At 46.0% G+C, this 265000-nt stretch overlaps 9 protein-coding genes and 1 long non-coding RNA gene across 14 annotated transcripts in view; 4 read left to right on the top strand and 6 right to left on the bottom strand.

Moving 5' to 3' along the window:
- The first annotated feature begins 11208 nt into the window (after window positions 1–11208).
- gmnc (geminin coiled-coil domain containing) lies at window positions 11209–16938 on the top strand. The gene is made up of 4 exons (XM_072392886.1): window positions 11209–11382; window positions 13510–13589; window positions 13866–13982; window positions 16021–16938. The coding sequence occupies exons 1-4, from the start codon at window positions 11295–11297 to the stop codon at window positions 16903–16905; spliced, it is 1170 nt and encodes a 389-aa protein (XP_072248987.1). The 5' UTR covers window positions 11209–11294; the 3' UTR covers window positions 16906–16938.
- Window positions 16939–43249: 26311 nt separating this feature from the next.
- Window positions 43250–47971, bottom strand: LOC140313879 (uncharacterized). Its single transcript, XM_072391859.1, has one exon. The coding sequence runs from the start codon at window positions 46849–46851 to the stop codon at window positions 45913–45915; it is 939 nt and encodes a 312-aa protein (XP_072247960.1). The 5' UTR covers window positions 46852–47971; the 3' UTR covers window positions 43250–45912.
- Window positions 47972–48053: 82 nt separating this feature from the next.
- Window positions 48054–81886, bottom strand: il1rap (interleukin 1 receptor accessory protein). The gene is made up of 12 exons (XM_072391858.1): window positions 81309–81886; window positions 74242–74321; window positions 66021–66216; window positions 65496–65579; window positions 59662–59869; window positions 58542–58710; window positions 58387–58458; window positions 56838–56973; window positions 56420–56568; window positions 51399–51542; window positions 49839–49982; window positions 48054–49727 (listed from the first exon to the last, which is right to left on the bottom strand). Coding segments are annotated over exons 1-12 (1815 nt in total). The 5' UTR covers window positions 81311–81886; the 3' UTR covers window positions 48054–49296.
- A 14826-nt stretch (window positions 81887–96712) lies between these two features.
- LOC140313875 (fibroblast growth factor 12-like) lies at window positions 96713–151600 on the bottom strand. 2 transcript variants are annotated; one of them, XM_072391856.1, is made up of 5 exons: window positions 151232–151600; window positions 109918–110028; window positions 107797–107900; window positions 100896–101094; window positions 96713–98053 (listed from the first exon to the last, which is right to left on the bottom strand). In XM_072391856.1, the coding sequence occupies exons 1-5, from the start codon at window positions 151257–151259 to the stop codon at window positions 97905–97907; spliced, it is 591 nt and encodes a 196-aa protein (XP_072247957.1). In that variant the 5' UTR covers window positions 151260–151600; the 3' UTR covers window positions 96713–97904. The 2 variants fall into 2 exon arrangements, with proteins under 2 accessions (XP_072247957.1, XP_072247956.1); XM_072391855.1 differs by lacking the exon at window positions 151232–151600 and adding an exon at window positions 119783–120816.
- Window positions 151601–155513: 3913 nt separating this feature from the next.
- On the bottom strand, window positions 155514–157087 carry LOC140313666 (uncharacterized). Its single transcript, XR_011917080.1, has 2 exons — window positions 156510–157087; window positions 155514–156356 (listed from the first exon to the last, which is right to left on the bottom strand). It is a non-coding gene; the product is annotated as an uncharacterized lncRNA (long non-coding RNA).
- A 1329-nt stretch (window positions 157088–158416) lies between these two features.
- Window positions 158417–166936, bottom strand: LOC140313873 (nucleotidyltransferase MB21D2). Its single transcript, XM_072391852.1, has 2 exons — window positions 166558–166936; window positions 158417–161505 (listed from the first exon to the last, which is right to left on the bottom strand). The coding sequence occupies exons 1-2, from the start codon at window positions 166820–166822 to the stop codon at window positions 160241–160243; spliced, it is 1530 nt and encodes a 509-aa protein (XP_072247953.1). The 5' UTR covers window positions 166823–166936; the 3' UTR covers window positions 158417–160240.
- Window positions 166937–168419: 1483 nt separating this feature from the next.
- On the top strand, window positions 168420–178777 carry parlb (presenilin associated, rhomboid-like b). Of its 2 annotated transcripts, none has more exons than XM_072391850.1 (10): window positions 168420–168590; window positions 171552–171765; window positions 171830–171970; window positions 172065–172113; window positions 174138–174233; window positions 174309–174458; window positions 174536–174606; window positions 177712–177813; window positions 177884–177981; window positions 178336–178777. In XM_072391850.1, exons 1-10 carry the CDS (start codon window positions 168514–168516, stop codon window positions 178451–178453), a joined length of 1116 nt encoding a protein of 371 aa, XP_072247951.1. In that variant the 5' UTR covers window positions 168420–168513; the 3' UTR covers window positions 178454–178777. The 2 variants fall into 2 exon arrangements, with proteins under 2 accessions (XP_072247951.1, XP_072247952.1); XM_072391851.1 differs by having other exon boundaries at window positions 168421–168590; window positions 171555–171765.
- Window positions 178778–179923: 1146 nt separating this feature from the next.
- LOC140313877 (claudin-19-like) lies at window positions 179924–194664 on the top strand. 2 transcript variants are annotated; one of them, XR_011917099.1, is made up of 7 exons: window positions 180063–180148; window positions 180413–180648; window positions 184016–184174; window positions 191800–191881; window positions 191955–192068; window positions 193277–193479; window positions 193628–194664. XR_011917099.1 is itself a non-coding variant. In XM_072391857.1 (6 exons), exons 2-6 carry the CDS (start codon window positions 180435–180437, stop codon window positions 193368–193370), a joined length of 663 nt encoding a protein of 220 aa, XP_072247958.1. In that variant the 5' UTR covers window positions 179924–180148; window positions 180413–180434; the 3' UTR covers window positions 193371–194664. The 2 variants fall into 2 exon arrangements, 1 of the variants encoding a protein (XP_072247958.1); XM_072391857.1 differs by having other exon boundaries at window positions 179924–180148; window positions 193277–194664.
- A 2432-nt stretch (window positions 194665–197096) lies between these two features.
- On the top strand, window positions 197097–249112 carry exoc3l2b (exocyst complex component 3-like 2b). Of its 2 annotated transcripts, none has more exons than XM_072391854.1 (15): window positions 197097–197200; window positions 222091–222597; window positions 223452–223687; window positions 237423–237685; window positions 237762–238028; window positions 238313–238431; window positions 239666–239780; window positions 240010–240120; window positions 240752–240852; window positions 243594–243710; window positions 244582–244717; window positions 245690–245812; window positions 245890–246045; window positions 246130–246251; window positions 248070–249112. In XM_072391854.1, the coding sequence occupies exons 2-15, from the start codon at window positions 222128–222130 to the stop codon at window positions 248356–248358; spliced, it is 2625 nt and encodes an 874-aa protein (XP_072247955.1). In that variant the 5' UTR covers window positions 197097–197200; window positions 222091–222127; the 3' UTR covers window positions 248359–249112. The 2 variants fall into 2 exon arrangements, with proteins under 2 accessions (XP_072247955.1, XP_072247954.1); XM_072391853.1 differs by lacking the exon at window positions 197097–197200 and adding an exon at window positions 206660–206842.
- An 8416-nt stretch (window positions 249113–257528) lies between these two features.
- Window positions 257529–265000, bottom strand: part of col4a4 (collagen, type IV, alpha 4) — a 56682-nt gene continuing 49210 nt past the window's right edge. Inside the window, exons 42-50 of the mRNA XM_072392832.1 lie at window positions 264838–264909; window positions 264388–264516; window positions 264171–264278; window positions 263935–264090; window positions 262956–263204; window positions 262710–262826; window positions 261818–262009; window positions 258114–258397; window positions 257529–258021 (exon numbers count right to left, since the gene is read on the bottom strand). Coding sequence (XP_072248933.1) covers window positions 257764–258021; window positions 258114–258397; window positions 261818–262009; window positions 262710–262826; window positions 262956–263204; window positions 263935–264090; window positions 264171–264278; window positions 264388–264516; window positions 264838–264909 — 1565 coding nt within the window. The 3' untranslated portion in view covers window positions 257529–257763. The remainder of the gene's footprint in view (window positions 258022–258113; window positions 258398–261817; window positions 262010–262709; window positions 262827–262955; window positions 263205–263934; window positions 264091–264170; window positions 264279–264387; window positions 264517–264837; window positions 264910–265000) is intronic.

The following is a 265000-nucleotide window of genomic DNA, read 5'->3' as shown; positions in this document are numbered from 1 at the left end:
ACTGTTCATATGGAGGTTTACACAGTAGTTTATAGTCAGTCAGCAGGGTCTGTGGTTGATGTTTGAGGGTTTCAGGCGGTTCATGTTTCCCTGATTGTGGTCTTTGTGCTTTCTGTTTTTGTCCTGGCCTCTACCTGTGTTTGCTTTCAGCTCCTGTTATAATAAAACCGGTGGCAGATTGTTTAAGCTTCAGATGTGTGTGGAGCTGAGGGGGGAGTGGCTGTCGACATGGACGTCCAGTTGTGAGCCGGCTGCTGGCAGTCATGCAGCCGCCGCTGTTGTCCAACAAATCCTTCTGGCCGGCCCACAGTCATTAGGATCCCAGCGGGGAGGAGCAGCAAGAAGGGGAACAGGCAGGATTTAACATCTGTCCCACTGAACCGGAGTCAGACCACCAGGTAGCCCACCTGTAGCCCTCTGCCTCTCCACGCTGCCCCACTGAGGGGTAATTAGCAGCTAACTGCTGCCACGACCGGAGGCTGTTTGTTTAAAGGTCTGTCACTTCTCCACCTTCAGTCTGAAAGTCGACTCTGTGAAGCTGTGAGACTCAGTCCGGTGTTGTTTCAGAACTCTGATGGTTCTGGGTTTCACTATTTAACATTTAAAGGTTTTGTTTCATAAACAGCATCTTCAGAAATGTTGAGAAGGTTTTCTAACATGCAACAAACACTTAAATCTGTCAGCAGCTGATAAGTTTGAACCTTTATTTATCAAACAAGCGTCCAAAAAGAGTCTCCTCCGCCCAGCTTCACTGTATTCAGAACCAAACGTAGAATCTGCAGCATCAACACTCTGAACACTTTCTGAAACGAGATTTTTCTTATTTTTCTGTTTTTTATTTGGATTTTTGATCCGATGGAGCTGAAGGACGATTCTTTATGGTTTTATGTGTTATAAACTGGCAGCAGTTTGATCTTCTTCAGCTCAGAATTAACTCAAAATCTTAAAAGTTGAGAAAATAAACTTCTTAAGTCTGAGAACGTTTCAACAAAAACTAAAATCTGTAACTTCTGTTTAGTTTGAACCTTTATTTAACAGAAATAAGTCCAGATAAATGAACCAAAAGTAGAATCTGCAGCATCAACACTCAGTGAAACCTGCTCCAGACTCATGTTTCCATCCTTCAGCTTCCTTTAATGACTCTTTTTAACGCTTTGAACTGAGTTTTTCACAGGAATCTGAGTCCATTCCTGCTGAATCCCAGATTCCAGCTGCTCAGCAGTCCCTGGTTGCTGTTGTCTGGTTCTCCTCTTCATGATGCTCCAACATCTGCAGCAGGAGACAGATGTGGACTGCAGGCAGGCAGCCGAGCTCACACACTCTGTGTGTCTGAAGCTGCTGGAAGTCCTGCAGAATGAGGTCTGGCATCGTCCTGCTGAAATAACCACGGACCTCCCGGGAAAAGACGGCACCTTGATGGCAGCATCTGTCTCTGCAGAACTCCAACATCCAGCTGTGCATCAGTGGTACCTTCACCCAGATGAAGCCCTCCATGCCCTGGACTCTGCTGCAGCCCCAGACCATCACAGACGCTGCTTTAAACCTTCCTCTGAGAACAGCTGGATGCTCTTTCTCAGCAGTTTTTCCCAGAAGCAGCTGAAACGTGGACTCATCTGCCCACAGAACACGTGTCCACTGTCTTTCTGTCCCTCTGAGATGAGCTGGAGTCCAGAGAACTGGGCCGTGGTTCTGCTCAGAGCTGATATATGGCTTCCTCCTGGTGTGATGCAGCTTCAGCTCACATTTCTGGATGCAGCCGTGGACTGTGTTGAGTGGAAATGCTTTTCCCAGCTCCTCCTGAGCCCATGTGGCTGTATGGATCATGGTGGCCTGACGGTTTCTCCTGCAGTGCTGCCTGAGGGCTCCGAGCTCATCCAACAGGGCTTTCTGTCCTTGGCCTTTCCAGACTAAGTTAAGCTGTGCATTGAGCTCTCAGCCATCATAACGTCCTGTTTCTAAGTGCAGGGCCTCTTATTTCACTCTTTATGGCGATGTTTCACCTGTTTTTTACTCTTTGATGCAGCTCTTTTCCATGTTTTTATGATCCTGTCATAAGTTTTGTATTTTCTTGCCTGTTTGTTGCCATTTTCCTGTAAATCCATTTTGTGTTGCCCTCTGACTCTTTGCAGCTCGGATCATTGTTTTAATTCTTTCAGGACTAAACTAAACCATCTGGCTGTTGGGCTGCAGAGGGTCAATAATCCTTGGGCTGGCGCCGGTGGACTACAGCAGCCCACGGGCTCCGTCTTTAATTGGAAAAGGTGTCCTGACCTCCTGCACAAAAACCTCAGCATGAAGCCCGGCCTCAGAGGATGACCAACACTCCCACGACACTCAAACCTGACCGTGAATCCAGCTGACTTTAATCAGCTTCTGATTCCTCCTGCAGTGGATGGCTGGACTTTAACCCACAAACTGATGCTTGTTTCCTGTTCAACAGATGGTCATTGCTGTGTCTTTGGTCTTCTGCTGAATATTGTCCACATGATGGTAAAGTTTCTGAAGGACATAGGGGAGGGGATGTGTTGGGGTATATTTTGGGGGATGTGTTGGGGTATATTTTGGGGTATATTTTGGGGGATGTTTTGGGGGATATTTTGGGGGATGTTTTGCGGTATGTTTTGGGGTATATTTTGGGGGATGTTTTGGGGGATATTTTTTTAGGATGTTTTGGGGGATGTTTTGGGGGATATTTTGGGCGATATTTTGGGGGATGTTTTGGGGTATATTTTGGGGATGTTTTGGGGGATGTTTTGGGGTATATTTTGGGGGATGTTTTGGGGGATGTTTTGGGGTATATTTTGGGGGATGTTTTGGGGGATATTTTGGGGGATGTTTTGGGGATGTTTTGGGGGATATTTTGGGGGATGTTTTGGGGGATATTTTGGGGATGTTTTGGGGGATGTTTTGGGGTATATTTTGGGGGATGTTTTGGGGTATATTTTGGGGGATGTTTTGGGGTATATTTTGGGGGATGTTTTGGGGGATATTTTGGGGGATGTTTTGGGGATGTTTTGGGGGATGTTTTGGGGGATATTTTGGGGATGTTTTGGGGGATGTTTTGGGGGATATTTTGGGGGATGTTTTGGGGGATATTTTGGGGGATGTTTTGGGGTATGTTTTGGGATATATTTTGGGGGATGTTTTGGGGGATATTTTTTTAGGATGTTTTGGGGGATGTTTTGGGGGATATTTTGGGGGATATTTTGGGGGATGTTTTGGGGTATATTTTGGGGTATATTTTGGGGGATATTTTGGGGATGTTTTGGGGTATGTTTTGCGGTATATTTTGGGGGATATTTTGGGGATGTTTTGGGGTATATTTTGGGGGATGTTTTGGGGTATATTTTGGGGGATGTTTTGGGGGATATTTTGGGGGATGTTTTGGGGGATATTTTGGGGATGTTTTGGGGGATGTTTTGGGGGATATTTTGGGGGATGTTTTGGGGGATATTTTGGGGATGTTTTGGGGGATGTTTTGGGGTATATTTTGGGGGATGTTTTGGGGGCTATTTTGGGGGATGTTTTGGGGGATATTTTGGGGGATGTTTTGGGGGATATTTTGGGGATGTTTTGGGGGATATTTTGGGGGATGTTTTGGGGATGTTTTGGGGGATGTTTTGGGGGATATTTTGGGGATGTTTTGGGGTATGTTTTGGGGGATATTTTTTTAGGATGTTTTGGGGGATGTTTTGGGGGATGTTTTGGGGGATATTTTGGGGGATATTTTGGGGGATGTTTTGGGGTATATTTTGGGGGATATTTTGGGGGATATTTTGGGGATGTTTTGGGGTATGTTTTGCGGTATATTTTGGGGATGTTTTGGGGGATATTTTTTTAGGATGTTTTGGGGTATATTTTGGGGGATGTTTTGGGGTATATTTTGGGGGATGTTTTGGGGATATTTTGTGGTATATTTTGGGGGATGTTTTGGGGTATATTTTGGGGTATGTTTTGGGGTATATTTTGGGGGATGTTTTGGGGGATATTTTGGGGGATATTTTGGGGGATGTTTTGGGGGATATTTTGGGGGATGTTTTGGGGGATGTTTTGGGGGATATTTGGGGGGATATTTTGTCACCATATGACCAACACATGTCATATATGGACCCTAAATGCATTCAGTGTAGATATCTTTTTAGACATTAACACCGAAGGTCCAAAGCATGTCTGTGCGGCTGTGACAGAACATGGTTTTAACCTTTTGGAAATAAAAGATGGTTGCCAGTTTGGGAAATCATCATCACTGGAGGCTGAACTCTCAGCTCCTGAGATTTACAGCTTATACTCGTGTTCATCAACAAACTGAAGACCTCTCTGTCCAATGTTCTGGTTCTGACTGGAAACCACTCGATAGATTTAAAGCGACACGACCTCGCTGCATGACCCCTTAACCGGCCACTAAAGCTAATGGGAAAAGTCCCGTTTAATGGCCGGCCAGCTTCCCTGCAGGGTGGGGACAGGTGAGGGTGCAGGACACAGATTTGTACCTCAGCTGGAGATGAAGCGACGGTCTGATGCTCATTAGACTGAAGTTGAAGGACATTTAAAACCATCACTGAGGTGAAATTACAGCATGAAATCAGCTGATTCGCTGTTTTTGTCTTTGTTCCTGCTGCTGAACCTTTTTTCCTTTTAATGCCTTCTTGTCTACGTTCTCTTCTTCCTCTCTTTGTTCCTTCTCCTCCTCTTCCTTCTTCATACTTTTGTGTTTCCCTTTCTTATCTTCTTATCTTGTTCCCTTCTTTCCTTCCCTGTTCTCCTCTGTCTTTTCTCCAGTTTTTCTTCAGAGCCTCTCTTCCAGTCGTCCTTTTCTCCTTTCACCCACTTGTCTCGCCCCATTTCTTCATCTCCTTTCGTTTCCTCTGCTTTTGCCTCCTCATTTTTCCTCCTATCTTTCCTTTCCTCATCTCCATCATCTCCTTGTCTCCTCTCTTGTTACTCATTTCCTCACACCTTCTCTTCATCTTCCCCTCCCTATTCCTGTCCTTCCCTCCCATCTTCCTCCTCTCCGTCTCATTTCCTCACTTTTTATCATTTCTTTTCTGTTTCCTTTCCCCTCTTTTCTTGCCTCCACCTGCTTCCTCTCATCTCTGCTGCACCCTGTCACCTTTCCTTCACGTCCTTGTTTCTCCTCTTCCTCCCCCGTTAATGTGTCACGTTGTTGGTATGTCAGTTTGTGAATTAGATTCCTAATTGTTGCTGCAGTTTAACTGACCTGATGTCAGATTACAGGTTAACTCAGCAGAGGGGGGGTAGTGTAGTATGAAGTCAGAACCAACAATCAATAACTCACATCCATGCAGGAGTTGCTGCATTACTGATGCTGATGCCATTAATACTGGTTCTGTGCAGAACTCTCCTGTCAGGTGATTCATGCTTAATGGGTCACCCACCAACAGGCGGACGAGTATGAAAAGAGAAAATATGATGAATTTATTTTACTTAAACTAAAGTTTTTGACTGCATTATATCCTGGAGGCCATATTAAACTGAGACGTTAGTTTAAAGGATTCATCAGCTGCTGTCGGACCCCAAACCCGCCCAGTGTCCCACCCACAGGACACTTTAATGACTATATATTATTTATATAATTATAACCTTTAATGAACACAGTTCAGCAGAGATGTGAACAAGCAGCAAAGTCAAATGTCTAAAATTCAAATGAAACAAAGTGGTCCCAAATCAAAATTCCTTTAAGTTGTTAGAAGTATTTATAAAACAAAGATATATATTTAAAAGTTATTTTTAAAGTTAATTTTGCTGGTAGATTTCACAGCAACATGTTCTCGGAGCACAAACTTCTACACGACATGAAATATTTCACAGATAAGCAGTTTTTAACATATAAGCCATAAAAACTGGCTGAGCTTTCCTGTCGCTGTTTTCTGCTTCAAAGACACTTTTAATAGTCAGTCGAAGGCTTTTAGATGTGCTGCTTTTACTGTAAAATTAGAAGAAGTTGGGATAGAAAGTATGTTTGTTGTTTCAAAGTTCTCCAACATTCTTCTCCAACATTCATCAATGTTTTTTCTTGTTTCTAAGCCTCATTATTACCCTTAATGACCCCATTCCAACTGTTTTTTACACGTTTTAGGCAGGATATCTTAAGATGGACGTATAGTCTTCTCCTCACATATAAAGCTCTTAATGACCGAGCTCCATCACATCTTAAAGATCTCACAGTTGGATATTTCCCCAACAGAGCACTTTGCTCTCAGGCTGCAGGTTTCCTTGTGGTTCCCAGAGTTTCTAAAAGCAGAATGGGAGGCAGAGCCTTCAGTTATCAGGCCCCTAAAAGCAGAATGGGAGGCAGAGCCTTCAGTTATCAGGCCCCTAAAAGCAGAATGGGAGGCAGAGCCTTCAGTTATCAGGCCCCTAAAAGCAGAATGGGAGGCAGAGCCTTCAGTTATCAGGCCCCTAAAAGCAGAATGGGAGGCAAAGCCTTCAGTTATCAGGCCCCTAAAAGCAGAATGGGAGGCAGAGCCTTCAGTTATCAGGCCCCTAAAAGCAGAATGTGAGGCAGAGCCTTCAGTTATCAGGCCCCTAAAAGCAGAATGGGAGGCAGAGCCTTCAGTTATCAGGCCCCTAAAAGCAGAATGGGAGGCAGAGCCTTCAGTTATCAGGCCCCTAAAAGCAGAATGGGAGGCAGAGCCTTCAGTTATCAGGCCCCTAAAAGCAGAATGGGAGGCAGAGCCTTCAGTTATCAGGCCCCTAAAAGCAGAATGGGAGGCAGAGCCTTCAGTTATCAGGCCCCTAAAAGCAGAATGGGAGGCAGAGCCTTCAGTTATCAGGCCCCTAAAAGCAGAATGGGAGGCAGAGCCTTCAGTTATCAGGCCCCTAAAAGCAGAATGGGAGGCAGAGCCTTCAGTTATCAGGCCCCTAAAAGCAGAATGGGAGGCAGAGCCTTCAGTTATCAGGCCCCTAAAAGCAGAATGGGAGGCAGAGCCTTCAGTTATCAGGCCCCTAAAAGCAGAATGGGAGGCAGAGCCTTCAGTTATCAGGCCCCTAAAAGCAGAATGGGAGGCAGAGCCTTCAGTTATCAGGCCCCTCTCTGTGGAACCAGCTGCCAGTTTGGCTTCAGGAAGCAGACACCCTCTCTACCTTTAAGATCAGGCTGAAACTTTCCTTTCTGATAAAGCTTATAGTTAGGGATGGCTCAGGTGAGCCTGAAACATCCCATAGTTCTGCTGCTATAGGCCCAGACTGTGAATTGGATTCTGATTGTTAAGCATAAATAAAACTGAGCTGAGTCTAATTGAATGTATCAAGATCCGGCTCCAGACTCTGGGAAACAAACACTTTCTCTTCTCAGTTCGGCTACAAAATAAATCAGATACTATAAAACAACAGTAAAGATCAGCTTCTGAGGTTCTTGTTGGGCAGAAGAGTGAAAACTAATGAACAGAAAAGTCATTCATAACTAATCAGGGGAATAAAAATGGACCTTTTGTAGGTTCCTGTGGGATCCCTGCTGGGTCAGATACTGTTTCACTGCACTATGATTTTTCTAGCAACATTTATCCTGACACTCAGGGTTCTGTTGTTAGTTCCTGAACTTCCTCAAACAAAATGTTGATAAAGAAGAGTGTGACCTCATCCAAATGTTTCCGATCAGGCAGGTTTCTTTAGAAATGCCATCAGGACTTAGTGATTCAGATCTTAGTGATTTATAGAGTTTAAACCACAGATTGCAACATGGAGGCTTCTGCTGTGTTACTATAGAGCATCATATTATCACCATATGTGGGACTTTTCTGTTGTGTCATACTTGCATTTAAGGCCATACATCTCCATGTGATACTCCAAGGAACTGCACCACAGCTGCTGCCAGGACGGAGTGTGTGTGCTCAGGTGAGTCTGTTTCCTTTTACCTGGCTGACTGAACCCACCTTCAGGAGCTTTTGTGCCGCTGACAGCTCAAACTGTGGCTGCACGGGGACTCACAGCGTCAGCAGCTCCCTCCAACGCGCTGATTGGACAGACCGATCTGTCATCTCACACTCACAAAGACACGTGCACGCGCGCAGCCGCGTGTGTGGGTGGGATTCAGATTCAGCGCGGTTCACTCTCAGAGGACTCTCGTTACATCCGGATATTCAACTTCTCCCCGCTTCTGTCAGCCTTAATCCTTCTGTTTCAGGACCCGAGCGCGGAGCCGCCATCACTTCTTGGGCATTCTCGTGCGCTTTACGCGTAGCCTGGCGCAGCACGCGCCGCAGGAACATTCAACGCCTTCACCCTCAGTGAGTTCCGGATGTGAAATAGTGGTTGATAAATGTGCATGCAGATATTTTGATGTTTTTCCCGCTGAATGAGACGCTGCAGCCTGCAGCATCAGTCAGCTGAGACTACAAGATGAGACGCAACAGGTGCGCGAGGAGGTGGAAACAAGTCAGATGTCACGTTAGAAATGCTGTTAGGAAACAATCTATTCACACAAAGGTAGAACATGCATTATCTGCGGCTGCTGTCAGCCATCAGCAGTTAATCATGAACAAAATGAGAATATAACCTCATTCTTAAAGTGTAATTAATTCAAGAAACTTGGAATGTGCATAATGATCAATGCCAGTCCAGTTATTTGTGAACTTTCTGTGGTTCTGTAGTATGGAGCAAAGCATGGAGAATTTTATCAACTTTATTGGGAACTCACAAGAAAAGAAAAGAAACATCTTCAGCAGAAGTTTTAGTTCACAGTCAGTCCTAAACTGGCTCAACATGTGATTCTTACATGTTGCCTGTGATGATCTCACTGTGATCAACGTGAGATCATCAGGATAAAAACTCTGTTTTCATGAATATAAATTCATCTCCATGTGTAAAATTTGTGAAACAACTTTTAAAAGTTCCAGTTTATCACATTTAGCGTAATCTGTGTGTAAAAAATGTCACATCACATTCATAACTGTTTATCCGTAAAAACTGTTGTGTTGTCATTACCTTCAAGGTCATAAATCCAAAGATCTCTCTTCACTTGCAGAAGAAAGAAGCTAATTACACAGCTGTATTCGCAGGAAGGAGTGAACCACAGAGCTAAAACAAGCAACTTCAGCGTCATGCAAAGCTGAGGTTCAAACTTAAGAGCAGCTGAAGCCATAAAAATTAGGTTTATTATACAACTTAAGCTTTCTACACAACAAGGTAGCTAAACTTAAGCTAAGGAAAGAAGCTAACCTCACAGCTAAAGTCATTGTTAAAGTTAACCATACAACTGAAGGTGTAGAACAAAGCTAAAAATACATCTGGCCAAGTACATGATTAAAACTCTAGAATTAAGCTAACTACGCTACTTTTGTCATAGAAAGAAGCTAACTACAAAACTCAAGTTGTAGAAAGTGCTAGAAAGAAAGAAATCATCCAACCACGGAGTTGGTCAAAGAAAGTAAGAGAAGATAACTACGCAGCTGTAGTTGAAGAAAGAAGCTAACTGCAAAACTCAAGTTGTAGAACAAACTAAATAGGGAGAACGATGCTAACTATGTAGCTAATCATAGAAGAAAAGCTAACTACGCAGCTTTAGTTGTAGAAAGAAGCTAACTGCAAAACTCAAGTTGTAGAACAAACTAAATAGGGAGAACGATGCTAACTATGTAGCAAGACAGAAGAAAAGCTAACTATGCAGCTTTAGTTGTAGAAAGAAGCTAACTGCAAAACTCAAGTTCTAGAACAAACTAAATAGGGAGAACGATGCTAACTATGTAGCTAGACATAGAAGAAAAGCTAACTACGCAGCTTTAGTTGTAGAAAAAATCTAACTGCAAAACTCAAGTTGTAGAACAAACTAAATAGGGAGAATGATGCTAACTATGTAGCTAGTCATAGAAGAAAAGCTAACTACGCAGCTTTAGTTGTAGAAAGAAGCTAACTGCAAAACTCAAGTTGTAGAACAAACTAAATAGGGAGAACGATGCTAACTATGTAGCTAGTCATAGAAGAAAAGCTAACTACGCAGCTTTAGTTGTAGAAAGAAGCTAACTGCAAAACTCAAGTTGTAGAACAAACTAAATAGGGAGAACGATGCTAACTATGTAGCAAGACAGAAGAAAAGCTAACTATGCAGCTTTAGTTGTAGAAAGAAGCTAACTGCAAAACTCAAGTTGTAGAACAAACTAAATAGGGAGAACGATGCTAACTATGTAGCTAGTCATAGAAGAAAAGCTAACTATGCAACTGAAATCATAAAAAACAAACTAGAAAGAACATAGAAAGTATAATTATAGAAAGAACTACAAACGTAGCTAAAGTCGCTGCTATTTTGGGACTGAAAGGACTGTGGCACCCACACAACATCGTTGTGTACAGTCCTTGGTTTGCTGAACAAACTGGGATGAACATTTCTTCTCCCTTGCACATCGGTGATAAAATGACTCAGAAACAGAAAACGTGGAAAGTTTCCTCTCGTCTCAGGCTTTAGGCGGCAGCCTTGCTGTAGTTCCCGTCCGTCTAAAGGACAGCGCCTCCGTCTCTTCCTGTGGCGGACAGCGCCTCCGTCTCTTCCTGTGGCGGACAGCGCCTCCATCTCTTCCTGTGGCGGACAGCGCCTCCATCTCTTCCCGTGGCGGACAGCGCCTCCGTCTCTTCCTGTGGCGGACAGCGCCTCCGTCTCTTCCTGTGGCGGACAGCGCCTCCATCTCTTCCCGTGGCGGACAGCGCCTCCGTCTCTTCCTGTGGCGGACAGCGCCTCCGTCTCTTCCCGTGGCGGACAGCGCCTCCATCTCTTCCTGTGGCGGACAGCGCCTCCATCTCATCCTGTGGCGGACAGCGCCTCCATCTCTTCCTGTGGCGGACAGCGCCTCCGTCTCTTCCTGTGGCGGACAGCGCCTCCATCTCTTCCTGTGGCGGACAGCGCCTCCATCTCTTCCTGTGGCGGACATCTTTCCTGTAATTGTCAGCCTGTCAGTAGAGGACAGCATTTCTGTTTCCCGTGTTCCGGTTCCGGTTCCGGTTCCTGGACTCCAGAGCAAAGCAGGTGGATTCTCAGGTGTGCTTTTGGTGACGTAATGTAGCAGCTGCGTGGGTTGAATGGTTTGAAGTGTTGATCATCACCATATCAACACACTGCATGTTGGCAGCTGAAGCATCACACAATCCTCTGAAGTTCTGTCCCAACATGAGGACGGGCCAACCCGCCCCCACAAGGCCCGAAACTCACAAACACACACTCCCTCCCTTCATTAAAGCCTCTCCGTCTCTCTGCAGGGACCCCCGCTCCTCCAGCTCCTCTTCTTCTCCATCCTCATCATTTCGTGCCGCAGAATTTGGTCTTTGGCAGAGACGGTGTTGACGTTTCCATGGAAACGCTGGCCTCCATCTGGGCTCATGACCCCAAAGACCTCCGTGACCTCGATGGGAAGAGACACGAGCAGCTTCCTGTGTGGGGTGAGTTAAACTAAGAACAATTACCTACGTTTAAATGGAGGCCGGTTCGGTTCTGCTGGGTTCTGAACCTGACCCAAAGTGGGATCATCTTCATCGTTGCCATTAAAGGTCCAGTTTGTGTACTCTGCTGACTGCAGGGTGCTCCCCATGAGGGAAATAATTCCACTTTTCTTTAAATCCCACATTCAGCAGAGTGCGGCTCTCCATGCCAGAGCCTCATTTATCACAGGAGTTTCCACATGAGCAATCTGTCCGGTTCCCTTTGCAGCGAAACATCCGCAGCGTTACATTAAGATTCATCTTTTAATTTCCTCTGCGTTTTTCGGTGGGACAGTTCAATTTTTCAAGCAGTTTTTTCCTCAGTGACGCCTGTCCTGGTTAAAACCAGTGGTGCAGTTCCTCTGTTGGCCACTAGGTGCTGCTAATGGGCGGCGCTGTTAAAGATCACAGGATTTTCCTCTGGAACCTGTTGATAACTCCAGATTTCATCTTATCTGACCAACAGTTTGATGCTGAAACGTTTTAACTTCTTCTCACTGAACTCAAATTCAATTCAGTGTTATTTATAAAGCACTTAAAGGTGACCTCACAGTCCAATTCAAGCCAGTTCGTTCTAATACATCGAAGCAATTCAAATTCATTCCAAATGAGTCTAATTCACACAGAGGCACCTCAATAAATGTTGCCTGATGAAAGCAACAGATTGCATCTAACTGAAGGTGATGGAAGTCGTCCCTCTGCAGATGTTTAACACTCCACAGGGTTAGTTTGATTAAAATGAACTCTGGTGTGACTCCAGAAGATCATTTGAGGAAGTCAGAAACCTTGGAACTGACCAAACAAGCGGAGCCTAAAAAGGAGGATTGATTGAAATATGAAACACATCGTGGATCAGAAACATTGATGACCGTTTTCTTCCGGGTGTCGGAGCAGTTGCTCTGTTGTTAGTTCCTGAACTTCCTCAAACAAAATGTTGATAAAGAACAGTTTGACCTCATCCAAATGTCTCCGATCAGCCGTGTTTCTTCAGAAATTACAGAATAAAACTGCCAGACAATCGATCTTGTCTTATAATTTAAAAAAAAGCTCTAAATTCCAAAGCTCAAATCAGTCAAGATCCTATAATAGTAGCTACAGATGAGTTTTAGGTGTGACAACAGTTAAAAACAGCTGCTTCTTTCTAATTGCTGCTTGTAAATTTCCTTTTTCTTATGATGAAAGGCTTCCAAAAACATTCTATCTCTAACTAAATCATTTTGGTTCTTTAGGTCTACTTTCCATCAATAAACCATCTTGGTGGGCCCCCATGGTGTAAGACAAAGATAATAAATACAGTCTTAGTTTAACCTCTATATTGATAAAAGTGTAATAAATAAGCAAAATAAAAGCCAAATATAATAATTAGCCTTATTCATCATTCATTATGGCCTTAAAGTTGGAAAATTCTCCTCCTCTGATTCATTCGATTCATGTTAAATTGATGGTTGATCGTTTCTTATGAACATCACAGCTTTTATGGGGTCTGGTTTGAGTGTTATTACAGATATTTTTTTACGTGGCAGTTTCACAGAAGAAATAAATAAATATCTGGCAAAACGTCGGCAGTCTGGTTAATATTTTATCTTACTGGTAAGTTGGTTTTACTCGACTAGGTAACTAACTGTAAAATGCTCCACGGCGGCTAAAGTTTGGCTGCTTAGCACCATGTTTTTCTCCATTTATATTTGACTTATTCTACACTTTTTCACTTTGAAAAGTGCTTTAACAGAAGGCAACTGGACGTCTTTTCTTGGCTCTTGAGAAGTTCTGAGCTTCTGTTTAAGCCCTGAAAATGACCACGACATGGAGGGCAGAGAATCCACACCATAATATCACTTTGAAATGCTTTTTTAAACATCTGTATGAAATCATCAGAGATGTGAGGATCATAAAAGGGCCTGAGAGCCGCTCTTTGGGCTCCGAATGGTTCCCAAAGTCCTTGTTTAGAGGAATTCCTGCTTTGGTCTGGATCAGGAAACCAAATGAAACCATCTATCTATGAATGTGAACTCACCTCCGGTGTTTGTGTACTTTTGCTTTGGGTTGTTCCTCCATTTTAAAGCTAACATTATCGTGTGTTTCCGTCAGACTGTGTTTCCAGCAGCTCGCCCCCTGCTGGCCTGATGTGGGCTCAGCAGCTCTCCCCCCACCTCCAGAGAAACAAACAGGTACCAACATGTGCCAGTATTTAATGATATATTTAATATTGTTCACGCTTCAGTGATTATTCAGCATTAGAGTCACTCAATAGTCTATATTTTGAGTTATTGACTTTCTTCCTGGCTTGTATGCAGAAGGTAATTCAGTGTTATTGATCTGAAGGTGAAACACGGACAACATTACTGATCTCAGGCCGTATAATATGACGGGAGGTTGACCTCCTGCTGGACAAACAGCATCCGGCCCCTCGGCTCTGAGCTCTGACGTGTTTTTAATGCTTCCAGCTGCAGGACACCCTGCTGCAGAGGGAGGAGGAGCTGGCCAGGCTGCAGGAGGAGAACATCAAGCTCAGGGAGTTCCTCAGCTCCTCCTTTGTGAGGAACGTGCAGCAGAAAGCTAAGGTGTGTGAATCTTCACGACTTTTAGAAGCAACCTGACCTCTGAATAACTTTGGTTAACTTAAAGTAACATGCTGCAGCTCGCTGGAAACACAGATTCTGTTGCATGGTGCAGATCTTCAACCAAGACCCAGCAAACGAGGCTCTTTGCTTGGACCTCCTGATGACATTTAAAAGCTTGCTGTCAGTCGGATGCTAGCGTGACCGAACTGATCTAACAGGCCTGCAGGGGATGGCTGCTTCTGGTTCCTTCGTTAAATGTAGAGAAACATCAGGACTTCTGGGCTTCATTAGATAAATGGATCTGCTTTCATGGCTCAGTGAGTCACACGTTAGCAGGGTTTGATCGCTGAGAGGATGGAGGACATCGAAGCCTTTTGTTGTTCTATGAGGAGACCCTGAGAATATAATGTTTCTGTTTCTGTGTTTATCAGACGTTTTTATCCAAAGCGACTTACAAATAAAGATATAACAGCTATATAAAAAGCTAACAATAAGCTAACAATAAGCTACATAGAAGGAACCCAGGAGTCCGACTCTGTCAGAGGGGACAGAGTAGAGATAGGGTGCAGGCATAGAAGGAAGAGCAGAAAGACTTTATTATTCACGTTTTAGCAGTTATTTGGTTCATTTCAGTGCAGATGTTGTCATAAAGGCGCATCATCAACCACATCATTGTGAAATGTTGGTTGACAAATCCATTTTTAGACAAAATGTGACCTTTTCTTGTAGAATTTTGGCTAATTTTCGGGTCCTACTTTTCTTTTGGGTCCCAGGATTCTCAATATTGACCTTAAAGTCAGAGTAAAACTGAAATAACTGCAGAAAAATGTGTTATGAACTATTCGGTCAAGCATAGAGTTTATATTTCTGTATTCATCAGACACTTTTATCCAAAGCGACTTACAAATGAAGATATAACAGCTTTATAAAAGCTAACAATAAGCTCCATAGAAGGAACCCAGGAGTCCGACTCTGTCAGAGGGGACAGAGCAGAGATAGGGTGCAGGCATAGAAGGAAGAGCAGAAAGATAAAGTGCAGAGATAGAGGGGGGAGGGAAGTACAAGGTAAGTGCTGGGATAGGAGATGCTCTCTGAAGAGCTGGGTTTTCAGGAGCTTCTTGAAGATAGACAGGGACGCCCCTGTTCTGGTAGCGCTCGGTAGGTCATTCCACCATCGTGGGACGACACATGAACAGAGTTTGGATTGTCTTAGGCGTGGTGTAGGAGCTGCTAGACGACAATCCTGGGACCAACGGAGGGACCCAGTTGGGACAGAAGCCTTTGCAGGAGCATTCAAGTAGATGGAGCCGCTCCATTAAGCTCTTTGTAGGCTAATATAAAGAACCAGTGCTTTATTTTTCCTTGATTTTTATGGTGAATTAATTCTGTTTTGAGCCATATTTATTGTCAGTTTATTTCAGGCAAACATCTACCTGGTTAGGTTCAGGTACCAAGAACACCAGCTTAGTGACAGAAATATGTGTTTTGAGCAGCTCGATGTGACGCTTTCTAGAAGAAGGTCAATTTTTTTTTTTGCAAATAACGACACATTAAAGCCATAATTCATTGTTGAAAATGTAAATCGTTTGAAAGCTCTGGAATAAATCTGCACAAACTCAAATATTAATCATATATATTATGATATAATTATTATATTAATCATCTGTTGAAATAATAAGGTCGTAGGTTCGTGGTAAGAAAGGTTTTCACTGGATGAAAATGAGTCTTTGTGAAGAAAGCTTTTGACAGACTGCATCTGAATTAATTTCCACCCACAGAGGTAGAAAACATTTGATTTAAGCTACTTTTCAGCCTTTAACGGTGAGGTTCAAGCTGAAATGTGCAGCATTCTTTGTGCTGGATGTCTGGTAAAATGAACCATGAACAGATAGAAATAAACCTCATATTTAGACTCAGATTACTTGTCTTGGACATGTAAATATGAATAAACTCAGAATCAGCTTCAGACCACTTTGCCCTGAGTCTTCCAGTCTTCTGATGGGAGTAAGAAACGAGACGTTTGATCCTCTTCTCACAGAAACTAACTGCCGATGGGAGAAGGACGCTGAAGAGAAAGCTGACGGACCTCCAGGACGAGCAGAGCTGCAGCCATCAGCTTCTGAACTCCAGGCAGGTCAGCAAGAAGGTCTGCAGGAACCTGACTGCCGAGTTCTGCTCCGAGTCCCCGGAAACGTCTGCCTGCTCAGAACCAAACCTGGACCTGTGGGTCCTGCGAACGCTGGGCCTGAAAGACAGAGACACCATCGACACGTCCAGCGAATCCTCCTCAGAGTACAACCTTAGAGGCTTGTTCTATGACGCTGCCGTCGCCCCATCCTCTTCCTCTGAATATGCTCCCAGCTCCTCTTTCGGGTCACCGGTCGCCTCATCGACGCCTTCTGGCTGCTGCCAAAGATCCGCACAAGAAACCGATTACAGGTTCCTGGTTTCTGAACCATCTAATCCTGCCCAGTCGGCTCAAAACTGCAGCAGTACGACTGGACCGACTGGACTTTGCCAGTTTCCTGAAGCCACGCCTGGAAGCTACAGCTCAGCCTTTCCCAACGCCGCCTTCAGTCAAGTCCAAACTGGGAAAGAAAACCCTGCAAAACAGCTGTTGCACTGGTCTCCACTGCAAGGCAGCCAGAGCCCAAAAGAACAAGTCCTTTTCTCCTTGGTGCTGTCTCAGAGTCCAGCTGCAAACCAGCCCTGGACACCAGCTGCCGGCTGCAGCCCATCAGCAGCGTCCCGGCCGCCTTTCACGCCGCAGACGCCTCGCAGCCGGACGGATTTGGCTTTCAGTATGTCCCTCAGTCCTTCCAGCAGTGTCAAGACCCACAGCTTTCCCCAGGGCCAAGCCTTCGTCAGGAAGGACACCGAGGGCAGGTGGAACTTCACCTGGGTGCCCAGGCAAGAGCCGTAGGCCCCCTGGCGTCTCTAAAGTCCACAGCAAAGCTCAAGGCTTCTGGCTTAGTGAAGCGTCTGTGACACGAAGGGAAGAAGGACATTAAGGCATCGATGCCAGAGGCATTGGGCTGATACTGAAGTTTTACACCCCAGAATCTTCAGGCTGAAGGTCCATGTGGAGCTTGGTGCTGGTCTGACAGACTTTTATCTGGACCAAGTAGCAAAACTGAAGCTAAACAAGGACTTTGGGAACCATTCAGAGCCCAAAGAGCGGCTCTCAGGCCCTTTTATGATCCTCACATCTCTGATGATTTCGTACAGATGTTTAAAAAAGCATTTCAAAGTGATATTATGGTGTGGATTCTCTGCCCTCCATGTCGTGGTCATTTTCAGGGCTTAAACAGAAGCTCAGAACTTCTCAAGAGCCAAGAAAAGACGTCCAGTTGCCTTCTGTTAAAACACTTTTCAAAGTGAAAAAGTACAGAATAAGTCAAATATAAATGGAGAAAAACATGGTGCTAAGCAGCCAAACGTTAGCCGCCACGGAGCATTTTACAGTTAGTTACCTAGTCGAGTAAAACCAACTTACCAGTAAGATAAAATATTAACCAGACTGCCGACGTTTTGCCAGATATTTATTTATTTCTTCTGTGAAACTGCCACGTAAAAAAATATCTGTAATAAGACTCAAACCAGACCCCATAAAAGCTGTGATGTTCATAAGAAACGATCAACCATCAATTTAACATGAATCGAATGAATCAGAGGAGGAGAATTTTCCAACTTTAAGGCCATAATGAATGATGAATAAGGCTAATTATTACATTTGGCTTTTATTTTGCTTATTTATTACACTTTTATCAATATAGAGGTTAAACTAAGACTGTATTTATTATCTTTGTCTTACACCATGGGGGCCCACCAAGATGGTTTATTGATGGAAAGTAGACCTAAAGAACCAAAATGATTTAGTTTAGAGATAGAATGTTTTTGGAAGCCTTTCATCATAAGAAAAAGGAAATTTACAAGCAATGATTAGAAAGAAGCAGCTGTTTTTAACTGTTGTCACACCTAAAACTCATCTGTAGCTACTATTATAGGATCTTGACTGATTTGAGCTTTGGAATTTAGAGCTTTTTTAAAAATTATAAGACAAGATCGATTGTCTCTCAGTTTTGTTCTGTAATTTTTGTTTATTTTACCAGGAACCTGATCTTGTAGTAATTGATTCTAACTTTATTGTAGCAACCAAAGCCGGCACAGCAGTCCACAATAATCCACTAAAATAGCTAATCCAGTTAGCTTCGGCAGGCTAGTAACCAAACGGTTTCAGCCTCAAGATGGTTGCCAGCTAATGCTAATGTAAATGCTAATGACTAGCCTCGCTATGCTAATGCGCTGCCCACAGACGACCTAATCCAGTGTCACCAGATTAGTCAGTGAGTGCCATTGGATTAATGGCTAAATTACAATAAGATTGAGTTATTCAGCTCATGTAGACACCTTAATCTGACAAGAAATCGAATCGGATCGGGTTACTCGTGATCTAATTAAGACGATATTCCTGTTGTTGTCGTCAGAAAGAAAGAAACAAGGCGATGGAGAACGTTGTGCATCTCTGTTCCATAACCAGCTCATCACAGATGGAGAGGGACGCAGCTTCATCTCGCTCTGCGTTCGCCATCTTTCTGAATGCCTGAGTTTGTTGTTGTTGGTGGTGAAGACGTCAACAGGAAGTGACAGCGCCACCTATGGTACCGGGGTATGACCTGCTTTGTGCCAGTGATTCCATTCATTCACCGCCATATATCCAAGGATAATTACCCTCAGATAAGGAGCAGAACCCAACTGTAGCTCCAGTTAATCTCAGCATAGACCCACTGAGGGATGCTAGCCGTTAGCATCTCCATGCTAATATACAGTCAAAACAATAGACGATTCAGTGAGTTTATCACCACCAGCTGCTCAGTTACCAGCATGAGGAATATAACCTCCTGCTACAGGTACATATACTGAGTGTCACAGCAAGAATGCAGCTGCTTTGCAAAGTGACATCAACATATATATATATATATATATATATATATATATACAGCCAGTGGTTGAAGGAGGTGCTCGAACAGATTCGATCCAATGCTGCCACACCTCTAAACTCTCTAAACTTCCAGGTCCAGTAGAGGTTTGTGTCGGTGGTCATTGTGTCTTGGCTTTGAGATCAAAGTCTGTGGTAAAAAGGCTCGGTGGCACAAGGCAGTGACTGAAAAAGACTTTAGCATGTGTTCATGCTAAAGGACAAGGTGGAAACTAAGGTTAAGAGTTGGAAAAAGAGTGAATAAAACTGCCATTGTTGGACATTTTTACTAAGATGAAACTGCCTTTTTACACCAACAGCAAAGATTAACAAATGGTTCCAGGTACCAAAAAGGTCTGGTTAAAGTTAACATGATTAAAATGTGTTTTTTGGGGGGGTATTTGTCTGTAAAAACAACAGTTTACATGTAGCTTCTCTCCCTTAAAAACAGTTTATTTAAAACAGAAACTTTTACCAAGTTTAAAAACAGAAGAAACACTTAAAATGAAGCGTTTTACAGTCATGAAGGTTGTGTTTATTAGGTTTCAGTTATAAAAAACATCCTGTTTGGTCCTGAAATGCCCCAAAGTTTATGCTCCTTAAAGCAGAATCATGATGCAAACCACTGAAAGTGAAATTTAGTGTTAAATCCTGGAAAATGATGCGTGTGAAGGTTTGATTCCTGATTTTTCCATGTAATTAACTGTGATTTTCCTGCTGATTCGTGAAGACATCCTAATAATATGTGAGTTAACGATTAAAAAATCACTTTTTGCCTTAAAGCCAAATGTTTACAACACTGATCCCTGTGTGATAATGTGTAATAAATTCATTACTGTGAATAAGGTCAGAGTTCCAGGTGTTTTCAGCTGAGTCTTTGATGCTTCACCATCAGCATCCACAGAGGGGACAGCAGCAGCTGGGAAGCAGGTGTTTTTGCTGTTTCATTTCTCTCTGAACTCCACTCTTCAGCTGCAACACTCAGACAAAGACAAAAAGCAACAGAGGGACTGTAATTAGCCTTTAAGCCTGGATTTTTGGGGCCTTTCACCTGAAAATCAGCCATGAGGATGTGAACAGAACGCTGTTCGTGAGGAAGAGTGAGCTTCATCATCATTTAGCCCCTTGACCTTTGACCTTTGAGGGGTTGGGCCCAGTTCAGTTAACTTTAAGGATCATTAGGAGTATTAATAAAAGACTTTTACTCAAAACAGATTCTTTGGTGTACAAACAGGAAGTGATTTCAGTGCGTCTGATGGAGGAAAAATATTTCAGGTGAATGTCATCGACACCGGGCGCCTGGTTAGATCTCTGCTGTCTGCAGACGATGTGGTTCTGTTGGCTTCTTCCATGACCTTCAGCTGCTCTGGATCAGTTCACAGCTCATCTGGGCCGTGGTTCTGAACCTCTGGTTCTGGATGAGTCTCTGCCTCAGCTGGAGCAGTTTCAGCTGCTCTGGTTCTGGTTCTCAGTGATGGTGAGTTGGATCAGAGATGGACAGACGGATCGGGGCTTCGTCAGCATAGAAAGGAGTCAGCTGAGGTGGTTCCTCTGGTTAGGATGGAGGCCCCGGGTCAGAACCAGAACTCACTGGAGGGATTATATATCCCATCTGACCCGGGAACGCCTCAGGATCCCCAGGAGGAGCTGGAGCAGGATGCTGGGTTTCCCTCCTGCTGCCTCAGATAAGAGGAAGATGATGATGGATGAAGTTATTTGTGCCGGCACCACTGCTGTAGAACCTCTCTGAGTCCCACACATCACTGCAGCTCCGACCCAAAGTTAGCCCACAGCTTATATAACCTGTGACTTCTGCCAACTGGACCTGTCAGGCCGGACTGGAGTGAGACATTGTCCAATCTAAATCCAATCTAAAGCAGCCTGGGATCAAATGTTCATGCTGGGAGATGGAAACATATTTCAGGAGAACCGAAGCTGCTGATGGGGAGAAAGTCCCGTCCATCTTTCCCTGAGCAGGCGGGTAACAGGAAGCAGTTTGAGCCCAGCTCTGTTGGGAAAGCCTCTCCCATCCAGGCCTGTGAGCTGCAGCTCGACAGCCGCCTGCTCGTTAGCTCAGTTACCAGGTAAACCAGCCCTCTCCCAAACAACAGGAGGCTGGAGCTCCCTGGAGACCCCCCCACTTCCTCCACCCCGTTACGCCTCACGCAGGCAGCAATGGAGGGTTTTACTTTCTCCCTGGGGGGTCCCAACATGGGGTCCCGGCCCTGCCTCGGGTCCCCTGAGACGGAGCCGGGGCCGAGGGAAAGGTGGAAGCGAGCTGTGTCCGTGACAGGCTGACGGAGGGGTCTCCCTCTAATGACAAGGTAAGTGGGGCTGCAGATGTCCGACAGATTGGGGGCCCTTTCAGGGCTGGAGGGGCCCGGAGTCTGGCAGGAGCAGGCGCTGAGGGTCGGCCACGGAAAGGGATCATTAAAGAGGCCGGCCGGCTGAAACTCAATCTGCCCCGGCTGAACAAGCCCAGGGCCACAGTCTCCAAGAAGGCGACAGCTTGGCTCACCTCAGAACTCTGCAGCTAATGAGTCGGCACATTTCACACAGGTGAGGTGGAGCTCCACCTGTGTGAAATGTCTCTGTGCAGGTGAGCTGCTGTCTCACCTGCACAGAGACTTGTTTCAGCCGCTCATCGACAGTGTCGGAGCAGGGGAGGAGCTCCACCTGTGCAGGAGCTTCACCTGTGGAGGAGCTCCACCTGTGGAGGAGCACCTGTGCAGGAGCTTCACCTGTGGAGGTGCTGCACCTGTGGAGGAGCTGCACCTGTGGAGGAGCTTCACCTGTGGAGGAGCTCCACCTGTGCAGGAGCTCCACCTGTGGAGGTGCTGCACCTGTGGAGGAGCACCTGTGGAGGAGCTTCACCTGTGGAGGTGCTGCACCTGTGGAGGAGCTGCACCTGTGGAGGAGCTTCACCTGTGGAGGAGCTCCACCTGTGCAGGAGCTCCACCTGTGGAGGAGCTCCACCTGCACAGAGACTTGTTTCAGCCGCTCATCGACAGTGTCGGAGCAGGGGAGGAGCTCCACCTGTGGAGGAGCTGCACCTGTGGAGGAGCTCCACCTGTGGAGGAGCTCCACCTGTGCTGCACCTCTCTGAGGTTTCAGCTCAACGCTCAACTCTTCTGAATAACTGCAAACCCCGAATGGAGCTGATGAACGATGTGGTTTCCAGCTGTTCGCACCTCGAGGCCGGAGGGGTTCGGCGTTGGAGGCGTTCACTGACCTCCATCCATCCCAGAATTCGCCGGCTGAAGCCTCTGAACCGAACTTCAGCTGAACCTGTTTCCACTCTGATTATAATTTGCTTTTAATCCATATATAAAGTTTGAAAACTTTTCTGTGATTGTGGTGGTTTTTAATATTTTAGGTGCTTCCATCCAGCATCCAGCTTAGGCTCAGAGATCTGAGGGGTCAGAGGTCACGGAGTCCAGCTTAGGCTCAGAGATCTGAGGGGTCAGAGGTCACGGGGTCCAGCTTAGGCTCAGAGATCTGAGGGGTCAGAGGTCACGGGGTCCAGCTTAGGCTCAGAGATCTGAGGGGTCAGAGGTCACGGGGTCCAGTTTAGGCTCAGAGATCTGAGGGGTCAGAGGTCACAGGTCCAGCTTAGGCTCAGAGATCTGAGGGGTCAGAGGTCACGGGGTCCAGCTTAGGCTCAGAGATCTGAGGGGTCAGAGGTCACGGAGTCCAGCTTAGGCTCAGAGATCTGAGGGGTCAGAGGTCACGGTGTGCAGCTTAGGCTCAGAGATCTGAGGGGTCAGAGGTCACGGTGTGCAGCTTAGGCTCAGAGATCTGAGGGGTCAGAGGTCACGGGGTCCAGCTTAGGCTCAGAGATCTGAGGGGCAGAGGTCACGGAGTCCAGCTTAGGCTCAGAGATCTGAGGGGTCAGAGGTCACGGTGTGCAGCTTAGGCTCAGAGATCTGAGGGGTCAGAGGTCACGGGGTCCAGCTTAGGCTCAGAGATCTGAGGGGTCAGAGGTCACGGGGTCCAGCTTAGGCTCAGAGATCTGAGGGGCAGAGGTCACGGGGTCCAGCTTAGGCTCAGAGATCTGAGGGGTCAGAGGTCACGGGGTCCAGCTTAGGCTCAGAGATCTGAGGGGTCAGAGGTCACGGAGTCCAGCTTAGGCTCAGAGATCTGAGGGGTCAGAGGTCACGGTGTGCAGCTTAGGCTCAGAGATCTGAGGGGTCAGAGGTCACGGTGTGCAGCTTAGGCTCAGAGATCTGAGGGGTCAGAGGTCACGGGGTCCAGCTTAGGCTCAGAGATCTGAGGGGCAGAGGTCACGGAGTCCAGCTTAGGCTCAGAGATCTGAGGGGTCAGAGGTCACGGTGTGCAGCTTAGGCTCAGAGATCTGAGGGGTCAGAGGTCACGGTGTGCAGCTTAGGCTCAGAGATCTGAGGGGTCAGAGGTCACGGGGTCCAGCTTAGGCTCAGAGATCTGAGGGGTCAGAGGTCACGGGGTCCAGCTTAGGCTCAGAGATCTGAGGGGCAGAGGTCACGGGGTCCAGCTTAGGCTCAGAGATCTGAGGGGTCAGAGGTCACGGGGTCCAGCTTAGGCTCAGAGATCTGAGGGGTCAGAGGTCACGGGGTCCAGCTTAGGCTCAGAGATCTGAGGGGTCAGAGGTCACGGGGTCCAGCTTAGGCTCAGAGATCTGAGGGGCAGAGGTCACGGGGTCCAGCTTAGGCTCAGAGATCTGAGGGGTCAGAGGTCACGGGGTCCAGCTTAGGCTCAGAGATCTGAGGGGCAGAGGTCACGGGGTCCAGCTTAGGCTTGCTCCCTCGTCCTTTACACTGAAACTCCTCCAGATTCCCTGAATGCTTTAATGATATTCTGCTCTGTAGAGGCAGAAATATGCAGATCCCTTCCAGTCTTTCTCTGAGGAACATTGTTTTAAACAAACTGGAGCTCCTCTGAACATCTGTGCTCCTCAGACTGTCATGGAGGCTGCTTCAGGACCAGATCAGGGTCACAATCAGCTGTTTGATGACATCAGAATCCTTCTTTTTGCTTAAACCAGCCCAAAATCACCTCCATCCCAACTTGTTGTTGCAGCCTGAAATGTAAAAATAAACGGATATTAAATCAAACTGAGCTGATGAAACACATTTTGGCCTCATAACGTCTAAAAGTCAAAGTCAATGAAAGAACTTCACGCTCCTTCCTTCCTGTTTCTGATTCAGAGAATATTCTTTCCTGTAAAGCTCTTTGTCCACATCTTGAAACTTCCTCAACCGGCTGTCTGACTGTAACCATTAAATGAGACCTACCTGCACAGATTCCTCTCAGCCGCTCTTTCTGCACACACTGCTCCGTGTGTGTGTTTATTGATCGTCTCTAACAGTAATTAGCTGATTGATGAGGGAACTGTACGCTCAGGAATGCAGACACAAATATGCATCCAATCACACACAAACTCGCAGTTACAGATTGACTCGGCGCTCTGTGCTCTAATTGGTTTTGGGTAATGTGTCATGTATAAGTGTGTGCCGCATGCTGCTGACCTTTGACCTCCTGGTGGCGTGGTCACTGAGGGAGAAAACCTGCAGCAGCGAGGTGAAGCCTGGGGAAAGACGAGGGGATTCCTAAAGCAGTGAGGAGGTGGACACGCTGATGATCAAACGACCAACTGATTTCTTCAGGAGGGCAGAAATAAGAGGAGATGATCTGCAATAAATCAAACAGCAGCTCAGTCGCTGCTCTGATTTTAAAAGAACTACTTCTACAGCCTCTGTTCACAGCTGCTGGTTCTTAAAACCCAAAAAACGGTTCCTTCTTTATTCTAAAAAGTACCTGCAGAACCACATGTCTGCTTCTGAGAGCTTTAAACTTATTATTTAAAGGTCTTTTAGACTTTCTGGTGCCTGATTACTGAGTTCATCACATTAACATTAAAGATAAATAGCGTGGTGCAAACCTTTAATCAGGCCTGGCTTCTCCAGCGATTTACTCCCTGATACCAGTCAAATCACATCGCCACAGATCAGCTCCATAAACTTTACTGTTACTGCATCTGTTTGAGTTTTCAGAGGCTAACGCTAACAGCGGCTAACGCTAACAGAGGCTAACGCCAACAGAGGCTAACGCTAACAGCGCCTAACGCTAACAGAGGCTAACGCCAACAGAGGCTAACGCTAACAGCACCTAACGCTAACAGCGGCTAACGCTAACAGAGGCTAACGCTAACAGCGCCTAACGCTAACAGAGGCTAACGCCAACAGAGGCTAACGCTAACAGCACCTAACGCTAACAGCGGCTAACGCTAACAGCGGCTAACGCTAACAGAGGCTAACGCTAACAGCGGCTGCTTATGTGTAAAATCATTGTAGCAACACTTTAACTTTAACTATCGGGGGGTTATATGATCAGTCTGGAGTGAGCACGACCCCAAACTTTTGGGAATTTGTGCAAAAATGCGCAAAATGCTCCTTTATCAAGGCTTTTTTTTCTTTTATCTCTTTGAATGATCTCCAATGAACCGCTGCAGAACTACTTTATCTGAAAATCTTAAATAAAAACCATATGAAAGGTCAAACTTTCCACTTAAAAATGATTAAATGATTGAACTGGCCTATAATCGTGTGTATCTTACAATGTTGATACGACATTTTGATTCAGGCCTGATCATAATCACACAATCTGACGCTGTGCAGCTTCTTCGTTTGCATGAAAACGTTCACATGATGTTTGTGTCTAACATCAAGTGGCTTCACCTTTGCTCAAAGAGGTGACATCCCAGCAGCCAGTGCGCTGCAGGGAATCAGCAGGTAAAGGGCGGCCTGGGCCTCGCCATCGCATTGCACCTGACCTCGAATTCCCCCCCGAGGTGGAGCCATGTGAAAGCTGAGCCCCAGGAGCTTAGGCTCGGCCAACAGGTGACTCTGGATGGATGAACCGGCTGCAGTTCAGCAGGAATATTAAAGTATCATCACATTAAATTAGCTGCAAGTTCTCTGCTTTGGGACTGGATAGTGGTATGATTGCCACCTTTCGAGTGGGAGCTCTGGGTTCAAATCCCCTGCATGAAAGGTATTACCTCCAGTAGGGGTCCTTAGGCAAGACCCCCTTACCCTGCCTGCCTATCTGTAAGTCGCTTTGGATAAAACTAAATGCATAAACATAACATGTTATGCAACTGGATTTACGCTCTCCTAACTGGTCTCCTAACTGGTTTCCTAACTGGTTTCCTAACTGGTCTCCTAACTGGTCTCCTAACTGGTTTCCTAACTGGTTTCCTAACTGGTTTCCTAACTGGTCTCCTAACTGGTCTCCTAACTGGTTTCCTAACTGGTTTCCTAACTGGTCTCCTAACTGGTCTCCAGCCTGTGAAACCTCTGCAGATGGTCCAGAACGCGGCGGTGCGTCTGGTCTTGGATCAGCCTAAAAGAACACGCCCCCCCTCTGTTCATTGAGCTCCTCTGGCTGCCCTTAGCCGCCCGCATCAGATCCAAGTCCCTGATGTTAGCTACAAAGAGCTTAATGGAACGGCTCCATCTACTTGAAGGCTCTTGCAAAGGCTTCTGTCCCAACTGGGTCCCTCCGTTGGTCCCAGGATTGTCGTCTAGCAGCTCCTACACCACGCCTAAGACAATCCAAACTCTGTTCATGTGTCGTCCCACGATGGTGGAATGACCTACCGAGCGCTACCAGAACAGGGGCGTCCCTGTCTATCTTCAAGAAGCTCCTGAAAACCCAGCTCTTCAGAGAGCATCTCCTATCCCAGCACTTACCTTGTACTTCCCTCCCCCCTCTATCTCTGCACTTTATCTTTCTGCTCTTCCTTCTATGCCTGCACCCTATCTCTACTCTGTCCCCTCTGACAGAGTCGGACTCCTGGGTTCCTTCTATGGAGCTTATTGTTAGCTTATTGTTAGCTTATTGTTAGCTTATTGTTAGCTTATTGTTAGCTTTTTATAAAGCTGTTATATCTTCATTTGGATAAAAGCGTCTGATAAATACAGAAACATAACTTTCACTGCATGAAAACGGACAAAAACAATCCTGAAACGGTTAAAATGTCGACCGAAGAGAGAAGATGTGTGCCTACATTTTCATTTTAAAACATAAAAACTAAAACTGATGAAACTAAAGCTTCTGAGGTTGTATGAAGAGACTCTGATGTCCTGATGTACAGTAAATCCACATCAATCATCCCGTGTGTGTCTCTGTTAATGGTTAATGAGTCTTTATGGCGCTCAGTGTGATGATGAGTAACTCCAGACCAACGGCTGCGGCTCAACAATTAACCCAGACTGTGCCGTCACACTCTCAGAAACTCATCTCCCTCTGATCCCACAGCAGCATTTCATTAGCTCCACATGTCATTTCTGTTGTTTTAACAGCAGAAAAGTTACGTTTGGAGCTTTTTTCTTCTTTTAAAACCATTAAACTTCACTTTGATATAAAATCTTTTTTTAAACGTGCAGGATTGTTGCATCTTAGTGAACTGAAATAAACGGTAACCATGGTTACAGTGTAACACATCACTGCAGACTGGTGTAAAAACTGGAGTTAATTTCCAATATAGCTGTAATACAGCTGCACACTAAGTCCATTTAATGCTTAGTTAACTTGGTTAAGCTTGAATAATATAAATGTATTTGTTGCAGATATAATATAAAGTATTTCAGGTGATTTATAGCTCTGGACAAACTTTCTTTGTCTATTCTTAAAATCTTCTGTGAAAGCACAGATTTCTGAAACATCTGCTGACGTTCATTCCCCAGATGTTGAACTGCTGGCTGTGAGTTTCTGTCCATGTTGTCTGCTGAGAAACTTCACCTGAGCTACCTGCTGTGTGACATCATCAGCTGAGCTGTTGCTAAGCAACAGAAACAACAGCCCAGCCCACCGATGGAGACCTCTGAAGGTTCCTACCTTCCTCTCTGCTGCACCTCAGCTGGTTTAGACTTTATTTATCTATTGGAACAGATTATTTGTGATAATCTGCAGCAGCAACATCATTTTCCATCTGAGATTAATAAAATATTCTTAAACTGAACTGAACCACGTGTCCAGTCCAATAAAAACACATTCGTAACAAATAATTCAGCTTCAGAATCGACCTAAAATTCAGAGTTCTGTTTCTGATTGTGACCTTTAACTGATTTGCATTAAAGGGCGGAGCTTCTTCTGTCCAAGATGGCGGCTGAAGAGCAGATAAACACGTCTGTGACAGAACATTCAACCGAGTCTCACAGCAAAACGTTAAATAGACCCGTAAGCTGTCCACAGACTGTTTATTTGTGCTTCAGAAGATGAATATTATCTCTTCAGAGAGCCACAGTGTCGCAGCGTGTCATTAAACGGTCCCTTTGGTTTCACAGTTAGAGGAAGAAAAAGTTCCTTTCAGAGGAGTTAGGATGGAAAACATCACGTCTTACATTCATTCACTTCAATTCAGGTCAGTTTTATTCATAAAGCACCAAATTACAACAGATCTCATCTTCAAAGATACAGTCCAATTCAATCCAATTCAGTCCAATTCACTGGAATACAATCAGATCCGGTTCATTCAATTCTAAATGAGTCCAGTTCACACTGAGCCAGTCAAAAAACAGCAGATTAACTGAAACTCTGATCTAATCCCCCGTCCTGAGCTCCTTTTAACAGGAAGAAACCTCCATCAGAACCAGAACCAGGAAGGGTCCATCTGCCTGGACCAGCTGGGGTTAGAACTGAGTCTAATCACATATCTAACGTGCTGAGTCAGCTAAATGATCGTTCCTTTCCTGGAACACAACGTTCTGTTCCATGAGTTTTAGCTGAAACTCTGGAAGAAGCTGATTGAAATAAAAAAAAAGGTAAAACCAGAGATGAGAAAGGAAAAGTGGGTCGGCTGCAGAGTCATTGGGAGTGTGTGAGATGGGATGCAACAGCTATAATTTACAACCAGTCAAACCAGTCCAGTCGGGCAGCAGCAGCCTGGGTTACACACAAACATCAGATTAATCCCTGCTCCTATTTCAAGCCGCCACATGGCCTCAGAGCCGCCTGAGGGGCCTCGGCAGGAGCTGCCGTCTCCTCTGGTTCTTATTTCAGCCTCTGAAGGTGTGAAAAAGAGCAGGAAAGGTTCTGTTCTCTGGGTGGAATCAGCTCACGGATCAGTGGCAGAAACGGTTACTGATAACTTTCAGCTCCTGGAAAGTTTGGAATTCATTTCCCCAGTTTGAGAGAAAAATAAACAGATTCTTCTTCGTGGGTTCCTTAAAAACGACAGATTCTGAGATAGTACATCATTTCCCACAGGACAACAAGATATAATGAGATATAACAGTAAGATTTACATAGATATGGATATAATATCCCACTGCAATGTGTTGAAAATGATTTATTTTGTCATGAAGTTTGACATAAAAGTTCTTCAGTATTTTGGTAAAAGTCATATTTAAACGATACTTTGGGAGATTCAACATGAGGAATGATAAAAACACGGGATGATCTCTAAAGATGCAGCCTGCCTGTTCATAAAGGAGATGTTTCCACATACTCACAGGATCTCTGCTGCTTCTCGATGCTTTAACAGATTCTCCGGACGAAAAGATCCAAAACTGAAGCAATCAAACTAAATCAGAAAAGCAGGAAAGTCCCGTCGCTGCAGGATGCCACAACAGAGCTGGCATCGGACTGAAGTGAGCGCCGTGTGCCAGTCCTGAAGCTCTCAGCTCCACCCAAACGGATCAAAAACACCTGCACTGAAACCAATCCAAGATGAAAAAGATCACAACCTGAAACTGTCTTTAACACGTTGAATAAAGCCTTCGCTCTTCAGCTTCTGAGGCAGAACAAACAGAGTAAAAACATTAAAGCACAACTTAATCCTTCAGCTCAGTGTTAATCCTTTCCTCTTTTAACAAGATGTATTTAACAAGATGTATTTAAAAAGATGTATTTAACAAGATGTGTTTAAAAAGATGTATTTAAAAATATGTGTTTAACAAGATGTATTTAACAAGATGTGTTTAAAAAGATTTATTTAAAAAGATGTATTTAAAAAGATGTATTTAACAAGATGTATTTAACAAGATGTATTTAAAAAGATGTATTTAAAAAGATTTATTTAAAAAGATTTAACAAGATGTATTTAAAAAGATGTATTTAAAAATATGTGTTTAACAAGATGTGTTTAAAAAGATGTGTTTAAAAAGATTTATTTAAAAAGATGTATTTAAAAAGATGTATTTAACAAGATGTATTTAACAAGATGTATTTAAAAAGATGTATTTAAAAAGATTTATTTAAAAAGATGTATTTAAAAAGATGTATTTAACAAGATGTATTTAAAAAGATGTGTTTAAAAAGATGTATTTAAAAAGATTTAACAAGATGTATTTAACAAGATGTATTTAAAAAGATGTATTTAACAAGATGTGTTTAAAAAGATGTATTTAAAAAGATGTGTTTAAAAAGATTTATTTAAAAAGATGTATTTAAAAAGATGTATTTAACAAGATGTATTTAAAAAGATGTATTTAAAAAGATGTGTTTAAAAAGATGTATTTAAAAAGATGTGTTTAAAAAGATGTATTTAACAAGATGTATTTAAAAATATGTGTTTAAAAAGATGTATTTAAAAAGATGTATTTAAAAAGATGTATTTAAAAAGATGTATTTAACAAGATGTATTTAACAAGATGTATTTAAAAAGCTGTATTTAAAAAGATGTATTTAAAAAGATGTATTTAAAAAGATGTATTTAAAAAGATGTATTTAAAAAGATGTATTTAACAAGATGTGTTTAAAAAGATGTATTTAAAAAGATGTATTTAACAAGATGTATTTAAAAAGCTGTATTTAAAAAGATGTATTTAAAAAGATGTATTTAAAAAGATGTATTTAAAAAGATGTATTTAAAAAGATGTATTTAACAAGATGTATTTAAAAAGATGTATTTAAAAAGATGTATTTAAAAAGATGTATTTAACAAGATGTATTTAACAAGATGTATTTAACAAGATGTATTTAAAAAGATGTATTTAAAAAGATGTATTTAACAAGATGTATTTAACAAGATGTATTTAACAAGATGTGTTTAAAAAGATGTATTTAACAAGATGTATTTAACAAGATGTATTTAACAAGATGTGTTTAAAAAGATGAATTTAAAAAGATGTATTTAACAAGATGTATTTAACAAGATGTATTTAAAAAGATGTATTTAAAAAGATGTATTTAACAAGATGTATTTAAAAAGATGTATTTAAAAAGATGTATTTAAAAAGATGTATTTAACAAGATGTATTTAACAAGATGTATTTAACAAGATATATTTAAAAAGATGTATTTAACAAGATGTATTTAAAAAGATGTATTTAAAAAGATGTATTTAACAAGATGTATTTAAAAAGATGTATTTAAAAAGATGTATTTAACAAGATGTATTTAAAAAGATGTATTTAAAAAGATGTATTTAACATCTTAAACATATTAAACCGGCCTTTATAAAACACACTCTAGAAGGGGAGGTTATTAACGGGTAAAATATGGAACATTTTCCCCGTTTAAACAGTATTTAAACAGCAGATAGAAAGCAGACGGTCTGAAGCTGTTTCTACCCGGTGGGATAATGATAAAGATTCATTACTAACAGCCTTTCTGACCACCTCGGTGAAGTCCATCCTGCCTGTAAGTCCTGCTTCTGTTCAAAGACTAAATATTCCCTTTATTTAAAGTTAATTTGAACTCACATGTGCTGAAACCCTTAATAAATGTGAATATATCTGAGGTTGTTCGGTTAGATCCTCCCGCTGTGATTTAATCCAAACACTAATCTACTTGATATCTATAACAATGACATATGATGTCAGGACTACTTTTTTCCAGCTGCGTCTCCTGGCCAACGTTAAAACGACCTTGAGAAAGCCTCCATAAGTTCAAGGTTAAACTACTGCGATGGACTTTATGTCAGCGTCTCCCAGACTTCTCTCAGTCGCCTTCAGCTGGTGCAAAACGCTGCTGCTGCCCGTCTTTAACCAACACTAACAGACCTGTGCACATCACTCCTGTTCTTAACTCCCTTCACTGGCTTCCTGTCCTTCATAGAACTGATTTTAAACTTTTAATGTCTGGTTTTAAAGCTCCTAACGGCCTCACCCCATCGTATTTATCTGAGCTTTTAACTGTAACCCTGGCAGAGCTCTGAGGTCAACAAATCAACTTTAGCTGGAAGTGTTCAGGTCAAAATAAAAGCCCTGGGGTGACTGAGCCTTTTCTAGCTCTGGAATAAGCCCCCCCCCGAGATGCATCTTATTTCTGACCTGGGCCTCTTTAAATCTGGGCTAAAAACATATTTATTTCAGATGGCTTTTAATACCCAATACACTTTTATCTCATCTTATTCAATTTTGCTGTATTTTATTGCGTTTACTCTTATTTTATTGTTTTATACTTAGTCTTTTCTTTATTTATTATCTGATGTAAAGCACTTTGGTACCGAAATGGATTGTTGTAAAGGGCTGTAAAGTACATTATTTGGTATATTTGGTATGTTTTGGTATAATTTGGTCATTATTTGGTATATTTTGATCATTATTTGGTATATTTTGATCATTATTTTGTATGATTTGGTCATTAGTTGGTATATTTGGTCATTATTTGGTGTAATTTGGTCATTATTTGGTGTAATTTGGTCATTATTTGGTGTAATTCGGTCATTATTTGGTATATTTGGTCATTATTTGGTATAATTTGGTCATTATTTATAACATACTTTTTTCAGATTGGTTTTAATACCCAGTAGTATGGCGACACTTTTATATTATCTTATTCAATTTTGCTGTATTTTCTTGTTATTTTCTTGTTTTGTACTTATTCTTTTCTTTATTCATTATCTGCTGTAAAGCACTTTGGATACACCGAAATGGATAAATAAATTATATTTACATCTAATTCTTCATGCTTAGAACAAAATTAAATGAGTTACAGTCAGTTTAGTAGACAGGATGCATAGAAACATGCAGGTTTTACCTGTGCAGGGAAGCAACAACAAAGACTTGTTCGTTCAAACCTTTAAAAACAACTCATCGTCCCTAAAGGAGGCAGGACGCTCCGTTCTGTTGGAGGAACAGGCCTCAGGTGCGCTCACCTCCTCTGACACTCCCTCTAGTGGCGAAACCGTAGCATCACATTTAAATGCTGCTTCTCTATAATGACCAAACATAAACAGTTATTACCAATCATCTGTAGGTGAACAGCTGACTCGTGGTTCTTTTCCAGCTGTGCTGCCTGAACTGAAGGATTTTGGGTTGGATTGTGCAGAAAAAGCGGCGCCTCCCCATCAGAGATGAAGCGAGAAGGTTCCTCCTCTGAAGCTCCCCTCAGATCATCATGCATGCAGAGGCTGGCAGGGAAAACTCATCTGAGCAAACTTTGAATCGACGTCCTGTTGGCAGGAAATGACGGATGGTGTCGGGGCGTTTGGCCGAGCTGCATCTCGCATTAATAAGTGCTGAGGAGCCCGTTTTACTTTAAAAGCCATTTCTGCTTTATTGGAGGGAGCAGAATGAGAAGCGACAGCTGCAGACTGATGGGGGGAAGAGGGAAAGGTCAAGGTGGCGAGGATGTCCATCAGCTCTGGATGATCAGAGGAAGGAGAATAGATACCCTCTGGAGGTTGTTTTTACTCTTCTGGGTGCTCTGGGTTCAAATCCCCTGCATGAAAGGTATTACCTCCAGTAGGGTCCTTATCATCTATTTCAATAATATAGGCTTTTAATATCATATTAAACATATTTCCATATTTTAGTCTAATAATCGTTTATTCGCGCTATAACTGAAAGGTATTACCTCCAGTAGGGGTCCTTAGGCAAGACCCCCTACCCTACATGCCTACCTGTAAGTCGCTTTGGATAAAAGCTAAATGCATAAAAACATAACATAAACATACTCTTCTGGGTGCTCTGGGGGAGGAAACCCGAACCTTAACCTTTCCGGTGTTCCACCTGAATACATGAACGTGTGTTTGTTAAAAAACATTTCAGGCATAAAAGCAGGTGGGCACCAAACCAGAGCTAAAATGGAGTCAGAGGACCAGGATAGACCAAGAAGTGAACAACTAGATATTTATCTCACTGTTTAAATGAAGAATCTTCCTCACACACCAGAGTAAGTCATGGAGTTCCTCAGGGTTCTGTGCTTGGACCGATTCTTTTTACTTTATACATGCTTCCATTAGGTAACATTATCAGACAGCATGGCATAAATTTCCATTGTTATGCTGATGATACTCAGCTGAACTTATCTATGACACCAGATGAAACCAACAGGTTGGTCAGACTACAAGCCTGTCTTAAACACATAAAGACCTGGATGACTCAGAACTGTCTGCTTCTGAACTCAAACAAACTGAAGTTGTTCTCTTTATTACTTATATAGTTACTCTAGATGGTATTTCCTTGGCTTCTAGTTGTACAGTGAGGAACCTTGGAGTTATTTCTGACCAGGTTCTGTCCTCTGACTCACATATAAAACTGGTTTCTGCCTTCTTTCACCTTCGTAATATCATTAAAATCAGGACCATCCTGTCTCAGGGTGATGCAGAGAAACTGCTCCATGCATCTGTTGGTTTTCTAAACCAAGTATTGATATAATAGTATCTAAATGTGCCTGAAAGGGTCAAATATAACGGTTTTATTATAATTATAGATGCATGTAAAATGTAAATGTAAATGTAATTTATTTCTACAGCCCTTTACAACAATCCATTTCGGTACCAAAGTGATTTACAGCAGATAATAAATAAAGAAAAGAATAAGTACAAAACAATAAACAGTAAACACAATAAAATACAGCAAAATTGAATAAGATAATATAAAAGAGTCACCATGCTACTGGGTATTAAAAGCCATCTGAAATAAGTATGTTAAAGTATGTTATAAATAATGACCAAATATACCAAATAATGATCAAATATACCAAATAATGATCAAAACATACCAAATAATGACCAAATTATACCAAATAATGACTGAATTACACCAAATAATGACCAAAATATACCAAATAATGACCAAAACATACCAAATAATGACCAAATATACCAAATAATGACCAAATTATACCAAATAATGACCAAAATATACCAAATAATGACCAAAACATACCAAATAATGACCAAATATACCAAATAATGACCAAATATACCAAATAATGACCAAATTATACCAAATAATGACCGAATTACACCAAATAATGTAAATGTAAATGTGATTTATTTCTACAGCCCTTTACAACAATCCATTTCGGTACCAAAGTGCTTTACAGCAGATAATAAATAAAGAAAAGAATAAGTACAAAACAATAAAATAACAGTAAACGCAATAAAATACAGCAAAATTGAATAAGATAATATAAAAGTGTCGCCATACTACTGGGTATTAAAAGCCATCTGAAATAAGTAGGTTTGCATCAGGTTACCTGGTCTTAAACAGAGCAAAATCACTGCATAATTACCACAGATTATGAAATAAAGTGTTTTTTAACAGTTAATTAATGAGTTAATATTTCAGCACAGACACAATATTCTGACCAAAGTTTCCGACGTTTTGTTTTATGGTAAAAAGCAAACAGACACACAATATTTTAGCATCTTTAAAGTTTTGATGAGCTTACTGCTGAGAATCAGTTTGGAGATGATAGAAACTAAAGGTTTCCGTGGTTACAGCCTCAGTTATGAGCAGGATGTAGCAGCAGAATGTCTAAAGGTTTCCGTGGTTACAGCCTCAGTTATGAGCAGCATGTAGCAGCAGGATGTCTGTTTCTCTTCGGTAAACACACACACTCTCTGATATTGATCTGTTGCTGCAGCACACACACTTTTGAACATCTCTGCCATTTTCCTATCGATTCGGCCCTCCGTGTGCACACACAAACACACTCTGGGGCTTTTCCACCTTTGTGGGGTCCTTCCATGGATTTAATCTCTAACCAAACTCCTACAGCCTGAAATCAGAGCAGAGACGCCATGATGGATGAGTCTCTGAGCTTTAAATAATGAGATTACACCTTATATTTACAGTACATTTATGTATTTTTGTCATACTTCGTTCACAGGCAGGACCCAGAAGAGCTGAGGCAGGCAGGTGAGTAAATGCAAAGTGATTTATATCACATAAGACTAGAATAGGGTGGGGGGGGGGTCGCATCTCTGGGAGAGAATAATTCAGTTATCATTGCATCAAGAGTTCCAAAAGAGGACTTATTTCCAGAAGGTGAGTATGGAAGATCTGAGCTTAGAATCATTTTCCTTCAGAAATATTTGTCACTGAAGCTGCAGAGGAGCAGAAAAAGTAAATATTCAAATTAAAAACATTTAAAAAAGCATTTAAATCCTGATTATTGGACCGTGCTGCAGCTTATTTCTGCAGCAGCTGCTCTGGACTGATTCAGATTTCCTTCATCTGATAACATCACAGAAGCAAGATTAAGGATTTCACCAAGAAAAAACTGAATAATTTATCTGCAGGACCGATTATTACAAAAGGGCTTCAGTTTAATCATAAATTGGTGCATTTTGTTTGCCTGAATAACTGCTTTATAATTCTTTTCCAGGACCTGCTACAGTTTGCTTATCTTCCTGCTTCAGCCCACTCAGGAACTGTCCCCAAAGCAGGCTGTGAGGATCACCTTCTTTGATATATTCGGTGCTTCCACAGCCAGCTGGATTACTGACTAACTGACAAACACAGAGACTGAAGACTGAAACTATCCAGGATGTAGATACTTTTCTGGAGATATTTTCAGAGAATGAAGAAAAATGAAAGGATCAGAAGAAATTAAATCTTATAAGATATTTAATAGAAATAGATCTTTATTTATGAGTTTCTGAGGGCTGCTTCCACCATGTTCCCAGAGGGTTCTGTGGGGGGTTGCTGAGGGAGTCGGTTCCTCTGGTCAGGATGCCTCCTGGGAGGAGGCCCCGGGTCAGAACCAGAACTCACTGGAGTTATTTTATATCCCATCTGACCTGGGAACGCCTCAGGATCCCCAGGAGGAGCTACAGAGGGATGGATGGGTTCTGCTGTCTGCTGTCTGCAGACGATGTGGTTCTGTTGGCTTCTTCCATGACCTTCAGCTGCTCTGGATCAGTTCACAGCTCATCTGGGCCGTGGTTCTGAACCTCCGGGTCGGGCTGAGTCTCTGCCTCAGCTGGAGCAGTTTCAGCTGCTCTGGACCTGGTTCTGAACCTCCGGGTCGGGATGAGTCTCTGCCTCAGCTGGAGCAGTTTCAGCTGCTCTGGACCTGGTTCTGAACCTCCGGGTCGGGATGAGCCTCTGCCTCAGCTGGAGCAGTTTCAGCATCTCTGGACCTGGTTCTGAACCTCCGGGTCGGGCTGAGTCTCTGCCTCAGCAGGAGCAGTTTCAGCATCTCTGGACCTGGTTCTGAGTGATGCTGAGTTGGATCAGAGATGGACAGACGGATCGGGGCTTCGTCAGCATAGAAAGGAGTCAGCTGAGGTGGTTCCTCTGGTTAGGATGGAGGCCCCGGGTCAGAACCAGAACTCACTGCAGGGATTATATATCCCATCTGACCCGGGAACGCCTCAGGATCCCCAGGATGGATGAGTTTAACTCCTGGACCTCTTGGTTCTGAGACCTCAGATAAGAGGAAGATGATGGATGGATTTTTTTAGAAGCAAAAATAGAGTAATTTCAAAAAAAAAATTTCCCAATTTCACACATTTGATGCCAATAACGTTAAGAGCTGAGTTTGTTTCACACATATTGATTAGATTGAACACCAGGGGGTGCTGCCGCACCGATCAACATATAACCAGACATATACTTCACCATAAAGCCTGATGTGATGTGTTAATAACTTATTCTCATGTGCAGACAGTATTTTGGGGGGTACTTTAGGGGGTACTTTAGGGGGTATTTTAGGGGGTATTTTGGGGGGTATTTTAGGGGGTATTTTAGGGGGTATTTTGGGAGGTATTTTGGGGGGTATTTTAGGGGGTATTTTAGGGGGTATTTTGGGAGGTATTTTGGGGGGTATTTTGGGAGGTATTTTGGGGGGTATTTTGGGGGGTATTTTAGGGGGTATTTTAGGGGGTATTTTAGGGGGTACTTTAGGGGGTATTTTAGGGGGTATTTTGGGGGGTATTTTAGGGGGTATTTTGGGAGGTATTTTGGGGGGTATTTTGGGAGGTATTTTGGGGGGTATTTTAGGGGGTCTTTTGGGGGTCTTTTGGGGGTATTTTGGGGGGTATTTTAGGGGGTACTTTAGGGGGTATTTTGGGAGGTATTTTGGGGGGTATTTTGGGAGGTATTTTGGGGGGTATTTTGGGGGGTATTTTGGGAGGTATTTTGGGGGGTATTTTGGGAGGTATTTTAGGGGGTATTTTAGGGGGTATTTTGGGAGGTATTTTGGGGGGTATTTTGGGAGGTATTTTGGGGGGTATTTTGGGGGGTATTTTGGGAGGTATTTTGGGGGGTATTTTAGGGGGTCTTTTGGGGGTCTTTTGGGGGTATTTTGGGGGGTATTTTAGGGGGTACTTTAGGGGGTATTTTGGGAGGTATTTTGGGGGGTATTTTGGGAGGTATTTTGGGAGGTATTTTGGGGGGTATTTTGGGGGGTATTTTGGGAGGTATTTTGGGGGGTATTTTAGGGGGTATTTTAGGGGGTACTTTAGGGGGTATTTTAGGGGGTATTTGGGGGGGTATTTTAGGGGGTATTTTAGGGGGTATTTTGGGGGGTATTTTAGGGGGTATTTTAGGGGGTACTTTAGGGGGTATTTTAGGGGGTATTTGGGGGGGTATTTTAGGGGGTATTTTAGGGGGTATTTTGGGAGGTATTTTGGGGGGTATTTTGGGAGGTATTTTGGGGGGTATTTTAGGGGGTATTTTAGGGGGTACTTTAGGGGGTATTTTAGGGGGTATTTTGGGGGGTATTTTAGGGGGTATTTTGGGGGGTATTTTAGGGGGTATTTTGGGAGGTATTTTGGGGGGTATTTTGGGGGGTACTTTAGGGGGTATTTTAGGGGGTACTTTAGGGGGTATTTTGGGGGGTATTTTAGGGGGTATTTTAGGGGGTATTTTGGGGGGTATTTTAGGGGGTACTTTAGGGGGGTATTTTAGGGGGTATTTTGGGGGGTATTTTGGGGGGTATTTTGGGGGGTATTTTAGGGGGTATTTTGGGGGGTATTTTGGGGGGTATTTTAGGGGGTATTTTTGGGGGTATTTTAGGGGGTACTTTAGGGGGTATTTTAGGGGGTATTTGGGGGGGTACTTTAGGGGGTATTTTAGGGGGTATTTTCGGGGGTATTTTGGGGGGTATTTTGGGGGGTATTTTAGGGGAGGCAGCCATCACTTTAGGGGAGGCAGCCATCACTCAGACAGAAGCAGGTGTGATGAAGAGGAGTGTGTGGCAGTCAGCGAGGAGGAAGAAGCAGATTAGTGTCAGATTTCAGCTCAGCTTCAGGACAGAAACCTGATCCAGGAGAGAGGAAACGGTTTGTTTCCTGTGGTTTTTGAGGGTTGGCCCAAAACTGTTCAGACTACAGAGTCTGAGTGAAGGTGGATGCTGAAGGTAATGATGTCATCCAATGATGTATCAGAGCTGTTAAAGTCTGGAACATCAGGAAGCAGGAGCAATGAACCCTTACTCTGTAGCTAACAGGTTAGATTTTTATATGTAGAATGAAACATTTGAGGTGCAGTTAATGTTCTGGATCAGGGGTTCACTTAGTTTTACTCACTGCTGCTGAAGCTGCTGGATCAGGGGTTCACTTAGTTTTACACTCACTGCTGCTGAAGCTGCTGGATCAGGGGTTCACTTAGTTTTACACCTAGTTGAGTCGGTTGGACTGCAGATTTTTCACACTTTGGCTGAGTTGAAGTAAATTAAGTGAACCTGACCCTTTGAACGTCTCGTTTTATGGAGACTTTTTCTGAGTTTCTTCTATCTTCAGCTCCATTGTGTGAATGTGTTTCTGCACGGTTCCGTCCTCAGACTGAAACCCAACGATCACATTTCACTTTCCAGGCGCTGGCAGCCGGATTAAGACGGAGGGAAACTCCTTCCCAGCCCTCTGAAACACTATAGTTGGTCTTTAAGGGCGGAGAGGACGGCAGAAACTCTGACTCACATGTTCCTACGTGTTTCCTTACATTCCAGACGCTGCACGCATCAAAGTTTCCTGCAGAGAAATAAAAGAAATGTTTCCCTTTTTCACTCAGTCCTGCGTTATTCAGCTTCTTCTGGTTCCAACTCGATGGAAATTTGGACGTAAAACAAGTAAAATGACGGATTAAAGCTGCTGAAATAGATTCTAATTAAATTAGAGTAGCTAAAGACTAAAAACAGAAACAGCTGGTGAATCCAAATGAGAGAAAACAATCAAAGTTTAGGATATTTTGCAGGTTTGAGTGAATAAAATCCGGTATTTTTTTGTGAAAAAGTCACTAAATGGCTGTTGCATCACATTTAAAAGGTGAAAAACTCCATCTTTGAAGGCTGGGGGGGGTTGACTGGTGAGTTTTAAGGTGAACTCACTGTTAAAGGACGTTTTAGGGTTGAATCACTGCTTCTTTCCTGATTTATGCATCAGAAATTATTGAAGGTTTTAAATCATCATGATCAGAATGATCAACTTATCCATTTCCTGGATTTTGGGCTGCAGAGACTCGTCCTCTTTGGACCTTATAAGCCATGTTGGGGGGCTCAAAGTGAGTAAATGAATCAATAAATCAGAACAAATACACAAGAAGGGGTCTGATTAGTGACTGTTTTCACATTTTTCCATTTGACCCTGCTGTGGGGAGGTTTTTCTCAAGGTTTTTGGGTCGTTTAGATGTTCCACCTTTTCCCCTCCTGGCCCCCCCATCCCAAACATTCTGGACGCACCCCTGCTCAGAGGAGTCTTTGCACTTGAACCTGAAGCTCTGAAGAGTGACATCAGTAATTATCTGTAAAATCAAACTCAGTCAAAAGCAAGAAACACAAGCAGAAAAATAAAGAAGCTAAGATGATAAAACCAGAGAAACCTGCTGACAGGTCCTCACAAAGATAGAAACACCCTCAGGATCAGGATTCAGTGGTCAAACAGTGACACCTGCTGATCTGATCTGGTTTCCTGCTTCATTTACCCACCTGAAGCCACCTGAAGTAACCTGAAGTCACCTGAAGTCACCTGAAGTCACCTGAAGCCACCTGAAGACACCTGAAGACACCTGAAGTCAGCTGAAGTCACCTGAAGTCACCTGAAGCCACCTGAAGACACCTGAAGACACCTGAAGTCACCTGAAGTCACCTGAAGTCACCTGAGGCCACCTGAAGCCACCTGAAGCCACCTGAAGCCACCTGAAGTCACCTGAAGCCACCTGAAGGCACCTGAAGCCACCTGAAGCCACCTGAAGCCACCTGAGGCCACCTGAAGCCACCTGAAGCCACCTAAAGCCACCTGAAGTCACCTGAAGCCACCTGAAGCCACCTGAAGCCACCTGAAGTCACCTGAAGCCACCTGAAGCCACCTGCAGACACCTGAAGACACCTGAAGACACCTGAAGCCACCTGAAGACACCTGAAGCCACCTGAAGACACCTGAAGACACCTGAAGTCACCTGAAGACACCTGAAGCCACCTGAAGACACCTGAAGACACCTGAAGACACCTGAAGACACCTGAAGTCACCTGAAGACACCTGAAGACACCTGAAGACACCTGAAGCCACCTGAAGACACCTGAAGCCACCTGAAGACACCTGAAGACACCTGAAGTCACCTGAAGCCACCTGAAGACACCTGAAGACACCTGAAGACACCTGAAGACACCTGAAGCCACCTGAAGACACCTGAAGACACCTGAAGCCACCTGAAGTCACCTGAAGCCACCTGAAGCCACCTGAAGCCACCTGAAGGCACCTGAAGCCACCTGAAGCCACCTGAAGCCACCTGAAGCCACCTGAAGACACCTGAAGACACCTGAGGCCACCTGAAGCCACCTGAAGCCTCCTGAAGGCACCTGAAGTCAGCTGAAGCCACCTGAAGTCACCTGAAGCCACCTGAAGACACCTGAAGACACCTGAAGCCACCTGCTGATCTGGTTTCCTGCTTCATTTACCCACCTGAAGCCACCTGAAGACACCTGAAGTCAGCTGAAGCCACCTGAAGCCACCTGAAGACACCTGAAGACACCTGAAGACACCTGAAGTCACCTGAAGCCACCTGAAGCCTCCTGAAGGCACCTGAAGTCAGCTGAAGTCACCTGAAGACACCTGAAGTCAGCTGAAGACACCTGAAGTCAGCTGAAGTCACCTGAAGTCACCTGAAGCCACCTGAAGCCACCTGAAGCCACCTGAAGGCACCTGAAGTCACCTGAAGCCACCTGAAGCCACCTGAAGACACCTGAAGTCAGCTGAAGTCACCTGAAGTCACCTGAAGCCACCTGAAGACACCTGAAGTCACCTGAAGACACCTGAAGTCACCTGAAGTCACCTGAAGCCACCTGAAGCCACCTGAAGACACCTGAAGACACCTGAAGTCACCTGAAGCCACCTGAAGCCACCTGAAGACACCTGAAGACACCTGAAGTCAACTGAAGTCACCTGAAGTCACCTGAGGCCACCTGAAGCCACCTGAAGCCACCTGAAGCCACCTGAAGACACCTGAAGTCACCTGAAGCCACCTGAAGCCACCTGAAGACACCTGAAGACACCTGAAGTCAACTGAAGTCACCTGAAGTCACCTGAGGCCACCTGAAGCCACCTGAAGCCACCTGAAGCCACCTGAGGCCACCTGAAGCCACCTGAAGCCTCCTGAAGGCACCTGAAGTCAGCTGAAGTCACCTGAAGCCACCTGAAGTCACCTGAAGCCACCTGAAGCCACCTGAAGACACCTGAAGACACCTGAGGCCACCTGAAGCCACCTGAAGTCACCTGAAGCCACCTGAAGTCAGCTGAAGTCACCTGAAGTCACCTGAAGCCACCTGAAGTCACCTGAAGCCACCTGAAGCCACCTGAAGCCACCTGCTTTTGTCATGTTTTACTGTTTTATATTCTTGAAGAAAACATGTTGAACAGGAGGTGAAGAAGCAGCAGAAAATGACAGAAATCCTAATGAGTGATCAGTGTTGAAGCCCCTGTGCAGCAGCGCCCCCTGCTGGGCCGGACAGGTAGTTTCCAGGTAAAAGGGGTAAGATTTTAACCAGAACTGAGCAGAATCTGAGCTATAAACATGTAAACTGACGAATTTATAGGTCCAGCTGTTTATTAATGATGTTTTTAGTCTTTTCCCCTCCAGAATAAGACGTGTGGAAACCATCAAATCTGTGTTTTTTATTCAGATTTCAGTCTTTAGTTTATTGTAAATACAAAACAAATGTGAACAGCTTTTAGATAAACAGGGTTTATAACATCCTACATGTTCATGCCGGTTAAATACAAAAGAACAGGAAAACAACAGCTACAGTTTCCATTAGTGTCACTTCACAGTAAGAAAATACAGGTTAGTTAAAGGAGCTGATCTGAAATCAGCTGCTGACATGCAGAGACACATTAATCTGATATAACAACACTATGACATGACCGTGAAAATGAACCTGTCTCCTGGAAGAGGTAAGAAGGTCAAATATCTGATGTTTTAAAGGTAAGAAGGTCAAATATCTGATGTTTTAAAGGTAAGAAGGTCAAATATCTGATGTTTTAAAGGTAAGAAGGTCAAATATCTGTTGTTTTAAAGGTAGGAAGGTCAGATATCTGTTGTTTTAAAGGTAAGAAGGTCCAATATCTGATGTTTTAAAGGTAAGAAGGTCAAATATCTGATGTTTTAAAGGTAAGAAGGTCAAATATCTGATGTTTTAAAGGTAAGAAGGTCAAATATCTGATGTTTTAAAGGTAAGAAGGTCAAATATCTGTTGTGTTGGCTTCATGTTTGTATCCTGTGAAGATTACAAGATAAGAACGTTTCTCCACGAGTTCGTCTTCAAGTGAAAGCAGCCTCGGTTCAGCTTTACCAGCTTCTTTCTTCTTTGAACTTACTTGATTCCTCTGCTTCTCTGTTTGTGTCTCATGTGATGAGTCGAGGTAGCAGAGGTTTAACAAACGTCATCATGCTGAACTCACATCACTTAAATCACAGCTGCATCCATTATTTTGTGTTTTACGTTCTCTGTCAGATGACCTTTAAGGTGTTTATGAGATTTAAATTGACCCTGAACACAGTTTATAGTGTTGGATCGTGTAAGAACCGAGACTCCTTTCCCAGCCACTCCAGTCTCACAGCAAACAGTAAAGTTCAAAGTTTCCTAAATCCGTTGATTCGTGCCAACAGACATGATTTCTACTGATCTTTTGTTTGTGTTTGTTTGTGTTAAAAAAAAGGAACACAGTGTCACCACATGTTGTGAAATAATGTTGAGTGTTGCTTCACATTAACAGGAAGAAAGTCAGCATTTGGAGGTCGGATGAGTGACAAATCTAAAAGTTCAGGTTCAAATAAGGTCCAAGTAAGTCCGACTTTCACCTGCAATTCATTTTACATTTCTGCAGCCGTTCATGTGCAGTTTGAGCTAAGATCTTTGTCTGCTTGTATTTCTGTTCCAAGGCCCAAAGTTTGTAAGTTTCACACATTTGTGTAATATAGTATTTGCATGTTACTGGACAGCGGGCCAATCACATTTCATCTCGCCCTGCCCGTAGCCCCGCCCATCAGTGGGCGGAGCTACCAGTGGGCGGAGCTACTGACGCAATCGTCAATCTAAAGAGCCAAGTTCAAATCACATCCTGATGTTTTCATGGATCTTTGGAACATCATTTCTGAATTTGGTCGCTGCTTCTTCTAACTTTTCATATCAGAAACTATTTGGTTGAGTTTAGGCTTCTAAAAACAGGTTTAGGATGAGGAAAGCATCATGACTTTAGTTATTCAGGATTCATGTCACAATGAAGCAAATCTGAAGCAACTTTTAGTAGAGCGGCAACAAACAAACATGAATCAGAACTTGGCTGTGTTTTGTCACCAGAGGGGGGCGGTAGAGGCTACGTTGTTGTAATTCAGTAGAAGAAGAAGTTGTCCCATCAGGAAACAAACCTGGAGGAAAGACAACATTAGCTGTGGTGGACATCCACAGGAGGAAACTGGATCGAGCTCTTCTTCAGGAATTACTTTCACCTCTGGGATATTATATCATGTCTGTGAAGATGTCGGTCAGGCATGTGGAGGTGGAAGCAGAGTTATTCATCCCCCACAATGGAGTGAAGGGGCAATAAAGTAGTTCCAGCTTGGTTTCATGGCTCCACCAAACTTCTGTGGCCTTTCCAGATGGGTTCAGTGCCAGAAGTCATCAAGTCTTTCTCCAAGTCCTCTGCAGCCACTCGAAGGTTTTCACCCACCTTTCTTCTTAGGAACATGGTTGCTGTAGCAACTGTACCTTTTAACCTGAACACCTGACAGACGTATATTTGCACTTAATGATGAATCAGCTGATTACACCAAAGATAAAGAAGTGAGTAAAAACCCTGAAGTGATAAACATCTGCTCCCAGGTCTGCTCCTATAACTTTCCTCCAACCCTCCATCCACCTGTTAATGATTTAAAAAACCCTCCAAAATGACCCTTTTCAAGGGCGTGATCAAAAAGTCAAAAAATCACCAACCATCATCCTTTCCGAAGCTATTTTTCTTGACCTGAATGGAAAACATTGTTCAGCCAGTAAAGGTGAGTTGACTTCACTAAATCAGCTTCAAATTGAGAACATTTAATCCTTTGGAGCTGCTGTTTTACATCAGCTGCAGAGACGCATCATTTCCAGGAGACTGGATTGATTACAATGTTTTCCTTCTAGCATCATCACAATTCAAAAACACCACCCAAAAACACCGCCACCATCAGCAGAAACCTCCGGATTTCCTTCCTGCCTTCCTCTGAATTTCTAAGACATGTTAAAGATGATGTTTCATCATCATGAACCGGTTTCTACAGTCTTTAAGATGTTTGTTTCTTTACGAAAAGTCAAAGGTTAAAGGTCCGGTTGGGGGTCGTCGTCACAGGGTGGGGTTAGTGCCACCTTCACAAGCCCCTCCTCCTTCCCTGCTGACATGCTGTCCTCAGCAGTCAGCTGCTGCTGTGTGTGGTTCTCTGTGCCTTCCTGCTGACCGACGATGGGGGCGGAGTCAGGAGAAGGGGCGTGGTTATAGCAATGGGCTGAGTCAGTAGAAGGGGCGTGGTTAGCGTCATGGGCGGAGTCAGGGATTGGAGTGGAGTCTGTTTCTGGGATGGGATCTGACCGAACTTTTGTTCTGTCACATGATCCCAGCTGCACCTCTGTCACCACTGTAAGCCCCACCCCTCCGTCCTCCACCTGCCCCATGAACCCAGCGCACCCTGAGCACCTCCTGCTGTGCTGTGGCCCCGCCTCCCTGCACGTTACCGCCCTTCTCGTGCTGCCCCTCCCTCTGGGCGGGGCCTTCCTGTCTCTGCTTCTCTGACTGGCTGAAGTCCTGTTCCTGTTCCTCTGGTTGGTTCTGTCTCCGTGGTTCTGGTTCTGGATGCGTTGCGCTCTCTGCAGCGCCAGGGCGGCCAGGTCAGAGTGAGACGACGTGCTGTCGATCAGTCTCCTGCCCAGAGCAAGCGGCCGGACCGGCAGCGCCAGCCGCAGCCGCAGCCAGAAGCGGGAGCGCTGCGGTTTGGACCGACTTCCACGCCACGCCACGGTGCAGAAGGAGGCCTGACGGAGCTGAGCGACCTCCACACAGGGCAGTTTACTGATGGAGCGGTACACCACAGCCACAATGGAGGCCTGGTGGCCGTGCTGGAGGTACAGACCCAAACGGCACTCCAGGAGGCTGAAGCTCTTCTCTGCCAGGAAGTCGGGACTGATGACGAAGAGGAGGCGGCGACTGCGCTGCATGGCGTGCAGGATGGCCTCCGACGGGCCTGGCAGGAGAAACAGTTTCATAGAGCAAGGAAACAGGAGTCAGGCTCGGGATTTCAAGCCAGTGAGAAACTATTTCTACATTCAATACAGTATTTGTTTTTTCTAAACAGATAATGAAAATCATATAATTAGTTTTAATAAAAGTAATTAAAAGAGACATTTAGATGGTTGCTATCTGCAAACTCACCACTAGATGGCAGAATCCTACACGAGTGATGAATGAAGACTGATTAAAAACATGATATTCTAATATTCCTTGAATTTATCATGATAAAAACACCTGTTGGCGAAAGGAAACACTGACCAAGCTACTCAAATATCGTCTGATTTGCTGTCAAAACCCCCAAGTGAAAGAATAGCATTAGATACACTTTGAATACCATTAAAATATATTTATAACAGTTTGACTTGACGGTTTATCTCATGTTTGATCAGAGCATTTGTTCCACTCAACTGAACAATGAGCTACATTTTTACACCACTCTGTTTTTATTCATTTATCTTCTATGGAAATGAGTCCATTTTCTTCTTGAATTTCAGATTTCAGACTCTGATGAAGTACCTGAACAAGCTGACAAAGATTTCAGCCAATAAATAGTTGGTTTGTTGAATGTTAAAGTCACACTTTTTGGCTCTCCCTGCAGTGGTGGGATTTAATGCCATTGTTGTAAAAACAAACCTTAATCTGAAGCCTGGGCAGGTGCAGCCACATGTTGTCATGCTTAAGAGGCCATAAAGACCCAATAAAACACCACAGAAATGTCAAGAGACCTTAAAGGAAAACAGTCTGGTGCAGGGCTGGAAACCGAAGCTGGAAACTCAGAAGTCAGAAGCATATAGGGTTCACAAACTTCTCTAGGGTTGCTTTAAAGCAATTTCTTTACTGCATCTAGAACCTCTTCTAGTCCTAAACTCCACCATCTGATGGAGTTTATGTAATATGGTTCGAACGTATATTTCTTACCTTCAGAGCACCAACATTCAAATCCTTTTTCATGGAAAAACAACATTAATTCAACTAAAAAGAAACCAGCTGATCAGTTTCTGGTAAAATGGTTACATATGTGAACATGATTAATAACTCATATCAAACATTACGGTAACATTGAACCTCTATGTTAGATATTAGGATATGTTAGCGTATCAAGACAAAATAACAATTGTACCGGCTTCATTTTCACAGTGTGTGTGTGAGAGGATGGGGGGGGGGGGAAAATATGGAATTAAATGAAAACGTACTTTATTCACTCCCAAAAAGAAGAAAAAACAGTTAAAAGCATATAAAAGTGCAGAAAGCTTTCTCCCAAATGTGTTCAAGTAAAGAAAAAACACAGATATGCAGCTTAATTATTATTAATGTACTGAAAGTGTTAAAGTGGAAATAGTGACCAAAAATAACAGAAAGTGCAGCGGCTGCAACTTTTTAAAGTTCTGAGCAGGTTTAGTCCGTAAAAGCTCTGAATAATATCTGTAACCTGCAGTTTGTTGAGCCTCCTCAGTGAGTCCGAGTTCTCCCTCTACGCCGATGACACCCGACTCTATCTATGTGTTTCTATCTGTATCTATCTGTAATCTATGTGTTGGCTTCTCCTTACAGCAGATCCAACAGGTAAACATTCACAAGCCCTGAAGGCTGCAGCACAATAAAACGGTTCCTTTAACGGTCACTTGATGGCGCCACAACTAAACTGACAATTGAAATGAATAAAGGTGCAATAAAAATAGTTTTCCATCTCATAAACATTCCCTGAGTTCAGTCAGTACAGGAGGTTCAGTGAAAGGGAATGAGACGCAGCTCATGGCTCCAGAGGCAAACAAATTGGCATCTTTTGAGGTTAAGTTTTGTACAATCTGTACTTCGAGCACAACCAAGATTGAAATGCACGTTTTTATTAAATGAATATCATCTGATAAACGTTTTAAGGCTCTGTGCTGAGATCTTTTATTTCTATTAACCCGTGTGACATGAAGCACTTCCTTGGACTTCTTCTACCACTGCTATGGAGATCTCTCTCTCTTCGTAGGGAACCATTTGGATCTCGACTTCTTGATACCAAAAAGAATAGGGGCACCTTATCCTTTCAAAATGGATGGTTAGGGCTACGAAATGTGGCCGTAGCTAACAAGCTTTCATCAGTCCAAACCTGGACACTGCTGCCCTCTGAAGGAATGTCGTGATCCCGGCTTCCAGCTGTTGGAAGCTGCAACCGAAGCTGCAGACCGCGCTTGTTCCAGCAGGATGTTTGTATCTGCTGCAGGAAACGAGCTTTATTAACGCCATCATAATGCTTTGCTGCTAGCATCCCTCAACTAAAACCTTGTGAAGTTATTTTTCAGAGCTAAACTCTTAATTCGAACATTAAAAGTGTGTTTTTGTGTAAACAGGCTGCCGACGCCACAGGCCGACGCCCCCTCCAGGCAAACTGCTCTGAGCGGGCGCCGCCTCAGTCCGCAGTGATGCGGCTGCTACGCCGCAGAGTTGAACACTGTCTGCGGCTCCTTCACCATGTTGCTGATGAGGCCCGTTTGGGAGTTCGTACTGTTCTGGCTGTGGAGCCTCATCAGAGCCGCATCCCCACTGCTGCTAACCCTCCTCACAGGTAGCTCCACCCTCAGCCTCTTCCAGAAGCGGGACGTCAGCTCTCTGGACTTGTCGCCTTGCCATCGGACCAGCGCCAGAGCCACCCGGGCCCTCCTCAGCTCCCTGACCCAGCCCTCCCTCTGGACTGGCTTGTACTGGACCAAGATCACCCGCAGGTGCCCCCCCAGCGCCATGTCGTTGATGCCAGCCTTCAGCTCCAGCAGGGCCTGGGAGCCCTGGGAGGCGTAGCCGGGGCTGACGACCACCAGGAGGCGCCGGCTCCGAGCCACGAAACTCAGAGTCTCATCTGTGATGGCTGCAGGGAGAAAGGAGGGGTGGAGGGATGAAAGGATGGATGAATGGATGATCTGTGTGCGGCGGTGTTGGTTCACCTGTCCAGGACTAAACAGAGAGGAGCTGTACTCACTCCCGCCGGGCAGGCTGTCTCTGTCGAAGATGCACACCGAGTATCCGAGCTCGTTCTCCAGAACGCCGCGCAGCGTCGACAGAACAAACTGCTCCTCCTCGCTGTTCCTCGCATACGAGATGTACACATCGTACTCCTTATCGTCTGGGAAACACACGTCAGTACAGAGAAGAGCGATGTTTAACTGGGTTAACAGGAAGTGACAGGAAGTGAAGATGCACGAAAAGGGAAGCGTGGTTGTGTCTGATCTGAGGTCAGTTCACTCATTTTCCTCCCGTCGCCTGCAGCTTTAAAGGCACATCCTGGTAAAAGTGTCCCCACACCTGAAGTAAACCGAGAGCCTTTTCAGAATAATGTGGAGTAAATGTGAGTCCCTGAAGTGATGCAGATGTTCTGCAGGAGACTCCAGCTGTGAACACTCAGACCTGATGTGCTGACAGCTAACAGAGAGCTAAGGCTCTTCCTTATAGGCGAGCTGCCTTACTAATGATTGTACCTGCTGTAGTCAGCTTTCCAACAGCCTTTTGCAGCCGTTGTGCAGGAAAAAATTCACTTATGACGCAAAAATATGCTAATTAGTAAAGTTTTATGTGTTTTTAACATGTTTCCACCAACAGAACTTCTTCTGCTCACATAAATACTGTGACTGTGCCGCCTGGTCTCATGAAAAGGTTGGTGCACACTGTCAGAAATGTTTGCTTATTATCATTAAATAAAAGTCACGGCCAGAGAGGCCAGTTCATATCAAAACTTCACAAAGAGAGCTGTGTTTTAAGAACTGATCGTTATCTTTATAGCTCCCCAAATAAGGAGATGCCTCCAAACTCAGGAGATAAACCAGACCTGGGCACATAGAGGATTGTATGTATGTGTGTGTGTGTCACCTAATAAAAGAGCAAGGGAGGCAGCCACTCTTTGGAGAACTGTTGTGAAGCTGCAGAGAGAAGGTTCCTGTGTTGTTCTCCCCTTGCTGGTAAAATTCTGAGGCCTCTGAGGGATTTCTTGGTTTCATGCCGTTGTCTGTGAGTTAATTTTTCTAACACACTCCCAGACATTTGGCGCGTTGTTGCACAGCTTTTTTGTACTTTTGTGTCAGCATTTAAAAAAAGAAAAGCTCTGTACTTCTGTCCTAACTTCTGAACGTAAGCTGTGAAATCTGAGATTAACTTGTGCATCTGTTGCACACGACAGGATGTGAAGCAGATAAAGGGAGTTTTTAACAGTAAAAAGAGATCAAATCTCCAAAAACAGCAACACAGACGATGTGCCTGAAGCGCAGAGGAGTGGCAGCACTCTGCAGCTCTTACTGGCAGCAGAGCAGGTGGCGCTCAGAGCTAAAAGCTTTGCTATAAAACCCTGTTGTCTTGTTTTTGTGCTGTTTAAGGCTTTAATAATCTAAATGTGCTGAATGCAGCCAAGCAACATAAACAGAAGAATTTAGTGTGAGGACGTAAAACCTGGCAAAGACAGCCCCCCCCCGGTGTGTTTTTATCGTGCTAAAGTGCATCAAAGTGCTGCAGCAGGAAGCCGTCTGACCTCTGACCTCAGGGGGAGTCTCACCTGTGTGCCGCTCGTCGGTACCGAACCAGGAACGGTACAGAAGCAGCAGCTCCAGCCAGAAGACTTGATAAACCACAAAGAGAAGCAGCATCAGCACCAGAGTCACGCCGAGACCGCAGCCCAGCTCCACGGACGGCAGAGAGACTGAAACAGAAGCAGAGAGACTGAAACACAAGCAGAGAGACTGAAACACAAGCAGAGAGACTGAAACACAAGCAGAGAGACTGAAACAGAAGCAGAGAGACTGAAACAGAAGCAGAGAGACTGAAACAGAAGCAGAGAGACTGAAACAGAAGCAGAGAGACTGAAACACAAGCAGAGAGACTAAAACAGAAGCAGAGAGACTGAAACACAAGCAGAGAGACTAAAACAGAAGCAGAGAGACTGAAACACAAGCAGAGAGACTGAAACAGAAGCAGAGAGACTGAAACAGAACCAGAGAGACTGAAACAGAAGCAGAGAGACTAAAACACAAGCAGAGAGACTGAAACAGAAGCAGAGAGACTGAAACACAAGCAGAGAGACTGAAACACAAGCAGAGAGACTGAAACACAAGCAGAGAGACTGAAACACAAGCAGAGAGACTGAAACAGTAGCAGAGAGACTGAAACACAAGCAGAGAGACTGAAACACAAGCAGAGAGACTGAAACACAAGCAGAGAGACTGAAACACAAGCAGAGAGACTGAAACACAAGCAGAGAGACTGAAACACAAGCAGAGAGACTGAAACACAAGCAGAGAGACTGAAACACAAGCAGAGAGACTGAAACAGTAGCAGAGAGACTGAAACACAAGCAGAGAGACTGAAACACAAGCAGAGAGACTGAAACACAAGCAGAGAGACTGAAACACAAGCAGAGAGACTGAAACAGAAGCAGAGAGACTGAAACACAAGCAGAGAGACTGAAACAGAAGCAGAGAGACTGAAACAGAAGCAGAGAGACTGAAACACAAGCAGAGAGACTGAAACACAAGCAGAGAGACTGAAACACAAGCAGAGAGACTGAAACAGAAGCAGAGAGACTGAAACAGAACCAGAGAGACTGAAACACAAGCAGAGAGACTGAAACACAAGCAGAGAGACTGAAACAGAAGCAGAGAGACTGAAACACAAGCAGAGAGACTGAAACAGAAGCAGAGAGACTGAAACACGAGCAGAGAGACTGAAACAGAACCAGAGAGACTGAAACACAAGCAGAGAGACTGAAACACAAGCAGAGAGACTGAAACACAAGCAGAGAGACTGAAACACAAGCAGAGAGACTGAAACAGAAGCAGAGAGACTGAAACACAAGCAGAGAGACTGAAACAGAAGCAGAGAGACTGAAACAGAAGCAGAGAGACTGAAACACAAGCAGAGAGACTGAAACACAAGCAGAGAGACTGAAACAGAACCAGAGAGACTGAAACAGAACCAGAGAGACTGAAACACAAGCAGAGAGACTGAAACACAAGCAGAGAGACTGAAACACAAGCAGAGAGACTGAAACACAAACAGAGAGACTGAAACACAAGCAGAGAGACTGAAACACAAGCAGAGAGACTGAAACACAACCAGAGAGACTGAAACAGAACCAGAGAGACTGAAACAGAACCAGAGAGACTGAAACACAAGCAGAGAGACTGAAACACAAGCAGAGAGACTGAAACACAAGCAGAGAGACTGAAACAGAACCAGAGAGACTGAAACACAAGCAGAGAGACTGAAACACAAGCAGAGAGACTGAAACAGAAGCAGAGAGACTGAAACACAAGCAGAGAGACTGAAACAGAAGCAGAGAGACTGAAACACAAGCAGAGAGACTGAAACACAAGCAGAGAGACTGAAACACAAGCAGAGAGACTGAAACACAAGCAGAGAGACTGAAACACAAGCAGAGAGACTGAAACACAAGCAGAGAGACTGAAACACAAGCAGAGAGACTGAAACACAAGCAGAGAGACTGAAACAGAACCAGAGAGACTGAAACAGAACCAGAGAGACTGAAACACAAGCAGAGAGACTGAAACACAAGCAGAGAGACTGAAACACAAGCAGAGAGACTGAAACACAAACAGAGAGACTGAAACAGAAGCAGAGAGACTGAAACACAAGCAGAGAGACTGAAACAGAACCAGAGAGACTGAAACAGAACCAGAGAGACTGAAACAGAAGCAGAGAGACTGAAACACAAGCAGAGAGACTGAAACACAAGCAGAGAGACTGAAACACAAGCAGAGAGACTGAAACAGAAGCAGAGAGACTGAAACAGAAGCAGAGAGACTGAAACACAAGCAGAGAGACTGAAACACAAGCAGAGAGACCGAAACACAAGCAGAGAGACTGAAACAGAACCAGAGAGACTGAAACAGAACCAGAGAGACCGAAACAGAACCAGAGAGACTGAAACAGAACCAGAGAGACTGAAACACAAGCAGAGAGACTGAAACAGAAGCAGAGAGACTGAAACACAAGCAGAGAGACTGAAACAGAAGCAGAGAGACTGAAACACAAGCAGAGAGACTGAAACAGAAGCAGAGAGACTGAAACACAAGCAGAGAGACTGAAACACAAGCAGAGAGACTGAAACACAAGCAGAGAGACTGAAACACAAGCAGAGAGACTGAAACACAAGCAGAGAGACTGAAACACAAGCAGAGAGACTGAAACACAAGCAGAGAGACTGAAACAGAAGCAGAGAGACTGAAACACAAGCAGAGAGACTGAAACACAAGCAGAGAGACTGAAACACAAGCAGAGAGACTGAAACAGAACCAGAGAGACTGAAACAGAACCAGAGAGACTGAAACAGAACCAGAGAGACTGAAACAGAACCAGAGAGACTGAAACACAAGCAGAGAGACTGAAACACAAGCAGAGAGACTGAAACACAAGCAGAGAGACTGAAACACAAGCAGAGAGACTGAAACACAAACAGAGAGACTGAAACAGAAGCAGAGAGACTGAAACACAAGCAGAGAGACTGAAACACAAGCAGAGTGACTGAAACACAAGCAGAGAGACTGAAACACAAGCAGAGAGACTGAAACACAAGCAGAGAGACTGAAACACAAGCAGAGAGACTGAAACACAAGCAGAGAGACTGAAACAGAAGCAGAGAGACTGAAACAGAAGCAGAGAGACTGAAACACAAGCAGAGAGACTGAAACACAAGCAGAGAGACTGAAACACAAGCAGAGAGACTGAAACACAAACAGAGAGACTGAAACAGAACCAGAGAGACTGAAACAGAACCAGAGAGACTGAAACACAAGCAGAGAGACTGAAACACAAGCAGAGAGACTGAAACACAAGCAGAGAGACTGAAACACAAACAGAGAGACTGAAACAGAAGCAGAGTGACTGAAACACAAGCAGAGAGACTGAAACAGAAGCAGAGTGACTGAAACACAAGCAGAGAGACTGAAACACAAGCAGAGAGACTGAAACACAACCAGAGAGACTGAAACACAAGTAGAGAGACTGAAACACAACCAGAGAGACTGAAACACAAGCAGAGAGACTGAAACACAAGCAGAGAGACTGAAACACAAGTAGAGAGACTGAAACAGAAGCAGAGAGACTGAAACACAAGCAGAGAGACTGAAACACAAGCAGAGAGACTGAAACACAAGCAGAGTGACTGAAACACAAGCAGAGAGACTGAAACACAAGCAGAGAGACTGAAACACAAGCAGAGAGACTGAAACACAAGCAGAGAGACTGAAACACAAGCAGAGAGACTGAAACAGAAGCAGAGAGACTGAAACAGAAGCAGAGAGACTGAAACAGAACCAGAGAGACTGAAACACAAGCAGAGAGACTGAAACACAAGCAGAGAGACTGAAACAGAAGCAGAGAGACTGAAACACAAGCAGAGAGACTGAAACACAAGCAGAGAGACTGAAACAGAAGCAGAGAGACTGAAACACAAGCAGAGAGACTGAAACAGAACCAGCTAATGATCAGAAACTAGAAACTAAGTGAACCCCTGATCCAGCAGCTTCAGCTTCAGCAGCTTCAGCAGCTTCAGTAGCTTCAGCAGCTTCAGCTTCAGCAGCTTCAGCTTCAGCAGCAGCTTCAGTAGCTTCAGCTTCAGTAGCTTCAGCTTCAGCAGCTTCAGCTTCAGCAGCTTCAGTAGCTTCAGCTTCAGCAGCTTCAGCTTCAGCAGCTTCAGCTTCAGCAGCAGCTTCAGTAGCTTCAGCTTCAGTAGCTTCAGCTTCAGCAGCTTCAGCTTCAGCAGCTTCAGTAGCTTCAGCTTCAGTAGCTTCAGCTTCAGCAGCTTCAGCTTCAGCAGCTTCAGTAGCTTCAGCTTCAGCAGCTTCAGCTTCAGCAGCAGCTTCAGCTTCAGCAGCTTCAGCTTCAGCAGCTTCAGCTTCAGCTTCAGCAGCTTCAGCTTCAGCAGCAACTTCAGCTTCAGCAGCTTCAGTAGCTTCAGCTTCAGCTTCAGCAGCTTCAGCTTCAGCAGCTTCAGTAGCTTCAGCTTCAGCTTCAGCAGCTTCAGTAGCTTCAGCTTCAGCTTCAGCAGCTTCAGCTTCAGCAGCTTCAGTAGCTTCAGTTTCAGCAGCTTCAGCAGCTTCAGCAGCAGCTTCAGCTTCAGCAGCAGCTTCAGCTTCAGCAGCTTCAGCTTCAGCAGCTTCAGCTTCAGCAGCAGCTTCAGCTTCAGCAGCTTCAGCTTCAGCAGCTTCAGCTTCAGCAGCAGCAGCAGCAGCTTCAGCTTCAGCAGCAGCAGCTTCAGCTTCAGCTTCAGCAGCTTCAGCTTCAGCAGCTTCAGTAGCTTCAGCTTCAGCAGCTTCAGCTTCAGCAGCTTCAGCTTCAGTAGCTTCAGTAGCTTCAGCAGCTTCAGCTTCAGCAGCAGTTCCTGAGGAAGCAGTGAGGGTTCACTTAGTTTCCCCCTTTTGTTTGTCTCAGTTTCTGTTCCGTAAATAATGGCTCGGTGTAACTTACTAAGTTTTAACACCTGCTGATGATAAACAGAACATCAGGGCCTCAGTTTCACTCCATCTGAGTAATAATTCATGAAGAAACGTCTCTGCTCACCCTCCTCCTCCAGCTGAGCTCTGCGGCTGCCCGAGCCTTTCTCATTCCTCACAGAGCAGTTCAACTCTCTGCTCAGGTCCTCTGACTGGAAGTCGTGGATCACCAGGACGCTCTCTATGGTTTTGTCCTCGAAGTCGTTCTTCAGCACGCTGGAAACCGAACGCACAACAAAAGAAATGAGATCTGGACCTGCTGGACCTGCTGGACCTGCTGGACCTGCCGGACCTGCTGGACCTGCTGGCCCTGCCGGACCTGCTGGACCAGCCGGACCTGCTGGACCTGCTGGACCTGCCGGACCTGCTGGACCTGCTGGACCTGCTGGACCTGCTGGACCTGCCGGACCTGCTGGACCTGCCGGACCCGCTGGACCCGCCGGACCTGCTGGACCTGCCGGTTTCAGCACATTCAACTCTCACACCTGTTATTCTGGAAGAAGCGGTGATGATCTGGCAGTTTATCCAGCGTCTTCCCGTCCACCGTCCACCACATATCCCACGAGGGGTCGTCCAGGATGAAGGGAAGCAGAGCTCTGCAGGCCAGACGCACCTCCGAGCCTGAGAGGGAACCACGTGAGAATAAGTTCTCCCGAGTTAAATAAAGCTGAACGGAAGGTTTGCATCAGGCTATTCATGATGAAAAAAAGCTTTATTAAACAGAAACAAGAACAAAGAAACTTCACTTATGTTCCGTTTTACATAGTTTCACTAAGTTTATTCCTTTTAAATCACTTATTGTGTGTGTTTGTGGTCAGATTCACATCTGCTGCTGCTTTTAGGACCTGTTTCTTCATTTATATCCATCAAATGATGGCATCAGCCTCTTTCATGTGCTGAGATGAATCTGTTGGAATTAAAGTCTTAGGTGGAAGTGAGTGAAGCTGAATCTGAACCTAAGAACAAACCATGAAGCAGTGAAGAGGAGTCAGGACAGGAAGCAGCATTTAATCAGTTCGATCAGCAGCTTCAGATTCAGTCACCGTTAGCAGCTGCCTCTTATGAGGCCGCCACTAATTCTGCACGGACAGTTAACTTCCTGCTCCGAGCTGCTTCCAGAAAGCTCATTTAGGAGCTGATGAGCCGCCTCTCCGCCTCAGCTTTACGTCCAGCAGCAGGCGGAGAAGACAGCAGGAAGGTCTCACTGTGGCATAAATCACACAATCTAACAAACAAAGGACTCATTTTCACATCAAACTGAGGAATTTTAGGGTTTTTTCTCTCGGTTTCTGCTGATCGAGCCGAGGCTGAGAGGCTCAGCGACTTTTACAGGAACAGGACAGATCATGATGCTGTTTTCAACCCTTAAAGAGCCTTTAAAAAGCCTAAAAACTCTGGATTTTCCTCATGGACCTGCTGCTTCCTGGAGTTTTCAGAGAATAATCCACTTTGTTGTGTTTTCTCCTTCATTCCCTGAAGTTTTTATCCGTCCTGCGTGTTTGTGTCTCGTTGTTTTCAATAATCTGATCAATAATAAATGACAGCAGTGAACGCCACTCCTCCATCACCGTGACGACCGCATCCTTCAGCAACAACCTCCGCTGTCACCTGCGCGGCTCATCCTCCCATCGCCAGGTGAGCGTGAAGCGGCTCAAACAGACGGGTTTATCCACCCTCAACCTGTGATTTAAAGTGTGGAGGAGCACCTGATCTGAGCCGTCCAATCAGCCGGCGGCTGACCCAGTAATTAGCCGCCTCCAGCACAGAGGTGTGTGTGATCATCGTTTTTATTCAGGCTGATCTTTCACTTCTTTCTCTCTAAATTATTTGTGATTACGGGGGAATATATAGTCTTAACCTGTGCAAACAGCATCGAGCACAAGCGGCGCTTTGGCTGCACCTGCACAGGTGAGGACTCACCTGAGTGCTGTAAACTCACCTGAGTGCTGTAAACTCACCTGAGTGCTGTAAACTCACCTGAGTGCTGTAAACTCACCTGAGTGCTGCAAACTCACCTGAGTGCTGTAAACTCACCTGGTCTGACGGTGAAGACCTGCTCTTGGGTCGGACTAAGGATGCGGGGCTCTCTGGAGAAGCTCGGGGGATCTAAGGGCAGGAGAAGCCTGGGTGTTTACCTGCACAGTTACAGCCTCTCACACCTGTGGGGGCGCCGCTGAGTGTTTGCTCACAGACTGCAGAGACGTCGATTCTCCGGGTGAACTGCAGCGTTCTGCCTCTGCGCTGGAACTGCACCGTGCAGAAATACGGACCCTGGTACTGAATTATCATGACGTGGAACTGCAGGCTGGGTCCTCGCTGCTGCCGCTCGTTGTTCCAGAACGGATACCGAGAACAGTTCTGAGGAGCAGACGGGACAAAACGTTCAGCTCAAGGAACGCGTCGAGGAGCTGAAACTCTGAGAAGAATATTAATGTTCCAGCTTTAATCTGCAGCTGAGAGCGTTTCATTTAGATTCTTTTTTCTTCTGGTTGTTTAATATTATATTACTTTATTTTATTTTATTTTATTTTATTTTATTTTATTTTATATTACATTACTTTATTTTATTTTATTTTATTTTACATTATATTATATTACATTACATTATTACATTGCATTATATTACATTATATATATTATATTACATTACATTACTTTATTTTGAATTACATTATTTTATATTATATTATATTACATTACTTTATATTACATTACATTACATTATTTTATTTTATTTTATTTCATATTATTTTATATTATATTACATTACATTACTTTATTTTATATTACATTACATTACTTTATTTTATTTTATATTATATTATATTACATTACATTACATTACTTCATTTAATTTAATTTAATTTAATTTTATATTATATTATTAATATTATTAATATTATTTAATATATTTCTCTCTAAATTTTCTTTCAGTTTTTTCCTCATTTAGAATAATTTCATCAGTTACATTTAGTTTTTTTTATTTAATTCTGGGAAATAATTGTATTTTAGACAAATGAACAAAGACAAAATTAAACATAAGTGAGACAGGAAGTAAACTAAGAAGAATGCACTTATTTAATCAATAAATGCTTTGAAAGGTGTGACTAAAATGCATAAATCAGTATGTTTGGGGAAATAAACAGGAAATAAATAAGTTAAAAGTTGTAAAATAATGTAATTAAATGGGTGTATTAACACAAATCTAAATTTTATTGAGACATTTATGTAAATATCTAAACTGATGCTGCTTAAAGCTGCAGGAACCCAAACCTTTCGCTGTTTTTAAGGAATAAATCAGCGTCTCACGTGGTACCAGGTGACATTCGGCGTGATCTCAGACATCTTGACGGCGTCCTGCAGGTCCGGACAGTCCAGCTTCTTGCCTTGCTGCATGGGGATGAACTGGCGAGTCGCTGCCACGGCAACCAGAGGCTCGCAGTCAGCGGAGCGCAGGACCTCGGCCCGCCGCAGCACCGTCAGGCGCATGGCGATCTTACTGCAGGACGACTTGTTGCTGTGAGTCAGAGACAGGAGACAGAACCCGATTCAACACCTGAGCAAAGATCTTCTATTCAGACACATTTTAGTCATAATTTACTTCAGATTTTCCCTTTAAACTAAAGTTTGACATGTAAATATTCAGCATTAAAAGGACCTTTTTCCAATCGGTTCTATGACGAAAGTCAGAGGAAATAAACCATCACTGCTTGTGTTTAGCCTCCATCTGTAGCTAATCTGAGTTTGAACACCTGATCAGATGACCTTTATGACCTTTCTTTTTCATGTAAATGGCTGAAAGTTTGACCTTTTTTCTGGATAGAAAGTGCTCACATCTCATGTCTCCAGGTACATGAAACCAACAGATGCTGCAGCTCTTCGATGCTAAAATACTAAACTCTGACTCTATTTGAAAAACGACTTCCTGGATTCTTGCGTAAACCTCACTTTTAATCACTAACAACTATCATTTCTCAGAATAACTGAATCATCCTTGATGTGTCTTAAAGATTAAAAGATGAAGGAGGAAGAAAAGATGAAGAATAAAACCAGAAATGGAGCAACTGGCGCTGCAGAGAAAACCACAAACAGCAAAACCCAGAGCTCCGGACGTCATTCTGGGTCACCGATGGTTTCTACTTCCTGAATTCCCTCAGCTCAGAAACAAAGACTCCGACTGCTTCATGAACCACGAACTTTAAAAAGCCTCATTTGGCCCACGGCAGCAGTCAGGAAACCTTGATTTTACGGTCGCATTGTGCAGGCTTTTACTTTGGAAAACAGCCTTTTCCTGCAGGCTTTTACTTTGGAAAACAGCTTTTTCCTGCAGGCTTTTACTTTGGAAAACAGATTTTTCCTGCAGGCTTTTATTTTGGAAAACAGCTTTTTCTTGCAGGCTTTTACTTTGGAAAACAGCTTTTTCTTGCAGGCTTTTACTTTGGAAAACAGCTTTATCTTGCAGGCTTTTACTTTGGAAAACAGCTTTTTACATTGGAAAAGAGCTTTTCCCTGCAGGCTTTTACTTTGGAAATCAGCTTTTTCCTGCAGGCTTTTACTTTGGAAATCAGCTTTTTCTTGCAAGCTTTTACATTGGAAAACAGCTTTTTCCTGCAGGCTTTTACTTTGGAAAACAGCTTTTTCCTGCAGGCTTTTACTTTGGAAAACAGCTTTTTCCTGCAGGCTTTTACTTTGGAAAACAGCTTTTTACATTGGAAAACAGCTTTTTCCTGCAGGCTTTTACTTTGGAAAACAGCTTTTTCCTGCAGGCTTTTACTTTGGAAAACAGCTTTTTCCTGCAGGCTTTTACTTTGGAAAACAGCTGATTCAGATTAAATGGATCTCTTCGAAAGATTGTTACATTCTGCAGCAGCCTGCTAATGATGCATTTGATTCAGCTGCATTGAAGCAGGGAAACATCTAAAACCTGCAGGACAGCGGCCCTCCAGGACCGGAGTTTGACATCCCTGCTCTACAGAGTTCAGTCAGAGGTCACGACCTTTTTCACTCTTCATGCAACCAAATCACTGCTTACTTTGGGATAAAGAATCTGTTCATTAGTCTAGTTTCAGCCTCCTCGTCTCCTCCTGAAGGAGCTATGAGGATATGTCAGAGTCCTTTCTGCAGGTCTGTGCTGTTCTGTCAGCTCAGGCAGCAGAGAATCTGAGGAGCGTGAGCTCCAGGGTTCAGACTCAAAGCTCCGCTCATCCTGCAGTCTGAAAGCTCCAGTTTCCAGCAAAATAATGTTTCTCATGTGTTTAGATACGTTTCTCACTTCTAAGTTTCTAAGTAAGACTCATCTTCATCTTTCCTCTGAGGATATTTGCCTTGTTACGGTCAAAGTTTGAAGTCCAATCAGAACCCTGAACCGATCCTCTGTGATCCTGCTGGATGGTTTCCAGCCGGCAGCCCGTCTGAACCTGTTTCTGTAATCCTGGAGCTTTGAAACGCTCTCAGAGCCACTTTGGCTGATTAATGTCGAGAAGCCAAGCCGGAGAATCGGAAGTGAGACAGCAGGCGACGTCCAGCTAATTCAGTCTGACAGAAGTACAGGTCTGAGCTGCAGGCCGGATCACCTGATGAAGGATTTATTCCTCAGTTTCTGTGAGTCTGAGTAAAACTGAATCACATCCAAGTTCAGCTCTTTTCCCCTAAATGAGGAATGTGGTTTTAACTCTGTGGTGACGAGATGAATAAAGACGCTCAGAGTCATAACGACTTATAAAATAAAGATAAATAAAGCTAAAGTCAACATTTGGAAGATGAAAAATGAATGTTTTTCTGTCCTAACTTAACCAGCAGAGTGAATCAGGAGCTTCAGAACGGCCCAAAGTCTGATCTCCTGCATATTTTAACCAAAACGGATCAAAGGAGCCATCGTCTGTCTAAAGTTTCATCTTCCTCCACCTTTAATCTGGTGGAAAAAACCTCAAGAAGCTCCGGAAATCAACTCAGCATCATTTTAAGTGTTCAAACCGGAGAAAAAACCTCCATCAGCGAATCTTTATCTGTCCAACACAGACAGAAAGGAGCTAAAATGCTCTAAAAGCCTTTTGGTTCATGTTTTATTAGATCAAGAATAACAAATGAAGAATTTGATGTGAACATTGTGAGCTGTGTTTGTGGGAAATGACAAAAAAATTAGCTCAGATAATTCCCTGTGGTCAGTGAATGCAGCATCTGAGCCAAACTGAGGGCAGGAGATGTAGCTTGGCAGCATATTTAAGATATTTCATCCATTCTGGAACTTATTTAATTTAATTTAATCAAATCTGAAGTCTTAAACACGGGAGAACACGTTGATCTGATGTAGGACACGTTATTCCACCTGTAAAAGCAGGTTTAGGACACATTATTCCACCTGTAAAAGCAGGTTTAGGACCCATTATTCCACCTGTAAAAGCAGGTTTAGGACCCGTTATTCCACCCGTAAAAGCAGGTTTAGGACACGTTATTCCACCTGTAAAAGCAGGTTTAGGACATGTTATTCCACCTGTAAAAGGAGGTTTAGGACCCGTTATTCCACCTGTAAAAGCAGGTTTAGGACCCGTTATTCCACCCGTAAAAGCAGGTTTAGGACACGTTATTCCACCTGTAAAAGCAGGTTTAGGACACGTTATTCCACCTGTAAAAGCAGGTTTAGGACACGTTATTCCACCTGTAAAAGCAGGTTTAGGACACGTTATTCCACCTGTAAAAGCAGGTTTAGGACACGTTATTCCACCTGTAAAAGCAGGTTTAGGACCCATTATTCCACCTGTAAAAGCAGGTTTAGGACCCGTTATTCCACCTGTAAAAGCAGGTTTAGGACACGTTATTCCACCTGTAAAAGCAGGCTTAAGACACGTTATTCCACCTGTAAAAGCAGGTTTAGGACATGTTATTCCACCTGTAAAAGGAGGTTTAGGACCCGTTATTCCACCTGTAAAAGCAGGTTTAGGACCCGTTATTCCACCTGTAAAAGCAGGTTTAGGACACGTTATTCCACCTGTAAAAGCAGGCTTAAGACACGTTATTCCACCTGTAAAAGCAGGTTTAGGACACGTTATTCCACCTGTAAAAGCAGGTTTAGGACCCGTTATTCCACCTGTAAAAGCAGGTTTAGGACCCATTATTCCACCTGTAAAAGCAGGTTTAGGAACGTTATTCCACCCGTAAAAGCAGGTTTAGGACACGTTATTCCACCCGTAAAAGCAGGTTTAGGACACGTTATTCCACCTGTAAAAGCAGGTTTAGGACACGTTATTCCATCTGTAAAAGCAGGTTTAGGACATGTTATTCCACCTGTAAAAGCAGGTTTAGGACCCGTTATTCCACCTGTAAAAGCAGGTTTAGGACACGTTATTCCACCTGTAAAAGCAGGTTTAGGACCCGTTATTCCACCTGTAAAAGCAGGTTTAGGACCCGTTATTCCACCTGTAAAAGCAGGCTTAGGACCCGTTATTCCACCTGTAAAAGCAGGTTTAGGACACGTTATTCCACCCGTAAAACCAGGTTTAGGACCCGTTATTCCACCTGTAAAAGCAGGTTTAGGACCCGTTATTCCACCTGTAAAAGCAGGTTTAGGACCCGTTATTCCACCTGTAAAAGCAGGTTTAGGACCTGTTATTCCACCTGTAAAAGCAGGTTTAGGACACGTTATTCCACCTGTAAAAGCAGGTTTAGGACACGTTATTCCACCTGTAAAAGCAGGTTTAGGACACGTTATTCCACCTGTAAAAGCAGGTTTAGGACCCGTTATTCCACCTGTAAAAGCAGGTTTAGGACCTGTTATTCCACCTGTAAAAGCAGGTTTAGGACACGTTATTCCACCTGTAAAAGCAGGTTTAGGACACGTTATTCCACCTGTAAAAGCAGGTTTAGGACACGTTATTCCACCTGTAAAAGCAGGTTTAGGACACGTTATTCCACCCGTAAAAGCAGGTTTAGGACACGTGTAAAAGCAGGTTTAGGACCCGTTATTCCACCTGTAAAAGCAGGTTTAGGACCCGTTATTCCACCTGTAAAAGCAGGTTTAGGACCTGTTATTCCACCTGTAAAAGCAGGTTTAGGACCCGTTATTCCACCTGTAAAAGCAGGTTTAGGACCCGTTATTCCACCTGTAAAAGCAGGTTTAGGACACGTTATTCCACCTGTAAAAGCAGGTTTAGGACACGTTATTCCACCTGTAAAAGCAGGTTTAGGACACATCATTCCACCCGTAAAAGCAGGTTTAGGACATGTTATTCCACCTGTAAAAGCAGGTTTAGGACCCGTTATTCCACCTGTAAAAGCAGGTTTAGGACCCGTTATTCCACCTGTAAAAGCAGGTTTAGGACACGTTATTCCACCTGTAAAAGCAGGTTTAGGACACGTTATTCCACCCGTAAAAGCAGGTTTAGGACACGTTATTCCACCTGTAAAAGCAGGTTTAGGACCCGTTATTCCACCTGTAAAAGCAGGTTTAGGACACGTTATTCCACCTGTAAAAGCAGGTTTAGGACACGTTATTCCACCTGTAAAAGCAGGTTTAGGACACGTTATTCCACCTGTAAAAGCAGGTTTAGGACACGTTATTCCACCTGTAAAAGCAGGTTTAGGACACGTTATTCCATCTGTAAAAGCAGGTTTAGGACACGTTATTCCACCTGTAAAAGCAGGTTTAGGACACGTTATTCCATCTGTAAAAGCAGGTTTAGGACACGTTATTCCACCTGTAAAAGCAGGTTTAGGACACGTTATTCCACCTGTAAAAGCAGGTTTAGGACACGTTATTCCATCTGTAAAAGCAGGTTTAGGACACGTTATTCCACCTGTAAAAGCAGGTTTAGGACACGTTATTCCACCTGTAAAAGCAGGTTTAGGACCCGTTATTCCACCTGTAAAAGCAGGTTTAGGACACATTATTCCACCTGTAAAAGCAGGTTTAGGACACGTTATTCCACCTGTAAAAGCAGGTTTAGGACCCGTTATTCCACCTGTAAAAGCAGGTTTAGGACACGTTATTCCATCTGTAAAAGCAGGTTTAGGACACGTTATTCCACCTGTAAAAGCAGGTTTCGTGTTTCCGGGAGTTGGATTTCTCCCTAAAAGTCCAGCTGAGAGGAGCTGAGACAAACCTGAACTCCTGTGAAATGGTGAGAGCAGCTTGTTCCAGATGTGCTTACCGCAGCATGCAGATGTACTGTCCGCTGTCGTTGGCGGCGGCCGGCTGCAGCCACAGTCGCTCTCGGTCTTTGCTGAGGCGCGAGCTGCAGAACAGAATCACAGAAATCATGACTCAGAGCAAAGGATTCGGCCTCCAGCTCATCTGCTAACATTTACTGTGACTTTAGCTCCACTGCAGACGCTTTGAGCCTCATTAGTGAGTCCTAACCCACCCTAGGAACCGCTGGACTTCAGCTTCAACCTCTGAGCGGCGCTGGGGCCGTTTCTGATTGGCTGGTTCACTGAAGTGGACATTAGTCAGCTGTTGGAGGACGTCCTGCTCTGATAAAGCAGCTGATAAAGCAGCTGATAAAGCAGCTGATAAAGCTGTTTCTGTCTCTCATGGCTCAGTTTGGAACCTTTTTATGGGAATAAAAATATAAAAATGCACCTAAACACCTAAAAGTTGTTTTTTTCTCTTTTTAAACCCAAATGAGAAGCAAAAATGTGACAAAGTGAAAATAAGACCCGGTTTCCGGGGTTACCTGTTCATGATTGGCTGCTCCAGGTCGTGGCCATCCAGGAGGCGGTACCACAGCAGGTTGTGTCCGGCGCTCTGGGCCGAGGTGTAGTTGTAGACGGAGGGATGAGAGAAAAGAGGACAGGAGAGCCAACCGGCTTCCCCGTCCAGAACCGAGACCGCCGCCTCGCTGGACTCCCCCCAGTCATAGCACATGGGCTCTGAAACCCCAGAACCAGAACCACCTTTAGAACTTTAACTACCGACAAACAGTCCATCATCCATCCATCCATCCATCATCCATCCATCCATCCATCCATCATCCATCCATCCATCCATCCATCATCCATCCATCATCCATCCATAAATCATCCATCCATCCATCATCCATCCATCCATCCATCCATCATCCATCCATCCATCATCCATCCATCATCCATCCATAAATCATCCATCCATCCATCATCCATCCATCCATCCATCCATCATCCATCCATCCATCCATCCATCCATCCATCATCCATCCATCCATCCATCCATCATCCATCCATCATCCATCCATAAATCATCCATCCATCCATCATCCATCCATCCATCCTCCATCATCCATCCATCCATCCATCATCCATCCATCCATCCATCATCCATCCATCATCCATCCATCATCCATCCATAAATCATCCATCCATCCATCATCCATCCATCCATCCTCCATCCATCCATCCTTCATCCATCCATCCATCATCCATCCATCCTTCATCCATCCATCCATCATCCATCCATCCTTCATCCATCCATCATCCATCATCCATCCATCCATCCTCCATCATCCATCCATCCATCCATCATCCATCCATCCATCCATCATCCATCCATCATCCATCCATCATCCATCCATAAATCATCCATCCATCCATCATCCATCCATCCATCCTTCATCCATCCATCCATCATCCATCCATCCTTCATCCATCCATCCATCATCCATCCATCCTTCATCCATCCATCATCCATCCATCCATCCATCCATCCATCCATCCATCCTCCATCCATCCATCCTTCATCCATCCATCCATCATCCATCCATCCTTCATCCATCCATCCATCATCCATCCATCCTTCATCCATCCATCATCCATCATCCATCCATCCATCCTCCATCATCCATCCATCCATCCATCATCCATCCATCCATCCATCATCCATCCATCCATCCTCCATCCATCCATCCTTCATCCATCCATCCATCATCCATCCATCCTTCATCCATCCATCCATCATCCATCCATCCTTCATCCATCCATCATCCATCCATCCATCCATCCATCCATCATCCATCCATCATCCAAAGACTCCCCCCAGTCGTAGAACATGGGCTCTGAAAGACGTTTAAAGGCAGATTCCAGCTCCATGAACATTTAACTCGTTCGCTTGATTAAATCCTGAAAACACCACAGAAGTGATGAAATGTAACATCAGAGAGAAAGAACAGAACAACCGAACAGCAAAGCTTTCCTGCTGTGGGTCACATGACTCAGCTTCAGAAGAGCTTCTAGATTCCAGAAGATAAACGATTTGGCGTCGTTAGGATCGGCACGACCTCGGATGACTGTTAACACGTCATTAGAAGAATTAACAGTCGCTAAAAGCTGTGCATGCTTCCATCGTAACGAACAGGAAACTGAATGAATGGTTTTTGTGACCTTTAAAAGAACCGTTTTTATCTATTTACGAAGAGGAGGAATCAAACCTTCAGATCCCTGAACATGGAAGGATAGAACTTAGAAAGATCTCTGGAACTGAGAACCACGAGAAGCATCTCACACTCCTATTTCTCCCAAACAGCGTCTGACGAGTCAAAACACTTGAATTACAATCGATTCAACTTCGAACACAACAGGAAGTATTAGAGGAGACGCCAGCTCCTCTTTAAGGATTTCTGTCATTCCTGCAGTTCCACAACTCCCCCAAGAGCCCCAGAAACAGCTCAAAGAAGTTCTGAAACTGAGCATCATCCCATGAGAGCATGACCCAGAAAGCCTCCACTGGACCACCGGACAGGCTCCAGGCCAAAAGCTCAAAATGACCCATTTCTCCTCGACACATACAGATTTTAACATTTAACACGGCTGTTATCTCCAACGTGACCACTAGATGGCAGTAACTGTTACCTGGATGCAATAAACTGTGTCATAAACTGTTTGATGGCCTGATTCCACCGTTAAAATGAGGTTCAGTAAGTTTAGCTGCAGATCCAACAGAGATGAAGCAGGATTTCTGCATCACAAAAGGCTAAAACAGCAGCTTTCACTCGTCTAACTGATGCAGCGTAACATGCTTATGAACCACCAACACAATCTAAGGTCTGCAAATCATCTGGATACAAACAGGAACGTTAATGATGAGGTTAATGCTTAAGGAAAGGTTCTAAACTTCTTTTAAATCCTCCTGATGAGAGCTGAGAGGAAGGAAGAAGAGGCAGATGCAGCTCTTCCTCCTGGATCTGCTCCAGCAAACTGGCTCTGATGTAAAGTTTTTATGTGCCGATCAAACTGAGCTTAGACGATGTCGTCGTTAACTGGCCTTGTTAAGAGGAACGATGTTACCACACTTCATCTCATTAAAGGATTAAAGCCCAGAGGGCGGCTGATCCTTTAAAACTCATCTGAGCTGCACATTAAGGACTTAATGCTGAAAAATGACACGATCCGTCACAGAGGAAGGCTTTTTCTGATTAAACAGCCTGAAATGTTGACCAAATCTGAGAGAAACGCTGCAGAAAGTGACCCTGAACGTGTCCCTGCCCCCGGCCTCCTAAAAGTATCCCGACCCTGCATCGGCCTGCGAACACTAAACAGTTCAGTAGCTGAATCAGTGAGTCTGAAATGGGTTTCCCTTGAGAACATGTCTGTAAATCATACTGATTCTCAGCGACGGCTGGTATAACTAACAGGCTCAGCCTACATTATTCAATAAAAATTAGAATATAATATATAAATATTTCAATAAAAACTTTAAACAAGTTGTTTTTTAATTTTTGATCAGAGGCGGAGCAAAATCTGAACTGAAACCCATGAAATCGGTGAAAACGGGCTAATTATCTACAGCCCAAGCGAAGCAGCTCAGTTACACTTGATTTTTCTTCAACATTTGAGTGACAGGTTGTAAGTCCCGCCCCCTCCATTTGGGCTAAATCTGTACAGCCCAAAGCCAGCAGATTTGGACCAATCACAGACGACTCTACTTGATTGCGTGTTGCAGGCATCGGCATTAAGGAAGTGGATTATTTACTTTCAAATCCGTTTTCTTCAATGTCCTCAGGTGAAAAAAGTAGGGGCACAACATCCAAAGGATCCAAATTACACAGAAAGAAAAGCGCCAGAATCATAGCTTTTGTGTAACTTGGTTTGAGAGAAAGGCTAACGGCTAACGTTAGAAAGGACTGGCTAACGGCTAACGTTAGAAAGGCTAACGGCTAAGGTTAGAAAGGCTAACAGCTAACGTTAGAAAGGCTAACGGCTAACGATAGAAAGGCTAACGGCTAACAGCTAACGTTAGAAAGGCTAACGGCTAACGGCCTCTTGAAGCTTCTCTTCAAATAAGGTAGACCCCCCCCATTCATGTCACACAGATGGCACATTTTGTGGAATATTTCTTTTCTTAACGTCTTTCTGGAGCGTTTTTCTGGAGTTACTATTTTAGTTTTGTGCTGATGTTTGGATTATTGTGTTCCAAAGCTAATTGCAATAGGCTATAAGTCTGCGTTGACCTTTTTTTAAAACCTTTTATGGTGTGAAAGTATTTGTATTTACAGAGAGATGGTAGATGGTATATTCTCCAACAGTGCATTCTTCTAAATAGTGTTTTGGTGGTTTGTTGAAAAGGCCCGTGCTGTTGTGTTGGACACCTTTTATGTTGAAATACAACTACTTGGCTTTTATAATACATTAGCCCCCCCATTCAATGTCACCACAAGCCGTCACTGCTGATTCTCAAGTGCAAAACTGAAGCAGCACCAGCGATGAACACAAAGACTGAAATCAAATAAAAGTAAAAGATGAAGACTCGAGTCTTGAGTCCCCTGATGTGAAGCCTCCGTCTCCTCTGAACTCTGGACAGATGGAGCTCTAACTCTGGACAGATGGAGCTCTAACTCTGGACAGATGGAGCTCTAACTCTGGACAGATGGAGCTCTAACTCTGGACAGATGGAGCTCTAACTCTGGACAGATGGAGCTCTAACTCTGGACAGATGGAGCTCTAACTCTGGACAGATGGAGCTCTAACTCTGGAGCCAAATGAAGCTTCAGCCTTCCTGCATCCTGCTGCAGGTGATCTCTAACGGAGGCTGAGCGGTGGATCGTAAGTGTGACACGATGAGAAACCGTCGAAAAAACAGGGTCAGAACCTCGTCAGAACCAAAATGTACCGCAGACCCGATGAGAAATCCTGCTTTTAGGAAGAAACAATTGATCTAATTGACTAATGGTTTGAATCAGGGAACAAAAGCAGGACCGAACACAGAATTTAATGGAAAAGTTCATTAGACTGAAGTTAGCTGTTCGATACTGAATCTAATAATGAAAGTGATGACGAATGGCTTCTGCATGCAGAGGTCTCCTCTGAAGTCTTCTCACAACACAGCATCTAATGCACTGAAATAAATCACAACTTTCACCGTTAAGGCGCCAAACTAAGTCCCAGAAACAGTAGCAGTACCACGGATGGGATCAACACAGCAGTCAGAGAGAGCTTTTACATCCCTGAACATTAAAGGATAGAACTTCTGAGGAATAAGCAGAAAGATCTGACAAACAGTCCCTGGCAGGAGGTCCCAGAGGGACCAAAAGACCAGTCAACCCTGATAAATTACAACAACTGACCCAACGGAGAGCAAAACGAGGATTATTCAGGCTCTGCTTTAATCTCACTGAACCTCTGTATCTTTGTAATTCCTTCAGCTCTGCAGGAACTTTCTCAACCCCAGAACCATCTTTCAAACTTTAACTACTGACAAACAGTCCATCCATCTATCTTTAAGACTATCCGGGCAGACAGAGACTGCAGACAGAGCGCTAACAGTAAAGGAGGAGGAACACAGAGCTGGTTAACAACAGATGGTGGAATCCTGGACCTGGCTGCAGGAACAGCTCTAACAGCTCTCTGCTCAGCTTTAAGACTATCCGGGCAGACAGAGACTGCAGACAGAGCGCTAACAGTAAAGGAGGAGGATCACAGAGCTGGTTAACAACAGATGGTGGAATCCTGGAGCGTCTCTGCAGCCCAGATGTTGAGCTGCTGGCTGTGAGTTTCTGTCCATGTTGTCTGCTGAGAGTTCACCTGAGTTACCTGCTGACGCTGTGTGTGACATCATCAGCTAAGTTGTTGCTAAGCAACAGAAACAGCAGCCCGACCCACTGATGGAGACCTCTGAAGGTTTCTACCTTCCTCTCTGCTGCACTTCAGCTTTCTACATGTTAATTAGTAATTAAATGTTGATTAGTTGGATATTGTGTGAACCATTCTTCTTCTTCTTAGAGATTAAACTTTTTACATAAAAGACATCACAGCGAATTCTGATGATCCTTCATTTTTCTGACTTCTTTTTAACCGAAGTGATTAATCAAGGCAGCTGGCAGATTCATTTATGATGAAATGACTGCAAAGACACCACCTCTGAATGGCTTTAATAAACAATAAAAAAGGCTCCTCCTCAGCAAATCTTTTCTGTAGCAGAGGGACCCACCGAGGGTCCAGAGCCTCAGTTTGAGGCCCGTTCAGGCCCAGCTGGTTCTCAGGATCCTGAACACTGAGCTGGATTAATGGAGGCGCTCCACTTCTCCTGCACAGAGTGGAACCCGCCGTGTCGGTAATTGACCTGTCAGGTTTCCCCGGCCGGAGTATTAGTCTTTCTATTAAAACCTTCTCCGACATCCACCTCCTCCCCCTCTCACTATCTGTCCATCCATCTACACTAATACCTCCAGGCTCATCCCTCCATCCTCCCTCCAGCACCACCTTCCCACCTCCAAACATCATCCATCCATCTGTAACAAGCTGCAGTTCTGCTGCCTTAAAGGGAGGAATCAGCAAGACTGGCCTCTTTAACAAGGAAAGATACACAGTTTAGCTGTTTTCACTGCTTTCATTTGTCATATCTGAAGACAAAACTCCTGATCAGCTTCATTTCTTTACATGTTTCCATGGAAACAGCTGCAGAGATTCACTGAAACATGTTCAAACCTGAACTTAAACCCAGAATCTGAGGCAGAAACAGAGTTTTTCTCAGTTCTCAGCAGCTTTAAAGTGAATCTCTGGTCTGAGCTCCTTTATTCTCCAACACAGCCTGAACCCTCTGAGACAAGCTTTCTGTCATTTCTTTAAGGAGTCTTCAGGAATAGTTCTCCAGGCTTCTTGAAGGACATCCCAAAGCTCTTCTTTGGATGTGGGCTGCCTTTTGTTCCGTTCTCTGTCAGATGATCCCACACTGCTTCAATAATGTTGAGGTCCGGGCTCTGGGGAGGATTCATCCCTCCATAAGACCTGTTGCCACTGATTTTCAGTCCACTTCTTGTGTCATTTGGCACAGCTCAGCCTTTTCTCCCTGTTTCCCTTCCTTAAGAACGGCTTCTTGACAGCCACCCTTCCATGGAGCCCATTTCTGATGAGGCTTGGGCCAACAGTAGATGGATCAGCTGAAGGTCCAGATGCATCTCTCAGGTCCTGTCAGGTCACAGCTGGATTTTTTCCTCTTTCTTAAGGACATCACTTTCAGATCCTGTTCATCTGCTGTAGATAGTTTTTTAGGCCTGACTCTTCTTCTTTTGTCCTCCACTTGTCCAGTTTCCTCAAATGTTTTAAGGACACACTGCACACCATGCTGAGATATGCCAAGTTTTCAGCTAATAGCTCTTTGGGAATCACCTTGTTGCTGCAGAAATCCTATTTTCTGTCTGTCAAACTGTGTTTTCTTTGCTGTTTTTCATAGATGCAGCTAAAGAAATGGGAACAAATGATGTGTCTTTGTGACAGGCTGCTGGTAACAAAGTGCCTAAAGATCCAGTTTAAAATGGCTTCTTTGCTAAGTTGTCTGTTCTGTGTCGACACAACACTGGTTCATCCCTTGAGTTAGGAGCCTTTTTTCTGCCTGAATGCTTCAAAGGTCAGAGTTCAGTGGCTGAACAAAGAAAAAACACTGAAAATGCTCAGGAACAAGGACTGAAGATGAGGGAAAAAGCAGAAAATGTGCAAAGAAAAACTGTGAAAGAGCTTCAGAAAGCTGCAGAACTATTGATCAGGACACTTTAAAGGTTACAGAAAGCTGCAGAACTATTGATCAGGACACTTTAAAGGTTTCAGAAAGCTGTAGAACTGTTGATCAGGACACTTTAAAGGTTTCAGAAAGCTGCAGAACTATTGATCAGGACACTTTAAAGGTTACAGAAAGATGCAGAACTGTTGATCAGGACACTTTAAAGGTTTCAGAAAGCTGCAGAACTGTTGATCAGGACACTTTAAAGGTTACAGAAAGCTGCAGAACTGTTGATCAGGACACTTTAAAGGTTTCAGAAAGCTGCAGAACTGTTGATCAGGACACTTTAAAGGTTTCAGAAAGCTGCAGAACTGTTGATCAGGACACTTTAAAGGTTACAGAAAGCTGCAGAACTATTGATCAGGACACTTTAAAGGTTTCAGAAAGCTGCAGAACTGTTGATCAGGACACTTTAAAGGTTTCAGAAAGCTGCAGAACTGTTGATCAGGACACTTTAAAGGTTTCAGAAAGCAGCAGAACTGTTGATCAGGACACTTTAAAGGTTTCAGAAAGCTGCAGAACTGTTGATCAGGACACTTTAAAGGTTTCAGAAAGCTGCAGAACTATTGATCCTTTTAAAATGCTCAGGAACAAGGGCTGAAAATCCCTCTGCTTTTTATTAACCTTGACTTTTGTTGGAGTCCCACCACAAAACAGGAGCAGAAACATCATATTTCTACCAGAAATCCCTGGAGAAAATCCCCGCTCCCCCACCATAAACATCCTATTTCTGCTCCTGTTAGCGCAGACAGAACCCGACATCCTGACCTGATGTTTGTGGACATTAAACGATCTAAAAACTCCTGTTTTTATGTCCCTCTGCTTCAGAGGGGATGATCAAAGTGTTCTCCAGCTTCCAGTCGGCTGTTAAACTGGACTCGAGCCACCTATTCGTGTCTCCTAATGAGCTCCAATCTGTCACAGATGTCACCTACCTGTCGGGTCGCTGGCTTGACTGACAACAGCCCGTCTCCCGCCGATTACTCCGAGGAGGAGGAGGAGGAGGAAGGGCGCCCTGCAGAGGGAGGAAGAGGAGCGTTAGCGTTACATCGTTCATCTCTTTAAGCTCGTGTCTCACTTAATGTTTGTCTCTGAGCTCTGATCTCATCTCTGATCCCTTATTCAGGACCTATTCTGTCAGGCTTAATGCTGCATTCAGTGACAAATGGGAAATTTCCAACTTCCACCAGGAAAAATATCAAAGAAAACGTCATGTCAGGCCCTTTGGTCACGTTTTCCAACCCTGCAGTTCATCTCCTCAGTCCTGAGAGAGGCTGCTTGGTGAAGTAATCAAACATTTAACTTCTTATTGATCAGATAGATCACGGTGAAACTGCAGATGAGCTGCAAACACGTCTTCAGGAGCTCTAAAAGTTCGGTTTGCTCACTTTGGACCGTTGTCTGGGCCTCATCAGCTGCTGTTCATCCTCTAAAAACATGTGTGCAGCTTCTCTTTCTTCTGCTGAGGCGGCAGGATGCAGCCTGGAGGTTACTGAGATGAGACGCTTTGCTCATTAACTCATTGAATGAGTTTAATTGGAATAAAAAGCAACCGAGATGAGTTTAATTTGGCTCCATTTACTCTTCTCATTACCTGACATTAGCTAAACAAACCAACGCTGTCAGTGAGATGTTTGTTCTTCTTCTTCTCGTGTAAAATCTAATAAAATCTGCTGGAAGGCCCTCGTTTCCGTGCACAAAGTCAGCCGACTGATGAGAACAAACAGACCGGAGTTTAATCTTTAGTTTAGCTTAACCAATTAAATCCAACATGTACCTTTGGCTCTTCACTCCATCCTTTATTTTCAACCTCCCTGAAGGAAACGAGCAAGTTTAAGAGAACAATCACCACAACAAACCATTGGAGAAGCAGAACTTTTCAGGATTTTACACCATAAATGTCGGTCGACTTGCTATGAAGCAGCTGTTAGACTCTGGAGCATCGAACCTGTGGACCGACCTGCTGCTTTTCCACCCAACAGAGACAGCAGAGATAGCACAAGCCCATGTTTGACTGCCTGCTCTTCAGCACGGTCAGCTACAGCAGGTCCCTCGAAAAGGGTTCCTGGAGCTGGGTTCCAGGTTCTAATCCCGGCTGGTTCTGTCTGTGAGGAGCCTAAATGTTCTCCCCTAAGTATAGTTAGAGAAAAGGGTTCCTGGAGCTGGGTTCCAGGTTCTAATCCCGGCTGGTTCTGTCTGTGAGGAGTCTGCATGTTCTCCCCTAAGTATAGTTAGAGAAAAGGGTTCCAGGTTCTAATCCTGGCTGGTTCTGTCTGTGAGAAGTCTGCAGGTTCTCCCCTAAGTATAGTTAGAGAAAAGGGTTCCTGGAGCTGGGTTCCAGGTTCTAATCCCGGCTGGTTCTGTCTGTGAGGAGTCTGCATGTTCTCCCCTAAGTATAGTTAGAGAAAAGGGTTCCAGGTTCTAATCCTGGCTGGTTCTGTCTGTGAGGAGTCTGCATGTTCTCCCCTAAGTATAGTTAGAGAAAAGGGTTCCTGGAGCTGGGTTCCAGGTTCTAAACCCGGCTGGTTCTGTCTGTGAGGAGTCTGCATGTTCTCCCCTAAGTATAGTTAGAGAAAAGGGTTCCTGGAGCTGGGTTCCAGGTTCTAATCCTGGCTGGTTCTGTCTTTGAGGAGTCTGCATGTTCTCCCCTAAGTATAGTTAGAGAAAAGGGTTCCTGGAGCTGGGTTCCAGGTTCTAATCCTGGCTGGTTCTGTCTTTGAGGAGTCTGCATGTTCTCCCCTTGTCTGCCTGGGTTCTCCCGGGTTCTCCGGTCTCCTCCCTGTCCAGAAACATGCTGTTAGGTTAGCTGGTGACTCTAAAACTGTCCTCAGGAGCGTTTGTGTGGTCGTTTGAGCAAAAGATTTGTTGAATTATGCTGAACCGAGCGGCTTCATCTCCAAGTACAGACGCTTTATCTGTTAATGGATGTTTAGAGAATGAGTTCCGAGGTAAAAGCCTGCAGATCCAGTAAGATTCAATGTGCTCCATGATTAAATTCAATGTTCCACAGGTTAGCGTCTAATTACTCAGACTGAACTCATTTGTTTTATGTCTTTTTACTAATTTTTTTACTAATTTTACTAATTTATGACATATTACTGTCATAAAAGGCCAATATAAGAGGAGTGGGTGGGTTTGGATGCTGTTTTGTGAGTTTATTTAATGAAAGAACAGGCAGCAGAGCATGAACTGACCTTAACAAAGAGGAGAAAAGCTGAGGAGGAGAAGAGAATTCAGGATAGACAAAGGCAGGAAGGACGAATAAACACCTGATGGAAATCACTGATAAACATCAAAAGATCCAATAAAGTTTTCTCCTCAACAGGAAGTTAATAATAAGGCCGTAAGTTATGAGATAAACCAGCTAAAACTGCACCTCACTGAGCCTCCAGTGTGCATGAACATCAGAGGTTTGGATTAGTCACTGAGCAGTGACTGCATCTGATTCATTCCCACCTGCTATTATCCTATAAGTTCTTCTTATAAACTAACCTCTAATTCACAGGAAGTGTCTGCTCTCTGTCAGCTACATGCTGCTCGTGAGTCTCATCGTGTTGCCGGGACGATAACCGGTGAACAAAAGCAGGAAGTAGACACAAAGAGCAGAGCTCAGGAGAATAACGCCACCATCCTCCTGCGAGGAACCGGAGCCGCTCTCATACATTTTCCTTTCACTGGCAAAAGAATCAATTATGGCTGGTGTGTCCTCTAACATCCTGCAGCACATTACCCTGCTGTCATCTCCCAGAGAAAAGTGTGGAGTCTGCGGAAACCTTCCCTTAAAGTCTGCTGAAACCTTCCCTTAAAGTCTGCTGAAACCTTCCCTTAAAGTCTGCGGAAACCTTCCCTTAAAGTCTGCTGAAACCTTCCCTTAAAGCTGGAGTCTGCTGAAACCTTCCCTTAAAGCTGGAGTCTGCTGAAACCTTCCCTTAAAGCTGGAGTCTGCTGAAACCTTCCCTTAAAGTCTGCTGAAACCTTCCCTTAAAGCTGGAGTCTGCTGAAACCTTCCCTTAAAGTCTGCTGAAACCTTCCCTTAAAGCTGGAGTCTGCTGAAACCTTCCCTTAAAGTCTGCTGAAACCTTCCCTTAAAGCTGGAGTCTGCTGAAACCTTCCCTTAAAGTCTGCAGAAACCTTCCCTTAAAGCTGGAGTCTGCTGAAACCTTCCCTTAAAGTCTGCTGAAACCTTCCCTTAAAGCTGGAGTCTGCTGAAACCTTCCCTTAAAGTCTGCTGAAACCTTCCCTTAAAGCTGGAGTCTGCTGAAACCTTCCCTTAAAGTCTGCTGAAACCTTCCCTTAAAGCTGGAGTTCTGCTGAAACCTTCCCTTAAAGTCTGCTGAAACCTTCCCTTAAAGCTGGAGTTCTGCTGAAACCTTCCCTTAAAGTCTGCTGAAACCTTCCCTTAAAGTCTGCTGAAACCTTCCCTTAAAGCTGGAGTCTGCTGAAACCTTCCCTTAAAGTCTGCTGAAACCTTCCCTTAAAGCTGGAGTCTGCTGAAACCTTCCCTTAAAGCTGGAGTCTGCTGAAACCTTCCCTTAAAGCTGGAATCTGCTGAAACCTTCCCTTAAAGTCTGCTGAAACCTTCCCTTAAAGCTGGAGTCTGCTGAAACCTTCCCTTAAAGCTGGAGTTCTGCTGAAACCTTCCCTTAAAGTCTGCTGAAACCTTCCCTTAAAGCTGCTGAAACCTTCCCTTAAAGCTAGAGTCCTGCTGAAACCTTCCCTTAAAGTCTGCTGAAACCTTCCCTTAAAGCTGGAGTCTGCTGAAACCTTCCCTTAAAGTCTGCTGAAACCTTCCCTTAAAGCTGGAGTCTGCTGAAACCTTCCCTTAAAGTCTGCTGAAACCTTCCCTTAAAGCTGGAGTTCTGCTGAAACCTTCCCTTAAAGTCTGCTGAAACCTTCCCTTAAAGCTGGAGTCTGCTGAAACCTTCCCTTAAAGCTGGAGTTCTGCTGAAACCTTCCCTTAAAGTCTGCTGAAACCTTCCCTTAAAGCTGGAGTCTGCTGAAACCTTCCCTTAAAGTCTGCTGAAACCTTCCCTTAAAGCTGGAGTCCTGCTGAAACCTTCCCTTAAAGCTGGAGTTCTGCTGAAACCTTCCCTTAAAGTCTGCTGAAACCTTCCCTTAAAGTCTGCTGAAACCTTCCCTTAAAGCTGGAGTCTGCTGAAACCTTCCCTTAAAGTCTGCTGAAACCTTCCCTTAAAGCTGGAGTCCTGCTGAAACCTTCCCTTAAAGCTGGAGTTCTGCTGAAACCTTCCCTTAAAGTCTGCTGAAACCTTCCCTTAAAGTCTGCTGAAACCTTCCCTTAAAGCTGGAGTCTGCTGAAACCTTCCCTTAAAGCTGGAGTCTGCTGAAACCTTCCCTTAAAGTCTGCTGAAACCTTCCCTTAAAGCTGGAGTTCTGCTGAAACCTTCCCTTAAAGTCTGCTGAAACCTTCCCTTAAAGCTGGAGTTCTGCTGAAACCTTCCCTTCCCTGCATTTGGTCTCCTTAGGACCCAGTTTCTGGTTCTACCAGAATAGGTTCTGATGAGACCAACATTTCCTCCTCTGGAGACGCTGAATGACGTCTGCTTCAGGTCTAACTTCTGTCTCAGAGCCACAGATTCTTGTATAATCAGACTCTTACATCCTGTCTGAACTCAGCATGTTTCCTGTTCAGCTTCATTTAATCTGGTAACAAACATCATTTCTACACCTCAGACCTGCAGCATCCCATAAAGTCAGTGAACCTTTTCCCACTTATTAATGTTTCCATTTAAAAGATTAATTGATGAATGACGGTTCTTGATGCAGTGCCGTCTGAGGGGTCAGAGGTCACGGTGTCCAGCTTAGGCTCAGAGATCTGAGGGGTCAGAGGTCACGGGGTCCAGCTTAGGCTCAGAGATCTGAGGGGTCAGAGGTCACGGGGTCCTGCTTAGGCTCAGAGATCTAAGAGGTCAGAGGTCACGGGGTCCAGCTTAGGCTCAGAGATCTGAGGGGTCAGAGGTCACGGTGTCCAGCTTAGGCTCAGAGATCTGAGGGGTCAGAGGTCATGGGTCCAGCTTAGGCTCAGAGATCTGAGGGGTCAGAGGTCACGGGTCCAGCTTAGGCTTGCTCCCTCGTCCTTTACACTGAAACTCCTCCAGACCCCTGGGTGACACCTGGATGACCCCTGGATGACCCCAGGATGACCCCTGGATGACCCCTGCATGTTTACAGAGCTGATTAATGTTCCCTGCATCCATGATGCGACGCTGGTTACTGAATAACAGACTGTTTACATTCAGTCAAACACTCCCTGAGCAGCAGAGTCTCGTTACTTTTCTCTCGTCCAACAAAAACATGTCGGGAAAACTCGGGCAGCCAATCACAGGCCAGCGAGCAGCGAATCAGGGGTCAAAGGGTCGCCCAGGGTTCAACTGCAGCTGAAAGTGAGCGAATGATGCAACAGTTTGTGGCGACAGAGTCAGAGGCGTCGGGTCTGGAGCGCTTTAGGCCCGTAAACAGACAGGAACGCCGTCTGCTGCGCTGCTCAGAGGAACCTGGTGGATGAATGTTCCTCCTCCTTAAATATTCGGCTGCAGGAAAGAGTCCGAACCAAAGGAGGAGAGACTTCAGCAAAGAGGTGAGGAGCTGGATTCTGTGCTGAAGAAGCATCAAATGATGCGTAAAACTCCTCTTTTTAAACCTCTACCTCAACGTTTCATTCTCTGAACTTTTCTTGTATTTCTATTACAATTTTCCCTGTTTTTATTCTGCATCCATACCTTGTACCCGGTTGCTACGACAACCTCATTTCCCTCTGGGATTGATAAAGTCACCTGTCATCTTGTAAAATGTTCCCTTCCTCTGAATGTGGGCAGAAATGAGCCAAAGTTTGAGAGTTTCTGTTTCTGGGCTGAGCTGAAACAGTAAAAGATCATCTTCAGGGTCTGAACTTTGTCCCACATTTCAAATCTGAAGCCAGTCTGACCTGCGGAGCGAAGAGATAACGCGTCACGGAGGATGATCAGGCAGAGTGAGTGGATCCCTGGAGGGACATACAGAACCGGAGCTGCTCAACAACACCATCCATCACACACACACACTCAATAAAGCCAGCTGGCTACCTGCCTGGGTGTGTTTATACACCAAAGTGTGTGAGAGCTGCAGGTAGCGCCTCCCAACTGGTGCCCCAGAGGATTCTGGGTAGTTGATAAGTAATTTTCAGCCGCTGAGCAGCATGAAGCATTTTCAGCTTTTTAATTCACTTCAGTCTTTGAGCTCGTTTGATGGAATATTTATTTGTTCCAGATCAGATGAATTACTGCCCTGATCCGTCCGTAAAGATTTACAGAGCTCAGGTCTGATGATGGTGATGATGAAGAGGCGGCGCGTTTCTGCTGATCGCTGCAGAGTCCCCGAACTGACCCGACCGCCTATAATCTGATTATCCGAGCGGATCGATGGCGAGCAGCAACAGACTGTCAGGGAGGAAGCATGCCCCAGACTCCGGCTTCAGCGCGTCCATCTCAATCTGACGTCACTTTAGTCATTTATAACGAAACTTTCCATTAATTACGAATCGTTCTGGGAACTTTTCGGGTTTTGTATCGAATTCGGCTGAAAAATAATTTCTGCATTTTAAATAAATCAATTCTTCCATCGCTGTCTTTCGCTGCAGAGATAAAAAGGCAGATGTTTGCCTGAAGTTGTCATTACTTTGGGGTGAAAGCAGGTCGGTGTAGTTTCTTGCAGCCGAATGTTGGAGCACGCAGGCGGCATCGCTGCTGCGGTGCAGCCGTGCGCTCAGCCTCAAAAGATGGGTAAAAATATCAGTGATAACTTTAAAGTGGCAGATTTCCAACCAGGATTCTGCGACCTGAGAGTGGAGCGGTGGGCGGTGGGGTTCTCCATGCTGGAGACCTTCAGCCAGCAGGGTGAGCCGCTTATTAAGAGAAACTCTCCGAACTGTGTTCAGTATTCAGAAAATGAACATTTTGTGGATAAAATGATTCCGTTTAGAAACAGAACCAAACAGGCGGTGACTTACATTGGGTTGAGGTCGGGGGGGTCCTGCCAGATGTGTCCGATCGGGATGAGCCAGTCGGGGGTGTTCAGCAGCCAGTCCCGGCGGGCGGAGGAGGAGCAGGATCAGAGCCTGGATCTGGATCTGGACCGGGACCAGAAAGACAGAGTCCCGCCGCTGACTCACAAACACTCCCCCAGCAGCTACCAGGCAGCACCGGGAGCAAGGGGGCTCCGATGATGAACTGCCCCTGTCTCAGGACTCCACCACGGCCGTAAATCTCTCGGGGCGCACCGCGTCGGTCCCCTGCGGTCCGGGAACTGCTCCAAGCTGCGCGGCGCGCGGCGCCTGTCCCGCTGATTAATGAGCCCGGGTTACCCTCACGTGCTCAACTCATTCAAACCACCCAAGTGGCACAATTAGCGGCTCAACCTGGGCACGAGGGAGAGAGACGGGACCGGACCGCTCACAGCTGGAGCTCGGGCTCAGAGTGCGGGAAGAGCGCAGAAGAGCTGCGGCGGGTCGGCGGGGAGCGGAGCTGGTGTGTTTAGAAGTAGGAAGTCGAAGTTGTGTGTATTCCGGTCGACGCTCCTCCTTCTGTTGCGAAACCCATCTCTGATTTCCCAACAGCTCGAGCTCCTCCGACCACAGCCCGATAAACAGAGGCAGCACGCGGCCGTTCACTCTGCGCGTCTTCGCTGCTCTGAGTGGCGCAAGAAAAGTGGCGCACAGTGAAGAAGGAAGCCAGCCCCAAACACGCGCACACGCCTCAGTGGGCTTCACGAAGCCGTATTCCTGTCACTCAGTGAAATATGTCGCAATAAACCACAGAGCAGCTGAACTTCATGTAACCGGCTGCAGGATCCTGTTGTATCACCGAGGAACTGAGTCCCGCTGAAGGAAGAAAAAAGGCCAAAAACACACATCTGGCGTTTCAGGGAGGATCACACGAGCCGCGGCTTCCTGTTCCTGAGCTTCTGTGAAGAAAAGATGTGTTCAGAGACAAAGCTCTGACCCAAAGATGCATAAAGTCACTTAAAGTCTAATTCAAGAGAGTTACAGTCCAATTACAGTCCAATTCAAGCCAATTCAAACCAATTACAGTCCGATTCAAGCCAATTACAGTACAATTCAAACCAATTCAAGCCAATTAAAGTCCAATTAAAGCCAATTCAAGCCAATTCAAACCACTTACAGTCCAATTCAAACCAATTACAGTCCGATAAAAGCCAATTACAGTCCGATTAAAGCCAATTACAGTCCAATTCCAGCCACTTACAGTACAATTCAAACCAATTCAAGCCAATTAAAGTCCAATTCCAGCAACTTACAGTCCAATTCAAGCCAATTCAAGCCAATCAAAGTCCAATTCCAGCCACTTACAGTCCAATTCAAGCCAATTACAGTCCAATTACAGCCAATTCAAACCAATTCCAGCCAATTCAAGCCAATTACAGTCCAATTATAGGCCAATTCCAGTCCAATTCAAGCCACTTACAGTCCAATTCCAGCCAATTATAGTCCAATTCCAGCCACTTACAGTCCAATTCAAACCACTTACAGTCCAAATCAAGCAACCTACAGTCCAATTATAGGCCAATTCCAGTCCAATTCAAGCCACTTCCAGTCCAATTCAAGCCACTTCCAGTCCAATTCCAGACAATTATAGTCCAATTCCAGCCACTTACAGTCCAATTCCAGCCAATTCAAGCCAATTCCAGCCAATTCAAGCCACTTACAGTCCAATTCAAGCCACTTACAGTCCAATTCCAGCAACTTACAGTACAATTCAAGCCAATTCAAGCCACTTACAGTCCAATTCAAGCCAATTACAGTCCAATTACAGCCAATTCAAGCCAATTACAGCCAATGCAAGCCACTTACAGTCCAATTCAAGCCAATCAAAGTCCAATTCCAGCCACTTACAGTCCAATTCAAGCCAATTACAGTCCAATTACAGCCAATTCAAACCAATTCCAGCCAATTCAAGCCAATTACAGTCCAATTATAGGCCAATTCCAGTCCAATTCCAGCCACTTATAGTCCAATTCAAGAGAGTTACAGTCCAATTCAAGCCAATTATAGTCCAATTCCAGCCACTTACAGTCCAATTCCAGCCAATTCAAGCCAATTCAAGCCACTTACAGTCCAAATCAAGAAACTTACAGTACAATTCAAACCAATTCAAGCCAATTAAAGTCAAATTCCAGCCACTTACAGTCCAATTCAAGCCACTTACAGTCCAATTCAAGCCAATTACAGTCCAATTCCAGCCAATTCAAGCCAATTCAAGCCACTTACAGTACAATTCAAACCAATTCAAGCCAATTACAGTCCAATTCCAGCCACTTACAGTCCAATTCCACCCAATTCAAGCCAATTCAAGCCAATTACAGTCCAATTATAGGCCAATTCCAGTCCAATTCAAGCCACTTACAGTCCAATTCAAACCACTTACAGTCCAAATCAAGCAACCTACAGTCCAATTATAGGCCAATTCCAGTCCAATTCAAGCCACTTACAGTCCAATTCCAGCCACTTAAAGTCCAATTCAAGCCAATTCAAGCCACTTACAGTCCAATTCCAGCCACTTACAGTCCAACTCGAGCCAATTCCAGTCCAATTCAAGCCACTTACAGTCCAATTCAAACCACTTACAGTCCAAATCAAGCAACCTACAGTCCAATTATAGGCCAAATCCAGTCCAATTCAAGCCACTTACAGTCCAATTCAAACCAATTCAAGCCAATTCAAACCAATTCAAGCCACTTACAGTCCAATTCCAGCCAATTCCAGTCCAATTCAAGCCAATTCCAGTCCAATTCAAACAACTTACAGTCCAATTACAGTCCAATTATAGGCCAATTACAGTCCAATTCAAGCCACTTATAGTCCAATTACAGCCAATTACAGTCCAATTCAAACCAATTACAGTCCAATTCAAGCCACTTACAGTCCAATTCAAGCCACTTACAGTCCAAATCAAGCAATTTACAGTCCAATTCCAGTCCAATTCAAACCACTTACAGTCCAATTCAAGCCACTTATAGTCCAATTCTAGCCAATTACAGTCCAATTCAAACCAATTACAGTCCAATTCAAACCACTTACAGTCCAATTCAAGCCACTTACAGTCCAAATCAAGCAACTTACAGTACAATTATAGGCCAATTCCAACCACTTACAGTCCAATTCAAGCCACTTATAGTCCAATTCTAGCCAATTACAGTCCAATTCAAACCAATTACAGTCCAATTCAAACCACTTACAGTCCAAATCAAGCAACTTACAGTCCAATTCGAACCACTTACAGTCCAAATCAAGCAATTTACAGTCCAATTCCAGTCCAATTCAAACCACTTACAGTCCAATTCAAGCCACTTATAGTCCAATTCTAGCCAATTACAGTCCAATTCAAACCAATTACAGTCCAATTCAAGCCACTTACAGTCCAATTCAAGCCACTTACAGTCCAAATCAAGCAATTTACAGTCCAATTCCAGTCCAATTCAAACCACTTACAGTCCAATTCAAGCCACTTATAGTCCAATTCTAGCCAATTACAGTCCAATTCAAACCAATTACAGTCCAATTCAAACCACTTACAGTCCAATTCAAGCCACTTACAGTCCAAATCAAGCAACTTACAGTACAATTATAGGCCAATTCCAACCACTTACAGTCCAATTCAAGCCACTTATAGTCCAATTCTAGCCAATTACAGTCCAATTCAAACCAATTACAGTCCAATTCAAACCACTTACAGTCCAAATCAAGCAACTTACAGTCCAATTCAAACCAATTACAGTCCAATTCAAACCACTTACAGTCCAAATCAAGCAACTTACAGTACAATTATAGGCCAATTCCAACCACTTACAGTCCAATTCAAGCCACTTATAGTCCAATTCTAGCCAATTACAGTCCAATTCAAACCAATTACAGTCCAATTCAAACCACTTACAGTCCAATTCAAGCCACTTACAGTCCAAATCAAGCAACTTACAGTACAATTATAGGCCAATTCCAACCACTTACAGTCCAATTCAAGCCACTTACAGTCCAATTCCAGCCAATTCCAGTCCAATTCAAGCCAATTCCAGTCCAATTCAAACAACTTACAGTCCAATTACAGTCCAATTATAGGCCAATTACAGTCCAATTCAAGCCACTTATAGTCCAATTACAGCCAATTACAGTCCAATTCAAACCAATTACAGTCCAATTCAAGCCACTTATAGTCCAATTCCAGCCAATTACAGCCCAATTCAAACCAATTACAGTCCAGTTCACTGTAATTAAATCATAATCCAATTCATACAGAGCCAGTTGAAAAACAGTAGCCTAACTAAGGAAACCAACAGAGTAACTGAAACTTCTCTCTGATCCAATCCCCGTCCTGAGAAAAAACTCATTTTAACTGGAAGAAACCTCCATCAGAACCAGAACCAGGAAGAAACCTCCATCAGAACCAGAACCAGGAAGAAACCTCCATCAGAACCAGAACCAGGAAGAAACCTCATCAGAACCAGAACCAGGAAGGGTCCATCTGCCTGGACCAGCTGGGGCTGAGAGGACAGGAAAGAGGGGACAACAAGCAGCGTAACACCAGGCCAGAGAGACCTGCTGAGAGAGAGAAACACAAGTTAATGACAGCAATGATGTCATCTGTACATGGAGGGAGGAGAGGTGCATCATGGGAGCTCCCCCAGCAGGCTGGGCCTATAGCAGCAGAACTATGGGATGTTTCAGGCTCACCTGAGCCATCCCTAACTATAAGCTTTATCAGAAAGGAAAGTTTCAGCCTGATCTTAAAGGTAGAGAGGGTGTCTGCTTCCTGAAGCCAAACTGGCAGCTGGTTCCACAGAGAGGGGCCTGATAACTGAAGGCTCTGCCTCCCATTCTGCTTTTAGGGGCCTGATAACTGAAGGCTCTGCCTCCCATTCTGCTTTTAGGGGCCTGATAACTGAAGGCTCTTCCTCCCATTCTGCTTTTAGGGGCCTGATAACTGAAGGCTCTGCCTCCCATTCTGCTTTTAGGGGCCTGATAACTGAAGGCTCTGCCTCCCATTCTGCTTTTAGGGGCCTGATAACTGAAGGCTCTGCCTCCCATTCTGCTTTTAGGGGCCTGATAACTGAAGGCTCTGCCTCCCATTCTGCTTTTAGGGGCCTGATAACTGAAGGCTCTGCCTCCCATTCTGCTTTTAGGGGCCTGATAACTGAAGGCTCTGCCTCCCATTCTGCTTTTAGGGGCCTGATAACTGAAGGCTCTGCCTCCCATTCTGCTTTTAGGGGCCTGATAACTGAAGGCTCTGCCTCCCATTCTGCTGTTAGGGGCCTGATAACTGAAGGCTCTGCCTCCCATTCTGCTTTTAGGGGCCTGATAACTGAAGGCTCTGCCTCCCATTCTGCTTTTAGGGGCCTGATAACTGAAGGCTCTGCCTCCCATTCTGCTTTTAGGGGCCTGATAACTGAAGGCTCTGCCTCCCGTTCTGCTTTTAGGGGCCTGATAACTGAAGGCTCTGCCTCCCATTCTGCTTTTAGGGCCCTGATAACTGAAGGCTCTGCCTCCCATTCTGCTTTTAGGGGCCTGATAACTGAAGGCTCTGCCTCCCATTCTGCTTTTAGGGGCCTGATAACTGAAGGCTCTGCCTCCCATTCTGCTTTTAGGGGCCTGATAACTGAAGGCTCTGCCTCCCATTCTGCTTTTAGGGGCCTGATAACTGAAGGCTCTGCCTCCCATTCTGCTTTTAGGGGCCTGATAACTGAAGGCTCTGCCTCCCATTCTGCTTTTAGGGGCCTGATAACTGAAGGCTCTGCCTCCCATTCTGCTTTTAGGGGCCTGATAACTGAAGGCTCTGCCTCCCATTCTGCTTTTAGGGGCCTGATAACTGAAGGCTCTGCCTCCCATTCTGCTTTTAGGGGCCTGATAAGTGAAGGCTCTGCCTCCCATTCTACTTTTAGGGGCCTGATAACCGAAGGCTCTGCCTCCCATTCTGCTTTTAGGGGCCTGATAACTGAAGGCTCTGCCTCCCATTCTGCTTTTAGGGGCCTGATAACCGAAGGCTCTGCCTCCCATTCTGCTTTTAGGGGCCTGATAACCGAAGGCTCTGCCTCCCATTCTGCTTTTAGGGGCCTGATAACTGAAGGCTCTGCCTCCCATTCTGCTTTTAGGGGCCTGATAACTGAAGGCTCTGCCTCCCATTCTGCTTTTAGGGGCCTGGTAACTGAAGGCTTTGTATGCGAGGAGAACTTATTTTCTTAAGCTCTAATTCTTTCAGTCTATAATCCACCTGAGCTGCATCTGTTTCACACTTAATGGAAGCTAATCTAAATCATACAAAATGGGCTTTCACTCTGAAATAATCCTTCCCCTGCGTCACACTTACAGCTTTTAGACGACAGCTGTTCCTCACAGTGAAGCTTCCCACAACAAACCAACGACTGATGTGAAATAATAATAATAATCAGAGCCTCAAACCAGCAGTCAGGATGAAAGGAAGCGTTTAAAGTTGCATTTAAAGATGTGAACATTAAAACTGGCTGTAGTCTGGTTAGGGCTGTAGGGTCGGAGCTGTAATCTGATTACAACAGACTGGATTACTTACTGAGCTACAGATGTGCACAGCTGTCAGCACTGATTCCTGGTGTGATGTCGCCCCCTGCTGGTGACAGTCTGTAACAACAGAAAATGGAACTGTTTCCTGGAAATGCTGCTGAACTCTAAAGGAAAGGAGGAAGGTAATTCGACTCACTGTACATCATATTGACCATAATTTTCCATGTTTCTCTGGCATTGGCAGCTTCCTCTGTCATATACTGGAGGATCACAGCAAAATATTGCATATTTTATTTGATCTGCCTCATGAACAGCTGTGAACTGTGCAGCCATTCTCAATATTAGTATGTCCAAATAAACTCTTCCACTGTCCGATCACCATGTGGAATAACCTCCTCCATCTGCAGGGGGTCCCCTGAACCTCAGCTGGAGCAGTTTCAGCATCTCTGGACCTGGTTCTGACCCTCCGGGTCGGGCTGAGTCTCTGCCTCAGCTGGAGCAGTTTCAGCATCTCTGGACCTGGTTCTCAGTGATGGTGAGTTGGATCAGAGATGGACAGACGGATCGGGGCTTCGTCAGCAGTAATGAGGGCGCTGCTCCGGTCCGTTTGGTGAAGCTGAGCCGGAAGGAGAAGCTTTCAGGTTCCTGCTCCATCTTTGTTCCAACCCTCACCTGAGCTCACAGATCTGGGTTCTGACCCAAAGAAGGAGGTCCTGGATACAAGCGGCTGAAATGAGTTTCCTTCAGAGGGGGGCGGGGCTCAGCCTTAGAGACAGGGGGAGGAGCTCCATGATCCGGGGGGGAGGAGCTCCACCATCAGGGGGAGGAGCTCCATCATCAGGGGGGAGGAGCTGGGAGTAGAGCCGCTGCTCCTCCACATAGAAAGGAGTCAGCTGAGGTGGTTCCTCTGGTTAGAATGCCTCCTGGGAGGAGGCCCCGGGTCAGAACCAGAACTTACTGCAGGGATTATATATCCCATCTGGACTGGGAACGCCTCAGGATCCCCAGGAGGAGCTGGAGAGGGATGGATGGGTTTCCCTCCTGGACCTGTTGGTTCTGATATTTTCTACACACTCGTCTACTAGGATGACGTCATCGACGCCCGCCGCTGCCACGTTGTCAAAATCTGATAAATATCCTGCCATGTTGCACAAAACTATCAGCAGCAAACTCTGTGTGAAGTTAGCCGACTGTCACAGAGCACGGAGTGAATAAACTGTGCTGCAGGGGGGCGTGTGGATGAAGTGGTCCCAGTAGAGTGCCTGTGTAGAAATCCCTCCGTTAGCTCTCCTATAGCTGCAAGTAGCCACATAACAGCAGCTATGAGCTAACAGAGCTATGAGCTAACAGAGCTATGAGCTAACAGCAGCTATGAGCTAACAGAGCTATGAGCTAACAGAGCTATGAGCTAACAGAGCTATGAGCTAACAGCAGCTATGAGCTAACAGAGCTATGAGCTAACAGAGCTATGAGCTAACAGCAGCTATGAGCTAACAGAGCTATAGCACACGTTCATTCATTCATTCTTCTTAAAGTATTGGTGAAATAAAGACAGATAATGCCTTATTTAGAGGCTGCATCCTCTAAGCCCCGTTCACTCCGTTATATGGATCTCCAGTTATCTAAATATCTTCCAAAGGACGCCGACTTTCACCAAACTGTTCTCTGTGAGCAGATGAACGTATTTCAGGTTTAAAAAGACTAAAAACAGAACAAACCAGGAGCAGAACTGCAGAGATCAGTGACTGAAGCAAAGGAAGCAGCATAAAAACAGCAGGAACTAAAGTGATGCAGCTGGGACCGATTACCAATGAACAGGAGGCGCTGAGGACCAGAGGAACTCAGGAGAGGCAGCAATGAAAAACCATGATCCTCCTTATTGGACTTTCACTAAAGCTTCAGTACACCTTTCTAACACCAGGGGGCGCTGGTTAGATTCCCGGTGGTGCTTGTAATTACATTTAATGGACACCAGGAGGCGCTAAACAACGTCAGCTGGCCTTTTGGATGGCAGAGGTCGGTGAAATGTGGCCACCTGCCTCTTCATCTCTTTTAAATGAGCTTCATTTGACTTGTTTCTGTCTCTTTTGGTGTCAGCCTCCGTGTTTTTTCCAGGTTCCAGTGACAGCTGAACGCAGCAGATCCTCCTCCGGCTCCTGGTGTCGGCGGCTGGTTTCAGCATCATTCAGCTGAAGCAGACTTGTGTTTTGTGTCTCTCCTCGTTAAATTTGGATGAAGCTACGCGGCTCTTAAGGCATCAAAACATTTAACTAAATGGTCTGTGAAGTGGAAACTGAGTGTTCTGCAGCAGCTTTTAGCTCAGAGCCATGTTTTTCGCTTCCAGGAGGGCTGCAGCAACTTTATTTCCTGCTCAGCGTACAAACTGGGATTCAGAGAAGTTGTTTCTGGTCTACTGAATGTTTGAGACACAAAACCCACCTGAAACAAACGTAGAAACACTTTGTGCATCATTGGAAACTGACCCTGAAGTGATCCTGATGGCGATGAAGCAGAAAGATGTGATTTCAGCAGTGGACCTGGTTCTAACCCTCGGATGAATTCAGACCAAACAGCCAGATCCTTCTTTCTTAATTCATCAGTCAGACTGGAAAATATTAGAGGCTGAACTAAAGTTTGTTAATCAGATAAAATCTCAGCTTTCACTGAACATTCAACGCAGCTCGGGTCAAACTCGCGCCCCCTGACCTCATTTTAGGGGTTTTTCATCCTGTTTTATGACAATTAAATGATTTTCTGAGCAGATTTGATTCAGAATTATTTGTTGGATCTTTCAAATGACCACTCAGGGCCACCGTAGATGTAAAAAACCTGATTATCTGACAGACTAAATCATTTTATATTAAACCCTAACTATAACCTGATTATAGCCACATATGACTGCAGCTGAGAGAGAGAATGTTAGTTATTAAGAAGATCTTTTTACAATGAAATGAGGTTGATTTCAACACATTTAATGTTTTAATCATGAATGGACCGATTATATATCAGTTTATCCATCAGATTATCTAAAAGCGGGCTTGAATGCAGAACTAAAGGGAAAGAAACACACCGAGGGAGGCGATAACGAACAGTGACAACCAGGTGTGACCCAGGAAGTAAACCCAGCAGAATACGCATGACAAAATAAAACAGGAAGTGAGAAACCACAAAAACTATGAACCCAAGCAGGATGTGTTCGGGCCATCGGTTCACATCCGATGAAGGCTTCAACCAGGTCAACCAGACCCTGCAGGTCCGATTCATATAAACGGGTCGGCTCTTCAGCTCTTTAAGCTCTTTAACACCAGCTGTGATGGAGCTGGTCTGTGGGGAACTATTTAAGGGGATGAACAGACGCCATTTTGATTGGAGGACGTGTTTTTTCTTTAACACATGAAACACTGGAGCATCTTTTATGAAAGAAAAGGAAATAATTCTGTTCCTTTCAGCTGCAGCTTTCACTCAGTGATTTGCATAAAGTCAGATTAAATGAGCATAAAGACAGGACACCATCTTATGTAGCTGCAGGTGGGCCTGGCTGTCCCGTCCAGCTGGTCAGGGGTCAGAGGTCAGAGGGCGTGGAGTTAACCTGAGAAATGACTTGTGGGCGGAGTTTATGGACCAACTCCTCCCTCCCACAGTCGCTGTCTGAGGTGACTAACATCAGAAACTTATATTTTAACATCCTTCTCATGTGTGTTTTTGAACATCTGCAGTTTCACTTCAGAGTTTGATTAATTCCTGCTTTAATATCTTTCTTTAATTCCATGTTTTCCACCAAGATGAAGGAAAAACATCTGAACTGAGCTGTTCAAACAAAAAGAAACCAAAATAACCTTTTAATTCTTCTTTTATGGCTAAATGTTTAACAGCTCTGAGCAGCAGCGCCCCCTGCTGGTAACTGCAGTTTGATTCTATTTAAATCAAGTTGTTAATGAACCAAAACATAGATATTCTCAGTATTATTAACATTTTATAAGATGTGTGAAATCTCCCCCAACGTCCTTTATTTCCCCAGAGCTGAGTGCTTCAGAGGACATTTAAATGCATTTTAAATCTATTTTACAACCATTTAAAGTCAGTAAGGAAAAGTTTTCACTCTGTACACAATAGAAATTAAATGTGAAAATGTGTCCAACGCCTCAGTTTGGATGGAAACGTTCAATAATTCATGTTTCTGTGAGAAAAAGTGTCCAGATGCTGTTTCAACAGTTTAAAGCTGCTTTATTCAGGTTTCTGTCAGAAAAAGTGTCCAGATGCTGTTTCATCAGTTTAAAGCTGCTTTATTCATGTTTCTGTGAGAAAAAGTGTCCTGATGCTGTTTCATCAGTTTAAAGCTGCTTTATTCATGTTTCTGTGAGAAAAAGTGTCCTGATGCTGTTTCAACAGTTTAAAGCTGCTTTATTCATGTTTCTGTGAGAAAAAGTGTCCTGATGCTGTTTCATCAGTTTAAAGCTGCTTTATTCATGTTTCTGTGAGAAAAAGTGTCCTGATGCTGTTTCATCAGTTTAAAGCTGCTTTATTCATGTTTCTGTGAGAAAAAGTGTCCTGATGCTGTTTCATCAGTTTAAAGCTGCTTTATTCATGTTTCTGTGAGAAAAAGTGTCCTGATGCTGTTTCATCAGTTTAAAGCTGCTTTATTCATGTTTCTGTGAGAAAAAGTGTCCTGATGCTGTTTCATCAGTTTAAAGCTGCTTTATTCATGTTTCTGTGAGAAAAAGTGTCCTGGTGCTGTTTCAACAGTTTAAAGCTGCTTTAAAGTGGTTCAAACATGACTGAAGTGACCCGTGTTCAGGGGGAAAAGAGCAGTTTTACACAGAATCAAACAGACAGAGGCAGAGAGGAGGCGGACACACATGTTCTCATGTTGTTCTTTTTTATTTTTCAGGGCTCGTTTTCATCCTGCTTTGCGATGCTTTTCTAATATATGATGCGTAACATGAAGGTGTCTCAGAAAAGGTGCAAACATCAGCAAACACAAAGAAAGATTTCAGCAACAGTCCGTCCCGCTGTCCTCCGACCAAACGCCACGGGGTCTCCGGCGCCTGGTGTGACAGCAGCAGCGCCCCCTGCAGGCCCGGCAGAGTTCAGCAGGTCGCGTTCATGGGAAACCTCTCAAGGCTCTGAGCGGACCTGCTGAGTGTCATCTCCACACAAGCTGCGTCTCATAAACCTGCTGCTGCCTTCAGGTGACACATTTACCGTCAGAAAAACCAGACACAATCTCTCCCCAGGACCTGAACGCAGCGTAACGCTCGTTAAAATCATCCTGAATTCATCTAAAAGTTTCAGTTTCTGCAGAAAAGATTCAAGAGCAGCTGAATGACCTTTTTGTTTTACAGAAACACGTCAGTGAACATGCAGATTTAAAGCTTTTAAAACTAATATTTTCTAAAAGCATTTCCAATAAGCAGCTGTTTCACTGACAAAATGATTCCAAATCATTAAATAATGTTTGACTTTGCGTATCAGACGTATTTATCGTGATTTAAAGAGCAAAAAGGGCCTCAATGATGTATTATTAACAATGAATTTTTTAACTCTTAGTTTTAGTTTGACTGTGATGAGCAGATTTAGAGACTTGGTCCTCTTGTGGCCCACCATGAGGTGGCGTCGTCACCTGAAGGCAGCGGCACGGGCCGGTTTAAACCTGAAGCCAGCTGAGACGCAGCTGAAGTGACGGAAACGACACTCCCGGAGAAATGTTGAGAGGAAAGAGTTCACTCGATTCATTCTGGGAGAGGAAACGGTTCAACCCGCCCGGTCGGACACAGAACCCCAAACTGGAAGACTTTCTCAGAGGCAGAACAGTGGATCAGTCCTTTGATCAATCCGTCAAACCAAGACTCAAAAAACTCTCCAAAAGGAAGAAAAACACCCCGCCCACTTTGACTCCGCCCCCTCTGACATTCACTTTAGGTTCAGGCAGGAAGCGATTCTTCTTCTTTCATCCATCCTGCAAACAAACAAACTCAACCTGCTTTTGGTCTGTTTTAAAACGGCAGCTTCCTGTTGGCTGATGGCGGCTGATGGCGGCTGATGGCGGCTGATGGTGGCTGATGGGAGACCACCGAGGTTCCCAAATATTTAAGAGATTATCTTACGTCTCGTTTCAGTTTTTAGAGCAAAAGGTTTTAGCTTCAGAAATGCCTGCAGTTTCCTTTTAGCCGAACTCCCACAGATCAGCAGCTCTAAGGAGAACAGAACCGGCGGTTTGCTCCTGCGGGTCAAGGCCAACGCCACAGGCTGCATTCACAAACCGCTTAAGGCGTTTTTGGGAAACTCGGCTGGTCATTCGAGAGAGGAGTAAAGGGTTTGAGTCAGAGAGGAAGAAGAGGAACAAAGGCTGGAAGGGCAGTGTGGCAACTTGGTCTGAACATCATGAGCGTTATCTTTCATAACTTCTGAGAAGAAGGAGCTCAACTCTCCTTCTTCTCAGGTGTTTCTGCAGAACTGATTGGCAGCTGGTTCTTCCCCTGACTTTTAAATGGCTGCTCCATGAAGTTCAGACGATGTTGGACTAAAACAGTGTCAGTTTTCAGGGCAGTGATCTTCGTCAAGCCGAAGCAGGGCAGTGTTAAAGGAGCTACCGAACCGTCCCATCAGCCGACACCTGAACGCACCACGGCGCTGAAAAGAGACCAGGATCTGCAGCCAGGAGAGGACGCCGACTTCAGTCGTTTTCAGGAGAAACTATTTCTCTCTCACGTACAGTATGTCGATTTTTACTCAAAACTGATGCAATAATATTACAGAAAACTGTGAAAACATGCAATTAATCATCTGTCGGAGACTTTAACAAGTGTCATTTCTCCTAAAATAAGACAATCAGACACTGCATTAGTGAAAGAATCTGCGGACGCCGGCTCTTTTAAACTCAAAATCAACGTTCTGTCCTGCTGCCCTGAGAGGCTGAGAAATCCCAGGTTTCTTTAATGCACCGTGTTCACACGTTGTTTGGGCACTTTTGAATCCAACTGATCCTCATACAGGATTCACCGGATGTCTGATTAGGGACCAAAGTCATGATTTCTAATGATCCATCACAGGATAGATCTCATTGTTACAGCTGATCTCACCTAATAAAAGCTCATCTTTAAGCAAAAATAAAGAATCTAAATGTAAAAGGACACGATCCCTTTAGCTTAAAAGGCAAACATCAAAGCTGTTTCTGCAGCTGGAAAAAAAGTTTGAACCCATTTTTTAATCATTAAACAAGAAGAAAAATTTGATTTTTCATGATTTTGTGGAGATTTGATGAAAGAAAGAATAATAATAAAAAAATTGTAATAATAATAATAATCAATAATAACAATATATTGCCAATCTGACCGTTGCATTGTGGGTAAAAAAAAACAACTAAATTCCCCAAAAATCAGCTGTCTACAATAATAATTACTCACAAATTGATAAATTGAGGATGACATCATTGTCAGGTGACTGAAAATAACCCCGCCCTGTTTAGTTTGATTGGCAGATAAACTGAAGGGGGCGTGGTTTCCTTCCACCAATCAGAGCCGAGCGTGTCAAACTGCATCACAACAACAGCAGGTTGAGCCAAAACAAGACAAACAAAGTCAGTTTGAGGATATCACGTCGAATCATATCGTCCGGTCACAGAGATGTGGGCGGGGCCTCCCTTCAGTCCTGTTTGGACCGGATCGCGGTTACATAACTCTGCTGTTCGTGTCTCAATGAATCTTTTAAATTCCCCGAACGTCTGCGGGGCGCCGCTTTGCTTTGGGACAATAAATCATGCAACACTTCAGCAAACAATGTCTCAACACTGCGAAACACAAAGCTCCCACTCCGTGTGAGCGGACCCTGAACGCAGCACAAGGCGGCTCTTCATTCTGAGGTCACGTTCCTGCTCTGCACCCCCCCCCATCCGCAGTTTCTACTCTGAACTTCGTTTCTATGGCAGCTGACATCGCTGTTACACGTGTGGTGTTTTCTGTGTCTAAAGGAGAGAAAAATAAGTCAAACTGAAGATTAAATCTTTCTAATTTATCCGGGGAAACCCTCCAGAACGACCCGTGAGACGCATGAACAGAAGGACTTTATTTCTGAGCTTATATCGTGTTATATTCATTGTTTTCTGCAGCATTTCTTTAGCTTCAGACTGATTTATGATCTTATTATAGTCACAACCTTTTTAACTCAGTTTGCTGGTTGCTCAGCTTCTTTCTGGAGTTCCAGTCGTGTATTTTTTGGACTGTTTTGGCCCGTTTATGAACCTCAGCGGTTTTGTTTGCCTCAAACTACCTTTTAATCTGATTTACGCCTCGTTTCCACGTCCCTAATTTAACACGCGCCCCCTGCCTGCTACGCAGGGAACTGCGCTTTCTTTACCGAATGAAAACCTGCAGGAAGCTTTGAATCCCAGCTGGGTTCTACCTGTGGGCATTTTCTTCTTCAGGCTGAGAGTTATTTGTCGGTCAGACTCGAGCCCCCTGAGTTCATTTTAGCGGTTTTCCATCCTGTTTTATGACAATTAAGTGATTTTCTGAGCAGATTTGATTCAGAATTATTTGTTGCATCTTTCAAATGACCACTCAGGGCCACCGTAGATGTGAAAAACCTGATTATCTGACAGACTGAATCATTTTATATTAAACCCTAACAGGGCTGGGACCCACTTCCCCCCATAAATCAGTTCTGGCTTCACTTCTGTCCGTTTTCTAACCGAACAGAGGATGGAAGCAGTGAAGGTTCTGCTTTCTGAACCATCTCTGGGTCCAACAGAACAGAATTTGTCACCTTCCTGTCGGCTTCCTGCGGTGAAGAACCTCTGGTTTGGTTTGAGCCTCAGCACTAAAACACTTTTAAAAAGACACTTTGATTTACAGCCTCCTCTTTTCTTCCTCAGCTGCCAGAATGTTTTGGAAGAGATTTTAAGACCTTGGTCTTGACTTTAAAGCCTCTCAGCTTCACATTTATCTGATTTTATCAGTTAAAAGACGAGTTTAGCCTCTTCCATCCTGTTTTAGTTCTTATTGATCGATTGGTTAACCGTCCTTCGAGTTCACCTCATCTTAGATTGTTGTATTGATTTGTTTTCAGTTGATTTTTTTATCTGTAGCTACATGAAGCATCTGTTTGGATAATTATTCTTACATTTATTGCTTTTTGTGTTTTTCTGGAGTTCCTTTGGTGAGATTTTTTCATCTACGACAACATAAATCCGTTTCTTTCAGAAACCCCCGACTTCTCCAGCTTCTGGGACCAAAACCCTCATTTCTGGAAAGAAAAAACAACTTTGCAGACAATTTAAAGCAGATTTTCACAGAAATGAAATGAAGTGGAAGGAGAGAAAACTGCTGGATGACTTACAACATGCAGGGAAGTGGAGTGCACGTGATCTGGAGTTAACCGTGTTGGATTACAGGTGTGAAACTGAACCAGGTAAACCGACCGACCCGCTCCTAAAGAACCAGGCCGGCCCGAACAGAACAGGAAGTCATTCTTTGTTCCCCTCCGGACTCTTTAAATCTGCAGAGTCTGAGACAAACTCAGAAGAAAAACCAGACAGGATGCGGCGGCTGAAGAAGAAGAAACACGACCTCTTCCTTCTGATTGGACGGACGACACGGAGCAGAAGAAGAAGAAGAAGCAGCACGGCGTGTGAAAAGTGCGAAAGTTTTAGCATTCATTAGGAAATGAAAGGAAGTGGAGTTTCTACATGGCTTAAAGCTTCAGAGTTCTCAGCGCTCGCTCGACTCGGGAAACATGGCGATGACTACAACGTGGTGATGAAGAGTAGGTGTGCTAGCCTCCCGCCATCATTCCAGCAGGGCTTTTTGCATAAAATGTAAATCGCCATCATCAACGTCCTGAATTTTTAATTTACCAACAAGCCCCTCCCCCTGCCCTCCCCGTCGATTTAAAATATTTCATCACGAGTGAAAAGATCCCCCATTTTTTAGCTTCTTTTTTTTTCTTCGTCGTGGCGGTTGTCGTCGTCGGTGTGGTTGTAGTTGCTGGACAGAGGGAGCGTTAAAATGGGAGTTCTCCTCCTCCTCCTCCTCCTGTGGGCGGCGCCGCAGGCTACGACGCCTCCCGCTACGACGCCTCCCGCTCTGTGGAGGAGTCCGGCTGCCGCGGCTCCCGGTCCAGACTCCTCGCCCGGCCGCTGTTCAACGTCGGGCTCCGTGACGACTTCAGCAGCTTCTCCTCGAGCTCGTGCAGCGACGGCTCCTTGTACATGCAGACTGCAGGGGGAGGAAGGGGAGACAGGACAAGTGTTACCGCCACGCTTTCCACAGGAAACTGGGAAAGAGCTTCAGGAAGCTGGAGAAGGATTGATCAGGTCACAGGAAAGAAATGAGGCTGATCAGGAAACACAAGACAGTGAATCCATCACATGACGTCACCTCATCTCACAGAACTGGCCTCAGATAACACACAAACACACGCGAACGTGTGCATGAACAGTCATTTATGCAAGTAACACAACATTAGAGCTGTAATAGAACAAATGGCAGATCTTCTGATGTTTGTGGGTGAAAAACCACTGGATAGTGTAGCCCAGGGGTCGGGAACCTTTTGATGACTGCATCTGGCTCGCAGATAAAACTAAATATTCTCACTTGTTTTAATCCATCCATCGATTTTTCATGTCCTGTTCAGGGCTGCAGGAGCAACTGTCCATGATTTTAATTGGATGATACTGGACTACGTTGGCAGCGTAAAACAGGTAAACGCCCCCTTTTGAATCAGTCTGCTCGGTCATTAGCTCAAAGCTAACCCTTCGACCAAGAAGATGGCGAAAAGAAAAAAAGAGTATCGTACATTTCAGGCCGAATGGACTGAAGAATTCGCCTTTGTGGAGAGAGCAAATTCTGCGGTGTGTCTAATTTGCAAAGACAAAATTACATCGATGAAACGGTCGAACGTAAAGCGGCACTTCGACACGCACCATGCTACCTTTGCATCAAAATACCCGGCAGGAGACAGCAGAAAGAAAGCGTGCCGAGAGCTACTGAGCAGGGTACAAGCTAGAGCTACTGAGCAGGGTACAAGCTAGAGCTACTGAGCAGGGTACAAGCTAGAGCTACTGAGCAGGGTACAAGCTAGAGCTACTGAGCAGGGTACAAGCTAGAGCTACTGAGCAGGGTACAAGCTAGAGCTACTGAGCAGGGTACAAGCTAGAGCTACTGAGCAGGGTACAAGCAAGAGCAACTGAGCAGGGTACAAGCTAGAGCTACTGAGCAGGGTACAAGCTAGAGCTACTGAGCAGGGTACAAGCTAGAGCTACTGAGCAGGGTACAAGCCAGAACTACTGAGCAGGGTACAAGCTAGAGCTACTGAGCAGGGTACAAGCTAGAGCTACTGAGCAGGGTACAAGCTAGAGCTACTGAGCAGGGTACAAGCTAGAGCTACTGAGCAGGGTACAAGCTAGAGCTACTGAGCAGGGTACAAGCTAGAGCTACTGAGCAGGGTACAAGCTAGAGCTACTGAGCAGGGTACAAGCTAGAGCTACTGAGCAGGGTACAAGCTAGAGCTACTGAGCAGGGTACAAGCCAGAGCTACTGAGCAGGGTACAAGCCAGAGCTACTGAGCAGGGTACAAGCTAGAGCTACTGAGCAGGGTACAAGCTAGAGCTACTGAGCAGGGTACAAGCTAGAGCTACTGAGCAGGGTACAAGCAGCCAGCAGCAACCCGGCAAGGTGACTATAATTCTGCTAGCTTTGCTGGATCTTTAGCAATAGTGAGGAACGGAAAACCATTCACAGATGGCGAGTATGCTAATAAATAATATGCTAATATATGCTAATATAATATGCTTAATAAATAATATGCTAATATATGCTAATATAATATGCTAATAAATTCAGAGGCTTATTATACTGACATTTAGTTGAATTCACTTTTAAAATATATTATATGGCTCTCATTGAAATAAATTTCCAAATTTTTTGCTTTCATGGCTCTCTTAGTCAAAAAGGTTCCCGACCCCTGGTGTAGTGGTATGATTGCCACCTTCCATGTGGGAGACCTGTTCAAATCCCCAGCATGAAAGGTGCTACCTCCAGTAGGGGTCCTTAGGCAAGACCCCCTTACCCCAGCTGCCTAGCTGTAAGTCGCTTTGGATAAAACATAAACATGAAAAACAGCCTTTTTCACACTGTAAATACACAGAAGGGAGAGTAGGGAGCATCCTCTGGTGATGGTTATTACGGATAAAGATGGAGGAGCTGAAAGCAGAGACAGATCCTCATGTTTCCTGTTAAACCTCCATCTGTGATATTAGAGCTTCACCTTGTCCTCAGACCCATTCACAGTCAGTCAACGCCTCGCTGCTGCTTCAAAAGCTCTGGTAACATCACCCCAGATGAAGTTAGCGATCTCTGCGTTTTAGATTCGGACTACATTATCTCCCCTTTGGATGAAAGTCACAGCTGGTGCACCTGCTTGCAGACACTGTGTTGTTGAAGCTGCTAAAGCAGGGATGTCAAACTCCGGTCCTGGAGGGCCGCTGTCCTGCAGGTTTTAGATGTTTCCCTGCTTCAACACACCTGATTCAGATTAAATGGATCCCTTCAAAAGATTGTTAAGTTCTGCAGCAGCCTGCTAATGAGGCATTGATCTGAATCAGGTGTGTTGAAGCAGGGAAACATCTAAAACCTGCAGGACAGCGGCCCTCCAGGACCGGAGTTTGACATCCCTGTGCTAAAGCAAAGGTCCACAACTAATAATGGATCAACGTAGCTTCTGACCCACAGACTCACACCTCAGATGTTCCAAAGAGATTCAGCTCAAGTGAAGTCAGTGATTAGGGCAGAAATTATGTTAATCTGAGATATATTAATATACTGCAAAAAATATAAAAACTGACAGAATAAGCCCATAAAACTCTATTACTGGAGCTGGGAATGTTTAAAGAAAGCGAAGAGGCACCAAAGCGCTTCCCTGAGGAACCCCACAATCAAAGCTTTCAGACCTGAGACGCTCCTCCTCATCACCTTCGGCTCAGGCCGTGAACTCGCTCCGTCCTGGAGGTGAAACTGAGACCTGAAACATCTGGTGTCCAGGTGTGTGCTGGGGTCTCACCTTCGATGGGTCTGGGGACGAAGTGTGAGCATGGTTTGGTTTTCTTCACTCGGTTCCCCTTCATGATCACCCCGTCCTTGTTGAGGCCCAGGAACCAGGCCCGGCCCGACTCGTGCTGCCGGTACAGCGTGGATGAGTAGATGACGTAGTAGTTCTCAAACACGGACTCCTTAAACTTGCACTCTGATGTGAACACATCCTGAGACAAACACAGACAGTCCAAACATCAGCTTCAGAAAAGCTCCATCAGAGAAAACCGTGTTTTTAATGTAGACTTAAGAAGGATTTATGCAGATTAAACTGCTCGATGCGACTGTTGGATCAGCCTCAGAACTGAGTACTGAGCATCTTTACGGGTCAGTCAGACACCTGCAGCTCATCCAGAACTCATTAAGGCAACAACAAAGTCACCTTAAGAATATATCAAGGCTAAAAGATCTGATGTCTCAGCAGGACCTGGAGAAACCGGTCCATGCATCCATCTTTAGTAGCTTTGATTATTGTAACAGCATCTTTAAAAAGTCAGTCAGACACCTGCAGCTCATCCAGAACTCAGCTGCTGGAGTCCTACTGAGACCAAAGAAGTGGAGCAGCTCAGTCCAGCTGTGAGGTCTTTCCACCGGCTGCCGGTCCATCAGAGGATAGACTTTAAAGTTCTGATGCCGGTCCATCAGAGGATAGACTTTAAAGTTCTGCTGCCGGTCCATCAGAGGATAGACTTTAAGGTTCTGATGCTGGTCCATCAGAGGATAGACTTTAAAGCTCTGATGCCGGTCCATCAGAGGATAGACTTTAAAGTTCTGATGCCGGTCCATCAGAGGATAGACTTTAAGGTTCTGATGCCGGTCCACCAGAGGATAGACTTTAAGGTTCTGATGCTGGTCCATCAGAGGATAGACTTTAAAGTTCTGATGCCGGTCCATCAGAGGATAGACTTTAAGGTTCTGATGCCGGTCCATCAGAGGATAGACTTTAAGGTTCTGATGCTGGTCCATCAGAGGATAGACTTTAAAGTTCTGATGCCGCTCCATCAGAGGATAGACTTTAAAGTTCTGATGCCGGTCCATCAGAGGATAGACTTTAAAGTTCTGATGCCGCTCCATCAGAGGATAGACTTTAAGGTTCTGATGCCGGTCCATCAGAGGATAGACTTTAAAGTTCTGCTGCTGGTCCATCAGAGGATAGACTTTAAAGTTCTGATGCCGGTCCATCAGAGGATAGACTTTAAAGTTCTGATGCTGCTCTATAAAGCTCTGAAGGGTCCAAAATGCATCAGTGACCTCCTGACCCACTGTGAACCTCCCAGACCCCTCAGGTCATCTGGATCCGGTTCTTTATCAGTTCCCAGAGTCAGAACCAGACCTGGAGAAGCTGCATTCAGCTTCTATGCTCCACATGTCTGGAACAAACTCCCAGAAAGCCTCAGATCAGCTGAAACTCTCAGGATTTAAGTCCAGGTAGAAGAAACATCTATTTTCAGCTGCTTTTGAATAAGTTTGAGTTTCATATTTTAACTCCTGATTTTATCTATTGTTCTTATTTCTTTCTTTTGCTTAAATTTTAAATCCTGCTTTTGTATTTTTTATTTCTTCTGTTTTAATGTCTCTGTAAATCACTTAGAATCACTTTGTTGTTGAATTGTTCTATAAAATAAACTTGCCTGGAGTGGGACATCCTGAGGAAATGAATGATTGTGACACAACAAAGAGAAACTGAACTGAATTCGTTGTAAAAGTTGATGAACACAAAGCGAGGCATCATCTGCATATAATGAGATCTTAATTCTTTTATCTGAGCTTAACAAACATGAAATCAGTATTAAAGTTGTGTTTAAACCGGTATCAACACTGGAATCAGACCTGCGTTTTATGAGTTTGGTATAAAACCAAAAAGAATTTATCAAACAAAAAGAAACTTTGGTTCAAGGACTGAAACGTTTCATTTGTTTTTGAGTCCATAAATGTCTCAGTTTAAATCTGAGACTTTATTTAGTAAGACACTCTGAAAACCTCTTAAACGTTAAAATATTCATGAGAGTGCATCTTTTGTAACATCTTTTCCTTTCCCCGACCCGTCCTTCACGGAGAAGCTGTGTCGCCTCGATCTGCTGAACTTTGTTAACAATCTGCAGCCGGTAAAATTTAAGGTTCAGCACATTGCACTGCAGGTATAACAGGTGAGTGTGTGTGTGAGTGTGTGTGAGAGTGTGTGTGTGTGTGTGTCTGTGTGTGTGTGTGTGTGTGAGTCTGTGTGTGAGTGTGTGTGTGTGTGTGTGTGTGAGTGTGTGTGTGTGTGTGTCTGTGCACCCTCTGGATGGACCAGGTGGTCGAGCCGAGTCAATCAGAGCAGAACTGCTCCCCCTCAGCACACCGACATCAGCGACTTTAAATGTTATTCAGTCAAAAATGTTATTTTTCTGCAGAGTTTGAATCTTTAGAAGTTAAGTTAAGTAATCATTTTATCGCTGCCACTAACTGAGAGGTTTAAGGATCTCCAGCAACAGTAAAGCATCAGCTATGGTGGAGGATGGAAACCAGGCTGCAGTTAAGGGACGAGAACGATTCAATGAGACCGAACAAAACATGAAACCCAACAAAAGTCCAATCAAATATCCAACTGAGGAGCTGCACCTGAACCCAAGCTGGGGGAAAACAACCTCCAGCAAAGGCAAAGCAAACCTTTGTTCACAGTCCTTAACCTTTACAAATGGTGGCCATGCTGACACTATTTTATAGATGTTTTACTGAGTCACTTTCATCCATTTGCTGGGTGTCATGACACGATGACCTCTGACCTGGAGTCGGCTCCATCTTAAACTTCCTCTTACTGCTATCCTTCATCTGAATAAGCTGCAGCAAGTTGTGCAAATATCTATTCCATTAACTCTATCTGGTGTTTTTAAGCATTTTCTCTCTTTTCTCCTTTTTATTTTCTTACCATATCTGTGGGAATATTGTTCAGTGTCTGTTTCTGCCTGCTATAATAACTGCAAAACAAATCCACTTAGCCTATTTAAACCCACCATTTTGTAGTATTTAATCACATTCAGCCTGTTTAACTTTTAAGAGATTGAGCTGAAAGCCTTTTCTTTGTTTTCATGTTTATTTCATGTTTATTTATTATTTATTGGCAGAATGTTCTCAGATTATCTGACACTGTTTCAGCTTCGTGTGAAGAAGTGAAAAAACTCCTAAAAACTGATGCACTGAAGGTCAGGTTTATAGAACGTGTGATCGTCTGCATAGAATCAGCTTTTATTTAGAATTTGAGGTTAAATTTGGTGGCAAAGGAGTGTTGGATGGAACAGGAAAGCAGCCAAAAGCTTATTTTCTAAAGTCGACGCCACAAAAAAAAGAGCAGCATGATTATTAATCCATCTGCAAAGCTGCAGCAAAGGCTCCATCATAGATGCTAAAGCTAAAAATGGACATAATTGACAAAAATAACCAATTAAGCTCATCTGGAATTAAGTAGCCTGTGAGTTATTTATGCTCTCACACTGAAAACAGATGATTAAACCTCATTCTTTACATCAGTCGTGATGTTTCCCATCCTGGGATTAGCTTAAAGCAACGAGAAATGCTGCTGTTTCCTTCCTTTAAATCATCACCGTTTGGATCTCTGACCTGTTACAAGTTAAATGTGATTTTATCTCCGTGTCTTACAGGGAAAATGAGCTGCAGGAATCTTCCTCCTCTCAGAGAAAACACACTGATGCATCTCCTCATCTCTCACGCTTTGCACAAACAAGTGAAGAATTGCATTTTAAAGTTTTATGGAAGGAGCACAAATAAATGATGGATGATGGAGAATCTCTCTGAGGTAAAGCAGCAACATATCTGCAGCTGAAGGTTGTGTTCTGCTCAGGCTGATCAGGCCTCGGGATTTCAGTGGAAATGTGTCTCAAAGGCGGGAGAATTTGATCCGTCGGACAATATGACAGAAATAGGATGTAAGAAAAAAAACAAATTCTTTTAAAGGTAACATATTAAGTCCTTTTATGCTCTTTTTAACAATTTGGCCCAGGTCTTATAGAGATGTTTGAGGCAGATTTAAGATTAAAATATCTTAGTCTCAGCCCTGTTTTAACACCTCTTTTATCAGGCTGTTTTCTGGGGGGAGACTTTGTAAGTTAGGAGTGAGCTGTAAGTTAGCTGTAAGTTAGCTATAAGTTAGCAGTGAGCTGTAAGTTAGCAGTGAGCTGTAAGTTAGCTGTAAGTTAGCAGTGAGCTGTAAGTTATCAGTGAGCTGTAAGTTATCAGTGAGCTGTAAGTTAGCAGTGAGCTGTAAGTTAGCAGTTAGCTGTAAGTTAGCAGTGAGCTGTAAGTTATCAGTGAGCTGTAAGTTAGCAGTGAGCTGTAAGTTAGCAGTGAGCTGTAAGTTAGCAGTTAGCTGTAAGTTAGCAGTTAGCTGTAAGTTAGCAGTGAGCTGTAAGTTATCAGTGAGCTGTAAGTTAGCAGTTAGCTGTAAGTTAGCAGTTAGCTGTAAGTTATCAGTTAGCTGTAAGTTAGCCGTTAGCTGTAAGTTATCAGTGAGCTGTAAGTTAGCAGTTAGCTGTAAGTTAGCAGTTAGCTGTAAGTTAGCTGTAAGTTAGCAGCAGATGCTAGCAAACGATGCTTTCTCATCCACAGTAATGGACCAAGCCGGAGATGTAGACAGCATAGCTCGTAGTAATGCATGTGAACCGTTAATTACTGCGATAAAAGCACGAAACCAGCTAACTGACTGAATTATGTTGGAAGGTTCACATGAACAATGTGATTCTAACGCTAACTCCTGAACAGTGTGGATCAGATCACTGAAGCTTCGGTTGTTGTGTTTCCATCACACGAGGCTCTTCAGACTTTTATCAACCCTGATCCATCAGAAACATTTTATAAGCAGTCGTTCTATCTTTAGAGTCTTTGATCTATTTCTGCTGCATAAAAGCAGTTTTTACAGGCTGCTGCTGAGATATACTCTTATTGTTATCTCTATATAATTCATTCTTTATTTATTGCTTATCATTTATTTATCTCAGTTCCCAAAACCATTAAAAGTGTCATTAAGAGGAAGCTTCTGCATCAGATTCTAAATACAGTGAAGGCTGAAGATCATTTATCTGTCCTTGTTTTAGTAAAATAAAGCTTCAAACTCAAACAGATGCATGTTTTAGTAAAATAAAACTCAAACAGATGCATGTTTTTGTTAAATAAAACTCAAACAGATGCATGTTTTAGTAAAATAAAACTCAAACAGATGCATGTTTTTGTAAAATAAAACTCAAACAGATGCATGTTTTTGTTAAATAAAACTCAAACAGATGCATGTTTTTGTAAAATAAAACTCAAACAGATGCATGTTTTTGTTAAATAAAACTCAAACAGATGCTTGTTTTTGTTAAATAAAACTCAAACAGATGCATGTTTTTGTAAAATAAAACTCAAACAGATGCTTGGTTTTGTAAAATAAAACTCAAACAGATGCATGTTTTTGTTAAATAAAACTCAAACAGATGCTTGTTTTAGTAAAATAAAACTCAAACAGATGCTTGTTTTTGTTAAATAAAACTCAAACAGATGCTTGTTTTAGTAAAATAAAACTCAAACAGATGCATGTTTTTGTTAAATAAAACTCAAACAGATGCTTGTTTTAGTAAAATAAAACTCAAACAGATGCATGTTTTTGTTAAATAAAACTCAAACAGATGCATGTTTTTGTTAAATAAAACTCAAACAGATGCTTGTTTTAGTAAAATAAAACTCAAACAGATGCATGTTTTTGTTAAATAAAACTCAAACAGATGCTTGTTTTAGTAAAATAAAACTCAAACAGATGCATGTTTTTGTTAAATAAAACTCAAACAGATGCATGTTTTTGTAAAATAAAACTCAAACAGATGCTTGTTTTTGTAAAATAAAACTCAAACAGATGCATGTTTTTGTTAAATAAAACTCAAACAGATGCTTGGTTTTGTAAAATAAAACTCAAACAGATGCATGTTTTTGTCAAATAAAACTCAAACAGATGCATGTTTCTGTAAAATAAAACTCAAACAGATGCATGTTTTATGTTTTTGTTAAATAAAACTCAAACAGATGCATGTTTTTGTAAAATAAAACTCAAACAGATGCATGTTTTTGTTAAATAAAACTCAAACAGATGCATGTTTTGTTAAATAAAACTCAAACAGATGCTTGTTTTTGTAAAATAAAACTCAAACAGATGCATGTTTTTGTTAAATAAAACTCAAACAGATGCTTGGTTTTGTAAAATAAAACTCAAACAGATGCATGTTTCTGTAAAATAAAACTCAAACAGATGCATGTTTTTGTTAAATAAAACTCAAACAGATGCATGTTTTATGTTTTTGTTAAATAAAACTCAAACAGATGCATGTTTTATGTTTTTGTTAAATAAAACTCAAACAGATGCATGTTTTTGTAAAATAAAACTCAAACAGATGCATGTTTTTGTAAAATAAAACTCAAACAGATGCTTGTTTTTGTTAAATAAAACTCAAACAGATGCTTGTTTTTGTTAAATAAAACTCAAACAGATGCATGTTTCTGTAAAATAAAACTCAAACAGATGCATGTTTTATGTTTTTGTAAAATAAAACTCAAACAGATGCATGTTTTTGTAAAATAAAACTCAAACAGATGCTTGTTTTTGTTAAATAAAACTCAAACAGATGCTTGTTTTTGTTAAATAAAACTCAAACAGATGCATGTTTTTGTAAAATAAAACTCAAACAGATGCTTGTTTTTGTTAAATAAAACTCAAACAGATGCATGTTTTATGTTTTTGTTGCATTTTAAACCCCTGCAGGATGTTTTCTGTGAATTCTGCAGGCTTTCCTCGTCAGATCTGCATCAGACTGAGCTGCAAACAGGTCAGTGTCCAGGTGACAGTTTCTTACTGATGTGTAGAGGAATCCCTCCGCGTTCATGGCCACGTAGAGCGTCGCCTTCACTCCCTGGATGGCCACGACCCTCAAACCCACCGGGATCAGGTTAAACAGAGCTGGAGGGGACAGAAAGGGAGAGGTGAATGACAGCCACATGGCGTCTGCTGGATCTGTAACGGTGGTTAAGATCCTCCGCAGCCCGCTGATAAAAGCAGAGAAGAAGAATAAAAGAGAGAGGGAGGGACCGAGTGATGAGAGGTGATTTAATCCTCGGGGACAGAGAGCTGCAGTGATGAGGAGGAGGAGGAGGAGGAAGAGGCCTGTGGCGATGCTGCTGTTAATCCTCCTTTATTTAACTCAGATGATCTGAGAGAAAACCAAAACATCTCCTCCTCCTCCTCCTCTTGTCCTCTTTACTGCTTCTGGTTTTCAGCAGCTGAAAACTGTTGTTCCACTCGGCCTCAGTCACACATCTGAATCTGACATCCTGCAGATCGTGCTGCTCTGACAGCGAGTTCAAGCCTTTCAGCGTGTAAAAAACTCTAAACTCGCTCTTTTTTTCAGATGTTCTTCTCCCAGACACATTTAACTTCACATCCAGATGTTCAGACTCAAAACAGCTGCGATACCAGCTGGAACCAAAGCTGCAGAGTCGGGAAACAGCTGATTGAAGAGAAAATGAAGAGAATTAAGAGTTCAGGAGTGCTGACAGGAAACAGGTATCAAGAAGGAAAGTAACTGACTGAAAAGAGAGTCCAGCAAGACTGAAACAAGCAGCATGACATGGTTAAAGGAGGGAGTCTAAATATATACAAAAAGAATGAAAGAACATATCAGTCAGTTTATTTAGCTTCTACACGTCCTGATCCAGAGTCCTGGTCCAGCCCTAATTCCTTTCTGACTTTCTTTAATCTTTAAAGTGTCCTGATCAACAGTTCTGCAGCTTTCAGAGTTTTTCTTTGGACATTTTCTGCTTCTTCCCTCATCTTCAGTCCTTGTTCCTGAGCATTTTCAGTGTTTTTTCTCTGTTCAGCCACTGAACTCTGAGCTATGAACCCTTCAGGCAGAAAAAAGGCTCCTAACTCAAGGGATGAACCAGTGTTGTGTCGACACAGAACAGACAACTTAGCAAAGAAGCCATTTTAAACTGGATCTTTAGGCACTTTGTTACCAGCAGCCTGTCACAAAGACACATCATTTGTTCCCATTTCTTTAGCTGCATCTATGAAAAACAGCAAAGAAAACACAGTTTGACAGACAGAAAATAGGATTTCTGCAGCAACAAGGTGATTCCCAAAGAGCTATTAGCTGAAAACTTGGCATATCTCAGCATGGTGTGCAGTGTGTCCTTAAAACATTTGAGGAAACTGGACAAGTGGAGGACAAAAGAAGAAGTGTCAGGCCTAAAAAACTATCTCCAGCAGATGAACAGGATCTGAAAGTGATGTCCTTAAGAAAGAGGAAAAAATCCAGCTGTGACCTGACAGGACCTGAGAGATGCATCTGGACCTTCAGCTGATCCATCTACTGTTGGCCCAAGCCTCATCAGAAATGGTCTCCATGGAAGGGTGGCTGTCAAGAAGCCGTTCTTAAGGAAGGGAAACAGGGAGAAAAGGCTGAGCTGTGCCAAATGACACAAGAAGTGGACTGAAAATCAGTGGCAACAGGTCTTATGGAGGGATGAATCCTCCCCAGAGCCCGGACCTCAACATTATTGAAGCAGTGTGGGATCATCTGACAGAGAACGGAACAAAAGGCAGCCCACATCCAAAGAAGAGCTTTGGGATGTCCTTCAAGAAGCCTGGAGAACTATTCCTGAAGACTCCTTAAAGAAATGACAGAAAGCTGGTCTCAGAGGGTTCAGGCTGTGTTGGAGAATAAAGGAGCTCAGAGCAGAGATTCACTTTAAAGCTGCTGAGAACTGAGAAAAACTCTGTTTCTGCCTCAGATTCTGGGTTTATGTTCATGTTTTATCATGTTTCAGTGAATCTCTGCAGCTGCTTCCTGTTTCTATGGAGTTATGTGAAGAAATGAAGCTGATCGGGACTCTTTTCTGTGTACAATCTGTCTGGAAATGAGTGCAGGGACAGCAGGTTTGACCCCTTTAACATTCTAACAGTTTGTGGGACTCACTGTAGTCGCTGTTCTCGTCTTTGCATCCACTGATGGCTCCGTCCGGCTGCATCTGCAGGAAGAAGCCCTGCTCACTGAAGAGACGCGTCACGATGCCCTTCAGCTGCGGCTCTGCAACACAAACAGACAGACGTGAGCCGGCGTTCCTGAACCACAGACGCCACCGACAGGCCCCTCCCTCCCTCTTACGGCTGTTAAAAGCGTCTGGAGTCTAAATAAAAGCAGGAAAAACAGGCAGAAACTGCAGTGTGTGAAACACCAAACCGCCTCATCCAGACACAGTTTGTGGTTAAAATGCCACCCGAGCTGCTTTCTGTCCATCAGAGCCAAACCCCGAGGCCTCGGGTCACTTATCGGCTGGATATGAGTCAGCTGAAGGATGTAAACACGCCGGAGGCTGAACACAGGAAGTGGGCCAGAAGGACTCATCTCTGGCAGAAATAGACCACAAGACAGAGCGGCTAATGTGGAGCAGGCTGCTGCGCTACTTATGAGCCACATGGTCCGGAAACACTCAACCGAGGCAAAGCTTCACCTTTAACCTCGACTCAGGGGCTGTCAGCGTTTATTCTTTGTGTTTCATGCCATCAAGGGAAAAGAGAACAGAGGAAAACATGGTTCCACCTGCAGAAACTTTTCATCTTTACTTTGCATTACTAAACATAAGAAAGATCAGACCCTAACCCAACATGCCCCCCAGCTCCTGCTGCAGGCCATGGTCATCTCCCACCTTCACTACAGCAACGCTCTCCTAACTGGTCTCCTAACTGGTCTCCTAACTGGTTTCCTAACTGGTCTCCTAACTGGTCTCCTAACTGGTCTCCTAACTGGTTTCCTAACTGGTCTCCTAACTGGTTTCCTAACTGGTCTCCTAACTGGTTTCCTAACTGGTCTCCTAACTGGTCTCCTAACTGGTCTCCTAACTGGTTTCCTAACTGGTCTCCTAACTGGTTTCCTAACTGGTCTCCTAACTGGTCTCCTAACTGGTCTCCTAACTGGTTTCCTAACTGGTCTCCTAACTGGTTTCCTAACTGGTCTCCTAACTGGTCTCCAGCCTGTGAAACCTCTGCAGATGGTCCAGAACGCGGCGGTGCGTCTGGTCTTGGATCAGCCTAAAAGAACCCGTCCCCCCTCTGTTCATTGAGCTCCTCTGGCTGCCCTTAGCCGCCTGCATCAGATCCAAGTCCCTGATGTTAGCTACAAAGAGCTTAATGGAACGGCTCCATCTACTTGAATGCTCTTGCAAAGGCTTCTGTCCCAACTGGGTCCCTCCGTTGGTCCCAGGATTGTCGTCTAGCAGCTCCTACACCACGCCTAAGACAATCCAAACTCTGTTCATGTGTCGTCCCACGATGGTGGAATGACCTACCGAGCGCTACCAGAACAGGGGCGTCCCTGTCTATCTTCAAGAAGCTCCTGAAAACCCAGCTCTTCAGAGAGCATCTCCTATCCCAGCACTTACCTTGTACTTCCCTCCCCCCTCTATCTCTGCACTTTATCTTTCTGCTCTTCCTTCTATGCCTGCACCCTATCTCTACTCTGTCCCCTCTGACAGAGTCGGACTCCTGGGTTCCTTCTATGTAGCTTATTGTTAGCTTTTTGTTAGCTTTTTATAAAGCTGTTATAGCTTCATTTGTAAGTCTCTTTGGATAAAAGCGTCTGATAAATACAGAAACATATTTGCCTTAAATGTACACATTGGCTCTAAGAATAGCTGTTTTCCAACCGTTGTTGTCATCGTCTCTGGGTTTTCTGATCTCTGTTTTGGGGTTTGGTCCTCGTGTCCCTCAACGCTGGCCCTGGGGGCCACTGCCTTCCTCGCAGTATGTTAGAGGCGCCCTGCTTCAACACACCTGACTCAAATGAATGGGTCATTAAAGGGGCCTGCAGAGGCCGTTTGGGGCTGCAGTTAAGAAACACTTTCTCCTGATTATTCTTTTAATCCTGAGGTTTTTCTTTGTCCTCTGCCACATTGGTGTCTTTCTAAGCTTCTGTTCTTGTCCCTTCATGTTGGATTGTGTAACTTGAATACATAAACATAAAAGAAGCTTCCAAACCTCAGCTATTGTCTAACTTCCCTCTTCTATGATCGCTACTTTACCCTCAAACGCTGTCAGATTGAACCTTTGCCTTCACACAGTCATAAACCTGTGTATTCATCTGATTAAAAGTCTGACTTTAACTCTTTCCTCGGACAGGAAGCCTCTGTGAGCTGCAGCCGCTGATCCAGAGGCCTTTTCTGCGGTGAGAGCTATATTTATGAGTGTGTGTCAGTGTTTGAGGGGAGCTGTGAGTTCTCACTTCTGTGGGGAGGCAAACACCTCATCACAAGCTGAGCCGTGACGAGGCAAACAGAGCTGTGAAAACTGAGCCTCATGCACCAGAACAGGCCCCATCGGAGCCCCATCCCTGCTCTTAAGTGCAGAAGTTACTGGCTCTATCACCTCTCAGATCAGGTGTTTCCAGCCTCTTTAGAGGAATTCACTATTTATGAAATGAACCAGTATTAAGTCTGGTGTTCGGTTTCTTTACGGGACTGAAACGACCTTTTTAAGAGTTTTTATTGATCTTTTAACTGTTGATTCAGGAAACTTTTTAGTGCTTTCAGATTTAACGGCTGCTTTCATCCGATCGACCACTCGATTGGGCGTTAAGGAGCACTGTCCTTCATCGGTTCAGCTCTTATCGGCCTGAGAGGAGCTGTGGGGTACCTCCAGGATCCAGTTTGGGCCCCTTGCTGTTTTCCCTTCTCATGCCACTCTTGGGGACAGTTTTCCAGATGATAGCCAAACATATCTGCTGATTAAAACCAGAGGCTTGGATTCATCTTAAACTGAAAGGCTGAACTCTCTGAATCTAAAAGAAAGAAACCTTCAGATGATGTGAAAGACCCTTTGGGGTCGTTTAATAATCCGCTGCCGGTCCCAAACTATGGAACGAGGCCCCTTCACTGTCCATCTTTAAAACTCGTCTTAAAACTCATTTTTACTCCCTGTCTTTTAACCCAGCATGAGACTCTGTTTCTGCTTCATTGTTTTCATTGTTCTTATGTTTTATGTCTTATACTTTGAGTTGTTATTCCTGTACAGCACTTTGTTTCAACCACAGCTGTTTTTAAAGGGTTTTATAAATAAAGTTGAGTTGAGAATAAACTCTTGGGTGTGATTTTTGACAGAATTTGAATTTGATAAACAGATCAGTTCTGCTTTATACGGCTGCATCGTTTTAATTCCCTGAATGTTGGTCAGCTGGTGTTGAAGAAGCTGCAGCTGGAGTTGGAGAAGCTGCAGCTGGTGTTGGAGAAGCTGCAGCTGGTGTTGGAGAAGCTGCAGCTGGAGTTGAAGAAGCTGCAGCTGGTGTTGGAGAAGCTGCAGCTGGAGTTGAAGAAGCTGCAGCTGGTGTTGGAGAAGCTGCAGCTGGTGTTGGAGAAGCTGCAGCTGGAGTTGAAGAAGCTGCAGCTGGAGTTGAAGAAGCTGCAGCTGGTGTTGAAGAAGCTGCAGCTGGTGTTGGAGAAGCTGCAGCTGGTGTTGGAGAAGCTGCAGCTGGTGTTGGAGAAGCTGCAGCTGGAGTTGAAGAAGCTGCAGCTGGTGTTGAAGAAGCTGCGGCTGATGTTGAAGAAGCTGCAGCTGATGTTGGAGAAGCTGCAGCTGGTGTTGGAGAAGCTGCAGCTGGTGTTGGAGAAGCTGCAGCTGGTGTTGGAGAAGCTGCAGCTGGTGTTGAAGAAGCTGCAGCTGGTGTTGAAGAAGCTGCAGCTGGTGTTGGAGAAGCTGCAGCTGGAGTTGAAGAAGCTGCAGCTGGAGTTGGAGAAGCTGCAGCTGGTGTTGATGAAGCTGCAGCTGAAGTTGAAGAAGCTGCAGCTGGTGTTGAAGAAGCTGCAGCTGGTGTTGGAGAAGCTGCAGCTGGTGTTGGAGAAGCTGCAGCTGGTGTTGGAGAAGCTGCAGCTGATGTTGGAGAAGCTGCAGCTGATGTTGGAGAAGCTGCAGCTGGTGTTGAAGAAGCTGCAGCTGGAGTTGAAGAAGCTGCAGCTGGAGTTGGAGAAGCTGCAGCTGGTGTTGATGAAGCTGCAGCTGAAGTTGAAGAAGCTGCAGCTGGTGTTGAAGAAGCTGCAGCTGGTGTTGGAGAAGCTGCAGCTGGTGTTGGAGAAGCTGCAGCTGGTGTTGGAGAAGCTGCAGCTGATGTTGAAGAAGCTGCAGCTGGTGTTGAAGAAGCTGCAGCTGATGTTGGAGAAGCTGCAGCTGGTGTTGGAGAAGCTGCAGCTGGTGTTGGAGAAGCTGCAGCTGGTGTTGGAGAAGCTGTAGCTGGAGTTTAAGAAGCTGCAGCTGGTGTTGGAGAAGCTGCAGCTGGAGTTGAAGAAGCTGCAGCTGGAGTTGGAGAAGCTGCAGCTGGAGTTGAAGAAGCTGCAGCTGGAGTTGAAGAAGCTGCAGCTGGAGTTGGAGAAGCTGCAGCTGGTGTTGAAGAAGCTGTAGCTGGAGTTTAAGAAGCTGCAGCTGGTGTTGGAGAAGCTGCAGCTGGTGTTGAAGAAGCTGCAGCTGGAGTTGGAGAAGCTGCAGCTGGTGTTGAAGAAGCTGCAGCTGGTGTTGAAGAAGCTGCAGCTGATGTTGAAGAAGCTGCAGCTGATGTTGAAGAAGCTGCAGCTGGAGTTGAAGAAGCTGCGGCTGGAGTTGAAGAAGCTGCGGCTGGAGTTGAACAAGCTGCGGCTGGAGTTGAAGAAGCTGCAGCTGGAGTTGGAGAAGCTGCAGCTGGTGTTGAAGAAGCTGCAGCTGGTGTTAAAGAAGCTGCAGCTGATGTTGAAGAAGCTGCAGCTGGAGTTGAAGAAGCTGCAGCTGAAGTTGAAGAAGCTGCAGCTGGTGTTGAAGAAGCTGCAGCTGGTGTTGGAGAAGCTGCAGCTGGTGTTGGAGAAGCTGCAGCTGGTGTTGGAGAAGCTGCAGCTGATGTTGGAGAAGCTGCAGCTGATGTTGGAGAAGCTGCAGCTGGTGTTGGAGAAGCTGCAGCTGGTGTTGGAGAAGCTGCAGCTGGTGTTGGAGAAGCTGCAGCTGATGTTGGAGAAGCTGCAGCTGGTGTTGGAGAAGCTGCAGCTGGTGTTGAAGAAGCTGCAGCTGGAGTTGAAGAAGCTGCAGCTGGAGTTGGAGAAGCTGCAGCTGGTGTTGATGAAGCTGCAGCTGAAGTTGAAGAAGCTGCAGCTGGTGTTGAAGAAGCTGCAGCTGGTGTTGGAGAAGCTGCAGCTGGTGTTGGAGAAGCTGCAGCTGGTGTTGGAGAAGCTGCAGCTGATGTTGAAGAAGCTGCAGCTGGTGTTGAAGAAGCTGCAGCTGATGTTGGAGAAGCTGCAGCTGGTGTTGGAGAAGCTGCAGCTGGTGTTGGAGAAGCTGCAGCTGGTGTTGGAGAAGCTGTAGCTGGAGTTTAAGAAGCTGCAGCTGGTGTTGGAGAAGCTGCAGCTGGAGTTGAAGAAGCTGCAGCTGGAGTTGGAGAAGCTGCAGCTGGAGTTGAAGAAGCTGCAGCTGGAGTTGAAGAAGCTGCAGCTGGAGTTGGAGAAGCTGCAGCTGGTGTTGAAGAAGCTGTAGCTGGAGTTTAAGAAGCTGCAGCTGGTGTTGGAGAAGCTGCAGCTGGTGTTGAAGAAGCTGCAGCTGGTGTTGAAGAAGCTGCAGCTGATGTTGAAGAAGCTGCAGCTGATGTTGAAGAAGCTGCAGCTGGAGTTGAAGAAGCTGCGGCTGGAGTTGAAGAAGCTGCAGCTGGAGTTGGAGAAGCTGCAGCTGGAGTTGAAGAAGCTGCAGCTGGAGTTGAAGAAGCTGCAGCTGGAGTTGGAGAAGCTGCAGCTGGTGTTGAAGAAGCTGTAGCTGGAGTTTAAGAAGCTGCAGCTGGTGTTGGAGAAGCTGCAGCTGGTGTTGAAGAAGCTGTAGCTGGAGTTTAAGAAGCTGCAGCTGGTGTTGGAGAAGCTGCAGCTGGAGTTGAAGAAGCTGCAGCTGGAGTTGGAGAAGCTGCAGCTGGAGTTGAAGAAGCTGCAGCTGGAGTTGAAGAAGCTGCAGCTGGAGTTGGAGAAGCTGCAGCTGGTGTTGAAGAAGCTGTAGCTGGAGTTTAAGAAGCTGCAGCTGGTGTTGGAGAAGCTGCAGCTGGTGTTGAAGAAGCTGCAGCTGGTGTTGAAGAAGCTGCAGCTGATGTTGAAGAAGCTGCAGCTGATGTTGAAGAAGCTGCAGCTGGAGTTGAAGAAGCTGCGGCTGGAGTTGAAGAAGCTGCGGCTGGAGTTGAACAAGCTGCGGCTGGAGTTGAAGAAGCTGCAGCTGGAGTTGGAGAAGCTGCAGCTGGTGTTGAAGAAGCTGCAGCTGGTGTTAAAGAAGCTGCAGCTGGTGTTGGAGAAGCAGTAGCTGGTGTTGAAGAAGCTGCAGCTGGAGTTGAAGAAGCTGCAGCTGATGTTGAAGAAGCTGCAGCTGATGTTGAAGAAGCTGCAGCTGGAGTTGAAGAAGCTGCAGCTGGTGTTGGAGAAGCTGCAGCTGGAGTTGAAGAAGCTGCAGCTGGAGTTGAAGAAGCTGCAGCTGGAGTTGAAGAAGCTGCAGCTGGTGTTAAAGAAGCTGCAGCTGGTGTTGGAGAAGCAGTAGCTGGTGTTGAAGAAGCTGCAGCTGGAGTTGAAGAAGCTGCAGCTGGTGTTGAAGAAGCTGCAGCTGGTGTTGATGAAGCTGCAGCTGATGTTGAAGAAGCTGCAGCTGGTGTTGAAGAAGCTGCAGCTTCTCTTGCACTTTCTTCAACTCCAAATGATGCTCACCAGCTGCAGAGCTTCCCAGAAAGTGAATCTTTTAGAGAAGTAAAACAAGTCTCTGCATGGCAAACTGTTAAGGAGCTGATCAAGCAGAAGAGCTGCATCCCAGCTCCTTTAAGAAGCCGTTAGTTGCTTTGCCAAGAAAACAGGAAGCGGGGGGGGGGTCGACTCACGCAGCTCATAAATGTGTAAATGTCGAGCACGCTGCTCCGGCTCTATGGGATGGGACGGCGGGGATTCATTAGCTCGACTTCAGGTCAACTTTTATCTGCGGCAGGATGCTAAAAGGTTTTTCTTTAAGACGTGAAAGGTCTCCAAAGGGAAACGCAGGAGTTACACTCTGCCTTTTTCTTTCCTAAAAGCATCAAATATTTAACACCACGGAGGAAGATTATGCAATGCTTAGTACAACTGCTGGCTGTGTTTTAGTTTCTCTTGTATTTCTGAAAAAGGGGATCATTCTGAGGAACCTGCAGCAAACAAATGAAGTCAGTTTTATTTATTTGGTTTGACGTCTCAAGAGGTTTACTTTCACAAAAAACTCTAAAAACCTGGCTCAGAGCCTCTCATTTTGACCCCTGACGACCCCACAGAAGGTCAAATATGGCCCCACAGGACACCTGCATATTACAGCAAACGAATAGCTTAGTTTCTGAGGACGTGCACAAATAACGCTCCAAGCAGAAGTAGGATGGTCAGAACAGGCGGCCATAAGAAACACGTGCATCTGTGATTAAAAGCCAGGATATTCCAGGCCGAAGAGACCGATCCTGGCTGACAGGGTTAGGAGCTGAGTGACCGCACAGGCTGGGATAACATCTCCTAACATTTAGGGAACGTTGTTATCAGGTCGACTGTAATGTCAAGTTTCTGGGAGCTGAAATGGGAAGAAGTTGGTTCCAACATTATAAAAGTTAGCAGCATGTTCAGGAACCAAAAGATGTCGCAAAAAGCGATGTTACAGTCAGGGTTTGGGGCTTTTTCTCTGGCTTTTTCTCTCCAGGTGAAGTCCTTCCTGCCTCCACCTCTGGGTGGAGCCCTTCTTCCCAGGCTTGCAGTTACAGACCCACAGACCAGCTCATGAAGCCTCTTCGTTGCTTCCTTACTACATATTGCTGCCTTCTCTGGAACCTGCCTGCTGACACCTGCCCCTGAAGCTGAAACACTCCGAACAAAGAGGAAGATCCACCCAGTTTCTCTCAACTCCTCCAGTCACTCTACCTGATAACTCTCCAGTTCCAGCCCGATCAATCGCTCATCCTCCATCGACTATCGCAACAAATCTTTTATGAACTCATTACCTGACATCTGAGTCTGCTTCTGGGGTCTAGAAACTGGGAAACAATGGACGCATTCGGACAAAGAGCTCTAAGAATGCAGTTATAAGAGCTGCCCTTCTCCAGGGGAACCGTTTCATTTTGCATTCCCACATGAGTCGGGGGCCTCGACAGGGACTGATGTGACGCCGCCGTCTGCCACAGACGTGTTACTTTAGCGCCACTCAGCAACAAAACAGAACCCGGGAAAAGCAAGGAGAGAAGGAAACAACAGCAGCAAGAAGCTAACATGGAGAGCGAGGAGGCCACCGTGTTCACGGTCTGCATGACGGTGATATTAATCATGGACGACCACATCAGGCGTCTAAGATGGAGGCTGGAAGAGCGCACAGCGAGAGTCAGGAGACGGAGAATCCAGCAGGGGGCGATACTTCTTCGTTTCATGGAGGAAAGAAGGAGAGCAGAGCGCCGCAGACAAAGGAGACGAAGTTTAACTTATTAAACAGGCGCCGGTTGGGTCCGTGTCGTATGAGGAAACATTTCAGACAAGGGGCGGAGCTACAGCCACCAAACACCTACGTCATGTTGCTATGGAAACCAGAAAAGACCCTGAAGGAGCTGAAATGGTTCCAGGAACTGAGGGCCGTGGTCCCCAGTTCCTGAGGGCCGTGGTCCCCAGTTCCTGAGGGCCGTGGTCCCTAGTTCCTGAGGGCCGTGGTCCCTAGTTCCTGAGGGCCGTGGTCCCTAGTTCCTGAGGGCCGTGGTCTCTAGTTCCTGAGGGCCGTGGTCCCTAGTTCCTGAGGGCCGTGGTCCCTAGTTCCTAAGGACCGTGGTCCCTAGTTCCTGAGGGCCGTGGTCCCTAGTTCCTGAGGGCCGTGGTCCCTAGTTCCTGAGGGCCGAGGTCCCTAGTTCCTGAGGGCAGCGGTCCCTAGTTCCTGAGGGCCGTGGTCCCTAGTTCCTGAGGGCCGTGGTCCCCAGTTCCTGAGGGCCGTGGTCCCTAGTTCCTGAGGGCTGTGGTCCCTAGTTCCTGAGGACCGTGGTCCCTAGTTCCTGAGGGCAGCGGTCCCTAGTTCCCGAGGGCCGGGGTCCCTAGTTCCTGAGGGCAGCGGTCCCTAGTTCCTGAGGGCTGTGGTCCCTAGTTCCCGAGGGCCGTGGTCCCTAGTTCCTGAGGGCAGCGGTCCCTAGTTCCTGAGGGCTGTGGTCCCTAGTTCCCGAGGGCCGTGGTCCCTAGTTCCTGAGGACCGCGGTCCCTAGTTCCTGAGGGCCGTGGTCCCTAGTTCCTGAGGGCTGTGGTCCCTAGTTTGTCTGTCCGAATGCACGAAAAAAACGTCCCTATTCCTGAAAAGGTTCTAGGAACTGCAAAAGGTTCCTACAGTGGGAAAGAGCCTCATGACAGCTATATCTGCCCCGGGACTGAAAACCTCTCCTGATAAACCAAACTACAACTAAAACAGACCTTCAGGGAATATTTCATCGCACAACAACAACGTTACCGAAAGGAACCAAAAGGTTCCAGCTCCATCAGGCGAATGGAAAGCACAGAGCAGGTCTGCAGGAACTCATGTGGGACCGTGTTTCCATCTAAGAGCATCAACTCTTACAAAAAAGATCAAAATCACCAAAGTTTTCTTTTCTAAATAAAAAAAAATGTTGATTAAAATGAAGTTGTTTAAATGCAGATAAATTAAAAACATAAAAATAAAATAAAAAGCTAAATCCAATCAGACCAAAACAGGCGCTCTATGAGATGCTTTTTAGCTTTTCACCTTTTTTTTTACCCTGGAAGAGTCTCCTCCTGTCCCAAAGCTTCGGTTTGCAGAGATACTGAACTCTGTGAACTCACCTGGTTTCCTGCGCACGGGTCTTTTCTTCCCGCTGCAGAAGCGAACTTTGCTGAAGACGCTGAAGATGTGCCTCTCACACAGAGACCTCGGGTCCTTACTGGGACTGGAGCGTCTCTTGTTGGTGGCGACCTTGTCGCTGTTGGACTCGCGCGCCTGGCGCTTCTGTCGGATCAGGGAGCTGGCGATGGCTGCCGCCATCTCCCTGAGGAGCAGATTTGGAGCTCCTGCTCTGCTGGCTGACGATGCTCACCTTTCAGCCCAGAACAGGTGACATGGCAGGGAAAGATCGGCTGATCCCAGAGCGTCTGAATGTTTGACGAAGGCGTTTTTCGCTCAAACCAGATCCATCGTTAGAAAAAGATCTTTAAACTCACCAAGACTTTGGTTCTGTCCAACAGACAGAAACAGATTGAAGCTCTCAGGACTGAAACGCCGTCACATCTTAAAGCTTCAGCTCTGATTAAAACACCGAACAGTCAGTGGAGGAAAGATTTATCCTGATCATGTTCAGAACGACCGAAAACAGGAGCCTGAATCATCCGCAGGTCCATTCAAATGTACCCAAAACGTTCAGGTGAGGAGGTGGATCGTAAGTCAACAAAGTTCAGTCAGACCATAACAAAGTTCCACCTGGGTCCAGATGTTCTGCAGAAAAAGTTCCACCTGGTTCCAGATGTTCTGCAGAAAAAGTTCCACCTGGTTCCAGATGTTCTGCAGAAAAAGTTCCACCTGGTTCCAGATGTTCTGCAGAAAAAGTTCCACCTGGCTCCAGATGTTCTGCAGAGAAGTCGACTCGTCTCCTTCTGAATGAAGAAGCCTGCCGGGTAGCTCCGGTCTCCTTCAGCTCTGGTGGAAGCACATGGCTGCAGCAGCCGACCCGATCGATCCAGAAACGGAGGAATCGGTCCTGTGCTGTTTCCTCATGTCTCTGTTTTCACTTCCATCATCATCAGTTTGTCAACTTTCAGAGACGTCTTCGGGCTTTCAGAAAGGAGCCGGCGCTCAGAAAGATCCCAGAGAGAATCTGAGAGCAGCTGACTGGATTCTGCTGCTTTACTCCACTTTGTTCTCCAGCCCGATCCGCTCCTCCTCTTCCTCCTCCTCTTCCTCCTCCTCCTCGCAGGCTGAGAGCTGCTGAATGTAACTGAGGCTGAGCGACGAGCAGAGAGAGAGCAGCCGTCAGCGCCACAGAGAGATAGAGTGATCGAGGGATGGAGGAGGTGGAGGTGTGGAAGAAGCTCCTAAAAATATGCTGCCTGATGTTTCATGTTGCTCCCACATCAGACCACTCTACCTCCACTGCATCATCCCGACTCACACGAGCTCAGGCAGCTTTTTCCTCTTCCACAAAGCTGAGATGTTCCCTTTGACCTGAAGTCAAGATCACCCTGAAGATGCCGGAGCTGTCACTTTCAGTCTGCTTTACTTCTGATCCAAACACGAGAAATAATGAAATATTCAAGCTGCAGCCAGCTGATCTCATTCAGAACACTTTGAGCTCCGGCAGACAGAGTTCACAACGGCCTGAGCGGCTCAAACCGATCAGGATGTGTGGCTGAAATCTCAGAGTGGAAAGACAAACGGCTGCATCCAGACATGCAAACAAACTCTCATCATCTCCTGATGACACAGAAGAACTAAAAATGTTCCTTCTTTCATCTATTCTTAGAACGACAGAAAAAGAGACCAGAAACTCAAATATCCCAGCGTCAATCAAATGCAGCATCAGCCAGCAGCTCTGTGGCATCGCTGTCTAAAAGCAGAACCTTTAACAAAGGACTGACATTTATTATTAAAGTGTTGGAATTATAATATGGAACAATAAAGATTTATGAGCAAAAACATGTCACATCATTTCTGTTAGTATCAAACAGGTTCTGTTTGTGCAGCTTTAACAGCTTATTTAGCTTGTGCACAGTCCTGATCCAGAGTCCAGATCCAGAGTCCTGACCCAGAGTCCTGGTCCAGAGTCCAGATCCAGCCTCATTTCTTTCAAACTTTAAACCTTTAAAGTGTCCTGATCAATAGTTCTGCAGCTTTCTGAAGCTCTTTCACAGTTTTTCTTTGGACATTTTCTGCTTTTCCCCTCATCTTCAGTCCTTCTTCCTGAGCATTTTCAGAGGAATGTGTTTTTGCTTTGTTAAAGGGGAACTCTGGTGTTTTTTAACCTTATTTCTGGCATGAAATACGTTCATCTACTCACCGAGAACCGTTTGGTGAAAGTCGGCGTCCTTCGGAAGATATTTAGATAACTGGAGATCCATATAACGGAGTGAACGGGGCTTAGAGGATGCAGCCTCTAAATAAGGCATTATCTGTCTTTATTTCACCAATACTTTAAGAAGAATGAATGAATGAACGTGTGCTATAGCTCTGTTAGCTCATAGCTGCTGTTAGCTCATAGCTGCTGTTAGCTCATAGCTCTGTTAGCTCATAGCTCTGTTAGCTCATAGCTGCTGTTAGCTCATAGCTCTGTTAGCTCATAGCTCTGTTAGCTCATAGCTGCTGTTAGCTCATAGCTCTGTTAGCTCATAGCTGCTGTTAGCTCATAGCTCTGTTAGCTCATAGCTGCTGTTAGCTCATAGCTCTGTTAGCTCATAGCTCTGTTAGCTCATAGCTGCTGTTATGTGGCTACTTGCAGCTATAGGAGAGCTAACGGAGGGATTTCTACACAGGCACTCTACTGGGACCACTTCATCCACACGCCCCCCTGCAGCACAGCTTATTCACTCCGTGCTCTGTGGCAGTCGGCTAACTTCACACAGAGTTTGCTGCTGATAGTTTTGTGCAACATGGCAGGATATTTATCAGATTTAGACAACGTGAACGACGACTTTGAGTAAGATGGACGTTCTTACCGGAGTAAATTAGAATTTTTACCTCAAGTTTTCTGTGCTTAAACTGAACCAAATATTAAAGGTTAGTTTCTTAATTTTCCTTCCTGCAGTCCTACCCGGAAACATTGGACATAAATACCGAAGCGAGTAAATCTGACAGTTTGGAAGCTTTTTAAAACCCAATCTTAAGCTCAGTAATTTTCTTCTGAGTCCCAGTTTCCAGTCATGTTTTTATCAAACCGGGGTCCATGTAAAACCCTCATTAAAATGAAACCCCCTCAGTTTGTAGTCTGGAGTCTTTCTGCTGCGCTGCACACACTCTTCTCATTAGAGGCTGTGAAATCGACTGCAGGGTTACATAAAACCATTCTCACGCCTGCTGCAGTTCAGGCCACATGAACATGTTGTCAGGGAAGAATAAGCATGTGATCTGCTCTGAGAGGGGAAACACTAGGAATCGACATGATCTGACACTCAGCCTCACTGCTGCAGCCTCAGAGCGCGAATGATTCACTCATCTCCTCACATCTGATCTCACTGCTGCAGGTGGGACCAGGAAATCCTCAGAAAACCGATCCCAGATCTGTCAGAAGTCTCTGTTCGACTGACTCTGACTCCCATTAATCTGTCCACACATGCACTTTGATTATTTCTCAGTAAAATCATCAGATTCCAACCATTTTCTGTCTTAAAAACTCCCCAAATCTTGCGTTAATGCAGCTTTCAGTGAGACGGACATGAATGTCAGATGGTTTTTAAAGCTTCAACGTGTTTTTGAACTCTGGAACCTCTGATTGGATGATTTGAGCCACTAATTTCCCATCTTTCAGCCCGGTGGCCGAGCCGTGATTGGCTGCTGATGGTGTGAAAGGCGACATGTGGAGTGTCGTCTTTATGAGTGGACACAGCAATTAGCTGTGAAGAGCTCGTTACACAACCCAATTATCAGCTGTAAAAAGGATGAGTCACCCACAACAAACATGGAGTGATCGCCATCATCAGAGCGAGTGTTTGATGGGGGGTCAGCGGACGGAGGAGACAGCTGACCATCAATGAACCAACATCTTCTGGCCAACATCCACAGAGTCGGTCCCAGAGAGTAAAACATGTTGCTTGATGGTTTGCTGCATTTAAAGACTTAATAACCTTTGTAAATGTCGGCTCTGGCAGCTGACAGCTGGCCAGTCCGTGACTTAGCTCATAAATCCATGCAGTTACTTCCCCAGAAGCTTCTCAATGCAAATCAGGAAGTATGCTAGTTTTTTATCAATTTATCGTACGACATTTTCGAAATTCGCAAAAAAACGTGAAACAGATCTCCACTTTGGAGCCCGGTAGCTCAGCCATACTTTACAGTAAAAACATCCAAAGTTTAAATGGATCACAGGAAACAGAGAACAGAAGGAAGCTAGCAGAGAACAGAAGGAAGCTAGCAGAGAACAGAAGGAAGCTAGCAGAGAACAGAAGGAAGCTAGCAGAGAACAGAAGGAAGCTAGCAGAGAACAGAAGGAAGCTAGCAAGAGAACAGAAGGAAGCTAGCAGAGAACAGAAGGAAGCTAGCAGAGAACAGAAGGAAGCTAGCAGAGAACAGAAGGAAGCTAGCAGAGAACAGAGGGAAGCTAGCAGAGAACAGAAGGAAGCTAGCAGAGAACAGAGGGAAGCTAGGAGAGAACAGAAGGAAGCTAGCAGAGAACAGAAGGAAGCTAGCAAGAGAACAGAAGGAAGCTAGCAGAGAACAGAAGGAAGCTAACAGAGAACAGAAGGAAGCTAGCAAGAGAACAGAAGGAAGCTAGCAGAGAACAGAAGGAAGCTAGCAGAGAGCAGATGGAAGCTAGCAATAGAACAGAAGGAAGCTAGCAGAGAACAGAAGGAAGCTAACAGAGAACAGAAGGAAGCTAGCAGAGAGCAGAAGGAAGCTAGCAGAGAACAGAAGGAAGCTAACAGAGAACAGAAGGAAGCTAGCAAGAGAACAGAAGGAAGCTAGCAGAGAACAGAAGGAAGCTAGCAAGAGAACAGAAGGAAGCTAGCAGAGAGCAGAAGGAAGCTAGCAGAGAACAGAAGGAAGCTAACAGAGAACAGAAGGAAGCTAGCAAGAGAACAGAAGGAAGCTAGCAGAGAACAGAAGGAAGCTAGCAAGAGAACAGAAGGAAGCTAGCAAGAGAACAGAAGGAAGCTAGCAGAGAACAGAAGGAAGCTAGCAGAGAACAGAAGGAAGCTAGCAGAGAACAGAAGGAAGCTAGCAAGAGAACAGAAGGAAGCTAGCAAGAGAACAGAAGGAAGCTAGCAGAGAACAGAAGGAAGCTCGCAGAGAACAGAAGGAAGCTAGCAGAGAACAGAAGGAAGCTAGCAAGAGAACAGAAGGATGCTAGCAAGAGAACAGAAGGAAGCTAGCAGAGAACAGAAGGAAGCTAGCAAGATAACAGAAGGAAGCTAGCAGAGAACAGAAGGAAGCTGAGGCAACTTGTGTTTATTGTGTTGGACAAATAGTGGCTAATTTCTGTTGAAATGCCACCAGAACTACCCGCTAGCACAAGTGCACCATCAAATAATCTTTAATGTGCTTCTGGCCATCAGAGAAGCTTCAGCCTGGAAGCTGTTAATGTGAATTAATATTCTGAGTCACATCAAAGTCCAACCAGAATAAAAACGGCTCATTTTATCAGACCGTGTTTTATCTGTAAAATCAGATAAAACTGTCTGATAAAAGACAATAAAACAGGAAATAAGAGGCTTTATTAGGATTTCAGCTGCATTAAAATACAGTTTATGGAAGCAGAGACAGCAGGAGAGAAGCTAACAGATGTTAGCATAGCTGGATGTTAGCTAGACAGCTAATAGCTCCTGTTCTATAGTCCTGACATCAATATCAGGAGGAGGAATTATAGAAAAATACATTGTTTTAAACAGTTATAACTGCGAACGTATATCTATAAATATTAGTAAAATATAAATATAGTAATTCTATAATATTGTTACAACTGAAACATGTTCATCAGGTTTCCTCATCATCGCCACCAGGTCTTCCTCTTTGTGTCAGTGAACGCACCATCATGCTGAATGTAGGCCTACTCTCCGAACAGAAAAACCAGGTCAGTTTCTTTAATTACTGTCATGTATTTGCGTCCTCGTACCTGCACACTGGGACTGGGACGAAGATAAAACATCTCCATCATTCTATCTGATCACCACAGTGTCAGACTGTCCACTTCCTCTGCTTTGGTCTGCAGCAGCTCCTCAATCTGAAGACTAAATGAGCTCAAATGATCATAAAAAGTGGTTCTACGCAGGTGTGATCAGTTATGAGAGGCCTGTATCTGTCTGGTAACGTCACATCTGAGAGTCCAGGACTAAAAGGACAGGAAATCCTCTGTGGCAGCGCCACAATCGATCCCACAGCTCATTAACACCCAGCGTGAACTCACAGTTCAGGTATGTTTCCTAATCAATAGACAAACTGCCCCATCAGAGGGCAGCAGAAAGTCATCAGGACATCTAAACGATAATGTAACCGTGAAACCACCAGAGACCGAGAACAAAACACTGACAGGATCAGAAGAGCACAAGGTGCTTGTGGTGTTGGTCTGTATAATTTTTCCTCTTCCAACCACTGACAGGTATGTTTTTAAGCCACTGTGTTACTTTCACCTGCTTTTATTGCTAACTGTTGCTAATCGTCCTGAGTTTAGTGTTGAAGTTGCTCATCTGGACAAAGCAGGCAGCACTGTGAGGATCACGTTCTTTGATTTCTCCAGTTATTTTAACACGATTCAGCCTGTTCTGTTATGTAAGAAGCTGCAGAAAATCCAGCTGGATGCCTCTCATCTTGAATTTAAACACAACAAAAGAGTTGATTGTGGATATTTAGGAGGACCAGGAATAAACCAAACACTGTCTCCATCCAAGGAGAAGAGCTGGAGGAGGACGACAGACTGAACTGGAATCACAACACTGGTTCATCCCTTGAGTTAGGAGCCTTTTTCTGCCTGAATGGGTCATAGCTCAGAGTTAAGTGGCTGAACAAAGAAAAAACACTGAAAATGCTCAGGAACAAGGACTGAAGATGAGGGAAAAAGCAGAAAATGTCCAAAGAAAAACTGTGAAAGAGCTTCAGAAAGCTGCAGAACTGTTGATCAGGACACTTTAAAGGTTTCAGAAAGCTGCAGAACTGTTGATCAGGACACTTTAAAGGTTTCAGAAAGCTGCAGAACTGTTGATCAGGACACTTTAAAGGTTTCAGAAAGCTGCAGAACTATTGATCAGGACACTTTAAATGTTTCAGAAAGCTGCAGAACTGTTGATCAGGACACTTTAAAGGCTTCAGAAAGCTGCAGAACTATTGATCAGGACACTTTAAAGGTTTCAGAAAGCTGCAGAACTGTTGATCAGGACACTTTAAAGGCTTCAGAAAGCTGCAGAACTATTGATCAGGACACTTTAAAGGTTTCAGAAAGCTGCAGAACTATTGATCAGGACACTTTAAAGGTTACAGAAAGCTGCAGAACTGATGATCAGGACACTTTAAAGGTTTCAGAAAGCTGCAGAACTGTTGATCAGGACACTTTAAAGGCTTCAGAAAGCTGCAGAACTATTGATCAGGACACTTTAAAGGTTTCAGAAAGCTGCAGAACTGTTGATCAGGACACTTTAAAGGTTTCAGAAAGCTTCAGAACTGTTGATCAGGACACTTTAAAGGTTACAGAAAGCTGCAGAACTATTGATCAGGACACTTTAAAGGTTACAGAAAGCTGCAGAACTGTTGATCAGGACACTTTAAAGGTTTCAGAAAGCTGCAGAACTGTTGATCAGGACACTTTAAAGGTTTCAGAAAGCTGCAGAACTATTGATCAGGACACTTTAAAGGTTACAGAAAGCTGCAGAACTGTTGATCAGGACACTTTAAAGGTTTCAGAAAGCTGCAGAACTGTTGATCAGGACACTTTAAAGGTTACAGAAAGCTGCAGAACTATTGATCAGGACACTTTAAAGGTTTCAGAAAGCTGCAGAACTATTGATCAGGACACTTTAAAGGTTTCAGAAAGCTGCAGAACTATTGATCAGGACACTTTAAAGGTTACAGAAAGCTGCAGAACTGTTGATCAGGACACTTTAAAGGTTTCAGAAAGCTGCAGAACTGTTGATCAGGACACTTTAAAGGTTACAGAAAGCTGCAGAACTATTGATCAGGACACTTTAAAGGTTTCAGAAAGCTGCAGAACTATTGATCAGGACACTTTAAAGGTTTCAGACAGCTGCAGAACTATTGATCAGGACACTTTAAAGGTTTCAGAAAGCTGCAGAACTGTTGATCAGGACACTTTAAAGGTTTCAGAAAGCTGCAGAACTATTGATCAGGACACTTTAAAGGTTTCAGAAAGCTGCAGAACTGTTGATCAGGACACTTTAAAGGTTTCAGAAAGCTGCAGAACTATTGATCAGGACACTTTAAAGGTTACAGAAAGCTGCAGAACTGTTGATCAGGACACTTTAAAGGTTTCAGAAAGCTGCAGAACTGTTGATCAGGACACTTTAAAGGTTTCAGAAAGCTGCAGAACTGTTGATTAGGACACTTTAAAGGTTTCAGAAAGCTGCAGAACTGTTGATCAGGACACTTTAAAGGTTACAGAAAGGTCTGGAATAAATTAGGACTGGGTCTGGACTCTGGACTCTGGGTCTGGACCTTTGCACCTTTTGGTTTAAGACTTCCAGTTTTCCTGCTCCATCATCATCTTCCTCCTCCTCTAAAAGTAGATTTTTTACATTTTTAAACTGTTTTCATCACCATAAATCTGATATTATGTCTCATTATTATCTCTGACAACAGAAACTCTGTTTGTCTTCATGTTTAAACATGTTTAAATGATGCATTTTAATCTGTGCACAGCCGTGAAATTATGGCTTGATAATCTATAATAAAACCTTACTTTGAGAGCTAAAGTAACTCAGATAAAGGTGAAAGAACAGAACAGAACTTGAGTCTGGTCTTGGTTTTGGGTTCATGTTGAAGGTATTTTCTAAATAACTGCAGAGAAACTGCAGCTGAGCAGAAAGCGGCTGATAAACGGCGTGTAGGCGGCGCTCGCTGCAGGTTAACAGCAGCTGAAAAGCCTCCATTGTCCCGCTGCCTTTTGTTTCCCAACAAACGTGCACCCAGAATATATTTATATATCAGAATCCTGCAGTTTGTGCTGCTGATGATTCATCCCACACAACAGACCCAAACATGATGCTCCTGAATACAGGATTCATTCCTTCTTCTTTAATCAATCAGTGGAGGAATCAGGTCATGTGACTCCTGCCCATCTTTCTAACATCATCTGCAGATGAAGCTGAGAATGTGAGGGAAATGATGTCATGTCATCACGTTTAATCTATTCTAGGAGGAAATTACTTTAAAATATTCGCAATGTTGTTGAAAAATGACCATTTTTAACATTTCTTGTGATAAAAATAGGTTTAGAGGCCGATGCACCGTTGATAATCAATAATAAGTGGATTAAAAATATAGATTAATGCTGACTGTACCCTAAAGTGAATCTCATTAACAAAACAGTATAAATGTAATGTTCTGTCACTGGTTTGTTCGTTCAAAGATTCATCAGAAGGAAAACATGAACAAAAGCAGGTGAAAAAGAAGTTAGAATTTCCATTTAGTTACTGATCAGACGCATAAATACAGACTCAGGTACAGGTACGGGTAAAGAAACAGGTACAGGTATGAGTAAAGGTCGGCTTCAGATGCTTCAGTTCTCTTAAATTATGTTTTTTGACACCATAAAACAGAAGAACTCTTTCCACTTTAACTAAACACAATCCAGGTTTCCTCCAGATGAGTGAGCCAATCAGCTGCAGCGTCTCATTAGACCAATCAGCTGCAGCGTCTCATTAAACCAATCAGCTGCAGCGTCCCATTAAGCCTGTGTATTACAGTTAAACCGGACGTGTGCTGCCATCTGGTGGCGAACAGGAACACTGCAGCTTCCTCCGCTCAGATCAGTTTTACAGGATCGTTGCTGCTGTTGAATTTTCTCTTGTTTGAGTCTCAGAGGATGATTTATGATGTGTCAGAAAGACTCTAACTACACAAAAACGTGAAATTCAACCTCAGACCAGCTGGAATAATATCATTCTTACGTTAACTTTTGACTTTTTTTCATAGCAGACAATACAAACCTAAAGATATTTCATGTCTCATCAGCTTCATTTAATCTGTGAACAAACATAATTTCTACACCTCAGACCTGCAGCATCCCATAAAGTCAGTGAACATTTTCCCACTTAGTTTCCTTCTGCCAACACTTAAAGACGCTCTGAGGAAACCAGGTGATGCAGAGTTCCAGCTGTTATTCTGTCCCATTGTCTGAAATGTGAAAATAGATGTTTACGCTCTGCTGGTTGTTCATCTGCTCCATTAATTTCTTATTTTAACTGTAACATGAATAAATGATGATGATGATGTTGTGTTAAATGTTTGATGCAGAATCACTAATTCAGGACATTCAGCTGCTGCAAAATTCATGATTCTCAAAAGCAAAAAGCTTCAGTTGTTTTCACTCTCAAACTCACACAAAACTTCGATCTTTGTGAGGAAGCTCAGTGGCACGATGTTTTCCCAACTAAACTGAACCCAAACCCGGTTCTGGCCTGAACTCCAACCTCAAACAAAGACTTCAGTTAATGGTGCTGAGCGTCCTCTGTTCCTCAGCTTCAGTTTCTTGCTGATACAGAAGCTACTTTTACCCTCTGTGGGGTGGAGTTCCTCACTTTGACCACCAGAGGGAGACAGAAACACTTCAGCAGTAATACAGATCAGGTCAGCCTGGAAGTCTTCAAATTTCTCTCATTTCCCTCTTCTGTCGTCCGCCTGTGGCTCAGAACTCATCTTTAACATATTTAAAGATGTCTAAAAAGAATCATCTGAAGAAGAGAGGAGCTCTAGAGGCTCTGGTGTCAGACAGAGAGCATAAAATACAGCTGATGAAGCTGAAGTGAAGTCTCAGTTTATTAAATACAGCCTCGCTCCTCTGCTCAGGCTGCAGGTGGAGAAGTTCAGACTGGGAAGTGAGATGAGGTTTGTATTTCAGAGTTTAAACTAAACTTAACTTAAACCTTAACTTTAACCACTAAACTGTGGTCCAATCAGAACTAATTAACGACTAAACTGTGGTCCAATCAGAACTAATTAACACCTAAACTGTGGTCCAATCAGAACTAATTAACGACTAAACTGTGGTCCAATCAGAACTAATTAACCACTAAACTGTGGTCCAATCAGAACTAATTAACGACTAAACTGTGGTCCAATCAGAACTAATTAACCACTAAACTGTGGTCCAATCAGAACTAATTCTGTGGTCCAATCAGAACTAATAAACGACTAAACTGTGGTCCAATCAGAACTAATTAACGACTAAACTGTGGTCCAATCAGAACAAATTAACGACTAAACTGTGGTCCAATCAGAACTAATTAACCACTAAACTGTGGTCCAATCAGAACTAATTAACCACTAAACTGTGGTCCAATCAGAACAAATTAACCACTAAACTGTGGTCCAATCAGAACTAATTCTGTGGTCCAATCAGAACTAATTCTGTGGTCCAATCAGAACTAATTAACCACTAAACTGTGGTCCAATCAGAACTAATTCTGTGGTCCAATCAGAACTAATTAACCACTAAACTGTGGTCCAATCAGAACTAATTCTGTGGTCCAATCAGAACTAATTAACCACTAAACTGTGGTCCAATCAGAACTAATTAACCACTAAACTGTGGTCCAATCAGAACTAATTAACCACTAAACTGTGGTCCAATCAGAACTAATTAACCACTAAACTGTGGTCCAATCAGAACTAATCAACCACTAAACTGTGGTCCAATCAGAACTAATTCTGTGGTCCAATCAGAACTAATTAACGACTAAACTGTGGTCCAATCAGAACTAATTAACGACTAAACTGTGGTCCAATCAGAACTAATCAACCACTAAACTGTGGTCCAATCAGAACTAATTAACCACTAAACTGTGGTCCAATCAGAACTAATTCTGTGGTCCAATCAGAACAAATTAACGACTAAACTGTGGTCCAATCAGAACAAATTAACGACTAAACTGTGGTCCAATCAGAACTAATTAACCACTAAACTGTGGTCCAATCAGAACTAATTAACGACTAAACTGTGGTCCAATCAGAACTAATTAACCACTAAACTGTGGTCCAATCAGAACTAATTCTGTGGTCCAATCAGAACTAATTAACCACTAAACTGTGGTCCAATCAGAACTAATTCTGTGGTCCAATCAGAACTAATTAACCACTAAACTGTGGTCCAATCAGAACTAATCAACCACTAAACTGTGGTCCAATCAGAACTAATTAACCACTAAACTGTGGTCCAATCAGAACTAATTCTGTGGTCCAATCAGAACAAATTAACGACTAAACTGTGGTCCAATCAGAACAAATTAACGACTAAACTGTGGTCCAATCAGAACTAATTAACCACTAAACTGTGGTCCAATCAGAACTAATTAACCACTAAACTGTGGTCCAATCAGAACTAATTCTGTGGTCCAATCAGAACTAATTAACCACTAAACTGTGGTCCAATCAGAACTAATTCTGTGGTCCAATCAGAACTAATTAACCACTAAACTGTGGTCCAATCAGAACTAATTAACCACTAAACTGTGGTCCGACACAGCTGCAGGGTGCTCTGTGAGGTCAAAGGCGTTCTGACCGGTTCTGAAAAGATCTGAGCCCTCAGAACGCTGAGAGTAAACGGACCGCTGCTTAAACACGATGTGAGGCTGTTTGTGGATCAGTTCTGTGCTGAGAAACAACGGTCAATCAGAACATCTCAGAACATCTCAGAACATCTCAGAACATCTCAGAACATCTCAGAACATTTCCAGAAACATTTCGACTTCATGGTGGAAGAAGAAGAAACAGGAGGAGCGTTCTGTTGAGTCCGGTTTAATAATAACACTGAAGGTCTCCTGCTGAGCGGCTGAAGGTCAGGTGAAGGACGTCAGAGTGTGTGTGTGTGTGTGTGTGTGTGTGTGTCTCTGTGTGTGTGTGTGTGTGTGTGTCTCTGTGTGTGTGTCTCTGTGTGTGTGTGTGTGTGTGTGTCTCTGTGTGTGTGTCTCTGTGTGTGTGTGTGTGTGTGTGTGTGTGTGTGTCTCTGTGTGTGTGTGTGTGTGTGTGTGTGTGTGTGTGTCTCTGTGTGTGTGTGTGTGTCTGTGTGTGTGTGTGTGTCTCTGTGTGTGTCTCTGTGTGTGTGTGTGTGTCTCTGTGTGTGTGTGTGTGTGTGTGTGTGTGTGTGTGTGTGTGTGTGAGTGTGTGTTTTGGATGTAAACACAGAGGTATGTCCAACATGCTTCGGGTGGCGGTGAGAAGGTGTGAGTCACTGAGAGCTGATCACAGATATTTATAATCTATAACCAGGAGGGGCTGAACTGCTTCTCACAGACAGATACTGAATATTTCTGCTCAAACACGACTTCGCTGATAATTTAAGCCTCAGGAAAAGAAAACTAACCACAAACTTTGGAAATACGAAAGAATACATAGAATTATAAATATATAAATATATAAATATTTGATTATTAAATATTTATTTATCTTCTTTACACACAAATTTCTCTTTTTTCAGTTTCTATTCTCTGAAATGTTTATTTCTGTATCATCTTTTAATTTTGTCTTTGTTGCCTTGCCAGATCGCACTGGGCGGAGCTTATCCCAGATCGCACTGGGCGGAGCTTATCCCAGATCGCACTGGGCGGAGCCTATCCCAGGTCACACTGGGCGGAGCCTGTCCCAGATCACACTGGGCGGAGCCTATCCCAGGTCACACTGGGCGGAGCCTGTCCCAGATCGCACTGGGCGGAGCCTATCCCAGGTCGCACTGGGCGGAGCTTATCCCAGATCACACTGGGCGGAGCTTATCCCAATTCACACTGGGCGGAGCCTGTCCCAGATCACACTGGGCGGAGCCTGTCCCAGGTCACACTGGGCGGAGCCTGTCCCAGATCGCACTGGGCGGAGCCTATCCCAGGTCGCACTGGGCGGAGCTTATCCCAGATCACACTGGGCGGAGCTTATCCCAATTCACACTGGGCGGAGCCTGTCCCAGATCACACTGGGCGGAGCCTGTCCCAGATCACACTGGGCGGAGCCTGTCCCAGATCGCACTGGGCGGAGCCTATCCCAGATCACACTGGGCGGAGCTCATCCAGGCCTTCACCCCCTGCAGACCCGACTACCTCAGGTCTTTAGACCGGTTACCAGTAAAAAGAACAGACTTTAAAGTGTTGCTGCTGGATCAATAATCAGCTGGACTCTGAGATCTTTAGTTTGATCCAAACGGCTTCAGACGGAATAAACTGATTTAGTCCAAACTAAAGCTACTAAACTGAAAACTATAACTTTACATTCCATTAATTTACTTTGAATAAACATGTATTTCTTAAGCTCCTGTAATGGAAAATAATTCTTTCTATGAGTGTTTCTGTAAAAGCTGCAAACCTTAAATTCCTCCTTCCAAAGGTGGGCTTTTATAATGAGAAAGCTGCACTTTAAGGGCTGAGGCTGATATTTACGACTGTTTCTGGGGAGGGAAGGTAGACCAGATCAGAACGATCCACCCAAGGAAGGAAGCCTCTGTGCTCAGAGCAGCTCGGTGTTGTCCTCTGCAGAAAATAACTTGAATAAATGACCTCCACAGCCTCTTCAAGCCTTTTCTGAGGCACTTTATCGAGTCTTTGTGTTTGAACTGTGCTTCACAGACAAACCTTTTCTCTCCCCTCCCATCATCCCTAAAGCTTCCCCTAAAGAGACAAACTTCATCTCAGAGACTTTTATGGAGGAAAACCATTTGTTCTGTTCTGTTAACCCTCCCACTGGCCCTCTGAAACCTTTCCTCTACATACTTCTGCACTTTAACAGCGACCTGAGCACCACTCTGTGTGTATTCATGCAGGTTTTTGCCTTGTTCTCAGACTCCTCCCACCTCTGAGAGGAGGAGGAACCGCTTCCTTTCTCTGAATCTCCGCCCGACGGTCGGTTTTTACCCTCAGATCTTAACCAGGTCACGCACACCTGAGCATATTTGCATACTTTCTGCTTCCTTTTTGCATTAAACACCAACTCAGGGAACAGAAGGCACCATAACCTGTTTCCCTCCACAGAGGAAATAAATCAGAGAATAAATAACTCAGAGGATCCCTGCTCAACAGACTGACTTTAGAGGGATCTTTGAGGCATTTTAAATCTAAAACACACCAGTATTAATGATAATTAGCATGTTAGGAGGATAAATTGATGAGTTTCCTCTTACTTCCTGCATTGAGTGTAATTCTGACTCAGAGGACTCACCCTGCTGGCTGCTCTCCCTGTAAATGCTGCCCTCCTCATCATCTTCCTCCTCTCCTTTGCTGTCTCTGGACAGCAGGCGACGGAACAGGCTGCAGTAACGGGTCATGGTGTGCAGAGACTGTCAGTTAATCAGTGCAGACACCGATCAATGAGCGGCTTCAGCTTTAAACACCGACCGGTGTCAGGTTCAGCTCAGCTGCTGTTGCATTAATGCTGCTGACAGCCCTGTAGTAAACAGGGCAGCTCCAAAGGTTCGTGTTTCAGCTCTGAAATAAACTCATCCAGCTGTCGGAAGGTAAGTGTGAACAACATGATCTCAGCTGTCTTATGGCTGAAGTCCTGATCAAACACAGGAAGAGTTGCAGCTGCTCCTGTTGCTGTCTGTAAAACACACCAAAGCCCCAAAGCCCCATCCTCTCCAGCCATCCTCCGGTGGCAGCAACCCTCCCCAGCAGCAGGGGGCAGCGCAGCTTTCCTGCCTCCTATCCTGGTCTGGGTACAGCCTCTCCGGCAGGCCTTGGGGCTGCGCTGAGGCCCTCTGCCTGAAGCCCAGCCAGCCTTCGGGGGAAGCTGAAGCTCGTATTCTCAGTCTCGTTCTTTCGGTCACTTCCCACAGGGTTGGACCGCAGATCGACCGGTAAACCAACAGCTTCCACCTCCAGATCAACTCGTTCTTCAGCTCATTACTGCAGAAGATGCCCCGGTCAGTCCCCCCGAGACGTGACTCATCCCCAGCCTGCAGTGGGAAATCCATCCTTTTCCAACCGAGGAGCACGGCCTCAGATTTAGGAGTTAATCATTCTCATCCCGACAGAAAAAGACCTCCGGTCCACACTGAGGAGGTTTCTGCTCAACAGGATGACATCCAATCAGAGATCTTCACCTGGCTGAGCAGGAAACCCTCAGTGAACAGACTCAGTGACAAAATGCCGCCCTGGTGGTGTCCAACACGTCGTAATATGATGGTACAGGGACCACCACGGTGATAAATCGGGATTTTATTAGAGCAGAGCGACCGCCTGGAGCTGCTTTCAGTAACCGGCGGTCGTCCCGTCGTGTTTTTGGGCTGATTTTCAGTCCCAGTTTCTGACAAAAGAAACAAAACATGTGACTGAAAGCAGCTTTTTTGGCATTTCAGCCGGACGGTTTCATGAAAATGCTAATTAAACGTTATCTGGTGGCATTTAGTATCTTTTTAAGCAGACTTTAGCTGCTGTGCCGTCAGTTGGAGGAGATCTAAGAACTAAAGTTAATCTAGTTTCTGACAGGAAGCTGCTCAGAGGAGCTCCTCTGGTTGCTCGTTGGCTCATAAATCCGTCGCTCTGAGCTCAGCTTTCACACCTGAACTCTGGAGGAAGGAAGCAGGCTGCGCTGAGGTCACCTCAGAGCGCTCAGACGCTCCGTGTCGCTGGTGGCGAGGAGCAGCGAGGAGCAGATTTAATGGATTTAAAGAGGCGATGAATACTTCAAAGATCAGCCAAGACATGAGCAGCAGGTACTGCACCAATGTTCTGATGTTCTGACACAGACCTGTGATTACAGCCAGAGAAACACTGAATCAGGCGCTGAAGAAGCCTTTCAGGGGATCCAGGAAGAAGGTCCAGCCGACCTCATCCAGCTCTGAGGAGTGATAAAAACTCTCATTCAACACGTTTCTGTTCTGTTTGCAGATGATTTTTAGCACCATAAACCAGAGTTATATCAGTGTTAGAAAAATTAACTCACAGACAACGGCATGAAACCACGAAATCCCTCAGAGGCCTCAGAATTTTACCAGCAAGGGGAGAACAACACTTCTCTCTGCAGATTCACAACAGTTCTCCAAAGAGTGGCTGCCTCCCTTTACCTTTTATTAGGTGACACATACATCCAATCCTCTATGTGCCCAGGTCTGGTTTATCTCCTGAGTTTGGAGGCATCTCCTTATCTGGGGAGCTATAAAGATAACGATCAGTTCTTAAAACACAGCTCTCTTTGTGAAGTTTTGATATGAAATGGCCTCTCTGGCTGTGACTTTTATTTAATGATAATAAGCAAACTTTTCTGACAGTCAGTAACCTTTAACCCCTGAGACGGAGCCTTTTTCTAGACGCTTCACTCCTACTGAAAAGCTTTCCTTGAATGTTCTGAAATATTCACCAGAAGCTCCGACCCGCTTCTGTTCTGAGGCTGTCTGGAGCAGCATCTGCCCGGTCTGTCATCAGGAGGTGATTCAGATGCAGGCCGCTCTCCTGTATTTGGAGGAGATGACGTCCTGTTATGTGAACGGCATGAAGTGACAGGCATCGCCATGGCAACACGCTGTCAGACGGTCCCAGACCGAAGCCGTCTGTTCCACGGTTATTTGCTCTGATGTGCTCCACAGGAGGAGCTTTTACACCTGAACTTTGTTCCTGGTGTATGATTTCGTGACTCTGGCCTCAAACGTCTCTTTAAATAAACCCAAAAAGCTTTGTTGACAGCGTGAAAACATCTGGGGGTGAAACAGTTCCACGCCTGCTGGTTCGCTTTGGTGATGAAAACCGTCTGTGATCTTCATCTTTATGGAGCTCTGTGAGCCCCCCCCCCTCACATCTTTTCTCAGCTGACCGGCAGCTCTGAGGCGGCTGCAGCTCTGATGCTGCAGTGTGTTCCCAGTCCGCCCAGCAGGGGGCAGAGCGGCAGCAGCCGGGCGTCAGGGCGTGAGGAGAGGAAGAGGAGCGGCTGGAGCATCACTGAAGGACAGAGTCTGAACATCAGCGTGTTTTTCACTTAATATTCATTTAATCAGCGCTTCTGTAGAGTCAGACCCTCCGATTGCATCCAATAATGTGCCGACATTAAAGGTCAAAGGTCATGCAGCACCTTTCAGAAGCAGGAAGTGACCTCAGCCATCAGCCATGTGAGTTCATGACTTTCTGTCCGCCGTCACCTCGCCTTCTGTTCAGCTTTAATATGGAAACCTGTAATTATCCCCACCCTCCTCGGTCCTAACCTCCAGTTAAACTCGAACCTGAATGTGAAACGCTGAGCAGGAACATCAGGGATGAACCTTCAGGGTTCACGATGAGTCGAGTGAATAACTCCCACCTTAAGGAGGTAAAGCCTTTATTGCATCCGGTGGAGCCGGAGCCTCGGGCAGTGGGGGATCCATCTGAGGAGCGTATCAGCAGCTATGATGGCCTCTGCTCAGGTGAAACCACTGCAGGCTGCCATGAGGACTGAAACCGTCTCTTTCCAGTCTGTGTGAGCCGACTGTTCCCAGGGAGTAGTCAGACCCGTCTCATATCGTATCGTAAAGCATCTGAGGCCCAAAGGCAGCCACTGCAGGGACAGATGCAACAACTTCAGACTCTTTAAAGGGTTAAGGAGGAGAAGCTGTTTGCACATGAAATCAAATCTATCAAACCGTTATTTCAGGCCTTTATTCAGATTCTCACGTTATTTTAACACCTGTGTTTCCACCTAAAGTCCTTCCAGTGGAAAAGAGAACTGACCTGGATAGAGACGGTTCTGAACAGGATTTATATTGTAAAGGTGGAACTTTCAGCAGCTTCTCACACGACGTGGTTCAAAATGAAGGAATGAAACTGACTCTAACGACAGGTTTCTGTAAGATAATTTCTGTAAATAAGAGCTTTATTTTCTACTGTTCAACCAGCTTTGAGGTGCATTGCTGCCAAGGGACGGGTCGGCTGAGAATGTCTCGTGTTATTGATGTAAATTTAATCACGATCTAATTCTGAGATCATTTTATCCGCCTAACTGGGTCATTTCATTCAGTCAGAACCTCCTGCAGACCTCAGCTCCCTGACGGGTCAGACTGCAGTCTTTGGACATGTTTCAGACGTCACATCGCCAGGTATTAGACTGCACCGCCGCTCTCACACAGCCTGGTCAGATCCACAGACATCCATCTTGTTGAGATGCTGCAGCCGTGCACGTGTGAGTGTGACAGAGACTGTTTCCAGAAGAGCTTCATAAATAATTCAAAGCTCTGCTGACCCCCCCCCCCCCTCATGGCGATACTCTTAAAGAAGCAGGCCACGTTCTGTAAATATACCGATCATCACTGATCAATCAGCCAGTTATCATGTCCTGCAGATCAAAGAACAGAAGCTGGACCGGGACCACCTCTGGGTACCAGGTTTAAATAAACCCAGCAAACAGATCCCAGAAAGTCCTCCCAGCTGTTCTGTCTGATGGGAAGAGGGCGGAGCCGGAAACAGACGACCAATCATCACTAAAACAGGAAAACTGTGTGTGAACGATGTGTTAATGTGCAAGAGGGAGGATATGAACACAGAAACAGGCAGAAAGCAGGCAGAAAGCAGAAAGAAAGCAGAAAGAAAACAGAAAGAAAGCAGGCAGAAAGCAGGCAGAAAGCAGAAAGAAAGCAGGCAGAAAGCAGAAAGAAAGCAAAAAGAAAGCAGAAAGAAAACAGAAAGAAAGCAGGCAGAAAGCAGAAAGAAAACAGAAAGAAAGCAGAAAGCAGACAGAAAGCAGAAAGAAAACAGACAGAAAGAAAGAAGGCAGAAAGCAGACAGAAAGAAAGAAGACAGAAAGCAGAAAGAAAGCAGAAAGAAAGCAGAAAGCAGACAGAAAGCAGAAAGAAAGCAGGCAGAAAGCAGACAGAAAGAAAGAAAGCAGAAAGCAGACAGAAAGCAGAAAGAAAGCAGAAAGCAGACAGAAAGCAGAAAGAAAGCAGGCAGAAAGCAGACAGAAAGAAAGAAGACAGAAAGCAGAAAGAAAGCAGAAAGAAAGCAGAAAGCAGACAGAAAGCAGAAAGAAAGCAGGCAGAAAGCAGACAGAAAGAAAGCAGGCAGAAAGCAGACAGAAAGAAAGAAAGCAGAAAGCAGACAGAAAGCAGAAAGAAAGCAGAAAGCAGACAGAAAGCAGAAAGAAAGCAGACAGAAAGAAAGCAGGCAGAAAGCAGACAGAAAGAAAGAAGGCAGAAAGCAGACAGAAAGAAAGAAGACAGAAAGCAGAAAGAAAGCAGAAAGAAAGCAGGCAGAAAGCAGAAAGAAAGCAGGCAGAAAACAGGCCGAAAGCAGTCGACTGGAAAAGAAAAAGAGCTTTAAGTGAATGGAAAACGCTGCACAGGAAGACGATCCAAAAACTGAAATTTAAATGGATAAATGGGAACGGTCAAAGGAAGTAGAGCGGCTGATGATGATCAGAACAAAGAAGAGAAAAAGCTTAATGCAGAGCTGCTGTGGCTCAAGGGCACAAAGCCAGACTGACTGGGAAGAACAAAGGGAGTAAAAACAGGAAGTAACGATGAGAAGGAAACAGAACAAAGGATCTGAAAAAGCAGTGAACGTCACAATAAAACCAAGCCTAACGCAACAGAACAGGAACAAGATACAAACCCAACAAACCAGCGGCATCACAGCCAGCTCTGATGAGCAGCCTGGACTATATATACTTATATATAATATATATAACTATATATACTTATATATATATATATATATAACTATAACCATCAAAGTGCCCCACTTCACTGCATCAGATTCAGATTCTAACACTTCTTTAATGATTATAATGGGTTCAGTGCACAGCCGGTCGTCCTAAAGTCGGATCAACCTCCTTTTTGTCAAGTTTCAAAGGTGAAGATACAGTGTTTTAAAGGTCAAAGGTCAAGTAGCAGAAGCTTTTATTCATGTTTTTAATCTTAACTGATGATAAACTTGGATCTTTTTCTGCTGCCAGCAGGAGGAAAAGGGTTTAAATAGAGAGCTCCAGTGAGTTATTTTAGTCAGTGAGCACTTTTACATGTTAATTAGTTCATTTTTATCTGCAGCAGCACTTTCTGACGCGTCTCCTGATGTCTTTACCGAGTATATCAGCAAAAAAATGCCTGCTGTCCCCAAACAGTCTTCCTCGGCTTGGCCCACATTGGAGCTGCAGGAGGACAGAGTCGGCCCAGAGGTGGCACGTCTGTGCTGTTTCTGGCATTTCATGCTGTTCCTTTTTTAAAAGAGGCTCAGCTCCTGGTCCTGCAGCTCCTGGTCCTGCAGCTCCTGGACCTGCAGCTCCTGGTCCTGCAGCTCCTGGTCCTGCAGCTCCTGGTCCTGCAGCTCCTGGTCCTGCAGCTCCTGGTCCTGCAGCTCCTGGTCCTGCAGCTCCTGGTCCTGCAGCTCCTGGTCCTGCAGCTCCTGGTCCTGCAGCTCCTGGTCCTGCAGCTCATTGGTCCTGCAGCTCCTGGTCCTGCAGCTCCTGGTCCTGCAGCTCCTGGTCCTGCAGCTCCTGGTCCTGCAGCTCCTGGTCCTGCAGCTCCTGGTCCTGCAGCTCCTGGTCCTGCAGCTCATTGGTCCTGCAGCTCCTGGTCCTGCAGCTCATTGGTCCTGCAGCTCCTGGTCCTGCAGCTCCTGGTCCTGCAGCTCCTGGTCCTGCAGCTCCTGGTCCTGCAGCTCCTGGTCCTGCAGCTCCTGGTCCTGCAGCTCATTGGTCCTGCAGCTCCTGGTCCTGCAGCTCCTGGTCCTGCAGCTCCTGGTCCTGCAGCTCCTGGTCCTGCAGCTCATTGGTCCTGCAGCTCCTGGTCCTGCAGCTCCTGGTCCTGCAGCTCCTGGTCCTGCAGCTCCTGGTCCTGCAGCTCCTGGTCCTGCAGCTCCTGGTCCTGCAGCTCCTGGTCCTGCAGCTCCTGGTCCTGCAGCTCCTGGTCCTGCAGCTCATTGGTCCTGCAGCTCCTGGTCCTGCAGCTCATTGGTCCTGCAGCTCCTGGTCCTGCAGCTCCTGGTCCTGCAGCTCCTGGTCCTGCAGCTCCTGGTCCTGCAGCTCCTGGTCCTGCAGCTCCTGGTCCTGCAGCTCATTGGTCCTGCAGCTCCTGGTCCTGCAGCTCCTGGTCCTGCAGCTCCTGGTCCTGCAGCTCCTGGTCCTGCAGCTCATTGGTCCTGCAGCTCCTGGTCCTGCAGCTCCTGGTCCTGCAGCTCCTGGTCCTGCAGCTCCTGGTCCTGCAGCTCCTGGTCCTGCAGCTCCTGGTCCTGCAGCTCCTGGTCCTGCAGCTCATTGGTCCTGCAGCTCCTGGTCCTGCAGCTCCTGGTCCTGCAGCTCCTGGTCCTGCAGCTCCTGGTCCTGCAGCTCATTGGTCCTGCAGCTCCTGGTCCTGCAGCTCCTGGTCCTGCAGCTCCTGGTCCTGCAGCTCCTGGTCCTGCAGCTCCTGGTCCTGCAGCTCATTGGTCCTGCAGCTCCTGGTCCTGCAGCTCCTGGTCCTGCAGCTCCTGGTCCTGCAGCTCCTGGTCCTGCAGCTCCTGGTCCTGCAGCTCCTGCAGAAACTTCTGAAATGTGACTGATAACAGCCTCTCTGTGTGGATCTTATTTCTGGGTTTTCTCTGGGGGGGGGGTGCTCCTCCCAAACTACCAAAGGAGGCACACACCGATGCAGAGCCCCGTCTGTCTGGTGTTTGGGAATCACAGAAGAGGAACCAGTGTCTTTCTAAGGGGGGTGTTAGCTCTGTGAAGGACCTATCCCAGGTGCAGCTCCCCCCAAACCAGCCCCAAGGCTGAGCAGGAAGAGCTGGGTAGATAATGGATGGATAATGGCTGAAAGAGCTGAAGCGATGCGTCTCTAATGGCTGCTAATCTATCAGCGTATGACGCCTCAAACATTAAGCCACACGGTCGAACTGAAAGCCTAATGCAGCCTCCTGTAGATGGGATGGTGTTCTGCTGCGTCTGCGCCTCCGGTTTGGACCTAAAAGAGCAGGTCATGCCAAACTGAAGGTTTTATCCCACAAAGTTAGCAGATTTACGAGGCCAAACCGACTGAGAAGAACTCAGAGCGTGGAAACCAAAGACCCGGTGTGGACATACTTTGGATCAGGGGTGTTTGGCCATAGCCCTTCGCTTTATGGCAGGGCTGTGAGCTCCAGGTAGAGTTTCAGGCCCCAGAAGGCCCCATGGCAAAGGGCTTCAAGATGAGTCAGAAGCTTTAGGGTTCACAAACTTACCCCTTTATATGCTTTTTAATAGTTACAAGGTAAAAACCGCTGTCCACCGGTGAAAAAGAGTTTTAAATGGTTCAGCTTTTCCACTTGTGAAGGATTAATGTTGCTTTGCCTTCTGAAGGCGTGGCCTGCTCCTTCAGATGGAGAAATGAAACCTTCCACTCTCTAAATCGATCCTAAACTGATGGGTCTGCATCAGTCGGATCTGTGTTGTTTTCCTCCAGCAGCTTCCTGCCTTAATGGGAGCTGAGAGCTGCTGGGAGTGTTGGAGGCTGAGGCCGTAAACCAGCCAGGACAGCACCGCACCATAAAACAGGGAGGGGCGCTCTCACATGCTGAGGTCAGCATCTGCTGCTCTTTGTGTTCCCAGGCAGTGGAGGAGGGGAGGCATCAGCTGGAGTTTATTCTCAAAGACGTCTGAGTCCAGATTGATCCTTTTGTTCATTCTAATGTCTAACTTTGCTGCTGAGTCCACACAGAAACATTTAGGGTTCAGTTTCCATCAGAACGTAACACAAATTAAACCAAAGAAGAAGAAATGTGAGCTGACAGACAGCAGAGGGAGCTCCTCCTCTGGTGCCATTAAACCCAGCAGAAGAAGATCCGTGTCAATGTGAGGACGAGCACTGCTTCCTCCTCATGAATCCCATCATTTATTCACTGAGTCTATTTCTGTTCCGCGTTCATCTCAGTGACCTCACCACCTCAGACGAGAGTGAAAACTGAGCATGAAAATAGATGAAGGGTGGGTGAAGAGGCAGATTTTCACCTGGAATCAATCGCAGGAGTATTTTCTGCACAATAATACAGACGACACCCGCTGACGTAGACGTGCCTTTGATTCAGAAACGCAGACTTTTGTGAAATCCGTAGTTGATATAATTTAAAAAGTGAAGACGTGAGCAGTCACCAAAAGAAAGTATACCAGACGTTTCTAACGTCTGTAAGCTGCCTACAATCTGAAGCTGCAGCTGAGCTGCTGATATGAGATCAATCTGATGATTAACAAATGTGTATTTTACACATTCAGCCCCCCCACAGGGTGGCATCATGGCTGCACCATGTGGAGGAAAAAGGGAAGAACACATCAGAAACAGCATGACTTGTTTCATACTGGGGAATGGTTTATGTATCAGATGATTTGTAAGAATGTTAAAAATGTGTCTTATGACGGATTCTTTGTGAGAAAAGATGTGAGAAAGGTTTCTAACTGCTTTATAAACTGAACTGAACATTAAATCACAGAACAGAGCAAACATGTGCCATGGTATCAAAGCATGACCAGCTGCACACGGCTGTAACACGGCTGTAACACGGCTATAACACGGCTGTAACACGGCCGTAACACGGCTGTAACACGGCTGTAACACGGCTATAACACGGCTGTAACACGGCTGTAACACGGCTGTAACACGGCTGTAACACGGCTGTAACACGGCTATAACACGGCTGTAACACGGCTGTAACACGGCTGTAACACGGCAGTAATATGACAGTAACACGGCTGTAACACGGCAGTAACACGGCTGTAACACGGCTGTAACACGGCAGTAACACGGCTGTAACACGGCTGTATCACTGCAGTAACACGGCTGTATCACTGCAGTAACACGGCTGTAACACGGCAGTAATATGACAGTAACACGGCTGTAACACGGCAGTAACACTGCTGTAACACGGCTGTAACACGGCTGTAACACGGCTGTAACACGGCTGTAACACGGCAGTAATATGACAGTAACACGGCAGTAACACGGCTGTAACACGGCTGTATCACTGCAGTAACACGGCTGTATCACTGCAGTAACACGGCTGTAACACGGCAGTAATATGACAGTAACACGGCTGTAACACGGCAGTAACACTGCTGTAACACGGCTGTAACACGGCTGTAACACGGCTGTAACACGGCAGTAATATGACAGTAACACGGCTGTAACACGGCTGTAACACGGCTGTAACACGGCTGTAACACGGCTGTAACACGGCAGTAACACGGCTGTAACACGGCAGTAACACTGCTGTAACACTGCAGTAACACTGCTGTAACACGGCTGTAACACGGCTGTAACACGGCTGTAACACGGCAGTAACACGGCTGTAACACGGCAGTAACACTGCTGTAACACTGCAGTAACACTGCTGTAACACGGCTGTAACACGGCAGTAACACGGCTGTAACACGGCCGTAACACTGCAGTAACACTGCTGTAACACGGCTGTAACACTGCAGTAACACTGCTGTAACACGGCTGTAACACGGCAGTAACACTGCTGTAACACTGCAGTAACACTGCTGTAACACTGCTGTAACACTGCAGTAACACTGCTGTAACACGGCTGTAACACGGCAGTAACACTGCTGTAACACGGCTGTAACACGGCAGTAACACGGCTGTAACACGGCTGTAACACGGCAGTAACACGGCTGTAACACGGCAGTAACACTGCTGTAACACTGCAGTAACACTGCTGTAACACGGCAGTAACACGGCTGTAACACGGCTGTAACACGGCAGTAACACGGCTGTAACACGGCAGTAACACTGCTGTAACACTGCAGTAACACTGCTGTAACACGGCTGTAACACGGCAGTAACACGGCTGTAACACGGCCGTAACACGGCTGTAACACGGCAGTAACACGGCTGTAACACGGCTGTAACACGGCAGTAATATGACAGTAACACGGCAGTAACACGGCTGTAACACGGCAGTAACACGGCAGTAACACGGCTGTAACACGGCAGTAACACGGCTGTAACACGGCTGTAACACGGAGGAGGTGTGAGGAGGGCGGCCTGCTGGTCTTTGGACAGAAATGTCCGGCTCATCACAACATAAATGGTATTTTTGACGCGTTAAATGTGCTGAAAGACACAAACAAACCGCTGAGCGTGGATAAATACAGAACTGGGACAATGTCAGCTGATATAACCTGATACCATGACATCACCACTTCAGACGCAAGCTTTTCATCTTCCAGTGTTAAATATCACACGCAGGTTAGCATCCTTCAGCGTCCTCAGGACTCGATTCAGACGTCCCGCCCACAAAGGAGGCAGAAACATGAGCAATCTGCTCCTGAAAGGCTGAGATAATCATTCCTGCACCCAGAGAAACAGAAAAAGGTTCACTTTGCTGGAGTAAAGCAGCCAACGCACAGCATTTAAATGAACTCTGAGGAAGGGAAACCTGCAGCGGGTCTGAACTGCTGAACAATATTGACTGAAAGAACAGGTGGAACTAACAGCTCCATCCAGATCCCAGAGGTTCTGTTTCTCAGCTCTGAGCTTAATGAGCTCCGGTTATTGATCTGCTGCCTCCAAACTGTCAGCTGACTGACGCTCATCAGACTCTGAGGCATTGATCGAGTCCTTCTCTGTGTGCAGGACGGTGGAGGACCATCACCTCCAGATGTTTCCACAGCAGCATGCTCCTTCAGTGCTGCCGGCCCAACACTGTCATTTATTCCACCTGCCAGGACGGGCGGAGCTCCTCTGCAGCCTTTCAGCTCATCCCGTTTCCGCTTTATAGGAGCAGAGTGACGCCATGAAGATTTCACTTCTGAGATCTACACAGGCCTGAACTCCACCTGAGCCTGACTGAGGGTCTGCAACCAAAGGTCATCCATCCAGAAGCTTAGGCAATCTGTTAAACTCATCCCTTTAGTTTTAAGGCTGTTTGGAAGCTTGTGTCTGCAGAGTTTAGCATCAGTATCAGCCTCGGTCAGCTAGCAGAGCAGCCAGGCAACAACTCAGAGGAGCTCATCTCGCTGCTGCAGTCAGCAGAGAAGGACACACAGTCGACCTCAGTCTGAGGAAACTTACAGCTCGCTTTAATGAGTTAAAGAAGCTCAGATGCTAATGCAGCTTTGAAAAGACCAGATACCTGGAACAAGTGATAAAGTGACAGCACGTTAAACTGCTTTAACCTGACACAGCTTCTAAGCATAGAGATATATCTGTAAGTATCCCATAAACAAAAAAGGTCCCCCGGACATCTGCAGGAGGGTTAGCGTTCTGTTTGGGGACAATTTCTGGTACAATCAAGGGTCAGACATGGTCCTCCTGCATCAGTCCAACGCAACAAGAATTCATCTGGGCCTGGACGAGGAATCTGGTTGGGCCTGGAAGCCCTGGAACAAACTGCGGTCCATCGCAGAGTTTGGTCAAAGGTTACAGCAGCTAATGGCAGCTAATGGCAGCTAACTGCAGCTAACGGCAGCTAATGGCAGCTAATGGCAGCTAACTGCAGCTAACGGCAGCTAATGGCAGCTAACTACAGCTAACTGCAGCTAACGGAAGCTAACAGCAGCTAATGGCAGCTAACTACAGCTAACGGCAGCTAACTACAGCTAACGGCAGCTAACTACAGCTAACGGCAGCTAACAGCAGCTAATGGCAGCTAACGCAGCTAACTGCAGCTAACAGCAGCCCTGATCAACATCTCAGACAGAGGCATCCAGCCCAGGTGAGAACTGTGGCTGAAGACAGCTGCTACAGAGCAGGTGACCTCCGTTGGATCATTTTCAACGTGTCCGTGGGACAGAAGGGGAGGAGCTTACGATGCAGCCTCCATGCATGTTGCTGAAGACATGTTGGACATTTAAACAGGGTTAAACAGGGTGAACACTTTGGACCCAGGTATGTGCAGCACAGGTGGAATCCTGGACTAAAAAGGTGAAAACTTCAAATGAGAGGGCAGTTCAGCTAACATGTAGCACAAGACAATAATGAAATTAAAGCAACGATGTAAAGAAATTATCTAATGAATGAGGTTATTGTTGTTGTTAATAAGTCGTTTCTGCATATGTTTGACATTATTTGTGTTATTTTTAGGTCCTTTTTGCTTACTTTGACATTTTAGTACACATAAAACTCCCTGAAACCTCCTGAAAATTCCACAGAGAGCTGGGGGGTCTCTGGTCCAGCAGAACCATGCAGCCGAACATGAGTTAGAGCATGAGCAGAGTCTGCAACAGCAGATTAAAATCCAGCTTATTTTCAGGATTTATGGGCCAGCCGGGCCTGCTGGTGCATTTAAAGGAACCCGAACCTGAATTTTAAGGCAGAACTCATAATACCAACAAACAGCCAGCTTCTCTAAATACTCCCAAAAGCTGAGTCTCAGATACTTTAGTAATGAGATTAAATGAAGAAAACTGACTGATGTGTCAGCTGGGCCGAGCTTAAACCAGCTCAGGTTGGTGAATAAAAAGTGTCGAGCCAATCAGAGACAGCGCAAAGGTGTTAAAACTCACAGCCGGCCACCATCGGCTCATCAAAGGCTTAATCCTGTACATCCAAACAGTTGTTTCTCCTCAGAAACTGGAACAAACACCTCGAGCCAGCCGGCTGAGGAGTGAACCCCGGCTGAATCAGGGTTCACTCCTCAGGCCATCGCTGTGTTTGAGTTTCAGCTGAGCAGCAGAAACAAAGTGAGTCTCAGGTTTCTGAATGGTGTAGATCTGATCCAGGATCAATACACTCACTGATCTGTGTGCTGTAAACAAACAGCACCCCCCCCCCCCTGTCAGTCAAACTCAATTCACTGAGTTAAGTCTGATGAACAAGTAAAAAAGAGCAGAAAACGTTAACCTCAGCTGAATCTATAATTAGAGCTCATATCTGTGGACAGGAGAGTGTGCGCCCAGTGGGAATAATCCTCAAACATTCAGCATCTCCTTTGAATGCAAACATGCAGAGCGCCGGCCTCTCTGCTCCCTCGCAGCTCAGGTGGGCTGAGAGCTGCAGCCTGGCTGATATCACGCTGTGCCGATGTTATGAGCTGCTCTGAACAGCAGAGAGCTGACTCATGGCAGCTCTAAATCTCCTCTCTGCAGTTCAGGCTTCCTCTGACTTCAGCACTGTTTCCTTCTGCAGACGGAACAACCACAGAAGAAGAATCAGTCCGAGGACGCCGAGCTGAAGGAGCCCGGTCCAGTACCCGAGAATCACTCACAGCAGATGAGTTCAAAGCCCATCTGGAACACTGGTTCCAGCCACATGAAGCTGGTGAAAACACCTTTTCCATCTCATTTCTGGGGGATTAAACCTCATTGTGTCTCTTTAAAGACAATCTTCTAACGTCCAAACGAGTCCAGAGCATCTGGTTCTACACGAGGTTTACCTTTAAGGAGAAAGATTTAGATAGAAAAGCTGTGTTTGAACGTGGTCTTATCTGTGTGAGGAACCCAGACATCAGTTTATAAGATTAGCAGCTTCATCGGGCTGATGAAGGTGGTGCGATGACTGAAGAGCACATCAAGCCAGGAATAACACTGTGAAACAAAGCAGCAGCGACAGGAAACAGCTGAGAAAAGGTCATTTTCTCACATGTTTTAAGGACCAGGCGACTGAACCGACACCAACTGAAAAAGCTGCCCTTGAACGCACCACCAAGACGGCACATAAATGCTAACTAAGACGTACGAAGCTGTGTGGAAACGCTCCAGTTTGGATTCAAGACGGAAAAAGGGAGATTTATGTGTAGAATGTGGTCAGAATTCAAGGCTAGAAAATGTGAGATGGTGATGTTTTGTTTTAGAACAGGAAGATTATTAAATTACGAGTTCGCAAGGTGCAGTACTCAGGTGACCAGTAGGGGCAGTGCAGCTCTGACCTTGATGTAAAAACGGAGGAAGAGGAGTTCCTCTGGATCTGGTCGTGATGTCAGCAGTTTGAAAGCGATCAGAATGAGGACTGCAGCAAAAGTTTATTTAGGTAATGGAGGAGCAGAACGTGTTGGTGGGAGTCAAAGGAAGCGTGGAAACAGATCATTAGCATCCAGGATTGTTTTTATTCCAGTCCCTTAAGGACTGGCATCAGTCCTCAGAGGAAAATGTTTGTCCTGCTCTGATTCATCATGTAAACGGGACTAAAAAGCAGGAATATTCCTGGTCTTAGAGCTGTTGAAAGAGTTCAAAGTTTGCTGCTCTTCTTCTGCAGCTGCGACATTTTTATTCCAGTTTCAATCATGAAATGATCAAAAATCACATTTTACATGATATTCTGTTCAGTTTCACAGGAGCCAGAACATTAAAAAATGTATTTAGGAAACGCAGCAGTTCTGATCTGGACTGAATCGTCCAAATCAGATCTGGACTGAATCATCCAGATCAGATCTGAACTGAATCATCCACATCAGATCTGAACTGATCTGGACTGAATCATCCACATCAGATCTGAACTGATCTGGACTGAATCATCCACATCAGATCTGAACTGATCTGGATTGAATCATCCACATCAGATCTGGACTGAATCCTCCACATCAGATCTGAACTGAATCCTCCACATCAGATCTGAACAGATCTGGATTGAATCATCCACATCAGATCTGGACTGAATCCTCCACATCAGATCTGGATTGAATCATCCACATCAGATCTGAACTGAATCGTCCAAATCAGATCTGAACTGAATCATCCACATCAGATCTGAACTGATCTGGACTGAATCATCCACATCAGATCTGGACTGAATCCTCCACATCAGATCTGGATTGAATCATCCACATCAGATCTGAACTGAATCATCCACATCAGATCTGGACTGAACTCGATGGCTCAAAGTTTCTTTGTGTCCTCACATCAGGTAAAATGAAGTCCCTGCACTTCTTTTCAGCACAAACACGCCTCGATGCGCACGTTTAGATCCAGAACCGAACACATTATGATCGTAGGAAATAAGGAGAAACCTGAACCCGATCTGGGGGGAACTTTTACTCCAAACACCTGAGACTGCGCCTCACTTTTCTTCCACTGCAGGGTCACGTGATCGGATTCGGACCAATGAGCATCAACTGAAGCACATTCTCTGTTTGGTTCTTCTGTGACGGGCCCAGCAGGACCATCTGTGAGAGCTCCAGGTCTGCTGCTCTGTGCTGTCTCACCTCCCCTCGTCTGACTCTCAGAACCGCTGCAGCTGCCTCCTCTTCCTCACTTTTTACCACCAACCTTCCTGTCTGTCTTCCTGTCGCCTCACCTGTCTGTCTGCATGCTGCCTAACCACCTGTCTGTCTCATCCAGTCCCACCTGTCTCTCTCTCTGTGAGTGTTTTGCTGCATCAGGGTAAAACACACGCACACACTGCACCCCATCCCATAATAACCACACCTAAAAGCTCCAGTGCAGCTGCATTCAGGATGTGAGCGGCAGGATGCTGCAGTACACCTCCACCCAGCATCCATCAGCCCTCCATCCCTCCATCCTCCCCCCCTCTGCAGGCACAACTTCACCCATCCCTCCTCACACTCGGGAAACTTCCATCCCTCCATCCCGTTCATCCCTCCATCATCTCCTACCTGCCGGTGCCTTCTCTTTGCCCTCCATCTCCCGGTGTGATTCGGTCTTCTGTCCTGCTTGACTTCCTCTCCTTTCGTCCCTCCTTCCTGCCTCGATCAGCTGTTATCAACAAGCGTCGAGCCTCGGAGAATCTGACCGCTGCTCAGCTGCGGAGGGGTCGGAAGAGGAGGAGTAGGAGCTGGAGGATGAGGAGGAGGGAGGAAGGAGGGAGGGAGGCACCGCGGAAAGAGGAGCACAAACAAGTCGCCGTTTGCTCGCAGGAATCCTCCTCTTCCTCTTCTTCTTCGTCTATTTGTCCTTCCTCCTGCGGACGTTGAGGCTCGTGCGTTCACCTGGGCCGTGTCCGCGCGCTGTTCGGTCTCTCTCTCCCTCTCTCTCTCTCTCTCTCTGCTCGCGCCGTGATGCTGCAGCCCGAGCCAGAAGAGATGGAGAGTGACGTCACCGCCGGATGAGTTTTTGAAGTGAAAAGAAGAAGAAGAAGAAGATGATGATGATGGGAGGAAGGAACTTTCAACAACTGGAGGTGGGGAAGCTCAGTCTACCGCAAGGCACCATGGGAGTTGGCGCACCTCATACCTGTGCCAGCGGAGGCCACGCCCCCAAAGACACCCCACCCAAAACACAGCGCCCTCTGCACATGCGCAGTTTCAATTAATGAGAAGTTTTTACTCCCAGAAAGTTCTAGGAACGTTTTTTGGAAGCAGGAACCTTCCAGAAAAAGTTAGTTTAGGTTGAGGTATAGTTCAGGAAAGTTGTTTTTATTGTAAATGTGTTTTACGTTGGTTTTTAGGTCCATGATTTAGTTCCTGCAAAGTTCTCCAAACATCTACAGTGTTTCCCAAAGCTACAGTGACATCTCTCTAAGCTGGTTTCCATGTGACCACGAGTCGATATTTACTGTTAATTCAGCTGAATGAAAACTGAAAAAGGTCTGTTACAATAAGCAAGAAACGTTTTTGTGGTTGAATAAACACCATTTTAATATGTATTTAATCATTTTTAAGTTATATTGTGTAAAGTAAGTCGACAGATAAACTAGCATCAATGAGAAACTTCTGGGACAAGAAGATGGAGCGGCTGCCATACACTGAAGTAACAACTGGTTCCATTCAGAGGAAAATAACTTAGGTAATGTGTACATTTTTATATGATTTGCTGTAAAAGGCTATGAAAGTACTATATTGTGGTTAAGAAATACAGTTTCCCACCTAAATGATACCCAAGAAATCAAACTAAATCTCCTGAAGAAAGCATTTATAGCAGCTGTTGTAATGAAAACATCTGGTGTCCTCTGAATAAATGTGAAAACTCAGACAAACAGGTTTCAGTCAAACTCCTTAATTTTAGTTTTCATTCACAGAAGCAGGAAGCAGGAAACACTTTTTTCTGGACCCATATATTTGTACATCACCTGCAGAATGAAAGGAATCGTCATGTTTCTCTGAAGCCAGGGACAGCAGATACAAAGACGAGAACATGGGGCCCAACACAGAACCCTGAGGGACGCCAGGTGAGTGGCCCTTTCAGAGAAGGCGAAGTGAGAAACTGCAGAAGCTTTTATTCCATGTTTCAGGTTTCAGAGAAAGTGAGTTGATCGATTCCTGGAAGCAGCAGTTTGGTGGTTTGTATGTTGGGAAATTAAACTTTGGAAGACAAAGACATATTCAGACAGACAGTGTTCGTTCTTTATTTATTCACTGATGAAGTGATTTTTTACAATAATGTATGGCTGCCATAAAAGCTGCCAGCAGGGCGGCGCCGTTTTGCACATGATTCCAGAACAGCGCCGCCCTGCTGGCAGCTTTTATGGAGTCAGATCAGTGTGTGATTTATGGCTCTGACCTCAGGAGAAGCTCAGGCTGAATGTTTGGTGCTTCCTCCTGACTTTGTATTCTTTGAAATGTCTCAACGTTAATTTTCCTTTAGAAGAAACAGATTCTTCAGATTCTTTAGATTGAATTGATTAAACTAACTGATAGATTTACTTGATTTGCCGGTAAACTCCAACATGTCATAAATGAATGAAATCCAGGTAAAAATGCTCTTCTGACTTGTTAGAAGGTAAAACATCCACCTCTCCCTGTTCAGTGAGGTTTATTTCATATGTTCTCAGTTAATAAGATAAAGAATAACCGTGTTTATCCATTTTCTGACAGTTTAACCGGAGCGTCCTCTGGGATAAAGTTCATCTGATGGATGTCAGATTGAAGTGTTCGCTGATGTCTGAGCACCGTGTTCACAGCATATGTCGCGGTCATGTTCAGAGGTTCCTGTTGGCGAGCAGCGAGGAAGAGATGAGCTCCGGCAAAACCCGGGAGGAAGGAGAGAGGAGAGCAGGTGGAGGACAGGTGCTGAGACAACAGGAAGCTGGAAAAAACAGGAGAGAGGAGATGAGGAAACAAAACACAGATGGGGAACAAGATGGACAGCAAGGGGAGGAAACAAGGAGAAGGGAAAAGGAGACTGTGAGGGGATAAGAAGGAGGGAAAGGAAAAAAGATGATGATGAGGGGAATGAGAAAAGAAAACAAGGAAGTTAAACCAGAATCAGGGAAAATCTGAAGGTAAAGGAGAGAAAATAAGGATTCGAAGAACAAAAAGCAGCTTTTCTGTAGAAATGGAGACTTTTCTGAAGCTGACGCCGAGGCTGGTTAGTTAAAACCCGCTGAGCTCTGAGGTTGGACTGAGTTTATCAGGTAAAAGTGAGGTTATAAGTCACAACAGCAGGAACACGTTACCGGAGGTGAACTTCCTGTGTGGCTCCTGACTCGGTGCTGACACCTGGTGGCGGCGACAGGAAGCTGCACAACAGACTGAACCGAGGGAAGAGCCACAAACAGGATGGAGGAGTCGGTGAGAGCCAAGTTTCCAACTCGTTACCATGGAAACGACGAGACCATGTTCTTCTGAACACATCCGGGAGTCATAGATTACTTTTTTAATGGTATCCAAACTCATTTGTGCACGTGTAAATGGTTTCAGTGCATGAGACATCTGGAGCTGCTCAGGTTCTGGTCATTATGACTAATTTTATCTCCAAATGTTGTAAACTGAGAGCAACGATTTAGTTTTTTGGTGAACTTTGATGCAGACGATCAGAAACAGAGAAGTACCACAGGGTTCAGTTCTGGAGCTCCAATATTCAACCTGAACTCTGTCAAATGATGTAATTTACAATGTTTTAAACTCCTGATCCAGTCCTCATTTCTTTCCCCAACTCAAGACCTTTGACCCATTCAGGCAGAAAAAAGGCTCCTAACTCAAGGGATGAAGCAGTGTTGTGTCGACACAGAACAGACAACTTAGCAAAGAAGCCATTTTAAACTGGATCTTTAGGCACTTTGTTACCAGCAGCCTGTCACAAAGACACATCATTTGTTCCCATTTCTTTAGCTGCATCTATGAAAAACAGCAAAGAAAACACAGTTTGACAGACAGAAAATAGGATTTCTGCAGCAACAAGGTGATTCCCAAAGAGCTATTAGCTGAAAACTTGGCATATCTCAGCATGGTGTGCAGTGTGTCCTTAAAACATTTGAGGAAACTGGACAAGTGGAGGACAAAAGAAGAAGTGTCAGGCCTAAAAAACTATCTACAGCAGATGAACAGGATCTGAAAGTGATGTCCTTAAGAAAGAGGAAAAAATCCAGCTGTGACCTGACAGGACCTGAGAGATGCATCTGGACCTTCAGCTGATCCATCTACTGTTGGCCCAAGCCTCATCAGAAATGGTCTCCATGGAAGGGTGGCTGTCAAGAAGCCGTTCTTAAGGAAGGGAAACAGGGAGAAAAGGCTGAGCTGTGCCAAATGACACAAGAAGTGGACTGAAAATCAGTGGCAACAGGTCTTATGGAGGGATGAATCCTCCCCAGAGCCCGGACCTCAACATTATTGAAGCAGTGTGGGATCATCTGACAGAGAACGGAACAAAAGGCAGCCCACATCCAAAGAAGAGCTTTGGGATGTCCTTCAAGAAGCCTGGAGAACTATTCCTGAAGACTCCTTAAAGAAATGACAGAAAGCTGGTCTCAGAGGGTTCAGGCTGTGTTGGAGAATAAAGGAGCTCAGACCAGAGATTCACTTTAAAGCTGCTGAGAACTGAGAAAAAACTCTGTTTCTGCCTCAGATTCTGGGTTTATGTTCATGTTTGAACATGTTTCAGTGAATCTCTGCAGCTGCTTCCTGTTTTTATGCAGAAATATAAAGAAATGAGGCTGATCTCTTGATTGAACCCAAAGTTTTAAATAACTAAAAGCACAAAGAAAGTAACACAGAGACGAACTGTAGTTAGAATACTTTATGATGAGTACTGTACAGTGAAATGTAGTGCAGAGCCTTCACAGGTCGGCAGGCTGCTGTCTGAAGGGTTAAACAAAAGAAATCCATCATCAGAACGACGCAGAGCAGCAAGATACAGAGAAAATAAAAAGTCACAGTCGAAAGGTTCTGATCAAACAGAGGAGTCGGGTCGGACACTGAATACATTTCCCCCGAGCAGGAGTGTGTGTGCGGTTCATTTGAACCTGCTTAAACTACATTAGTGTTCTAATGCTACATCACGTGCACGTGTGAGTGTGTCCTTGCTCTGTGTGTATCTCACTAATTGCACTTGAGGGTGAGGATATGTGGAGCTTACATTACCGGTCAGATATCTGCAGGATCGTTTGGCTTCTTTTTGTTTCAATGTTGGAGACTTTGACACAAAAACAAAAAGTGAGCGAGCTTCAACAACCAGCCCAGGACGAGCTCACAAAGAGCTAAAAACACCGCCTGATCACGTGGGTCAGCACCAGCCGCACAGCTCCCAGCCCGCTGTGCACGTGAACTCTGGACCGGTCACCGGCCATGTTGTAGTGATGTTCATTCATTCCAGAGCACCGTAACTCCTTCCATGGTTCACCGAAGGCTTCGTACAGGAGCAGCGAACCACAGCCTTCAGCTGGACTGTCGTGGGCGCCGTTTAGCACAGCTGGTGGCTGGGTTTGAGTCCCAGCCTGGAGCCCACTTACTCTGTCCCCTTTCCTGTCTGTCAAATAAGGGCCACGAGTGCCCAAAAGGTTTTACCATCATGTAAAACTGCGGTAGCGCTGACAGACTGTGCTAACCGCTAACTGCTAGCTAACCGCTAACTGCTAGCTAACCGCTAACTGCTAGTCCAGGTAGTGCTAGCTAACCGCTAACTGCGGTAGTGCTGACACTGTGCTAACCGCTAACTGCTAGCTAACCGCTAACTGCTAGTCCAGGTAGTGCTAGCTAACCGCTAACTGCTAGCTAGAACCTGGGTTCCTGGGGGCTGGCCGAATAGTTAAATCTGCTCGGGAACCTTCCTGAGTAAAATGAGCTGGAAGTACGTGAGCAGCAGCCATGATCAGAGCTGCCTGAAGGAAAGGAGCTCCGACGCTTCCTTAAGGATCTCCTTTAGGAAACACCGGACCGTCCTTCCTGAGAGAAAGGAGCTCCGACGCTTCCTTAAGGATCTCCTTTAGGAAACACCGGACCGTCCTTTAGGAGAGAAAGGAGCTCCGACGCTTCCTTAAGGATCTCCTTTAGGAAACACCGGACCGTCCTTCCTGAGAGAAAGGAGCTCCGACGCTTCCTTAAGGATCTCCTTTAGGAAACACCGGACCGTCCTTTAGGAGAGAAAGGAGCTCCGACGCTTCCTTAAGGATCTCCTTTAGGAAACACCGGACCGTCCTTCATGAGAGAAAGGAGCTCCGAGGCTTCCTTAAGCATCTCCTTTAGGAAACACCGGACCGTCCTTCCTGAGAGAAAGGAGCTCCGACGCTTCCTTAAGGATCTCCTTTAGGAAACACCGGACCGTCCTTCAGGAGAGAAAGGAGCTCCGACGCTTCCTTAAGGATCTCCTTTAAGAAACACCGGACCGTCCTTCCTGAGAGAAAGGAGCTCCGACGCTTCCTTAAGGATCTCCTTTAGGAAACACCGGACCGTCCTTCCTGAGAGAAAGGAGCTCCGACGCTTCCTTAAGGATCTCCTTTAGGAAACACCGGACCGTCCTTCAGGAGAGAAAGGAGCTCCGACGCTTCCTTAAGGATCTCCTTTAAGAAACACCGGACCGTCCTTCCTGAGAGAAAGGAGCTCCGACGCTTCCTTAAGGATCTCCTTTAGGAAACACCGGACCGTCCTTCCTGAGAGAAAGGAGCTCCGACGCTTCCTTAAGGATCTCCTTTAGGAAACACCGGACCGTCCTTTAGGAGAGAAAGGAGCTCCGACGCTTCCTTAAGGATCTCCTTTAGGAAACACCGGACCGTCCTTTAGGAGAGAAAGGAGCTCCGACGCTTCCTTAAGGATCTCCTTTAGGAAACACCGGACCGTCCTTCATGAGAGAAAGGAGCTCCGACGCTTCCTTAAGGATCTCCTTTAGGAAACACCGGACCGTCCTTCCTGAGAGAAAGGAGCTCCGACGCTTCCTTAAGGATCTCCTTTAGGAAACACCGGACCGTCCTTCCTGAGAGAAAGGAGCTCCGACGCTTCCTTAAGGATCTCCTTTAGGAAACACCGGACCGTCCTTCCTGAGAGAAAGGAGCTCCGACGCTTCCTTAAGGATCTCCTTTAAGAAACACCGGACCGTCCTTCCTGAGAGAAAGGAGCTCCGACGCTTCCTTAAGGATCTCCTTTAGGAAACACCGGACCGTCCTTCAGGAGAGAAAGGAGCTCCGACGCTTCCTTAAGGATCTCCTTTAGGAAACACCGGACCGTCCTTCCTGAGAGAAAGGAGCTCCGACGCTTCCTTAAGGATCTCCTTTAGGAAACACCGGACCGTCCTTCCTGAGAGAAAGGAGCTCCGACGCTTCCTTAAGGATCTCCTTTAGGAAACACCGAACCGTCCTTCAGGAGAGAAAGGAGCTCCGACGCTTCCTTAAGGATCTCCTTTAGGAAACACCGGACCGTCCTTCAGGAGAGAAAGGAGCTCCGACGCTTCCTTAAGGATCTCCTTTAGGAAACACCGGACCGTCCTTCCTGAGAGAAAGGAGCTCCGACGCTTCCTTAAGGATCTCCTTTAGGAAACACCGGACCGTCCTTCCTGAGAGAAAGGAGCTCCGACGCTTCCTTAAGGATCTCCTTTAGGAAACACCGGACCATCCTTCAGGAGAGAAAGGAGCTCCGACGCTTCCTTAAGGATCTCCTTTAGGAAACACCGGACCGTCCTTCCTGAGAGAAAGGAGCTCTGACGCTTCCTTAAGGATCTCCTTTAGGAAACACCGGACCGTCCTTCAGGAGAGAAAGGAGCTCCGACGCTTCCTTAAGGATCTCCTTTAGGAAACACCGGACCGTCCTTCCTGAGAGAAAGGAGCTCCGACGCTTCCTTAAGGATCTCCTTTAGGAAACACCGGACCGTCCTTCCTGAGAGAAAGGAGCTCCGACGCTTCCTTAAGGATCTCCTTTAGGAAACACCGGACCGTCCTTCATGAGAGAAAGGAGCTCCGACGCTTCCTTAAGGATCTCCTTTAGGAAACACCGGACCGTCCTTCCTGAGAGAAAGGAGCTCCGACGCTTCCTTAAGGATCTCCTTTAGGAAACACCGGACCGTCCTTCCTGAGAGAAAGGAGCTCCGACGCTTCCTTAAGGATCTCCTTTAGGAAACACCGGACCGTCCTTCCTGAGAGAAAGGAGCTCCGACGCTTCCTTAAGGATCTCCTTTAGGAAACACCGGACCGTCCTTCCTGAGAGAAAGGAGCTCCGACGCTTCCTTAAGGATCTCCTTTAGGAAACACCGGACCGTCCTTCCTGAGAGAAAGGAGCTCCGACGCTTCCTTAAGGATCTCCTTTAGGAAACACCGGACCGTCCTTCTTTCCTTAACTATCTCCTTTAGGAGTCTAAAGTATGGACGTTCAGAGCTGATCAGATGTCAGGCGTGGATCGGTCGGTGTGATAAAACATCCTGAGCTGGCTGAACTGAAGCCGAACACAAAGAAGCAGCTGAAGAGAAAACAGGTGATAAAAACACATGAAGTTACACTGGAACAAAGAGGTGACAGCGTCCCTAACGGAGGTCATAGAGCAGCAGATTAACCTGAGAGTGAAGAGCAAACAGGAAGTACACAGTGAACACCTGACAGGTGAGACACTTTCACAGGATGTCTGAAGCTGCTCGGGTCAAAGAAAGCTGCAACACGTCATCATTCTGTCATTTTTCAAGGGAAAAGTTAAACAATTTGGGTCTCAAATGTGACAGTTTGTGCTCTTCTTTGTGTCATTTGACCTTCATGTTGGGGGGGTTTAAACGAGGTCCATCGTGTCAGTCCCGTTCACCAGGTGGTGAAAGGTGGATGTTCAGAAGTTAATAATCACACTTAAAGCGTGCCGTACGACCATCCTTCGGAGCGCCGTCACCCGCCTACCGATATGACACAAATCAGGGCGCCGAGGCGCCCACAATCAACAGGAAAGTGGTGATTTTTACATTCTGTGCAAAAATTAGACAAAAAGTAGTCGTCAGTCTATCCTTCTTCCTGTCTACACACTTCAGTCAGTTTCCTTCTACTTGCAGTTAGTTCTAAGACGTTAGTACCATCATCGCCAGCAGGACTGAGACAAAGTCCACCTTCACATGGAACTCCTGGTTCTGAGAGGTCCAGACAGAACCACCCATTACTGACCGATTAAAAGGTTTCACATCTTTGACTTCAGTGTAAACGACGGGTCATCGAGCCCAAAATAAACTCTGAACGGGGAGGTTTTCGGGAGCTGGCGGTTTGTGTCGCTTCCAGGATCCCTGAAGGTTCTGGTAACTTTGGAACAGCAGTTCTGCTGCGAGGCGGATCTCTGCCCCTTCCTTGGTGCTGCGTAAAAGGCATCCAGCAGGTGAAAACACAGGGCACACAGTGAGAGGGCTGGGGGGGGGGAATAGAAAAATAAGAAAACTGTGGCAGACAACGGGACGATCACCTCACGTCACTCTGAGAAACATAAAAAAAGTAAAAAACAAAGTTTCAGAGGAGGCGGGACCGGGCGGGGACAAACGAGGTCAGGGGCGGCGACTCCCCGCCTCAGAAGAACTTGTCGTCAATGCGGAAGTGCGGCCGCGTGACGTCGTCCGGGTTGATGAAGACCGAGATGGACTTCCCGGGGTTCTCCGTGACGAGCTGCTGCAGCTTCTTGGCCAACCGGTCGTCGGGTTGGTTCTCGCCGCCGGCGTCGGACTGCGGCGACGGCAGGGTGTTGGAGCTGCCTCGCCACTGCAGTTCCACCGTCAGCCTGTTGGCGGCCTTGGCGTGTTCGATGGTGGTGCGCAGGTGCTCGGCTGGGTCGGAGCGCACCGAGGACAGCTTGCGGGCGTGCAGCATGGCGGCCTCGTCCGACAGGTGCTCCAGCATGTTGCACTGGGGGATGAAGTAGTTGGGACACATCTTGTTGACGAGGCAGTGCTGCAGGTCGTCAATCAGGCCCAGCAGGAAGTGGGCGGAGAAGTCGTCCTGCGCCAGGTAGTTGGCGGGCAGGCGGTCGCAGGCCCACAGCATGATGCTGCGCAGGTGGTAGGGGCTGATGGCCTTGGGGCGGGACAGCAGCTTGATGATGATGGCCTTGCAGGCCTGGTACGCCTGCATCAGGCTGGAGGAGATGCACTTCTTCAGCTGCACCTCGCTGCGGGCGAACGACAGGCGCCACTCGTTCTCCTTGCGGCCTTTGCAGGAGCACGCAGGGACGAGGTAGAAGCCGCTGATCACCTCCTCCTCGGTTATCTTCCCGTCCCAGAAGTGGTTTTCCATCAGCCAGCTCTGGGCCACGGCCGGCCAGCCTTTGAACGACACCACAGGCACGATGTCGTAGAGCATCCGGCTGCTGCCGACGCCCAGGATGACGGAGATGATGGTCCCGTTCCGCTCCACCTTCTCCACTCTCGGCATCCCTCTCTGCGGCTTCTTCTGCACCTCCAGCAGCACCAGAGAGATGGACTGGTAGAACCAGTCTGCCACCAGCGTCGGAGAGAAGAAGTAGTTGGTGGTCCCGCTGATGTGGTCCACGATGGTGCAGCAGTCCTTCCACTTGTTGATGGTTCCTTCGTCAAAGAGGCGGAGGCTGAGCCAGGAGTGGCCCAGCGCCGAGTGCCTCATGTCCAGGGTCACCGGCTGGTTGCGGTCGTGGAGTTTCAGCGACGGCACCAACAGGGTGAAGTCCATGTCATAGTCTGTGCCGCGGGCGTAGACGCTCAGCTCGTCCAGGTCCATGTCCACCACGCCCTCCCGGACGCCTCCTGACAGCAGCAGGTACTCGTTGGCCACCGGGAGCTTCTGGTCCAACTTCTGGACCATTCCTGAGGCGGAGAGAAGACGGACAGAGTCAGAAAAAGGACTTTAACACAGAACCTCAGGACCACACAAACTCCCCACGTCAGAATCAGACCCGATTGGATACTTTCAGAAGCAACCGTCTGGCAATCGAAGGGTTTCATTCCGCCTTTAAGACCAAACCGAACACCGAGGACGGCAGTAAGAACTCCTTCATGAAATCAAACAGTAACTGGCTTTATATGCAGCCACAGTTTGATAATAAAGCAGGAGGGTATTATGGGTCAGACTCACCAGGTTAGCAAACAGGAGGGTATTATGGGTCAGACTCACCAGGTTAGCAAACAGGAGGGTATTATGGGTCAGACTCACCGGGTTAGCAAACAGGAGGGTATTATGGGTCAGACTCACCAGGTTAGCAAACAGGAGGGTATTATGGGTCAGACTCACCAGGTTAGCAAACAGGAGGGTATTATGGGTCAGACTCACCAGGTTAGCAAACAGGAGGGTATTATGGGTCAGACTCACCAGGTTAGCATACAGGAGGGTATTATGGGTCAGACTCACCAGGTTAGCATACAGGAGGGTATTATGGGTCAGACTCACCGGGTTAGCAAACAGGAGGGTATTATGGGTCAGACTCACCAGGTTAGCAAACAGGAGGGTATTATGGGTCAGACTCACCAGGTTAGCAAACAGGAGGGTATTATGGGTCAGACTCACCAGGTTAGCATACAGGAGGGTATTATGGGTCAGACTCACCAGGTTAGCATACAGGAGGGTATTATGGGTCAGACTCACCAGGTTAGCAAACAGGAGGGTATTATGGGTCAGACTCACCGGGTTAGCAAACAGGAGGGTATTATGGGTCAGACTCACCAGGTTAGCAAACAGGAGGGTATTATGGGTCAGACTCACCAGGTTAGCAAACAGGAGGGTATTATGGGTCAGACTCACCAGGTTAGCAAACAGGAGGGTATTATGGGTCAGACTCACCAGGTTAGCAGACAGGAGGGTATTATGGGTCAGACTCACCAGGTTAGCATACAGGAGGGTATTATGGGTCAGACTCACCAGGTTAGCATACAGGAGGGTATTATGGGTCAGACTCACCAGGTTAGCAGACAGGAGGGTATTATGGGTCAGACTCACCAGGTTAGCATACAGGAGGGTATTATGGGTCAGACTCACCAGGTTAGCATACAGGAGGGTATTATGGGTCAGACTCACCAGGTTAGCATACAGGAGGGTATTATGGGTCAGACTCACCGGGTTAGCAAACAGGAGGGTATTATGGGTCAGACTCACCAGGTTAGCAAACAGGAGGGTATTATGGGTCAGACTCACCGGGTTAGCAAACAGGAGGGTATTATGGGTCAGACTCACCAGGTTAGCATACAGGAGGGTATTATGGGTCAGACTCACCAGGTTAGCATACAGGAGGGTATTATGGGTCAGACTCACCAGGTTAGCAGACAGGAGGGTATTATGGGTCAGACTCACCAGGTTAGCATACAGGAGGGTATTATGGGTCAGACTCACCAGGTTAGCAAACAGGAGGGTATTATGGGTCAGACTCACCAGGTTAGCAAACAGGAGGGTATTATGGGTCAGACTCACCAGGTTAGCAAACAGGAGGGTATTATGGGTCAGACTCACCAGGTTAGCATACAGGAGGGTATTATGGGTCAGACTCACCGGGTTAGCATACAGGAGGGTATTATGGGTCAGACTCACCAGGTTAGCATACAGGAGGGTATTATGGGTCAGACTCACCAGGTTAGCATACAGGAGGGTATTATGGGTCAGACTCACCAGGTTAGCAGACAGGAGGGTATTATGGGTCAGACTCACCAGGTTAGCATACAGGAGGGTATTATGGGTCAGACTCACCAGGTTAGCATACAGGAGGGTATTATGGGTCAGACTCACCAGGTTAGCAAACAGGAGGGTATTATGGGTCAGACTCACCAGGTTAGCATACAGGAGGGTATTATGGGTCAGACTCACCGGGTTAGCATACAGGAGGGTATTATGGGTCAGACTCACCAGGTTAGCATACAGGAGGGTATTATGGGTCAGACTCACCAGGTTAGCATACAGGAGGGTATTATGGGTCAGACTCACCAGGTTAGCAGACAGGAGGGTATTATGGGTCAGACTCACCAGGTTAGCAAACAGGAGGGTATTATGGGTCAGACTCACCAGGTTAGCATACAGGAGGGTATTATGGGTCAGACTCACCAGGTTAGCATACAGGAGGGTATTATGGGTCAGACTCACCAGGTTAGCATACAGGAGGGTATTATGGGTCAGACTCACCAGGTTAGCATACAGGAGGGTATTATGGGTCAGACTCACCAGGTTAGCAAACAGGAGGGTATTATGGGTCAGACTCACCGGGTTAGCATACAGGAGGGTATTATGGGTCAGACTCACCAGGTTAGCAAACAGGAGGGTATTATGGGTCAGACTCACCAGGTTAGCATACAGGAGGGTATTATGGGTCAGACTCACCAGGTTAGCATACAGGAGGGTATTATGGGTCAGACTCACCAGGTTAGCATACAGGAGGGTATTATGGGTCAGACTCACCAGGTTAGCATACAGGAGGCCCACCTCATTAAATCGCTTCCTCCATCTTTTTATAGAAACCTTCACTAATCCACTCAAAGCTCACCGCTGAGCTGCAGCAGGATCACAATCTGCCAGCCAGGGGCTGAAAACATCAGGACTCACTGTTCTGGGTCTGTTTACACTGGTTCTGTGTAAGATCAGACAGTTCAGATGTTGGTTCTGCAGCTCAGCTGTTGGTTCTGTGTTGGTTCTGCAGTTCAGCTGTTGGTTCTGTGTTGGTTCTGCAGTTCAGCTGTTGGTTCTGTATAAGATCAGCTGTTGGTTCTGTATAAGATCAGCTGTTGGTTCTGTATAAGATCAGCTGTTGGTTCTGTATAAGATCAGCTGTTGGTTCTGTTTAAGATCAGGCAGCTTATTGGTTCTTATTGAGACTTTGAGACAGACTAAAGTATAGTTTATATTTCTCGTCATTTCGACAGCTATGCCGTCGCCGTGGACCCGCCGGAGCTGGACCTGCAAAAAGTCCTGGTCAACACGAGGCGTAGACGCAGGGCTGTGATTGGTCCCCTCAGAACATAATTTCCAGCAGTTGCCTTTTCCGCTCTTAATGGCTGCATACGGTCCTACACACCACCCCGTATAAGTATAATATAATATAATATAAGTATAATATAATATAATATAAGTATAATATAATATAATATAAGTATAATATAATATAATATAAGCATTTGTTCTTCACTATTGATGAGCTCCAGCTGCAAATACAGCTGCTCCATGTCGGTTGCCGTTGGTTACTGTTGTTAACTGTGACCAGAAGAAAAAGCAAAGATTCGGCTGTAACCTGAAACCACACAAACACACAGCCACGCCCCCTGCTGGCATGGCGGGGAACTGCAGAGCGACGCGTTCCCTCATCGCAGAACTCCGAATGCTCGATGAAGACGTCACGTCGGCGTTATGGAGAAGCATAAACGAGGCATTAGATTAAAATACCTTTTGGTTTAAACACAGCAGCTCTCTGTCTCGGCCCCGTTTCAACACCTCTTTGCTAACAGGCTGTTTCCAAGAGCTCAACTGCACCCTTTTAGTGAAGTCAGCAGCTACTCACAGCCCCCGTCACACCAAAAATACAGATAGTTACTCTATTGATCCCAGAGGGAAACAGGTTAGCATGTAGCTGGAAGTTAGCAGTTAGCTGGAAGTTAGCAGTTAGTTGCAAGTTAGCAGTTAGCTGTAAGTTAGCAGTTAGCTGTAAGTTAGCAGTTAGCTGTAAGTTATCTGTATGTTAGCAGTTAGCTGTAAGTTAGCAGCTAGCAGCAGATGCTAGCAAACAATGCTTTCTCATCAACAGTAATGGACCAAGCCGGAGATGTGCACAGCGTAACTCGTAGTAATGCATGTGAACCGTTAATTACTGCGTTTAAACATTTTGGATATATTAACCTCATTAAACAGTTGCACCTGGAGACCTCCATCTTTATCAGAAACATGCCGATAATGTAACGCTAGCACAGCGAGAGTGAGGAGAGGACCGGTGTTGTGTTGGAAACACACCTTAAACACAGCTGCAGGTTGTTTTAGAAGCTGGTGTACGAGCCAAAAGTCGTGCTGAAGGACAAAATCTTCTCTGTTCCACTTCCAAGTCACGCTTTATGTTTTTCAATGATTTTAGCTTGTTAAAGTCTGTTATTTCAGGAGGTGAGAATGGGGAGTTTGATTAATATTCGGATGTTAAAGTGATGTCTGAGGGCAGATATCATTCTTCACCTTCTATGCCTGCACCCTATCTCTACTCTGTCCCCTCTGACAGAGTCGGACTCCTGGGTTCCTTCTATGAAGCTTATTGTTAGCTTTTTATAAAGTTGTTATATCTTCATTTGTAAGTTGGATAAAAGCGTCTGCTGAATACAGAAACAGAAACACTTTGCTAAGTCGGCATTTAACCACCATTTTCTGCTGATTTATGCAGATCAGCTGTGAATAAAAACAACCCTCAGCTGAAGCTTTTGGGTGCACGTGCGTGCTGTGACGTCAGAGAGGAAAGTGTTGGACAGAAACATCTGTTGGTTCTGTGACGTCAGAGAGGAAAGTGTTGGACAGAAACATCTGTTGGTTCTGCAGGTTCTGTGACGTCAGAGAGGAAAGTGTTGGACAGAAGCATCGGAACCAGAGCAGGGGACCCATTCAGGAAACCTGCTCAAAGTTTAAAATGTTTCTTTCTCGCGGTTTCAGAGTCTGGATTTTGGACCAACTGAAGAAGAAAAACAACGTGGTTCAGGTGGAGCAGCAGCGTCACCTGAGCGCGCACAGGTGACGCTGCTGCTCCACCTGAGCGCGCACAGGTGAAGCAGCATCAGCATCCACATCACAGCTGCTCCGTTAGCGGGTGGAGCCCGTCGGTTCAGGGTCTGTTTACCGCAACCCCCCCGCAGTCCGGTGACTTTAGCCGGAGAATAGCGTCATTCAACTCGGTGTGTGCGCGCGTGTGAGACCCTCACCCAGCATGGAGAAGATGAAGTCCTTGGCCGTGTGGATCTCCAGAGCCCGCTGGTCGTCGTACTCCCGCTGGTCGTGCTTGCTGAACTCCTGGATGAGCCTGTTCAGATCCTCCATTCGGGCCGCCGACCTGAAGTCGAGCTCGGGCCCGCCGCCGCCGCCTCCTCCGCCGCCGCCGCCGTGCGGCAGCCTCCCGGCGGCCATGGTGGGGCTGTTCCCGAGGCTGCCCGCCGAGCCGGCCCGACCGGAGAGAGCAGGCGCCGCCATGGTTCCTCCGCGGTGTCACAGGTTCTCCACCGTTCACACTTCAGCTGCTGGTCTGTTCCGGGCCGAGCCGAGCCGAACTGAGCCACACCAAACACAAGTACCGGAAGCAGCAGAGCCACTTCCGCTCTGTGACACCTTCAGAATAAACGTCCTGGTCAGTTTCCACAATAAAACAGAGACTTATTTCCACCGATTTATTTTTCCTAATTTAATTATAAAAGTTCAAAAAGCATAAAAACATGCTGTTCAGCATTAGGAAAATAATAATAAAAATAATTATTGTGAGAATATAAAATTATATTGAAGATGAGAAAATGAAAATATTATTTAGATTAATAAATTACTGAGAAAATTAAAGCAGCCGTGGCTTTAATTTAAGATTTAAACAAATGTAGGATAAACTCTATCAAACTGACCAGAGCTTGAAAAGTAAAAATGAGTTTGTTTAAGGTGTAATTTTACTTTTTTTAAAGCATAAAATATTAAAAAGAATAAATAAATAAACTTGATCCAGTATTATGAAAGAGTGATCTAACTGAGATAAAATGAGATGATAAGAATTATGAATAACTCCCGAGTTACAACTCACTTTAAAGAAATGTTTAAATATACTTTGGTGCAATTAGACAAAGTTAGGAGTGAAAATACAAACCAACAAAATAAACCTCAGTCAAACAAATACGTTGAGTTAAAACAGATCTCACACAATGAAATTAAGTCATTAAAGGTAAAGAGTAAAATGAATGAATAAAGAAAGTTTAAAACGACAGCTGAGCGAAGATTAAAGCCAACAAGCAGAGCAGAGAAACACAGAAACAGGGCAAATAAAAGGACACAAATCAGCGTTTAAAGTAAAAATCTGACTAAATTGAGTAGAGTTACAAAACAAGTTGTTGGAAGAAATTAAAAACTCAGAGGAAACAGTTCAGAAATTAACTCAGAAGCTCAATTTATAAAGCTTAAAAATAACTGTAGAGCTTTGTACTTTAAGGGAAGCTAAAATAAAGTGAATAATGCTGTTTATGCTTCAAACTGGCAAATGTTTTAATTGAGAAAAGCTACTTTCCCGTCAGCATTTCACCTTCTGGAGGTATTAGGACAGCAGATCCTCTGGATTCAAAGGCATATAGATTCATGCATCTTTGGCATAACAATGAAATTACATGTGGAGCCTGAAGGAAGCATAAATCTTGCCTATAAAATGGGTCTAAAAATAGATCCCTGAGGTACTCCACGGGTGACTGGACCTCAGGATATTCCCAAACTGAGGAGCCAAACCACTGGATGACAGAAGACAGGATCCTAAACTCCAGTTTATGAGGATATCCCGGTGTTGTATAAACTTATCTGTAATTGTGCCCCACAGACATAAAGGTGGAAAACAAACATGACTAATAATGTTTGAATGAATTAGCAACATATGATTGTTGAATTTTAGTTCAATTTAATTTTACTATACAGTTAAAACTATGTAAAGTTTTTCTCCTCCTCAAAAGCTCCGTTTGTCCTTGACTTTTCGTGTGTTTTGATTCAAAGCCTCGGGTGAGTGAAGCAGATGTTGTTCCAGCTGTGCTGTGACAGCTTCTCTCCTGCAGGCGTCGCTGTGACCTTCCGCGGGAGTGCGCCCTTCGTTTTGACCCGGTAATGGACGACTATCCGGGGTGATCTGGTCGCTCTCACCGGGCTCCAACATGGCGTGGAGGAGCTGCTCTGTCCTGTTCAGACTGACCGGAGAAGACATTTTACGGAGCTCCGTGAGGGGTGGCAGGTCAGTGGCTGCAGCCGGAGAGAAGGTGCCTGCTCCGGCTGGCGCGCAGGGAAACCTCCGCTGCTTGGAGTTAGCTCTGTTAGCACCAAGGGCGGTCAGATCCAGCAGAATGTTAGCTAGCTGGCTCATTCAGGTCGTTATTTATGCGTTCAGCTCAGGTAGCAGCCGCAGAAACCCTCACAACAGCCGCAGAAACTGTGGGAAAGTCCACGGTCTCCGTGTTGTTTCTTCTGTCCCAAACAGCAGGTTTTTATAGTTATTTTATGTTGACATTTTCCCGTGAAGATAGCCTCAGATTCAGCTGTTATGGGGCATTTTGGACCAGGAAGATGGAAAACCGCGTTACTTAGACCTAATTAACTATAAATCTCACGGATGTTATATATTCTTAAACAGGTTTGGTAAATTGTGACATCTTTTTTTGTGATTGGAAAATTAAAAAACGGGGAAAAGGGACATTTCACTATTTATTTGGCATCTTTAGGGACCAAGTTAAACCAGGACATGGTTTCATAAATAAGAAACTGATTATTTTGTAGATAGTCCAGTCCAAATTTGACCAGTTTAAGGGCGTTTAACTAAAAAGTGTTCTGCACCAGTCAGCCATAACATTATGACCAACCAAAGCCATCCTCAGAGCCAGTAGTATCTGGTACCAGGATGTTCACGGCACACCCTCTGTCCTGTGCATCCTCTGTTCTGCTGAAGGCTTTTTGACATGATGACATTTAATCCAATGACGTTACACTTCTTGGATTATAGAAAAAAACAGTTTTTATCACTGCTTTGTCTGTCAGAATGATTTAAAGCAGAGATGAGATCCTCAGCTGCTGTCTGTGCAGAAATGAATCAGCTTAAAGCCGGTTTCTTATGGTTTGATTGATCCAATCAAAGCCTCCTGATAATCCTCTGACCAGGAAGTTCCCAGCACGAATGCTCCTGGTTATATTGAGGGATCCAGTTAGTTTCTGGGCCGCTGTGCGTCGGCAACATGTTTCATTTTTAACTGTCTTGCACAACACTTCCTGATGTATAATACAATGCAAAAATGTCAATTTCTGCACAGGGTTAATTTCTGTCCCTTTATCCTGTATTCTCTTTAAAAGTCCAAAATTTTTCCCTGTCAGATTTGTTTATGTGTTTATGTTTATGCATTTAGCAGAAGCTTTTATCCAAAGCGACTTACAGGTAGGCAGGTAGGGTAGGGGGTCTTGCCTAAGGACCCCTACTGGAGGTAATACCTTTCATGCAGGAGGTTTGAACCCAGGTCTCCCACACGGAAGGTGGCAATCATACCACTACTATCCAGTCCCATCCCATTTGGACACCGTCTGTTGTCACACTTGCCAGCTTGTCCCATTTCAGTCCTAACATGTCCAAACATGCATTTGCCTCTGTGAATAAGTCATTACCAGTGGTTGTCCCTTTCATTGACTGCATGGCTGCCAGCTGAGACCTGAGCCAGCTGCCAGGGCGGTGTCGCTCGCGTACATCGCAGCTCTCATCCAAAGCCAGAGAAAAATGGTCAAAGTCGGCCGCTCTGTTCTTCATCTGAAGCTCCAAGTTCCCAGCGATGTCCTCAGCCCGCCTCGTTACCGTGCGTCGGGACAGTGACACGTTCTCAAACGCAGCCTTTTTCTCCGGCATATCAGTGCAACAGAGTCCAATAAACACTCCTTAATGAACTTTTTCTGCCGATTTTGTGAGAAATTACACAGCTTGTCCTGACGGCTGCATCTCTGGGGGTGTGAAGTTTGGTAAAAAGCCCTTGCTGCGTTTGCAGTTTTGCTAGCAACGCATCGGACTCCCTTTCGCGCTCTTTGTCAGTCAGATTTCTGTATTTATCCTCATGCTTGGTGGTGGAGATTCTAATCTTTAAACACAGCGACCTGTGTTCCACAAATTAAGCACACAGCGTTACCTTTATTTTCTGTAAAGAAATACTTGGCAGTCCATGTCTTGTTGAAAACACGCCATTCGTTATCAACTTTTCTTTTCTTAGCGTGAGCTGACATCTTGGGCTAATCTGGCTAGCATCACTTGGCTGTTCACCTTCGCTCACATACGTCCACATGGAAGTAACACAAACGTAGCGCTTTCAAAATAAAAGCAGCACAGTTGTATTGCACGCACAGCATAGATATTTGTTTAATTTATGTTGTGATTTATGGTTGGCAGGCGGGCCGGATGTGGCCCGCGGGCCGTAATTTGCCCGGTGCTGCTGGGCCGTTAGACCCCTAGCGTCTGTGGCGCTGGCGTCGCCGCTGAGGACGCCAGCGCCCATCGTGCTTATGCTGGCTCCGGTTTTCATGCTAGCTCCAGTGTTTATGCTAGCTCCAGTGTTTATGCTAGCTCCAGTGTTTATGCTAGCTTCAGTTTTTATGCTAGCTCCAGTTTTTATGCTAGCTCCAGCTCCAGTTTTTAATGCTAGCTCCAGTTTTCATGCTAGCTCCAGTGTTTATGCTAGCTCCAGTGTTTATGCTAGCTCCATTGTTTATGCTAGCTCCAGTGTTTATGCTAGCTCCAGCTCCAGTTTTTATGCTAGCTCCAGCTCCAGTTTTTAATGCTAGCTCCAGTTTTCATGCTAGCTCCAGTGTTTATGCTAGCTCCAGTTTTTATGCTAGCTCCAGCTCCAGTTTTTATGCTAGCTCCAGCTCCAGTTTTTAATGCTAGCTCCAGTTTTCATGCTAGCTCCAGTGTTTATGCTAGCTCCAGTGTTTATGCTAGCTCCAGTTTTTATGCTAGATCCAGCTCCAGTTTTTATGCTAGCTCCAGCTCCAGTTTTTATGCTAGCTCCAGTTTTTATGCTAGCTCCAGCTCCAGTGTTTATGCTAGCTCCAGTTTTTATGCTAGCTCCAGTTTTTATGCTAGCTCCTGCTCCAGTTTTTATGCTAGCTCCAGCTCCAGTTTTTATGCCAGCTCCAGTTTTCAGGAGCTGAGCTGACGCGCCTTTTCCTCCAGCAGGTGGCCTCACAGCTTCCAGCAGAGATGCGGCTTCAAGAAAGCCGCCAAAAAAACAGAGAGCAAGAAGGTGGAGGAGGAGCTCGGCCCCGCCCACTCAGAGTCCTCTGAGGCCGCGGTCCAGCGCCGCACCCCCCAGCCGAACCACCAGGCTGCCCCCAGCTCGCCGCGGGCCATGGGCCGGCTCGTCAGGCCGCTCCTCTTCACCGTGGGGGTAGGTGGCCTTCACCTGATGACCTCATCGGTGATGTCACGGGCACGTGCTAACTTCATGTCAGTTTACAGGCTGCTCCTTCGGCTCAGCGGCCATCTGGCAGTACGAGTCTCTCAAGTCTCGAGTCCAGAGCTACTTCGACGAGATCCGAGCCGACTGGCTGGAGAAAGTACGGCCTCAGAAACGAGGGGACGTCCGCAAAGAGGTGAGAGAAAGGAAATCCAGAAAAGACTGATTAAAAACAAGTGAAAGATGATGATTTAAAAAAATAAAGTCCTGATTGGCTGTTTGTGTCTCAGATCAACCAATGGTGGAACAGCCTGAGTGAAGGCCAGAAGACTGTCTCAGGTGAGTCCAGAACCCTGAAGCATGAACGCTGTGGTCCAGCTCTGGCTTTCCCTCACCTGTGTTCTGTCCTGGTCCTGGTCCTGGAACCGGAACCTGGAACTGGAACCTGGAACCTGGAACTGGAACCTGGAACCTGGAACCGGAACCTGGAACCTGGAACCTGGTCCTGGAACCTGGAACCTGGTTCTGGGTCCTGGTTCTGGGTCCTGGTTCTGGTTCTGGTTCTGGTCCTGGAACCTGGTCCTGTTCCTGGTTCTTGGTTCCTGGTACCTGGGTCCTGGTTCCTGGTTCCTGGTTCTGGTTCTGGTTCCTGGTTCCTAGTTCCTGGTTCCTGGTTCCTGGTTCCTGGTTCCTGGTTCCTGGTTCCTAGTTCCTGGTTCCTGGTCCTGGTTCCTGGTTCTGGTTCCTGGTTCTGGTTCCTAGTTCCTAGTTCCTGGTCTCTGGTTCCTGGGTCCTGGTTCCTGGTTCCTGGTTCCTGGTCCTGGTCTCTGGTTCCTGGTCCTGGTTCCTGGTTTCTGGTACCTGGAACTCCCGAATGACTCCATGTTGAAATGAGCAGGAAGGGATCTGAGGACTCAAACTCAGTCTGAACGGATGAAGTATTTTAGATGATCTGAATATTAATCATAACTGTTAATGTTCTCTTTAATTAGTCAGAAACTCTCAGTTGAGTTTAATTCAGTTCAATTTTATTTAGAAACACAAATAACAGCAAATGTCATCTCAGACTCCAGCCAATTAAAATTGAGTCCAGTTCATACAGAATCACTTTAAAAAAGCAGCCCGGCTTCTGTCTGATCCGAGCTAAAACTGGAGAAACATGATCTCTGCTGTTAGATCTCAGCAGAACTCTGGCTGCAGGGTTTTGGATCAGCTGGAGGCTTTTCAGAGAATCTGTGGGACAGAACAATAATAAGGAATTACAGTAGTTCAGTCCTGAAGGAACAGATGCATGAAGCAGTTTCTCTGCATCACCCTGAGACAGGATGGTCCTGATTTTAATGATATTACGAAGGTGAAAGAAGGCAGAAACCTGTTTTATATGAGAGTTAAAGGACAGAAAGAAGGCAGAAACCTGTTTTATATGAGAGTTAAAGGACAGAAAGAAGGCAGAAACCTGTTTTATATGAGAGTTAAAGGACAGAAAGGAGGCAGAAACCTGTTTTATATGAGAGTTAAAGGACAGAAAGAAGGCAGAAACCTGTTTTATATGAGAGTTAAAGGACAGAAAGAAGGCAGAAACCTGTTTTATATGAGAGTTAAAGGACAGAAAGAAGGCAGAAACCTGTTTTATATGAGAGTTAAAGGACAGAAAGAAGGCAGAAACCTGTTTTATATGAGAGTTAAAGGACAGAAAGAAGGCAGAAACCTGTTTTATATGAGAGTTAAAGGACAGAAAGAAGGCAGAAACCTGTTTTATATGAGAGTTAAAGGACAGAAAGAAGGCAGAAACCTGTTTTATATGAGAGTTAAAGGACAGAAAGAAGGCAGAAATCTGTTTTATATGAGAGTTAAAGGACAGAAAGAAGGCAGAAACCTGTTTTATATGAGAGTTAAAGGACAGAAAGAAGGCAGAAACCTGTTTTATATGAGAGTTAAAGGACAGAAAGAAGGCAGAAACCTGTTTTATATGAGAGTTAAAGGACAGAAAGAAGGCAGAAACCTGTTTTATATGAGAGTTAAAGGACAGAAAGAAGGCAGAAACCTGTTTTATATGTGAGTCAGAGGACAGAAAGAAGGCAGAAACCTGTTTTATATGAGAGTTAAAGGACAGAAAGAAGGCAGAAACCTGTTTTATATGTGAGTCAGAGGACAGAAATAACTCCAAGCCAAGGAAATACCATCCAGAGTAACTTTATAACAGTTTCTCCCTGAAGTGCTCAGGTCCAAAGAGAACAGCTTCAGCTAAAACTCAGAACAGAAACGGTTCTGAACCTCAGAGTTTAATTTAATTTAATTTAATTTCTTCTGTTTCTCATCCAGAAATCTGAGCTGCAGTTGGTAAAACTTGCCTTTTTTCCCAGGAATCATCGCTGCCAACGCCATCGTGTTCTGCTGCTGGAGAATCCCGTCCCTGCAGCGCGTCATGATCAGATACTTCACCGCTGACCCCGCCTCCAGTGAGTCCTGCGGTGCGTTCAGGTGCCCGGCTGAGCGTGGGAGCCTTTCTAACTGACTCTGCTGTCACCCTGCAGGGACCCTCTGCTCGCCGATGCTTCTCTCCACCTTCAGCCACTTCTCCTTCTTCCACTTGGCGGCCAACATGTACGTCCTGTGGAGCTTCTCCAGCAGCGCCGTGTCCATGTTGGGCCGCGAGCAGTTCATGGCGGTCTACCTGTCTGCAGGTGCGGCGCCGCAAAGCGCTTAAAGGCACGGTTCTGAGCTCAGAGTGTGTGTCTGAAGGAATCTTCTCTGTGTGCAGGTGTTATCTCCACCTTCTCCAGCTATGCGTGGAAGCTGGCCTCGGGGAGGTTCGGCCCGTCTCTCGGAGCGGTAAGATGGCGTTTGTTTTACACAAAACTCACCTCAGGAAAAGGTTTCAGCTGCACACATTTCTGTCTCACTCTCAGGAAAAGGTCTCAGCTGCACACATTTCTGTCTCACTCTCAGGAAAAGGTCTCAGCTGCACACATTTCTGTATCACTCTCAGGAAAAGGTTTCAGCTGCACACATTTCTGTCTCACTCTCAGGAAAAGGTTTCAGGTCTCAGCTGCACACATTTGTGTCTCACTCTCAGGTTTCAGCTGCACACATTTGTGTCTCACTCTCAGGAAAAGGTTTCAGCTCCACACATTTCTGTCTCACTCTCAGGAAAAGGTTTCAGCTGCACACATTTCTGTCTCACTCTCAGGAAAAGGTTTCAGGTCTCAGCTGCACATATTTGTGTCTCACTCTCAGGAAAAGGTCTCAGCTGCACACATTTGTGTCTCACTCTCAGGGAAAGGTTTCAGGTTTCAGCTGCACATATTTGTGTCTCACTCTCAGGAAAAGGTCTCTGCTGCACACATTTCTGTCTCACTCTCAGGAAAAGGTTTCAGCTGCACACATTTCTGTCTCACTCTCAGGAAAAGGTTTCAGGTCTCAGCTGCACATATTTGTGTCTCACTCTCAGGAAAATGTCTCAGCTGCACACATTTGTGTCTCACTCTCAGGAAAAGGTCACAGCTGCACACATTTGTGTCTCACTCTCAGGAAAAGGTTTCAGTTGCACACATTTCTGTCTCACTCTCAAGAAAAGGTTTCAGTTGCACACATTTCTGTCTCACTCTCAAGAAAAGGTTTCAGTTGCACACATTTGTGTCTCACTCTCAGGAAAAGGTCACAGCTGCACACATTTGTGTCTCACTCTCAGGAAAAGGTTTCAGTTGCACACATTTCTGTCTCACTCTCAAGAAAAGGTTTCAGTTGCACACATTTCTGTCTCACTCTCAAGAAAAGGTTTCAGTTGCACACATTTCTGTCTCACTCTCAGGAAAAGGTTTCAGGTCTCAGCTGCACACATTTCTGTCTCACTCTCAGGAAAAGGTTTCAGGTCTCAGCTGCACACATTTGTGTCTCACTCTCAGGAAAAGGTCTCAGCTGCACACACTTGTGTCTCACTCTCAGGAAAAGGTTTCAGCTGCACACATTTGTGTCTCACTCTCAGGAAAAGGTCTCAGCTGCACACATTTTTCTCACTCTCAGGAAAAGGTCTCAGCTGCACACATTTGTGTCTCACTCTCAGGAAAAGGTCTCAGCTGCACACATTGCTGTCTCACTCTCAGGAAAAGGTTTCTTTCTCAGCTGCACACATTTGTGTCTCACTCTCAGGAAAAGGTCTCAGCTGCACACATTTCTGTCTCACTCTCAGGAAAAGGTCTCAGCTGCACACATTTCTGTCTCACTCTCAGGAAAAGGTCTCAGCTGCACACATTTCTGTCTCACTCTCAGGAAAAGGTCTCAGCTGCACACATTTGTGTCTCACTCTCAGGAAAAGGTCTCAGCTGCACACATTTCTGTCTCACTCTCAGGAAAAGGTTTCAGCTGCACATATTTGTGTCTCACTCTCAGGAAAATGTCTCAGCTGCACACATTTGTGTCTCACTCTCAGGAAAAGGTCACAGCTGCTCACATTTGTGTCTCACTCTCAGGAAAAGGTTTCAGTTGCACACATTTCTGTCTCACTCTCAAGAAAAGGTTTCAGTTGCACACATTTCTGTCTCACTCTCAAGAAAAGGTTTCAGTTGCACACATTTCTGTCTCACTCTCAAGAAAAGGTTTCAGTTGCACACATTTCTGTCTCACTCTCAGGAAAAGGTTTCAGGTCTCAGCTGCACACATTTCTGTCTCACTCTCAGGAAAAGGTTTCAGGTCTCAGCTGCACACATTTGTGTCTCACTCTCAGGAAAAGGTCTCAGCTGCACACATTTCTGTCTCACTCTCAGGAAAAGGTTTCAGCTGCACACATTTGTGTCTCACTCTCAGGAAAAGGTCTCAGCTGCACACATTTGTGTCTCACTCTCAGGAAAAGGTTTCAGGTCTCAGCTGCGCACATTTGTGTCTCACTCTCAGGAAAAGGTCTCAGCTGCACACACTTGTGTCTCACTCTCAGGAAAAGGTTTCAGCTGCACACATTTGTGTCTCACTCTCAGGAAAAGGTTTCAGCTGCACACATTTGTCTCACTCTCAGGAAAAGGTCTCAGCTGCACACATTTGTGTCTCACTCTCAGGAAAAGGTTTCAGCTGCACACATTTGTGTCTCACTCTCAGGAAAAGGTTTCAGGTCTCAGCTGCACACATTTGTGTCTCACTCTCAGGAAAAGGTCTCAGCTGCACACATTTGTGTCTCACTCTCAGGAAAAGGTTTCAGGTTTCAGCTGCACACATTTGTGTCTCACTCTCAGGAAAATGTCTCAGCTCCACACATTTCTGTCTCACTCTCAGGAAAAGGTTTCAGCTGCACACATTTGTGTCTCACTCTCAGGAAAAGGTTTCAGGTCTCAGCTGCACACATTTGTGTCTCACTCTCAGGAAAAGGTCTCAGCTGCACACATTTCTGTCTCACTCTCAGGAAAAGGTTTCAGCTGCACACATTTGTGTCTCACTCTCAGGAAAAGGTTTCAGGTCTCAGCTGCACACATTTGTGTCTCACTCTCAGGAAAAGGTCTCAGCTGCACACATTTCTGTCTCACTCTCAGGAAAAGGTCTCAGCTGCACACATTTCTGTCTCACTCTCAGGAAAAGGTTTCAGCTGCACACATTTCTGTCTCACTCTCAGGAAAAGGTTTCAGCTGCACACATTTCTGTCTCACTCTCAGGAAAAGGTCTCAGCTGCACACATTTGTGTCTCACTCTCAGGAAAAGGTTTCAGGTTTCAGCTGCACACATTTCTGTCTCACTCTCAGGAAAAGGTTTCAGGTCTCAGCTGCGCACATTTGTGTCTCACTCTCAGGAAAAGGTTTCAGCTGCACACATTTGTGTCTCACTCTCAGGAAAAGGTCTCAGCTGCACACATTTCTGTCTCACTCTCAGGAAAAGGTCTCAGCTCCACACATTTGTGTCTCACTCTCAGGAAGCTCCTCTGATCTTTTATCCATCTGAACTGCTTTGTGTTTCCAGTCTGGAGCCATCATGACCGTCCTGGCTGCTGTTTGCACCAAGATGCCTGAAGCCAAACTGGCCATCATCTTCCTCCCGATGTTCACCTTCACTGCTTCCAACGTAAGACCCCCCCCCCCTTCCTCTCCCTTCCTGCTCCCTTCCTCCTCACCATCTCAGCCTCTCTCCACAGGCTCTGAAGGCCATCGTTGCCATGGATGCTGCAGGTCTGCTGTTGGGATGGAGGTTTTTTGACCACGCCGCTCATTTAGGAGGAGCCCTGTTTGGGATGTGAGTTCAGCTTCTTTCTCTGTTCAGCCACTGAACTCTGACCTTTGACCCATTCAGGCAGAAAAAAGGCTCCTAACTCAAGGGATGAACCAGTGTTGTGTCGACACAGAACAGACAACTTAGCAAAGAAGCCGTTTTAAACTGGATCTTTAGGCTCTTTCACTCTGATCATCAGACTTTAAACGAGTTAAATCTGCGGTTCCTTCAGCTTCTGTAGTTCTGTGAAGATCCTGGAAAACAGTCTTTAGTCCAGAATCAGAACCAGTTCATCTTTCCATCCTCAGAACAACTCGATCACATGACTCGCAGTGTTTGAATGAAGCGTTTCAGCAGGTTTTCCTCCCTTCTCCTCAGCTGGTACATCCTGTTCGGCCACGAGTTGATCTGGAAGAACCGGGAGCCTTTCGTCAAGCTTTGGCACGACCTGAGAACCGGAGGCGGCGGCGGCGGCGGCGGCGGCGGCTCGATGTAGGACTCAGAACTGAAAGAAACATGTAAAGTTGTATAAAATGTACAGACGGAGCAGCAGGATCCCTGCAACAGTCTAACTCCTGGAAACAGGAAGGAGCTGAAGTAACGACTCGTGTCTTTATTTATGTTGGAACGAGTGATTCTGGTTCACCTGCTTTGTGTTAACCACGAATGATCAAGCAGCCGATTAGTTAGAAACACAGAGAGGTTTGACCCCAGCCCACAGAAAACTTTTCAGGTTTCTTCCTTCTAAGATGTTAGAAGGAAAAAAGTATTTTTATCATGTTTGTTGGTTTTCTTCCAAATAAAAACCTAAAAGAGTGTAAATGAGACTTTTTCCTGTGGACTGAGACGCTGCTTTGTTCTGTTCTGTTTGTTAAAGTCGATAAAAGATGTTAGATTTTAAATTAAAGATGTTAAATGCTAGATTTTTCCATCATGGAGGAGAAGCAGCTTTTAGCCACGGCTGCTCTTTGTGGTTTAAAGTGAAAAACCCAACGAAAAGAAGAGGAAAGAGTCCATTTTTCGCCTGCTGGTCGCTCGTTCTTCTACGACATGTTTGTTGTTGACTGCTTTCCTGTTTCTGATCTCATCTATTGGCTGTTGATGGTGTTACATGAGTGTAACTGAACTAAGAGGGTAAGAAGCAGCCAGGAGCTGCTGATCAATGCTCTGATTAACTGATCAATGCTCTGATTAACTGATCAATGCTCTGATTAACTGATCAATGCTCTGATTAACTGATCCTCAGTCAGTGTGAGCAGCTCTATAAAAGCAGTCAGTTTTCAGGTGTGATCAGGGGTTCACTTAGTTTTACTCAGTGCTGCTGCAGCTGCTGGATCAGGGGTTCACTTAGTTTTACACTCACTGCTGCTGAAGCTGCTGGATCAGGGGTTCACTTAGTTTTACTCAGTGCTGCTGAAGCTGCTGGATCAGGGGTTCACTTAGTTTCTCTCACTGCTGCTGAAGCTGCTGGATCAGGGTTCACTTAGTTTTACTCACTGCTGCTGAAGCTGCTGGATCAGGGGTTCACTTAGTTTTACACTCACTGCTGCTGAAGCTGCTGGATCAGGGGTTCACTTAGTTTAACACTCACTGCTGCTGAAGCTGCTGGATCAGGGTTCACTTAGTTTTACTCACTGCTGCTGAAGCTGCTGGATCAGGGGTTCACTTAGTTTTACTCACTGCTGCTGAAGCTGCTGGATCAGGGGTTCACTTAGAGAGAGACTGAGAACAAAGTGGAGATGTTTGGTCGTGATGCAGAAGTCAAAGTCCAGAGCTCAGCCTGGCTGTTGTTGCTGATGATGAGTAACAGAACAAACATGCAGTGGGTTTGACAAACAGAGTCTGTGGGCTGAAGTCCACCAACGGTCCTCAGCTGCAGCATCATGAACAGAACAGCTTTAATAACTCAGATAAAGTGAGACTTTTCTGGTTTTACAGTCACAGACTGAATAAGAACGGATTAAAAAGCTGTTTTAAACCTGACTCAAACGTTTCTTCCACCATGTGAAACAGCTGGAAAACAGCTGGTAAACAGCTGGGTGAAACTGGGAGTCCGGTATGTGCTCAGAGGCGGTCCGGTCTCAGAGTTCATCGACCCGAAACGCCCTCGGATCAGAGCAGGTTCACACGACACGCTTCAGATCCCTGAAACCAACCCGAGCGACGGCTGGACCAAAGCTCTGAGCTCAAGGTAAGAACTGATCCGACACCACGGTGCTGATAACGGTTCTGCTCCGTCTGGACTCAGAGACTCGTCCGGTTCTGCTCCGTCTGACTCGTCCGGTTCTGCTCCGTCTGACTCGTCCACTTTTAGTGGAAACTGAGCAGAAGGTCCTAAGGCCTCTGGGTCTGGTTCTGGTTTCCTTCCAGAACATCATCAGACCCGTTTCTTCTTTCCTCGACCCAAACGGCGCTCAGTGGAGCCGGATCCTGAGGTATCTTGTGGTGCTTCCAGGTGTTTCCAGCTGTGCAGCAGCATGTTGGGCCTGCAGGTGGTGGGCCTGGTTCTGGGCGTGCTGGCCTGGTGTCTGCAGTCCAGCTGCACCTCCTCTCAGACCTGGAGGGTGAACAGTCAGGCGGAGTCGGTCAGCGCCAGCCTGCGGCAGTTTGAGGGTCTGTGGATGAGCTGCGCCGCCTCCTCTCTGGGATCCATCCAGTGCAGCAGGTTCAAGACGGTGCTGGGACTGCCAGGTGAGCAGAACCTGAACAGAACCTGAGAAAACAGAGAGGTTTGTGTTCAGAGCACAGAAAACCGTTTCACAAATTCATCATTCTGGGTTTTAAGTCTTAGATCAGACCTGCAGCATCCCATAAAGTCAGTGAACCTTTTGTGTATAAATGTGTTGATTTTTACTCATTCTGTTAAACCCATAAACAGACTAAACTGACCAGTTTTACATGTTATAACATCCCTAAAAGGCTTAAAATAACTTTTACAGCCACAAATTGGAAAAACTTGGGATAGTTTTCTGCAAAAACAGATGAAGAAAACAGTTATTTTGACGTTTTCTCTTACTTTTACTTCCTGTCAGACAGTCTGAACTCAACAGATTTCCTGTTCAGCTTCATTTCATCTGTGAACAAACATCATTTCTACACCTCAGACCTGCAGCATCCCATAAAAGATCAGAAAACAGTGAATCTTTTCCCACTTTGTTTCCTTCTGCCAACACTTAAAGCCGTTCTGACTCTGAGGAAACCAGGTGATGCAGAGTTCCAGCTGTTATTTTGTCCCATTCTTCCTGCAAACAGGTCTGAATACTAATAATGACCAAATTACACCAAATAATGATCAAAATATACCAAATAATGACCAAATTATACCAAATAATGACCAAGTTATACCAAATAATGTCCGAATTACACCAAATAATGACCAAATATACCAAATAATGACCAAATATACCAAATAATGACCAAACACTTTGTTTCCTTCTGCCAACACTTAAAGCCGTTCTGACTCTGAGGAAACCAGGTGATGCAGAGTTCCAGCTGTTATTTTGTCCCATTCTTCCTGCAAACAGGTCTGAATACCAATAATGTCCAAATTACACCAAATAATGATCAAATTACACCAAATAATGACCAAATTAGACCAAATAATGATCAAAATATACCAAATAATGACCAAATATCCCAAATAATGACCAAATTACACCAAATAATGATCAAAATATACCAAATAATGACCGAATTACACCAAATAATGATCAAAATATACCAAATAATGACCGAATTACACCAAATAATGATCAAAATATACCAAATAATGACCGAATTACACCAAATAATGATCAAATTATACCAAATAATGACCAAATATACCAAATAATGACCAAATAATGACCAAACACTTTGTTTCCTTCTGCCAACACTTAAAGCCGTTCTGACTCTGAGGAAACCAGGTGATGCAGAGTTCCAGCTGTTATTTTGTCCCATTCCTCCTTAAACAGGTCTGAATACCAATAATGACCAAATTACACCAAATAATGACCAAATTACACCAAATAATGACCAAATTACACCAAATAATGACCAAATAATGATCAAATTACACCAAATAATGACCAAATTATACCAAATAATGACCAAACACTTTGTGTCCTTCTGCCAACACTTAAAGCCGTTCTGACTCTGAGGAAACCAGGTGATGCAGAGTTCCAGCTGTTATTTTGTCCCATTCCTCCTTAAACAGGTCTGAATACCAATAATGACCGAATTACACCAAATAATGATCAAAATACACCAAATAATGACCAAATTACACCAAATAATGACCAAATTACACCAAATAATGACCAAATAATGATCAAATTACACCAAATAATGACCAAATTATACCAAATAATGACCAAACACTTTGTGTCCTTCTGCCAACACTTAAAGCCGCTCTGACTCTGAGGAAACCAGGTGATGCAGAGTTCCAGCTGTTATTTTGTCCCATTCCTCCTTAAACAGGTCTGAATACCAATAATGACCGAATTACACCAAATAATGATCAAAATACACCAAATAATGACCGAATTACACCAAATAATGACCAAATTATACCAAATAATGATCAAAATACACCAAATAATGATCAAATATACCAAATAATGACCAAATTACACCAAATAATGATCAAAATACACCAAATAATGATCAAATATACCAAATAATGACCAAATTACACCAAATAATGATCAAAATATACCAAATAATGACCAAATTACACCAAATAATGACCGAATTACACCAAATAATGACCGAATTACACCAAATAATGACCAAATATACCAAATAATGACCAAATTATACCAAATAATGACCAAATTACACCAAATAATGACCGAATTACACCAAATAATGACCAAACACTTTGTTTCCTTCTGCCAACACTTAAAGCCGTTCTGACTCTGAGGAAACCAGGTGATGCAGAGTTCCAGCTGTTATTTTGTCCCATTCCTCCTTAAACAGGTCTTAAGGTGTGCAGCAGTGCGGGGGGGTGGTTGTTTCTCTGCTGGGGACAGGTCAGGACTGCAGGCAGCCAGTCCAGCACCCGTACCTCTTCTTCCTCAGCCAGGCCTTTGGACTGTGGCAGAATGTGGTTTTCCATGGTCTGCTTGAACAATGCTGGGACGTCCCAGGAAAAGATGTGGCCTTGAAGGCAGCATATGTTGCTGTAAAATCTCAGTGAGCTTTTCTGCATTAATGCTGCCGTCACAGAAGTGGAAATGAGCTTTGCCCCCTGATCCAACCCCATACCATCACAGAGCCTGGCTGCAGGGACTGGCTGCTGACAGCAGGCTGGATGCTGCTTTTGCTCTTTGCTCCATTTCTTCCAACAAAGATGTGGAATACTGATGGGTCTGACCACAGCACACGTTTCCACCGTGTGACGGTCCATCCCAGACGCCTCCGAGCCCAGAGAAGTGGACGAGGTTAACATCAGGCTTCTTTCCTGCACAGTAAAGCTTGTGAATGGAACTCTGTATTGTGGTGCTTGACAAAGGTTTCCACAGTAATCCCTTGTCCGTGTGCTTCTATCAGCTGCTGATGAATGACGGTTCTTGATGCAGCGTCTGAGGGGTCAGAGGTCACGGGGTCCAGCTCAGGCTTGCTCCCTCGTCCTTTACACTGAAACTCCTCCAGATTCCCTGAATGCTTTAATGATATTCTGCTCTGTAGAGGCAGAAATATGCAGATCCCTTCCAGTCTTTCTCTGAGGAACATTGTTTTAACACAAACTGGAGCTCCTCTGAACATCTTTGCTGCTCAGACTGTCATGGAGGCTGCTTTAGGACCAGATCAGCTGTTTGAAATAACATCATTATCATTTTTTCCTCATTATTACTCCCGTTAAATCTTTCTGTAGAACTGCTGTAGGTCTGAAACGTGACGGTAGATCTTCTCAGATTAAATGAAATAGTTGGTGACATCCTGTCAGATGACTTTAGAAATAAGCAGATCTTCCAGTCTTTCTCTGAGGAACTTTTTGCAGGTTTCATAGTTTTTAATCTTTGTCTGATTTGTGGTTCTGATGAGCCTCGCAGTGACAGATGTGCATGTGGCCCAGTTCACATCCAGGTGTGCAGAGCTCTGATGATCCTGTCGCTGCTGATCGGTCTGGCCTCCATCATCGTCTCGGTTCTGGGACTCAAGTGCACACGGATCGGCACGGATCACATCAAGGAGCGCATCGCCCTGAGCGGAGGGATCATGTTCATCATGTCGGGTATGAGCGCCACACAAATCTGCGTCTGTTCGCAGGCTCGTTAAAGGGCGAATGCACCAAAAACATCCCTGAAGGAGGGACCGTCTGCTTTGGTTTCTGTCCTAAGCTAAAGTGGACAGAGCTGCAGTTTTATTTTCCTGAAACGCCTGAATGCAACAGCTTGATTTTATGCCTGATTTGAGTGAAGCTCAGTGTTAGAAAGGCTCCAGATTTCAATGATTAATATTGTTTGTTATCCGTCTTGGTAGTTCCACCTTAAGGGTTAACATTGAACAAGTAGTCCGCACCACCTTAAGAATGCAAGGTATTCTGGTTATTGTAGCGGTACCAGAGAAGTGAGCGCCCGTTAAGTTTAGTTTAGTCATCATTATATGCTGTTCAGCACCGAAGTGCCAGTGTGTGTCATTGTTGACTGTAAGTGCATTATTTCAATTCGGTAATATGTGTTTACTCATGTTGAGGTTTACTTCATTTACCGTTTCCAGACATGGTTGTATGTGTTCACGTGAGTTCCTCATTGCGTGCCTTAAGCACCGCCTTCGATACTTCTCACTTGGAATTTAATGCGTTGTGAGAATTTGTCTAGGTTGATGTGCACATTTATAAACATGAAGCATTTATGCTGTTTCACATCTGTGTTTTGTGTAGACGTGTGTTCGTGGGCGCCGCCCTTATGTCGCGCTGGTTAGATCTATCGCGGCGGGCCCTTTGATCGCTCGTTAAGCTTGTTAACGCCATTTAAGGCTATCGAGACCTTTATTTGATAACGGTTTATTGCTTACTTTATTTGTGGTCTATATAAGAGCTGGTATGGTAAATTGAGAGTGGTGAAGTTATTGCACTAATCAAGATTATTCCTCATATCTGATCTTATACTGTGACAACCTGTATAGTGTAAATGCTACACTATCAAATACTATATTATTGCAATTATGTAATATATTATGGTATTTGTGTTTATGCTCATAATGGTTTCCTTTTCTGTTTGTATTCTGCAGAACCACACACCCACACACACATTCAGACATCTATTCAGTGTTAGCACCGTCTCCTGCCATGTAAACAGTCTCATGCCTGTAACTCACCTGTGCCTGCCTCTCATCAGTAAAACTGCCTAAACTGGATTCCAATCTCCTCTGTTTGTGTCCTGACCGACGCCCCGGGAGCGAATGTAGCTTAAACTCAGAACGTACCAACCCTATACAGTCCTTTATTCTAGTCTCATCAACATTTATGGTCCTTCGAGCCGGATTTTGCCCCATTTACTCCCAGCATGGAATTCGAGGACGAGTATTACGGAGCACGGCCTAAGCGTCAGATACGCCCACCAACCCACTTCGATGACTACGAGGTCAACTATATCGGGCACAGGCAACAAGACAGGCATGGACGAGACAGAGAGTGCTTATCTCACGAAGAGGGAGCGGCCAAGATGACCGCCCTCGACTCCCGCCATGTTCCCTTCACTGACTACCACAGGAGGGATGCTGTCCCAGATGAGGCGGACATGTACTACCGAGAGCGGCAGATGTACAGTCCGGAAACCCAGCTAGCCCACCTACGGTATCCAGAAAGGGATCTCAGGAGGGAGATACAAGAACCACCTTCACCGCCACATGCAATTCAGGAATGCAGCGCCATGTTACAACAGTCGCAGCGAAGCAGGCACACTGACATGGAGCGACTCCACGAACCGTGGGCCGGAAGTGGAAGGCTAACCAACACTACCCCTGCCCACATTGAGGATGAAGACGACTGGCCCGACCCCCCACCATGGATACACACCGAGGACTACAAGGAGCCATTTGACAAACCAGTGATGGAGAGATTGGAGCAGCTGATGGTGGAGCTACAGTCGCTAAAGAACCAAACCATGTCAGCTCGGCACTGGAAACCACCACCTGTGATGGCCAGCTGTCACCCTCCACGACTGCAATCCCATCAACTACAAAGAGAGTCATCAGGGACGAAGGTCAGTTAACATCCTTCATGGTGCTAAGGATATCAAAGAGAACAATGCTCATACAGGAGGCTCCAAGGGGAAGAAGGTGAGAATCAAACCCTACTGCCCTTTCTGCGAGAACGAGGAACACTTCCTCAGTCAGTGCACCCAAGTTCTGAAGCTGTCAAGAGAACAACTCACAGAGTGGATAAAGACCAACAAGAGGTGCTGGCGCTGTGCAAGGCCACACCAAGCTGCCCAGTGTGACCTCAAGAAGCTCTGTAGTTTATGCCAAGGGAAGCATCTACTGGTCCTACATGAAGTCAATGATAGATCATCAAGATTGACAACCAAAGAGGAGAGTTGCTTGGTGAGCTCGACCACTGAAATCCTCTATATCGACCGGCCACCAGAGGACAACCGGGTCTTATTGAAAGTCGTCAGAGTGCTCCTCCGGTATGAAAGCCGTACTATAGACACCTATGCCATCCTGGACGACGGGTCCGAAAGGACTATGCTCCTATCAGCAACAGCTCAGGAGCTTGGCCTCCAAGGCACATGTGAAGACCTGCCCTTGAGGACCATCCGGCGGGATGTTGAGACCCTACGTGGCTCCACAGTGTCTTTCCAACTCTCTCCTGCTGATCAACCTAAGACCACCTTTCTAGTCTCAAGGGCCTTCACCTCAGCTCGCCTTAGTCTTGCCGACCAGTCCTACCCAATGGACCAACTCCGGAAGAGGTACAGTCACCTAGTAGGTCTACCCATTAAGTCCTTTCAGAAGGTCAGACCCCTGGTACTTATTGGCTCGGACCATCCACACCTGATCACCTCCATTGCGCCAGTCAGACTGGGCCCCCCAGGTGCACCCGCTGCTGTCCGGACCAGACTAGGTTGGGCCCTTCAGGGCCCAGTGAGGTTCGTCCAGCGCCCCGCATGCCCTCAGCAGTGTCTGGTGACGTTGGTTTCTCCACAAACTTCAGAACTCTTCAAGCATGTCGAAAGGCTCTGGCAGCTCGACACTATTCCATACAGGAGCGAGAGGGTCGTAACCAGGTCAAAGCAAGATCAAGCGGCTTTAGCCCTGCTAGAAGAGAAGACCACCCGCGTAGAGGTATCGGGAGTCCGGCGCTATGCCACACCCCTTCTGCGTAAGGTAGATAGGCCTCTCCTTCATGCTTCCAAAGAAGCCGTCATGCCGAGTCTGCGGAGCACAGAAAGACGGCTAGCTAAAGATCCAGAACGAGCCAAAGCCTACAGCCTAGAGATTCAGAAGTTAGTGGATGCAGGTTCAGTCACCAAGCTAAGCTCTGAGGACCTCAACCACAATGGAGAAGAGTGGTACATCCCCCATCACATGGTGAGTCATAATAAAAAGAACAGAATTGTCTTCAACTGCTCCTACCAGTACAGGGGCCAGAACTTGAACGAGTCGCTGCTGCCTGGACCCACTCTCGGAGCTTCACTGTTAGGAGTACTGTTGCGCTTCCGGGAACATGCTGTCGCCTTAAGTGCAGATATAAAGGGAATGTTTCATCAAGTCCGCCTCCTCCCTGCAGACCGCCCCCTCTTGCGGTTCGTGTGGCGCGACTTAACCAGAGATGACCCTCCAGCGGTGTACGAATGGCAGGTTCTACCGTTTGGCACCACCTGCAGTCCATGCTGCGCTACGTTTGCCCTGCAGCGTCATGTAGCTGACCATAGTCAACCAGGAGATGATGTAATGTTTTCTATTGAGAGGTGCTTCTATGTAGACAACCTCCTGCAGAGCCTGCCTACGTCTGAGGAGGCCAGGCAGCTGGTAGACAGACTTCGAGAGCTCCTAGCATCCGGTGGGTTTGAACTACGCCAGTGGGCCAGCAACATGCCAAGCGTCGTTGAACACCTACCCAAGGAGGCCAGGTCTGATAGCCTTGAACTCTGGCTTGCCCAGGACAGGGTAGACTCCCCTGAATCCACCCTAGGACTCAGCTGGCGCTGCCAAACTGATACCATAGGCTACAAACATCGACCCATAGAGTACGATGTTCCCACAATGCGGAACATTTATCGGGTCTTAGCCAGTCAGTACGACCCTTTGGGATTTATCCTACCCTACACCACTCGAGCCAAAATGCTGGTCCGACGCCTTTGGGAGAAACACAGAGACTGGGATGATCCTCTCCTCCCCCAAGACCTCCTACAAGCCTGGAACGCATGGGTGGAAGAACTACAGGTTCTGCCTCAAGTCACCCTGCCACGACCATATGTGTCTGCTGAAGTGGATCAGTCCAGTGTCACACGTGAAATCCATGTGTTCACTGACGCATCCGAGCAAGCTTATGGTTCAGTGGCGTACTTGAGAACGGAAGACAGTCGAGGTCAAGTTCATCTATCCTTTCTTCTGGCCAGGTCCAGAGTAGCACCCAAGCGACACCTCTCCATGCCCAGATTAGAGCTGTGTGGAGCACAGTATGTCACTTGGAATGAGTTGCTAGAAGCTATAGTACAGGAGCAGCACGGGGCGGCAGCTGTACTGCCGAAGATTACCGCAAGGCAGAGATCTTAATTCTCCAACGAGCCCAGCATGATAGCTTCCAGGAGGAGCTGCGGCTCCTGAAAGCAGGCAAACCTGTTTCATCCAGCAGTAGGTTGCTCACCTTGGCACCTGAGATAGATGAAGAGGAGGGTCTTATCCGTGTCGGTGGCAGACTCCGCCGTGCTGTAGACCTTGAGCAGACAACAGTGCATCCTATCGTGTTGGATCCTGGTCACCTATCTACCAGGCTCCTAATTCAAGACTTTGACGATCGCCTACACCATCCTGGCCCAGAGAGGGTGTTTGCTGAGATTCGGCGCTCATATTGGATCTTGCGGGGCCGTGAAGCAGTACGCCGCTTCCAGCGTACCTGCACCGAATGTCGGCGATGGAAGGCCAGACCTTCTCCTCCCAAAATGGCAGACCTACCGCCTGCCCGCCTACGACTCTTCAAGCCGGCTTTCTTCTCAACAGGGATGGATTGTTTTGGGCCATTTCAAGTTAAAGTGGGAAGGCGCATGGAGAGGAGGTGGGGAATTATATTTAAGTGCCTTACTACAAGAGGCGTCTACATAGATCTGCTAAACACCATCGACACTGACTCATTCTTGATGGCCCTCAGGCGATTTATCGCCCGCCGAGGTACACCAGCTGAGTTATACTCCGACCAGGGAACAAATTTCCGGGGAGGAGAAAGGGAGCTGCGAGAGATGTTTGCCGCACTGTCACCAGATCTGCAACAGCAACTCGCCAAACAAAGGATCAGTTTCCACTTCAACCCTCCTGCAGCACCCCACTTTGGAGGAGTCTGGGAACGGGAGATCCGCTCTGTGAAGACAGCTCTTTACACTACAATTGGAGCCCAACCAGTACCAGAGGAAGTTCTACGGACCGTGTTACTTGAAGTGGAAGGGATAATTAATTCCAAGCCATTGGGGTATGTCTCATCCAGTCTAGCTGACCTTGATCCTGTGACCCCCAACGTCTTGTTGATGGGGCGGCCGGATGGATCCCTACCCCAAATTGTGTATCCAGAGACCGAACTTCTGAGTCGCCGTCGCTGGAGGCACTCTCAAGTTCTAGCAGATCGCTTCTGGTCCAGCTTCCTGCGGAGTTATCTGCCCAGCCTGCAGACTCGTCAGAAGTGGCACTCTACACCAGCCGATCTCGCAGAGGGCTCTGTTGTGATGCTGGTGGACCCTCAGCTTCCTCGGGCTCTGTGGCCTATTGGTCATGTTACCAAAGTTCACCCCAGCGCTGATGGTCATGTCCGGTCAGTGGATGTGAGAATCAAGGATCGTGTCTACACCAGACCAGTGGCCCGACTTGTCGCTCTACCAGCGGTCCCAACTGGCGAGGAGGAAGCTAGCAGCACCACCCACACAACTCCTCAATGAGACACTAAAGACTGTTTCACCTCTCTAGAGAGCGAATGTACTTAGTACATTCGGGGGCGGCTGTTAGAAAGGCTCCAGATTTCAATGATTAATATTGTTTGTTATCCGTCTTGGTAGTTCCACCTTAAGGGTTAACATTGAACAAGTAGTCCGCACCACCTTAAGAATGCAAGGTATTCTGGTTATTGTAGCGGTACCAGAGAAGTGAGCGCCCGTTAAGTTTAGTTTAGTCATCATTATATGCTGTTCAGCACCGAAGTGCCAGTGTGTGTCATTGTTGACTGTAAGTGCATTATTTCAATTCGGTAATATGTGTTTACTCATGTTGAGGTTTACTTCATTTACCGTTTCCAGACATGGTTGTATGTGTTCACGTGAGTTCTTCATTGCGTGCCTTAAGCACCGCCTTCGATACTTCTCACTTGGAATTTAATGCGTTGTGAGAATTTGTCTAGGTTGATGTGCACATTTATAAACATGAAGCATTTATGCTGTTTCACATCTGTGTTTTGTGTAGACGTGTGTTCGTGGGCGCCGCCCTTATGTCGCGCTGGTTAGATCTATCGCGGCGGGCCCTTTGATCGCTCGTTAAGCTTGTTAACGCCATTTAAGGCTATCGAGACCTTTATTTGATAACGGTTTATTGCTTACTTTATTTGTGGTCTATATAAGAGCTGGTATGGTAAATTGAGAGTGGTGAAGTTATTGCACTAATCAAGATTATTCCTCATATCTGATCTTATACTGTGACAACCTGTATAGTGTAAATGCTACACTATCAAATACTATATTATTGCAATTATGTAATATATTATGGTATTTGTGTTTATGCTCATAATGGTTTCCTTTTCTGTTTGTATTCTGCAGAACCACACACACACACACACATTCAGACATCTATTCAGTGTTAGCACCGTCTCCTGCCATGTAAACAGTCTCATGCCTGTAACTCACCTGTGCCTGCCTCTCATCAGTAAAACTGCCTAAACTGGATTCCAATCTCCTCTGTTTGTGTCCTGACCGACGCCCCGGGAGCGAATGTAGCTTAAACTCAGAACGTACCAACCCTATACAGTCCTTTATTCTAGTCTCATCAACACTCAGAGAATTTTTATGTTTCTAAGATGTTTCCTTTCAGACTGAAGATGTAAATGATGGAAAAAGCAGGAACACTGCCTGCTGCATGTAGTACTAACACTGTCCACCAGGGGGCGCTGTGACCTGTATGAACTGCTGAGCAGCAGCTTTTCCTGTGCTCTGGTTTTCAGGTGGAATCAGACGCTTTTTATTTAAAAAACAGCAGACAGATATTCACAGAGGACAATCATCACACAAATTAGACAAATCTGCGTCTGTTCGCAGGCTCGTTAAAGGGCGAATGCACCAAAAACATCCCTGAAGGAGTCACCGTCTGCTTTGGTTTCTGTCCTAAGCTAAAGTGGACAGAGCTGCAGTTTCAGCTAAGGCTACGTTTCTATTTTCCTGAAACGCCTGAATGCAACAGGTTGATTTTACACCTGATTTGAGTGAAGCTCAGAGAATTTATATGTTTCTAAGATGTTTCCTTTCAGACTGAAGATGGAAATGATGGAAAAAGCAGGAATATTCTCTTATTTCCTTTTTGCTCTGTTTTGAACCCTTCAGTTAAATCAGATAAAAGCATAAATAATGCATCTTCTGGGATTAAAACCGGCTCCCTGATGCTTTTCCAGATGATGCTTTCCAGATGATGCTTTTCAGATGATGCTCGGTGTGTTTCCTCCCGCAGGCCTCTTCACGCTGACTGCTGTCTCCTGGTACGCTGCCAGGGTCATCCAGAACTTCTACGACCCGCTGTATCCAGGACTGAGGTCAGCCACACTCGGACACTGATGGTGTGTGTGTGTGTGTGTGTTCCTGCTGCTGACACTGTGTGTGTTGCAGGTTTGAGCTCGGTACCGGGCTGTATCTGGGCTGGGGGGCCTCCTGTCTGGCCATCCTGGGCGGATCCATGCTGTGCTGCTCCTGCAGGAGGAGCTCCTCCGCCCCCGCTGCTCGGTAACATCATCACACACCAACACTGTGTGTAGTACTAACACCGTCCACCAGGGGGCGCTGTGACCTGTATGAACTGCTGAGCAGCAGCAGCTTTTCCTGTGCTCTGGTTTTCAGGAGGAATCAGACACTTTTTATTTAAAAAACATAAGGTGAACATGGCAGCGTGTGCTTCAAACAGAGCTGGTCAAAATGTTGCCTATGAGATGTTAAGTTAGCTTCCAGCTGACTGTGTCACTGGTTAGCTTCCAGCTGACTAGCTTCCAGCTGTTTGTGGTGGTTAGCTTCCAGCTGACTAGCTTCCAGATGTCTGTGGTGGTTAGCTTCCAACTGACTAGCTTCCAGCTGACTGTGGTCACTGATTAGCTTCCAGCTGACTATGTCACTGGTTAGCTTCCAGCTGACTAGCTTCCAGCTGTTTGTGGTGGTTAGCTTCCAGCTGACTAGCTTCCAGATGTCTGTGGTGGTTAGCTTCCAACTGACTAGCTTCCAGCTGACTGTGGTCACTGATTAGCTTCCAGCTGACTGTGTCACTAGTTAGCTTCCAGCTGACTAGCTTCCAGCTGTTTGTGGTGGTTAGCTTCCAGCAGACTGTGGTCACTGATTAGCTTCCAGCTGACTAGCTTCCAGCTGTTTGTGGTGGTTAGCTTCCAGCTGACTATGTCACTGATTAGCTTCCAGCTGGCTGTGTCACTAGTTAGCTTCCAGCTGACTAGCTTCCAGCTGACTGTGGTCACTGGTTAGCTTCCAGCTGACTAGCTTCCAGCTGACTGTGGTCACTGATTAGCTTCCAGCTGACTGTGTCACTGCTGCCTCCCTTTCAGAGCTCTCACCGACAGGCGTAACAGTGATTTTAAGGGTGGAATCAGTTGAAAAAGATGATTTTTTTATGGCAACAGATGTTCACCAAAGCTTCAGACGAGCCTGCTGTGTTTAGTGGCCCTCACAGCATCACTTTAGTTTCCTCAGCTCTGATTGGTCAGTCGATCCTATTCCGTCACATCATCAGAACCGGGGTCATTCAAAACTTTCACCTCAAAATTAAAACCTTTATCCAGGTTTTTAATTGTATAACTTTGCTTTGTTGCATATTTTTTCTATCCTGACTGTAATTTAGCTTTTTAATGATTACATTTTTCTACTCCTGTTAACTGAATGGATCACTGGAGCTGCATGACACAGATGCACTCAGACATGTTCTGCTCCTGCAGGCACTTTTCTTACTACTCCACCACCAGCCAACCGCAGAGCATCTACCGAGCAGCTCCCTCCACCGACAGCGGCAGCTGCAAAGCTTACGTCTGAGCCTCTGATCGTGCTCCTGTCTGCCCGAGAAACCACATTTATTCCTGAAAAGTTGTTTAAAAACGAGTGTGTGCAGTACTGAGTGTGTCCAGCAGGTGCGACGCTTAAGGTTTGAAAACAATCATTTATTTATTACATAACCCTGATTTATCAGCTTGTGTCTTTCTTCTTTGATGCACTGACTGTTGATTGATTGATCACTTTTGGAGTTTTTTAGTTTTTTAATTAGAAAACATGTCGTTCACCTGGTCTGACAGGTCATCACTTTGGCTGCTGCCAGGAGAATTAAACTACAACTCCCAGGATGCCTTTCACCAGCACAGAAACTTTAAATCTGGTTCTGGATCAGTTCAGTAAAGATTAAACGTTCAAACAAATCAATCAATACATTTAAAAGACCTGAGAGGGGAAATAAATCAATGAATAAATGGGAAATCGATCACTAATACAGTGTGGACTTTGGTGGGAAAATACATTAATATGGAAATAAAACTGTAACTATGTAGAAATATGTGAAAATTAAAGATGAATCAAAATTATGTAAAAGTGTAAAAATGGAAATAATTTAAAAAATAACCTTTTTTTTCTTATTTCTACTGTCATAGTGTGAACAAAAATGTACAAAATCAAGTTAAATTTATTCTGCAGGAGTTCATAAAAACTCATCTGTTTATCAGTGTGAAAACATGGCTGAAATGAAGCATTTTTCATCTGATTTCAGAAGATCTGAACAAGAAAAAGATGTAAAAATGCTTCTAAATGGAGCTGCTTCTCCTCTGAGAACAGCTTAATTTACTCTCAGAGATCTGGGTTCAGCTCCAGAACATCAGATCACCGCCTTCTGGTTTCCATGTGATGAAAATAATCACAATTTCACTGAGGACAGATTTAAAAAGCGCTCAGAAATGTGTTTTTATGCCATATTTCCTGGTTTTAACACCCTGCAGTGCCCGGCCACCACCACTGGGTGGCAGTGTTTCTCTGTTATGTTTGGAAAGACTTGAGTTTTAACACCCTGCAGTGCCCGGCCACCACCACTGGGTGGCAGTGTTTCTCTCCAGTTAAAGTCCTCTGAAACAGTCTAATACAGCCTAATGAAACAGATGAGAAGAAAACATCTAATTTATTCCACTTTGTATCCATTAATGGAAACTTTCTTATGTTTTGTTCAGCAAACAAATGAAAGTTTTTACTCTGAAACTGTTAAATCTGAAAAATGCTCATCAACACATTTCTGTTTTCTGTTGTCACATCATGACCTCGTAATGAAATAAAGTTTTTCTGGTCTCACTGAGCTGAGCTTCTTCTTCTTTGTGTTTTATTGCTGCTGTTAACAGTAAAATGTTTCCTAACAGCCAGCCTCTGCAGCACATCTTTACCTCGTTTTGTTCTGATATTTCCTGAAACTGTTGATGAAAATCCAAATGTTGGGCCGGGCCGAGCCTCAAAGCTCACACATGAGCAGCTTCCTGGTGAAGTTCTTTAAATCTAAGCTGACTGTGTGCCGCCTGCAGCCATTTCAGGAAACTTCCTGTTTTTTGGGTCATTGCACAAACAGAACCAGAACCAGAACTGTTCTGACAGTCTTCCTTTACAACTTCAGAGTATTTAACATCACTTCATCAGAGGAAAAGGCAGAGTTATGCAGCAAAAAGAAGAAGAATCTTCAGTCCTAAAGGTTTCGTATTGTCTCAAAGCATACTTTGAGTTTGCTTTGAACATATCTGGAACCTGCAGCTGGTCCTCTCTGATCATCTCTGATCATCTCTGGGTCTCTGGTGGAGTCTTGGTTTAGTTTCTGCTCTCAGCTCATTAATCTGTCTGAGAGTTAAACACAGAGACTGAATCTCAGCTGAATCTCAGCTGAATCTCAGCTGAATCTCAGATGAATCTCAGATGAATCTCAGCTGAATCTCAGCTGAATCTCAGCTGAATCTCAGCTCCCTCTTCAGCTCAACGGACCGGAGCAGATTGTGGCATCAACACATCATCGTTTGTGTTCATGTGACTGAGCAGCTCTCCAAAGGCTGCAGTTTCTTTCACGCTGAACAGCGAGTAACCTTTGATATGTTGCTTTAAAGACCGTCTGAAAGGACAATAAAGTTCCCCGAGAGCTCAGAGCAGAAGCCATCTTTAAAGTCCAAACTCAACTGTGTTCCTCAACGTTAAACCTGGAAATAACCTCATTCTGCAGGACTTCCAGCAGCTTCAGACACACAGAGTGTGTGAGCTCGGCTGCCTGCCTGCAGCCCACATCTGTCTCCTGCTGCAGATGTTGGAGCATCATGAAGAGGAGAACCAGACAACCAGGGACTGCTGAGCAGCTGGAATCTGGGATTCAGCAGGAATGGACTCAGATTCCTGTGAAAAACTCAGTTCAAAGCATTAAAAAGAGTCATTAAAGGAAGCTGAAGGATGGAAACATGAGTCTGGAGCAGCTTTTACTGAGTGTTGATGCTGCAGATTCTACTTTTGGTTCATTTATCTGGACTTATTTCTGTTAAATAAAGGTTCAAACTAAACAGAAGTTACAGATTTTAGTTTTTGTTGAAACTTTCTCAGACTTAAGAAGTTTATTTTCTCAACTTTTAAGATTTTGAGTTAATTCTGAGCTGAAGAAGATCAAACTGCTGCCGGTTTATAACACATAAAACCATAAAGAATCGTCCTTCAGCTCCATCGGATCAAAAATCCAAGTAAAAAACAGAAAAATAAGACAAATCTCGTTTCAGAAACCAATCATCAGCTTTCACTGAGTGTTGATGCTGCAGATTCTACTTTTGGTTCTGAATACAGTGAAGCTGGGCAGAGGAGACTCTTTTTGGACGCTTGTTTGATAAATAAAGCTTCAAACTAAACAGAAGTTACAGATTTTAGTTTTTGTTAAAACGTTCTCAGACTTAAGAAGTTTATTTTCTCAACTTTTAAGATTTTGAGTTAATTCTGAGCTGAAGAAGATCAAACTGCTGCCAGTTTATAACACATAAAACCATAAAGAATCGTCCTTCAGCTCCATCGGATCAAAAATCCAAGTAAAAAACAGAAAAATAAGAAAAATCCCGTTTCAGAAACGCTGAACCAATCATCAGTTTGTGTCATGTGACCAATTAGTAAATCAGCTTCGTCTCAGATCTGCAGCGCTGAAGAAATAAAGATTACATAATGACGGTAAAGTGTGTGTGTGCGTGCACGCGTGTGCACGTGCGTGTGCACGTGCGTGTGCACGTTCTGCTGGAGGTCGACAGGGAAGGTGGGGCAGAGGAAGAGGAAAAGATGACCGTTTCCTGCAGCAGCTAGAAAATAAAACAAACAGGAAACACGGAGCAGAGCTCCCAGAGAGCAGAGAGCGCAAGGACCGGCAGAACCATCAGAGAGGAGAACCCGGTGGGACCCGGCAGAACCATCAGAGAGGAGAACCCGGTGGGACCCGGCAGAACCATCAGAGAGGAGAACCCAGTGGGACCCGGCAGAACCATCAGAGAGGAGAACCCGGTGGGACCGGCAGAACCATCAGAGAGGAGAACCCAGTGGGACCCGGCAGAACCATCAGAGAGGAGAACCCAGTGGGACCCGGCAGAACCATCAGAGAGGAGAACCCAGTGGGACCCGGCAGAACCATCAGAGAGGAGAACCCAGTGGGACCCGGCAGGACCCGGCAGGACCCAGCTGACCCGAGAACATCTGGAGGAACATGAGGCCTCAGTGAGTCTCGGCAGAACCCAACAGAACCTGCAGAAGGACGGACCGGCAGCCTCACCGTGGACCCAGAGATGACTCGGTCCTGACGAGACGTTCTGGATTATTCTGTTCCTCTGAGAAAGAAGACAAAGGTGAGCGTCTGGGTGTGAGTGTGCCGTGGGTTCACAGAGTTCTCATGTTCAGCGGGTTCCCAGGGACTATTTCTTCAGCAGAAAGTAGTTCCAGCTGCAGAGTTGGAGGTTGTGGGTCAATGTTAAAAATCCTTCAGGTTTTTGAGCTTTTCGTTTAACTCTGTGTTCAGGCTCCCATCATCTATCAGATGTAAACAGGTCCGGTCCACTCAGGGGGACCAGGTACTGGACCAGGTACTGGACCAGGTCCTGGACCAGGTGCTGGACCAGGTGCTGGACCAGGTCCTGGACCAGGTACTGGACCAGGTACTGGACCAGAGCTACTGGTTCTGGCTGCAGGGTTCAGCCCTCAGATTCAGCTCTGGCTTCATTTCCCATCATTTTAATCCAGATCAGAACCAAATGAGTCCTTCAGTGTGCTGCACAGCAGCCGACTCACACGTGTGTGATTGTTGTTATAAACGTGCAGAAGCCTGATTTCCTCTGGTTTTTACCCTTAAAGGGGGCAGAAATACAGAGTTAACGCCACAACTGAACAGAGCAGCAGCAAAGATGAAGCCCGGTTTCACAGTAAAGCAGAAAACAAACGTCTGAATGGAACAAAGTCACAGATCTGATCTGTAGGTTCAGAGGAAAAGACCCTGCAGAGGTACGAAAGGAAATGGTCAGATTACAGAAGAGAGGCAAAGAAACACATGCAGGAACTGCTGCTTTAAGCTGCTTCATATCGCTGTGTGTGGATCTGATGATGAGGGGAGGCAGGTGGAGCTTACAGAGCTCAGAAAGCTGCAGCTGAACTGATCCGGCAGCATCAGAGCGTCCCGCTGTCATTCATCGCTGATCTGAAAGAGAAAAAAGTCCGATTTTCCCTTTTATCCTGAACTGAGACTGAGACTCAAAATGAATAAAGAACATGTGACCTCTGGTGGTCACGAGAGCAGCTGCACAGGTAACGAGTTAAACCCGACCAGGAAGAGCCAGAAGAGTTCTGATGAAGCGTTTGTTTCCATCTCCTTCCTCACCACGAGGCTTCTGAGCGGCTCTGAGCTTCCCCAGAAATCATAAAACATTCGTCTCCACGTCCACTGGGTTTTGGTTTCGGTCCAGCCTGAAACCTTATGTGATGACAACGAACCCGAACCCTGAAGCAGAAAAGTGACTGATGTGGAGGAAAGAGTTTGAACCTGGAGTCTAACAGACTAACAGCTTTCATGGAAAAAGCAACATGAGTCACATCTTCATGAGGGTTAGAAGCTCATCACAGGAAAGGAAGAGGGAGGAAACCGCAGCTCCTGGACAGGAATTTGAGACTTTTTCACTGCGTCTCTCTGTGTAAACCGATCCGGTTCTGCTGCTTTCAGAAAGACACAAAACGGCCGTAAACAGACACAAAATTATCATAAAAAGACACAAAACAACCACAAAAAGACACAAAACAACCGCAAAAACACACAAAATTATCACAAAAAGACAAAACAACCACAAACAGACACAAAACGACCGCAAAACGACACAAAATTATCACAAAAAGACACAAAACGACCACAAAACGACACAAAATTATCACAAAAAGACACAAAACGACCACAAAACGACACAAAATTATCACAAAAAGACAAAACGACCACAAAAAGACACAAAATGATCACAAACAGACACAAAACGACCACAAAAAGACACAAAATGATCACAAACAGACACAAAATGACAACAAACTGACAAAAACTATCACAAAAAGACACAAAACGACTGCAAACAAAAAGACGCAAAAAGAGACAAAATTATCACAAAAAGAAACTAAATGAACACAAAAAGACGCAAAAAGAGACAAAATTATCACAAAAAGAAACTAAATGAACACAAAAAGAGACAAAAAGAGACAAACAACCATAAAACCATTCTGTAAAACTATGAGAAATTCCACATTAATGAAATGACTCATTTATAATCTGAAATAAATACTTTTAAAGACATTTCATGAGGTTAATTTGACCAAATCCACTGTTTTTATTTTAAAGCGTGTAGCTCCGCCTCCTCAGGACTCGGTGGGTCAGCTGCTCTCTGACTGCTGGTCTTCGACCTTTTTCCCGGCAGTGAAATGACACACAGGTCCAGGTTGTACCGATCCATCACGGCTCAGTTGGAGAACACAAAGAGGGGATTAGGTCCTGAGCCCTCTGTCACTTCCCCTCTGAGTCCCAGATCTCATCAGCCCAAACCTTTATGGCTGCAGCCCCGGGAACACGAACATTTACGTTCTCCTGTTGGGCAGAACAGGCTTCGTGTTGGTTTGTGCTTGTAGTCATCAGAACGGCGTCTGTTCTTCTGGATCTGATGCCGCCTGCCGGAGCCGGTCCTCCAGCCGGTCCTCCAGCCGGTCCTCCAGCCGGTCCTCCAGCTGGTCCTCCGGCCGGTCTTTCAGCCGGTCTTCCAGCCGGAGCCGGTCCTCCAGCCGGTCTTCCAGCCGGTCTTCCAGCCGGAGCCGGTCCTCCGGCCGGTCCTCCAGCCGGTCCTCCAGCCGGTCCTCCAGCCGGAGCCGGTCCTCCGGCCGGTCCTCCAGCCGGTCTTCCGGCCGGTCCTCCAGCCGGTCTTCCAGCCGGTCTTCCAGCCGGTCTTCCAGCCGGTCTTCCAGCCGGTCCTCCAGCCGGAGCTGGTCCTCCGGCCGGTCCTCCAGCCGGTCTTCCAGCCGGTCCTCCAGCCGGTCTTCCAGCCGGTCCTCCAGCCGGTCTTCCAGCCGGTCTTCCAGCTGGTCCTCCAGCCGGTCTTCCAGCCGGTCTTCCAGCCGGAGCCGGTCCTCCGGCCGGTCCTCCAGCCGGTCCTCCAGCCGGTCCTCCAGCCGGTCCTCCAGCCGGAGCCGGTCCTCCGGCCGGTCCTCCAGCCGGTCCTCCAGCCGGTCCTCCAGCCGGTCTTCCGGCCGGTCCTCCAGCCGGTCTTCCAGCCGGTCTTCCAGCCGGTCTTCCAGCCGGTCCTCCAGCCGGTCCTCCAGCCGGTCCTCCAGCCGGTCTTCCAGCCGGTCTTCCAGCTGGTCCTCCAGCCGGTCTTCCAGCCGGTCTTCCAGCTGGTCCTCCAGCCGGTCCTCCAGCCGGTCCTCCAGCCGGTCCTCCAGCCGGTCCTCCAGCCGGAGCCGGTCCTCCGGCCGGTCTTCCAGCCGGTCTTCCAGCCGGTCCTCCAGCCGGAGCCGGTCCTCCGGCCGGTCCTCCAGCCGGTCCTCCAGCCGGTCCTCCAGCCGGTCCTCCAGCCGGAGCCGGTCCTCCAGCCGGTCCTCCAGCCGGTCCTCCAGCCGGTCCTCCAGCCGGAGCCGGTCCTCCGGCCGGTCCTCCATCCGGTCCTCCAGCCGGTCCTCCAGCCGGTCCTCCAGCCGGAGCCGGTCCTCCAGCCGGACCTCCAGCCGAATACTGGGACCACAGATCCCATGAATGATACTTTTTCTAAGCTGAAAAAAAGAAACATTCAGTCCTTTTCTTATCCTCTTTTCCTCAGTCAGACACTTTTGTCCATTTCCTGCTGAGTCTTAGTTCAGAACGCTTGAATATCCCTTTAACAGTTCGAACAAATGTTGCTAAACTCTTTCTGGGAACGTGACCAAACCCCCAGATTCAGTCCCACTGATGCTGCAGAACTTTAAAGCTGCTGCTTCCACAGCTTCTGGGCTCCTCACTGGTTTGGGTCCAGGACTCGCTCACAGTCTCTGCCTTTTGGATGAAGCCAAACAGTCCAGCTTTCACAGTCCAGGAGCTTTAAACAGCATCTTTAGCATCTTCTGTGAGCAGCAGCGTTCAGGCTCGGCTTTACAGATGATTCAGGAACCGAGACACCAAATAAATCAGCTTCACATCCAGAGAGACTTCTTTCTTTGCTGTTTTTTACATGCAGATGCTTTATTTCAGGCGTCTGCACGTGTTTAACCTCGTTAACGGGCTTTAACCTCGTTAACGGGCTTTAACCGCGACACTTTTCCACGTTTCCTTCAGGTGAATCCCAGCTTTTCCTCCCCCTTCTTCCCATAAAACTGTCTGTGAAATGAAAGTGAACAAGCAGGACTCGTGTTCCTGAGCAGAAATGATGGAGAAACATGTCCTAAAGTCCTGGTTCTGATCTCTGAGAGCTTAAAGTTTCGATTCTCCCTCCAAACGCCTGCTTATGAAACCCTGTAAAACCGACGACCGCCGCAGAATAAAAGCTGCACTCAGCCGTCTGACTGTAACAACTTCTCTTTTTTTCACCCACTGACTCGATTCAACTCTCTTTTAATAAATCTGCTGCTGCTGACTCAGCCCAACAACTTTCCCCTTTTCCCAGAGTTCATTTCAGAAGTGAGGCTTCGTTTTGAGGCGATACTACAGAAGTCAGTTTTCTGTTCTCCTATTTTTTAATGAACGTGAAGAAATCTGACAAAACTGACGTTTGACTGCTTCTAACTGAAAAAAAAAACAGCAGCAGTTCTGACCTTCAGGTGACATCAAACAGGTTTTTCATCCGTTTTTACATAAAAACTGATTTAAACCCCATCAGGAACTGTTTTTAAGCACAATTTAAATCTGTAGGAAAGGATCAGAGAGTCTGGGGTGAATAAAAAGCAGAAAACTGAACAGAAGTCATCAAAATAATGAAAGGTAGGGATCCCCCAGGGCTCTGTGTTAGGAGCACTGTTCTTCTTCTTCTCATTAAACACACGAGCAGTTCTTCTTCTGTGCTGATGAAACTCAGACTGACACATGATCAGAAGGTTCTGATCAATCTCGCCAATTAGCTGACGGCTGGAGGGGTGTCAGTTTGCCTCCGTGCCACGGCCTCCGTGCCCTTGAGCAGGGCATCATACCCCCATGCTCCCTGTGCGCTGTGATTGGCTGCCCTGGGGGGGGTAAAAGGACAATAAATCTGATCTTAATTAACACCTCAACAGAGCAAAAGTGACACTTTGATCAGATGAAAATAACAGTTTCTCTCCAGCTTCATTTGAGAAGGAACTCTGATTGATTGATTAATGTATTGATAAACCGGTAACAGTTGATGGTTGAAATAATATTGCAAATATAATCATTTTACTCCAAGATTCTCCTTCATCCAAATTAGATTATCTGACAGCTTCAATATTTAAAACTAAACATCTACGACTTATGGATAAGATTTAAAATTCATAAAAGAAGAAACACTTTAATTAGAGTTTAATAACTTTAATAAAAACACGTTTACAGATTTATTTCAATGACTTTGAGCTCAGAGAATATTTACAGAACTTTTAATGATAAATCAGAAGTTTAAGTAGTAAAATAATCACTAATTGGAGCCTGATATGTGATGCTGGGACTCCATCTTTATCAGTTACATTGAATTAAATGTCCTGGTTCTTTAACATCGGTATGTGATGAAATAAAGATCCGACTGCGGCGGTTTGAGACTCTTAATGATAACCATCCAGTTCAGTAACACTTTCACTGTTAAAAAGTGTGTTTTAAACCCAGAAAATACTTCCTGAACCTCTGCTAAATTTAAATTTAAAATTTTAACGTCACTTCTCAGACAGAACTTTTTACCCAGATTAATACATCAGTTCATATATCAGTATTTATTAGATGTTTCTGAGGTTATTTCCCATCATGCACCTGCCGGATCTTCTTAACAACGAAGCCGACTGATGAGCAGCTTTGAGCTGCATCTTTAAGGAGATCGTCGCCATGGTTACTGTCGGCCACAGCTTGCCCATCTTCCCGGGCCACCATCTCCTCTCCAGCACCATGCCAAAGAACTCCTCCTGGACTTAAGGAGGAAACAGGGAAGCTGAACCTGCACCCGCCTTACTTTCTGAAGACTTTAGCAGCAGCTGCACTTTCCTTTCTGAGAAAGAAGAACTGAAGTGTGAGCAGCTCCTGTCGTACAGCAACTTACAACGATATCGAACATGTGAGACCGCCTTAAATGAGTGTGACGACCACCTCACACCATCACAGGATCACAGGATCACGTCTCAACTCTCTGAGATTCTCACTGATTTCATTCTGACTTTCAAACTGTCTTTGAAATCGCTTGAGAAATCTTCTGCTTGAATGTCTAATTCCCCCCAAAAAGGTATTTCAGTGAATGTGAATGAAGCCATAAAGGTTCAGAGAGGTTGAAAGTGTCCTGGCATGCCTCACAGAGTTGTGCAACACTTTCTGGTGGTTTCCCATGAGGACTGGACTCTGTCTGCAGGGGAGGTGGAAGGCTTGATGGAGTGCATGTGATCTACAGACGCTGTACAATGATTAGAGCTGACATCACTTCCTGTTTCTCAGGCTCTTACTCCTGCAGCCAGTTAGCTTAGCTTAGCATCTCCAAAGGTTCAAAAGACAGTTTACTGACGGATGAACTAACGCTCTCCTTCTTCAGCTAAGCTAACAGCTGCAGCCTCAGGTTTACTGTACAGAAACAGGATTTGAATCTGTTGGACCGGTCTTTCAGTTCTTTGGAGCTTCACGTGACACTGAACATATTTCAGAGATCCTTCTGATATGACTGAATTACTTCCTTCCCAGAGCTGGGAGGACGGCAGAAAACCCCAGAGCCTGAAGCCTGAAGCTATAGCCGATAGCTTTGATATTTTCCCAAAATGTTCCTTTTAAAAGTAGAAGAAAAATCGTAGAATTGTGGCGCTGATGACGTCCTCGGGAGCTAATCTTGTGTTTCGTGTGTCTGAAATCAGATTTTCCTGGACTAAGTCTTCCACTGACAATCTTTGTCTCACCTCAAGCAGCATATTTGCCCCCCACCCCCCGCTCTGTGGCCTTTGTCTTTCCACGTCCTGTCCCTGTTTATTAGCAGCTGGCTCCTGTGGAGGCTGAGCAGAGCAGATATGCTGCTCGCAGTTATGCAACAGCCCTCATGGAGCAGGGATCTGATCCTGGTTCAGAGGGAGGGGAGCAACAATGTGATCAGATAACAGATATCAGTTGCATCTCCTCGGGGCATAGACATACATAACGACCCCTGCATGTGATGAATGGACACGATAACAGACTCTGTCTCACACTGAGATGTTTTATTTCTGCTGCTCAATGTTTTTGTGTCAGTTTAGCATCACAAAATCACGAAGGAAGTCCCTGAAAGTCACGGCTTGGAGACATGGACTGAATGTAAAGATGCTGCTGAGGTGTAAAGAGTCTTTCTGCTTTTGAGTGAGAAACTGGGTGCCCTTTGGTTAGATTATAAGCATCAATGTTTTCAGACTGAAATAGTCTCCGTATGGCTCTAAAAAACAAGCTGAGGTAAGAAACACCGAAATATTAGCATAAAAAAGTAGCTTTCGGGCATCAAATTAGCACAAAATCACAGGCTTTGTCCACATGTTCACATCAGGAAACATACAGGAAACATACGTCACATGACCTCTGACGAGGAAGACATCGGTTCATTATATATTATCATATCATTATATGCAGATTTGAAACGATACGATTCAGGCGACACATTTTCATACATTTTTCACTTGATTCAGTCTCATAAAGCTCTTAAGTTGTTTTTAACGTAGACATTTATTTTACATTCTTATCTAAACTTTTCTGTAAATGTGGCATTGAGTAGCTTTATTTAAACTTTCCTGAGGGTTAGGGTTAGATTCACATGCAGTAAAAGCTCAGTAAAGCTTGCTGGGTCACCAGGGATGCTGCCGCTATGGTAGATGGAGGGAGGGGCACTGGCCAGTCTTTCGGGACTGTGTGGCTGGATGACTGTGTCTTTGTATCTCTCTATCTAGATATTTATATCTATATTGTGTCTGTAATATCTGACCCAAAGGGAGCATAAACAAGTTAAACAGAAGAGGTCCAAGAATTGACCCCTGGGGGACTCCACAACTCATGGCCACTCGCTCAGATTCATAGCTGCCAATTGTAACAAAATAACTCCGGCCATCTAAATAGGACCTGAACCAGTTAAGGACCGCTCCAGAAAGTCCAGCCCAGTTTTCCAGGCTGTTTAACAGAATTCTTTGATCTACAGAATCAAACAGAGCTGAGATCCAACAGAACCAGGACTGAAACAGAACCAGAATCAGCATTCAACCTGATGTCGTTTCACACTTTGACCACAGCTGTGCATGGTTGTCTACTGTCGGGCCTGGGTTTGGGCTTCCTGTTGTCTGGCTGGCCTGTCCTCCTCCTCCTCCTCCTCCTCCTCCTCCTCCTCCTCCTCCTCCTCCTCCTCCTCCTCCTCCTCCTCCTCCTCCTCCTCCTCCTCCTCCTCCTCCTCCTCCTCCTCCTTCCTCCTTCTCTCCTTCCTCCTCTTCCTTCCTCCTCCTTCCTCCTCCTCCTCCTCAGGAGGCCCACGGCTGGGTGGAGGTGTGGTCCTCGGGCATGTGGGGAGTTCCTGGTCCTGTACTCCACTCATGTTGGGTGGCCGGTGCTTGGGGGGGCCTGGCCCATCACCCCTGGTTCCCTGGCTCCTTTACTCCATGTGGGGGCTCTACCCAAGGCCTTGCTCTGCTGTCCTCTGGGCTGGAGCATGGTTTTCCTTTGTTGAATACTGTAAATAGATGGTGCCCTTCTGCTCAGGTGTAAATCAACACCTGAACGGGATCTTTCCACGGAGGACGAAAGCTTTCCTTCTTTTTTCAACACACTTGTAAAGCGATGTCTGTGTGGCGTAAACGAGCTCAAACTGAGTTTAAGGATTTAAAAATCTGTTCTCATCTCAAATGAACAAAGGACTAAATACTCTTTGTGCACATATCCCCAGACAAAGCTATAGATTGTTGAATAAAAACTGATATTTCCCCCTGAAAAGCTATAAAAACACAAACACAAAGGTGACTGTGGAGGTTTTAACCTTCAAAAAGTCATCAGACCAGGACTGAACATTAAGATCTAATGATTTACAAGCTTTGTTTCCCTCATCGTGAACATGCACACACACATGCACACACACATGCACACACACACACGGCTGTGATGTAATTACGCTGCTGCTGAAAGACAGAAAGACAAAAGAAGATCACGAGAAACAGGAAGTAGTTTAACTTTGAAGAAGCCGAAGGTCAGAGTGAGACCTGGAGCCAGCAGGGGCCCTTATTTTTAACTTGCTATGTGGCCCTCCAGAGGAGACCTGGGCAGGTGTTTGTCACAGCTGTGACATCACTGATTATCCTGACGTCAGAAAGTGGATTAATGAGCTCTTTTTTATACCTGATTGTCTCTTTGTGTCCAAAGATGAGAAACCAGAATGATTAGAAACACAGAAGAAGTCAAGCTGCTGAGGAGGTTTTACCTCTGAACACCAGAAACTAACATAACTCAGGAGGATGCAGATCCTCCACAGCTTCCAGGGGTCGTGTTAGTGCACGTGGGATGGGTTCACGAACTTAAATCCCAACTTTAACCCGTCAGATCGTGGCTCTTCTGCACGATTGCCTTATTTCCGGCTGTTCCCAAACGCAGCACGCGGTGACGCCTTCTCCTATTAGTTCGGGTAGAAGCTGCTCGCGCGCAGACACGCGGACCGCAGTGTGAGCGTGTCAGGCAGAGCGTCTGCAGTCAGCTGTTGGATCCCAGGTTGGTTGGAGCTCCGCTTTTTCTCCCCGAAGGTCCGACTCGGTGTCCGCCGCTTGGGGCGCGTTCAGCCCGGGTTCCTGTGACAGTCTGAGCCGCTGATCCGCCGCGATGTCTCCGAAGCGTAAGTCCACAAACTGCGGCTGGTTTTAGGGCAGAAACACTCATTTCACACAAACTTTAAAGTTTTAAAGAGTTAAAATGCAGAAAGCCGCAGGAGTCACGTGCAGATTTACAGCATGAAATGAGTTTTTATTGGAATGAAGCTGATCATTATTATTGGGATTATTTGGCTGGAAATGTTCCAGAATAGAAAGTGAAATTAATCCTGCGAACTTTCCCGTTTGAGCAGCTGAATCCAGAAAGCTGAGAATGAGAACAAGCCTGGTGTTTAAGTCCGTGTTTGGTGTGCCTCTGCTGCAGGTCTGGATCAGAACCAGGTGTCAATCTGTTCTAATCCGACTCTGACAAACTCATTTGGTTCTGACTGAAGCTTCCAGCTGAACTCTGGTAGTTTAGTCTCTGAATGACAGTGAGGCAGCAGGAAATGTCACTGGTTAACCAGCTTCGGGTGGAATATTGAGTCAGATACGAGGAGCAGGTGAAGATCAGACGTTTTTATTGTCGCTTCCCGCTCACAGCTGCAGAATTTCCCCTTCAGGTGTGTCTGTTCTGAGGGACTTTCTGTCTTCTTCAGGTTCTGTTTCCAGCTGATGAACCCGTGTTTTTAAAAACATTTAATCCCGTTTTTGTCACTGATTTTTGATCAATTTGAATCAAACATTCTCTCTTTGGTGAGCGAACGCGACTCAAAGTGACACCAAACAAGCAACAAACCGTTGAAATAAACTAGAAATCAGTTTATTTAGAGAAAGAATTTGAGTTGAAACAAAAACAAAAACTTTCTGACGACAGAATCTGACACGACACGGTCTGCAGTTTGAAACCTGTTTCACCTCCAGAATGGTCCTCAGTCAGGAGTCAGTGAACGCAGCACTGTCAGTGCGTCAGTTGTCTGTGCTGCGTTCACTGACACGAGTCAGTGCTGCGTTCAGTGACACGAGTCAGTGCTGCGTTCAGTGACCCGAGTCAGTGCTGCGTTCACTGACCCGTTCACTGACTCTGGTCAGTGCTGCGTTCACTGACCCGTTCACTGACTCTGGTCAGTGCTGCGTTCACTGACTCTGGTCAGTGCTGCGTTCAGTGACCCGAGTCAGTGCTGCGTTCAGTGACCCGAGTCAGTGCTGCGTTCACTGACTCTGGTCAGTGCTGCGTTCAGTGACCCGAGTCAGTGCTGCGTTCAGGGACCCGGGTCAGTGCTGCGTTCAGTGACCCAGGTCAGTGCTGCGTTCACTGACTCTGGTCAGTGCTGCGTTCAGTGACACGGGTCAGTGCTGCGTTCACTGACTCTGGTCAGTGCTGCGTTCAGTGACACGGGTCAGTGCTGCGTTCACTGACCCGAGTCAATGCTGCGTTCACTGACTCTGGTCAGTGCTGCGTTCAGTGACACGGGTCAGTGCTGCGTTCACTGACTCTGGTCAGATGCTGCGTTCACTGACCCGACCTCTTTTCTGCACGTAGATATTTCCCATTCCCTCAGACTCACAGCATGTTCTTATTTTATGATTCTTGGGTCGGACCCCGTCTTTACTAACCAACAAACAGAGCCGGGGGGGGGGGGGACCTGATGCTGCGTTCAGTGACACATCCTCTCACATTTCAGATGTTTTTTCTTCCATTGAAGCAGCAAACAAAGTGTGAAGTCCAGTCTTTCTTTACTGGTCCATCACGCTCCTTCCTTCCCTTTTATTCCTCCTCCACAGTGTTTCCTGCTCCTTCCCCCCCCCCTTTCAGCTCTCTCTGCAGGCAGGGAGCGCGACTGAAGCTCTGCTGGATGTGGCAGCAGAGGAGCGTGAATGAGGCAGTGTTCGATGCCCCCCCCTCCCCCGCTGACAGTTTCATTTCAACTTCCTGTCTGAGGACAGAAGAACAAACAAATGTCAGAACTTGTGTTTCTGTCCCATCAGGACCTGCTTTGCCCTTTGACCTCTGTCAGTCGGTGCTGATTCTGTCCGAGTCCCAGCCAGCAGTTTGATGGTTGACCCATCCCGTTATTTATTGATCGTCGGCGGTAATAAAAGAGTCCTGATGGAAAACAACAGTTTTCTGGCCTTTTGTTACAGAACCAAACCACAGACTTTTAAACCCTTTCATTCAAAAAGAGCTCAGAGAAGAAAACTGCAGCTTCAGCTCAGCCAGAAACTGTAATATTTAAGCATTAAATCTGTGATAAAGTCCAAGCAGAACGTGTGCAGGTCCAGAGTCGGCGTGTTCTCTGATGAGCCTTCAGAGACTGAATGAAAAAGGTGCCTTCAGGTGCCTTCAGATGCCTTCAGGTGCCTTCAGGTGCCTTCAGGTGCCTTCAGGTGCCTTCAGGGTGCCTTCAGATGCCTTCAGGTGCCTTCAGGTGCCTTCAGATGCCTTCACGGTGCCTTCAGGGTGCCTTCAGATGCCTTCAGGTGCCTTCAGGGTGCTGCTTTGATATGACATGCAAAGTTAATCCGGTTCAGCTGGCGGCTGATAAAGGCAGAGAACAGCATCTAACCGAGTTCAGCTGCTGCTGCTGCTGTTGGACGCGCTCAGGACTGGAAACAGGTTTAACAGCTTTAGATTTACAGATACAGCAGCTGATGCAGGTTCCGGTGCCTCAGGTGTCAGTGACATTCAGATCATGCCCTTTCCATGCTGTTTAAGCTGTGTCGCCATCGTAAAACCAACGGCTGATCGGGTCGATCCTTCAGAGTTTGATCACGTGATCCTTGAAGTTTGAACAACTTCCTCCTTCGAACTGGAGCTGCAGGAACTCGAGTGGCTGGAAATGTTTCTTCATGTCAACCTCAGAGCTGCTGAGGAACCAGAGCTGCCGAGGAACCTCGGAGCTGCCGAGGAACCTCGGAGCTGCCGAGGAACCAGAGCTGCCGAGGAACCTCGGAGCTGCCGAGGAACCTCGGAGCTGCTGATGAACCTCGGAGCTGATGAGGAACCTCGGAGCTGCCGAGGAACCTCGGAGCTGATGAGGAACCTCAGAGCTGCTGAGGAACCTCAGAGCTGCCGAGGAACCTCGGAGCTGATGAGGAACCTCAGAGCTGCTGAGGAACCTCAGAGCTGCCGAGGAACCTCGGAGCTGATGAGGAACCTCAGAGCTGCCGAGGAACCTCAGAGCTGCTGAGGAACCAGAGCTGCCGAGGAACCTCGGAGCTGCCGAGGAACCTCGGAGCTGCTGATGAACCTCGGAGCTGATGAGGAACCTCGGAGCTGCCGAGGAACCTCGGAGCTGATGAGGAACCTCAGAGCTGCTGAGGAACCTCAGAGCTGCCGAGGAACCTCGGAGCTGATGAGGAACCTCAGAGCTGCCGAGGAACCTCGGAGCTGATGAGGAACCTCAGAGCTGCCGAGGAACCTCGGAGCTGCTGAGGAACCTCGGAGCTGATGAGGAACCTCAGAGCTGCCGAGGAACCCCGGAGCTGCCGAGGAACCTCGGAGCTGATGAGGAACCTCGGAGCTGATGAGGAACCTCGGAGCTGCCGAGGAACCTCGGAGCTGATGAGGAACCTCGGAGCTGCCGAGGAACCTCGGAGCTGATGAGGAACCAGCAGCCTTTTAAAAACAGGCTGAACACTTTTTAAACCTGCTTTAGTTTTTACGTTGGAGCGTTTGGCTTTGAAAGGCGAATGAAACAAATGAAACCGGGTTCGTCCTGAACGGCCTCGGCGTGCTCTGCTGGAAAGGTGCCGCCATGCTTCTGAAGCAGCTCAAAGAGTCTGAAGACTTGGTGGAGTTTGGGTGTGAAATCCTCTCTAATCTTCCATGTTTTTGCACAAGTTTCAGGGTCCTGTGAAAGAACAACAGTCTGAGTCTGTTGGATCCAGCTGTTTCTGCACCAGAGGCAGGTCTTTGGCAGCCGTGTTGCACAGCTGGATGAACGCTGCGGAGCTGCCTCCGAACCCAAACCGTGTCCGCTCTGATGTGAGCTCACAGTTACCCACAATGCATCTGTGTGAAAACTGCAGACTCAGCTTGGTCTGTGGAGAAAAGCAGCTGTTCACAAAGTGAAGAGATTTCTGCTACATAACAGGCTGAAAACCTGCCAGAGATCAGAGCTGAAGCCGAACTCTGTGACTTCCTGCTGCTGCACATGAAGGCAGAAGATTGAATAAAAGCAGCCAGAGAAGCTTCCGTGAGCAGAGAAATGATTTCAGCTGATCCTCTTCATGCTGACTCTGTGGGAAACGTTGGGCTCAGAGACAGAAAAGAGTTTTACATGAAACTGGCCACTTATCATTCCAGCCGTCCGGCAGCAGAGGCCCAGTAAAATTCCACGTCTGCTCCCAGACTGACAGGAACTGTCTGTAAACACAACACGGGTCATGTGTTCACCGTCTGGCCTTCAGCACAGCAGCACACGCGTGTTCTGCGGTCCACACGCCTTTAAAGCAGCACACGCGTGTTCTACGGTCCACACGCCTTTAAAGCAGCACACGCGTGTTCTACGGTCCACACGCCTTTAAAGCGGCACACGCGTGTTCTACGGTCCACACGCCTTTAAAGCAGCACACGCGTGTTCTACGGTCCACACGCCTTTAAAGCGGCACACGCGTGTTCTGCGGTCCACACGCCTTTAAAGCGGCACACGCGTGTTCTACGGTCCACACGCCTTTAAAGCAGCACACGCGTGTTCTACGGTCCACACGCCTTTAAAGCAGCACACGCGTGTTCTACGGTCCACACGCCTTTAAAGCAGCACACGCGTGTTCTACGGTCCACACGCCTTTAAAGCGGCACACGCGTGTTCTAAGGTCCACACGCCTTTAAAGCAGCACACGCGTGTTCTACGGTCCACACGCCTTTAAAGCAGCACACGCGTGTTCTACGGTCCACACGCCTTTAAAGCGGCACACGCGTGTTCTGCGGTCCACACGCCTTTAAAGCAGCACACGCGTGTTCTACGGTCCACACGCCTTTAAAGCAGCACACGCGTGTTCTACGGTCCACACGCCTTTAAAGCGGCACACGCGTGTTCTACGGTCCACACGCCTTTAAAGCGGCACACGCGTGTTCTACGGTCCACACGCCTTTAAAGCGGCACACGCGTGTTCTACGGTCCACACGCCTTTAAAGCAGCACACGCGTGTTCTACGGTCCACACGCCTTTAAAGCGGCACACGCGTGTTCTACGGTCCACACGCCTTTAAAGCAGCACACGCGTGTTCTACGGTCCACACGCCTTTAAAGCAGCACACGCGTGTTCTACGGTCCACACGCCTTTAAAGCGGCACACGCGTGTTCTACGGTCCACACGCCTTTAAAGCAGCACACGCGTGTTCTACGGTCCACACGCCTTTAAAGCAGCACACGCGTGTTCTACGGTCCACACGCCTTTAATGCAGCACACGCGTGTTCTACGGTCCACACGCCTTTAAAGCGGCACACGCGTGTTCTACGGTCCACACGCCTTTAAAGCAGCACACGCGTGTTCTACGGTCCACACGCCTTTAAAGCAGCACACGCGTGTTCTACGGTCCACACGCCTTTAATGCAGCACACGCGTGTTCTACGGTCCACACGCCTTTAAAGCGGCACACGCGTGTTCTACGGTCCACACGCCTTTAATGCAGCACACGCGTGTTCTGCGGTCCACACGCCTTAAAAGCGGCACACGCGTGTTCTACGGTCCACACGCCTTTAATGCAGCACACGCGTGTTCTACGGTCCACACGCCTTTAAAGCGGCACACGCGTGTTCTACGGTCCACACGCCTTTAAAGCGGCACACGCGTGTTCTACGGTCCACACGCCTTTAAAGCAGCACACGCGTGTTCTACGGTCCACACGCCTTTAAAGCGGCACACGCGTGTTCTACGGTCCACACGCCTTTAAAGCGGCACACGCGTGTTCTACGGTCCACACGCCTTTAAAGCAGCACACGCGTGTTCTACGGTCCACACGCCTTTAAAGCAGCACACGCGTGTTCTACGGTCCACACGCCTTTAATGCAGCACACGCGTGTTCTACGGTCCACACGCCTTAAAAGCGGCACACGCGTGTTCTACGGTCCACACGCCTTTAATGCAGCACACGCGTGTTCTACGGTCCACACGCCTTAAAAGCGGCACACGCGTGTTCTACGGTCCACACGCCTTAAAAGCGGCACACGCGTGTTCTACGGTCCACACGCCTTTAATGCAGCACACGCGTGTTCTACGGTCCACACGCCTTAAAAGCGGCACACGCGTGTTCTACGGTCCACACGCCTTTACTGCACCTGGTGCTGAAAGTGACGACTGGATGCTATCAGGGCTGAACTTTAAAAAGTTGAATTAATCGATAAAGTTGGTTCTTTATACTGGGTCCAGTATAATCAAACTGGTGACCCCCCCGGGCTCATTCAGACGTTCAGTTGCCTGCAGATAAATGGAAAGCAGAGCAGATGTGACTGCATCCGTCACCTGTTTTTCTTTTTGTTCTCACTGCTTTGATTCAGAGTTTGAGTTTAAAACCATTTCGCTGCATTAAAGGATCCTAAAGAACTCAGACGGAGTTCCAGAGTTCCCTGCTGCTGTTGGCTTTGCACTGGGAGAAAGTCTCTCCTCAGACCTGCTGCAGGTTTATCAGGTTCGTCTGTTTTCAGTAAACAGCACAGATTCATGTAAATGTCTGACTCAGCAGGACGAGCAGGAAGACACCTGAGAGGCTCTTATTACCACAACAAAGTGATGACAAAGTCTGTTTTTAGCTGTTTCTGTGGCCTCGGTGTCGTTATTTCTACTGTTTTTTTTAAAGAAAGAGCAAATTATAACCGATAGTCTTCAGCTCAAACAGCTGATCAGACAAAATCATCAGTTTGAGTTCAGTAAAAACTGTTAAAGAAGACCTGAGGTCACCTTTCGGTTAAAACACCTCAGAGACAGAACATCAGCTCTTATTGGTCATGTCTGTTCATAGCAGCTGGTTTCTGCTTCCATGCAGACGCTAATTTGAACATGAATCCGTCTCCGTAGCCCTTTAAGCAGGTTATTTAACCATATGACTGCTGATGAGCAAAGTTAAAGACAGCAGAGGTCCAGTTCTGCCCTCTGGGGCGTCAGTGAATGCAGCATGAAGTGGAGCTGAGGGTGAAAGCTCTTTTCTGAGCTGGACTGTGAGGTTTTATTTGAATCATAAAGCAGAAAATAACCGGCACAGTGCAGATGTTTTCAGCTGCAGGATCTGAGCTGATGACGGCTTCTTCCTGTTTCCAGTCCATTCTTTAATTTGAAGTCATCGCTGTACATTTCCACAGATTGTAGCGTAAGGATCCCGTCATGGATTCAAGTTAAAGAAGGAAAGGCTGTTCTTATGGAATTATTCCTGTTGTTGTGAATGTTCTGACTGTTTCCTCCAGCAGACATACATCAGCTGATTATCTTCACAGCCATTAGTCATGAAACAGACGCACTCTGAAGGCCAAGGCCGAGGCTTTGCCTCCGTCTGATTGGATATCAGCTCCTCTCCCTGGTTTCCTGTTTGCTTTTTGTGAGGATGAAAGGTTGTGACTTCATCACCTTCACATGATGCTTCAGAGTCATGTTGAACACGAGCGTGAGAGTGCACGCACACGTGCACACGTGCACGCACACGTGCACACGTGCACACTGCTGTGTTTGGGGCTTCTGATGGATGAGGGCGAATGTTTTCATTGGATGCGTCTCATTTGTTCTGGTTTGTCTAAAAGAAACAAAAACTCACGGAGATTCTTCAGCTGCTACACTTTTGGTGTGGATTTAGTCCTCAGTCCTCCTCGCTGTAAGAAAATCACCGACTCGGTGCATGAATGTGAGTTTATTGTGTGTTTGGCTTCCCTCTCTGTGGAATGTTAAGCATCACATGTAAAGTGACACTGTGATGCATTTGGCCCACAGTCCTGAGTCCAATGAATCATGAGAGTTTTGTTCCTCAGTCAGATGATGAAAGCATCAGTAAACTCTTTATTTTTATCACATTTTTTAAACTATCCACATAAAGAGCAGCTGAATGAACCTCAACCAGCTGCCACTGGATTATTTTCACTGAAAGATCTGACCAGTTTTTACAGTTACAGGGAGACGTTTTCTGTCAGATTCGTGACTTAGAGTTAATCAGAGTTAATGATCCTCACAGAAAGCAAGACTCTACAGAAGGAGGTGATTTGTTGATTAAAGTGTGTCTGCTGCAGCTTTTTGGTCAAATCAGCAGTTAATAACCAACCTTTAGATGTTAAACCAGTTCTTCTAAGGCTGAAACATTAGGTCCAAACCAGCTTTCAGCCTCTTTCTTGAAAGCTCAGGTCAGACTGCAGGATCCAAACAGCACAGAGTTACTGTGGATGCTCAGGATACCAGTAAACTTCTTCATATTAAGGGATTTAAACTTTGCAGTTAATTACTGTTTAATTGCTTAATAATTTGTTTAGTAAGCTGTTAAAAGACCTTTCCAAATAGCTCTTACTTTTTTACCCACAACTTGGTCAGAAGCAGCTGCAGATGTGCAGCTGCTGATGTGCAGCTGCTGATGTGCTGATGTTGATGTGCAGCTGCTGATGTGCAGCTGCTGATGTGCAGCTGCTGATGTGCAGCTGCTGATGTGCAGATGTGCAGCTGCTGATGTGCAGATGTGCAGCTGCTGATGTGCTGATGTGCAGCTGCTGATGTGCAGCTGTTGATGTGCAGCTGCTGATGTGCAGCTGCTGATGTGCAGATGTGCAGCTGTTGATGTGCAGATGTGCAGCTGTGCAGCTGCTGATGTGCTGATGTGCAGCTGCTGATGTGCAGCTGCTGATGTGCAGCTGTTGATTAGCAGTAGATCTGACATCAGCTCCGTCACACAGAGACTAAATTGCCCCGTTATCCTCCTGCTTCTACTCTGGGTGTCTTATGCTGGAGGGGAGGGGGGCCCTTTGTTGTGTGGGTGCCCAGGGGCCCCTCATCATCCCGCCAGCCTGGCCCCCGGACCACACCCGGCGGTGAGCGGCATGAGACCCAGGAGTCCTCGCCTTCTGTCCGTCACACTATCGCTGTCCTTTCCGCTCCATTGTTTGTGTCCAGAAGCTTCCGCGATGCCCTGCGACCCTCTTGAAGAAAACAGGCTGTGTGTGAGCGCCGCCGAGGCTGCTGGGTATTTATGGAAGCAACACCTCTGAATCACTTCCACTTTACCCTGCACCAGTGTGTGTGTGTGTGTCTATTTCTGGCAGCAGCAGCAGCGTGTCCTGAGCTGGTGAGACTGGAAACCAACAACATGAACAACATCCGCTCCCAGTCCAGCTCCACAGACGTGTTCCCCCCACTTCAGAGGAATCACACCGACTTTCATTCATTTCCTGAACATGAGCCCTGACTTTAACCCATTTTAATCTAACTGTAGCCAAACTTTAAGCCGTTATTAGCCTACTTTTATCTCACTTCAACAAACTTCAACCTAAATTCAGCTGACTTTTACCAAACGTTTTTAACCCATCATTAACTTAAGTTAAATTTAAGCCAACTTTATCCTAATTTGAACCAATTTGAACCAACTTTAACCGGTTATTAACCTACTTTTATCTCACTTCAACAAACTTCAACCTAAATTCAGCTGACTTTTACCAAACGTTTTTAACCCATCATTAACTTAAGTTAAATTTAAACCAACTTTATCCTAATTTGAACCAACTTGAACCTTTAACCATGAGCCCATTCTGAGCCGTAGAACTGAATCAGGCTCTTGATTCAAACTTGATTCACCCCCCATTCGTCTGAAGTCAGATTATGAAACATTTTTTTTACTTCCGCTCCTCAAAACAACCTTTTTTTAGTCTTTAAATGTGACGAGCAGAGACTTTGTGTTGGAAATATCTCGTGTGGTGTCTCTGGAAATTAGCTGGAAAATCAGTTTGAGCAGAAGAATCAGAAGAAACAGATCTTAAAAACTTTATTGCAGCAGAAGAGAAGACCCAGAAGTGAGCTGAAGGGGAGGGCAGGTCGTACAGGTGTGTTTGAACAATGTGGGAAAGAATCCAAGTTCCTGAATCGTCCTCCATGAAGCCTCTCAGAGCGTTGAAGTCTTATCTGTGTTTGCACGTTAATGCGGTTATGATGGTGGGTCGGGTTCACAAACTGTTTGAACAGGTTCACCTGGAGACGGATTTAATCATTAAAATGCTTCCCGTGAATCATTAAAGCGGCAAACAGCCTGCGTCACAGCGCTGATCTGTTAAAAGGTCTCAGTAAAAGTCTGTTAATGTTTGAAGACTTTATGAGTCTTTGTCCTGCTGTGGGAACATGTGACAGCAGCAGGTTAACACCTGGGTGGGACCCGCTGGCCCCAAACTCTGCGGCTCAGAATGATGTTAATATGGTTCCCTCCTGGTTCATTTGGATTTCACCTTCAGCCAGCCAATCAGGGAGGTCGATTTTATGTGTTCAAGTTGGGTCAGAGTCCAACTGTGGAGTTAAAATGTCTTTAAAATGTCCCAAAGGAGCTTCAGGGGCCCCGGACATGTGCCCAGGCTTCACCATTCCCACGTAGCTCGTTGCTTAGCAGTGAGTTTGCATCACACTTTTTCAGTTGAATAACTTTCCAGCAAGAAATCTTTACCGTAAAGACTTCTAAATCCAGGCCCTGGAGCCCGGGGCCCGTCCAGTTATCCCTGCTTTGGTGATGTTCCAGTTGAGCCAGATCCTTCCCAGTCTGGTTTAACCCCCCCCCCCCTCTGCTTAAGCTGTTAGTTAAATCCGAATGTGGTCCAAGAAAACTGCAGAGGGGGCCAAACATTCTTTTCTGACAGGCTATTGTGTACAAAAAGCTATTTTAACGCATATTAAATAGATGAATACATATGTTGTTGGAATAAATCCTGAAATAAGTCGATATGAATATCATCTGTTATGTATTGTGGTAGCTGACCATTTTTATGCTGCATTTATTTCCTAAAGTGCTTCATTATCTATGCAATAAAGATTAGTGGCGTTCCACAGTTTAAACATGTTGGTATTTAACAGAGAGCTGCCAGCCAATCAGAAGCAGGCTCTCTGTCGCCATGGCGTAGAATTACCGGTTGGACTTTATCCTGCTGCTTTCACAGCGAAGCATGTTCAGGGTCAGTTTGGGTGTGTCGAAACACCTCAACCAGCTTTTCTTTGAGCCGCTGACACTCCTCTGGTGTCTCAGGTGGAATATTTACCTGCTTAAGATGAAACAGACGCTCGATAAAGACCCGTCACATGAGCTGAGGAGAAGGTTACTCTGGCTCCTCCTCCATCGGCGGTCCAGATGTTCCAGATGATGATGGAAAGTTCACGTGTGTCTGTGGTCTGAAGTGACCCGGGCAGCCTGAAGTGACCCGGGCAGCCTGAAGTGACCCGGGCAGCCTGAAGTGACCCGGGCAGCCTGAAGTGACCCAAGCAGCCTGAAGTGATCCGGGCAGCCTGAAGTGATCCGGGCAGCCTGAAGTGACCCGGGCAGCCTAAGTGACCCGGGCAGCCTAAGTGACCCGGGCAGCCTAAGTGACCCGGGCAGCCTAAAGTGACCCGGGCAGCCTAAAGTGACCCGGGCAGCCTGAAGTGACCCGGGCAGCCTGAAGTGACCCGGGCAGCCTGAAGTGACCCAAGCAGCCTAAGTGACCCGGGCAGCCTGAAGTGACCCGGGCAGCCTGAAGTGACCCGGGCAGCCTAAGTGACCCGGGCAGCCTAAGTGACCCGGGCAGCCTAAGTGACCCGGGCAGCCTAAAGTGACCCGGGCAGCCTAAAGTGACCCGGGCAGCCTGAAGTGACCCGGGCAGCCTGAAGTGACCCGGGCAGCCTGAAGTGATCCGGGCAGCCTGAAGTGACCCGGGCAGCCTAAAGTGACCCAAGCAGCCTGAAGTGACCCGGGCAGCCTGAAGTGACCCGGGCAGCCTGAAGTGACCCGGGCAGCCTGAAGTGACCCGGGCAGCCTGAAGTGACTCGGGCAGCCTGAAGTGACCCGGGCAGCCTAAAGTGACCCGGGCAGCCTGAAGTGACCCGGGCAGCCTGAAGTGACCCGGGCAGCCTGAAGTGACCCGGGCAGCCTGAGTGACCCGGGCAGCCTGAAGTGACCCGGGCAGCCTAAGTGACCCAAGCAGCCTAAGTGACCCAAGCAGCCTGAAGTGACCCAAGCAGCCTGAAGTGACCCGGGCAGCCTGAAGTGACCCGAGCAGCCTAAGTGATCCGGGCAGCCTGAAGTGACCCGGGCAGCCTAAGTGACCCGGGCAGCCTGAAGTGACCCAAGCAGCCTGAAGTGACCCAAGCAGCCTGAAGTGACCCAAGCAGCCTGAAGTGACCCGAGCAGCCTAAGTGACCCGGGCAGCCTGAAGTGACCCGAGCAGCCTAAGTGATCCGGGCAGCCTGAAGTGACCCGGGCAGCCTAAGTGACCCGGGCAGCCTGAAGTGACCCAAGCAGCCTGAAGTGACCCAAGCAGCCTGAAGTGACCCGGGCAGCCTAAGTGACCCGGGCAGCCTAAGTGACCCGGGCAGCCTGAAGTGACCCGGGCAGCCTGAAGTGACCCGGGCAGCCTGAAGTGACCCGGGCAGCCTGAAGTGACCCGGGCAGCCTAAAGTGACCCGGGCAGCCTGAAGTGACCCAAGCAGCCTGAAGTGACCCGGGCAGCCTAAGTGACCCGGGCAGCCTAAGTGACCCGGGCAGCCTGAAGTGACCCAAGCAGCCTGAAGTGACCCAAGCAGCCTGAAGTGACCCGGGCAGCCTAAGTGACCCGGGCAGCCTGAAGTGACCCGGGCAGCCTGAAGTGACCCGGGCAGCCTGAAGTGACCCGGGCAGCCTGAAGTGACCCGGGCAGCCTGAAGTGACCCAAGCAGCCTGAAGTGACCCGGGCAGCCTAAGTGACCCGGGCAGCCTGAAGTGACCCGAGCAGCCTAAGTGATCCGGGCAGCCTGAAGTGACCCGGGCAGCCTAAGTGACCCGGGCAGCCTGAAGTGACCCAAGCAGCCTGAAGTGACCCAAGCAGCCTGAAGTGACCCAAGCAGCCTGAAGTGACCCGAGCAGCCTAAGTGACCCGGGCAGCCTAAGTGATCCGGGCAGCCTGAAGTGACCCGAGCAGCCTAAGTGATCCGGGCAGCCTGAAGTGACCCGGGCAGCCTAAGTGACCCGGGCAGCCTGAAGTGACCCAAGCAGCCTGAAGTGACCCAAGCAGCCTGAAGTGACCCGGGCAGCCTAAGTGACCCGGGCAGCCTAAGTGACCCGGGCAGCCTGAAGTGACCCGGGCAGCCTGAAGTGACCCGGGCAGCCTGAAGTGACCCGGGCAGCCTGAAGTGACCCGGGCAGCCTGAAGTGACCCGGGCAGCCTGAAGTGACCCAAGCAGCCTGAAGTGACCCGGGCAGCCTAAGTGACCCGGGCAGCCTGAAGTGACCCGGGCAGCCTGAAGTGACCCGGGCAGCCTGAAGTGACCCGGGCAGCCTGAAGTGACCCGGGCAGCCTAAAGTGACCCGGGCAGCCTGAAGTGACCCGGGCAGCCTAAAGTGACCCGGGCAGCCTAAGTGACCCGGGCAGCCTAAGTGACCCGGGCAGCCTGAAGTGACCCGGGCAGCTTAAAGTGACCCGGGCAGCCTGAAGTGACCCGGGCAGCCTAAGTGACCCGGGCAGCCTAAGTGACCCGGGCAGCCGAAGTGACCCGGGCAGCCTGAAGTGACCCGGGCAGCCTGAAGTGACCCGGGCAGCCTGAAGTGACCCGGGCAGCCTGAAGTGACCCGGGCAGCCTGAAGTGACCCGGGCAGCCTAAAGTGACCCGGGCAGCCTAAAGTGACCCGGGCAGCCTAAGTGACCCGGGCAGCCTGAAGTGACCCGGGCAGCCTAAGTGACCCGGGCAGCCTAAGTGACCCGGGCAGCCTAAGTGACCCGGGCAGCCGAAGTGACCCGGGCAGCCTGAAGTGACCCGGGCAGCCTGAAGTGACCCGGGCAGCCTAAAGTGACCCGGGCAGCCTAAGTGACCCGGGCAGCCTAAGTGACCCGGGCAGCCTGAAGTGACCCGGGCAGCCTGAAGTGACCCGGGCAGCCTGAAGTGACCCGGGCAGCCTAAAGTGACCCGGGCAGCCTAAGTGACCCGGGCAGCCTAAGTGACCCGGGCAGCCTGAAGTGACCCGGGCAGCCTGAAGTGACCCGGGCAGCCTGAAGTGACCCGGGCAGCCTGAAGTGACCCGGGCAGCCTAAAGTGACCCGGGCAGCCTAAAGTGACCCGGGCAGCCTAAGTGACCCGGGCAGCCTAAGTGACCCGGGCAGCCTAAGTGACCCGGGCAGCCGAAGTGACCCGGGCAGCCTGAAGTGACCCGGGCAGCCTAAGTGACCCGGGCAGCCTGAAGTGACCCGGGCAGCCTGAAGTGATCCGGGCAGCCTGAAGTGACCCGGGCAGCCTGAAGTGACCCGGGCAGCCTGAAGTGACCCGGGCAGCCTGAAGTGACCCGGGCAGCCTGTCAGGGGGATGTGTTTCCATGGCCTCCGTCTTATCAGCGAGGGTGGGGCCTTATCAGCAGCTCGGAGACTAAGAGCAGAGCTATGAGGTCATGGAGCACCAGCAGGACAGGTGGCAGTTAGATTCAAGTAAAAGTGGAAAAAACGGGTCACAAACTGTAAATGTCTGAACACTTCCTTTGTTTTATCTTCTGTTTTACTGGGGACCCTTAAAACCCTCCCACAGTTGGAGGCTCTGCCTCGTGGTCCCGTAGATCCAAACATCGACATTCATCTCATTCATAAAGCTGTTCTCGGCCTTTCATAAAAGAACAGGCAGTTATCGTCTCGGTTTAAAAGAGTTATTCCTTTAAAGCGAGTTGGGGGAAGGCCTTTAAACACGCTGCTCCCTCTGCTTGGAGCCTGATTTATGTTGTTCTACTGATGCTTGTGTTCATTTTGTTGGGTTTCCTGCTGAAATATCTCAGCCAGGAGTTTGTCCTCCTGGTTTAACAAAGGTTTGACTGAATGAATGAATTTGAATTAGACAGTTAAAGTATTAAGAAAGAGGTTTTGGAAGATATTTCCATTCATTATCAATCAACGGCTCCTCTAAAGAGCATTTTATCCCATTGGTTCACTATAAGATCGTGTCTGACTGTAGTTCAGGTTGATGAGCAGCTTGATACTTTTATTGCTGTTTTATTGCTGTTTTATTGCTGTTTTATTGCTGTTTTATTGGTGACTTTCTTAATCTGTGATGCACTTTGATCAGCTGAAGTTGTTTTAATGTGCCACCTAAATAAATTAGAATTTGTTTCACATGCAAACCAACACCAGGGGGCGCTGAACTGAAACCTACTTCATCATTTCGTTGACTCTTCTCTCCCCCTTCCTCCCCAGGTTCCCCCCTCCCTCTGCCCCCTCCCCCAGCTCCATCATGCCCATCCTCAAGAACCTCCCTGTGCGCCTGAAAGGCGGCGGTCCGACTCTGAACAACGCCCTGTTCATACGCAGGATGAGCCTCAACATCACACCCCACCACAACCCCTTTGAAAACGACGACGACGACGGTATCCAGGGTAACGGTGGTCATGGGAACCACTGGGCCCCCGGCACCTCGATCCTGGACGGCGATGCCCCGAGGGACCGCAGCCCGTTCGAGGACGAGGAGGACGAGAATGAGGCCAACGAGGGTAAAAACGGAAGCGGAGGAGGCGGTTCGGTGAAGGGCTCCTTTAAGTTCAAGTCTCCGCTGAAGACCCTCGGCAAGCTGGGGAAGAACCTGAGGATGTCGGGGCGGAGCAAAGAGGGCGGCACGCCTTCCCCGCAGGGGTCCGTGCAGGGAACGCCGTCACCCTCGCAGAAGAAGAAGAGGGGCAGGAGGAGCTCAGAGGGGAGTCTGCTCAGGTAGGCTGAGGACTTCCTGGAGTACAGAGAGGAAGTTCCTTCTCCTCGTGCTTCATTTGGAGGTTTCAAAAGTCCCTTGGATGGAAGTTTGTTGTCCTCTGGCAAACATTTTTAAGTTTATGGACTGTTTGAGACAGTGATGATTGAGTTATAGAAGGGACATACTTTCTAAGGTGCATAATTTCTTTTTGTATTGATGAGGAGAGCTTAAGATTTAAAGAGGCAGGAGAGGGAGATTTAAAGGTTTCTGTAGTAAAAAGAGATTATCGGAGTTCCTTCTCCTCGTGCTTCATCTGGAGGTTTCAAAAGTCCCTTAGATGGAAGTTTGTTGTCCTCTGGCAAACATTTTTAACTGTTTGAGACCGTGATGATTGAGTTATAGACTATAATACTTATTATATACTATATACTATACTATATCATTATATATATACTTATTATCAGTGGTGATGAGTAGAGCTTAAGATTTAAAGGTTTCTGGAGTAAAAAGAGATGATCGGAGTTTGTTGAGGTGTGACGAAGCTTCATGGATCATAGATTCTGTTGGGATGGGATCAAAGAGGGAAAGTTATTCAAAGAACTTGTTGGGATATTGATTGATTGATTGACTGAAGGGAGTTTGTTGCTATGTCAGCTGATGTCGATTCTTTTTAGAAACTCCTTTAGTTTGCTTCGGATAAAAAGATCTTCTTTGGGTAACATCTAGAGATTTGGGTCAAGAGGCAGCAGGTGAAGCTGGTTCCTTAAAGTAAAGATGGGAAGATGATTGAGGCTCTTTGCTGGGATGAAGAAAGGATGAGCAGGTTCAGGTTAGACTGTTTAGTTTAAGGTTCAGTCTGCGGTTTGTCTCCCAGGTTCGCAGGGAAATACCGCGACACCCTCGGCTCCCGTAAGGAGTCCTTCACCAACGGCGAGCTGAACTGCGGGGACAGCGAGTGCGACACCGTCAGCCGCCGCCTGTCTTTCATGAAGATGGTGGGTCTGGGGAAGCTGAAGAAGGAGCCGGTGGCCGACCGCTCGTCCCAGGGTCCCGAGGACCAGCCGGTGCAGGAGGAGGTGGAGGAGGTCAAACCCAGAGAGCCACTGTCAGGTAAAACGAGCTGAAGTCCTTGGTCCGTGTGTCCCATAAGGTTCTGGGATGTTGTTTCATCGAGCAGAAGCCACAGAAGTGATTCTGAGCTTGGACAGAACACGGCTCAGTGCAGGAGCTGTTTACATCTACTCTGGGAGGGAAGCCTCTCAGGTGCTTTCTGTGAAAGCTTGTTTTCATACCGCGCTGCTGATCTTATCGGCCTCTGTGGGCCGACAATGAGCCGTAACCGAAGGTGACGGGCCTACATTCAGACTCTGGAATCCTTCAGCAGTTTCCACTCAGTCGCTGGAATCTGATTGGGAAGTGTGTGTTCTTGTTTGTGTTTCCTCATTAGGACCTTTTCTGGCAGAGTCACTGACCTTGTCGGGCCCAGTGGTTCTTATCTGTATCAAAGTCCCGTTTTAAGGAGGCGGAGCAGCGTTCCTGGGTAGGGTAACGGTTAAAGTTTGACTGTCCGGAGTGAATGGAAGTCAGTGCTATGTCCAAACAGGCTTAGCCAAGCTCGTGTGTGTGTGTGTGATATCATGAATATGTGGAAACTTTCTAAGGGCGTCTATTGTTTATCACACCCTGTTTACTCTGCCCTTTTATAATGAATGATTGGTGTGTGTGTGAGTTCCTCCACACCCATGTTTACGTGTTCACACAGTTATTCTGATGCATTATTACTCAGGCTGTTTGCCGTTCTTACTCAGTTTATAAAGAGGACTATTGGCAGAATTTAGAAGGTGTCAGCCAACATTTACCTCTTTAACTTAATAAAACTCTGAACTCTCCTCGAGATTCACTTCCAAACTAAACTCTGACTCCATCAAATGTCTCAGCGGCTGAACAGAACTCTGGGCTCTGATTGGCTGGAAGGGATTGATTCATATTTAATTAGGATCGATTGTTTCATGTTTAAAAGTCTTTCTGTCAGAAAGCTGAGCGGGGGGGCAGTTTCAGAGCTCACTGGAGGCTTCTGTGAGAGCCGTCCGGCGGCGTTTATACCTGTGCAACAGGTGTCCATCTGCAGTGAGATCCTGCAGGATGCTAAAAATAACTGTGACAGCTGTCCTCAGGTCAGTGATAGAAATCTGAGGCGATTCTTTTTGAACTGATGTGATTTAAAGCCTGCTCTGATGAACTCTGACACACTTTGTGATGGTTTTATAAATACATTTGATCTGATTTCTGGATGCAGTTACCTGTAATTATACAGCACATGTAAAAAAAAAGTGCTTCACAGAATAATAACACAACAACCAATAATTACTCCGTCATAAAAACAGTAAAAAATCTGAGATAAAGCGGCTCTGAAACCATACAGCGAGTATCAGCTGGTTTATGTGCATTTATGAGGTCAAGTCAGTCGGTTGGAGCCTTGAAGGCAAAGTTTAAAATCAGGTGTAATTCGCTCCCAGCAGCAGCTTTCTGAACTAGCTGCAGGTGTCGGATGGATGACTGATCTGAGAACACATGCAAAGGATTAGAGCAATCGAGCCGAGAAGTTATGAAGCCCGGATCATCCTCTTTAAAGACTCAAACTATCCCTCTGAACTGGAAGAAACGGCTCCAGATGTAACTGTGCTGGTACATGAACAGCAGAGATCCTGCCCTGAATCCAGTCTGTTTGCCTGTGAGGTGCAGAGAAAGTTCAGTGTTCAGGTGAGGGTTTGTTTTCAGATGCTGCTCAAACCACCGTATCAGCAGATCAGGTCACTGCTGAGCGGCTGTACCTGCCGATGATGCAGGTACAAACAGCTCTGACGCCTTTATCCTGTTTAGCAGTGAAACAGGCCCTGAATCAGAGTCTGTGCCGTTCTCAGGGCTGAAGAAGACGTTTTAAAGAGATAATTCACAGCTGAATCTATTCAAGCTCCATTAAAAACTGCTCAGAGGTTTGTGTTGCTTCAGCGCTGCAGCCAGACATTCAACCTGAATGTGGGAGAAACAACCTCTCTGCAGGTGAAACATGTTGGTGGGAAGCAAACTGAATCTATTCAAGCTCCAGTAAAAACTGCTCAGAGGTTTGTGTTGCTTCAGCGCTGCAGCCAGACATTCAACCTGAATGTGGGAGAAACAACCTTTCTGCAGGTGAAACATGTTGGTGGGAAGCAAACTGAATCTATTCAAGCTCCAGTAAAAACTGCTCAGAGGTTTGTGTTGCTTCAGCGCTGCAGCCAGACATTCAACCTGAATGTGGGAGAAACAACCTTTCTGCAGGTGAAACATGTTGGTGGGAAGCAAACTGAATCTATTCAAGCTCCAGTAAAAACTGCTCAGAGGTTTGTGTTGCTTCAGCGCTGCAGCCAGACATTCAACCTGAATGTGGGAGAAACAACCTTTCTGCAGGTGAAACATGTTGGTGGGAAGCAAACTGAATCTATTCAAGCTCCAGTAAAAACTGCTCAGAGGTTTGTGTTGCTTCAGCGCTGCAGCCAGACATTCAACCTGAATGTGGGAGAAACAACCTTTCTGCAGGTGAAACATGTTGGTGGGAAGCAAACTGAATCTATTCAAGCTCCAGTAAAAACTGCTCAGAGGTTTGTGTTGCTTCAGCGCTGCAGCCAGACATTCAACCTGAATGTGGGAGAAACAACCTTTCTGCAGGTGAAACATGTTGGTGGGAAGCATCGCAGCAAACCTGAACAAACGGATACCTGGTGTACCTAAAATGCAAAGGAGGAACATTTGTGATGGAACAAAGAGAACCTGAAGAGCTGAGAGTGGTCAGCTGTTATTTTCAGTCAGTCCTCGCTGAGTGGAAGGATCTGATGGAGTCATTATTATCTCCTTTAATGGAGGAAACACCGGGGCATCCTGGGTGAGGGGAGGAGAAAGAAGTGTTTTTCACCATCTTCACACAGACTAAGATGAAGAATCTGACGTTCTGTTTGTGGACCATCTTATCAGGATGCTTTTCTGATCCTGATGAGCTCTTCTGACCTTTCTGAGAAAGTTAGAAGACCAAAGTGACCAAAGATGTTCAATCTTCTCTGCAACCAAGAGCTGAAAAATGGAAATAAATGAGAAAAGTTTCTGCTAAGCGTTCTGCCACAGCTGGCCTTCTCTCTAAAGACTTCCTGTGCTGAGACCAGGTGTGCCTCAGGTTGACTGTGAGTCATAACATCTCTGCTGCTGATTCTAATCATCGTGCATTCTGACGTCTTTGGTGAGCGTGCAGATCAGAGCCAATCTACCGTCTACATGCTTCACTCTGCAGCATCAAACGGCATCAGCACAACCATCTCCACAGTCCGTTCTGCACCACTGCTGTGTGAACACAAGGCCCGTTAGGTCCTGTTAGGTCCTGTTAGGTCCTGTTAGGTCATGTTAGTCCCCGTTAGGTCCTGTTGGGTCATGTTGGGTCCCGTTAGGTCCTGTTGGGTCCCGTTAGGTCCCGTTAGGTCCCGTTAGGTCCCGTTAGGTCCCGTTAGGTCCCGTTAGGTCCTGTTAGGTCCTGTTAGGTCCCGTTAGGTCCTGTTAGGTCCTGTTAGGTCCTGTTTGGTCCTGTTAGGTCCTGTTAGTCCCCGTAAATTCCTGTTAGGTCCCGTTAGGTCCCGTTAGGTCCCGTTAGGTCCCGTTAGGTCCTGTTAGGTCCCATTAGGTCCTGTTTGGTCCTGTTAGGTCCCGTTAGGTCCTGTTAGGTCCTGTTAGGTCCCATTAGGTCCTGTTAGGTCCTGTTAGGTCCCGTTAGGTCCTGTTTGGTCCTGTTGGTCCTGTTAGGTCCCGTTAGGTCCTGTTAGGTCCCGTTAGGTCCCGTTAGGTCCTGTTTGGTCCCGTTAGGTCCCGTTAGGTCCTGTTAGGTCCCGTTAGGTCCCGTTAGGTCCTGTTTGGTCCCGTTAGGTCCCGTTAGGTCCCGTTAGGTCCTGTTAGGTCCCGTTAGGTCCTGTTAGGTCCCGTTAGGTCCTGTTAGGTCCCGTTAGGTCCTGTTAGGTCCTGTTAGGTCCCATTAGGTCCTGTTAGGTCCTGTTAGGTCCCGTTAGGTCCTGTTTGGTCCTGTTGGTCCCGTTAGGTCCCGTTAGGTCCCGTTAGGTCCTGTTAGGTCCCGTTAGGTCCCGTTAGGTCCTGATCGGTCCTGATAGTCTTGTTAACCTTGTGATAATCAGCTGGGGAGATGTTATCTGTATCTCTGTGGACAAAATGTAACATTTCTGATAAAACAGAAGAATGTGGAACAACGGTTATGAAATGGGATCATGATTTACCAGCTGAACCGAATCAGCCGGTAAACAAGGTGTAAAACCAGTGATTAAAACTGTGAAACTCTTCAAGAGAATGTTTGAAATTAAGATAACCAGCAAACTGGGGAAAAATACTGCGTTCATGAGTGTGTCTGAAACATCTGGAGAGTTTCAGGGCCCAGAGGAGCTGTTATGAAATCAAACATCGGTCAGACTTTGTTTACAGACTCTGACCTGTGTGTTGCTCAGCTGTTTATCATCTCACTGAAGGAGGAACTCCTCGCTTTCCCTTCAGCTTTCGGGTCAGAACGGGAACAAACCGCCCGTGTGTGTTCAGCCTGGACGTGTTGGAGAGAGCGATGAAAGATTGGTTTAAAGTTCCAGAGAGGAATTTACCCTTGACCAGCTCCGGGTGCTGCATTAATCTCGTGTTACCTGCTCAGAGCGGCTCTGCAGGCTGCTGCCGGCGTGTTGCTGCAGGATTCAGGCTGACATAGGAAGACTCTTAAAGCTCCAAAACACTCGGATCGGGGAGATGAACACTTATTTAGGCTGTCTGTAAACTTTATTCAGTTTAATCTGAAGTAGTTTTTTACACCAACCAACAAGAGATGTAAGATGGCAGAGATGTTTAGACCCTCAAATCAGCAGAGATTCAATTAAACTTTATTTATAAAGCGCCAGATTACAACAATTATCATCTCAAGGTACTTAGATAATATAGTCCAATTCAAGCCAATTGGAATTCAATTCATTGTAATCATAATCCAATTAAATCCAATTAATTAATTCCAAAATAATCCAATTAATTCATATGGAGCCAATTCAAAAATAATATCCTAGCTAAGGAAACCAACAGATTGGACCGAAACGAGACCTAAACCAGGAAGAAACCTCTGGCAGAACCAGGAAGAAACCTCTGACAGAACCAGAACCAGGAAGAAACCTCTGGCAGAACCAGGAAGAAACCTCTGGCAGAACCAGAACCAGGAAGGGTGTCCATCCGCCTGGACCAGCTGGGGTTTGAGAAGACAGAAAAGAGGGAAAAGAGGGGGAAAAACACCATAACACCATTCAAAGGATACCTGCTGGAACAGGGAAACACAAGTTAATAACCACAATAATGTCACATGAAACACAGGAAACCAGAGATCAGACCCGGTTCCCTCCAGTCCAAACCCAACATCTTTGTTTCAGTTTGTTTCTCATCATTCATCAGAGATGCCAGCAGGAAGCTCGCTGCACAGCTTCCAGCCTCAGGTTGCTGATATGAGGTCAGTGATCGACACGTTCTTCCCTGAGCTGGCAGCTGATGGGCCTGAGGAGCTGTTCCCGGCCAGCTATCTGCTGCTGGGTCACTTCCTGCCAGAAACCACAGCAGACTCACCATCTGACTCGCAGAAACAGGCTGTCACCGAGAGCGAGAACCACCAGACAAACGTGTTTTCCAGCAGAGCTCCTCTTCTGCTGCTGTTCATTTGTCTTCTCAAGTTTATTTATGCAGCAAACTGCAGCCCTTCAGGAAGCCACGAAGGCTTCTGAAATACACCAGAGTCCACACAAAGTTAGCAAAGATCTGCTTTTCAACCTGCTGCAGGATCTCTTTAGATCTGTTCAGGTTCAGGTCCAACATGCTGATTAAAAGCTTTCATCTCCTGAGGAACCGGAGCTCGCTGGGGTTCATCCATCAGATGGACATGTCAGCTGAAGGCTAACCCTACCCTAACTCTACCCTAACCCTAACTCTATCTGTGTTGAAAACGCACCTTTAAACTCTGGTAACAGGCAGCTTTTATCTGTTAGCAGTCACCTTGTGGGTGAAATAAGCTGTTAAAATAATGACTGAGCATTTCCACCTCCAGACTCTCCGTAACGGACCTGAGAAACCAGCAGAAACAGCTGGAACCAACTTACAGGAATGCTTCATGTGCAGTTTAAGATAATATCACCCGCGAGGAGGAGGGGGTCCAGACTGGGAGCCTCAGAGAGTTCTGCTCTTCACAGTTGACCTGCTTCTGTGGGTTTATTTGAAACATGACCTCCAGTATGCAGCCAGGTGTGAAGGGCGGGAAATTAAGTCAAAGTGAGCAGGTTCTGTTCGGCTGAATGAGCGAGAGGGAGGTCCGCTGTTATGAAGACAGCTGAGCTGAGACAGTTGGTGCCACTGAATCCCTTCAGAAGAAAGGAGGCATCGTCCTTAAAGTTGCTCCAGTTTGAGCTTAAATGGTGAAAAACGAAGAAGAAGAAGAAGAAGAAGAAGAAGAAGAAGAGGAAGAAGAAGCCACCATCCCTGCTGCGCCTGCAGTAAAAAGATGTCTGAACCCTCCTCTGAACCCTCCTCTGTCGCTCCTTCACTGAGAGGAAACAAAAGGCAGGTTATTCACATCCATTCAGGCTCTGGTTCACATGAAGTTCAAGGAAAAGACTTTTCGCCAAACTGGATTAACTGCAGCTCACTTCAGTTTGGTCAAAATTCAATTTGTGCATCCACACAACTGGACCTGGGGACACAAAAGCATGAGAGAGAGCAAAGAAACTGCAGAGGGGAAGCATGTGTGAGCCAGCTGTGCCTGCAGGGACCAAACTGGACAATCCTCACATTATTAGATGTTCTGTCCTGAGTGGAAACAACTCTGAGGCCGAAGAGGAAAGAATCGCAGCTTCTTTACGCAGGATTTGGGCCTCGTTCTGGATCTGTCCCATCAGCTCCACAGCTCCTAAAGTTCTGATGGAACATTTGTTTGTTCAGGTAATGCTCAATCTGCTCCAGTGTGTCAGAGCTGCAGAAGTCTGTGAACAGAACCATCTTAAATCAGTGTTTTTTATCTCAGGCACATGGAACCAGAGCTGCTTAACCAATGAGGTCCTGCAGCCGTGTCATTGGTTGACCTCTGACCCGCCCCAGGAGGAGACCTGCAGCTGGTTCTGATATTCTGAAGGGAACTCTGGATCAGCGGCTCGCCCTTCTGCCTCGGCTGCGTTCTGCAGGTGGAATGAATGATCAGCGGCTCTCACAGCAGCAGCAGCTCATCCGAGGCTCGTTTGGTTTCACAGAAATGATGAGCTTCATGTTCCATGTTCCTGCCGTTTTACAAAGAGCTGAAAAAGCTTTCCAACATGCATGTGAAGAGCAGTGATTCAGGCATGGCAGGTGTGCTGGCAGGTGTGCTGGCAGGTGTGCTGGCAGGTGTGCTGGCAGGTGTGCTGGCAGGTGTGATGGCAGGTGTGCTGGCAGGTGTGATGGCAGGAACGTGCTGGCAGGTGTGATGGCAGGTGTGATGGCAGGAACGTGCTGGCAGGTGTGATGGCAGGTGTGATGGCAGGAACGTGCTGGCAGGAACGTGCTGGCAGGTGTGATGGCAGGTGTGCTGGCAGGAACGTGCTGGCAGGTGTGATGGCAGGAACGTGCTGGCAGGTGTGATGGCAGGTGTGATGGCAGGAACGTGCTGGCAGGAACCTGCTGGCAGGTGTGATGGCAGGTGTGATGGCAGGAACGTGCTGGCAGGTGTGCTGGCAGGTGTGATGGCAGGTGTGATGGCAGGTGTGATGGCAGGAACGTGCTGGCAGGAACGTGCTGGCAGGAACGTGCTGGCAGGTGTGATGGCAGGTGTGCTGGCAGGAACGTGCTGGCAGGTGTGCTGGCAGGTGGGCTGGCAGGTGGGCTGGCAGGAACGTGCTGGCAGGTGTGCTGGCAGGTGTGATGGCAGGTGTGATGGCAGGAACGTGCTGGCAGGTGTGCTGGCAGGTGTGCTGGCAGGTGTGATGGCAGGTGTGATGGCAGGTGTGATGGCAGGAACGTGCTGGCAGGTGTGCTGGCAGGTGTGATGGCAGGAACGTGCTGGCAGGTGTGATGGCAGGAACGTGCTGGCAGGTGTGATGGCAGGTGTGATGGCAGGTGTGCTGGCAGGTGTGATGGCAGGTGTGATGGTAAATTTTATGTCTCAGGACTGACAGACCCTCCAATCCACCCAGACACGCTAATTGTTTTAAATCATTTACTTCTTAATTAACACTCAGACAAGATAATTGTTATAACTTCCTGTTTCTTAATCATTAAGACTGCATCCTGCCCCCCCCCCCCCCCGGAGGTGTGGTTATAAACACCTAAAGAACAAAGTCCTCAGGTATAAATGCTCTGTGTTCCTTTTGTTTGGATCTTTTCACACCATTTCCGCTGATCTTTTTCCTTGCAACGAGGAATAAAAACTTAGCCGGCCGGCAGAAAAAGTAAAGTTTTCTATTTCATTGCTCATCAGAGGTTTTATAGGAAGGAAGCGATTGAAAACTTCCATAACAGCAGGTTTCTGAGCTGTGGCTCAGCTGTCAGAACCAAAGACTTCAGAACCCAGTCTGAGCTGCTGAGCCGAGCGTCTCTGACGGCCCGATCGGCTCAAACCGAAGGAGAGAAATGTGAAAACACAGGTCGGATTACAGTGTGCACGTACGTGCACTATAGTGCATGTATGTGCACTATAGTGCCACTGTTCGCTCAGCTTGGATAAAGCATGTGTGAAAGCTCTCGTTCTGTCGCATTCTCTGCAGGTAGAGGTGAGAGCAGGAAGAGTCAGACTGACTGAGGCAGGTCACCGTCCTGTTGCCCGCGCAGATGGTGCAGGATTGGATCAGAACCGAGTCTGATCAGAACCGAGTCTGATCCAGTTTCCCACTGAGAGTCGCAGAGTTCATGAAGCAGCTTCAGACTGACCGAGGCAGGTCACCGTCCTGCTAGATGAGGCAGGATTGGATCAGAACCGAGTCTGATCCAATCCTGCGTCATCAGTTCTGATCCAATCCTGCGTCACCGTCCTGTTGCCCACGCAGATGAGGCAGGATTGGATCAGACTCGGTTCTGATCCAATCCTGCGGGGACGAGGCGTTGACCGGGCGCTCTGGGTCACTGACAGCTTCCAGCGCCTTAGTTTCCAGCTCATATGACATGTTGGCCAATGAGAGGACAGCCTTGGATGAAATGAGCCAATAGGAGCCCAGAACTCTGCTCACCTGGAAACAGAGCAAGAAACGGAGAGATGTGATTGGTTGCGTGTGACATGCAGTCATTGGTTCAGTGCCATGGAGGAGGTGGAGGAAGAGGGTGGGGGTGGGCTGGATCCTTCCAGCTGGAACAGATTTCCTCTGGAGGCTGAACAATGAGGGCAGTGTTGAACAGCCCATAATGTATGAAATGTTTGTGTTCTGGACATATTTGGTGTCGACATATACGTGTGTTGCTGTAGCTGCGTTTTCCAGCAGCTCCACCCGCTGCCTGTGTGAGTGTCTGCTTCTCCATCCACCTTTGTGTGGACCCAAAGGGTTTAACGGGCTTTGGGGGCGGGGCTAAACGGGCTCAGCTGCAGTGGAAAAGAAAGAACATCCTGCTTCAGTTCTGTTTATGCAACAGAACCTGATAAAGAATCATAAACCAGGTCCTAAACTGAGGTAAACAAGCAGGATTTATCACTCTGAGTCATTATTTATGGACAAAACACAGAAGCAGTGAGTGAGAAACTAAGTGAACCCTCAGTGGGGTCAGTAGCAGCCAGGAGCTGCTGATCAATGCTCTGATTAACTGATCCTCAGTCAGTGTGAGCAGCTCTATAAAAGCAGGAGTTCTGTCAGTTTAACACGATGCCAAGGAGGAAAGACACCAGCAATGATCTCAGAGAAGCAGCTGCTGCTGCCCATCAGTCTGGGAAGGGTTATAAGGCCATTTCCAGACTATCTGGAGTCCATCATTCTACAGAGAGAAAGATTATTCACAAGTGGAAAACATTCAGGACAGCTGTCAATCTTCCCAGGAGTGGACGTCCCAGCAAGTTCACCCCAAGGTGAAGAAGCCCAGAGCTACATCTCAGACTCTACAGGCCTCAGTTAGCATGTTAAAGGTTAAAGGTCACCCCAAGGTGAAGAAGCCCAGAGCTACATCTCAGACTCTACAGGCCTCAGTTAGCATGCTAAAGGTTAAAGGTCATACATCTCAGACTCTACAGGCCTCAGTTAGCATGCTAAAGGTTAAAGGTCACCCCAAGGTGAAGAAGCCCAGAGCTACATCTCAGACTCTACAGGCCTCAGTTAGCATGCTAAAGGTTAAAGGTCACCCCAAGGTGAAAAAGCCCAGAGCTACATCTCAGACTCTACAGGCCTCAGTTAGCATGTTAAAGGTTAAAGGTCACCCCAAGGTGAAAAAGCCCAGAGCTACATCTCAGACTCTACAGGCCTCAGTTAGCATGCTAAAGGTTAAAGGTCACCCCAAGGTGAAGAAGCCCAGAGCTACATCTCAGACTCTACAGGCCTCAGTTAGCATGTTAAAGGTTAAAGGTCACCCCAAGGTGAAAAAGCCCAGAGCTACATCTCAGACTCTACAGGCCTCAGTTAGCATGTTAAAGGTTAAAGGTCACCCCAAGGTGAAGAAGCCCAGAGCTACATCTCAGACTCTACAGGCCTCAGTTAGCATGTTAAAGGTTAAAGGTCACCCCAAGGTGAAGAAGCCCAGAGCTACATCTCAGACTCTACAGGCCTCAGTTAGCATGTTAAAGGTTAAAGGTCACCCCAAGGTGAAAAAGCCCAGAGCTACATCTCAGACTCTACAGGCCTCAGTTAGCATGTTAAAGGTTAAAGGTCACCCCAAGGTGAAAAAGCCCAGAGCTACATCTCAGACTCTACAGGCCTCAGTTAGCATTTTAAAGGTTAAAGGTCATCCCAAGGTGAAAAAGCCCAGAGCTACATCTCAGACTCTACAGGCCTCAGTTAGCATTTTAAAGGTTAAAGGTCATCCCAAGGTGAAAAAGCCCAGAGCTACATCTCAGACTCTACAGGCCTCAGTTAGCATGCTAAAGGTTAAAGGTCACCCCAAGGTGAAAAAGCCCAGAGCTACATCTCAGACTCTCCAGGCCTCAGTTAGCATGTTAAAGGTTAAAGGTCATGGCAGCACAGTTAGAAAAAGACTGAACAAGGATGGCTTGTTTGGAAGGGCTGCAGGAGAAAGCCTCTTCTCTCTAAAAAGAACATGGCAGCACAGCTTAGGTTTGCAAAGCTGCATCTGAACAAAGCTCAAGACTTCTGGAACAATGTCCTTTGGACAGACCAGAGCAAAGTGGAGATGTTTGGTCCTAATGCACAGCAGCACGTTTGGAGGAAACCAAACACAGCATATCAGCACAAACACCTCATACCAGCTGTCAAGCACGGTGGTGGAGGGCTGATGATCTGGGCTGGTTCTGCAGCCACAGGACCTGGGCACCTTGCAGTCATTGAGTCCACCATGAACTCCTCTGGATACCAAAGTATTCTAGAGTCAAATGTGAGGCCATCTGTCCCACAGCTAAAGCTGGGCTGAAACTGGCTCATCAACAGGACAAAGATCCCAAACACAGCAGCAGATCTACAGCAGAATGTGGGAAAAAGAAAAGAATCGAGGTGTTGCAATGGTCCAGTCAGAGTCCAGACCTCAGCCTGACTGAAATGCTGTGGTGGGACCTTAAGAGAGCTGCAGAAACCAAAGCTGCAAACCTCAATGAGCTGAAGCACCGCTGGAGAGAAGAGGGCCGAGATTCCTCCCGTCTGCTATGGCAGGACATCACTGACAGTTCTCACCACATTTGAACCTCTCTCAAGGTTTTGGTTGGTTTTTAGGGTCCAGCTCACATCTGGTGTTTGAGCAGCTCGATGTCAGTCAGAACCAAAGACAGAAGACCCTGCGGTCTTATTAAAAACCTCTGCTCTGTAGCTGGCAGTCTGGACTCGGATGATTGAGTGTTTTTTTGACCCAGCAGGTTATTAGTGCAGCAGCTGAGCACATTTACTGTTTTATTACAGGTTCTGCTGCTGCTGGTGGCCTCAGCTGAATTCAGGAGGAAGCATTAAATCTGTGCTGCAGGTGATGACTTTAGTTGAGATGATTGTTAGACTTCATTAGGAGCTTTATGCCGGATACCAGCTCAGCTTTAGAAGGAAGAAGCTTAAGAAGCGGCGTTACTTAAGCTGGTTTTAGAGGTTAAAACCTGCACAAAGAGTGTGTTCACAGTGCTCTTTGTGTTCTGGAGGAAGCTTTTATTTCATGGAGCTCATTCAAAGTGTCTGACCTTTGGATCGTCTGCCTCTGAGCTTCCTTCATCCTCCTCCTCCTCCTCAGAACCCTCATTTCTGGGATTTTGTTCCCCGTTGATGGAGAAACGACCAAAGAAAGGTTCAAAGATGCATTGTCCTGTTTACAGAGATCTTCCTCTGGGCCTGTGTGTGTGCACGTGTGTGCATGTGTGTGTGCACGTGTGCTCGTCCTCTCTTCCTCTGACTCGGACGAACAGGACAACATCTGGAGGGCAACATCCTCACTTTCTCCCACCAACCGGCTCTCCGCTCTGACGCAGATCTGCTGTCAGGGAAGATTTAATTTCCTGTGGGGGTGTAATGGCGGGATGACTAACTGACTCACGTCTTTTCTCATGATGTCGGCTTCTGTCTCCACCTTCAGCTGCGAGTATTTCTGAACATGTCGTCGTTCTGTTTGACCGTAACTGATTCAGATTTAACCAGACAGGCAGTGAACGCATCCACCAGCCTGGATGATGTCATTACAGTCTGACATCATCAGCTGACATCACAGAGCTGACAGACTGCCGTCTCTGGAGGCTCACTGTTGGGCTGTGGGACGTTTGATGGGCGAAAAGTTGGTCTGTTCAGATCTGAGACCACAACTCTACTCCGAGCTCCTCCCCCCGGATGATGAAGCTCCTCCCTCCGGATAGAGGAGCTCCTCCCCCTGGATGGTGAAGCCCCTCCCCCCCGGATGATGAAGCTCCTCCCTCCGGATGGTGGAGCTCCTCCCCCCGGATGATGAAGCTCCTCCTGAAGCTCCTCCTTCCGGATGGTGGAGCTCCTCCCCCCTGATGGTGGAGCTCCTCCCCCCTGATGGTGGAGCTCCTCCCACCGGATGGTGAAGCTCCTCCCCTCGGATGATGAAGCTCCTCCCTCCGGATGGTGGAGCTCCTCCCCACGGATGATGAAGCTGCTCCCCCTGGATGGTAGAGCTCCTCCCTCCGGATGGTAGAGCTCCTCCCCCCGGATGGTGGAGCTCCTCCCTCCGGATGGTGGGGCTCCTCCCCCCGGATGGTGGAGCTCCTCCCTCCGGATGGTAGAGCTCCTCCCCCCGGATGGTGGAGCTCCTCCCTCCGGATGGTAGAGCTCCTCCCTCCGGATGGTAGAGCTCCGCCCCCCGGATGGTAGAGCTCCTCCCTCCGGATGGTAGAGCTCCTCCCCCCGGATGGTGGAGCTCCTCCCCCTATCTCTAAGTCTGAGCCCCGCCCCCCTCTGAAGGAAACTCATTTCAGCCGCTTGTATCCACGACCTCATTCTTTGGGTCAGAACCCAGATCTGTGTCACAGGTTAAATGTTTATGTTTCAGAGGCAGCTTGAGAAAATGTGGACCATGAAACATGAAAATGACCCAAAACATTCCTGTGAATAAGAGTGAAACTGAGAGTTCTGCAGCGGGTCGAAGCCCAGAGATGCTGTGGACTGATTTAAGATGGACAGCTGAAATCTCATGTGATGTATGTGTTTCTCTCCTTCAGTCCTGGAGATCCTGCAGCTGGTGAAGAAGCGCGACCTGTTCCTGGCTGACAGCCACATCCTGGAGCTGGAGCAGGAGTGCAACGAGTCGGCCGCCGCCGCCGAGCCCGAGGACGCCACCAGCCCCGGCGTCAAAGACAGCGGCCGGAGGAAGGCCAAGGACGTGGAGCTGCTGTACGAGGAGCTGCTGAAGGAGCTGTGGGCCGTGGTCAGGGAGTCCCTGCGGTCCCCGACGGCGGGGCCCAACCTGGGGCTGGTGGTCCAGGTGAGGGCCGCCACAGGTCAGTGGTGCCGCTCCGAGTCCTCTTCACACCAACATGTTCCCGTCTGTCTGTCCACAGGTGCTGCAGCAAGAGGAGCAAGCTGATAAAGACTGGGCTGTCCGTGAGGGCGTGGCCCCCGGGGGCCCAAGGCCCCGCCACCTGAAGCAGAGGTGGAGGGAGGCGGTGGAGGAGACGGCCGACAGCTCCCTGCCTCAGAGGGCAGAGTTCACAGCTGGGGAGCTGGACAGATACCTGGACCGGCTCCGAGCCCAGGTGGTGGAGGACCTGGGGGCCGCCAACAGGAACGTGGTGTCCGTTTATCCGGAGGAGTACCAGCCCTTCCAGGTGAGTCACACCTGAGACTGAACCTCATTTGGATGGAAAATAAAAGCCAGAAAAGATGAACTTTGAAGCTTCTGAGTAATCTTAAGGTTTCAGTGGAGACTGAACCTGATTTGGATGGAAAATAAAAGCCAGAAAAGCTGCGTCCCACACTGTCAGCACTGAACCTTTCTGTGATGTTGCAGGAACCTGAAACACATAGTTAGAACATCATCACATGATTCAGCCTCCAACACAACACGTTCCACCATGCTTTCCCCTGACCTTTGACCTCTGACCTCCACCAGGTGTATGTGGAGAGCTACCACCAGGCGGTGGCCAGTCGGCTGAAGGCCATGACCGACAACCAGCTGGAGATCACTGACATCTACTCGCTGCTGGACTGGCTGCACAACATTTACAACAGGTAGTCCCACGTTTAAAGGCTGTGAAAGGAAGGGCCGGCGTCCCCGGGCCGAAGGAACAGAGGGCTGCGCCTGTCCCAACCTGAGCCCGAAGCTTTAATAAAGCGGCACGTTGGGGTTAAATACCACAGAACTGCAGCCCTGCTCATAGCAGCTGCTTTTAGGGGGGACACCATCCTCCATCCTGTTGTTTTCTGTTCATCTTTCAGAGGTCCAGCTCGGTTCTGCACTGCAAACACTCAGTGAGCCATTAAACATGTGGTTTTCCATATTAGAGGCTGTTCTGATCCAGCCACGATCAGATTTATCATATTTCCACTCCTGAAACCCTGAGCCTCACTGTCACCTCAGCCCTCGTGTTCTGTGTCAGTTTCAGACGTCCCAAAGAAGTCAGATTTTCCCCTAAATGTATAAAACATGAACTCTTTAAGCACTTTAAGAGGGGTTCTATAAAGAAAACTTCCCATTTTAGCAACCAGATTTCAGAAAGCTGCAGTTTAAATACGATCAGAGATAAAGAAAAAACGTAAAAGGGAAAAATACTGAGTGTGACCCAAAGTCTACGAAGAGCTAATTTACATGTTGGTGACATCACTGATGACATCACACTGGAGTCACATTTCCACTTTTTGATCCTTTTCTGAACTCATGAACACAAATATGAACAAAGCAGCTCCAGCTTCTGATCTTTTTCCTGTTTTTCTGTCATTTTATCCACAGAAAAACAGGAGAAAATCAGTAAAAGGTCTTTAATCAGATCCTGATTCTTCAGAGTTGGAGAACTGCTGTTTAAATCTGTTAGTTTCATCTGTTCATATCTGTTAGTTTCATCTGTTCATATCTGTTAGTTTCATCTGTTCCCAGAGAAATCCTCAGTGAGGAGGAGGGACAGCAGCTCAGTGGGCTCAGATCCCCCCGGTTCACCTCATCAGGATTCAGAACAACCTAAACTTCTTCTCTTATTCGTAGCAAAGCCAAACGGTGCATGCTGCATGGTTCGATCCTGCCTTTGGGTGGAGGTAACGATGGAGAGAAATCCTCCAAAGACCTGAACCGTTCTTTGAATGCGATGTTTTCAAAGTTTGGGCCCAGAAAAAGCTGGACATGGTTGTGTGTTTTGAGGTTTTCTGATGGCCATAACTTCAGACAAAAAGCATGTTTTTTATTTTAGATCTGTCCTCTTTAAAGGCAGAAACACACAGCTGGAGGTGATTTCTGCCACCTTCTGTGTTTCAGAGATGTTCTGGGCACAGTGTGCATCACCAGTCCCTTCAGCCGCTCTCAGCTCAGTCCTCTGCTGCCGTCGGAGACCGTGGACAGACTGGAGCTGGACTGCCTCAACTCCGTCCGGGTAAGAAACAGGCGGTCAAACGCTCCTCCTGTGCAAACAGGGCGTGCACGGAGCTCCGCCCACAGTCATTCAGATAGGAAAGACCAAAGAGTTAAAGCTTTAGGGTATATTCACCTTAAAAACGTATGTGGAGAGCTTCAAATGAAGGTAGAAAACAGGAAAGACAAAGCTCTGTAAAGCATGAAATGTGGGGTGCGTTTGATTTGATTCCCGGCTCCTCCCTGCGCAGGCCAAGGTGACCACAGAGCTGAGTCAGATCCTGGAGGAAGAGGAGAAGAGATGGATGGAGACCCTGCAAATTGAGGAGTACCAGATCCCTCTGGCCAAAACTGTCATCCAGGTAACCCCAAAACCGACCGTCGCCATGGTGACGGCACACGCAGTGCAGATGGATTTAAACGCAGGGGTTTCCTAATGGTTTTCTGTGTCCGTCCTCAGCTGCCGCCAAAGTCAACATCAAACACTTCCTGATCTCTCATGCACACACACACTCGTGCACTTTCCTTTGCACTGAAAGCATGTGGCGCCCTCTGTTGGCCATGTTGGACACTTCAGGGGAGCATCTTCAGTCCAGCAACATCAATGCCGTGCAATTCTTTTTACACGATTCATTTCTATTCTATTATAACACGAGACGAGGTGTTTTTCTTCATGATCCGATAGTTTTGACCCGACTCGAGGTCCCTGTACTGTAATCGTATTCGTAGAACTGACTCTTTAGCAGTTAGGATCCATCTTAGGATCCAGGGGAAGAGACCATATCTCCAGTTTTAGTGCTGTGCCACCGGCCTCCAGACAAAGCTCACAATCATAGATCGACTGGTAAATCCACAGCTTTTCTTTTCAGTTCATCTCTACAAACCAACCCAGCCGTCAGTCTCCTGCAGAACAACAGCATTAATTCTTTATTGTGACCTTCTGAAAGCTTTGAGCTGGGAGGACATTAATAAAGTTATTTCTATCTGTCTCAGAGGCTGCAGGTCGATCTGGAGCGCTCTGCCTCCATCAACAGGAGTTTGGGCTCCAGAGTGGCGCAGTGCAGCCTCAACGGTCTCGCTGACTTCCTGTTCAGGTATGTTTATAACCCAGAGAGAAGATGTTTATTACCCAGAGAGAATATGATTATTACCCAGAGACAAGATGTTTATTACCCAGAGAGAAGATGTTTATTACCCAGAGAGAAGATGTTTATAACCCAGAGAGAAGATGTTTATTACCCAGAGAGAAGATGTTTATTACCCCGAGAGAAGATGTTTATTACCCAGAGAGAAGATGTTTATAACCCAGAGAGAAGATGTTTATTACCCAGAGAGAAGATGTTTATTACCCAGAGAGAAGATGTTTATTACCCAGAGAGAAGATGTTTATTACCCAGAGAGAAGGTGTTTATTACCCAGAGAGAAGATGTTTATTACCCAGAGAGAAGATGTTTATTACCCAGAGAGAAGATGTTTATTACCCAGAGAGAAGGTGTTTATTACCCAGAGAGAAGATGTTTATTACCCAGAGAGAAGATGTTTATTACCCAGAGAGAAGATGTTTATAACCCAGAGAGAAGATGTTTATTACCCAGAGAGAAGATGTTTATTACCCAGAGAGAAGATGTTTATTACCCAGAGAGAAGATGTTTATTACCCAGAGAGAAGGTGTTTATTACCCAGAGAGAAGATGTTTATTACCCAGAGAGAAGATGTTTATTACCCAGAGAGAAGATGTTTATTACCCAGAGAGAAGATGTTTATTACCCAGAGAGAAGATGTTTATTACCCAGAGAGAAGATGTTTATTACCCAGAGAGAAGATGTTTATTACCCAGAGAGAAGATGTTTATTACCCAGAGAGAAGATGTTTATTACCCAGAGAGAAGATGATTATTACCCAGAGAGAAGATGTTTATTACCCAGAGAGAAGATGTTTATTACCCAGAGAGAAGATGTTTATTACCCAGAGAGAAGATGATTATTACCCAGAGAGAAGATGTTTATTACCCAGAGAGAAGATGTTTATTACCCAGAGAGAAGATGTTTATTACCCAGAGAGAAGATGTTTATAACCCAGAGAGAAGATGTTTATAACCCAGAGAGAAGATGTTTATAACCCAGAGAGAAGATGTTTATAACCCAGAGAGAAGATGTTTATTACCCAGAGAGAAGATGTTTATTACCCAGAGAGAAGATGTTTATTACCCAGAGAGAAGATGTTTATTACCCAGAGAGAAGATGTTTATTACCCAGAGAGAAGATGTTTATTACCCAGAGAGAAGATGTTTATTACCCAGAGAGAAGATGATTATTACCCAGAGAGAAGATGTTTATTACCCAGAGAGAAGATGTTTATTACCCAGAGAGAAGATGTTTATTACCCAGAGAGAAGATGTTTATTACCCAGAGAGAAGATGATTATTACCCAGAGAGAAGATGTTTATTACCCAGAGAGAAGATGTTTATAACCCAGAGAGAAGATGTTTATAACCCAGAGAGAAGATGTTTATAACCCAGAGAGAAGATGTTTATTACCCAGAGAGAAGATGATTATTACCCAGAGAGAAGATGTTTATTACCCAGAGAGAAGATGATTATAACCCAGAGAGAAGATGTTTATTACCCAGAGAGAAGATGTTTATTACCCAGAGAGAAGATGTTTAATACCCAGAGAGAAGATGTTTATTACCCAGAGAGAAGATGTTTATTACCCAGAGAGAAGATGTTTATTACCCAGAGAGAAGATGTTTATTACCCAGAGAGAAGATGTTTATAACCCAGAGAGAAGATGTTTATAACCCAGAGAGAAGATGTTTATAACCCAGAGAGAAGATGTTTATTACCCAGAGAGAAGATGTTTATTACCCAGAGAGAAGATGTTTATTACCCAGAGAGAAGATGTTTATTACCCAGAGAGAAGATGTTTATTACCCAGAGAGAAGATGTTTATTACCCAGAGATGTTTATTACCCAGAGAGAAGATGTTTATTACCCAGAGAGAAGATGTTTATTACCCAAACTAAGCTGACCTTTCACCTCACACAGTAAGTCTTTCAAAGGAGGAAGTGAAGCTCATTAGTCGTAAAAGCTGTGAGACAAATAAAAATAAAATGAATACAGAATCAGTCCACAGCTAAATGAAAAGCAAAGTCATACACAAATATATTCTGCACCAAACTACAGCTTATTTATGTTTATATTTATGCATTCATCAGAAGCTTTTACCCCAGGCAGGCAGGCAGTGAAAGGGGGTTTTCTACCGGAGGTAGGACCTGACCCGGGGGTCAGGATGTGAACCCAGGTCCTTCTTACCAGTGTTCACTACTATATTCATGCAGGGAACTCTGTTATCCACAGACAAGGTTTGGACCTAAATTACAAGCAGTTTTTAAAAATAATATGTGTAAATAACAGCGTCATCAGCATAAAACCAAAACCTAACAGTTAAAAAAGGGTTATTCGTTATTTGTCTGGTTTTTGTTTCTATTTTTGTTCTGTTTCCTCTTCTTCTTTCCTTGTCCCCCGGTCCGGTTCAGCTCTATTACATGTTAAATATTGTAAACAGAAATAAATAAATGGGCATCAAGGGGAGCTTTACATCTATAAAACTTCCCTTGGCAAAGCAGATCTGTTTGGCATCAAAGGTATTCAGACTACAATTCTGCTGCCATGATGCTGAACAGGACAAGGGGAAAAAAAAAAGGTTATTCGTGAAAAAGGAAAGAAATAGTGGTCCTGGAATGGATCTGTGCGGCACACCCAACCAGCCCCACAGCCTATCCACACAACTGGAAGGGTTAGGGTAATATTAATTATACATTATTGTGTTTCAGCTTCCAGCGTAAGGTCGAGATGTTCCACGAAGGGATGCTGAGCGGCATGTTGGGAAACAACGAGGACGGATACGTGTCCAGAACCATTTCGATGGTGAACTGCTGCCCTCCTTTCAGGTAACACTTCTAAGAACTTCCACACCAACTATCAGTGGTTCACACGCATTTAATCTGATTACATATAAACCTAAAGGAGGTTTGTTTTGTGTGAGATTAAGTTATCGTGATCCTTTAACCTTTTTCTGTAGTTTTAGAATCAAAATGTACTTTAAAACATTATGTAAAAGTATTTACCGAGAGGCCAAATATGAACGAACGCTCAGAATGATCAACAACATGGAAATCTTCATGCAAAGTTGCTCCTTCTCTGCAGAATCTGAGCCCGGTTTGACCCAGAGAAAGGTCACCCGAGGGATTTAAACTATTGATTTCATTGTTACCTTCGGCTCACAAGAACTAACCAGAAACAAGTCTGACTGACTGAACCGAGCCCAGAGTTCAGGGATGAAACCTGAACCTGTTTAAAAGTTTAAAGGCTGACAGAAACATGGAACATTGGATTTATTTTAAATGATTGAATTTACGGTCATGACACTGAAATAATTCATGGGCAGCATGTCTTAAAAACAATGACATCATATAAAAGTGTCACTTTGCCTCAGACTGGAGGAAGAAACTCCCCTCAGGGGCTAAACCGGTTAAAGAAATAAGATGTTTTTTGTGGCCGCCCTCAGTTCTCCCATGATGTAAGAAAACAGTGAGCATGTGGGAGCCGTCAGAGTTCAAACTGTGGTAATAAGATGCAGAAAACTGACCTTTTGGGGCCCCTGAGGGTCCATTCGGCTCCACCAGAGTGAGACGAATGTTTGCTGCTAAAAGTGTTGATTCAACTTTAGTTTCACCGTTTATTTTTACTGGAAGTGTTCCCAAACTGTTTCTGACTGTAATGCATCTGTGTGTGCGTGCGCATGTGGGCGTGCACGTGCAGGGGCTTCGTGCAGCGCTGTGCACAGTGTGACCCGTCAGTCAGCGAGGACTCTCTGCGCCGAGCCAACAAGTCTCTGGACAACATCTCTCAGCGGGGAGTCAAAGTTCTGTCCGAGCGCCTCTACGTGCACATCAGGGTAAAACACACGTGCACACGCACACACACACACACACACTGCTGTTCTCTCTGGGTTAATGAACCTGTGTTTGGTTCAGTTGGATTATTTTACATCATTGTTCAGTTTAGTTTGGTTAACAGGTGAGTTTATCGGGTTTATCTTCGAGTTAAGACCAGATTTCCTAAGTTCAGTTCAGCTGTGTTCAGGTGAGCCTCAGGAACATCTGCAGCTGTGTTCAGGTGAGCCTCAGGAACATCTGCAGCTGTGTTCAGGTGAGCCTCAGGAACATCTGCAGCTGTATGTTCAGGTGAGCCTGAGGAACATCTGCAGCTGTGTTCAGGTGAGCCTCAGGAACATCTGCAGCTGTGTTCAGGTGAGCCTCAGGAACATCTGCAGCTGTAGGTTCAGGTGTCTGCAGTAGTTGTAGCTGTTGAGGTTTCCTGAGGTGCTGAAACTGTAAATCTAACCTGGTCTGCGATAGGAAGTTCACAGTAAAACGGCTCCATCTACTTGAATGCTCTTGCAAAGGCTTCTGTCCCAACTGGGTCCCTCCGTTGGTCCCAGGATTGTCGTCTAGCAGCTCCTACACCACGCCTAAGACAATCCAAACTCTGTTCATGTGTCGTCCCACGATGGTGGAATGACCTACCGAGCGCTACCAGAACAGGGGCGTCCCTGTCTATCTTCAAGAAGCTCCTGAAAACCCAGCTCTTCAGAGAGCATCTCCTATCCCAGCACTTACCTTGTACTTCCCTCCCCCCTCTATCTCTGCTCTTTATCTTTCTGCTCTTCCTTCTATGCCTGCACCCTATCTCTACTCTGTCCCCTCTGACAGAGTCAGACTCCTGGGTTCCTTCTATGGAGCTTATTGTTAGCTTTTTATAAAGCTGTTATATCTTCATTTGTAAGTCGCTTTGGATAAAAGCGTCTGATAAATACAGAAACAGAAACATGACGATGAAACGATGGAACTCTGTTTGTGTGCTGCAGCCCTACTTTGAGTGTTTGGTGAAGAGGAAGTGGCTGAGCAACACGGAACCATACGAGCAGATCGAAGCTCTGATCAAGGAAGACTTTAAGAAATACCGCAGGATGGACAACCCTCCGTACCAGGTAGAGTCCGATGGAGGCGTGCACGGCTGTTCCACCTCACAGAAGCAGGTGTGTGATCATGTGTGTGTGGTCCTCAGCTGCTGGTGGCGGAGGTCCACCACCGGGTGGTGATGGAGTACCTTCGATCGGTCATGAGAGGCAGGATCATCTGTACCTCCATGAAGAGGAGGAAGAGGATGGCCGGGCGGCTCAGGGACGAAGGCAAACAGATCAAAACCCTCTTCAAAGACCTGGTGAGCACACTGCGGCGCCCTCTGCTGGCACCAAGCACCAAGCCCTGAGGCTCTGATACAGCTCTGTCTGTCTTTGTCTGCCAGGAGTCTCCTTCCAGCTGGTTGGACAGCGCTCTGTCCCACATCTCAGAGATCATCCAGCTGGAGGACGTCCCCTCCATCCAGATGGAGGTGGGAGTTCTGGTCCGAGAGTTTCCAGACGTCAGGTACAACTCACCTTCCTCCTCCTTTTAGTCCCGTCTGAGGTTCTGTCAGGAGAAAGGAGCTGAGCCTCTTTCTGCTGAACCTTCTTCATCATCTTCATCTTCTCTGTCACCATCCTCTTCTTGTTCATCTCTTTCTTCTCCCGCTGGTTCGTCTTCTTTCTCTTCTTCTTCACTTTACTTCTCTTCTTCTTACTTTACTTCTCTTCTTCTTCACTTTACTTCTCTTCTTCTTCACTTTACTTCTCTTCTTCTTTACTTTACTTCTCTTCTTCTTACTTTACTTCTCTTCTTCTTCACTTTACTTCTCTTCTTCTTCACTTTACTTCTCCTCTTCTTTACTTTACTTCTCTTCTTCTTTACTTTACTTCTCTTCTTCTTTACTTTACTTCTCTTCTTCTTTACTTTACTTCTCTTCTTCTTTACTTCTCTTCTTCTTTACTTCTCTTCTTCACTTTACTTCTCTTCTTCTTTACTTTACTTCTCTTCTTCTTTACTTTACTTCTCTTCTTCTTCACTTTACTTCTCTTCTTCTTTACTTTACTTCTCTTCTTCCTCACTTTACTTCTCTTCTTCTTTACTTTACTTCTCTTCTTCTTTACTTTACTTCTCTTCTTCTTTACTTCTCTTCTTCTTCACTTTACTTCTCTTCTTCTTTACTTTACTTCTCTTCTTCTTTACTTTACTTCTCTTCTTCTTCACTTTACTTCTCTTCTTCTTCACTTTACTTCTCTTCTTCTTTACTTTACTTCTCTTCTTCTTTACTTTACTTCTCTTCTTCTTCACTTTACTTCTCTTCTTCTTTACTTTACTTCTCTTCTTCTTTACTTTACTTCTCTTCTTCTTCACTTTACTTCTCTTCTTCTTTACTTTACTTCTCTTCTTCCTCACTTTACTTCTCTTCTTCTTTACTTTACTTCTCTTCTTCTTTACTTTACTTCTCTTCTTCTTTACTTCTCTTCTTCACTTTACTTCTCTTCTTCTTTACTTTACTTCTCTTCTTCTTTACTTTACTTCTCTTCTTCTTCACTTTACTTCTCTTCTTCTTTACTTTACTACTCTTCTTCTTCACTTTACTTCTCTTCTTCTTTACTTTACTTCTCTTCTTCTTTACTTCTCTTCTTCTTCACTTTACTTCTCTTCTTCACTTTACTTCTCTTCTTCACTTTACTTCTCTTCTTCTTTACTTTACTTCTCTTCTTCTTCACTTTACTTCTCTTCTTCACTTTACTTCTCTTCTTCACTTTACTTCTCTTCTTCTTTACTTTACTTCTCTTCTTCTTCACTTTACTTCTCTTCTTCTTCACTTTACTTCTCTTCTTCTTCACTTTACTTCTCTTCTTCTTTACTTTACTTCTCTTCTTCTTCACTTTACTTCTCTTCTTCTTTACTTCTCTTCTTCTTTACTTTACTTCTCTTCTTCTTTACTTCTCCTCTTCTTCACTTTACTTCTCTTCTTCACTTTACTTCTCTTCTTCTTTACTTTACTTCTCTTCTTCTTTACTTTACTTCTCTTCTTCTTCACTTTACTTCTCTTCTTCTTCACTTTACTTCTCTTCTTCTTCACTTTACTTCTCTTCTTCTTCACTTTACTTCTCTTCTTCTTCACTTTACTTCTCTTCTTCTTTACTTCTCTTCTTCTTTACTTTACTTCTCTTCTTCTTTACTTCTCTTCTTCTTCACTTTACTTCTCTTCTTCTTTACTTTACATCGTTATCTTCCCACCTGTTTATCAGAACCAGCTGACTTTACGGGTCCTCGTGGATCCGTCACAGCTTCCAGGGTTAAAATCTCTTCACTCCTTCTCCTCTCTGTGTTCAGGAAGAAGCACGTGTCGGCCATCTTGAACATCCGGGGGATGACTCGGCAGGCGGAGCGTCAAGAGATCCTGAACATCGTCAAAGACATCGAGAGCAGCGACGGCGGCCCGGCCCCGCTGTCCCGGGACCGCGCCCTCTTCGCCGAGGTGCCGGTCACCTCCGAGGTGCACTGCCTGAACGTGGGGCTGAGCCGCATCGCCCTCACCGCCTCGTCCTGCTTCTCCACGCTGCGACCTCGCCGGCGCAAAACCCGAACGCACGTTCAGGAGAACCCTGATGATGTCCTCTGAGCTGAGAGTTCAGCCTCAGATTCAGTCCCAGAACATTTTTCTGTTTTATTGTTAATTTAACTTCAGCGCAGTGTTGAGTTTCATGGAACCGGCGGTTCTGCTCTCGGTTTCGTTGAGTAACATCTCTGTCCCTGGCTGTCATGAAGCTGTGTTTAGTCCCTCCACAGGTTTCACATCTCATGGAAACATCCCCCAAAGGGCCTCTGATCCACTGAGGTTTCTAAAGGAAGAACAAAGTTTAAAATCTCTGGAGAACACGCAGCGATGATGTCACCTTTCCTCCTGAAATGTTCACTCTGGGATGGAAAACGATCCTTTTTCACGTAGTGAGAGAAGAGTTGGATGAAAGTTTTTTACAGAACAAATAGACCGAAAGGCTGCAGCTCGTCTCCTTTTAAAGTTTCTGCATGTTTCTAACACCTCATTAATCAGGTTAAACATGTGAGCTGCAGCAGGTGCAATCGGCCAGAAGCCTGGAAACCAGAGTCGGACCCAGAAAAGCTCGCTCAGCTGGAAGCACTTTACATGGGAAGAAGAAGAGGTCTGCAGGGCTTCTTCACCTTCCAACAGTCAGGCTCGACATGGGGAAACCTGCCGCTGCACAGCTGGCTGTAATCTGGGTCGTGGGTGGATTCGTTTGGCTTCAGAGGAGCTCGTTGGAGCTCTTAAACGTGTGGAAATAAAGGTGGAGATTGGTTCTGGTGCCAGGTGGCGAAGAGGCTTTGGGAAGTTTATGAATGAACATTTGAAAAGACGAAAGAAAAACTGCATTTTAATCAAAGGTACGAGGCAGCGAGTCTCTGCATGCAGACTATTTAAAGCGGTGATTCTAGCTGAAGCTTCTGGGTGTGATGAGGTTCATTATGAATGAGAGAAGACGTCTGATTGGCTGCAGAGTCTCTGGAATGATTTGATTCTGCGTTTAATGTTTTAACTCAACACTTGCAGAACTAAACTAATTTAAATTAGAATTCTTCATGTTTTTGTGTGAGTTCTGCCTTCATGACGACTCGTTTCATTTCTCAGCTGAGATCAGATGTTTGCAATAATTCTGTGTTCAGATCAGCTTAAACTGGAAATAAAACATCAAATGATTCATCGTTGCCCGTTTATTTGTGATAAAATCACTCTTTCTTGCATTTTAAGCATCTCACTGCTGCTTCTCATTAACATAAAGGAAAGTCCTCATTAAACTGGGTCTAAAAGTGAATTTATTCATGAATCTTTGGCCTTAAAATGATGAAAATCTGTTGTTGAATTAATGAAGGTTGTGTTTAATAAATCTAATAGAAGCTCATTGTATTTTCACCTTAACTGTCTGGATATCTTAATACTTTAAATATTTCATTCTTTCTTTATTGATTTCTTTTTTTCTGGATATTTTTTTTGTCACAGTTTGTATATTTTTTTATTCATATTTTTCACATTATTTCACTTTTTCCCTCTATATTGACCCATTTTCTCAGATATTTTCTAATTCTTTCCCTCTTCTTTTCCACTAAATAGTAAAATGTTCAGAACTTATTTTCTTAACATGTCAGTTTAAACTTTTATGAAACTAAAATTCTGAGCTGAATTCACTTAAACAGAACTTTGATGTTTGAGTGACATGAAGTTTAATTATTCACTGACCAACAGAACCAAACATAGAGTCTGAAGCAGCAGAAACACTCAGTGAAAGCTGTTCTGGAGCCAAAGAAAGACAGAAAGTTTATAGAATCTACAGAAACAGCTTCTGGAGCTTCTCCAAGCAGCAGGTTACCTGCTGACAGGTGAGGGTGTCAGGATTGGGTATAAAAGCAGCTTCCACCAAAGGTTCAGCCTCTCCAACAAGGATGGGTCGTGGCTCACCGCTTTGGGCCAAACTCCATCAGAGAATCATCAATAAGTTCAGGAAATATTCCTCAGAGTCAGACTGGAAAGAACTTTGGTCTTTCAGCATCTACAGAGCAGGATATTGGGAACAGATTCAGGGAGTCTGGGGAAACCTCAGTGTGGAAAGGCCAAGGACAGAAAGCCCTGCTGGATGAGCTCGGAGCCCTCAGGCAGCACTGCAGGAGAAACCGTCAGGCCACCATGATCCATACAGCCACATGGGCTCAGGAGGAGCTGGGAAAAGCATTTCCACTCAACACAGTCCACGGCTGCATCCAGAAATGTGAGCTGAAGCTGCATCACACCAGGAGGAAGCCATATATCAGCTCTGAGCAGAACCACGGCCCAGTTCTCTGGACTCCAGCTCATCTCAGAGGGACAGAAAGACAGTGGACACGTGTTCTGTGGGCAGATGAGTCCACGTTTCAGCTGCTTCTGGGAAAAACTGCTGAGAAAGAGCATCCAGGCTGTTCTCAGCTGCCTGCCTGCAGGTTCTGTGGGCAGATGCAGAGATTAAGATCCCTCCAGGAGCTGAGCTGCATCAGTGTTTAGAATAATTATGTTATGGGTTATTAACTAGTTATTAATTATGGGTTATTATAGGCTTTTTAAAATCATTAGTTTCTTCCCTCCTTTAAGAGAACATCAGTCTGCTTCCATTTTTGAATCCGTTCCTCTTGTTTATTGATATAAAACCTGAATCAAAGAAACTCCAGTTTTCATTGATTCACCTTCTTGCACAACAGCAGAAGCTCAAACTGAGTCAAGTAACAGAATGTTCAGGTCATTGTTAACTCCCTGAAACTATTTTTTCACTGATAAAACCTTTCAGTTAACTAACGATCAGACGAGCTAAAGATAAGCAGCTTTCATTGATTATTCATTAATTATTAGACAGGACTGCTCTGTTCAGTTCAGCTCGTTTTGAGCTCAAAACAGTGAAAAAACGTTCAGATGATGACGCAGATTAAATGATTAATTATATACATCTCTACACACTGATTCTATTGATGTAGATTTATGGTGTAATTTAGTAAAGCAAATAATAATAATAATAATAGTGTAAATTGGTAGGATGTAAATAAATTGTTAATATGTGAAGTGATGGAGTTTGTTGGGAATAAGCTTCACAAATTGCATTGATGGTGAAATGTAGGCTAAATAATATATAATAATATGTGAACTGATGTAGGTTATAAACTGATAAAATATGTATTAAACCGATGGTGCGAGGTAGGGTGAAGATGGGCTGTGAGTTCATGTTTCAGCTGCTTCTGGGATGATGCATCATTGACTTTGACTTTGTTCAGTTCAGCTCGTTTTGATTATAGTGAAAGAATAGATACTGCTCACTAAATAACTCCACCAGAGATTAGGCGGATTAAATGATATAACCCCGAATCTCTACACATTGATTCGATTGATGTAGATTTATGGTGTGAGATGTAATTAAGTAAATAGCAAATAATAGTGTAAATTGGTGGGATGTAAATAAATATTGTTAATATGTGAAGTGATGGAGTTTGTTGGGAATAAGCTTTACAAATTGCATTGATGGTGAAATGTTGGCTAAATAATATATAATAATATGTGAACTGATGTGAGATATAAATAAGTAGGTTATAAACTGATAAAATATGTATTAAAATGATGGTGTGAGGTAAATACAAATGCTTTGGGAGATTCTGTGAGTGAAGATGGGCTGTGAGTTCATGTTTCAGCTGCTTCTGGGAAGGCTTTATTGACTTTGAGTGTGTGGCTGCATCAGATTCTGCATTTGTTTCTGTTTTATCATTAAAAATGTGTCATAGAGTAAAACCAAGAGTCTGGGTGAAGGTTTAATGCGATTTATTGAAGAGTCGTCCATCCACAGAGAGTAAAATGTTAGTGGCAAGTTTCTTCCTACAGAGATTAAGATACCAAAGACAAATTTAAATACAATAAAAAGTGAATAAAGACACAGGGCCTCCTCCTCCAAAGCATCATGGGAACTGTATCATAGTGGTTTAAGATTTACATCAGAAACATGTTTCATCTTCTAACAAAACCACATAAAAGAAGCCGTTACTGACATCACGTTTCATGGCACAATTAAACCAAATTACCAAAAGTTCAGTTTGATTAGTTTTAAAATGCAGTTTAAAACCTGAGAAAGTTTCCTTTTTGTGGGAGATTTTCACCATTTACCAAAATGAAAAATGAACAAATGAAACATCAAACAGCACCAATATTAAATTCTGACTAAATAAATACTCTGATGACATTTACAGAAATAATATAAAACAGCTGAGTTCAAACATATTTACAAATTAGAAGGAAGAATGATCCAGAACCAGAACCAGAGCAGAGTCCAACTGCAGATTCACCAAATATTAGTTCAAAGAAAAAAGTGTTTCCAGCATCTGATGAAGAATCTAAAGTTATCTCTGAAAAGAACCAAAACAAAGGAAAGAACGAACGAACGTAATCAGAGTGGGACACAAATACAGCACCTGGTTCTGAAACCGTCCCGGTTAGTCTGGTTCTGGTTCTGTGGGTGTCACTACTCATCTACTTAAAGCTGGAACTCTTTGTTCTTACACTGAAACTCAAAAACATGAATAAAGAACATGAAGTAAGGTGTTCTGAAGGAGGAGCTCCGAACATGTTCCATCCGAAAGAAAACTGGAACAAAAACACGTTTCAAGGCTTAAGCTCAAAAATTATTCACAGCTTCTCACACCGCTCGTTCCCTACGTATTCACAAAATATTGACCGACCAATGATACGCAGTCACTGCAACAGCTGACCAATCAGAGCAGGTCTGAGCTCAGAACAGCTGACCAATCAGAGCCAATCTGAGCTCAGAACAGCTGACCAATCAGAGCCAATCTGAGCTCAGAACAGCTGACCAATCAGAGCCAAGCTGAGGTCAGAACAGCTGACCAATCAGAGCCAATCTGAGCTCAGAACAGCTGGCCAATCAGAGCGAGTCTGAGCTCAGAACAGCTGACCAATCAGAGCCAATCTGAGCTCAGAACAGCTGACAAATCAGAGCCAATCTGAGGTCAGAACAGCTGACCAATCAGAGCCAATCTGAGGTCAGAACGTTTAACAGCTGACCAATCAGAGTGAATCTGAGCTCAGAACAGCTGACCAATCAGAACGAATCTGAGCTCAGAACGTTTAACAGCTGACCAATCAGAGCCAATCTGAGCTCAGAACAGCTGACCAATCAGAGCCAATCTGAGCTCAGAACAGCTGACCAATCAGAGCCAATCTGAGCTCAGAGCAGCTGACCAATCAGAGTGAATCTGAGGTCAGAACGTTTAACAGCTGACCAATCAGAGTGAATCTGAGCTCAGAACAGCTGACCAATCAGAACGAATCTGAGCTCAGAACGTTTAACAGCTGACCAATCAGAGCCAATCTGAGCTCAGAACAGCTGACCAATCAGAGCCAATCTGAGCTCAGAACAGCTGACCAATCAGAGCCAATCTGAGCTCAGAGCAGCTGACCAATCAGAGCCAATCTGAGCTCAGAACAGCTGACCAATCAGAGCCAATCTGAGCTCAGAACAGCTGACCAATTAGAGTGAATCTGAGCTCAGAACAGCTGACCAATCAGAGTGAATCTCAGTGCAGTTCTGGTTTGTCTCTAACTTTGGTGTTCTAGGCTGTGGGAGGGGCTGGAGGAGGGGCTAAAACTGTGAAGAGAAGATCACAGCAGCCAATCAGCTGTCACAGGATGTGACATCACTTTCCATTTTCATAGTGTCTGTTTCTAGAAAAGAAACCAAATGAGCCGACGTCGTATATAGGAAACAAAAGGTCATGATGTCATGTAGTGTTTGATTTAAAGTGAGCTTTGCTGCGAGTTGTCGGGCATCATCTCGTAAACAGGACCAGTGCTAAATATGCTAACATCTTTAGCTGAAAGAAGGTGGGTCAAGACCTAGTTTTAAGAATGTGATGCCGTCTGGTGTTAGGGAGTGAATGATCCGAACCAACTTCCATTTCTCTGAAAGATAATCGTATACTTATACATTATTCTGGGATGACAGAGCAGGTGACTGCCCCCTGCTGGAAGTGACAGAAATAAATCTCACGTTGGTTGTTGAACCTCGACAGAAAAATCTACTTTTCAAATGTTCTGGAAATATTCAACATTCTGCATAAACCCTTTAAGTCCACTATGCCTCTTCAAAACTTATAAATACCATATAATAGTATTTATATATAATTATATATAATATAAATACCATATAATAGTGGTTTTCCTAACGGGATCTACAGCCTCACCAATGACTTTTAGTCAATAGTGACTCAGGGTGATCCTCAGGGTTGTATTTTTTCTCTGTGTATTGTACAAATTGCAGCTTCCCAAAATTCAAAGTCTTTTACTTTCAAGTAAAATGGACATTTATCCATATCACCAGGCTATCGATCACATGACAACAACCATGTGACCATGAGAGAAGGAATGTCAGGATAACACTTTTAAACCATCATCATGTAATTTGACCATGAACATACATTTGAATGAATCCTGACCAATAAAAACATCTAATTCTGAGCTGCTGCTACATAAACAACTTATGAACTCAAGTTTATTTCCTTAACTTTAGTAAAAAGTTCAACCTCATAGAAAGCATGTCACAGTTCATCGCCAAGCTAGGCTAATTAGCCTCGTATCCAAATTTTCTTTCGTGACTCCAACAGAGCGCAAAAACAGAAAAATAACATAAAACAACAGGAACTATGAAGACCAGCAGGAGGTAAAACCCTAAAATGTTTTCATATTATTAGATTTTCATTGTTTCAGTCCTGATTAAAAAGATTAGCACAGCTCAGCTATGGGTCAATAATCATTTACTGATGTATTAAACATAACAAAAAAGTTTCATCATACAAATTAATATCAAAATCTGCTGTGGTACTTTAAAGTTGCACTGCTGGAAGTAACTGTTTGATCGGGATTGATTGATTGATTGATTAACATCTGACTGATTGGCAACTGTAATCTTGGCAGTAAACATGGCAGAAAAGTCTCTTCCTGTTCAACCCCCCCTTTGAGGAAGAAGATGAATGTCCCCGAACTTCTACTGTAGAAGCAGAAGGAGGGGAAGCATCGCCCCACTCCTCTAATGGAGGAGGAGGGGAAGTATCGCCCCACTCCTCTAATGGAGGAGGAGGGGAAGCGTCGCCCCATTCCTGTCATGAAGGAGGAGGGGAAGCATCGCCCCACTCCTGCCATGAAGGAGGGGAAGCATCGCCCCACTCCTCTAATGGAGGAGGAGGTGAAGTGTCGCCCCACTCCTGTCATGAAGGAGGAGGGGAAGCGTCGCCCCACTCCTCTAATGGAGGAGGGGAAGCATCGCCCCACTCCTCTAATGGAGGAGGTGGGGAAGCATCGCCCCACTCCTGTCATGAAGGAGGAGGGGAAGCGTCGCCCCACTCCTGTCATGAAGGAGGAGGGGAAGCGTCGCCCCACTCCTGTCATGAAGGAGGAGGGGAAGCGTCGCCCCACTCCTGTCATGAAGGAGGAGGGGAAGCGTCGCCCCACTCCTCTAATGGAGGAGGTGGGGAAGCATCGCCCCACTCCTCTAATGGAGGAGGAGGGGAAGCATCGCCCCACTCCTGTCATGAAGGAGGAGGGGAAGCGTCGCCCCACTCCTCTAATGGAGGAGGTGGGGAAGCATCGCCCCACTCCTCTAATGGAGGAGGAGGGGAAGCGTCGCCCCACTCCTGTCATGAAGGAGGAGGGGAAGCGTCGCCCCACTCCTCTAATGGAGGAGGTGGGGAAGCATCGCCCCACTCCTGTCATGAAGGAGGAGGGGAAGCGTCGCCCCACTCCTCTAATGGAGGAGGTGGGGAAGCATCGCCCCACTCCTCTAATGGAGGAGGAGGGGAAGCATCGCCCCACTCCTGTCATGAAGGAGGAGGGGAAGCGTCGCCCCACTCCTCTAATGGAGGAGGTGAAGTATCGCCCCACTCCTCTAATGGAGGAGGAGGTGAAGCATCGCCCCACTCCTGTCATGAAGGAGGAGGGGAAGCGTCGCCCCACTCCTCTAATGGAGGAGGTGAAGTATCGCCCCACTCCTCTAATGGAGGAGGAGGTGAAGCATCGCCCCACTCCTGTCATGAAGGAGGGGAAGCGTCGCCCCACTCCTGTCATTAAGGAGGTGAAGTGTCGCCCCACTCCTCTAATGGAGGAGGGGAAGCGTCGCCCCACTCCTCTAATGGAGGAGGGGAAGCGTCGCCCCACTCCTCTAATGGAGGAGGGGAAGCATCGCCCCACTCCTCTAATGGAGGAGGAGGTGAAGCATCGCCCCACTCCTCTAATGGAGGAGGGGAAGCGTCGCCCCATTCCTGTCATGAAGGAGGAGGGGAAGCATCGCCCCACTCCTCTAATGGAGGAGGAGAGGAAGCGTCGCCCCACTCCTCTAATGGAGGAGGGGAAGCATCGCCCCACTCCTCTAATGGAGGAGGAGAGGAAGTGTTGCCCCACTCCTCTAATGGAGGAGGAGGGGAAGCATCGCCCCACTCCTCTAATGGAGGAGGGGAAGCGTCGCCCCATTCCTGTCATGAAGGAGGAGGGGAAGCATCGCCCCACTCCTCTAATGGAGGAGGGGAAGCGTCGCCCCACTCCTCTAATGGAGGAGGAGAGGAAGTGTTGCCCCACTCCTCTAATGGAGGAGGAGGGGAAGCATCGCCCCATTCCTGTCATGAAGGAGGAGGGGAAGCGTCGCCCCACTCCTCTAATGGAGGAGGAGAGGAAGCGTCGCCCCACTCCTCTAATGGAGGAGGAGAGGAAGCGTCGCCCCACTCCTCTAATGGAGGAGGGGAAGCATCGCCCCACTCCTCTAATGGAGGAGGGGAAGCGTCGCCCCATTCCTGTCATGAAGGAGGAGGGGAAGCATCGCCCCACTCCTCTAATGGAGGAGGAGGGGAAGCATCGCCCCACTCCTGTCATGAAGGAGGAGGGGAAGTGTTGCCCCACTCCTCTAATGGAGGAGGAGGTGAAGCATCGCCCCATTCCTGTCATGAAGGAGGGGCAGCGTCGCCCCACTCCTCTAATGGAGGAGGGGAAGCATCGCCCCACTCCTCTAATGGAGGAGGAGGGGAAGCATCGCCCCATTCCTGTCATGAAGGAGGAGGGGAAGCATCGCCCCACTCCTGTCATTAAGGAGGTGAAGCGTCGCCCCACTCCTCTAATGGAGGAGGGGAAGCATCGCCCCACTCCTCTAATGGAGGAGGGGAAGCATCGCCCCACTCCTCTAATGGAGGAGGTGGGGAAGTATCGCCCCACTCCTCTAATGGAGGAGGGGAAGCATCGCCCCACTCCTCTAATGGAGGAGGAGGGGAAGCGTCGCCCCATTCCTGTCATGAAGGAGGAGGGGAAGCGTCGCCCCACTCCTCTAATGGAGGAGTTGAAGCGTCGCCCCACTCCTCTAATGGAGGAGGGGAAGTATCGCCCCACTCCTCTAATGGAGGAGGTGAAACACTGCCTCCTACTCCTTCATGCCAGAGGAAGAGAACCTCCTCCCTCTCACATTTTCATGCAGACACTGCACCTCGCGATGTTCTGCATTTGCTGCCTGGCGTCAATAAGTGTGCCAGAAGAGCTGTCTCGAAATGAGCTGCTCTCTGGCATTTTGGTCAGCCAGAAACTGTAGATGTTGGCGAAGTAGTGGCAGGTCCCTCGAGGACCCTGACACTCCACAAAGGGCTGCGCCCTGAAGTCTGTCAGACAGCTACCTGACGATGTCAGAGATTGGCCCCCGCCTTCGTCACCTGCACCTGTATGCTGCCACAAACACAGGCAATTACATCTTCATTAGGCATCTTCAAAACATTCACTGCTGTAAGATCAAGTACTTCTGGATCCCCAGTGCCTACCATGAGGAAGGAGTATCCGGTCCACAGTGTCTCCCAGTTGGTGGGGCACCTTGGCAGCTCAAAGCTCTGGCTATGCAGTGCGACGGGTGTCGAGGGGGCTTCACAGACGACACAACGGCTAATGTGATCTTTGATGGAGGGACCTTCCACAGGCAAATCAGGCACCGTCTCCAATGTCGAGAGCCAATAAGATTTATCGTTCCGACTGGCATAAGAACAGGCATTCATGTCACAAGAGAAGAATGGCATGGTGGAAAAGACACGTGCACACGAGCCCGCCTGACCTGGAAATACAGAGTAAATTATAATGACTTACAAATACTTTCAACAAAGAAACAAATTAACTTCCAGGTTTCAGATGGAGGTTCTGGCTCATTGATAAAGCTCTGAACTAGGAGCACTGAAGTGGAGTCACTTTTTTCTCTTTGAGAAAGAACCACATGTTCATTGCTTTTGTGGTTTGGACTTGAAACACGAGCAGTATCTGAGTTTGGAATAAATGTAAAAGCTGACAAGAGCAGGGGAGAGTGTTTCTGTATTTATCAGACGCTTTTATCCAAAGCGACTTACAAATGAAGATATAACCGCTATACTAAAAGCTAACAATAAGCTACATAGAAGGAACCCAGGAGTCCGACTCTGTCAGAGGGGACAGAGTAGAGATAGGGTGCAGGCATAGAAGGAAGTGCAGAAAGATAAAGTGCAGAGATAGAGAGGGTAGGGAAGTACAAGGTAAGTGCTGGGATAGGAGATGCTCTCTGAAGAGCTGGGTTTTCAGGAGCTTCTTGAAGATAGACAGGGACGCCCCTGTTCTGGTAGCGCTCGGTAGGTCATTCCACCATCGTGGGACGACACATGAACAGAGTTTGGATTGTCTTAGGCGTGGTGTAGGAGCTGCTAGACGACAATCCTGGGACCAACGGAGGGACCCAGTTGGGACAGAAGCCTTTGCAAGAGCATTCAAGTAGATGGAGCCGTTCCATTAAGCTCTTTGTAGCTAACATCAGGGACTTGGATCTGATGCGGGCGGCTAAGGGCAGCCAGAGGAGCTCAATGAACAGAGGGGGGGCGTGTTCTTTTAGGCTGATCCAAGACCAGACGCACCGCCGCGTTCTGGACCATCTGCAGAGGTTTCACAGGCTGGAGACCAGTTAGGAAACCAGTTAGGAGAGCAGTTAGGAAACCAGTTAGGAAACCAGTTAGGAAACCAGTTAGGAGACCAGTTAGGAGACCAGTTAGGAAACCAGTTAGGAGACCAGTTAGGAGACCAGTTAGGAGAGCATTGCAGTAGTCAAGGTGGGAGATGACCATGGCCTGCACCAGGAGCTGGGGGGCATGTTGGGTCAGGTATGGTCTGATCTTTCTTATGTTTAGTAATGCAAAGCGGCACGAACGAGCAACCGAGGTAACGTGTTCTTTGAAGGTTAGTTGGACATCAATCATGACACCCAAGTTTCTAGCAATGTCTGCAGCAGTGTCTGGGTTCTATCTAACGGCAGTGGCTTGGAGCCAGGTGATGGGGTGATGAAGGTTTGGTATGGTCTGATATAGTGAAAGGAAACAATGTATACTATTCAGAAACCAGTGGAGGATATATTCTGGTTCAATATGGGTTCTGTGGAAAATTAGCCTCCCTTTATGTGCCATGATAGCAGGGCTCTCCTCACAGTTTGAGTCTAGTAATTATGAAAACTTTAAATGGAACATTGTGGGACTTTCACTCCCCGTATGGTTCCTTCATCACTCTGCAGCAGCAGGATAACAATTGGGTACGAGCCACAGCGAAATCGGTAGCCTTCGTTAAGTTTAGGCTCTGAGGACGATATGTGACCAGGAGTACGACCCAAACCTGTCCTCAACACCCTTGATGTCAAGTCCATGGGCTCCGTGGAGCAGGCTGCCAGGAGTGCAGTCATATGGTGAACAATAAGGCCTTAGTGGGTGATTTCACCGTAAAAAGCCAGTCTCAGAGCGGTAGCTGCCACATTGTATTCGGTCGCAGGCAAAGGCCTTGTGTGGAGGAAATGTTGAGAGATTCTGTGGAAGCCCTGGGGAGGGAGATTGTGGCTATACATCTGAATCCAGGAAACCAAGGACCGTCCCCCTCCATCGTGCGCCATTAGTGACTATGTTTGCTACCTGGAGTTAGACATCACACTCAATACTATGTTTTTTATTGAATATTTAACATCCAGCTCACTCTTATTGAATCATGATTAAAAAAGCGAACAGTGCAGCTGGGACGTAGCACAGCACCCCCGCCAGTCAGGCCTATCAATACCACAGTGTTACAAATTAGTGGCTGAGATGAGAGACTCTAATCCCACATTTTAAATAGCTCTTCCTCATCTGAATATCTTCATCATAACGGTCTAAATACAGGCTATGAAATGAGGCTAGCAATTCAGAAGCCGCTGGTTTAACCATCGAGATGAAGATCGGCTGACTTTTCCATCCATCCAGTGGGTCTTAGTGTGACCAGCTGAACCGATGCAGTGTATTTCTGGGATAGAAACATGAGAATCCATCTTCCAACCCTTAAGGCTTTGTGTCATCGACCAAACAGGGCTCCTAAAAGCTAAAGGCCATTTGTATAGGTGGCACTAGGGATGGGAATTGTATAAGAATTTAGCAATTATTGATTTTTCTTATCAATTTGGTTCCTTGTCAGTTCTCTTATTGATTCTCATCCAGTTATTAGAGTACAAATGGCTTTGGCTGCAGTAACACATTAATTTCAAGTATGCTCCAACATTTTATCTATTTTCGCCTCTCATACTTATCCCTGCCTCTATGAAAGGGATAGAATTATCCCTTCCTCTGAACCTTCCTCTGAACCTGCCTCACTCTTGTCAACTCGACCAAGAGTCCAGCATTACCTGGGACATTTGAGATGGAAGACGCTGTGTCACAAGCTCCCCCGTTGCCACCATCACCTATCAGCGTGTCATAGTCTTTACATTCATGCAAAGTAACTGCATGCTGTGTGGTCACATGTTTCAGCATGTTGGAGGTATTTCCCCCCTTTGATGTGATCACAGCTCTGCACGTGTTGCATCTGGCCCTGGTATTGTCCTTTTTGGTGAAATAAAACCAAACTTACGAGCGCTTCTGCCTCGACGCCATATTGGAAACATTCTGAGCCAAAAGATGAAGCGTGCACATGACATCATCAAATGTGTCAGACGCCAGCAGAACCTATAAACGGGATCGTTAGACGGGCGGATTAACGATTCCATGGAATCTAACTACTCTCTTCAAGAACCGGTTCTCGATTTCCATCCCTAGGTGGCACAAAGTCGAACTGAGGTTATCCAGAGAACCAATATGGACACATGGATGTCTGACATGTTAGAGCCCTATATTTGGTGGGGAAAGTACCATAGGGCTCAGTCTGGAACAGGTATCCTGGGGCTCTGCCCACAGCCTGGATTGTAAGAAAGGAAGGTGGGTGTGAGACTGCAGGAAGCTTGACCTGGGAAGTTTGCGCATTTTAACTAGTTAAAAGGAGAGGAACAACAAAACAACATATCATAAATTTCTGGCAACACGTGGTTGGTCAGCGCTGGGCTGGAGTTTGATGACGAGAGATTTTGGTGATGAGGATGTTGGCAGAAGCACAGACTCAAAGCCAAAAGCCAAAATCTATATGATAACAGCATAGGAACAGCATTTATGTGTGTATACTACATATATATCTGTACCCAGGTCCTGAGTGTGAGCCTTCTCTTGGCCCTCCAGGTAGAGGACGCTGTATCCAACCCATAGGACTTTCATGTTTAGTGGACAGCTGGGAATTTCCTTTGACTGGCTGTGTTTCACCAACAGGAATCCCATGTTCAACTTTTGGCCTGCAGGACCTGGAGGACCCCGGTCACCAATTGCCCCACGACCACCTAACACACAAATCCATGACAGCAGGTTACATCACCAACAAACATTCACACAGATTAAGATCAGATTCATTGTCATGTACAGGGAAATACACAACATTCCTCCTCCGCTTTTAACCCATCCAGGTCGGCACCTGTTGGCACTCATAGAGACAGATGCCATACACTGGGGCGGTGGGCAGCCAATCACAGCGCCCAGGGAGCACAGTGCCTTGCTCAAGGGCATCATGGCAAGGAAGTGGACCTGCCAGCTGTCAGGCGGTGGGCAGCCAATCACAGCGCCATACCCCCAGGGAGCATGGGGGTATGGCGCGGTATGGTACCCGCAAGGAGGTGGACCTGCCAGCTGTCAGTTTCACCAATCTTAGAGTGGTAAGAGTGGGAATCGAGCCACCAACTTTCCGGTTATTGGACCCAGTCTTACCTTACCTGGGTAAGGGCTGTTACTGTTACACTGTATTGTTACTGGTAATGCTGGGTTGACTGGATACAAAGCCAAACATTTATTCTTAGGTAAACTAAAGTTGGAGGATTTTAACCCTGCACATCAAGTCTTTGGGAGCTTCTCATCTATCCTCTGGTGCCATCGGGCAGGGGGTCACACTATCTCAGACAGCCTGCTGTGCTTTGTAACACAGCTAAATATAAATTCATATTCCCAATTCAGTCATAAACCCATTAGAATAATAAACTGAGGTCTCACCTTTGTCTCCCACCACTCCATTCGCCCCTTGCAGGCCTGGCTCTCCTTCATCTCCTTTTGTACCCGGGGGCCCAGAGGAGCCCTCCTCTCCATCAGACCCAGCATCCCCCTTCCTACCTGAAATCAACAATCATGATAACGAGCTGCAATGTTTCATAATCTTATCCTATTTTTTTGCTGGTTCCAGATTGTATTTTATTAGGAAAAGTGAGTTGAGAGAAAAAACAAATTAAGTCTGTTTCTCACCTCTTTGTCCCTGTTGGCCAGATTCTCCTGGCAGACCAGGATCTCCAGGTGGACCAGGGAGGCCAGGTAGTCCTTCAGGGCCAGGTGGTGCTGGTGGGGAAGGGGGGCAGGTAGAAACTCTTCCCTTCTCCCCCTTTGGTCCCACTGGTCCATCAGATCCCTTTGGTCCGTGGGACCCCCTGGGACCAGGAATCCCCATTGAACCCTTATTACCAGGTATTCCCATAAAACCTTGATCTCCTTTCATGCCTGATCACAAAATTACAGACGCACTTTTACTCCTCGATCACACAGATTCTTCAAAAGCAACAGGTGAGGAACATCACAGAAGATTCAGTACAATAAGAACTTCTGGTATTTATAAGTCTATTTAAAGATCAAATATATGACTTTAGAAAACCTAACCTGATCAATATCTACAGCAATTTCATTTCTCTCTCGTTTCTTTCAAATCTTAAAGCTTCTGACAGAGACTCACAGGCACAAACTGACCTGGAGGAGAAGCTGAAACTGAAGGGTGATCATTTTTTATCCTGCATCAGCATAAAAAGCTGCAGTTTCATGGTGACTTTGGTTAATTCCAACAGAAGGATTCATCCCAAGCAGGTCATTGGTCCTGGACTTGAGTTTTGTATTGATTTCATCACTGATGTCACAAGTGTGTTTCAGCTGCACTCAGCAACAGTTTTACTAAGTGTTCCACTGTATGAGGCATCATATCATATCTTATCTTATCATATCATATCACTATTCCCTAGTTACGGGATGACGAAGGTCAAAGCAAAAGCATCTTTCATGCACACTTATGACTTACTTCGTAAGTTTCTGTCACCAGTTTAACATAAAAGAGTTTTCTGCAGAGGTCATTTATATCATTTATATCTTATCTGCATCAGTTCCTACCCGAGGCAGAGCACAACTTTGACTTTTTAGCTTGATCGTTTGAGATTAGAACAGTTGAAACACGAGCTAGTCCAACCTTTTGCTCCAGGGTTTCCAGGGCTGCCTGGCTGTCCTGGTGGCCCTTGATTTCCCCTTGGTCCGTTTGGTCCCTGGGGCCCTGGAGAACCATTGTCCCCAGCATCCCCAGGAATTGGGGGATTTGGACCCGGATCTCCCATTTTACCAGGGAATCCTGAGACACCAATGCCATGTCAGGGGCCATATGTGTATTTGTCTGTTAAATTCTAATAACTCTAAGGATTAAATACTGACCTGAGTCTCCACTTGGGCCTTGACCACCAGGATCTCCACAAGGCCCTGGAATTGGGTTTTTACAGTCTGGTCCAGGTTGACCTGGAGGTCCAGGAAGGCCTTTTGGTCCTACAGCAACACAGTCAACACATTACTGACAAACACAGGGTCTGAGTCGTAGATTTGAATTCCTGTTGGTCTGACATTGAATGTTGTTGGAATTTATGGTGGAGCAGACCTTTGGGTCCTGAGGGACCTCTGGGTCCTGGTGGTCCAGGCTGGGATGTACCATACGGACCCGGGGGGCCTGGAAGACCCTTACGTCCTGGATGACCTTTGACACCTGGAGGACCCTGCACACCCAGACCTGAAGAGAAGGGAATATTTAGAGGAAACGTGTCAGTATTCTTGATTCTTTAAGGACCAGAGTAAATAAAAAAGGGACATCTTGAACTTTCCCAAATCAGAGACTCATTTAGACCGATTATTGGAAAATGTTCTCAGTATAAATCTTATTATCATGTTGTTATAACCCTGTTATAAATCAGCATGCAGCGGTGCCAATACATGAATTCATGTGTTTAAAGTAAAAAATGCTCAGACTTGTGTTTATCAGGACATTTTGTTTGGTCTGCAGCATATTTACATGTTAGAAACTGAATTAGTTTGGGTTTTTGTGTTTTCATACCTCTGGTGCCCATGTCACCTTTCACTCCTTTCAGTCCATCCAGCCCATGAAGTCCCAGCGGTCCAGGAGGACCTAACACAACAGAATAATTCATAAATACGGATCAGCGACTTCTTAAGCCAACATATTGATTGTCTGACTTTAGTGGGAGGCTGAAAGTCAC

Source organism: Leuresthes tenuis, unplaced genomic scaffold, assembly GCF_036924035.1.
Source record: "Leuresthes tenuis unplaced genomic scaffold, fLeuTen1.0.hap1 SCAF_9, whole genome shotgun sequence".
NCBI classification, from domain to species: Eukaryota; Metazoa; Chordata; class Actinopteri; order Atheriniformes; family Atherinopsidae; genus Leuresthes; species Leuresthes tenuis.
The sequence above is the reverse complement of the archived record's forward strand: the minus strand, read 5'-3'. Positions and strand labels throughout refer to the sequence as shown.

What these genes read in the sequence shown, in the direction of transcription:
- gmnc (XM_072392886.1), top strand. Translation starts at nt 11,295, where the DNA reads ATGGAAACGCTGGCCTCCATCTGGGCTCATGACCCCAAAGACCTCCGT. An exon ending in ACCTCCAGAGAAACAAACAG is followed by an intron (nt 13,590 to 13,865) that starts GTACCAACATGT and finishes TAATGCTTCCAG; the next exon opens with CTGCAGGACACCCTGCTGCA. An exon ending in ACGTGCAGCAGAAAGCTAAG is followed by an intron (nt 13,983 to 16,020) that starts GTGTGTGAATCT and finishes CTCTTCTCACAG; the next exon opens with AAACTAACTGCCGATGGGAG.
- LOC140313879 (XM_072391859.1), bottom strand. Translation starts at nt 46,851, where the DNA reads ATGAAACTGTTTCTCCTGCCAGGCCCGTCGGAGGCCATCCTGCACGCC.
- il1rap (XM_072391858.1), bottom strand. An exon ending in AGCTCAGCTGGAGGAGGAGG is followed by an intron (nt 51,543 to 56,419) that starts GTGAGCAGAGAC and finishes CTTCTGTTTCAG; the next exon opens with TCTCTCTGCCGTCCGTGGAG. An exon ending in TACCGACGAGCGGCACACAG is followed by an intron (nt 49,983 to 51,398) that starts GTGAGACTCCCC and finishes TGTGTTTCCCAG; the next exon opens with ACGATAAGGAGTACGATGTG.
- LOC140313875 (XM_072391855.1), bottom strand. Translation starts at nt 119,981, where the DNA reads ATGGCGGCAGCCATCGCCAGCTCCCTGATCCGACAGAAGCGCCAGGCG. An exon ending in ACCCGTGCGCAGGAAACCAG is followed by an intron (nt 110,029 to 119,782) that starts GTGAGTTCACAG and finishes TTTGTGTTGCAG; the next exon opens with AGCCGCAGCTGAAGGGCATC. An exon ending in AGGGATTCCTCTACACATCA is followed by an intron (nt 101,095 to 107,796) that starts GTAAGAAACTGT and finishes TGTTTGTCTCAG; the next exon opens with GATGTGTTCACATCAGAGTG.
- LOC140313873 (XM_072391852.1), bottom strand. Translation starts at nt 166,822, where the DNA reads ATGGCGGCGCCTGCTCTCTCCGGTCGGGCCGGCTCGGCGGGCAGCCTC. An exon ending in CTTCATCTTCTCCATGCTGG is followed by an intron (nt 161,506 to 166,557) that starts GTGAGGGTCTCA and finishes TCTCCGCCTCAG; the next exon opens with GAATGGTCCAGAAGTTGGAC.
- parlb (XM_072391850.1), top strand. Translation starts at nt 168,514, where the DNA reads ATGGCGTGGAGGAGCTGCTCTGTCCTGTTCAGACTGACCGGAGAAGAC. An exon ending in CACCGCTGACCCCGCCTCCA is followed by an intron (nt 174,234 to 174,308) that starts GTGAGTCCTGCG and finishes GTCACCCTGCAG; the next exon opens with GGACCCTCTGCTCGCCGATG. An exon ending in TCACCTTCACTGCTTCCAAC is followed by an intron (nt 177,814 to 177,883) that starts GTAAGACCCCCC and finishes CTCTCTCCACAG; the next exon opens with GCTCTGAAGGCCATCGTTGC.
- LOC140313877 (XM_072391857.1), top strand. Translation starts at nt 180,435, where the DNA reads ATGTTGGGCCTGCAGGTGGTGGGCCTGGTTCTGGGCGTGCTGGCCTGG. An exon ending in GATCATGTTCATCATGTCGG is followed by an intron (nt 184,175 to 191,799) that starts GTATGAGCGCCA and finishes TTCCTCCCGCAG; the next exon opens with GCCTCTTCACGCTGACTGCT. An exon ending in CCGCTGTATCCAGGACTGAG is followed by an intron (nt 191,882 to 191,954) that starts GTCAGCCACACT and finishes TGTGTGTTGCAG; the next exon opens with GTTTGAGCTCGGTACCGGGC.
- exoc3l2b (XM_072391854.1), top strand. Translation starts at nt 222,128, where the DNA reads ATGCCCATCCTCAAGAACCTCCCTGTGCGCCTGAAAGGCGGCGGTCCG. An exon ending in ACCTGGGGCTGGTGGTCCAG is followed by an intron (nt 237,686 to 237,761) that starts GTGAGGGCCGCC and finishes GTCTGTCCACAG; the next exon opens with GTGCTGCAGCAAGAGGAGCA. An exon ending in ACTGCCTCAACTCCGTCCGG is followed by an intron (nt 239,781 to 240,009) that starts GTAAGAAACAGG and finishes CTCCCTGCGCAG; the next exon opens with GCCAAGGTGACCACAGAGCT.